We start from the raw sequence: 280,922 nt of genomic DNA on the forward strand, positions 1-280,922 counted from the left end.
CGTGTGATGCACTTAGGGACGTGCAACACCGGCTGGACGGCTCTTCTGTTGGTAAAGATTTAGGCCCTGGCAATGCTGCCCAGATCTATGGGTGCCTCATCCTTGCAGGTACCCGAGGGTGGGTTGGATGGGGCCCTGAGCAATCTGAGCTGGTGGGGGCAGCCAGCCCACGGCAGGGAAAGATGCGGCCAGACAGAAGGATGGAACCTCAGGGAACAGGCGGAGGTTTGGCTTTACAGAAAGGACCGTGGGAGCTGTGTGTGTTGGCCTGGGGATGAGATGGCTGAGGAGACCACTTACAAAAGGGCATCATGAACAGCAGGGAAAACATTTCTGCTACTCACAAGGACTGGAACAGAACGTTGCCAGCTCAGATTGCAACAGGGACAATTCAGAGTAGATATTCAAGGATATTTTCTATGTAAGTGTGAGAAAGAACTATCAGACTAGATTTGTTTTGGGAAAGCAGGGACTCTCCACCATCCAGGATTTAAAAAAAGCACACTGGGAAAGCTCCCATATAGAAAGTTTTTCATAGAATCACAGTATGGTTGGCTTGGAAGGGACCCCAAAGCTCCCCAGCCCCACCCCTGCCATGGGCTGGCTGCCCCCCAGTTCAGCTGCCCATCCGTGGCCTGGGGCACCTCCAGGGATGGGGCACCCACAGCTCTGGGCAGCAGTGCCAGCTCCTCACCACCCTCTGGGTGAAAAATTTTCCCCAAACATCTAATCTATATTTTCCCTCTTTTAGTTTAAAACCATCCCCCAGTTTTTGATGGAGCTGATCCCTCTTCAGGACACAGATGTCCTAAGTGACGTGCTGAGATTCCTCCCCATTCTGCTCGCAGATGTGAGGTTTGTAGCTTCTTCCACTTCACTACAACACTGTGGAGATGTTTGCCAGATGAGATGCCAGCCCTCACCACAAGGATGAGAAGGAGATCTCCAGGGAAGGTGCAGCCCCTCTGTCCCTGCTCTTGATCCTCCCTGTGCAGAGCCCAGCCTGTCACTTGGGAACATGACAGTGTGTGGCAGTGCCAGGGCAGGAAGTACTAAATGCAGATGGGAGCTTCCTGCGAGGACAAATTCCAGTGGGTTCCCATGGCCCCATGCCAATTTCCAAGCACCAACTGCGGGCACGCTTCCTGCACATCACCAAGAGCTGTTCCAAGCTCATCATTCCTACCCCCAGATCAATTCACATGCACATACATGCAAAGCCCCTTTGGTGTGCAGTTACCTCCATGTTACTGGGTTCTCCTCCCTCACTGCTGCCAGCCTCTATCTTGCCCTTTTGTGGGGACAGATCAGAATCTCTATTGTGCTGAGGGCTTTTCAGACCATGCAGCCTCTGGCCTGAGGTGCTCTGCAAGATGCCTCTTGTGGCATCGCATCATCATTCCCCTTGTGGCAGGGTGCACTTGTAGAGGGTAAAATAAGTAAAAATCTTGTGATGGGGTGCAAGTGAGGGATATTGAGGACTCCAATATACAGAACAAAAAGAACATGCAAAAATGAGATTAACAGCTCTTTCAGAACCAGGACAGAACAGTAAAGGAGAAGAGAATCAGATCCAACCCTCAGTTAACTTCACAGCAGCTTTCATAGGAACGTACCCAAGGAGATTACATTGCTCTTCCTGAGCAGTGCCAGTCACTGACAGCCTGCAGAGCAATCCAATCTTCTGTTCTGTTAAGCCTGGAGACTTCAGTACACAAAATCTGTTTGGACATGTCTTCTTCCAACGTGGGTATGAGGGTTACCCGCAGAAATACCACCTCTGCTGCATCCAGAACGTTTATAGGTTGGATGGGCCCTTAGCTCGCTCATCCAGAGCCATGTATTAGGCAAACATTTTCCTTTTGCTCGCCAGATGAAATCAAATCTCTCCCAGCTCCTCATCTGTCCTTCAGCCACATATTAATGTCACCCACGGTGCTCTGATGGCTCTCTCTGAGCAGGAAGCTGTAGTGACACCAGAGCCACCACAGACACCTGCACACGTGTGGCTTTTGTGTTGCTTTGCTTGTGGATGTCATCAGGCTGCAGAGGGTTTGTTTGCTGCCTTATCTCACCTCCTTCATTTATCACTTTGTTGCTTCCACTGAACTACCACTTTGCCACCACCTCTCTGAGAAGTGTTTAACTTGTGGGCAACGGCAGGGCTTTCTACCTTCCTTATTTTATATTTCACTTCATGTACGTAACCCCATGAGGCACTGATTACTGCTGGCAAACCCCAGCTTTACGCAAGGAGACCCGGACCTGACACTCCCTGCTTCCTTGTCAGCTTCCCAGGTCTCCTCATCCTAGCATAGCCTGTGGATTTGGTCTCCTGTTGCTACAGGTGTAGCCCCAATAAAAGTCAATTAGCCTGCTGGATCCTTGCCATCACTTCCCTGTCCGGTTAGTGGTCCAAGCCTCATCCCACCTGCAAATACTACACATAGGCACTGAAATGCAAGGCTCCATCTGCAGATATTGCACACAGGCATTGAAATGCAAGGCTCCATCTACAGATACTGCACACAAGTGCTGAAATGCAAGGCTCCATCTGCAGATATTGCACACAAGCATTGAAATGCAAGGCTCCATCTGCAGATATTGCACACAAGCATTGAAATGCAAGGCTCCATCTGCAGATATTGCACACAGGCACTGAAATGCAAGGCTCCATCTGCAGATACTGCACACAGGCACTGAGATGCCCTGTGGCTCCAGCACTTGGGACTCAAGGGGCATAAAGGCCAGTAACATATCCCAACAAAGAGCTGATGACGGATTATTAGAAAGTATTGTATTGTATTGTATTATATTATATATACTTTATTCTAGGGCATTGCAACAGCCTGGCAGAACTCCAGAGCCTGCAGCAGACACCGGGGCCAACCCCACTCCCCAGCACTACGACACTGCGGCAATACCCACTCCTCTATCCCAACAGCCAGGGGCGGGACCACACCCACATTGACGGCCGGCTCCTCCAATCAGAGAAGGGCCTGCTCGCGCTTTTCCCGCCCCCTTGCTTCCTGCCGCCCTTCTCCCAGCGCCGAGCTGATTGGCTAGCGTCAGCAACCCGGAAGTGCGGGGCTTACACCTTCGCTTCCGCCCGTTGCTAGGCGACGCGGTCTTCAGTAGCTTCCGGGTGACGGGGCCTGCTTCCGGGAGCGCGGCGGTGGGGCCGGTGGCACCATGAGCACCATGTTCGCCGATACCCTTCTCATCGTATTCATTTCCGTCTGTACCGCGCTGCTGGCCGAGGGTGAGTGCAGTCCGGCACCGGTCGCGCTGCGGTGAGGCCTGCCCCGGCTGGGCCCGGCGCGGGAGTAGGCCGCGGAGCCGGGCCTGGCCTGCTGGTGCTGTTCAGGATGGACTGGGGGCGGTTGTCAGGGGGCTGCCTCCCCTTCTCCGTGCCCCTGAGCGCGGGGGGAGAGGAAGGATTGGCAAGATGGGGTTTGTTTGGGGGAGACGTGGAGAAAGGGAGAGCAGAAGAGGGAGGTGTGAAAGAGGGATCGCTTAGTCAGAGCCCCTCAGGGCTGGTGATGGTACAGGTGGGCTTTGGGACATCAGAGGGTGGCGGTGGGTAGCACCTAAATAAAACTGCCTGGCGGTGCATGGTGGTGGGAATGGGCCTTTTGTTTTAGAAGGAAGGAGGTAGTGGGAGGAGGTAATAACAGTTTTCAGCGTGTTCCTCTAAATGAAGAAGATATTGGTGTCTTGCAGTTGAACTTGATGATCTCAAAGGTCTTTTCCAACCTGAGCAATTATGAGATTCTTTTTGTAGCTGTTATGAAACAGATACAAAGGAATCGACTGAATTTGCAGTGAGGAAGACCTAGATTGGCTGCATTTGGGGTTGTTAAATGTCAGGGTGAAGAAACAGGCACAGATTGTTAAGGTCTGGTTGAATGAATACTTTTTGAGACATTCCAAATCAGAGGCTGCTCTCTTTCCCTGGCGCTGGGAATAATCCCCAAAATCACAGAATCACCAAGGTTGGAAAATACCTTTAAGATCATCCAGTCCAACAATCCATGTATCACCAATAGTTCTCACTAAACCACATCCCTAAGCACAAAATCGAAACGTTCCTTGAACACCTCCAGGGTCGCTGACTCCCACCACCTCCCTGGGCAGCCCATTCCAGTGCCTAAACGCTCTTTCAAAAAAGTAGTATTTCCAAACGTCCAGACTAAATCTCCTCATGTCCAAGGGCTTCAAGACCTTATTTCTGGGGAAATTCAGAAGAGAACCTCATGCTGAATATGGCATTTGCTTTCTGGGAGTCCTGTATTGTGTTGGGCTCAGCTGGTATTCACCTCATTATCTTTTGCAGGACAGTGCAAACTTTCCAAAGTGTCCATATGGCTCCCTTCTCTGCAGCTGGTGATTCCAGGGACTCAGTAGCACAGCACTGCTGTAAAATCAAAGCTCCCCCCTCAAAAAAAGGGACCAAGAGCCTTTTGTAAGAGCTCAGTTTAAGCAGCTCAGAAACCTGTGGCTCAGCACTTGTGACATGACTGGTTTGATCATGATTTGTGGTACCTTTGTTGTATTATAACATGGTTTTGTAGACACAATGTATTTTCTGCACACACATTTGCAAACTCGTATCCTTATTTATCACAGGAGGTCTTTACTTACCTAGATATGTGCTGGTTATTTGTTTCAGGTATAACCTGGGTGCTGGTATACCGAACAGACAAATACAAGAGATTAAAGGCTGAAGTGGAAAAACAGAGCAAAAAATGTAAGTACTTTTCAGATATTAGAGAGAATTTCTGCTGTTCTTTTTGTAGCCTGCTTTGGCAAATGTAAAAATGAACAGAGTCTGTGCTCTGAGATATTCCTATTTTCTTCTAAGGGAGAGAAGTTTGGGTTTCATTGGATCTGAATTTTACAGGTGTGGTAGAAATGCTAAGTCACGACCTGAAGCAATGATTGAGCACCTGGTGGGAAGGCAGGGCCAACCCAGGGGAGCTCAGATGTGTGCAGTGAACCTGAGTGACTGGAAGGGGTGAAGCCAGGATCCACCCTTTCCCAGACCTCATTTAAGGGTTGGCAGTGGAGGTGAGGGTTTCTCTTGCTGGCGATCCCTGCCTAGCTGAGGTAAGCAGCTCTTTTTCTTCATTTTTGCATCTGTGACTGCTGCATTTGGGCTGGTCCTCCACTGCTGTAGCCAAAGACTTTGCCACCCTGCTATTATCATCCCATTATAGCATTACAGTAGATTAGCTAAACTGGTACAGAAAGTACTATCTCTGTTCTTAATTTTTGCCTTTTTGTGGAATTGAGGCTGGTAGAAAGATCTCAGTTTTACTCCATCCACTCTGCTTTTCTTGGAGGACAGGAGGGAGATCTGTATTGGAGTCAGTTTCTGAGCATGAGTAACCAATGTGTGTGTATATATTTGTATTCCTTTGGATCCCCAAAGTAAATTCAGGGATGCGGTTTCTGTTTTTCAAAGAGGATGAAGGATTTGATATATGTAGTAAGAATGGTTTAAAAGAATACCTCTGAGAGGTAAAGCATAATACCTAAAAAGGCATGATTAAGCATGGGAAATGGGTAAAGACAGAATTATGATAGAAGAATCTAAGCTGTCAGCTGATATAAAAATATACTGTTACAGATTGGAAACAAAAATAAAATTGGGTAGAAGGTAATTTCAAGAGGTCTGGGAAAGATTAGACAAGGATAGGAAGAAGGAGCAGAGAGTGTGCAGTCAGGAGATACATGTCAGATATTAAAATAAGAAGTTGTGAAAAGGTATGTTTGAGCATGGAGTGTTTCAATGGACCTGTCTGTATCAGAAACCAAGGGGCAGAGGAGAAATTGAGCTACGTGTTCAAACTTAATTGTATATTCTCTGTGCAGATTCCAGCAGTGAGAGACAGTACGTGATGATGTGGGAGTTGAACCTGAGCTGCTGTTAACCTTAATGTTTTTTCACCATTATATCAGTGCTTCTGGAAAACAAGAGAAAATATTATTAAACCACGTTCTTTCCAGTCTAGCCTTCCCATGGGCAAGATAAGCTGGAAAGTGAAAGTTAGTCATCCTTGTGTCTCAGCTCTTAAATTTAGGGGCTTTTGTCATCTTGGCAGTATCAGTTGGGGATTGCATCTGTGCTCACCCCACTCCAATCCTGTTTGGCTGATAAAGATGAGTTGGGCAGAATTAGCCACAGAAGGCAAGTTTTAGAAGTAATTGAAACCCAGCTGAAAACTGAAGAGTAGAACTCAAAGGCTGTTAGCTTGGCTTAATCTCTGTAGTGTAATGATTTCTGTAAGGCTTTCGTGCAGCTTTTTTATAGCTGTCCTGATATCTAGGTTATAATCTGTGAAGAGAAAGTTCATGCATCTCAGTTTCTAATCTCCTTGTTTGATGCTGTCTATTCCCCTAAATCACCACTCACCCTCCCCCCAAAAAAAGAACAGAATAATGAGGAGTTACTAAAAATTAAGGCTTGATCTGTTTTCCTCGTGCAATGAGGACAGCTGGCTGACCTGATGGCTTACAGGCAATTTGTAGAGCTCTTGAGCCACACCTTTCAACTGTTGTCCAACACATCTGAAACAGGAAAAAACACATGAGAGATCTTTAAGTTCTCCTTTGGGAGTACTAGCAATCCTAACAGTTTGCCAAAACAAATGGGCTGTTACTCACAATCCTTAGTTTCATCTCTTCCTATTCTCTTGTTTCTGTTGAGAGACACAGTGTTATTGGAGACTGATGAAGAAATGATAGCAGGTGTCTTGGGATAAACGTAGCAGTAAACTTGCAATAAGTATTTCTGGTCTGCAGGGTATAGTTGGAAGTGTTATCCATATTCCTGCAGACAGTCTTGTGAGGCTGCCTGACAGTTATTTGTCCTGTGCAAACTATAAGGGAAGTTAGCCTGTAGGGCCTGTCAGGGCTGACATAAGGTCCAATAGCACTACTTGGAGTGAAGCTGGGATTTGGAGGTGCCCCTGGTTACAGCTGGAAAGAGCAGATAGCCCTGAAAAGCCAGTGTTTGCCAGGCTATGGAATTATGTGGGCTAGGGTTGGGTTGGACTGATCGGGGTATCCCAGCTGGAGCAAGAGTTCTCTTGTGAGCACAGATGTATGGTTGTCTGGCACCTCTGTCCAGCATTCCCTCTGAATGGGCTTGCCTAGCTTGTGCCCTTCTATCTTGCTCATTCTAGATGTGCTCATTCTTTGGAAAAGCAGCTGTCTTACAACAGGTGTATTGTAGATGGTATGTGGACACTTTGTTTAGGCTAGCATGGATTTCCTAGCAGTTGTATGTGGCTGAATTGCAGATCACAAGCGCTTCAGAAGCCAGCACAACACACCTTTTTATAACTTGGAAGGCTGTTTTCATTTTACCTGAACTTTAAAATCCACAGTAGAGTATGTCTGTGGTGTCCCTGTTCATTGCAGGGAAGTCGGACCAGATGGCCCTCAGAAGTCCCTCCCAGCTCTAAGGATTCTATGATCTAACATCTGTGTTGAGCTAGTACTGATGTGAGAGAAGAGCTCTGGTGCTCAGCTCTCTACAGCTGACTGTGTGAGCTTACAAGAGTCAAGTTTGCTTGGTGGAAAATACAGTAGATGTATGTAGAGTTTGGGGTAAGAAAAGACTGCTGTGTGTTTTTATACCATAGCTGTGCTTTATCATCCTTTCTTGTAGTGCTCTTGTTATAGGTCTTACCTCAAGACCAGTCTCTTTTTGGAAAAGCTGCTCTGGCTGTTTCCAGAAGAGCGCTTTCAGATGAGCAGCACGCTTCCTATATTTGAAGCTTGCTATGCTGGTCTTATGTTAGGGTTTTTTTTTTTTTAATGCAGTGTTGGTTGTTTGGATTTGTTTGGAGAGTGTCTGACTTGGGGTTTTATTAACTATGAGTTTAGGCTCTTGCTTTAGAGGACTGGAACTGCTTTAGTACTAATTGAAAAGGAATGGAGATGCTCTGGCTGACTGCTTGGATGGCGTTTCCCCTGAGAATTACACCCCTTCTTCACAGGCAGGCAGAGAACACAAGCTTTTCTGTGTTCTGCTTCCCACTGCAGATAATCGGGTGCAGAGCTTGCCACAAAGCTCTTTTCATTAGACTTGCTGAATCAAAAGTACTGTCTACTACTAATGACAAATCAGCAGTGGTCATTTGAGCTAAGATTGTCCTCAGGCTGCTTGGTTAACAATGTGTTCTCAACAGAATTTAAAATTGACTCTTTGAAACATTCCTATATTTCATCCAAGCTTTGGGAAAGATTTTTGAATTTTTCAATGTTCAGTTTGCATCTGATCAACATGGAGTGGTTAATAACTTGTTAGTTCTGAACATGTTCATAGTTATAACTTCCTTCTGTGCTTCTGTTCTCTAAAGGGAATTAAAATTGTTTTCTTGTGTGGAAGGAGGGGGGGTTAGTGTCTGTGCAGGAGTGATGGAATATCTTTCTTTGCATTTTGCAGTGGAAAAGAAGAAAGAAACGATAACTGAGTCAGCAGGCCGACAGCAGAAAAAGAAAATAGGTAAGGTTAGGAGGGGAGTGCAGTGCCATAGGAACATGGAGAAAGTGACTTTCCCTCCTTTTGAAGCAATACTGGAGCTGGTTCTTAGCATGGCAACTGGCACGTGAACCTTGATGCCTTATTCCTCCGGAACAGAAGGCGGGTGTCCTCTTGGTGGTTCTAATGAAATTCAGAGAAGTGCAGCCTCACCAAGAGGTGATCAACAGTTGTGGATGTGACTTATTAATTTCAGTTGCCCAAGTTCTTTGCTGCAGTGTACTGACAGCTTGCAGTAGCTCTGACTGTGATTTTTATTATGACCTTCATTTTTGAACACTTCAGAGCTGAAGATATTTGTGTGAGTTGACTCTGTGCTTACATTTATTTAAAATTTGATAAATCAGTACCTAGAATTGAGCAATGCTATCTTTTTTCCCGTTCTGTCTTTCATTGTCAATACAGTTTTACTGTGTTAAGGTAACTCTTTAAACAGTGGATTGTGCAAGAATAACATGGTAGATGTTTAATGCGTCTGAGCTTTAGAAGGTTCTCTTATCTTCAGGTCTCTAAAGTAAAACGTACAGTAAAGCCTGGTTAAATTATTACAGAAATCATAGCAAGAATACTTCTGAGAGCTCCTGGGAGTTGGTTTCCTTGTTCCTCTGTAACACCAGGTAGCTGAATTGCTCATTTGATCTGTTCAAAGCTCCAGAGTAATTATAAACACATCTTCAAACAGTTCTTCCTAGGTATAAAACCTGTTATTGCTACACTTCTGAAAGGAGAGGAACCCAAATTCTCCCTCTGTTCTTCCTATTTTCAGCTGTTAGTCTTAAGTAACCCATATATGGGATAAATAAAATGACTGGATAAGGCGATTTTGATTTTCAGTGGCTGTTGTTACTTATGGTCGCTTTTCAACATGTCAGTGACTTTGCAGGGTGCTATCCAAGCTATGTTTTTAGCAGAGACTATTTTACTTGTGCTTGGACTAAACTAATAAACAGTAGAATCTGAGGAATTCAGGTGCTGCACTGTTTTTTTTAATATGCTGAAATAATCTTGTTTTGTAAATGAAAACAAAGCACAAAGGGATTAAGAACAAAACTTAGGAAGTGACCACTGATTTTGTTTGCTGTGTTGCTTGCTGGCCAAGCTTAAGATACTGAGTGTTAGGTTGGTTGGGTTTTGTTTTGCAAGTGCTGCATAAGTCATTTGCTTTCGGGCAAAGCTGTGTTCTTAGTGCTTCTGAAAAATCAGGCCTACATGCCCATCTGGGCATCCAGAAAATGACTCATAGCCACTGAAAACTGATGTCAGTGGCTGAGTTATGCAGATTGTAGCATCGTTGTAACAATCAGATGACTTGTGCTGGGGTTACTTTAAGTTCTAAAATTCTAGATAATGGAAAAAAAAAAACAACAAAAGATGACTTCTCTTAGGATAGTCACAGCTGTGGTGCAGACCTGCCCCAGTTGCCATTTGTCTTGTGCACAGAACAAGGCAGGAGGTGTGAGTGCAATCTTGCTTGGTCACACAACAGATGAATCATGCGCATGTACAAGGAGGGAGGATGAAAGTTGCATGGCCAAGCTTAATTTGGTGTTTCTTACTTAACAATTTCTATTAGTTGTAGAGTGAGCCAATTTTATTCGTGGTGTCTAAATCACTTTTTATGTTTCTGGAGCCTTCTGCCACTTCAACTGGAAGAGTGTGTTGGATCACTTATAACTTTGCTCTGGTTTTCTGCACCTAGAATAAGAGACTGTGGCATTCCCAGTGGTGCTTGTAAACCCAATGCTGGCAAAGAAGGTTTTTTATTGTATCCTCATGGTTCCTGTTCCAATGAGCAGAATTTGAAGAGCTGGTACTACAAGATGCTCCTCATTAAACCAGTCCTCATATTTATTTTGAATTTGTAGAAATAAGAAACGGGTCAGGCATGGTGGGATCTGGGCTGTATTCTCCATCGCTGTGTAACCTTTAGTCCGTCTAAATAGATGGTTAGTTATGTAGGTGAGGGGAAAAAACAAGTATTTGTGCCAAATGTGATTCCTAAAGATCTGGCCTAGTTGCTGATATGTCTGAAAACAAAACTCTCCACCTAGGTCAGGAAACAGGTGTGTGGAAAGTTCCTGCCTGCAGGAATGGTTTGCAGTTATTAGCAATTGAAAACAGCAAGGAGGATTCTAAGAAATTGGGTAGGGGTGTTTCTCTTGCTTTGTAACCACACTGATTGCAGGTCTCGGTATTTATCAACTTTTCTTCAGGGCTTGAAAAATGATCCTCTGAGCTTCTGTGTTGCGGACTTCTTGTACTGAAACTTCAGCAGGATCTGCTGGGCAGCTTGCCTGTCGGAGAGCCCTTGATAGTGGTTCTGCATCCTCCTTCCTTTCTCCTTTCACATTATTCTTTGGATACTTCATCCACATCCTTACTGTAGTTTCAAAGCCCTGGGTGCACCTCTGGATCCTCAGTCTGACATCTTGAAAATAAAATCCTTGCTTATGTGATGTGCTTACAGCAGTGAGCACAGCTTTCAGAAGCGTGCTTTGTAGGCAATCTCTTTGTTTTCCGGCAGTGTTGTTCATGCTGCTGTGTTAGTTGATTGAGCTGGCAAATCTGACATTCTGTGCATTTCTTCCAGAAGTGCTGAGTGTATGGTTCTTCTGGTTTGCTCCTCTTTTGTGCCTGCTTTGCTGTGTGTTGTTGGGATGGGGAAGCAATTTGCAATGAATGATTTTTCCACTTCATACTGTTTGGCACGGAGAGCTGGAGTTGATTCGGGGAGTGTTACTTGTTTGGAGAGCTAGGAAGGTTAAGTCTTCCTGGAAATGAAAACGTTCATGTTTCTAGCTTGGTATAACTGATGATAACTGTTGTTGTTTTTGTCCTTCTAGAGAGACAAGAGGAGAAACTGAAGAATAACAACAGAGACTTGTCAATGGTAAGAAAAGTAGAGCCAGTTTCCATCTGCTGACGATTTCACTCAGTAGTTTTCCAACAAAGTCTTTGTTCATTTGGCAGCTCTAGCAGCTCCTCCTCCTCCTCACAGTTCTTTCTGGATTACCTCTGATAGGTACAGATCTTAGTTGAAACTCTTCAGCAGTTACCACCTCACCGTATCCCCATCCTTAGCCCCTTTCGTTTTCATAAGTTTTTGATGTAGAATTTATTTGTCTGACTTCCTCTTGGAAGTTGTTTTTTAGAATGAATTCCTACTGGTTGTGTAGGCTTACCTATGAAAGCTAACAAGACAATTTCTGAGTAATCTTTGTTCCTTTTTTCTCTTAAGTTGTTCTTCACAACAGTGTTCCACATTGTGGCATCTTTGTGCCCAGTTGTTGACTGGACTCAAATTTGGGTATTTTCTGGTCACTCCTTTTGCAGTCCGTCCAGCCTTCTGTGTCATCTTTTTTTCTTTCTAGATTCCTGTGATGCTGTACAAGGCCTGCTCTTGAGGTTGTGAGCCCTAACCTCTCAGTGTAATCCTGTTGTCTGCTGTTTGATTCTCTCTGACCTTTCAACTTACAGGTTCGGATGAAATCCATGTTTGCCATTGGCTTTTGCTTCACTGCCTTGATGGGGATGTTTAACTCTATGTAAGTATCAGCTTTTTGTATTTTTCTTAAATGTTCACGTTGAATATATATACCTTTTTAGGATTTTATCCGAGAACCATAACTAATCTGTAAAATGGATCAAAATATCACATGAATTATATGGTCTGGTCACAGCATGCATATTGTCAAGAGTGGATACTGCAAGCTGGGTGCTGTTAAATTGAATAAAATGAATGCAAACTGAACACAGCTTATGATCCTTTCTGTTTGGGAACATCTTGACCACAGTAAGTTTGGTAGGTTCCAGGCAAGCAGCCATGGTCTTCAGCTTATTTGGCTCTGCTATAATGTGACTAAAGAACACTTGAAAGCAAAACTGGGTCAGCTCTCCTGCCCTTAGAAATGAGCTGTAATTGCAGAGTTTGCTGTTGCCCTACTTAAGGTGATCAGAGTCAAGATGTTAACAGGTTCAGGCATGGACTCCAATCTTCTTTTGATTTTAAAAAAGCGACCTGGAGTTGGTCTAGTCAAAATCTGAAACAAAAAAAATCTGGTTTGCATGGTTATGGAAAGCTTTCCTTCAGAGATGCAGAACTGAAGGACTGCTTGGCTTTTAAAACTTGGTTTGGTCTTGAAATATGAACTTTCTGTTAGCTGTTAAATCTAAATATAATAGGTCAATATGACTTTCAGGAGTCTGTTCAGTACCTAGGCAGTGAACTTACTCTGCTGATGGGTATTTACATTCTTGGGGTGGCAGTCCTTAGGGTACAGTCAATTGTTATTTTACTGCAGGACTGTGGGTGGATAACTGCAAGCAGGGAGTAACAGAACTGCCACTGTGTGGACTCTCTATTTATTCAGCTTGGTCTGACTTGCAGCATCTAACGTTCTCTGGAATGCTGTGAAACTGAGCAGGGGAGCATGGCACTAAAGTGCTTTACAATCTGGGTACTGTCTTGATTTGTGTTGATTCACTTAACTGGGCTACCAAATTGATGTGTATTCCTTCTGCTCTGAGGGTTTCTGTCCACAGAGATCATGCTACTGTCCACGGGGCTCATGTGATGCTTTCAGGCATGTCTTGCCTTAAACTGCCCCTTTCTTCTGAGACTGTCCTGGGAGCCAACACAGAAGCAGCATGAGCTATTCAGAGCGTTGTTTGAACTGAAATAGCTTTGTTGCTGAGTATAGGAGTTCTGAGGCCACTGAATTACAGTCTGGAGTCTTGCCTGTCTTGCTTTTGGGGCAGATAGTTAGATTTTTAGTTGATTTTATTTTGCTCTAGGTCTCAGTGCGGGGTAGCTTAGTGCATTTGTATCTGAGAGATGGCTTTGCTGGCTTTTATTTGCACTTTCTCATGCTTGCAGATTAGTTTGAGGAAACTGGTTCCCACTCATGTACGTGCATTCTCTTGGCATGGTGTAAAGACTAGCTGTGTGGTTCAAGAGAACGCTTCAGTGATGAATGCAGGATGCTTTTAGGCTCCTTCTGAGAAGCTGCTGTTGCCAGATCATTCACTGAGGCACTGCAAGTGTGGTATGAAGAGGAAGAAAAAGATGGCTGACACCTGCAATGACTGTAGCCCACTTTGCATGATTTCCTGCTCTTGAATGAGTTTGTTGCTCTGGGGAACAAAAGAAGCAGGAGTCAGGTGGAAGCAGCGTGGTGTTGCCACCCTTTGGACAAGTGCTGTTTGGACACTGCTGCACTGTAGCTGGGCACCTTGCCTTTGCCAAGTCAGCCAAGCCAAAGTGGACACGATGGTGATGATTGCCTCTGTCTTGTGGCAGTACTAATGGAGCAGCAGGGTAATGCAGGCTGGTTTAAACCCAGGGAATGAAGTGCTGCATGAAGATGAACAGTTGTGGCTTAAAAGATACTTTAGGGCTGGGAGTTCTGTAGCAGCGGTGCCCTCCAAGCAGATGGGCTTTCTCTTGGGAGAGAATTTAGCTTCTGTGTGTCTCAATTTTCTCTTGTCAGAAGCTTCTTAATGCAATCAATTCCCCGTCTTGCTCTGAGCTGTGCATTTCAGTACCTCTTCATGCTAATTGTAAAGGCCTGCTGGAGGAAACAGCAGGTACCTCAGGGTGCTGCTGCTGGAGTACTTGTCATTCTCACAGCAGGAATAACGCAGAATTTTAAACCACTGGGGGATGTTACTGGGAGATAAACATCCGTTCCCAGTTCTTCTGCCAAACTGCCTGTGAGATGTAAACAAAGTTGGCATGTGTTTGAGCTGTAGCTGTGTGAATGCATCTCCACAGGAAAGAACGCTCGTTTAGGATCTCTTGAAACAAGAAACACCTGTTAGAAAATCAGCACATGCAGAGAAAATAACATCCAAATATGCACATGCTGATGAGGCATCATACGCACTTCACTTCAAAAGATTGGGACGACTGTCTGGGCTGGGAGAAATCTTTGCAAACAGGCCAGAATTCACACTCAGCCTGATGCCCTGGAATGTGGAGCTGGAGGAGTTCCAGGAGCAGAACAGGCTGCTTGGAATAGGGGGTATCTTCCTGCCTCTACTGCCTTTGCAAAGATAACAGAGAAGGCTGTTGGTGTTAAGTTTGCTTTTGATGGATATTACGTGCATCTTGTGCTGAGAATTATAGCTGTTCCAGGAAAGAAACAGATGTTTTCACTTATACTCTGCTTAATAATGCTCTTTTGCTTAAAGCAGAGTCAATCTTCTTGCAGTACCTGCAGTACAGCAGGGTGGTTGTCATCCATCTTACTGAAGAATCCAGTCAGCACTGGAATAAAATGCACCAGTAAGCTGCAAAACACTAGCTAAGATCTTATGAATCACCAACTAGTCCAGTTGATCACTTGCATGTCACTGTGATGTGCTTTGACCATGACAAAACAGCTATTGAGGGAAGCCCAATTACCTTTTGGATGACTGAGTGTGAGGGGGCTTTTTAAAAGGGTTGTTTTAACCTCTGACAATATAAAAGGATGGGTTGGGGAAAGCAGCATGGCTTTTCAGCCTTCCATGTTCTTGTCTGCTTTGGTGGCCTGCAAGCAATGCTTGCTAGTTCTTTCTGTAGTCAAGTGCTCTTTTATGTTCCCCGGATGTGATCCAGTGCTCTTCTTTTATTCTTTGTTTCAGATTCGATGGCCGAGTGGTGGCAAAGCTTCCTTTTATCCCCCTCTCATACATCCAGGGCCTGTCCCACCGCAACCTTCTGGGTGAGGATTACACTGACTGCTCCTTCATCTTCCTCTACATTCTCTGCACAATGTCTATCAGGCAGGTGAGTACATCACTGTCTCTTGCACGTGTGGAGCAGGGAACACACACACACACACACACACACACAGTGCAGTCTCTCCATGATTACACTAGGGTGCTAAGACAGTAGTAGCAGAAATGGGTATATTTCCTGTGTGTGTCCCTAATTCACTTTGTTTAATAACATGTTGAGAAACTGTTTCCATCAGAAGCTAATACAGGTACCACTTCTTACCCATTAGTTGTGACCTTCACAGTAAAAGGAGGAAAGAGAAGTACAGCATCTTCAGAGGAAAATTCCTTGGTGGCTTGAGGTTTGTAAAGGTTGAATCAGTTCACAGACTTGCCAAAAATAGGTGAAGAGTGAAAGCTAGGTTTGTTTTTTTTTCCTTTTTATGCTGGCCACCTGATATTCCCCCCCCCCCCCCCCTTTTTTTTCAGTCTTGAGAACTTTACCTTCAGCACTAATTCTCTTGCAGTGTTAGGGACATGACTCAGAAGAGGGTTTGATATGATAAACAAGAGTAGGCCACATAGGTCCTAGTAAGGCAGTTTAGTTGCATCTTCTGAAAAGAGAAGTGTCAGTGTGGATAAAAGGAAGTATATGTTCAGGACCAGGCTCTGTTAACCAGCTAGGCAACTGGCTTGTTGTTCAGCAGCAGCATTGTGTTGAGATGAAGATTAATCCTCCTTAACAGAGAGAATGGCTGGTGAGGATCACAAAGTGGACCTCCTTGGTGCAACCAGAGGTCTTTGCCACTTTTTTTCAGTGTCCTGGGGATAAATCAATAAATTCTGGAATTTGGATGAATGCTGGTGCAAGTAGCTGCAAATAATCAGCTCTTTTGTACTTGTTTCCTTTTTCTTTGACTTGCTTCCTGAATTCTTGCTGCTTTTCTCCTTGGCCAGCTTGTTGCTTTTCCTCAGGGGGTGTCAAGAGATATAGATTCAAGAGGTAGGCAGAGGGCAGTGACAAGTGCCACTTCTGTCAGAATTTTGAATGAGCTGGGTGAAGCATCTGGATAAAGTTCCTTTAATCACAAACAAATTAAATTCAGTATTGCCTCCATATTGGGTGTGTGTTGAAATGGATCTGTGCCTGGTCTCGTGTAAGAGCAAATAATGAATTGTAAGGTAATTGGATGTTGAGAGGGTCATTTGGAAGTCACTGGGTTCACTCTTCACCCCTTGCCCCACTTCAGAGCGGGGCCAGCTTCCAAGTCCAAGTACCAAAGGCCAGGAGTTTCCTCGTGTTTTCTGCAAGACAAATCTTATTTAACTTCCCAGTAATTCAAACAGTGTATATTGCTTGGAAAGAAGTTAGACCTTTTGAGCACTTTGAATCATCTCTGTGGTCTGATGCTGTTCCTTTGGGCAATCTTCTGTGGTGCTCTTCTGTTACCTTTTAATGTTGAAAAGTCCCTTCTTTCCAACACTGCAGACTATTACGTGGAACTGAAGACAGCATCTCTAAGAATTTTTTTGTACCTATTGAGTTGATTGGGGAGCTGTCTTGCAGAAAAATCCCCTATGGACTTTTTTTGTCCAAGAATAGAATTTGTGTGATTTGTTTTAGTCCTGGGCATTTCCTGCTGTTGCCTGTTATGAAATGAGTAGACATCGTAAACTGAGCAGTTGACCACTGTGATTCTGGGGAGAAATGTCAAACCGCAGTGGAAGTGGGTTTTCAAGAGAAATTCTGATAGTGAATCGTGTGGGAGACTTTGTGCTGATGGTCCAGCAAGGATGGAAGTTACCTTGTTGCTTTCAAAGTAGGTGTTTTTGCTTGAAACATTAGATTGCAGCCTTCGTACTGCTGTTATCTACATGATTGTGATTAACTGTACCTGCAATTCTTCATTGGCAGCTCCAAGTTTCTTCTTCCTTGCTATACAGAGGGATGGGCAGAAACCAGCTGTTACTTTCTGCAAAAGCTAGGAACTAAAGCTGCAATTCCTGGCATCCTGTGATTGGTTTTATTACTATTTGGAGGTACTTAGATGATAACAGCATGAGGAAGAGGACTTTGGCTGTGAGAGGCCAAGGGAGAGGGGAAGAAAGCAATTAAGGACGCTCATAATGGTGCCAAAGATTTGTTTCTGGTGCTGTGACTATAGAGGTGAAAGCTTCGTGACCTGTTGTTGTTTCACTGTGTGCAAAAGGGAAAATTTCACTGGGCTGCCTTCTAAACAGCTGTTGGCCTAAGGGAGGAGAAATGATGTTTGATTTAATGCCACCAATGCAAGGAGGATCACCATTGTACAGAGGATCAGGCTGCAAAAAAGCATAAGGGAACTATATGTCCCTCAACCTTCTCCTAAATCCTACAACTGACTGCAAGGAATTGAGATAGTGAAGGCAGCCATCCTGGTGGAGCTCCAGTGAGAGGAACTTCTGTGTATGTGAAAGACCAGAGATCCTGAGGGAAATGCAGGGGAGTGTGTGAGGGTGGGGAGGCTAAGTGGCCGTTGATTAAACTCCCATGAATGGGATGAGCAGCAACAGGCAGGCTATTCATGTGGTTCTCAGGCATGTGGGGGTGATAAGCTCTTCAGACACTGACTGGGAAGCTTGCAGCCTGTGACCTGGCCAGCATCTCCCAAAATAGTTTACTTGCGGTGAGTAACTTCCTTTGCGCTGTTCCCAGCTCTCCCTGGCACGTAAATCCTGTCCCCTAGTTCCTCCTGCCTTCCTGTTTGGAGAGAAGAGGGTTGCTGGGAGAGGCGTTTCAAGGGTCCTTGAGCTGTTGGGTTTCAGCTGGGAAAGTCTGCTGCCGGACTGGGTGTGAGGCACAGTGTCAGGGTTACATCCTCTGGCCCCGCTCCTGTTTCTGAACTCCTGGCCTTCACCTGTGCTATGTGTGAAGGAGGTTGTGCTGCTCTTCCTCAGGCGTGTGCTGGTCTTCACTTCCTTTTCACACATGCTTGATCCATAGATGAGGCCTCTTCTCTCTGAAATGCATTCCCAGAGGGAGTGGGAGCCAACAATTATCCTTACTGCCCCAAGTGCACTTTCCCACATGGCCTCATCTTCCCAGCCACGCGCTGATGTGTTTGAGGCCCCTTCTGGGTTTGAAGATGACTGCGAGAAGAATGAGAGCTACACCTGCTTTTATCTGAAGAGCATTCATCAGAGCTCGGATGAAAAAGTTGGATCCTTATGATTTATCTTCTTCCTGTCGTGCTCCTGAAGGTGCTGGCTTTGTCTGTGTTGAAAGCAGACTCTGCGGGCTTCCTTGTGCAACGTGGTGCATAGCAGTCAGAACAGATTTCTGCTGGACCTTGCCCCAGCCCTGGTGTTCCCAGCTGTGTAGACATCAGGACTTCTGTCCAGAGATCTCACTTTGCAGCTAATGCAGAAGCACAAATGAGTCTCCTGTGGAAGGATAATCCTGCAGGGTGACTGTGTACTTGAATCCATGTACAGACAAGTTGTCTGTCCTCCTCAGAACTATTCAAGCAGATGGAGTAATTTTAGCACCACAAGTTCTCTCTGTCCTGATACTAAGAGGAGGGTGGGAATGAGAGAGGCAGGCAGTTGATCCCACTGATACTAGGATCTCATTCTGTTCCACACATGAGCCACTACAGAGCTGACTGGATCTGGGTCTTTCCTGCTTCTGACTCTGCAACACCCTCTGGTGTTACTGAATCTGTCTGTTAGCTGCTCTTGCTTCACTCCCTCTGTCCATCTCTTGACTGAAAGCTCTGGGAAGGTGAATCACACAAAGGAGTTTTCCACAGTGAACTGCTCTCCTTTATATATACTGTTACTGAATATCAACCTGCACTGCAAGTATTGCTGGATGTACTGTCTGCCTGTGTCTTCCTGGCAACACTTGGTGCTACAGAGGTTTGAGGCAATATGACTTCTGTTAAAGTTGCTTGCTTAGTAGACCAGTGTCTAATTTATGTAGGCCTTGGGCTTAACTGTCTTAGGTGCTGTTGAAGATATTCATAGGAAACCACACAGATGGCTGAACTGTCTTCACTTTCACGTTCACATGTGCCAGCTGAAACCTGCCTTTCCAAACATTCCTTTCTTCACCCCATATGACCCCTTTGAGCTACTCTGAAATTAAGCAGCTCAGTCTTTCTTTAGTTCGTGTCCTTCTTAACATTTTTGATCATGGAAGAACTCAGTGGCCCTGCTATCTGACCTGTCCTGACAGTTACTTCGGAGAAGACACTCAGGTTTGAAGAGAGCCCTTCTTCCTCCTTTTGTTGTTTGGATAGCCAGGCTCAGCTGATAACAGCAGCAAGCCAGTTTTCTTCTTCTTTCCCTTGCACCAGATATCCCTGTTTTGTCAGCACTGCATAAGCAGCATCTTGAGCTGTAGTTAGAGAGCAAAGGATGAAACCAGTAGAACTGGTAACTCTGTAGTTGCAGTGTTGCAGCGTGTCACAAAAAAGGCAGAAAAGCATTGAACTACTAAAATATTTTGTTGTGAGGTGTGTAGCTAGTGCCTGACTCTGATAATTAGTGCTTTTCTTATTGCTTTCTACTAAAACACCTTGCTCAAACGCAAATAAAAAAGGAGAGGAAGTAATTTCAGTAGTCATTTTCTTGGTTTTGCTACATGTGCTTGTTACAGTGAGGCTCCTCCAGTCCTCTGTTCTTGTCTGCATTGCTGGCATGCATATTAATTCTGTGCTTAAGTGTCTGGCTTGAATTTGGACATGCTTTTGTTGCCACATTGCTGACCCAAATCCAGACTCTGTGCAAGAGCCTTCTTCACTGGTTTGCAGGTGCTGGTGGTACCTGAGAAGCATGTTGTGGAACTTGTGCAAACAGATCTGCCTTCCTTCTGCCTGCAAGCTGATGTTACCCCCTGCTTCTGTGTCCACTGTAGCTAGATTGCAACTATTTTAGACTGATAAAACCACTCTGTAATCCAAATCATTCATGGTGCATCTGCTGGCTGTGTAGCTGGAGGTAGAAAAGAGCCCTCTGTCAAAATACAGGTTTAGTCACGAAACTTTAATTGAGGTAGAAGAAGGAGACCAGTGCTAAGTGTAGCCTTTCAGAATGGCTGTTTGCCTTCTTGCTCATGTATAGGAGCAGACTTCCATTCTGTGTAAGACTCTGTGGGTGACAACGTGAATCTGTTGAAGCTGATGAGAAGGTTGTACCTGTAAGCAGAGCTGGCATTTCTTCCTCTTTAGTGTCTGCCTTGTTGTGGCCTGGTGCTGATGTGCCCTTCTGTTCTTCTTTTTGCAGAATATCCAGAAGATGCTCGGCCTTGCTCCTTCCCGGGCTGCCACCAAGCAAGCAGGGGGCTTCCTTGGCCCCCCACCTCAGGCAGGGAAGTTCTCCTAAAGCACAATTACAGCCTCTGCTGCAGGTCTGCCAGCCGCACAAGACTGCCTTCGGGAGTAAAACAACGGGTTTCTACACCAGGCTTCCTGTGGCCAAAACCAGCCTATGCAGTATTTACCAGTCTTGGAAACATCTTGCGTTTGAAGTATTCCAACAGCAGTTGCCTGTTCATCAAATCAAGAAAGTTCTCAGAAGATAACTTGACCTTTTGTTTCTGAAAAATAAATGGCTCGGGCATGTTGATTTAGATGTCTGTTAATTGTGCTATAGGACAAGTAGAACTGCTTTGTAGCACAGTTGATTTAGTTTAGGGCATGGAAATAAACTCAGATATCAAGAATGAGATTTGCAAAATAGCTCAGAAAACTTGCAAAGTTGTGCTGTGAGGTCTCCCTTGTTTTAGATGTGCTGGTTATGCTCCTGTGTAGCTGGGAGCTGGGCGAGTAGGTGTGCTTAGTTTTCATTTTGCCAAATTTCCAGTGTTGAGGGTGAGATTTTTCTTTCTTTAATTGGCTCAGGCTGCTCTTCAAGGCTGCAAGTATTGCTGGATGTACTGTCTGCCCGTGTCTTCCTGGCAACACTTGGTGCTACAGAGGTTAGAGGCAATATACGACTTCTGTTAAAGTTGCTTGCTTAGGCAGAATCTGCTCAATTGCAGAGACAGACCTGGCCTTCAACTTAACAAGTAAACTGCTGAATTATATCGATGCTGTCCACTGAACTCTTTTATTGCCTGAGGGCTTAGAGCAGCAGAATTTGTATTCATACCGCTGAGCTTGCTGCTCATCAGTCTGTTTTGCAGTATGAATCTGAAAGCCCCCAGCCTCCTCCTTAGCCCAGTGAGTTCCCAGTGTTTTCTACTTTGCCACATCATTACCTGGCTCAGCCTGTTGGTCAGGCTGTCTTTACAAGGATGAATAAATTTTGCTGTTGTGCTCAAGTCAGGCTGAAAGTGTTCCTGACGTGTACAGTAGCCATAGCTTCTAATGAAGGACGTGTTACTTGGAATTTCTCGTGAGGGGAGAAATCCAGAATGCCTTATGGTGGTGTGGAGCATATGCTGTACCATATTAAAAACTTGAATTGACTCTCACTGATAAGTATGGAGCAGGAGGATGCCTGTTTCTAAGGCTGCCTTTCTGACACACTGCTACATCCACAGTGGGTACTGCCTTGCCAAGAGGGCAGCTGTGGTTATGGGGTTCCTGGCTTGTGTGACAGCAGAGCCAGAATCAGTGGTGTTGAACTGTAGCACCGGGCTGTCAGATCCAGCAGCATGGTGGGGAGCTGTGACAGCCCTGTAGGAACAAGTGAGGCACCGTAAGGAGTGAAGAGCTGTGCTGTGCAGGGGCTTCCCGGTGGCGTCCCAGAACCCTGTCTCAGCACATCTCCTGCTTTTGCAATGCACTTCTCTCTTGAGGAAGTGATCAGCAAACCAGGGCTTGTTGCTGTGCTCTGGGTCGCTTCCTGCTGTCAGCAGTTTGATGCAGCGGTGCAGTGGGAATCGCTAATCCCGGCAACCAGAGAGGAGCAGCTCTTACTACTGAATTCTGAAAAAAATCCACCAAATAGAAGGGGGGAAAAAATTAAAAAGCAAACCACCTGCCAGCCCTGCACGGCAGGGTAGCCGGAGCCGCGCCGCTACCGCTAGGCGGTGCTGCTGCGCGCATCAGCGCTGGTGTCTCCTCCGAGCCGCTAGGGGGCGCTCGAGTGCGGGAGGCGTGGCGAGAGGAGTTCAGTGCGCAGGCGCGGGGCGGAGTCACCTGCCGTCGTGGAGCCCCCTGCCGGCGTGGCGGTGCGCGGTGCCGTCCCATGGTGCTGGCGTTCCTCCTGCCCCGGCTCTGCCGCCTGCAGCCCTGCCTCGCCATGAGCACCGGCACCTTCTCTATGCAACAGCCCCTCAACTACCGGGCGGGCGGTCGTGTGGAACCCGTTGACGGCGGGCAGACCGAAGACGTGTACGAGCCGGCCACGGGTACGTGCTGCCCGAACTTCTTCGGGGTTAACTCGTTCGTTTGCCTCGGGGAGTCGGGTGGGTCGGCACAAGACAAGCGGTACAGCTGTGTCTGGTGCTGGTGGTGGGAGGGTAACGAGCTCAGGAAGAAACCTGCAGAGATTGGAGGTGATGAGCGGCCGGAATGTGGCTGTGGAGGAGGGCAGGCTTTGGTTTCATCCCCGAGCTGCAGAGCTCCTCCAGAAACCGGGCACGACCGAGTGGGTTTGGGTGGGAGCCGTGAAGTTCTATGGTGAAACTGAGATCTCGGGCTTTTGCTGCGAGATAAGCCTATTTTGCTGAAATTTACTTCTTGTTTTGTGTTTACAACGTGCCCAGGCCGAGTGATAACCAAGCTGCTATGCTCCGGGGAGAAGGAGGTGGACCTGGCCGTGCAGAGCGCCAAGGCTGCTTTCCAGACATGGAGCCGCACGTCGGGCATGGAGCGCTGCCGTGTGCTGCTGGAGGCTGCCAGGCTCATCCGGGTACTGCGCTGGGCTGCGTGCCACCCAGCTGGCTCTGACCCTCTGTCCCCCTCAAGAGCTCCAATGGAACGCAGGAGCTGAAAGCTACCTTTGCCCAGCAGACAGCGGGATGCTTTGGGCAGGGCGCTCGGTCTTATCGTGCTGGTGTGTCCTAGAGCTTCTTCCCTGCTTTGCTCTGTGAGAAGACATAAAGCTGAAGCCATCCAGTCCAGATATTGCAAGGCATGCGTTTTCCAAGCTGAAATTGCGTAACTGACACATTCTTGAACTTTCAGCTTGACAGACCGTGCTGTCGTGACTGAAGTGTCTTTCTTTAGCAATAAAAAACCACCAGATAAACACATGAGAAACAGAGGGTACAGATATTCTGGCTTCATAACAAACTCATTTGTGAGATAGCACGTTTTTAGATGTCAAAATTAGTCTCCATCGAGAATTGGTAAGAAACCAATCCTGTCCCCAGTGTGTATGCAGTGAGAACTGTTTTCTCTTTCGGCCAAACTTCTGCCAGACTTCCCCAGCAGAGATTCTTTCTGCCTGGGATGCAGTCTTCTAAAGGACGCTTCCCAGCTGCTTTGTTTTACCTGTCCTTCACTGAGTCCTCTGAATCCATCTAGATCTAGCTGTGTGCTCTTTCCCCCACCTTATTTCTGTGCATTCCAATCATTGTTTACCATCTGTCTTCTCCGTTCAGGTTTGCTAATCTTTTAGATAAGCAGAGCTGTTAAGCAAGACTGCAGGATCAGTGAACCCAGCAGCTGTCTGGCATTCACCTGTGATCAGTCGTCATTGGCAAATTGATTGATGGTAGCTGGGAATGTACATTTTAGAGATGATGATTACTTGAGGCAGAGCCTGATTTGGAAGCTGTGAGCATGGGAAGCTCCTTGTGGAGTGCTACTGTGGGCTTCTCTGATGTGTAATCATTGTGCTGTTATCCTCACAGGAAAGGAGAGATGAAATTGCCACCTTGGAAACCATCAACAATGGGAAATCCATCTTAGAAGCCAGAGTGGATATTGACATATCCTGGCAGTGCCTGGAGTATTATGCAGGACTGGCGGGATCTCTGGCTGGTGAGAACTTTATTGGAGTTCGCTCTTTACTTTTTATCCTGGTGTTCCTTGGTTAACTTCTACTGTACAAGACCACCTTTGGTGTTGGTTTCTCTAAGAGATGCTTTTTCTGAAGATGTTGGAGTGTTTTCAGAGATCTCTACTTAATGCTGCCGTGCTTTGTGGGCCCTGACACACCTGTGAGCTTGCTGGGGTAAAAGCTGTGTCTGTTTCCAGTTTAAGTGAGATCTGTCTTCAGAGGCTCTAACTGAACTGGAAGGAGCTTTGTTCTTCTCTTACTTCCATCTGTTTGTCCTCTTTGCAGGTGAACACATCCAGCTTCCTGGAGGATCCTTTGGGTACACTCGCAGGGAGCCCCTGGGTGTGTGTGTTGGGATTGGAGCCTGGAATTACCCCTTCCAGATTGCCTGCTGGAAGTCTGCCCCAGCCCTGGCATGCGGTAATTGACCCTAAAGCAGATCTCTCTTAGACCCTCTGCCTACTCAAGCTTCTCTTTGATGCCAGGGGATTCTGTAGGGGAGAGTGATTTGGGGGGTGGAGTTACAGACCCTGGGATTGCCTTGAAGGAGGCACTGAAGGATTTGCAGAACCTTCAGGCAGGAAGGAACAGAAAATGTGAATCTGACAGATACTGAGGGGACAGTGAGTGCATCAGGAAAGAGACTTGATGGCTTGGCTGTGTACCAGGGACAAATGTCTCTGGAAATGTCTGCAGTACAGGACCAACATCCTTATCTCCCCAGCCTTTCCCAACAGGAGATGCATTTCTCTCCATTCTTTGATTGCAGAGAGTTCAGCCAAAAATGTTTCTTCCTCTTTTCAGTGGGGAGATCTTTTGAGATCAGCAGAAACAAACTCATTGTCTTGAGTGGGTTTTTTGTCTGGCTTTTTTTCCCTAAAGCACTTCAGGTGTTAACCCACCTTGCTTCTTTCTGGGTTCCCTTAGGCAACGCTATGGTCTTCAAGCCCTCTCCTTTTACACCCATTTCTGTGCTGAAGTTGGCAGAGATCTTCACAGAGGCTGGTGCTCCTAAGGGGCTCTTCAATGTGGTGCAGGGTGGAGTGGCCACAGGACAGTTCCTCTGCCACCACCCAGATGTGACCAAAATCTCTTTCACTGGCAGCGTGCCCACTGGTGTCAAGGTGGGAACTGGGGGGAACACGAGGGGTTGTGCACCAGCCTTCCTGGTGTGGTGGGGAGCTTGATATGTTGTGCGTGAGGAGTGTAAGGATATGGTGTGAGTTGGCATGCCTGGGGACAAGCAAGGAGCATGAAGTGTTATACTGGGGTCCCAGTTCGGACTTTCAGAGCAGCCCCTTGGTTGTCTTCACGCGTTCACTTGAGGGCTCTGAGTTGCTTAAGTGGGCATCCATGTGGGGAGGAGGCTGCGTGAACCAGCTGGGAAAATGTCTGAATGTTTCTGGCAGTGATAGTTCACCTGAACTGTGTGCAGCCTGCTGGTTTCAGAAGTAGCCTGCTTTCTGTGAATTTCCCACCCTCAATTTAGTCTAAACAAATAAAACGTTCCTAAAAATATTTTACAAATAAATTGAGGTTTGAGAAGAGGGTAAGTGTTGCCCCTTGAACCCTCCGTGCAGCCTCCCTGTTGGCCATGCATCACTTGTCTCTTTGTCCTTATCAGATCATGGAGATGGCAGCTAAAGGGATCAAACCAGTGACCTTGGAGCTGGGGGGCAAATCCCCCCTTATCATCTTTTCTGACTGTTCCATGGAGAATGCTGTGAATGGAGCCCTCATGGCCAACTTCCTCACACAGGGAGAGGTGTGTATCCATGGGGCAAGGCTGTGGTTTGAGAGCAGACGCAGCCTGAGAGCTTTTGAGGTAACCAGCCTGTGTCCTTCTGTAGTGAGGGATACCCTGAAGCTGCTATCTTGCCACGCATCTCCCTGTGCAGTGCCGCAAAGGAACCTCTGATGCACGGTGTCCCAGCAGGGCATGGACACCTGTCCCACTGTCCCATCTTTCCCTGAAGTGGAGCCTCTCTGGCACGCAATACCCAGCTCAGAGCAGCTATTCCTGTGCCCTGGGTTCCACTTTGGAGCACAGAGTTCAGAAGCAGTTTCCTCTGGAGAGGGAGCAGCTCCCAGTCCAGTATGCTGAGCCATACCTTTCTGGCTCATGGGTTCTTCATGTTTTTTGCAGGTTTTGTTGGCAAACTGTTTACCTGTTTCATCCTTGGGAACTAAACAGTCTGCTTATCTGCTGGTGACACACTATAGCCACCTGGTGGCATCAGTAGAGTTATGTCCAGAATAGACTGTCCTATGCAGTCAGGAGCAGAATTGTCTGCTGTCCCTGGGACTTCACTGTCCCCAGGCCAAACTGGCTGTTTTAGCAGCTGTGAAGGGCCTTTTCTGAGATTCTGTAGCAGTACCCATGCCAGAAAGACTGCAAAGTGCTATGTGTCTAGCTCAGAGCAGCTTGCTCTGTATTCCAGGTGTGCTGCAATGGCACACGGGTGTTTGTGGAGAGGAAGATACTGGACACCTTCACAAAGGAGGTGGTGAAACGCACCCAGAAGATCAAAGTTGGAGACCCACTTCAGGAAGACACACGGATGGGAGCCCTCATCAACCGGCCCCACCTGGAACGTGTCCAGCGCTTTATAAAGCAGGCAAAGGAGCAGGTGAGATTGTAATGCTGCCTGGTGTCAGCCCTGAAATGTCTCCTGTTCTTTCCAAACAAGCAGACCAGTAGCTGCTTTCTTATCTATACCTTCCTGTAAGCTGTCTTCTTGGAGTGGTTCAATTATACAGTAGGTGTTTAGGACCACTAGATGTGCTTTTCGCACCTGATACTGCCACTGTGTAAAATGGGAGAATCCATGCATTTGAGCTGGTTGCTTTTATAAGTTGTGGTCACGTCTTACATCTTTGGCTGTTATCTCACATGGTTTCCAGGTATGTTGGTTGGGAAAAACGTTTATTAAGGATCAGAAACAAAATTCACAGTGTGCTGGAAGCAATCTTCATAAGACCAGCAAGACCCACCCAGCCTTTTTTTTTTTTTTTTTTTTTTTTGCCTTTTCTCCAGCTCTGTTGTAAAGTCTGGTGTGTGGCCAGCCATCCTGGGGATGGGCTGGAAAAGGGGAAGTGTGACTGAAAGCCCTGATTTGCTAGTGATGCTCCATCAGCATACCTGGCCTGGAGAGGCACCAGAGAAGGCCCTAATGTGATTTCTTGTATGGGAGAGTAAATATAGCACTGAGCATTGGCCAGCCAGAGCTGCAACAGCTGGGCAGGATGCCATGCACATGCCTGCCTACTTTCTGCTTGCCTCTCTTTCAGGGTGCTCAGGTGTTGTGTGGGGGAGACCTGTATGTACCAGATGACCCGAAGCTGAAGAATGGCTTCTACATGCAACCATGCGTGTTAGGTACGATCCTTCCTATTAGTGGCATTGTGATTCTCTGTGTGGATGTTGCTGAGTTGCTTCTAGATGAAATTGTGTACCCATCTTTCTGTATGGCTGTGGACAGGCACTTCTACAGGTGTACCAGAGCTAGCTGTGGAACCTGGAGCAGCAGCTGTGTAGTGCTGAGTGCTGTCTTGAAGACTCTGTGGGTTGCAGAATGCACAGGCTTTGCCACTAACTTTTCCTTCTGAATGCTGCCATGCTTCCAGGGAACTGCAGAGACGACATGACATGTGTGCAGGAAGAGATCTTTGGGCCTGTCATGTCCATTCTGCCATTTGACACAGAGGAGGAGGTCGTGGAGAGAGCCAACAACACCAAATTTGGCCTGGCAGGTGGTGTCTTCACCAGGTACAGCTGGGAAGCAGTCTAGGGAAGGGAGGAGCAGGGAAATGCTGCAGCAATTTGATGCTCCTCTCACAGTGTTTGGCATGGGCACGGATATCCTCCTCCAGGAAAGCTGTAGCAAGACAATGCCAGAAGGGAACTTTTTAAATGACTATGCATCTCCTCCTGGTTTTTCCTGAGGAGGTTAGGTGGGCCCAGCTGTCCTTCAGGCTCCTTCTAGCCTGCACTTGGCCAGCTGCCTGCCTGCCTGCACCTCCAGGAGATGTTCACCAGGAGCCTGCCACGCTGCTGAATGTGTGCAAAGATGCTCTTGGCTGCTTGCCGTAGTCTGCTTTACTGGTGTCCTTGTCCTGCCCTCTCAAATGAAGTACTGTGCTGAGTGTCCTTGGGAATTAGGTGTTGTATCCTCTGAGTAGGACAAGCTGGGCTCTAAAAACCACTGCAACCTGCTGGGGGTTTCAGGGATAAGGGGGTGAAAGGGAGGGCTGTAGCTGAGCTGCTGTTTTCCTGCAGGGATATCCAGAAGGCTCACAGGGTAGTGGCTGCTCTCAAGGCTGGGATGTGCTTCATTAACAACTACAACATCAGCCCCGTGGAGCTGCCTTTCGGGGGATACAAGTCATCAGGTGAGCAATGCTTGCCCTTCCCTGGACTCAGCTTCTGTATGTCTGTGACGGCAGATGTGAGCAGCCTGTTGCTGGGGCAGACAGGCACATCGATTGCCTCTAAAGCATGGATACCACACTGGGAAATCAAAGGGAAGCTGTGGAAGGGATTATGGCTTTGTACTGAGTGAGCACAGAGGTGAGCTTTAATATACGGCCTTACTTGCAGCGGAGCTCACCCAGTTCTTGGTCAGAAGTGCTGCCATGAGGTGGTGCTGCACTTGCACTGTGCGTGTGGCTTGTGTTCTCCCCGGCATGGCTGTGTGCTGGTTATGAGTGATGCTTGGCACTGCCTGTTGCACTCACTTCTGCCCTGTCCCTGCAGGATTTGGCAGAGAGAACGGGCGGGCAGCCATCGAGTACTACTCGCAGCTGAAGACTGTCTGCGTGGAGATGGGTGATGTGGAATCCGTGTTTTAGTGGCTCTGAGGCCATCTCAGGAGAATTGTGGATCATTTACACAGCAGTAAAGTGCCCTAAAATTTTAAGTGCCTGGGAGTGGGGCAGAACGAGAGCAGCTTTTAGCCATCTTGCTCCTGCAGAGGCAACGTACACATAGTTTGGTCTGTAGGCCTCCTCTGTGCTCTCTAGTGGAAGATGGGGACCTCAGACCAGGAGACAGTGACCTAGTGTTCAGCAGCAGCACCTGCAGCTACCAGAGGCTTGGTAGTGGCAGAGGCCCAGCCCCGGCTACTTTACCCAGCGCACGTTGAACGCTGTTGTCCTCCGCCCTTAGTTAATTCCAGTTCAGGCTTCTTAGCAAGTATAACCCTGCTCAGTGCATGTAAAAGCTCTCAGGCACATTAACATCCCGTAGCTCTTGGCTCTGTCTCTTCTCTGACTATGTAAAAGCCTTCAGGTTAGGATTTTTTCCTCTAGCACACTTGTGAACACAAGTTCTGTGTTTTTTATCTGTGCCTCACGATACTGTGGGGATGGTGAGCTGATGCTGCCTCGACAGGCATTGCTGCAGATGGTCTCCACACAGTGCACAGCGTAACAAGAGCGGTAGTGAGCTCTAACATGAGACAGATTGCTGCCTGTCTTAATCAAAAGCTGTTTGATTTCCTTTCTCTGGGCCTTCCTTTATAAACATGGTAATTCTATGATGATGAAATAGCAAATTTAAATGTTTGCTCACATCTTTTCTTTTGTAGCAATCAAATAAATACTAACTCTGTTTGGAACATCTTACTGGAGAGTGACATGACGTGAAGAGTCCAGAAAATGGGTTTGAGTGTGAGCTGGGTTGTTGCTGGACGGGTTAAACAAATGGTTTATAGGATTGCTTTTCATTCACGGAAGTCAGAAAAGCTGGAGCGTCCCTGCCTGATAGGCTGGTTGCCATAGTCTCATAAAACCAGAGTCATGCTGGTTTTCTGCCAAATTTCTTTAGATGGCCCTCTGTAACTTCAGAATGAAAGTGCAGAACTGACAACTTCATTTTATTGAATGAGGAGGAAAAAAACCAGGCAATGAAATGTTCTACAGCAAGAAATCCCTCTGGTTTCCCAGGCAGCCATGATGATGGTCAGTTAGTCCGGGCAGATCCAACCAAGGTGCTGGAAAGCTGAATACACACCTGTGCCCACCAGCCCAATGAGTGCAGCTGAACCAAGGGCCCCTCTCCTTCGATTTTTTGGCTCTGGAAAAGGACACGTCTTGTCAGTTCAACAGCAGTAGCCAGCTTTCTCACCCACACTGCTCCCAGCACTGCAGGGCTGCTTCCACCTTCCCAGCACTACCCTGAGTTAGTACAAGTGTAGTTAGCTTTTGCAGACCTTCAGAAAGGAAGGCTGGAACACTGCTGTGTATGTGACAGACCAGAACCAAGCGGAGTACAAAGTCAGATGCACTACATGATTCATCCCCCATAGTGTGGTTTGTTTCAAGTCACGGTGGAAGTAGTGGCCTAAAATACTTGGAGTCAGTTAGGCTCCTTCCCCTTGGGCAGGGAATGTGTATGTGCGATAGTCAAAAATATCATCAAAGATTAGCCTATCCTGAAAGAGAGAGCAGGATCTAGAGATGAATCTGGGCACAACAGCAGCTACCAGCTTGTGCTGTGCAGCTGCCCTCTGTCTGTGTCTGGTATTAAAGTAGTACTCTTACTAACAGCAGGAAAAACACAATGCAGAAGTAGCAGTCTGTGGACCCGCACTGTGACTGGAAGCTTTATGCTGCCTGTTTGGCAGGAACTGAAGAAAAGAGCCCCAGAGATCATAGGAGGAAGCTTTAGTTTCCAAGCAATTTCTGTTCTAGGGTAAAGACCCACCTCCTGTGTAGTATCCGTGGGCATACAGGAGTCTGCCAAGGATCCAGGCAATGCCGAGCCCTGTGGAAATCCGCTGGAGAGAAAGGAGAAGCATTAAAGTTGTGGAGACTTGCTGCTTGCACCTGGTCAGCTGTTAGAGCAGCCCTGCTTCAAGGAGTGACCACAAACTACAGCTTGGGTCCTGACTCTGCTAGGACAACTAGGAGTCAGTGTGTGGCTGATGGTGAAAGCCACAGTGAGTCGGACTGGAATCATTTTCATGACAGCTACAGTGCTGTGCTGCAGAGCCTTCCAAGCTATGCTTCGTTGCTGCAAGCAGGTGTATGTGTTTGCAACACCTGCAGCAGGAGGACTTCCACATTGCCTCTTCATTTAGAGCTTGATGCAATGTGACATCAGTTTGCTAGATTTACTTAATGCTGCTTCCTTTCCTTTCTGAAAAGAAACTTTCAAGAAGAACCTGATTTGTCTATCGGTGGTGAAGAAAAAGCTGCTGGCTTCAGTCTCTCCCACATGCCCGCCTCCTCAAAAGTATTCTACATCTTTCGTTTTGAAACAATCTAGGCCTTTTTTTTTTATCATCCTCCACATGCCTCCTTTGGTGGTGAAAGTGGGTGGGAAGATCGAAATGTTCCCCAGCTATTCTTATCAAACTCTTCTTTAAAGTGTGCGTTTAAAGGGAGGTGAAAGGTTCCCACCCTATACAAAAACAGCTGCTGAGTAGTCCTGCAGGCTTAAGAGAACCAGACAGGGTTGTGTGGACACTCCCCACTTGCAGACTGGAGGTTGTGGATACTTCAGTTTGTCTGACAAGGAACCCTTATGGGGAGGAAAAAGGCTTACTGGCTGAAGCATCAGTGGTGAAAGTACTTGTGGTTCCACTGCATTTTCAGAAGAGGCATGGCTGTGGAATGAGATGGGGTTAGGAAACAGCCTGGCTGCCTTCAGCTGGGTAAGCTTGGCTTTGTGCCTGCTCTGAGTCACGGAGTAAGTTCAGTTGTGTGGACCTGCATGCCACAGTCACTTACCGGGTGGTAGATTCCACCAGTGGCTAAGAAGAACAGGAAGGAAGGGTAAACTTCCAGTCTGAAAATAAGAAAGAATGTTATACTCATCTTCAAGTGGCCTGTAAAGAGAATATCTAGGAATGCAGTTGCAAACATCCCCTGCCAGGGTACTTGATGGGCCTGACTTGTTAGTCTTCATGCTTCATGCTGTGGCCAGAAATTGAGCACAAAGCGAAGTACAGCACGCACAGACTTCCATAGACTTCAGCTCTGTCTGAAGTCTTTCCACTTTGTGCCTCGACCCACTGCTAAATACAGCCTAGCACCAGCTAAATGAGTCGTTCCTCCCAGCACCCCTCTGATGTACCATTGCAGCCTGGCTCCTTTTAGCTGGGTGAGCCTAGACCTCTCCCCAGGAGACTGTGGCAGTACAAACTCATACGTGGTACTCACGTGTTCTGGTGTGCACGCTGGATGCAGTTGAATATTTTCCCATTCTCAGGATCTGTGCTGTACATGGTTGGATACTGCCAAAGAAAGGCAAGAGCAGAAGATAAGCAAGTGCAGCCAGCCTCCTCCAGCAGCATGGTGCATGTGCTGCATCTCCTCAGGGAGCGCAGTGCTGTGCTGCTGCTTGGAGAACTGACTTGCTAGGGCAAGTTAGAGCCTGACTCCATGCCCAAGCTGCTTTTGTGAAACTGCTTTGCTCCCTGTATGCTTGTGTTCCACTGAGATGTCCTTGTTCCCAACATCACGTCTGTCTTCTCTGCAGGGAGAAAGGCTGTGTGGTTTCTTGCTCATCATAGTTTCCGAAGCTGAAAGTCTTGCGATTTCAGCTGTCTCGGCTCAGTGCCAAGCATCTTATCTGCCAAACCCTGATTTCTGCCTTGTGTCTGCTCCAGTCTGGAGAGCTAGAATGCCAGCTCCATCCCTCCTACACTCACACTGTGGGGCAGGAGGGGTCAGCGGGTCATCCAAAAATAACCAAGGTGTCACCACGCTTATCTACAGCAGTGCAGCTAAGGAAGGCAAGGGCTGTACGCCCTTCTGGGTTGGGGAGGGGAAAAAAAGAGAAGGAGCAATAGAGTGGGCTGGCTGGCGCTCCTCTGCAGACAGGTTGTCCCTCTGCTTGAGGCTGAAAAAGGGGACTCACCTCCACATTGTACTTCTTGCGTGCCTTTCCCACGTTCACAGCAAGATGTGTCACTAAGACGAAGCTGGCAGCCCCTGTCAGGATTACGTAGCCATACTCTTTGGAGAGAACAGCCATCTTGGTGCTGGGAGAAAAAGAGAGCCTGTTACTATTTCAGGATATGACTGGAGCTCAACACATGCAGAAGTGGGTGTGTGTACGTGCCTGGGCCTAACAATTGCAGAGAGCTATCCTAGCATAAGAACTGGCTGAAGAAAAGGATAAACTGTCAGGGAATTTTTACCTTTGGGTGTCTACAAGGTGTTAAACAGCACAAACCAAGGGTTCCCTGCTTAGGTCCCATCAGGTAAGCCTTAAAATCAGTAAGTGCGGGTGGGCAGTAGCAGAGGTCTCAAGTCTGGCCTCTAGCTTAGAGACCCCCTACAGATCCCATCAGCTCTGGCTGTCTGACCACATTCCATGGCACTCCTGTCCTCAATAACACACCGAAGGCTCCTCCCTCTCTGCAGCCCAGTCCTCCTGCTGCCTGAAATCAAGGAGAGGTGGTGGGTGCTGCTGTAACTCATCCCATCCTGTGATCAGGATGCAGGCAGGACTTGCACTTGCAGAAGTGACTCCACAGTCAGACTAGAGATCAGGACAGCAAATCTGATTATGTCACTGTGTAAACCCCTCATTTAACTCCAGCTTAAGTTCTTGTACCACCACCCTAAAAAGCTTAGAGCAAAAGTGGGAATGGGTCAGATGTTCAAAGATACACAACAACTTCTATGTGGGAAACAACCCAGCAAGCCAAGTCTCTCTCAGAGATAAAGAGAACAGGCAAACAAGGTTGGTATTCAAAAAGTCTATAACCTAGAGAAGGTGGACAGAAACTGGTGGTTCATTTCCAACACTGGAACTAGAGGTCACCAAATGCAGCCAGGGCAGAGATTCAGAATAAAGCAAAGATGTTTTTTCATTCAATAGGAATTAGACCCATGTAATTCCCTGCTAAAGGACGCTGCAAACACAAGCAATTGCCATAAATTCAATGTGGAGACCAGGCATGATGTGGGAATGAGAGACAAGTTGGAAATTAAACCCTAACCAAAGCCTATTTCAGTGATGCAAGGCTTTGGTGCCCCTGGCACTGTCCCAGCAGCACAATCTGTCATTGTGGGGGAAAAACATCACACCTCAACAAGGAAGCAGTGCAGCCAGCCCTCCTATTGCAACAGCACTGGTGCTCCTCGCAAAGGATCAATCTTCAGGGAGCAAAGGTTTTTACCTCTCAATTGCAAGGAAATTATTGCTGGTGGAACAAGAAGAAACCTGCTGATTTTGTCTACGTGCAGTTTGGAAAAGAATTATTAATAAGAACGCTGGAAAGCTTTAAGTAATCAAAAAATATCATCTGCACCCACGTGTAATAGAGGCGAGCACCTTAGAGATGGCACATAGAAGGTGTGGGACATTCCCACCTGGCAGAACAGGTCAGTGGTTTTACTTCCCCCTTCACATTCCAGCCTTGTCCTTGGTCTCAGCAGCAAGGACAAAGCCTTTTGTCTTTCATAAAGCTGTAAGTTGGGATTTTATCTTTTATGTTGGTAGCAAAAAGCACCATTCAGTTGCAGTAAGCATTAAGCCAGATGTTATAAAGCTGCTACTTGTGCTACTGATCTAAAGTCAAACAGTAAGCCTTTGCTCTAGTAACCTGGAGCTAAAGCAAATCAAAGTCATCATGACTTTCAGTTCCCTGCCTGCACGCCTTGTGGCTGCTTCCTGATGCTTTTGCAGCTCAGCAACCTTTGTCCACAGCTGCAAGGACTCTGCTGACAAGTAATGCTGCCCTGCACAAGCCTCAATTTTTATCTTCCATGCAGCAATGTCTCGGGCTGGACCCACACAGCCGAGGGACGCTGGGGCATGACACAGCACAGACTGAGGGCTGCAAAAGTGCTCCCAGCAACAATTCTTCCCGAGTTTGCTGCATATAGAATCACAGAATGGTTTGGGTTGGAAGGAACCTTTAAGACCATCTAGTTCACCCCTCCTGCCGTAGACAGGGACGCCTCCCACCAGACTATGTTGCTCGCAGCCCCATCCAGCCTGGTTTTGAATGTTCCAGGGAGGGGGCATTCACAACCTCGCTGGGCAACCTGTGCCAGTGTCTCACCACCATCACAGTAAAGAATTTCTTTCTCATACTTAGTCTAAATCTACCCTCTTCCAGTTTAAAGCCATCTTCCCTCATCCTGTCTCTTCCTGCCTTTATAAAAAGTCCCTCCCCAGCTTTCCTGTAGGCACTTTAACCCTATAATCATACGTAATCAACTATAATCACAACTGTTATAATCAGCAGAGCTAACGAAGCCTCCTTGTGCAGAGCCACGCTGGGTTCCGATCATACCACCAGCCCAGCCTTCCAATCCAGCCTGCAGAGCCCTTTGTCCCGCCTGGGGGGAGGGAGGGTGATTCACCCGCACCGGCTCTATTTTTCCCCCACTTCACCATGCTCAGACATCAGCCCACCGAACTCCCGGAAGCCCCGCTACGCCCCGCAGCCCCGTCCAGCCCCGCGGCAGCACGCCCGGCCCGCACTCACCACAGCCTGCGGCGCAGAGCAGCCCGGGACGCCGCGGGGCGGAGCGGGACCGGGCTGGGTCTGGCCGCGCCCCCAGGCGGAGCACACCGCGCCGGGCTGCGGGAGGGGGATGGCTGGGGGAGCACGGCGGGGCGGGCGGAGGCTTTGTGTGGGGGCAAGGACCCGTTTTGTCTGCTGCGTGTCCCTTCTATCTCTGCCATGCAGACTCTAAATAATGAAAAGCGCCGGCACTGCTGGTCGGAGCTGTGGGTGCCCATCGCTGGAGATGCCCCAAGCCATTGATGTGCCCTGGGCAGCCTGAGCTGGGAGCAGCCAGCCCACGGGGTGATATCTTTAAGGTTTCTTCCAACCTAAACTATTCTGTGGTCCTAGGATTTCAGCTTTGATTCACGGTCGGCAGACCGGCCACAGTTTAATGGCTGTAAGACAGCGTATTAATTTATACTGTGCTTGCTAAAATCCTGCTTTTCCCTTTTCCTCCATCAGATCCAGCTGATTTCGGATGAGAAGCCAGTGCTTCACACGTGGAGCCACTGTACTTGTTCATGTAAGCAGACACCGCTCCTGGCAATTATCTAGTGCTAGTGATATGAAGGATCTTATTTACACCTCCCTTTGTTCTGCCCTGAACGTGCAGCCCTGGGACTTGGGACGGAAACACAAGCCATCTCCAAGAACACTTGGATTGCGTGGGAGAGGTATTTCTTACATTCAAAATAAAACCACTTTTAGGGTTATGCGACACAAAACTTGGTTCTGTAAATGCTCATAGACCCGTGGAGGTACACGGGAACAGGTGGTGTCTTTTGCTGTAACGGGTAGAACGGAGAAGCAAGAAAGACCCAGTGGGATCCCAGGCCCACAGAAGACCTGCTCTGAACCTCTCTGTTCTGCCTTTTCACAGCAGAGGCTCTCAGATTCCCTGCAGCTGAAGTGAGCTATCTAGGCTGTGCCAGTGTGGCCAAAAAGGCCCTGGTGAGCTCCCTGGCTGCTGCACGGTGCTGGGCCCTGTCCCTGTGGCAGGACAGGCTGCATGCTGGCCCTGCTTTTCCGTGGTCTCGTGAGAAAGCAGGAGTGTAAATGCTGCTGGTTGCTGCATGGCACTGTCCACACCTCCCGTGGCTCACACTGAACATTTTGCCAAAGTCCTGAGTCTCACTGGAAGAAGAAATGCAGAGGTGGCACTGTGAGTAAAACTGGAGCCCAGAGACTATCTTCTCTTGTGGTTTTATTTCACTTCAAAAAATTTGCGTATAAAGTTTGGGAAATCACTCAGAAGAGCCTGCCTTCAATTCCCAGGACGGCATCCAGAAGGATTTGTAGGGCTGACCCTAAGTGACTGCATCTTTCTCCTCTTCTTCCTCCTCCTCCTTTGTACTGTGGATTTGGTAGATGACGGCACAGATGCCAGCCAGCCAGGCCACCACAGTGCCAGCAAAGAATATGCAGAAGCCAATGAAACACAGAAAGATGTAGTCGTGCTTATGCAGGTGGGTCTGGCAGCTGGAGTACAGCTGTACCTCTGCTGCAGGCATCTTCAAGGCACGAAGGGCTTCTGGTGTGTAGCAGGTGATGTTGTCGGCGTCTGCAGAGGAAAAAAGCAAAACAACTCTTTTGCCTGTGTCTAAGGCATTAGTGAGCAGGAAAAATCACTGCTAGAAAAGTGATGGAGGAGTTTGCTAAACTCCTGGAAAACTTCTCCATGCTTCATGTCCTTCTCCCTTCATAGCCTAGGAGAAATCAGCCAGATTATGGCCAAGCCACAACCACCAGCCTGCCAGAATGATTTCCGTGGCGGTGCCTCCATAGGAAAATATCTCTGTTTGGGTGATGGCACTGTGACAAACTGCGGTAGCTGCACTGTTCATCTCTGCTGATTGAGCACTTTTGTTTCAATATAAGAGCATTTGTCATTATTTTAAAGCCTCAGACACCTTTTTAAGTGACAAGGCTAAAGGGAAAGAGGTCTTTTTAGACTAGAGTGATAAGGCTTGCACACAGGGAGTCAAGTTTGAAAACTGGAGCAGTTTGCAATTAGGCATAGTTTCACCTGCAATTGTGAGAGAGGAAACTCAGGAGTGATTCAGTTCCATGGAAATACTGCCTATGTCCTGTCAAATTCCAGTGCAGGCTGTGAGATAATAGATGCTGGCTTTTCTCTCTGAACACAGGCAGTATTTGAGCTAATGGGACAGGAGCAACAATGGAGAGCTCAGGGCTGGAGAGGCTGTACCAAGGAGGTGAAGAGAGAGAGGAACAAGCCAGCCCTGCAAGTGTTTCTACTGATCATGAAGGGGGGTTATTGGCCACTACAGACACACCAACACTGCAACAGTAACAAAAGATCAGAGCAGATGGAGAAAAGGCAGGACATTCAGAGAAATACCTTTCCCAGAGCACATCTGCCCTGAGCCAGCTCCTCATTCTTGGCACCGTGGCTGCAGGGTGCTGTGACTCGCAGGCACAGTGATACCTCCTGAGTCTGCTACCAGATGTTCTATACCTCCCCTACAGTCCTGAGGATGTGAGTAAGCGTGACTGAGGGTGGAGAGTGTGTAGCCCAGCTGCTCCTATCAGTGCTTTGTGCAACACCTGATGATGGGATGCACAGCTGACAGGCTGGACAGCCCCAATGAGCTGAATGAGAAGAGGTCAGAGGGCCCTGTCCATTCCACCCAGGAACAGAATGGAGAGAAGAGGGATCCTGTTCACACAGCCCTCACCTGGAAAATGAACACTGCTCTCTGTCATCCAGGTGATGAAGTCCAAAAAGGAACAGTTGCAGTGCCACAGGTTGTCAGAGAGCCCCAGAATCCTCAGGTTGGGCAGGACTTGGACAGTGCTGGCATCTAGGAACGTTAAACCAGTCCGGCTCACATCCAGGTGCCTCAGCCAGGTGTTGTTGGTGAAAGCATCCTTCTCTATTGCTACAAGGTTGGGATTGTCCGAGATCTTCAACACCACCAGGCTGAGGAGCTGTGAGAAGGTGCTGAAGGTGACCTGCGTCAGGTTGTTGAAGCTGAGATCCAGGTAGACGAGCTTGACCACACCGATAAAAGTGAAATCCAGGTCATCTCCCAGCAGGTTCTGTCGGCAGTCCAAATACACCAGATCCACCAGGAAGCTCAGTTCCACTGCTGGCAGGTACGAGAAGTTGTTCACTGCCAGGATCAGCTGCCTCGTGTCCAGAGGGATGGCTGCGGGGAACTCCTGCAGCTGTCGCCCAGTGCAGTTCACCTCCAGGTACCGACAGCTGCACCCGCTCGGACAGCTGCTATTCCCCGATGCCATCCCCATCCCCAAAAGAAACACGAGGCTCAAGGGCTGCCATCTACCTGCGGGAGACATGGCCCGCCACTCCCACACCGCTCAGCCCCCGGGGGACTGCGGCAAGACGCTGAGGAGACAGGTGTCCGCTGGGACGTGCTCTACATCGGCGACTCACCTGACTGGCTGGCAGGCTGCCCGGCTGGAAGCTGAGCCCGGCTTCGCGGCTCTCTGCGCGCAGAAGTGCGGCGGAGCGCCTCGCTACGGCACCGCTGGCAGCTGCGATGTCAACAGCCCGGCGCCGCTCTGAGAGCTCTCCGGCCGACCAATGTTTTCAAACCACCGCTCCTTCCAGCTTTGCCGAGCGGTTGTAACTCCCAGAGCCGCCTTCCAGCCGCAGGCCGGTAGCTGTCACGCAGCCGCGGGCGCGAAGCCCCAGTCGAGCAGCCACCGCCCTTCCCGCCACTCCCCTCAGCGCCTCAGCCGGCCCCGCCCCCTAACGGCTAACGGTCGCCAGGGGGCGGAGCCTGACGAAGTCCCGCCCTCCTCCCGCCAGCGCCGCTGCTGATAGGCCAGCGCGGGGCGGGCGCGTGACGCGCGCGGCGCGCCCGCCAAATTGAAGCGGCGCGCGGAGCGGCGGTTGGTGCCGTGATGGAGGCGCTCACCTTTCCTCGCTACAGCCCGGATGATATCGTCGCTTATCTCCGCAGCCACGTCCTGGTGGGAGCCGAAGCCCGCAACCTCACCAAGGCCGACCTGTTCGCCACCCTCAAGGTGTGTGAGGGCCCACGGCGCGCTGTGGGGCTGCGCTGCGCGCCCCGTGACCAAAAAGCACCGTGTTAAGGCACTGCCGTATTCGTTACCAGAGCTGCTTGCTGCTCCTTTAGCTGTATCTTAATGCCTGAGCTGCAAGGAGCTGGAAAGCAAAGCTTGTTTTCCTCCTTAGCTTGGTGAATTTGCTTTTCACATCTTAAAAGGCAGAACTGCCTTGGTGCAGTCAATGCTGATTTGTGCCCTTTGCTTTCTCAGCCTGAAGTTTTGCACATGATTTTCATAAGAATTCTGCAGAAGGTGTATGGGATCCGCCTGGAGCACTTCTACATGGTATGTATGCACTGGCAGGGGTAAGGAGATGTGGAAAGAGAAAAGAATTGTGCTTTCCCAATGAAATGCTGTCCCTTCTATCACCTAACTAGAAAATGACAAGTGGTATACTCTTCTTTTATCTATACATATTAGTTACTGTTTATATATATATATATATATATATATATATATATACTGTTATAAAACAGTGTGTGTGTGTGTGTATACACACACACTAAATATATATTTCTTTATATATTTAGTTACTATTGGCTTTTTCTGTCTTAGCCAACCAAAAATGATACTAAAAATAATCTGCTAACTTGATAGCATCCTTCTGCCTGGGACTTTTGTCCACCATAGATGGAAGACTATCCTCATCTAATTTAATGATCTTACACTGTAGGAACAAACCTGTGTTTTCTCCCATAAATGTACTCTGATTATGTATTGGCTCTCTTTACTTTTCAGATGCCGGTCAACGTTGATATAGTGTATCCACAGATATTTGAAGGCTTTCTACCTGTTTGTAATCTGTATATTCATATGTAAGTACAAGACTGCACTTTTTTAATGGAATGTTTATAGGGAATTACTAGAAGCAGTGGGGCTCTGAGCCTCTGGTGGTTGGTTCAACTACTTGTTGTCTCTGAGCAAAACAAAATCTTCAGGTGAACAGGAGGCAGCAATGTGGTAATGGAGTTTAATTCCAAGCAGGCAAAATGAATGTGTTAGGAGGCTTGATATAGTTGAGTTGTTTGAAGGATAATTTTATTTTAAAAAACCAAAGCAAAACAACAAAAAACTCCAATACCTCTAATGGGATGAAGTTCACTATCACACCTAGCAGAAGGGTCTTAGGTACTTGTCTGAATTTTGTTTAGATGTATCTGTTGAAGTGATGTGAGCGTTACACTTGTAGCTTCATTTTTGTTTTAATGGCAGAATTGACTCCCTCAGTTAAGTGATGGAATCTCTTAAGCTGCTCTGCAGGTGAGTATTCATAGAAATCCTAAGAAATGCTGTAAGAATACAGGTTTTTAATGCTGATCTGCACAGTAATCTTACTTTGTTATTCTCCTGAGGCTTATTGTTGCTGTGTGCTTGCTGTGCATGTGCTCTGCAACGAGAGGACACTATCTGGTTTTAGCCTATGTATATAGTGCAAAAACTGAGTGATAATCACTGAAGATAATGTTTTGTTTCTTTGCAGGGAGCGTTTCCTTCCAGTGTGCCGGGTTAATGATTTTCAAATTTCTGATGTTATAAATCCAAGTAAGCATATGTATTGTAAACCTTGTGTTTCCTGGGCTGGTGGCCATTGCTTGTTATCCAGACTCTTTTGTGTGATGTAGTCAGGTGGGCACCTATTATGGAGATCTGTCCCTGCCCACCAGCTACTCATCTGACCTTAAAGGTGGTCTTTAGACAAGATGGTTCTAATGAGCGGTTGTCCATCTTACTCCTTTAGTAGGCTAACCCAGTCAGGCTGCATTTTATTCTATTAGGTGCCGTTTTCTTAATTTGTTAAATAGCATAGGATTGCTGAGACCTTATAAGCTCATAGCTGCTTTTCTTGCAGCCTGTGAAATCATTGCAAGGTGAGCAGGAGAAGAGCTAATGCATATTCTCTCTTGCAATTTCTGTCCCTCCTCCAAGTTATGCTTTGCCCAGTTTTCTCTAAGCAATTACAATGTGTGCAGAGACAGAAGTAGTGATGGTTTGTAACTTTCATTTCAGAGGCAAAGAGGACAGCTCGCTTCTTGAGTGGCATTCTCAACTTTGTACACTTCAGAGAATGCCGACGTGAGGCCTACTTGGAGTTGCAGCTGAGCTATGTAAGTCTGGTGCTGTTATTCCATATGCTTACTGAAGTAACTTAAATGTTAACCTACAATTGGGAACGTAAAGGTTGTGTTTTTTCAACAGCATCCTAAAGTGATGTGAGAATCTTAAATATAGCTAAGTAATACAAGCAGGTACCCATTTGCTAAAAATTCTTGTAGAGCTACATTACTTATCAAACAAACACAACTACTGTAAATGGCTCCATGTAGAACTTTGCAATGCCCTTGGGGAAACATGTCAGCTCAGAAGAGTGAGTGGCTGGGCTTGTTGACATCGTAAAGGTTTCTGCTTGGTACCATGGCTGAGTTACTACTTAAGCTGTCAGCCGAGTGTTTTTTTTTTTTTTTCCAGTAACTTATTCCAGTTCAGCCTTGTAAGTGAAGGTTTGACACCTCCAATTGTTTGGAGAAAATATAGATGTAGTGATTGTTGGGTTGAAGCTAGAGAAACCACCTGCAGTTCTCTGAATATCTCAGTAGTTCAGAGATCGTGCATGTCATGTGAAATGATGAACAGGGGTCTCATAGGACTCAAGAGAAACTACTCCTCTAAAACAAAAAGTTCTGAATGTTTAACTTGCAGAAATCTGCTATGGAGAAACACCAACAACTGGAGACAGCAAATCAGGAGTTAGAAATGAAGCTGGAGAAGCTAAAGTGAGTACGAGGACTGAAGGTCCCAGGATCTTTTGATCTGATGCAAATAAATTTCCTTTCAGCCTATAGGAGATGTGACTGTGTTCACTGTGTGACTGTGATGTAATGTGATTTTTTTTTTTTTTTTTTGGTGAGTCTAGAATGCTATAGGTGTGGATGCAATAGATCAAGACACTGATTAATCTTTGCTAATGGGAGTGGAATTTGTAGCCTGTTTTTCTTTCATCTGATCACCTTCCTCCATTTTGAGCCCTCACTACATGCACCAACGTGTATTATATAGGAGAAAAAAATATATATATATATTATATATAATAAGGAGAAAAATATTTATATGCCCAGTTCTGCTCCTTTAGTTTTTAATTTGAGCAGACTTGATTTCTCCTTTGGTGCTTGTTTAACTTTGCTGCTGGTTAGCCTCCTTGGGAAATAAACCAGAAAGTGTAGAGATGTTTTGGTTGTGTTGCATTTGGTTACAGAAGTAGTTCTGATGCCATTAAGCTAGAAATGTTGCTGGCAGGAAACAACAGTGTGGCTTTAGGACTGTGTAGTTGCTTTGAGAAGATACTCTGGTTTGTGTAGTGGGGGGACTGAAGAGGAACTTGATGTTATAGTTTGTTTTTAGTGATCTGTCTCTATTGCTTATATAGCTCTAGGAAGTTAGTCTTTAACTTAATGGGTGGGTGTATTCCTCAGTTGCATTCCTCAGTTATTTGACAGATTTGCCCCATTCTCTGTTTCAGGTAGTTTAGTTGTACTGCCTACACTTTTGCAACATTAAGTTTTGTTTTGCTTGTAGGTAATAGACTAAAAAGATGGCTAGTTCCCACGATTGCTTTCAAAACCAAAAGCTTCTTTGCTGATAACTGCTCTCAGTATGTGCAAGGCAGGAGGTTCTCTAGCTAGCTATAGTTCTATCTCAGTACGAACTGGCACATAATAATATGCAGGTTTCATACTTCCAAGCAAAATTGGTGGAGGTATTCTTTCATGCCCATTTGTATTTAATGTTATGATTAAATATACGGTCCTATTTTAACCTGTATCACTTATTTCTGAAATAGCTCTTTAGACGATGTTTTGCCTACAAAGCCTTATAAGCCCAGGGAAATAAGGTGTACTAATTTGAGGCTGTTTTGATCTGATCCATGATGTTGCTGGCTGTAAAGCCTTTGGAGAAAGAGACTGTTTCATCTGCTGTACTCTCACCTGATTATGATGATGCTGAAACTGTCCAATGTCTTTATTTTTTTTGCTTAGCACTGTTCCAGTTGAACAGCAAGCAGAGTTCAAGCAACTGTCAGATGATATTCAAGAACTGGAGCAACTTCTAAGCCATGACTATCGTCGGAAAACAGTATGTTCTTTGTGTATTACTCTGAACTGGTGCCAAGGCTTCTGATCAACATTATTTCTGTTGATTTTTATTTTGTTCCTTGTCTCGTACAGAGAATAAAGAAGGGTGTTCAGATTTAAATCATAAATGGTTATTGCAACACTAAGTCCTGTCTAATCTCTAGCGTTACCTGTAAGGAATGTAAAACATGCATGAAATCAGATTTAAAGAACACAAAAATGTATTTGGCTCTTTCTTTTTGAAATATGGTATTGCCATGACTTGGAAGATCCACATATTGTTGTTCCCTGTAAGTTCTTGTTTTCTCTTGCTCCTGAGTTTTAAGATTGAAAACTGGAGATGAGCCAGTGACAGGAGGCCTTAGAAAGGTCACCCAATGGAATGGCTAACAAAAGAAGCAGGGTTGATCACAGAATGGGATAACTTGCCCTTCAGATCTCATAGGTAACTTCTTCAGCTGTGTTGGAGAGAGAGAAAAAGAATGTGGTTAGGTTTTTTTTTGATGTTACTTTAAATCAGGTTTCTGCCATGAATACTGTTGACTGTGGGTTTGACTTCTGTAGTTGGAGGGCCTTCTGTTAGTGCAATTAAACTGCAATTTTGTATTCTAGTTTTGGTGCTCCAAAGAAACAATTAGTGAGATCTTATGTATATGTCCAATACAAGGACAAAGGAGGTAGTAGCTGTAGAGATGTTTATTTCAATTTTATTTCAATTTGTTTTTTCTTTTCCCTTAGGCAGCATTACAAGAAGTGATTTCACAAAAGAAGTCAGATATTACAGAGAGGACCCGAAAACTGGTAAATATAGCTCTGTGTAGGCTGTAGCTTTTTAATTGAATTAATAGATAATCTTTGTAAGGTTAAATTATTCTCGGAGCTAGTTAATATTCATGTGATTATTAGTTGTGTTTTTTTATCTTTCAAGAACTGCTTCACTTTCATTTCATAGGGAGTGTGTTGTTCTCTTACCTGAGCATCGCAGCTGACTTTAAAACCCTGCAATGACTGCCTGAGTTGTCCTAGGAGCCCTCTCTGAAGGAGAGGGCTGCTTACCTTGTGTATTAGCTGACAGGTGTTCTGTGAAGCACTGGGTTAAGTACTGTTCTTACAACTCAGTGCTGTACCACTGTGTGTGCTCAGGGAGCAAAGTGGACTGTTAATTGTTTTGAGAATGTTGATGTTCACAGGAACTTTTTTTAAAGGACTTCCTAAGAAGGAATGACTTAGAGAAAAGAATTTGTCTGGTTGTGAGATCATGCAAACTATGCTTCACAATTCTTCTTTACAATTGGCAACTTAAATGACCAAAAGTTCTTTTGTCCTTGTAGAATGAACTTAAAGTGACATTGGCCACTTTGAAAGAAGAACAAGAGCAGCTGAAGTCAAAAATTGTAGAGAGTCCAGAGGAATTGAAGAATTATAAGGAACTAATGAAGGAGACAGTTAAGAAACTCAAGAAATCCAAGGTGAGATCTTTTTCCCTTCCTTCACATGAGGAGATATTAAAAGTGCTTCTTACTGAACTTCCACTAGTTTTTGAGTAACTTATACTTAAAGATCATCTATTTCCACACTCTCCTGTGCCATGGGCAGAGACAACTTCCATTAGACCAGGTTGTCCAAATACTAACAAGAAAGAAATGGGCATAAGTCAATGTACATGATTCAATGTTGACAGTAACTGCTGAATTCTCCTATTAATACTTTTTTTTTTTAAAGCAAGAGGTTATTGAGAAATACGAAGGTTATCGAGACCTAGTTGAAGTTCTGCCATCGTGCCAATTGGAGGTGCAGTTATATCAGAAGAAGATGGAAAGACAGGCAGCAAATGTGGAAAGACTCGCCAGTGTATTATCAGAGGTTTGTATTACCCAAGTTAAATTTGGTTAAGGAAAAACTTTTAATGTCAGTCTGAGTCGAGTCATTAGTAAACATCTACTCTCTTCTACTTTCTGCTCACAAAAGAGTTTGGATCACTCTAAAAACTCATTATGGAAACATCAGTAAAACGTAGCTGCTGCTTTGCTGGTGTCACTGATGTTTTTTGGCCACTTTTAATAGTCACAAACTTTGTTGCCATAGATACCTGACCTAAAATTGTTATCTTGGGGTTGATTGCAGGAAATGATGGAAGAGAAATGGAAGTGAGATCTGTTTTCTTCCGCATATAGAACTGAAATTAGAGCAAATAAACTGTTACTTCAAGATTTCATCTCTCAAGGAAGGTTTTAGTTTATTGATGTTACTAAGCTAAACTTCTGGTGAAGTGCTGGTCACAAAGTACCTTGCTAGTTACTACTAAACTGTGAGAATGCAGGGAAAAAAAAACAGCATGGTCTTTTAAGTTATTTGTATGATATGTTCATAAAATCATAGCTTAAGAACTACAGCAGAACTCACAGTAACTTCTACAAATGATACAAATAGTAACTTGTTCATTCAGATGTATTTCTAATTAGATAAACCGGGATATAGTAAGGAAAGCTGATCAGCTATCATCTTTAAAAAGCAGGAAGACTGTTCTAATCTTAGGGAGCTTCTAACATGGTTCATTCTGATTATTTCCCTCACGTTGATTTATTTCAATGCTTTTTACATACTGTAGGTCAGAAATCTGGAAGACCAGCTTGAGAGCGCTCAAATCGAGCTGAAGAAAGGGAAGACGGATGAAATGTCCCTGAAGAGACTGGTCACTGCAAAACATGAGAGGCTGTCTACAGCTGAAATAAGGATAAAAAAGAAGCGTGAAGATGTTGAGCAATATAAGCACACTGTATTTGAGTAAGGATGAGTTGATGTTTCTGTTTGATGCTGCTTTATGACTTCGTTATGTGCTACCAACGTTCACGCCTGGTACAAACATGTAGCTTAGCACTAAGAGGAAAATGAGTGATGTGGGATAGCTTGGTATGAAGACCAGTAGTGCTGCAGGCAGGGAGTTGGGGTCTCAAATCAATAATTGCAATGTGACTTGACAGCAATTCTTTTATTGGATCGCTAATTTAATTTATAATGCTTATTCTTGATTCTTTTATCTTCTTAAAGAGAATGTCACATTGGGATAATTTTCTAACTTATCAGACTTCAACAAAGCCCCATTTGCCTTTCATGAATTTTTCATAATTTCCCTTGCCACTTTTGCTCATTATCAAAGATGTTCAAGACCCATGGGGAAATGGGGCTCGTATCTCAGAGGAGCATTATCCTGACATGATGCTTCTAAAACAAAAGGAAAAGTGTCATTTGATCAAAGCCTCTTAGCCCATCTCTCTTTCTACTGTATGCTAAAGGCAAGTTGCAGAGCAGTGTTTACAGCACAGCAGTCACTTCTACAGTAGCAAAGTGTGGCATTGTAAGGTCATGGCTTCCCTGATGTTCACTGTGGTAAAGAAAGCTCGTTATATAACACTTTTGTACACTAATAGGAAAAGGGATGTGGAAAATTATTGGCTGGGGTAGCTTAAATAAGGTGGAAAAATGCTTTTTTCCCACATCAGTGAGAGTGGAGTCTGTCACCATCATGCAGAAAGGCAGCAAGACTTCTAGGCCTCTGCTCTTCATGTAGGGCATTGTATCAACTAAAGGGAGATTGGAAGGAAAAGTAGCTTTTAATTAAAGAATGAAAATAATAGCCTAATGCTCCTCTGTACTAAATGTTGCTGCCAATTTATCTGTTTCTAATGTTAGATATTTCCCTTGAGTATTTAAATTAGATGCTTTGATAAGAGAGAGAGAAAGGGAGGTTGCCTTGATTTGAAAACAAGTTTTCACTGGTGGGTAAGAAAATGTGTCCTCACTGTTCCCTTGAGGTAGAAAGATATAAATATGCTTTCACTAAGTTTGAATGATTTCAGCCCAATCTTCAGAGAAAGCAGCTGCTACAGTTCCAACTGTAATTATTGTGCAAATACTCAATATAAAGTGTTAAGTGTCTTCCGCAGATCCCCTGTTTCCACAGTAACACTGATTACACAGCAGCTTACAGCTGGAGCTAGCTAAATTCACCTGCAGGCTTGGGAGGGTTTGGAAGTAATGTTCACAGGTGGATGGAATGTGGAGACCTGAGGCTGAGGAGAATGTGACTTTCAATTGTGCCAAATGCAACTGTGTTGCTTTCAGACTCCTACATTGGGTCCTAGGCCTGTGTTGGCCTTCTGCCCAGGCTCTCTACTCACAGCTGTACTACAAAGGCTCAAAGATGCAGTGTCAACTATCAGCAGGCTTCAGCTGAGTCAGTTCTATTGGAGTAATTGCAGTTTTGATTGACAGCAACTGAGGGGCTTCAATGGATTCCTGTAACTTAATTTTGAATTCTGTTTTTTGTACCTATACTCTTCTAGATGAAGGATTAGACAAACGTCCACATTTCCTAGTTGTACTTTCAGAGCAAGTAAACTCTTTGCAGTACTGTCTCTAGAAACTGCACTTCTCAATTAAATTACAAGTTTGGCTTGGGGGGGTTTAAGCTTAATCTGGAATTGGTACTGAACTGAGTAGTTCAGTACTAATTTTTTTTTCTCCCTCCTTTAGGTATTTTAACAGAGTTCAGGAAAAGAGGGGTGCTGTATATGATAAAGTGACAGCGATTCAGAAGGAAATCCAGCAGACGAGGTTCAAAATCCAGCAACTGAATGAGAATGCTGAAAAAGAAGAAACGAAAGCTAAAGTGAGTTGTGTAGGGTTTATTTGTTTATCTTCTAAAAGAAATCTGATAGTCTGGAAATTGATTCACCTTGGTCTGTGCAGACAAAATAATTCTTATCAGTCTTAAAAACAAGTAAGCTGAGCAGGTGTTGGTTTGAGTGGATAGTGAGACATGGCATTTGCTTATGGTTCTGCAGTGGTGCTAGGATTTGTTTGCAATGTGTCTGCATGCTATATGTGGTGTGTGTAAGAAATGGGCTTTGTGAACCTGGGAAATGATTCTGGAATGATGTATTTTAAGAGATGAAACTGAACTTGATTCCATGTGTATCTGTAGCAGATGCTATGCTAGTTTCAGTGATGTCCATTTCTGTATCACAACCCTTCCAGCTCTAAGCAATCTGATTTTATTTATTTTGTTGGGCCATTGGGACCTATTCCTTGAGGCCTTACCTTCATGCTGTAGTGACAAGCAATGCTGTAACCTCTTGACAGTCTCCCTCAAATAAAGGAACATTTGCCATGTTGCAAATCCATTCTTCCTGCAGTTTCAGGAGGAGGATTGTCCAGGTCAGTTCTAGAAAGGCAGTAATCCTGGTGGGTTAGGAGTAAGGGATTGCAGTCAGCCTGGAGCAGCATCTTCTATTTGTTTCGTGTTGAAGTACTGTCTGTGCTGGGAGGACAGCTGTAGTAGTCACAGGGGCAGAGGTCACAATCACAGAATGGCCAGGGTTGGAAGGGACCTCAAGGATCATGAATCTCCAACCTCCCTGCCACAGGTAGGGCCATCACCCTCCCCATTTAATACTAGACCAGGATGCCCAGGGCCCCATCCAACCTGGCCTTGAACACCTCTAGGGATGGGGCATCCACAACCTCTCTGGGCAGCTGTTCCAGCATCTCACCACTCATAGTAAAGAACTTCCCCCTGACGTCCAACCTAAATCTCCCCTCCCTCAACTTCAAACCATTTCCCCTTGTCTTGCAGTTATCTACTCTTTCAAAGAGTTGACTCTCCTCCTGTTTGTAGGCTCCCTTTAGGTACTGAAAGGCTGCAATGAGGTCACCCCGCAGCCTTCTTTTCTCCAGGCTGAACAAGCCCAGCTCCCTCAGCCTGCCCTCATAGGGGAGGTGCTCCAGTCCCCTGATCATCTTTGTGGCCCTCCTCTGCACCCTCTCCAACAGCTCTCTCTTTCTTGTACTGGGGGCTCCAGACCTGGACGCAGTATTCCAGATGGGGTCTCACAAGAGCAGAGTAGAGGGGAACAATCACCTCTCTGTCCCTGCTGGCCACCCCTCTTTTGATGGAGCCCAGGATACTATTTGCTTTCTGGGCTGCAAGAGCACTGCTGTCTCATGTTAAGTTTTTCATCCATCAGGACCCTCAGGTCCTTCTCTGCAGGGCAGAGGTCTCGGTGATACTGTTCCGTTCTATGTTAATCTGCACCAGTGTGAATATTGTGCTGCTGTTTGACAACCTTAGTGTTGTGAGCACCAGAGTTATACAACAGATGGTAATGCTGGGATTTTGCTTGTGGCTGCTCTTGGTCTTAGGATGTTTTGTAACTTTCCTGTGTTCTGTATACCAAGGAAGCAGTAAGTTTCAAATTGCATGAGACCTCTCTCGCTTATGGTTTATGCTTTATAAGGGTTTAACTTTTCTGATGGAGTTGTGTGTGGTTTTTTGTTTCATTTTACCTTCCTAGGAGATATATCAAAACCTGAAGGCTGGATTGGAGAAGCGTCACGATTCTCTCATAAAGACAGCAAAGAATTATGCAGCCTCAAGAGAAGATAAAATTGCTGAACTGCAGAAGGGACTGCTTAGAGTTCAGAGTCCTGGAAGCAGTTCTTAAAGCTGCCTTCACTTGTATTCCTCTTCTGTTTATCTTCATATCTGAACTCAGTAACTTGTTCTTTGTGTGAGATGAAGAGTGATTCCAGGCAACAAACAGCTTTCTCAAAAGCCATGACAGAACATATTTAATTTTCTAGACAGATTGTGGTGTTCTTAGCTTGCTGCTGGGGGTAAGGAAATGCTCTGTTTAGCCTGTCTGTATGGTTTTGGCCAGTACCTGATTTTAGCACTAATAATGTGTATAAGTCTTGCTAACACCAAATTGTTTGTTACTGAGACAAAATTCTACTTTTTCTAGAAAGAAACTATCTTGACAATGTTAATCCTGGGTGACCTGGCACTTTGGACCAGCCTGAGTGGACATAGTGTTTAAGATAAGGCAGTAAAAGCTGATATTCTTCTACCGTGTCTGAATTAGAATTAAGTCCTGATAGAGTTCCATGTAAATACCAGTTTTCCTGGTCATGAATGTTGGTGACTGGTGAACCCTTAAGGGTATAACTTCAGAGGCACAGTAGTGTTAACTATATGCTAGAACTTGTTTCTGCTGTTGGTGGTATTGGATCCTCATCCGTGTTAATTCAAGTCCATGTTTGGGTGCTCAGTCCTTTTAAAAAACAGACAAACCCCCAAACTATATGAATATCTGTAGCTTAACTTGTGATGGCACTTAGTTTGCCACAGTGTTTTGAGAATGCTTTTCAATTGTTTCAAGTAATGTCAATTTTTAAAATAGCTGATATAAGAATATTTAACCCTATTGCTCTGTTATGCTGCTTCTCCTCTCCACTCTCTCAACTGACTCTGTGAAGTGTTCAATTGGAAAATAAAACTTGGTCTGTACATTTGTAGGAATGTGTACTACTAGAGTTTTCCCCTCATGAAGAGAGGATTCAAGGTTGTACACAGAGCCTAAGACAAATCCTCTTCACTCACTGCAGCCCAGGCAAGCCAAAAGGTTGAAAACCCATGCTGTACCAGGCTGTGAGTAAGCCTGTATAGCCCAGAGATTAGGAATGTGCAGGGCAAAGTAACTGCTAGATTCTGGTTCCTGCTCTCAGAGGTTTTCTGACAACAGCTGTTGGGTAAAATAAAAGGCTGCAATTCATGGAGAAACAAAACTACTGGTTTCCAGGGACAAGTTCATGTATTTCCAGTAGGCTCTTGTGGCTTCAGAGGGGCTTGTCTAGTTGTTCCCAAAATATCTATAAGCAAAACATAACCAAAGCTATGCTTTATCCAGAGATAAGTGATTCCCAGCTGTGAAAGCTACCTGCTGCCTTTCAGGAGCTAATACTCATCTTGAACAATACAGCAAGGCAGTGGGGGGAGTTCTGGTGTGACCTGAATAGCAGTGCAGGAAGAATGGCTTTGTTAAAGCACTACAGCTCAATGTCCCTCAAGAGGGCAGTGACATTCAAAAAATCTTCTTTTTTGCTTGTTTCTTTTAGCAGTACATCTGTCTAAATGCCTATAACCTTCTGCCAAGGCCTAAATCAAACCTGCAAAACTCCTTAATTTCATACTAGTCTTTTAAAACAAGCAAATTAAGAGACAAGTGTATTGTGAAGCTAGCAGAAGAAACTGGACAGGTTAGACTTAGTGGAATGAGACCTATGTAGCCTTCCCTATGGCCTGCTTGTAGGAGTAGGCTATTAGTAACTGCTGTTCAGCTTGGCATGACACTGTTTATATTCATAGTTTGATTTTTCATATGTGCTGTTGTAGAGTCATAGAGTCATCTTTCAAGTTGGAAGGGACTCTTAAAGGCCATCTGGTCGTACTGCCCTGCACCAAGCAGTGACACCCACAGCTCCATCAGTGCTCAGAGCCCACCCAGCCTGACCTTGATGTTTGCAGGGATGGCACCTACAGCTCTCTGGGCATCCTGTGCCACTGCCTCACTGCCTTTGTTGTAATAAACTTTGTCCTTATATCCTATCAAAATCTCCCCTCTTTTAGTTTGAAACTGTTTCCCCTTGTCCCATCACAGCAGACCCTGCTAACGAGTCTGTCCCATCTTTCTTACAGCCCCTGTAGATACTGACAAGTTGCTCTCAAGTATCCCTGACGCTTTTTCCACTCCATGTTGAACAGCCCCAGCTCTCAGCCTGTCCTCATAGTGAGGTGTTCCATCCCTTGGGTCATTTTTGGCCCTCCTCTGGATTTGTTTCAGCTGGTCCACATCTCTCCCCTACTGAGGACTCCATATCAGGATGCAGCATTCCAGGTGAAGCCTCACAGGTGGGGAGCAGAGGGGCATCTACTCTTTGTGCAGCCTCACTGGTTATCCCATATCACCTCCCTGTATACCACGTGCCTTAGCATAGCTTCCAGTACTTCATATACTGGTATACTACAATTCTGTGCTATGTATTCATATTCATAATTCATATACTACATAAAGCTCATAGCAAAGTTGCACTGTACAGCTTAGGCTAATGGACTTTCTGCTTGCTAGTTTCAAATGCATTTAATTATTAACGTTATTTTGTAAGTAACAAGGAAACAAATTCTTTAAAACAGCAGCCTTGTAACAGCCTTCTGCAGAGGTGCTGTCTCTGCTCCCTGTGCTCATCCTTCAAGCAGACATAAGTTGTCAGGCATCCTATCCCTAATACATGAATTACTTTAGGGTGAAATCATTACCAGTACAGAAGTACTGACTGCACGTGTATGTTTGCCACCAGACATTGAGTGTAAAGTACAACATGAACCATTGGAATTTTCTTGACTTCCAGCCTTGTAAACAATGTGTAACTTAGGCATGTTTGCTCCATATGAGTGCCTGGTAGTCTGGTAATGTATGTGCAGAGTCTCCCACCTGGTGAATGTGGTGAATGCGGAATGTGTCCACCTGGACAGGAATGGTTTGTTGCAACTCAGCAAAGTTCTCAACTTAAGTGATGCTGCTGTCTTTATTTTACTGTTACTGTAGCTTTCTTCACTGGTTCACCCTTCTTTCTTACACTACTTTGTCCTTTCTCCATAAAAGTCTGTTGCTTCCTACAGGTCTTCTCCTTGAAAGAAGGAAACCTGCTGATATTATAAATGTGTACATCAGGATATGTACCCTCTCCTGTAATGCTGGATTGAAGTATACTTTACTTTCACCACAGATGTGTTTGCTAAACTGTACAATTCGAAGGAAGGAGGGATCTTTCCAGTGGCCTGTTGAGTTGATGAAGGGTATGGAGTAGATCAGCTGAGCTGAAATACTGCTGTACTACTGAGGGAGTGCTGTATGGGAACACAGGTGGAAATAGACATCTGAGCTTGTGAGAGAAAGTAATACCCAGAACATATATGTATTTGGCTGCTTGAAGCTCCTGTTATTTGTGAGTATCTTTGATGCATGCCATCAGCTATTGGAAGAGGAAGGCAGATGTCTCCTTGGATGCATTTAGAGGGAGAACATGAGTTTGTTCCAATTTCTTGAAGAACTGAAACCAGTTTGCTTTCTTTGCAAATAGAAAAAGCAGTACAAGTGAGATGGGCAGCCTGATTCTGTCGCTTCAGAATAGCATGTGTGTATATCTATTGCTGGAAAAGATCTCTTCGGCCAGAGCGAGGAGGGCAGTGTTGGGGCAGAACCCCGCAGGGCTCCCCTAGCGGCTCTGGCTGCAGTGCGGCGCTCGGCCACGTGGTGGCGCTGTCGGCGCAGGGAGCGCCGATCTCTGTCCGCTCCGCCAGGGAAGCTGGGGAGGAATGGCTGAGTGTGCAGCGCCGGGAGGGGAGCTGTGCGGCTCGGTGCACTGAGCAGGTAAGGACCGGTGCTTGCATCTGAGGATCGGCCCTTTCTGTTGCCGAAAGAAGAGCTGGTCTGGAGAAAGGACGTAATAAAACCTGTGTATACCGGTCACTTCCCTGTTTGAATACCCACTTTGTTTTCTAGAGCTAAAATGGGAAAACCCTTTTACTTTTTAAGAACTTTTAATGTCTTGCAAAGTAGAGACTGAGTTTTCAGCTTTTGTGTGTGTGTGTGATTTGGGGGATTGGATCAGGCTCACCATGCTTTGTTTGCCACCTGATGTCATTTCTGCTTCTGTGGTGCCCATGAGCCAGAATCAGGGTTGACTCTCTCTGTGTTCTGTAGCTATAATGGTCTGAGATGCTCTTTGCCATAAGGTGCTGACAGCTCAAAGGAGACAGAATGACAGGTAAGTTGCAGTGGCCCTTCTAAGCTGTCACTGATTTCACTGCCTTTACACAATTCTCTGCAAGTCTGTGCTAGCAATGCTGACTTCTCATCAGGTGTTTCCCTTGATGAGAATCCACCTGACCTTATATTCCTTGCTTTGATGTGGTTGCCTGACCCTACTGCAAATGCTAAGTCCATTTCTAGGGATCGTATGTTGCCACTTAAGTTTGGCCCCATTTTCTACATGGGAAACTTCTGGGCAGAGTCATTGCAACTTGGGAGGTAGCACCTGCAGTGCCTAAAGTGGGACAGGGCCTTGCAGATGCTCAAACATGATCATTAGGTTCACATCCTTCACGCTGGGAGAAGGGAGGTTGTAGATGTTTCTCCTTGAATGTAGCCAGGAAGGCTCAGTTCTATTACCACTATGCTTTTTTCCCTTGCTCCCAAAGCAGAAGTAGAGCAAGGACTTCTAAGAGCTCCTGTTGGGTAGCGAATTGTACAACACTTGCAGAGTTTGCAGTTTGCAACAGTGACGGTGCAGAATATACTGAAGATAGGCTTGCAAAGAAAACTGGACATGGGGAAGAATAATTTTTGTGTGTTGCAGGGCCTGCTGGAGGAGACTGGGAGAGGCCAATGTTTGTAGGAAATGAAGTCCCTGCAAACAAAAGGAGGGAAAACCCAGGTTATGTTGAGGTTTCCATAGCAACGCAATACTTTTCCTGGAAATCTCAAATGATGAGATCTAATCTATGTGCTGTTTAACTCTTGCGTGCAAAGCCCTCTCCTTTCTCAGCTTACCTGCAGTTCTCTATATCCTCCCCCAGCAATGAGTGTGTGCCACTGCCCAAAAGTTTCTGTGGGTCTTTGGAGAGTTCATCAGCACATCCTGACTTTGTATCAAGCTGGTCCTTGGCAGAGCCTCAGTTAAAGGGAATGAGCACCCATGGGAGCTGGGCACGATGCAGGGTGTTGGTACAAGCCTTTGCTATTGCCTTGAGTGTGATGTTATTGTGGCTGGCTGGTACTTGCAAGCTCGGTGCTAAGCTGATGGCTACATCTCAGAGCTCCCATCTGATGACAACGACTGGTTAAAAACCACTAAGCCAGGTATATGTGAGCAGATAAGAAGCAGTGCTTAAACCCTCAGCTCTTACTGAGCCACCTCCCCCTCTTCCAACACGTTTTCCATCTCCTCGCCTTCCTCCTGACAGCCACCTGTTCAACTCCTGACCTGTTTGTAAAAATCTGCACGCCATCTATCAGAGGGATACGCGCTTACTGGCTTCTGTTCCGTGGGCATTAAGTAAATTATTTCTTTAAGATCATATGGCAGATCTATAATTAATTAAACCCTCCATGATATTAGCGCAAAATAATTTAGCCTTTCTAAAAAGGTAAATGTAATTTGCCGATCTGGTATTTGGAAGAATGCTTTCCCCCAAAATCAATTCCTTTAGTTTCCAGAGAATAGAAATGAGAAGCAATCTCATTTTAATTATATCTCTTTATTGCTAACAAAGGAATGATTTATGCAATTAAATTAACTGGCTAGAAAATTATTCTCAGCTGGGCTGTCCTAATTCTTTGCTTTCTGAATTGCAGGCTCTTACACTTGGCTATGTAGATTAATTTTTCTGATATGCAAACAATGCTCCTTGTGTTCATTTTGAACATTTCCTTATTCACGGCTCCCGTTTTCTTGGTGTCAATGACATGAGTAATATTTGTGCGCTGCTGAGCTCCGATTCAGCCTTTTTTTTTTTTTTTAATGTAGAAAGATGGGGAGGGGGAATCTTTTCTTTTGAACCTCGTGATTGCCATTGCAGAGCAAGATTGTGGAGCTCTCTTATCTATTGCTGCGAAACGGCAGCAGGAACACAGAGCTGCAAAGATGTCAAAGGATGCAAACTTCTGAAGGGAAATGCAGAGGAGACAGGTGTATTTGGAGCTGCTGTTAGGAAAGCATTCTTTATGTGCATCTTCCTATAGATGGGCAAAAAGCTGAAACGCGAGGGAGAAATCTGCCTCGTGTTGTATGCAGGCTTAAGCAGGAAAGGGATTAGCTTGTGGTGGCTGGCCAGAATGCTGGCAGGGGAATGTTTGGACTGAGGGGAAAATGACTGAGTAAAAAGACATTGTGAGCGTGTGCCAACACAGCCTGACATCTTCTGAATGGGGCACTGGTGTAATCTCCTGGTTTAAAACAGCAGTGAACATATTGCAGAGCACGCGTTAGCCCTGGCTGAGCCGTCCTGCCCTGCATCAGGAAAGATGTGTCAGCTGCTTGGTGTGTGTTGTGCTGGCACTCTCAGGCTGCCATCAGATGGTTTTGAAGTGGGGGGGAAAAAAAAAGACGAGTTTTTTGCCTGTGTTTACGGGGTTTTGGGTGTGGGAAGGTCTATGCCATTGGGACTCATGAGGTCTGTGCTGCTTGATAGGAGGGATTGAGCTATGGTTGGGGTGGGAAGGTGCTCTCAGAATCATTCCTTTGAGCAGAGGTCGCTCATGGGGATTCCCCAGGCTGATAACTGCTGGGTGAGTGAGTGTTGGTGTTACCCTTGAGGATGTCCCTGTAAAGGCAGCGTTAGGAAGAACCATTCTCATAGAATCCGTGCTGAGTGCTGCTCTGAGTGCCTTGCCTCGTATAGGAACATATCACTTCATGTGTGTAGCAATCAGACAGGTCAATACAGTGGAAAAGGTGTTACAACCTTCCCCAGTGGCAGCCAGCCCTTAATTGAGGTCTAAGAGAGGTGCAGCCAGGCACCACTCCTGGTCACACACATGAATTGCCTTCACCTGTGCTTCCAGGGCTGACCCAGACCTTTCCCCAGGTGCTCAATCAGTGCTTCAGGTTGGGACTCAGCAGTTCCCATACAATGTGTTTGAAGGTGCTTTTGGGGTCAGTTCACCAGCAGTCTGTGGGGTAGGCTTTGAGTTCAGGTGATCTAGACAAACTGAAGGAATGGTTGGAAGTCAAGAAGATGAAATTTAGGCCAAAAGCTACCTTCAGGGTGAAGAAGGGATTGGGGTTCATAGTGATTCCCAGCAAAGTCAGAGTGGTGCTCCTTTAAAAAGAAAAAGTAATCCTGTTCTTGGGAGTATTAATAGGAGCATCATGTGCAAGTGTTGAGGAGGAGACACAGCTACTCTGTGTCATTTGGTGATGAAGTAGAGGCTGGTCCAGAAATGGGAAAGGACTGGGAAATCATGACCTATGGTATAAGTGATGACAAATCTTACTGAAGGAGGGCAAACAGCTTCATTTATAGTAAGGGAGAATTAAGTTGTTACTAGGAAACCTTAACCATAAGTACAGCACTTGACACTTGCATGTTGGCTGGTCAGGTAAAACCTTGGGCCCAATGAACACGTCCTGTATCCTCCCAGTTCCACTGGCTTCTATTCTTAATATAGCAGCACTGAGCTTTCCTTCTGCCCTGGGATGCTCTGTGTTCCCTGCAGCCTGTGTGGGTAGATGGTGTTGTACTTCTTATCCTCCTTTAGCTTCTGGTCCCTCTACCTGGAAGGTAGGATGTTGCTTCACAGCATTGTAAGGGATGGAATGGACCATCCTGTCCAACCACCCTACTGAAGCAGGTTCCTTAGGGTTATCCTGCACAACAGCTCCTGAAGCAACGTTGAAATTCTGAGGATGAGCTCAAAAATTGTCTGCAATCTGAGTTCTGGACTCCTTAAAGGAAATAGGAGTGAGTTGCCTCCAGATCATCTGATAGAATTAATCACCTCTCCATGGACCAGTTCCCAAATGTGGCAGGATTTAATTTCACGCTGAGTGATATCCAGATAAAAAGTTGTCTTTGTTGGCAGTTGTAGGGAAGCTGTTAGGTCAGGGCTTGAGCTGATGATTGAGCACCTGGTGAAGGGCTGTGGCTGGCCCACCAAGTACAGGCAGATTGTTTGCACCTGTGCTTCCCACAGAACCAGAAGCGTAGACTTAGGCTGAACCCCCCTAGGCTCATTGAGGGGCAAGCTACTGAAGGGAGAGCATCTCTTGGATCTGGGCTGCTCCCTGGGAAGGAATGCTGCACAGCCAGAGAGCCCCTCCACCACTTGGGTGAGTTCCACTCTTCCTTCTGTATGTGACTATGGACCTACCTGCAAATACTTTGCCTGTTAACACCAAGAAGCAATTTTGCTACTTCATGAGCAGAACAACAGTATAGAAAATCTTATGTTCTAGAGAGATCTCTAGGTGTTGTACTGAGAGACATGGCTTAGTGGGAAATATTGGTGATAGAACGTTGGACTGGATGGTTAAGAGGTCTTTTCCAGCCTTAGTGATTCTATGACAGATGGCCATTCTCCCTGTGAGAAGGTTCCCTGTGTGGAGTTTGAGGGCCGTGTCCATTTTTCCATAACTTACTTAAAATACAGGAAAGATAGCTGGATAGCCCCATTTTGCCCTTGTTTTACTCTTTGCTGTTGTTTTTTATCTGTTATTTTTGTTTAGAAAGGCTAAGACGTGCTCATCTATCTCTGCTTGGATTCTGTTCCTGAATCTTGTGAAGCAACACGCAGCTGAAATCAAGAAATGACTGTGTTTTCTACCTCGTCTTCCACCTCACCATTCATTGTAGCACAAAAGGCAGGCAAGCTGATGGGATGTGACCCACTCATGGTAAATCTATGCTTTGTGTTAGCAGCCACCCCTTGTTCATCCTGCCTACACACCAAGTAAAGCACTGCTGCATAAGAATCTCCCACCAGGTTGGGCAGTGAGCTGGGCCCTCTCCTTCCATTACCCTGCTGCAGGCAGATAACCTTCATTTTTCTTTTTTTTTGTGCTTTTCCACCTCCATGCCAACTCTTTCTACAAGGATGTTAGTGTCTAGGTCTGTCTTAGCACAGAGTTGGCTGCCCTACTTCTTCTAAAGCAACATTTTAAATATGCAAATAATAATAATAATTATTATTACTGGTAATAATGGGAGCAGCATGGGATTTCTTTGTTTTTTTTTTTTTCTTAGATTTCTCTGTCCTCTGCAGATGCCACTTTAATGCAAATCAAACTTTGCGGCTCGTGTTACCTATTGAAAAATAGTTTCAATTAGAAATTCAATTACACTGTCTTGGGGGGATGGATCTGACAGTTTCTTTGAATTTTGTGTGTTATAGAAGGCTCCGAAGTGCCATAAATCTGCTAATTGATTTCTGTACCTGTAATGTTTGATTAGGTGTATTTTATTGTCTTCTTGGTTTTAATTAACCCCAGGCTTGTCAAAATGCTTCCACTGACAAAGGATATATGATGAACTGAGATAAACTCTATTAACAGCGGCTGACTTTTGTCAGTAATTGCTATCAGGCATAAGAGTTATTAGAAATTATCGCAGACAAAAAGAAACTGTACTTTTGGTAACAACTTTTATGGGTTGCTATAAATCCGCTGATTGCCCCCTACACGCGGGAGATAAGCAACTGTGAATGACAAGGGGTCTGGAGGAAAATCCATCATTTCCTAGCTGCCTTATAAATATTAAGAGTGACAAAATGGGAAGAGTTATGAAAGTCTGAGCGCTGAAAATTGAATGGATGCTAATGTGCCTAAACTTGTCCCCATTAGAGATGGCGAGGGCCGTGGAGACAAGGGCACCGCTGCCCTGCAAAGCTCCTGCATTTTAGTGGAGCAGAGCATGTTAACTCAATGGCAGAGCTGTGGCAGGCTGATGGGATACTGAGCTCTTGCTTCAGGGCCCTTAGTTGGAGTCTAAATTGGGGCTGTTACCCCTGGAGGATGGCCGTGGTGGGGGAGGGCACCTAACAGAGTCCCTTGGCTGCAGCTGGAGGACAGAGGCGAGCAAGAGGGATCAACAGACTAATGATGCTCTTATCCAAGAAGCAACTGCAGAAATGAGTTAGGACAAATCTGCTGAGCACAGAGGTGCTTTGCAATGCTGCGTGCTGTTTGTATGGTCTGCTTTTAGGAAGGCTAACAGTCTCTTAGGCAAACTGGGGAAGAAGAGCTTGAATCCTTTTGTAATGTATCTGGCTATAACCACTTTGTTTGTCTAACATATTTAAGCAGTAACATATATGAACGTAAGTGGAATAATCAGCATATTTCTAGCTGACTTGCAGCCTCATGGACATGCTCCTGTTGGAACGTGATCAGAGGAGACCAATAAAACAACCCAAGGGATGGGGCACCTCACTGTGACGGTGGGCTGAGAGCTGGAGCTGTGCAGCCTGAAAGGAGAAGGCTCCAGGGAAATGTGGGAGTAGCCTTTCATATCTAAAGGGGGGCTGTAAGAAGGGTGGGGGCAGAGTGTGCTGTTACAGGGCAAGGGGATATGGTTTCAGAATGAAAGAGGGGACATTTAGATTGGATATAGGGAAGAAGTTAATTCCAAGAAGAGCAGTGAGGCAGTGGCACAGGATGCCCAGAGAGCTCTGGGTAACCCATCCCTGCAGACATCAAGGTCAGGCTGGATGGGCTCTGAGCACTGATGGAGCTGTGGGTGTCCCTGCTCAGCTCAGAGCAGATGGCCTTTAAGGGTCCCTTCCAACTCAAGCATCTCAGATTCATCAGTTGTGAAGCTATGCCCTTGTCTGGTCTCCGGACCCTAAGTTTGTCCCAAGCACTGTGCAAGTGGGGGGTGCCGGTTTGGCCATAGTCCTGTACAGTCCCTCCCATATCAGAGCAGACAGTAAACCTTGCAAAGGACACTCTTGTCAGCAGTCACTTTGTAGTTGCTTAATAGATCTGTCTTAAGCTTAAGTTCCCTCTGATCTTCGTTGTCTTTGCTGCTTTTTTGAGGAACTCTCACAGTGACATAGCAACATCTTGTGTGTCTGTGCATTTTAAAAAAAAAGGGGGAGTGGAGCCTTCTAGAGGTCACTGGAAGCCCTAAAAGCTGTTTGCTCTAACACTGTTAGGATATGTGCTGTGTTATTTATATCCTCTGATGCTTGAAACGGCTCTGGAGCTTGTGAGGTGTGAGATTGCCACTTTGCAGCATTAGTTTCACCTGAAACAGACCTTCAAATGGTGGTGGCTTTTTGGAGCAGTCGTTTTTCTTTTTCAGCACTGCAGCATCTGAGTGGTTGGTGTAGATGTACTGCTGTGTGGGGTTGCTGGGGTAAAGGGGTTCATCCCAGTGGGGGAAAAAACACTCCTGCTGATCCTCATGGAAGAGGCAAGAAGCCTCAGCATGCCTCAGTCTCTGCTTGCTGAGCTTCATTCCCATGCAGGGCTCACCTGGAGGTGTCCTGCATCTTGTCAGCTTCCTAAGGACCACATGGCTCCAAGTGAGCTCTTGGCTGGTTTCTGCAGCCCTAGCCGGACATATTGCTGTGTGGTTTCCTATGGAGCTCTCTGGAAGGATGCTCTCTGTAGCTGAGAGCTGCGATCTGGCTTGATGCTTTGTGGGTTATCAGAAGAGGCCTGGACATCCCATAACGTGCGATGTGGGAATGTGAGCTGAGAGCTGCAGAAGGAGCTGAGTATGCCCTGTGTTGAGACAGGTCTTTCGGCCTCGGTGTTTCAAAAGCACTTCTGTTCTCTTGACAGTTCAGACAGATATGCTGTGTGCTATCCAAGCACTGCACCGCTGCCTTGCAACTCATACAGCACTTGTTAGCTCCCCTCGCCTTCGGGGGCAGTTGGTGTGTTTAGTAGTACATCCATCTTTCTGTTTGTCTTGGTTCTATGGCTCTGTTTAAGAGTTTCCATGCGAGTCTCGCGTGTGTGAGTGCACATATATCTATATTCCCTCTTGGGGTATGTTGAAAACAATCCATTTAGAAGCCAGGTGTCCTTGTCTCTCTTGGCATCTGGTTAAATATCAGTGAAGTTGGAGAAGGTAAATCCTGAGATGCTTAAACAACGGCTTGGGTTGTGAAGCCCTTAGCTTCATCTGATGAGATTTGAAGGTCACGGTGGTTGCCTGCGTGTGAAAGATGTGTCCTTATTCCCCCTAGATAAAAACAGACCGAAGTGATCCATTTTAAAGGGTCCCTGCACGGAGTTGAGAAGCGATGTGTGCTTCAGCCCGCTGAGACCAGAGGTCGCTGTTGAACTGGAAATGGAGAGCCCCTCTCTCCATTGTGTCCCTCTCTTAACCTGGTCCGTTGATAGCTCGGGTTTCTTTTCCTTAAAGAAAAAGATTCCTCTCTCAAGAGCATGGACGGTAGGCTTTGGCGAATGAGGGGCTGAACATATGCAGTTGGAGGACAGTGTAGGATGGTGTGGTTGGGCTGCATCTCAGCAGTTGGGTCTCACCCCACGTGTCCTGCCAGCACCCCGCAATTTAAACCTGTAGCTTCTCAATTTCATTCATGACTGGTCCCCAGCATGGCTGTTCTTTTAGCCCTGCTGTCTGCTTGTGGGAGGAGAAGCATAAGTAGCACGGGGCAGCAAAGCATCAGCCATGGTGCTGTAAGGATGAAATGGTCGTGGTCTTGTAGGTGATGGGATCTCCCTTCTGACTGCGTGTCTGGGGGAATGAGGGCAGACCAGACGTGCTTTTGGACTCCTCATGAAAGTGAGATGCTGCAGAAAAGGAGTACAGATGGGAGCAGTGCCCATGGCTGTGTTCAGGTGGGCCATGCAGTATTTTTCAGTGGTGGGGTACAAACAGCTGTATCAGTTCCGCTCCAAATTGGCTAAAAATGCTCAAGCTCCCTTTCTGAATCTCTGTAATATCCCATAGGTCGTAATTTGTCTGCAGCAAGTAGCGCAGGTAAATTAGCATCTTATGTCAGCATTCCTTACTGCTTGAAAATACCTTGGCTTTTAATTAAATTGCTTCTCTCTAGAGAAAAAGCAAATGAGAGCATCCAGCAGCGATGATGGACACTTGTTCTCTTCTTCAGGAGAATGCTAAAGCCATCCTGCTGCCAGGGCTTGGCCAGATGGGACATCCATGGCAGCAAGAGCTTAAGAAGCAAATTGTGCATCGCACCCCCCCCCACTCACCCCTTGATTCAGTATTCACAGCATACTGATGTGCAGCAGCATGTTCTCAATCGATTTACTATAGCCAATACTTATTAATAATAGATGTGAAACAGACAAGATGGGAGCCTTCTGATGTTGTAGATAAATATGGATCTGTTCACTCTCCCCAAAATCTGCGGTCTGTTCTCAGGAGAGCCACAAATCCTTACTTATAATCTTAGTCTTTTGCCTGGACTTGTAAAATTAATGTTTGTATTGGCAGAAAGAGGTCTTTCATTAGTCCTGCTATTCTGGTGCAGGTGAGGAATAAATAGTGTACTATTGGGCTAGATCAATGTGATGTGGTTGTTTTAGCAGACCCCATGCTGTGGCTGTGCAGTCCTACCAGTACGGCTGTCATGGATGCTGTTACCCAGGTTTGTACGGAGTTGTCCTGGGATGGAGCTCTGCATTGGGACTGTAGGGAGCAGGGTGGCATCTTAAATAATTTGCAGCATCCTGCAGTGTTGCTACCAGAAAGGTCTGAGTTAATGATCCAGTTGACTTGCAAGTCAGCTGCGTGTCAATAGAAATTAATATTCACTGATGAGCCAGGGAGAGATTAGCTGTGGCTGTCAGGAGGAGAAGGCACCTTTCTTTGGTACAACAAGCTGACTTGTAACTGGAAGCTGGTGGCCATGGCAAGTCTCTCCCTGCAGTAGGATGCTGTATGGAGGGCACTGCTGCTAGTAAATTGGCTGCTTAAGCTGTGTTTAACCCAAAGAATCGCAGAATGGCCTGGGTTGGAAGGGACCTCAAGGATCATGAATCTCCAACCCCCCGCCACATGCAGGGCCACCAACCTCCAAATTTAATAGCAGCCCAGGCTGCCCAGGGCCCCATCCAACCTGGCCTTGAACACCTCCGGGGATGGACGGGGCATCCACAGCCTCTCTGGGCAGCTGTTCCAGCACCTCACCACTTTCAGAGTAAAGAATTTCCCCCTGACATCCAACCTAAATCTTCCCTCCCTCAACTTAAAACCATTTCCCCTTGTCCTGCTGTTATCTACCCTTTCAAAGAGTTGACTCTCCTCCTGTTTGTAGGCTCCCTTTAAAAAACCTTTAAAGAACTGTTGTGTCCGTTGCCTGCTGGATGCATGGATGGGTATTGGCTGGCTGAGGGCAGTTTCTTGGCCACCTGCAGGGTGACTTTGGAGATCTCTGAATTTAAGGATGTGGGTTTTTTTCCTTCATTGTGCTGGATTGTGCTGAACTGCACCTGAGGCAGGCATTTCCCTATCAACACTGGGAATCCCAGGGATGCTAAAACACTGAATGTGTTTTAGCAGGGAGAGGAGCGGGTCCCATCTCTTCATGCTGCTGCTGAGCATTAGTAGGGACTGTGTGTGGGTAAATAGGCACATGACAAGTCCTGGAGCAAGGCCTGGCCTTGCTTTTTGCTTTCCAGGGCCCTGTGAGGGATGTTACAACATCCCTAGGCTATCCATCTCCTGTGGCTTCTTTCTTGTACATCCAGTATTTAGCAAAATTCCTCTAACAGCCTTTATGGTTTTAGCCCAGTTTCTTTCAAAAGTGCCATATGCTGTGAGCTTTGGGGAAGGATTAAGAGCATGAGAAGTCTACACTTGTAAATCCCATGGAAAGGAGACGTGGCAATCTGAGTGCCTGCAGGCAAGGAGGAGAGGGATCTTGTCGCGGCTTTGGTTTTGGGGCAGAAAGACTTATACCCTTCCCAAACTTAAGACCGCCTCCTTCACAAGGATTGTTACTGATTAGAGGGAAAGCGAGGGGAATCTCATTTGCTGTTTTGTTGTCTTATTGTGTGATGCTCTGAGAGGCTTCAAACACTTACAAAGAAATAATGAGGCCATGTAGAAGATGATGAATTCCAAAGGAAAACCAGGTGCTGTGGAGGGTGACTCGAGCCTCCTGCTGAGTAACCAGTTCTTTTCACTTCAACATGAGATCTGTCCCAGTCATTAGGGAGACTTCTGCAGGGGGAGTGAGCCAGCCAGGGGCTTTCTTCTGTATCTCTGTACTGACGTATCATGAGAGGTAACATCCTCTGGTTTGAGCATTAAGGCCTTGACACTCCTGGCAGCTTCCCTGGTAATTTGGGATCCTGGAGTTCAGGGCTTCTAACATAGCACTGAAATTCATGGGTGCTCGTGGAGTGGGGCATGCTTTCCAGTATGTGAGGCTGTAGTGCCTGCTACCCAGTGATGTCCAGGCTGGATCAGGAGATGGAGCAGCGGTGAGAATGCCTCCATCTGGGTGAGAATCTGTTTTTGTAGCTCTGGGAAAACTTCTTGTACTGAAGCTGAAACAGTAGAAGACAGGCATTTCTTAGGTATGCACAGGGGAGCTGTGCAGAGTGCATAAATTAAAATGGGAAGCACTTTTTCTCATGTGAAACACCTGATCTTTGGTCTTGTGGTTTTGGTAGCCCTGTGCAGGGAGTGGTGCATCACAGCACTGGGATGGTGAATGAGGAGGGCTGTGGTATGGGTTTATTTTGCAATTAGAGAAGGTGTTGGTGCGCTTTGTCCTTCAACCACAGCTTGCAGGAAGCAGTTCTGAGAAGCAGGATCCTGAGGTCAATTAGTGAATGAGCAGGGATAAGAAAATGGAGGTTGAAAAAGAGTCAAAGATATTTACAGCCTGCATGGCCTTCCTTCCCTCTCCTGGTGCTTTATTTTTAATGGCTTGCTGCTTTTACCTCTCTTTGTTTAATGAATATGTTGCTGAGTTATTGGAAGCACAAACTGCATCCAAAAGCAGGACACTCAGGGTTTATTATATGAATATAACTCAAAAACAGCCAAATTGATTTTTTTTTTCCTTTCTCTCTCCTTCTTCATCTCATCTTTAAATCTTGCAGTGGGTTTCACAGTAGTGACAGATATGAGACTGACAGCAGTGAAGATGGAGAAGCCATTTGTAGGTAACAACCCTCTCCATGCCCTGTGCCTGCTTTGCCTTCAGCCACTTTTCCTTGGAGCTTGGTTGGTCTTGGCTGCTTGTTTGATGTCCCACTCCCTGATGCTACTCCTGGGCTGCTCTTTCCCACTCAGTTACTAGCAGGGCTTCAGACTGATGCAGCTGCCTGCTCTCATATGGCTGAGCTTTGGAGGGAGTAGATAGCTTGAGTCCTTGCTGCACAGAAGGGGAACTGGCAGCTTTGCAAAAGTGGCTGGAGCCCACAGGGTAGCTTCTGGTCCCTTGGAGATGGGCAGCCCTGCCTTTGTGCCACCCTGCTGCGTTTTCCTCCCGTGCTCTCTGCTTACCTGAGAGAGCAAGACTGTGCCTGGGAGGGTCTCTTGGGCTTTTATTTGGTGGGAGGTTGATAGCAGGATGCTCTTCCTGCTATAAAAGGCTATTGGATTCTCAGTCTTGCTCCTGTCTGTTCGGAGGGAATTGATGAGTAACACTTTGCCCTCCTCTACAGAGTCGGGTTTCTCAGCTCTCTAGGCTGGCTGTTCTCATGTGATAAGTTTCCTGGGAGCTGCAGCTACCCCACCTGTCCAATGGGCATCCTGTAGGTGTCTCTGTTCGTTTCAGGGGAGTTGGACTGGATGGCCTTTGGGGTCCCTTCCAACTCAATCGATTCTGTGATAGGAGTGTGGCTCCAGAAGCATCCCTGTGTTGTCCTCCAGGATGGAAAAGGAAGGGGAGGAGAAAACCAAGAGGAAAGGAGATGTTCGTTCCCGGTGGGAAATAAAAGGACTTCACCCTCCGTGTGAGACAGCGAGAGGTTTTCATCTCAGCCCTGGTTAATGAGGGCATTTTGATCTACAATAGTTGACTGCAGAAAGAGCCCCCCTGGTAAAGGGGGAAGGGACATCCTGGGGGAGAGGGTCGCTGAATATGCATGGCCCCGGGTCTCTTTGTTTAGCTGATATCTGACTATATTTATTCTTCTAGATTACACATTCTGACTGCGGAACAAAGGGCTGGCAGGAGCTGCTCTCTTGTGCTTAATAATTTGAGTGAATTTACATTTCAATGCAGCCCTGCGCCACTTCCCACCCCCCATGGAAAGAGCAGAATTTCCCTGTAGTGGGGAGGAGGGGGGGGTGAACCGAAACTCCCACCCCGATGGCCAGGCTGGGAGATTTATTGATATTCTGCTCTGAATTTATTCCTAGCAAATCCTGTGTGTGTGTGCATGCCCACCCGCCCGGTGCAGAGATGCTTGCTTCCCTACCACCTTCCTTCACCACTCGCTCAGATCCTCCCTGCCGAGTGCTGTGATTCAGCCTCAAGTAATTAACCATCCGCAGTACAGCAAGTACCTGGCTAGGCAGGAGTGTGAAAACACATCTACACCTAATGGGAACTGGATGGAAGGTTTCCAGTTTGAGTGACACGTGGGAAGCTGTGAAGTGACAAAGATAGAGTTAGCCATTGCCAAAACTCCTCAAATGTACTCTGCTTTCCATGCAGTGTCCTTCGCACTTGGCTTTGGGGCCTGAGGGTGCCAAAAAAAATTGTTTGCTGAGTCAGAGTAGGGTCACAGAGGGGTCTGGAGGTTGAGAAGTTTCTCACTTCTGTTCGGCCAGGTTTGGATCTCTGCCTGTAGTGAGTGGTTTGAGCCCATCTCATGTTTCTGAGTTGGATTCTCTCTGTTCTGCATCCTCAGGTTAATCTGCAGTGACAGAACAAGGGGAAATGGCTTTAAACTGGAAGAGGGTAGATTTGGAGTGGATATCAGGAAGAAATTCTTTACTGTGGAGGTGGTGAGACACTGGAACGTGTTGCCCAGTGAGGTTGTGGATGCCCCTTCCTCGGAAGCATCCAAGGCCAGGCTGCATGGGGCTGTGAGCAACCTGGTCTGGTGGGAGGCATCCCCACCTATAGGGAGCTGGAACTAGATGGTCTTAAAGGTCCCTTCCAACTCAATCCATTCTGTACAAGCGTGGCTCTGCGTGTTGGTGTAGGATCCTGGGCCATGTACACACCAGTGTCCTCTGCTAGCTGCCAGCCAGCTCTTCCAGAGCCACAGTCCTGTGCTTTAATGGTTGCACAGTCCCACATCAGCTCATGTGGTGCAAGATGAGTTGGGTCCCCCCTGCTCTAGAAACTGAAGAGCAGGTCAGGATGGATGGAGCAGCCTCAGGTGGGTAAGTCCAGAAGCCCCTCGTACAGAGTTGCTTCATTTTCTTGGGGTGCTCAGGGAATGGTGTACTTTTGTTCTGAATCCTTTCCTTGCCTTCTCTTTCCTTCTTTTGAGTCTATATGAGGATATAGGAGCACAACAGGGCTCCATGGAGCTTCAGTCTAAAGGGTAAATCAGTGGGTGGTTGTCGGTAATTGTCTCAAATGCTCACTGGAACAAGAAAATGTGTTTTAATGGATAAATATATACACTTATTTTTTCATTTGTGTTGCATTGTGTGCAGGCAGGAGCAGAGATACATATGTATGTTATGTATCACACATATACACAGTCTGTGGTATACGTGAATGCAATGCAGCATTAAAACAAGGTTTTTCGCTCCTCTTAATTACCTAATTATATTGATTTTTTTTTTTTACATTCTGTACATTTTGGTTTTATCTGAACTTTACAGAAGGTGTAAGCAATACACATCTTGTCACATCCCATTTTCACACTAGCGCTGTTGCTGTATGAACCATTGCTAGAAATAAAACACGACTAGAATAGTCAGCCATCTGTCTGGAAAGCACATGCGGTCCCAGATGGCAGTTTCTCTCCCGCTCGCTGGTAGCAAAGTCCTCTGTCTAAGGAACACAGCAGAAATGTGTAACAATTCAGCAGGGATATGTCTAATGTGCAGCCCTCCCCCACGCTGGGGCCGAGGGCCCTCCAGCAATGGAAGAGGAGGGAAACTTTGAGCACTGAGCCAGTCCCTAAGGGGGGCAGGTGTTGGGCTTCTGCAGAGCAAAGAGAGCAGCATCCATCAACTCGCTGTGCTGCTGCTGAGCTCTGCCTGCTCTCTGCAATGAGTGGTTGTGTTCCGCAAGGGTGCAGTAGGGTGAGAGCAGGAGAGGCTCAGCAGGACCTCAGGTGGAGCTGCAGTGAGGTGACAGCTATTTGTGGGATGGTCTGTAGGAGAAATGAGCGTGTTCCTGCTGTAGAGATGTGCACTTGGTCTAGGGATGGCTTGGCCACCAAGAACTGACACTTGCCAAGGCACCCAAGCCTTCAGGAGACTGTGGAGTTGTGCTTCAAAACCTGTCCCCTGCTGGGCAGTTCTGTCTGGGGAGAGCTGGTTGAGATGTTAGGATGGGCTGGGCTCTGAACACCTGATGGAGCTGTAGATATCCCTGCTGGTTGTGAGGGAGTTGGACTAGATGACCTTTAAAGATCTCTTCCCACTGTAAGGAATCTATGAACATACTAAGCATCCCCATCTTTAATTTGCCCAGGTGCTTGTCCTGCAGAGGAACTCTTCCAGGCTGTGGATGAGCAGATGTCTCTGTGCCTGCTAAGCAGATGATGTCAGGTCTGTGACACCAATAGCTGGCTGGGTTTTCTCTCCTGGCCACTGGCATGACAGGGAGAGCATGAGCTCCGCAGCACAAGAGGAGGGCAAAGTGCAGGGATGGGGCTGTAAGAGGTTAGTAGGGCCTGTAGTTATGTCACGGTGTGTGATGGGGAGTGGAGAAAGTTTTGCTTTGTCATTGAAAGCTTCGTCTCTTTGGAGATGCTAAAACTCATTATCTTTCCTAGTTTTGCCTTGAGTGCACGAGGTCGTGGACAAGAGATGACTAAAGGGAGGTGCTTAGGAAGTACAGAGCACATTGAGGGGAGAAGCACAGAGCGATACAAGTGTGTGCTTGCAGCCCAGAAGGCCGATGGCATCCTGGGCTGCATCAACAGAGGGGTGGCACAGGGTAGGAAGGGGATTGTCCATTTCTGCTCTGCTCTCGTGAGGCCCCATCTGCAGCACTGTGTGCAGGACTGGGGCTTCTGCACAGGAGGGATGTGAAGCTTTTGGAGTGGTCCATATGAGGGCCAAGAGGATGATAAGGGGCTGGAGCACCTCTCCTATGGAGAAAGGCTGAGGGAGCTGGCCTTGTTCAGCCTGAAGGAGAAAAGGTTGCAGAGTGACCTTGTTGTGACCTTTCACTACTTAAAGGGAGCTTATAAACAGGAGGGGACCAACTTTTTACACAGGCTAATAGTGATAGAACAAGGGGGAATGGCCTTAAACTATAAGAGGGGAGATTTAGATGAGATGTTAGGAGGGAATTCTTCACTCAGAGCGGTGAGGAGCTGGCACTGCTGCCCAGAGCTGTGGGTGCCCCATCCCTGGAGGTGCCCCAGGACATGGATGGGCCCAGGGCAGCCTGAGCTGAGTGCAGCCAGCCCACAGTGGGGAGGGTGTGGACGGCATTGGGGTCTCTTCCAACCCATCCATACTGTGTTTCTGTGCTCACCCTGCTCTGAGAAGACACCTGTGGGGCACAGCGTGGTGCCTGCAGGGCTGTATGACAGCATTGACTGCACCATCGGAGAAATCTCTCTGAACTGGGCTCAACTGTGATCAGAGAAGAACATGGGAAGGGTAGAAAACACGGACCAGTTTGCATCTTCAAAGCAGGACCCGCCTGGACGTAAGCTCCAAGCCAACCCCTTGTTTGGCAGCTGCCCATGCTCTAAGTCTTCTACCCTGGGCTAGAAAGCTGGAAGCCCTGGTTGGGCTTTTCCTCAGGGATCTCACCAGGATAGGTGGGATTCTGCTCTCCTGGGCTGGCTCACGTCTGTCCCAGCTCAGGCAGCCACCAGCAAGAAGGTCGTTACCGCAGGGCCCCGCTCGGCAAAGCAGGGAAGCCCGTCTCTATTTGTCACCGAGCGTCAGGGCCTTGGAGGTGAATCAGATGCACTGTATTAATAGATCTAATCATCACAAGCCTTGGTTGTGCCGTATGTAGCAATCTGTTTCCTGGCTGACAGTGCACTCGCTGCTAGCAGGAGGGAGAGGCAGGGGAAGAAGTATGGCCCATCCACAGCTCTGCAGGGCAGGACCTTGGTGGTGGCTGAGCTGGGTGGGTGAAACGCTGGCCTGGTGGTCATCAGTGGCAAATCTACCAGTGGGAATAGATCCCAAACAGGCAGGGTTTTGAAAAAACTTCCTGTTCTTCCAGATTGGGGGTCTCTCTTTTTTTTTTTCTTCTTTTTTTTTATTTTTTCTTGGGTATCCTTGAGAAAGAGAAGCTAAAACTCTTCTTGTTTTACCCTGCTGGCAACCCCTTAGTTTGAATTTCTCTTTCCTAGCACTGGTAGTTGGTGCCACTGCTGTTTTTTTTTTTTTCCATATTGGCTTCAGATCTATAGGGAGCACTCACTGGCATTGTATTAATTGAGCCTTATGCTTAGAGCCCTCGTGCTATTGATTGTAACTGTAACTTCAGCTGGAATTTGGGAAGCACTTACTTGAAGTCTAAAAAATGAGAGGAAAGCAGAATGCTGGGTGATTGGATTGACTTCATTTCCAGCAGATTACACTGTAATAATTGCGTACGTCCAATCTACTTTCGTTACTTGTCCCTTTAATAAAAGTACCAGGAATGCTTTCAGATTTCAATATGCAGGATTGTAGGGCTTGTTGGGAGCAAGCACCAGACTACAGCAGGCAGGAGCAATACGAGAGGCTTTGTATTAATACATAGCAAAAGATACCACCCACCCCATTCTCTGCCCCATTCACACCCTTTTACTTTGCTTTCCTTCCCCTTAGAGAAGAAATTAAAAAAGAAAAGAGGGAAGAAGAAACAAAAATGCCAATCACTGACCAAGAACATGAATTTTTCAGTGATCTCCTGTAATTCGCCTCCAAGCTGGAAGGTAATGAAATGAGATTTCTTCAAAGAACAAGAGGAGATAACTGCCTGAACCAAAAGCCCAGTGAGATGCAGGTGGCATCAAGGGTCTGCCTTTGGGGTGCAGGGAGGGCATGTTTTGGGGTGAAGGATGAGAAGGGGGCAGCCAGAGGGGTGGCTGGAAGCTCCTTGCATGTCCTGAAGTTAACCCTCTACCCCAACAACCAGTGGCCCTATGGGTTAGTGGGCCCTGTGGGTTGGCTGTGGACACCCTGGGGTTTTGGGGCAACCTTAGTGTGATAGCATAGAGCTCTTGTTTTCTTCTGACATACAAGCCTTGTGTTATCGCTCTTGCTGGGGGTGAAGCATCCTGAGGGTGCTTTGGCTGTCAAACCTGTTGACTTGTTTTGCAGAGCTCTTTATGGAGGAGCCCTGCTTGCTCATGGCTCCAAGTTTGCTGGGTCTTCCCACCTTCCTCCATGCCACGCTGGGGCTTTCTAGGACTCAATTACCTGGCAGAATCTGCTCTCAAATTTATTTATTTTTTACAAAGCTCCCACCCCCCCCTTTTTAAAAAAAAAAAAAAAAAAAAGAAAAGAAAAGAAAAAAAAGATGCTGCCGAAGTGCACTTCTTAGAATTCATGGTGGATTTCCTCTGCCTGCCTCTGTTACCCAATTTAAATACACAACAGTAAAGAGGGGTTGAATGCCACTGTGTTAACATGGTGCCAGAGACCTCTGTGAGGTTGTTTGTTAAAAGCAAATTGTACCTGTTAAGGGGCTGGGAAGGGGAGCACAGCTGCTGTTAACTGCTTTACCAAATTGACTCTGACTCATTCGTTTCAAATGAAAATTGAAATGCTTTTGACTTCTTTTTTCTTCTCTCTTTTTTTTTTTTTCTTCCCATCCTTCCAGTGGCAAATTTGCTTTACTTAACGCTAAGTGGGGATCATTTCTTGTGATTACTGAAAAATGCATCATAACTTTTGATTACGCTGCTATTAAGGATGCAGAATGGCAATTGCTGCTCGTGGAGAGAGAGGAAAAAATGCTGCTGGAAGAGCTGGTGTAACCCTTTGCTATGCTGAATGCTGCAAAGATGTCACCACTGTAGGGCTGGGGCTACAGGCTGGTGGGGCAGAACCTAGGGGTCTGACAGCAAGACAGGGAATTCTGGAGGCTGACTGCTTGGTTACCTGCTTCTTTATGGCTCCTTTCCAAGGGCTTACTGCTTTCACTGTCTATTTGCAGCTCTCACAGGGCACTGCCTGCCCTCTGTGAGTGCCTTAGTCCTGGTTTCTCACTTGGAACTACATTTCCCAGAGTTCCTACCCTTAGAGGACTGAAGCACTGTAACAGTGCTGAGCAGCCTCCAGAGAGGCACAACAAAAAGTGTTAGGAGCGGGGCTGCGTGTAATTAGCTAGTAAGCAGAGAAGAACAGCCATCACAGATCCAACATGGCTATCTTAAGAGTGAGAGAAACCATTTCTTTTGCTGCTGCAGCCCTCATTGCTCTGGGGAATGCTGCAGCCAGCTGCAAACAGCTGCTTCTTCCTCCTGCCTTGCTATAGCAGTGGTGTTAGTGGGAGTGAAAGTGTGATCTCAGGAGTTAGCTAGTCTGGGCTGGGAAGGGAGCCCTGTTAGGCTCTCAGCAGACTCAGGGCAATGTTTCTGCCCTAACAGTGCTTTACACAGAATGCTTAAGGTTAGAAGAGACCTCTTAACCATCCTATAAGCTTTCTGCTTGAAGATAGTGTCAGCAAGGCTGGAAATGCTGGGTATGCATCAAGGAAACAAGGAATGAATGTAAGAGCTATTATCATTGATGAGATGGGCAGTGGCCTCTGTGGGGAGCTGTGATTTTTTGCTTTTTCTTTCTCCTCTCTTCTCCAAACCAAGCTAGATGGCAGACAGGCTTGGCTGGTCCATACAATGAAATCTGGTTGCACAACAGAGCCTGCTTAGAAAGCCTGGGCAGCTGTTTTAATTGATTCTGAAGCTCTCCATGCAACTTACCAGCTCACTGCTAACCTCATCTCCAGCTGGAAGGGGCCTAAACTACACACAGGCATAGCTGTGTCCTGGGAGATGGGGATCCTCATGGCCAGAGGCTGTAGCTTGGCCACCCAATCTCAGCATTCCCAGAAATTTATATTATGCATACTTATATATCCACATATATATGTATATATATAAAGTATATATATATATTTTTTTGCTGGCAGCTGAGATAAAAGGATATAATGAAAATGTAAACGAAAAACTTTACACCAGGCATGGCCTGACAGAGGGAAGATTGATATCCCATGATGCTTTGTCTTGATGAGACAATGAAAAATAACCACCACGGCAGCTGTGTCAATATCAGACTTGGTAATGCACCACTAGCTGTGGGTTTTTATTTAATCCGCTTTGCTTTAAGATGATAACGGTTGTTACTTTTCAATGCCTGTCTGTCAGCACCCTGGCATTGCAATATTCCTCCGCAGCTTTGCGAGCGGGTTTCATTTATTTTAAAATACCATTTCACACACTGCTGACTTTTAACAGTGTTCCATGTGAGTTTGGGAGATTGAATAGTGACAGAAACAACACTTTTTATGAGAATACAGAATATTAAAAATGGGGCACAATATACAGATGGCAGTTTTCACTACAGCTTGTTTTTTCCCCCCAACCTGCTCCTGCTACTCAGCTTCCCACTGAATGCATTTGTAGTAACACCATAAATGTCACTTTCGCTGACTGCCTTTTGGCATTTTATTTAAATGGGAATGCGGCTCTTGTTGCTGCCACCGCTGCATCGAGGTTGTTTTGCAGGAAAGCACAGTCCTCCTGCATCCAGCACATCTTGGAGCAGCCAAAATAGCAGCCCCAGCTGTGCCGGTGCGATGCCGTGCATCTGTATGTGCACACCTGCCTCCCTCTGGTTGGGCTGGGATGGTCGCTGCAAGCCATCCAAGTGTGCTTATCACTTGCTAAGATACTTTTCTCTCTTCTCAGCTCCTCTAAGGCTCACATGTTGCCAGCGAAACATAAAGTCATTTGCTGCTGCGATGGCACCAAGAGGCGGATGAGATCTGCAGTTAGTAACTGGTGCTCTTAACTCCCGGGGCTCTTTTGGCTGTTTTCTGCCTAAAATCTGGCTGTTTGCTCTAGCTTTGTTGCTGTGGTGCTGAAGGAGCCCTGTCCCCTCCAGGTTTCCTGGGGCTGCTAGCATTAAGTGCTGCAGCCACCCAGCAGAGCTCTCTGCAGGTCTTCTGCAGGCGTGTGCAGCTCTGAGGCTTGGCGTATGGAGAGCTGTGATGGGTGACAGTCTTTGGCAGTCCCAACCTACCTCCTGTCACGGGGCTGTAGATAACTGCTGTTCTTTGAGAGCTTTTCCTGAAAAAGCAGAAGGGAATGGGGTAAGTTGAGGGCTTGCTCTGCTTTTTCCCCTCCTAAACATTTGCCTGGGTGCAGCTGGAGATGACCAGCGACCTTCAGAAACACCCTCCTCTTGGGAACAGACAAGAATTTCACTGGCTTTTCCCCCATAGAAGCCTCTGAGGGAAGAGAGTGTCAACTGCTGTTTGTGTCCTGGATGCTGTGGGTCACTTTGCTGACCTGAAACATCTGTGTTCCCTGCTTTTCCTGCTGCACAACAGCACTTTGAGCTGTGCTTCTGTAAATTCGGGAGGACTCCACCCATCAGCACCTCACCCAGTATAGAACACGTCCCTTAGAGCACTCAATTCCTTCACCATGGGTGAGAAATAGTTGGGCCGAGCCTGATCCGTGTGCTTCTTCCCCCTGTTCCACCTGCACAGCCCTATAGCTGGCACGCCCCCTATGCTTACTCACTGTCCTCCCTATCACAGCCACTGTAGGGATGGATTGCACTCCTGCCTTGTTTTGAGAGATTTGGAGAAGGATAGGTGTAGGATTATTCTTTTTGTCTCTGCAAAATGCTTTCTTGTTTTAACCTTTGAGAGCTGGAGGCTCATTGTCCCTGGACATATGTGCATTATATAAAATATAATGACCAGAAACCGCATTATTTCCCCTCTCAATATTTTCCCAGTTACAGATTGTGTTATTGCAGGACTAAGCACACCTGAATGCCTCCAACTCTGCTGGGAGATGGGGAAATTTGTCCTTTTCTGTTCCACGGGGACAGAAATGCTATATCTGGCTTTGTAGGATGCAATGGCATCAGACTCGCGAGCGGTGGTATTTTAATGTACATAAAGCTGTTTTCCAGTGCAGGCTGAATCTTTTCCCCCCTCGGCCCCGAGGGAGCGTGTGGCAGGGGGTGGGAGGAGCGGGATGAGCCATTACCAAGCAGGTTGACTTTTTAAAGAAAATGTGAGCTGTTTGAAAATGCTCTTCCATGTACAATGTTCCAAGCAATCCTGGGAGATGGATGAGCAGCGAGAGTGCAGGTGAGGCAGGCAGAGGCACGGGAGAAAACGTTACTCTCGCGTCTCTGTCCCAACAGGAATAATTTCCACATAAATAGCACCTATCTGTTATTTAACACTTAAATCATCAAAGTGTCCATCAACGCGGAGCTCTTTTGTGTGCGGCGCTCTACAAATGTGAAAGTGTGTGGATGGGGAAGCGTGAGATGGTTTATGGCTCCTGCGTTAGGACGAGGAGATGTTGCAGGTGACCTCTTTGCAGCCCTTACACCCCATCATCTATTCATCACCTATCATAGCTGTTCTTTGTTGCACAAAGTTTGCCATATATTTCGTTAGGTAGGAGCCTGGCATGCACAAATCAGATCTGTGGTCTGGTTTGCTAGAGCTAACCTAAGGAAACTAAATTTTCCTTCTGGTGTCTAGGTAAGTCACTCAGCTATACCTCTGCACGGGATGGCATCATGTCAGTCTGTGGTAACACTCAATTTGTATGATCTGTCTGAAAAAACGTGTATCTTTAACCCCGATCCTTTCTGGTATCTTGGAAAAAACATAGAATCACAGAAAAGCTTAGGTTGGAAGGGAATGAAAGATCATCAAGCTCCAACCCCTGCTGTTGTCCCACACAAGCTCAGACTGCCCCACCAAGCCTGTCCTTGGGCACCTCCAGAGATGGGGCACCCACAGCTCTGGGCAGTGTGTGCAACATGGCAGCGTGGATAACAGCCTTTGTTACAAGACTGATGCCAGCTTGGAATGTTTTGGCCTCACTCTTGTTTCTTAAAAAGAGCTGCAGTGTTTGTTCATTTGTTCCCCAGCCTTACCTAGCGTGGCCCTACAGTGGGATATTGCTTAACTGCAGACCACTGTGCACTACTTCTCACAGCCCAGCAAAGCAGCTCCTTGCTAAGAACGAGGAGAATGCTATAATTAATCTGAGAGAAAGAAAGGTTCCTTCGTATCCCACTGCCTCTGTGGGTCTCGTTTGTTCTCCATGCAGCTGGACAGTGATGCTTCATGTGCAACAAATGGGGAAATGCAGTGGGTGAGGGGATGTTGTTACGGCTGAGTGAGTTATAGTGATGTGAGAATCATGGGTCACATCTGTGTCTCAATTGTGAACCTTAAGGAATGTGTCTTTCTAGTGATGATGGACAGCATGCCTCACATGCCCTACGAATGCCTCTTAATTCCCAGCGTGGCATTTCTGGAGCATCAGGAAAGCAGCAGGAACACAACAGGATTTTCCAAGACAAACTAGAAATGGACCCCACCTTTAGGGTGGTTGTCAGAAGGCATTTCATCTTTAGCAGCTGTTTTTGTTCTCCCAGTAAGATTTGTTCAGGTGAACCACCAAGTCAATTCGTTGCTCCCAAGGATTTAGATTTGTATTTCCACTGTATGGGAGGAAGGACCTATTTTGATGTTGAGTGTTCTTAGCCTTACCATGAAGCTCGTGTATTTCCACACCACCTAAGCAAGCTGTCCTCCCTTTTATTCTCTTTCCTCAGGTAGGGTTAGATTATGCACACTGCTCATCTGCTGCATGCTGCTGGGCACACTGCAGTTGGCTGATCTGCAAGTCTATCTGTGTGCCCTGTTGAGAGAGGTTCCTACTGTCTCTGGAAGAAAACAAGTTTGTCCAAGGAACAGCAGCTGCCTTTGGAGTATGGAAAACCACAGAAGAAAGTGAGTAGGTCCTAATGGCCTTTGTACTGACTCCTGTTGGCTGAGGTAGATGCAGAGTTAGACGCTCAAGACAGTAGATTTGGGTCTTCGCTAACTAGAGTGGAGAGATTGCATCCAGGGATGGCCCGTGGAAGAATGTTCCATGTGATTACATGGAGGTAAGGAGCCAGGAGGTCAATGCAGTGTGCATGTAGGAGGCAAGTGGATTTAGGAAGGGGTATTGTTCTTCCCTGACCCCAGTATGGGACCTGTTCTGGGGTTTCTGGGGCAGGAATTGGCAATTTCATTGTAGACCTGGTGCTGCAGTTGCTGGTTTTTTTCTGTCTCACTTCACATCTTGCTTAGGCTCTACAACACATGTAACCTATGGGTGCTGAGCCTTGAGGAAGGCTGATGAGTTGCAAGGTTGAGCACTGAGGAAATTCAGTGTGGTCACTGCACTATAAGGATGGGAATAATCCATCTCCTGGAGTTCGTATGTTGTTTGCCAGGTGAAAAAAGCTGTAGGTAACTGTGCAAAGCCCCCCCAGCCCTGAAGGGCTGGCGTGTCACCTGCACTATATGTTCCTCCACTGCTGCTTTCTTCCCAGCATCCCAGAGTAAACTTCACGCTGACTGTTCACACGTGATAGGTGTGAGAAAGACAACCTGCAAGAGGCCCGAGCTGTGCTGCATGCAGGATTACCAGTTCTCTGTGCAGAGCACTGAATGCCATTAGGAGTTTCCAGCACTTCCCCTCTTTATTCCAGTACTGTTATTATTATGGATAGCAGAATAGGTACCTGGTAACTCTTTCATGGCAGTTGCTGTTTCAGAAGCTATTAAGCTTGCAGATGAACAGTTCTTTGTCTAATCTTTCACATGACAGTATCTTTAGAGTTCTACCCATCTGGAGTCTGAGTCAAAGTCAGATTTGCTTTCTGTTAAAACTGCAGATCAGGAGAATTACACCTTGTCAGCAGGGGAGGGGGGAGAGCTTTTTGGTGAAAAGATGAGGGAGATGTGGATCCAAAATGGCAACGTTAAATCTTAGTCAGTGGATCTAAGGAGGGATGATGCCTTGCTGCATGACAAAAAACCACATCAGAGAATGGACATTTATATGAATGAAAATGATACGTGATTTTTGAGCATGCGGGGATCTTCCTCTGTAATGACTGCTTGTTCTGATGTTGTCCTTTAAGTTCGTTAGCTTTGTTCCACCCTCCACTTGGTATTTAGTATATTCTGAACTTATTCTAAAACACGCTTGTGTTACATTTGTGTTTGAAAATATGGGCTGGGAAGGCTTCAGTTACCCTTACATTATCTCTTGCTCGGGATCTGAGTATTGATATGATTTGAAGGATGAAATACGGGTTCACGTATTTACCATGCTGCTCACTGTAGAGCTAGGAAATTACTGACTTGACACCTTCCGTTCGTCTCTATGTTTTCAGTTACGTGTGATGCTCCCTGCCAACAGAGGTGAGTTATGGATGGGAGCTGCTGGGGTTTTAATCTTCGACGCTGCGTGCTGTAGGCTGAGTTTTTCAAAGGGCTCTGGTTCTGCTTTCAGATGAAGGTTTTGCTGTTGGAGTGAGGTGATGCTGGAGAAATGCATGCCCCTGGCAGTGCTTGGGTTTAAAATCACAGAACCCTTTGAGTTGGAAGGGTCATCTGGGCCAACTGCCCTGCACTGAATGGGGATGGAACAGACTTCTACGTGTCTGTGTCAGTATTATTTGTGTGTGTGTCTCCATTATGGTGCTCCATGACCCCCACATCCCTCTGAATGGTTTGCTGGACCCGTGCTCCTGGAAGGAAACGTCTGAGTTTGCTCTGCACACGGAGCCGTGGGGATGCATGGATGGGATGACACCATTACACAGCACAAGATTGCAAACAGCTCTTGGGTGAGAATAATTTCCCCCGCCTTCTTTCCCTTTATGGTTTCTATTTCTAGCATGGTTATGTTTGGATGGCCTAAAAAAAACTAAGCAAAAGCCCCCACAACAACAAACCAACATGTATGTCTCCCAGAATGCTGTTTTGTACTCCCACTTGATCTCCTCATCGCTCACGAACCTTGTTTCTTTCTCATTGTGCTTTTGTTGCCTATTTTAATTTCTCTGGATATGAATAACGTCTAAAGGGTACAGCCAGAGTTTTTCTTTCCATTTCTTACATCCTTTGTTTTTATTAAAAGACAGCTTGTAAAACGTGATGTGAAATTACCTTCATCATTTCCAACGATGCTGTATCCATCTCTTGCTGTGGTTGACCCTCTGACCAAACAATACCTTCAGCTGCTTAGATATCCTCATTAAAACCATTAGGCTAAGTACCGAGGACAGAATGTACACGCTGTACCTTGAGTTCCTCCTAATCACAACGGAGAGTGCAGATTGGCACTCCCCTTTGTTACAAGCAATTCAATGTCTTGGATGAGGCAGTTAATTGGCTCTTTATTGTTTATAGCCTCCATTTTTATTTTACTTTCTGTTAGTGAAACCTCGCACCCTCTGCTTTTGAGTGTTATCTATTTATATAGAGAAAATGTGAAGGAATTCTAGATTTTGATCGTAAAGGCATTTTTTTTTCCACTGCAATGTAAAATCCCATTGTGTAAACAGATCTGAAACACCAGCTGAGCTCTGAGTCATGGCTCTGAGTCCCAAGGTGAGATGAGGGGCCATGGAGGGTTACGTGGGGGAGTGAAACTTAAGGAAAATTGCATTAGAGACTTTCCATTTGTTTGCCTGCTGCTTTCAAGGACTTAACAGCCATAGAGGTTAGAAGCTTGTAATTATCCTTTAGCACGACTGCTGTGGCTCTCATGCGATCACTTGCCACCAGCAGTTTGGAGCTTGGGAAAAGCTCCTAAAATACCGTAAGATGAGGAAAGCTTGAGGGTTTGGGAAGGCTGCATTGCAAATCTGTACTTCCATCTCTCTGGATCCCCCCAGCAAGTGTTGGGGAATTGCTTTGTCATGGATGTAGCTTTGGGTGCCAGGTAAGGAAGAGCGCTCAAGTGTTTGCATGCATGAAGTAACTGCAAAGCAAGCTGTTTTGTGCTAAAATACAAGCTACAGAGCCAATGTATGTCTTAGACAACCAACATATTGTATTCTACTTCTAAGAAAAATCTCATAAGCGGAGGAATTTGCAGTTGGGTGAGCTGAACATGATCCAATGCTCTTGCAAAGCAGAGTAGGGTGGCTGTGGCCACGACAGTCAGTGAACGTGATCCCAGCCTTGTGGTTGGAGGCTGTCACAAATCCATGTGATTTCCTTTGTGCAAAAGGAGGAGGGTTTCAAGTGTTGAAGTGCCTTTTTGATTGAGAAGGTGACACTGGGGACAATGGTTCATTATGGACTGCTGAGGGCAGGAAATATCGGGGCTAAACTTTAACCTTTCCGAGTCAAGCAGAGGTTGTTTTCCTTTCCAATCAAATTGAGGCCGTTCAGGTCTACACTGAGCTGTAGGTTCCAACCTTGAGAAGCACGTTTGTTGTGGGTCACTAATTACAGGCAGGAGGGAGGGCTGACACACCTCTCCTGGGACGCTTGGTAGAAAGGTCATACACAAAGCAGTCAGGGAGAAATATATTTGTTTCTTCTGCAAGGCAGTCATTTGGGATGAGAGCATTCCTGTGCCCATCGGGCAGAGGTGTTTGGTGATGGAGAGATTAGCCCTTGGAATGCTCTTCTGGTCATAACTTTGTAGCTTTGCGGTCCTGCAAACATTGAGATTGTGTGAAAGTATGGCCAATGAGTACTCATAAAAATTCTGAATCCAAGTCCTGAGAGCATTTAGTTTACTGTGAGTGCAAGCATCAGTGCTGGAGACATAACGAATCCTCATAACTTAGTGAGTATTCTCAGTACTTGTGCTTAGTCACAGAATGGCCAGGGTTGGAAGGGACCTCAAGAATCATGAATCCCCAACATCCCTTCCACAGGCAGGGCCACCAACCTCCCCATTTAATACTAGACCAGGCTGCCCAGTGCCCCATCCAACCTGGCCTTGAACACCTCTAGGGATGGGGCATCCGCAACCTCTCTGGGCAGCCTGTTAGTCAAAAAGGATGTATTGGAGCAAAGTGACAGAATTGGTTTAAATCTAGGAAAATAGCTGTGTGATGTTATTTTACAGAGAAACAGTACAGGATGAAGAGTTGCAAGCAGGTTTTGAGGAGGACAGCATGTGAGGGCAGTCTGTAGGGGCAGAAACATTGGAGGGGCACAAAGCATTGGCAGGAGGAGCTGGTCTGGCTGTGCTGTCCTTGTGTTGTTGTCATGGAGCCATAGAATCCTTTGAGTTGGAAGAAACCCTTAATGGTCAGCTGGTCCCACTGCTCTGCACTGAACAGGGTCGCCCACAGCTCTATCAGGTGCTCAGAGCCCATCCAGCCTGACCTTGGCTGTCTCCAAGGATGGAGCATCTACCATCACTGTGTCCGAAATGTTCTCCCATGCTGCAGGAGAGCATCCCTGTGGCCATGGGCTGCTCTGAGCCTTGCAAAGGGGTGGGTAGGGGACCTGCCCTGCAGCACTGACTGTGGTGGCTGCAGGCTCTGTGGGAACTTGCTTTTGCATATGTAAGCCCCAGGTTTGCAGTCATTCTTAGCCCCACAGGGAGCTATGAACACTTATGTTAGCTGTGCTTACAGCACGTTATTCCTTAGCTCTGTGCTTACGCAGCGCCGCTAAGCACCTGCTAATGCTCAGGAGCATTTTTAGCCATGCATAGCTTGATTAAATACAAACAGAGTCAGATATGCAAGGAAAACATGGCTGTGTTTTGAATCCGTGTGCCTGTAGCTAGATGTGGGTGATCGTAAGTGGGTGTTCTGTGTCCCAGCAGGCTCCTGGTGATAATGTCACTTTGCTACCTGTGATTGTCATTGTTGGAATTGGGTAGGGCAAATACTCCCTGCAGGCATCAAAAATTTCCTTGCTGCTTTACAGAGATTAAACAAAAGCAAGGGATGTGGCTCCTGATCACAGGCAAGTCCCTTTGATTTACAGCCTTGTGGGCACGAGTAGAGCAACTTACAAACACTTGGAGAGCAATTTATAGAAGGAGCACAATGGCAGTGAAATAGCTTTGGAGCCTGCAAGGTGCTGATGAAATGCATGCCGTTCTCATCAGAATCCACTCATAGCTTCTGTGTAAGTTGTCTGAAAATCCCACTGCCTCTTTTTAAGGCTTAGGGCCAGGTATGCAGCTTGGGGCAGGCGGTCCTAAGCTCGTAGGGAAATGGGTTGTTGGATGGGAACTGCCCAGGAGGTGGGTGCAGCCCATCCGTGGGCTCTGCTGAGGAGGGCTGGGGATGTTCCTCCCTGGGAAGAGCTGTCTGAGCTGCATGTGGGCCAAGGCGAGAGAAGAGCGTGGCTGTAAGTAAATTGTCAGCCGCCTTTCTGTGTGTGTCCTCCCCTCGCTCCTGCTTTCTCCTCACCGACATATCAGCGATGTTTATTAAGAGATGACAAGTCTATCAGGCCTCATAAGCAGCCTTTCACAAGGAGGAGATCTTATATCCAGAGAGCATCATCAATCTTGTCTCTGCTCTGCTCTTCTGAGCAGCTGATAGCAAACAAGGCTCCATCCTCTTCCCCCCTCCTTCCCACCCCTTCCCCTCTCCTCCCCTCCACCAAACCTCTGCAGCGCAGCGGGAGCCAGCAGAAGAGATTGGATTTGCATAAAACCATTCTGGTAAAGAAATGGAAGAAGCGGAGAGAAACTCGGTTTCTCTTGGCAAACAGCATGGCTTCCCCCATTGCCTGTACCAGGGATGGTCTAGGTATGCAGTGAAACGCACCCCAACTCGCTGCCTTGCAGCTGAAGGCTGATTTACTCCAGGGGAATTGCACTGAGCAGGTCAGCAGATAAGCAGAGAGCAGAAAATCACCATCCTGAGCTGAGGCTGGTGCTGCAGGGGTGGCAGCGAGGCTGTGGTCCAGCTGTGTCCTTGCAGGCGTGTATCATTGCTTCTAAGGGAAGGGACTGTTGTGATAGGACAAGGGGAAATGGTTTCAAACTAAAAGAGGGGAGATTTAGGTTGGATGTAAGGAAAAGGGTTTTTTTTCCAGTAAGGGCCATGAGGCACTGGCACAAGCTGCCCAGAGAGGTGATGGGTGCACTGTCCTTGGAGACAGCCAAGGTCGGGCTGGGCCTGACCTGATAGAACTGTAGGTGTCCCTGTTCATTGCCTGGCCATTGCTTATAAGCCCAGGCTGGCAGAAAGGCTGTCCTGTGCGGGGCAGAGTGGTAAAGCAGATGCATCCTCCTTTAGGATAAGAGAGGGAGGGCCGAATCCAGAAAACCCAGTGCGAAAGCTCATAAATCCCACCTGAGAAGGGGAATCATCACATTTGTTTCTATTTCACAGAATTCATCATAGAGTGATCTCAGTGAGAGAGGGGGCCGAATCCTGGATTTATATATGTATATATTTACATATATTTGATAAAGGTGATTTTGCAGCTATCAGGCTTGCGAGCGCGGGATGGAGATGTTGATGTGTTTCAGTGTAAAACATTGCTAGAACTCGCATATCTGGTTTGTTTTCTTCTTGTAACTAAAATCTCCAGGCAGCACCCTAGGTACAGCGTGGATGCACCTCACCAAGTTTTGCACAGCCAGACAATTTCGGTTTGAAGACATATCAGAAAAACTGGCAATTTCAAAGAGTTCCCATTAAAACTTTATGATGAGAGATGGAACGCAAACCTTGCGGAATATTCACAGCATAAAAACTAACCCTGTGTGAAATCCCCCACCGATCCCTCCAGGAGGACGTGTACTTCCAGTGGAGGAGGCAGCAGTTTATGCACCGTTTTAAGACTCCTTGAGCACCAGCACGGCAGAACGAGCCGCCTGTGTAACAGATCCTCGTGGGACGTGCGGTGGGAAGAAATACGAGGTTTTCTTGGAGGCATTTGAAGTCTGATCTTGCTCCCTGGAGCTCGGTGGGAAATCTGTTAGCGTGCGCGACGCAGGCTTGAGCGTGATGAGAGCTGAAGGGCGCAGGAGGGCTGCGTGGTGTACGTAGCTGTGCATCTGCTCTCAGAGCCCAAATTGCCTCGCCAGCGAGAGTGGGATTGGAGCTTGGTCAGGCTGAGCAGGGCTTTGATTAGTGAACCTACAGCTTGCAGCTGTCCTCTCCACCACATCCCCTGAGATGCACGGAACGTTTGGGGAGCAGGGGATGAAGTTACTTCAAAACTTCTTGCAACAACGTGGTCCGTAATTTGGTTTGTATTGAATAAAGGCTGAGATAAAGAATTGGAAAGAAGAGCGGAAGAGACAGAATGGCTTTTTTTTTTTTTTTTAAATAAATTATTTTTTGTTTTATTTTTTGTTTCCTAAAATCATTTAGGAAATGATTTGCTGTGTTAATTAGTTAATCACAGAGGGACAGTAGGAGCTGGCCCATTTGACTCAGGCTGATGTTGGTGATTGCTCCAGCACAGTGTTCTAGAGGAAGATGGAGGGAATTGTAGAGCAGGTGGCAGTGGTGGTGACTTACTTTCATTCTTCTCTCTGTCTTTCAAAGGTCATTTGATGCCCAAGGGCTTATGTCCCTTCTAAAATTCTGTAACGTTATGATTGTGTCATTAAACTTGCTGTCTGTAATAGCCAACATTACCCTTTTAATGCATACACATTCCCCTCCTGCCCTCATTCTCGGGAGTGGGGAGCTGGATGTGTTCTTAGCTGTGTCTGACACATCTTTGTTGTCCCTGCGCTCCCTGGATCCAAGGGCAGGCAGTGCCAGCACTGCAATTTGAGCTTTGCTTGTTCTGCTACAGACGCAGCAACTGATGCCACAGATTTTGTTTTTGTGAGGCCTGCATTTTCCTAAAGAAAACTGTTAGTTAGTTACCTGGTGAGTCTTTTGGAGGTAACATGCTTGCTCCTGGCTTTGTAGAAGGACATAGGTTCACTGTGGGCTGCAGCATCCTTTCCCCAGAGAGGCATGCTGTGTCCCTGGCTCTGATTGCTCCATCGCGGCTCAGGCTGGGCCAGCAGCCAGAAGGGCAATTAGCACTGAGGAAAATTATGTATTGCAAGTTCACCACCACCACTGCACCTCTGTGTTTTGGTATGCAAGTGGCTTCACGCTGTCCAGGTCTCTTTCCCTGGGGTAAATGGGCACAGGGCTTTTTGCACCCATGCAGGATTTGGTTGTTTGTATCTCTCTGTGCTGCTTTGGCCTTTGGGACATTTATTTCCCTGGGCCAATGCCTCGCTAAGAATGGGGAGAGTTAGCTGTAACAGATCAGCTTTTGCTGCTGCCTGAGTCTGTAGCTTATGTCCAGCTGGCTGTTGCTTTGCAGAGGGGCTCAGTGGCTCAGCCCCTCATAGACAGTGATCCATCATAGGCTCACATGGCCTCACCGTGTAGGAACAGCTGTGGAGATGGGCTGCAGCAGGAGCGGAGCTGGAATTACCTCCTGTCCCCTGGGATGGGCAGAGTGGCAGAGGTCACCAGGAGGAGAGGCCACTGGAGGAGCACACAGAGGAGCTTCCAGCTGGGGCTGGCTGGAAGTAAGGAGGGAGATCAGATCACTGATGCTGCAAGTCTTTCAGCCACAAAGGATGGACTTTTCCATCTCCGCGCTGCTGCAAGTTGCATTCCACACAGCTTGGGGGTACTGGTGGGTGGCAGGCTGGATGTGAGCCAGCAGTGTGCCCTTGCAGCCCACAAAGCCAGCTGTATCCTGGGCTGCATCAAAAGAAGTGTGGTCAGCAGGGTGAGTGAGGTCATCCTGCCCCTCTGCTCTGCGCTGTGAGACCTCATCTGGAGTGCTGTGTCTGGATGTGGAGTCCTCAGTACAGAACAGACACACATGGGGTGCATGCAGAGAAAGGGCACAAAAATGTCCCAAGGGGTGGAATGCCTCTCCTACGAGGACAGGATGAGAGCTGAGGCTGTTCAGCATGAAGAGGAAAAGGCTCTGGGGAGACCTGAGAGCGACCTTTCAGTATCTACAGAGGCTGTAAGAAAAAAGGGGACAGACTCTTTAGCAGGGTCTGCTGTGATGAGACAAGGAGAAATGGTTTCAAACTAAAAGGATGGTGATTTGGACTGGATGTAAGGAAGAAAAACCAGAGTTATGGGCAAGCCAACTCCATGGCTGGCTTTTGCTCTGCCTCTGAGGTTTGAGCACGGCGTTGGGGCTCTGCCTTCAAGCACCAGCATGGCTGCGGCCGTGCTATGGCTGATGGCCCTGCAGCCACTAATGAGCTCACAGGAGCACTCCTCGCTCCTCTGCAACGCCGTGACTCACGTCTGACCGCGGAGAGGAGCAGCTGCAGCCTCCAGGAGAGCCCGTAATGAGGCCAGGATCTCCAGCACAGGGCCTGCTTTCTGTCAGCTCTTGGAGGAGACCGCGGGTAATTACCTCTCCTGTCTGCTCTTCTCCGCTGCCGGCTTTGCTTCAGGTTCAAACGCTCCCTGACAGGGAGAAGGGCTCTTAGATACATAATTTAAAATTCTGATGGCATGTTGTCAGGTCAACATGCTGCAACATGGGAAGAGATTTTACATCATAAGGACTCCGGTGTCACTTTTGGCTATGTTGCTCGTTTGGCACGTTTCTGCCTTCGAAGAGTTTGATTTCTGACTTCCTCGTGTTTCCTCACTGTGCGTTGATTCTTCTCTCCAGATCTTTGTGGTCTGTGGTCACCCTCTCTGTCTGGTCCCATTCTGGGGGTCAAGCAGGATGCTTGGGTTGATTTAGTGCCTTACACAGCAAAGAATTGCTGGCTCACTGGGGAAGGGGTTGTCCCACTCTGCAGTGTGCAGCCTCACCTGGCTGCATGGTGTCCTGTAGCTCCCTGGCACTGGAATGGGTGGTTGCTGTCTTCTCTTCTTGGATGCTAGGCCTATTCCTATGAAAAAAAGACAGAAAAAACCTTTCTTTTGAAACAATTGATCTAAATGCTGCAGGAAAACCTTTTGTAAGAGTTCAATATGACATTTTATCAGTTATTGCGTACATGGCCTTGTCTTAAATAGAGTTAAATCTATGCTTTAACTGGTCTCTGTGTCTATATGCTGTGCTTTAAGAGTAAGATAACGTACCTTTTGTTGTGCAAAGGAATGTCAAACATGAAGGGCATCACTTGGCTATCAGGGAAGGATGTAGGATCATAACCTCCTCACCTGCCATTGGTAGGACTGTGCAGAACTTCTGCTCTTCAAGGATGCCTCTTCCCCATAAACTGTGTCACACGCTCTCCTCCAGTGCAGTGGTGTGGCTGCTTTGCAAAGTGGCCTTGCTGGAAAGCAAGCCTAATCAGAAAGCAATAAACTGACGTGAACTGAGAAATTGTTCCTGCTCTGTGATGATGGACTGAAGGACATTTCTTTTGTATAACTGTCTCCTGTTCTTCTAGACTGTAAGGGAGCTGGTCTGGGCTGCCCCACTGTGACTTGAACTAGTGGAATCACTGCTGAGCAGACCTGGGGAAAGCAATGGCACAGATCTGCAAAAGAGGAACAGCCCTGATGTAACCTCTCCAACAGCAGCCCAGGTCTGGGGTCATGTTTAGAAACAAGAGCAGGATAGTGCCTCTGCCTGGATTGTAGGGATGCTGAAACCTGTCATGGAGAGTGCATGCAGACATAAAGCAAATGGCTGGGATTTGGGGTAAGTGTTTGGGCTTGCTAGGTCTTTTTTAACTTACTTTTCTCCATGACTGTTATCCTTTCAGCCAGGAGGTGGCTCTGGAGCACGCTGTGGAGCTGGGCACAGCTCATTGTGCATAGCCAAAGCGACAGCGAGAATCTGTGTCCATCACCAGCTTGCAGTGGAAGGCAGATGGCCTTCCTTCTAGCTTCCAGACGGGACGCGTGCGTGTCCTCTGACACACATATGCAAAGGCAGCTTCGATGCATTTCCAAATGCTCCTGACATTGTGTGCTCTGATGCAATGTTTAGGAAGTGGGGAACATGCTTCTGGTGCTGGTAACATACGCTTGGCTCAGATTGTCCTTGGGGAGCTGAGGGTGACTCCAAGCACACGTCACACCAGATGTAGCCTGTTCTCAAGAGCTTCTGGCCTGCAGAGAAAGCTGTTGTGTAAAGCAGCCGTTCTGCATGCTCTGAAAGAGTGCAGCGGTCCTTGTGCTCCCCACATCCCCAGGGGAAAGGTACCACAAGGGTGGCAAAGCATTGACAGAAGGAGCACAGAGGAGTGTAACTGCTGTCTAGGAAGGCAGTAGCAGCCCAGGCTTTGGAGTCTGTGCCAAAACTTATGCCTGGAGCATGTAGGGCTGCCAAGTCTAAATGACTCGCACTGCGTCATCCTTGGGCAGCGCTATGCAAAGGAACACTTGACGTCTGCAAAATGCTGACCCTTAGTTGTCCTATTTGTGGAGAGCAGCAGCCCAGGCTTCAACCTCATGGTTGATGAAGCTTTGACTCTGTGGTGTGGCTCCAAGTGACCTCTTCTAAGCAGAAGACTGTTGTCTGGAGGGTAATTGGCAACACATCCACAAACCCCTCTGGAGACAAACGTTGATATATGCACCCAGATTTGCCATCTTCAAATGTCCCTGTGGAAGAAACTTAGAGGAATTAGTCTTGGAAATCTTAATTACTCTGCATTTTGGTGTTTACTGGAGCTCAAAGAGGGACCTTTGCTTGCAGAAACTGAAATTTGCATTTTGAGGAGCAAGAAAGATAGTGAAAGCTCAGCAGGCCAGACTCCTCAAAGGACACTTGAGGCAGTTTTAATCAAGAAACAGGCCTAGAGCTCCTATGGACCAGGACAGAGAATGTGTTCACTTAAGTTTGTTTCATGGAAATAACATCTAGACTCCACTTGATAGGTCAGATAGAAGAACCAGCAGTCAGTGTCCCTCCACCCATGGGGTGAGAAGAGAGGGGGCCACTACCTGAGGAGTTCTATGGCAAAAGGGAGAAGTGTGTTGTGGCGGATGGGGGGAGGCTTGGAAGCTTGAGGCTGGGCTGTGCCAGCAACAGAGCTGAGCTTTCAAGGATTTTAGAGTTCCCCCTTCCCAAACCTTCTGATTCTAGTGACCTACAAATGTCAAAGCAAATACTGGTACTCGCACAGAAAGCAAGAGCTGTCCCAGTGCTTGGCTGGGCGGGAGGAGATGGGAGACTTTAAGGACATGTCCCTGACACCCAATTAACATGATGGCTGTCCCATCCCCACGGGGCCTGGCCATCCCATGTGGCCCAAAGTGTGGCAGTTCACGGCTCTCAGCACGCTGCAGCCTCCGCTTCTGCATGAGATGCTTCTGGTGCTTTGTGTGCTTGCTCCGAAGGCTTTGTCACCTCTGATGATGGCACAGGGTCAGGACAGTGCCTGGGGAAGCTGCCTGCGCTGACCGAACAAGTGCTTGTTCAGATGGGGACAAGTTGTGCTCAGCATTGCTGTCAGCTGGTTGGGGGAGCTGTGCGGTTTGGCGTCAGCATCCATACCGCCAGCTGCAGCATTAGGCTGCTGCAATTAGCAGCTGATTTGTGTGCCTGCCCTGGTCAGGGGAATGGCCAGAAGTCATTGAGTCTGCATTAGGTGGCTGTCATCAGGAAAACACAAAGCAATCCCTCGAATAGGATGTGTGGATTTGCCTGGGCTTCTTGCAGGAGACAACCTGTAGCAAGCAGAGGAGGGCAGAGCATGCTCGCTTAAACCATGCTGTTATGGGAATGTATAAATACAGATCCAGTGCTGTTATGGAAGCAGTAGTCACACTGCATGCCGACACTGCCCTGCCCAGGAGAAGGTCTGACAAAGCTTTATCTATCCCCAGTGCCTCAGCTGTGCTGCTGGCAGAGCAGCCCAAACATTTGGTGCCCTTTCTAATGGCTGGGGTGGATGGGAGCCTTGCACTGGCTTTATGAGCTTGAAGATAAGTTCAAAATGATTTGCCTGCTGACCTGCAGAAGGCTGTGGCAGGACCGAGGGCTGCAGCTGAACCTCAGCCTTCTGCCGATCTCCTGTCTGCAGCCTGTCCAGCTTGGCTGGGAGCCAGTGGCTGCAAATAGGCCCTGCTGTGAGCCATGGATTGTTTGCTTTTCATGTCCTATTTCTGGGGGCAAAAGTTGAAGGAAGAGCAGGAGTAAAGGTTTTTTAATTCAACTCTGCAGTCTCTGCTGCATACTGGCTGAGGTTTGCCAGCATTGCCCAAGAGTGATGCTTTAGTACCGTTGCTCATAGTCTTCAGTCTAGGATAAGACTTCTGAGTACAGACTTACCCCAACCCTATGTCCCTACTTGCTAAATGAGTTGAATCTGGAGTTACAGCTGTTTGGTTTATCGCTGCAGTCTATAAGGTGAGACCCACGTTTGTGGTCTGAGAAAAATGGCACGTATTGAACTGAAAAACCAAACTTGTTGCTGTATTTCAAAGCGTGCACTGAAGCCTGTCAGGTTTCTGCTAATGCCTATTGCTTCTATCTGAGCTAGACAGAAAGGGAAGAGATTCCCCAAGCGCCCTGTGAGGTGCAACTGTAATTCAGTCTGGGTTGCTGGATGCAGAGTCCATTGTGGGCTGTTGGAGCAATATGCGCTCTGCTAGGGTTAAATGCTTACATGAAATCAATAGAAGTTTTATTGCCACCACGTGACTTCAGCTGGAACTCTGCCACTTGTAATAGAAGCTGTGTTAGGTCTCCCCCCTCCAACTACAGGACAGATATATTGGTCTAGACAACTGAAAAATAGTGGTATATTGGGAGGCTGCATTTTCATTATGTAAATGGAGCTCTGCAGGAGGATTAATTGATTATTCAGTTACTGTGGATCTGTCTTGGATGTCCTGGCAAGATGAGAGAACCTGATGGAAGCTCTCCAGTGATGCTGTATTGTAGTACAAAGGAGTCCTTGAGCATCACCTCCTCCACTCCAGACAGTGCACAGCACGTGCACGTTGCATATCACTCTCCCAATGGGAGGATCTGCATCCTAGGATGGTGTAGCTGTCCTCATGCCTCACGTCTGGTCTGTGTCACAGCACAGGCAATAGAGGCTTGGTGGGGAAAGCCTGAAGACAGCCTACTGCAGCCTATAGAGTGGTGAGGTGCTGGCATTGCTGCCCAGAGAAGCTGTGGGTGCCCCATCCTTAGAGATGCTCAAGGCCGAGTTGATGGGGCCCTGGGCAGCCTGAGCTGATGGGGAGCAGCCAGCCCATGACAGGGGATTGGAACTGGCTGATCTTTAAGATCCCCTCCAACCTGAGCCATTCTATGATTCTACAGCAGTGCTGTTTGGAGAGTTGCTTACCTATGGATTGGGTGTTGCTGATGGCAGCTGGAGACCTAGCTGAAGGCAAGCTGAAGGAATTGTTTTACTTGGGCCCTGCAGGTGAATGATACAGAAACAAAGAGGGACAAAAATTTGAAGAGGTACTTTGGGGAAAGGAAGGAACCGCAATGTGAACAGGTGAGCAAGCAGGGCTGTCACATCTTTATAACAAGTTATGTCCCTTCTGGCCAGGGTAACACATTATTAACTGCATTGGAAATACCTGTAGTGTCTTCTACGGTAATGAGAAATAGATCTGCACAGTCTGTTGGGTTCAGGTTGCTGGAGGAGGAGAGGACAGCTGTGGTGAGATGGATGCACTCACTTTCTACTGTCCTCTTGCATGGCGTATAATTGCTTTATTGTTCTTTGTTTTTGCAGAACCATTTCGGTACTGCTGCCCAGATCAAATTTTGTGGAGATCATTTTAAAATGAATCTTAGCCTTTGGCCTGAAATCCATCACCTGCAGAAACTTTTACAAGCAATCCTGACATCTGGAGAGTGGGTGTGGAAAGGCTGTGATGTTGGTCAAATGAAAATTTAGATTGTGTTTCAAGTGGGAAAGGGCAGATGATGGAACAGAGCATCCCTTGATTTGAGTGGGAAACAACTCTTTGAGAGCAGAAAATGTTTCAGTGCCGAAAGTACTTTTCAGGAAGAAAGCTTTTCTCAGCTTGGGAAGGTCTGATTACACTGGTGAAAGAGGAAAATTTACCTCGGTTTCCAAACCTGTAAAGTAGGGAAAAAATGCCATCCAGCACACTCTTCCAGAAGGTCTACAGACTGTCTTGTGGTCCTGCTGAGAACTTCCTGGAGACCAAAGGCCACAAACGATGAGATGCTCAGAATTCTATGAGAAGAACAGGCAGCCCAGAGATGGGGTTACCATCCCTGGAGGTGTTCCAGACCTGTGGAGATGTGGCACTGAGGGTCAGAAGGCGTGTGGGAATGGGTTGAGGTTGGGCATCTTAGAACTCTTTTCTAGCCTTAATGATTCTATGAATCCATGGTCAACTGCAGTGCAAAAGTTTGCAGACATGAGGTTTGTTTGCACAGATGCATTTGCACGTCCTGTCTCATGGATTCCCGAACAAAGATGTTTATATAGGAAAGGAGAAAAAAAAAAGCACTAATGCTTTACTAGGAGAGAGGAAAGTATAATGTATTCTTAAAATGTTTATATGTCAGCAAAATGCCTGCAAACCATTCAATAGATTAATCCTGTAGCTGGCCTAAAAGGAATGGATTTCTAGCCATAACTGAGATTGGGAAAAATTGATTTCCATGTTCTTGTTGACTGAATAAGATAAAAACAACTGCCTTGGTGCTTATTACCTGGCCAAGTATTCAGATCTCTGCTGCTGAGCTGCAGTCGGTTTGAATGCTAGCACCGCTCCAGCCCGATGCTGATGAAAAGGGACTTTGCAGGAACCAAACCTTAAGCCTTTCTCCTGTTGCAAATGGGACTTGCAGCAGAGCATGGCTCCTGAATACGTGGTGGCTCTGTGTAGGCGCCTGGCTGGGTGCTTTGATCTTTCAGCCAGAACCGTCAAGGCACTTCTGATAATCAAAAATGTGGGGAGGGGGGGGAAGGACGTAGGGTCATTTCTCTGCATCAGAGAGCTGCTGCTGGAGATGACGCATGTTTTTGCCACCTGGATTCTGGCTGTTCATTCAAGCTCCTGAACAATGACTTTGGGGTAACAGCTGCTTTTTGGCACTCAGAGTGGTCCAATGCAGCCTGAGTGGGAGGAGGGAGGTAGCAGTTGGCCTGTGCTGTTGGTGAGAGTGCTGTTACCAGCCTTGGATGGTATCGAGCTTGCACCATCCAGTGGACTTCTTTGAAGTTGTTTCCTCTAGATACACAAATCTCCTTTCCAAAGGAGCTGACTTTTCAGAGAGAATATTTGCTGGTTTCCATGCTAGGCAGCTCTTAGCGTGGGGGGGATTAATAATCATGTGCTATGCTTTGGGTTGGAAATGCTCCTTGTTTCCCCAGCTTCTGTCAAAACACAGTGAAAAATATGAGGGAAAACGTGCTGGCCTGGTCTTTCCAAGTTCTTCCAGGCCAGATGGACTGCCCCATCCCACTGGGTGCTGTACAGGAGAGCTGACCTCAGCTTAGGCAGGGATGTGGGCAGGGTGGCTCTGGTGGGATGTGGCTGGTGATATGTTGTGAAGGAGCTCCTGTGTTTGGGAGAGGAGTGAAGAGATGGCACCTGGGAAGTACTTTGCATCTTATTGTTAACAAATAAGCAGCTAACAGGATTTTTTCATTTAAGCCTTGTGTCCAGTGCACCACTGTGCATTAATCAGACTCCAAACATGACTACAGAATAGGACCCTTCAGCTTGGCCTAATCCTTTTCCCACTTCTGTTTTATTTTACATACAGCTGGAACTGTCTATGAAAGTCAAACCACCCACCTCTTCAAACACTTGGGGCTACAGGTGACCTTCCAGGCTTTGCTGTTACACCATTTCAGGAGCCCTCCTTCCCTCTGGGGCTGCCTCTGCTTGAAAGCAGAGGAGGTAAGCAATACAAACTCAATTTGAGGTCTGGCAGATCCAGACAAACACTGCTTAGATCCTCAGTTTCTCATGCCGTGGATTAGCCCATGTGAAATGGTAAATCCCTGTCCTAAAATTCCTCAGGCAAACTGGGAATCGTGGCAGTTTTCAACTGACTGCAAACAGATCACTTGATAACTCCCCGTATTATTGACATAACTCTAGAAATACGCTGCAAAGTGTAAATAATAAATGTGTAGTATCTGCACTGGAGCAAGTAAACACCGCCTGATGTTGTCTGATATTTCACTGGCAAGGTGTCCTCAGCGATGCTCCAGCAGAATAATTTTCCAAACGAGTGGCTTGCGTGACAGGTGGATGTGCTGAGCTAATGCAGCCACGCACGGAGCTGCAGGATCTGGGAGAGGAGGTGTGGGGCAGCGTGGCTCTTTGCTGGGGCTGCCAGCAAGCAGCCCACCATGGGTCCCCTCCTGCAGCTCTGCGGGGAGGTGGGAGAGAGCGCCTGGCAAGTGCAACCTGGGCTTGCTGACATGGGTATGTTGCTAAAAGCTTTTTTTCCTGTGCGGTGGGGATGTATCCGCTTCTGAGGCTGCATGACATGCTGGTTAATAATTCATGCTGGCAGTATTGACTGGTGGGAGCTCATCTGAGGATGCCTCAGTGAAAGCTGCTTGTACGTTTACCCTGGGTGAAGAAGCTGTCTTCCTGCCCAGGTGTTGGGGTCATGCAGCAGGATGATCTCCTGCTGGTGCGTAGCCAAACCCTTTCCAGGCTGGCAAGTATACCAAGTCTGTGCTCCTTGTTACCAGATCGTGCCCCGTTCTTCTGCTTTCTGGGGTGTGACCTGTGGGCTGGAGACCTTAGTCTCCAACTGCTGAAGAATAGCTTCTACTGTAGTTTTATAGCTTGTAGCTGGACCCTTGTACCTCCTGTCCCAGCAGTGAAGTTGGAAGTCCTCTTGCGACAAAATGTTCTCTGGAGTCAAATGCCAGGTCATCTCATCCTTTGCAGTGATCCTTCTGGCATATGATTGGACTAGGTTGTAGGATCATAGAATTATGAAGATTGGAAAAGACCTCTAAGATCACCAAGTCCAACCCCAACCCACCCTCACTGTGTCCAGTGACCACATCTCTCAGTGCCACATCTCCATGGTTCTTGAATACCTCCAGGGATGGTGATCCCACCACCTTCCTGGGCAGCCTGTGCCAGCGCATCACCACTCTCTTCTCTTTTTGAGAAGAATTTTTTCCTAATATCCAACCTGAATACAGTTGGACTGGATGATCTTAGTAGTCTTTTCCAGTCTCTGTGATGCTGTTTTGCTTTGTGTAGGCTCAGGCTGTGTCTTCCCTGGGGGTTGCAACTCCTAGGAGAGCAGATCTAGGCTGAGCTTGAGTGGCCCATCTGCTGAAGGTCCCATCTGCCAAGTCCCCTTGGTGACCTGGACGACAACATGACACTGGTGAAACTGCATACACTGTGAGGTGGATGTAATTTCCAGACATTGGAAACCCCAGTTAGAATAAGTACAGATGTAAAAGGAATACATGGATTTGAATTCTGTGGTGAATCCTGGGTGGAGGGTGCCACCCCCATGTTGTGTGTTGTGCCTCTTTGACAGAGATTTTCTTCTCTGATTATGGAGACAATAGAAAGCCTCTGAAATTTCCATGGGGGCTGAACATCCTGCATTCACTGTGTGATTACAATAGCAGTCTATGATGTATATACTCATGGGTGGCAGAGGAGAATAGTGATGTGTCCGGGAATCCTTGGGAAACAGTAAATCCTCTCTCACCCAAGATCTGCCTTTTGCCTCTCCTTGTCCTGGTGCACACTGCAACATTGCAGTGATTTTTCCAAATAAGATGTAAAAGTGAGCTGATGGGCTTTTGCAAGCATTAGACCCTGTAGCACTGTTAACAAGAGCAGGGACGTTAACCTTGGAACCCTGCCCAAATTGAAATGGACGTAATCTCTAAATGGGTAATACCAAAATGAAATCCACTTACAAGGGAATGTTTGTTCCTTTCTCCCCTGCAGTGTTGATGTGCTGAGCGCAGAGAGGACAGCAAGATGTGGGTGAGCTGTGGCTATGCAAGATTTTGCAGTGTCCTGACCATCCAGCAGGGCCAGAGCAAGGCCTGGAAAGGCGTTTGCAACTCCAGCTTCTCCAAACGCTTGCTCTGGCTAATGCAAATGTTGCTTTGGAGATGCTGAGAGGGTTTTTTTTTTCCCCCCTCTTAAAAAGAGCATATGTTCTCACTACTAACAAGCAGGTTTGCAAAGAGTCTATTTTTAAGATGATTACAGGGTATCAGTAGCTGTTCCAGTGTCAACTGTCGGTTTTGTTTCCTTGTCGGCAGTAAACTGTTGGCAGGTTTGTGCACCAGAGGTTTACTCCTTCCCAGCTGTAATTGCACAGCGCAGAAATTACCACTTGCTCTGTGCCTGCCTCTGCTGGTTTCTCCCCCTGAGCCTGCTGTTCACAAGCAGCTCCACCACACATGTTGTACCCAGTGAAGAGCTGTGTTGTGGCATCTCTTGCTGCCAACACACAAGGCCTGGGTGGCTCTAAGCAGCAGAGATGGAAGGAAAAGTGGCATTTTATATATGTCTACTCGATGTCAGTGCATCCCACTTTGTTCCACAGGGAAGGAGCCCAAAACCCAGTTCATTTCCCAGTAACCGGAGCACAGAGGGTAGTTTTTGCAGATGGTTTTCCTCAGTTGCTTGTACCTGTAGCCTAAACTGGGATCTTCGAGGTGCTGAGGAGAGGTGACACAGTGGCTGGTCTTACAGCAGTGTCAGCCTGTGTGTCTATCTGGCAGATAGCTCTGTTTTTCTGCAGCTTGCATCCCCGTTTGACCGGCAGGGAAAACAGCCAACCTTCACAAGGCTTTTCTCTGCGTGGCCATGGAGAGTTTGAAGTCCTCTGTTGCTTTTGTGAAAGAGGATGCGAAGTCCTGCTGTTACAGCAGAAGCTGTTGCTGCAGGGCACTGCAGTGTTAACTCACACCACCCCTTTTGTCCTGCTACAGCACCGCTAAACCAGCAGCGACCTATGGGGGAGGAAGCATATAGGATCCTTTATTGAGAATTAAGGAAATCACATTGTAAACAGTTGCATCCTTTTATTATTATTATTTTTTTTTCAAGAGTCTAAATAGATCTATGCTTTGTGGCTGCAGCTCTGCACACACAGAGGTGACAAGAGCACAGTGTGAAGTTGTCAGCTGTCAGGAAGATGGCTCAGAAGTCCTTTACTCTGCAAGACGTGCTGGTAGGAAATGGCCACTTGGAGCATACTTGTTCCCTTTCATGGTGGGCAGCCTCCATTGCGATGATGCTTGGCTGTGAAGTCTGCTCCCTGTCCTTCGGTGCAAGTCCTTGGCACACCTCTGCATTCAGACTCAGCCTTCTCCCCCTCTCCCCTGCACTGAAAGTTTCCAAGTGCCACTGAACCGATCGGAGAGAAACAATTGTTGTGTTTCCCAGGCTGACACCTCCCGCTGAGCAGCCTTCCCTGCAGGAACGGCAGTCCTCTCGCGTTACTCTGGGGACACAACGCCTCGGTGCTGATGGGACCAGACAGGATCCGTCACTGTGCTGATGTGTCTCCTCCACAAAATATCCTCAATGACACCAGTGTCTGAGAAACAAGGAACAAAGAACAAACAAACAAAAAATATCTGCTCCCTTTGCTCTCCCTCCGGTCATCCCTGTCATCCGAATCTGGAGAGGGAACCGTGGGCTTCCTCTGTGGAGGAGGGCTTGAGTTTGGGATCTGCTGGGGTTATGGGTTGGCTTTTTGCATGTAGGACGATGGAGCCTTACAAGTCAGAGCATTGCTTCTGCTGGACTGTGCTAATGGACCGATCTGTCCCTGTTTAGTTCATTTTTAGAGTACGGGATGCTCTGGTACCACAGTCAGTCCCTTGAAGGAGAGCAAAGAGGAGAAAGTGTAGGGCTCAGTGTTCCTCGTGCTGCAGCATACGGCCACAGAAGAAAAGGCATCAGAAGGACCTTGCCAAGGTCGTTTGAATCTGTCTCTGTGCCCCAAGGCAAGATCAACTCTACCTATGTCTTTTTACACTAATCTGTTTTTAAAGGCCCTTAAGGATAGAGGTTATTCAACCTCTTCCTGGGTTTCAAAGAAGAATAACAGAACAAGCATAAAAAGTGTGCTTCCTCTCCGCCTCAAGGCCTGACCTAAATCTTCCTTTCCAGCCTTGGTGTTCACCCTGTTGTTTGTTTTCTGTAACAGCATCCTGCTTCAAGGTAGCTGCTGTGTTTCACCTCAGCGCTGCTCTTTGACCAACAAGGACCAAGCGGTCCTTTCCTGCACAACACTTGTGATGGATGCGTCACCTCTGGGTTTGCCCTTCCCAAATGGTTAATTTTTATCTTAAAACAAGGTGTCCAAAACCGGAACACTGAACTTATGGTGAAAATTAACTGAGAACCTAAAATGTTGGGCACCTCCATGGAACCAGTTGTTGGCACCTCCAGGGACAGCGACCCACCACCAACTTGGACAGCCTGTGCCAATGCACCACCACTTTTTCTTAGAAGAAACGTTACTTAATATCCAACCTGAACTACCTCTGATGCGACTTAAAGCCCTTATCTCTTATCCTATTGTTGGGAAAGGGTGAATTTCCTGACTTGATTCTCCCTTTATTTGTTTTGGCAGTTATGAGTCATGTGTTGTCCAAGAATCTCTTCTTGTGTGTGACGCTGTTATTTTGGAAGCTGCCTTGACCGCCATTTTGAGCGGCAGTGTGATGGAAGGACCTGCTTTTGGAGAGAATGGAAGAGAGAGGGCTGAGGCAACCTGCAGAGCATTGCTGCAGGAAATGGTGTGGAGACTACCAAGGACAGGACAAGCAACCCAGGAACAAACAAATTAAGCAAAGACAGCCAGGCTAAAATCTTTCAAGGTTAAGCCTTTCTGGCCTCATAGATCAACCCCAAGCAAGTGATTTTCTTTGGACTTCAGAGAAAGTTTGTGAGGAGCTGGCTGAGGAAAACACAACGTGCCTTCCATTAACCTGGGAACATAAAACATCCAGTTGCCCCAGTCTGAGTGGCTGAAGGCCCGGAACACAGCTTTAAAAATAAATACCTGGTAACTTTAAAAATAAATAACTGGTAATTACGCAATAAGGCCAGTGCTCCCTTCCATGGGGAGGTGGAGCAGGTTGGAAAGGCAGTGTTACCACTGTGATGGCAGCAGAGCCTACGATGGAAGCGCTGGGCCTTGTCCCTGGGCAGCCCTGCTTAAGGAAGAAATACATCCACAGGCACCAGTTCTCCTGCCTGCTTCTGGGACTGCTTGCTAGCGATGACATCTCAAATATGTTTTAATAACCAGCGGCTGTTAATAAGCACTAGCTACTCCACCAGCTTAGATGCATCTCTTTAAATTTAAACAGGATTAGATAAGGTAGGGAGATTATTAAATACCCAAATGAACATTAAGCAGATATATTGGAGGCTTAACAACTCTGCAGCAGATTGTTAAATTGCTCTAAATATTTCCCTGCTAGTCTGGGGGTATTTAATTAAAACAACCCCTCTAGTCTTCTGTAATGTGCCTAGCAGGCCTGCAAGCCCCGCGCGGGGCAGGACCCTAATTGGCAGCGTTACTGCAAAGCTGAGCTGTGCTCGAGGACAATTAAAAAAACAGCAGCCCCCTCCCCCCCTCCAACTCCCCACCCCACCCCACAAACCACCCCAAGCCCCTCTAATTAGTGTGAGAAATGACGACAAAACAACTCCGAGTGTCTCCAGTGACAGGTGCACAAATAACAAGGCTGATGAAAGATTTTGCAATTAAGATTGCGCTATGAAGATTAATGGGATATTTTCATAAACTGATGTAAGATTGCCTATAACCCACTTGCCTCCACGTAGCTCTATCTCCTTCTCCCCAGCCATTCCATATCTGGTTTTTCAGTCTTCCCCCCTGCACGAGCTTTCCCTGGTGTGTTTGGATTTTCTTTTCTGGAGCTGTTTTCAGGTTTCTGATGTTTCCAAGCATTTTTCTTCTCTTCCTTGGGCTGGTGTTATCTGAATCTTGAGTTTCTGCTCTATTTAAGCTTCCTGGTGAGTGTCCACATTGACATCTGCGAGGCGTTATGCTATTGCACACAGTCTGCATTATGAAGGGTAGTGGGCAACTTGCAGGTATTTCCTGCCCAGCTCTGGTGCTGCTCATGGTTCTGTCTTGCACAAGGGGACCTATGGCATGCCACGTCATCTTTCTAGCCTGCTTGTTGAAGATGGTAATATGGCCACCCCTGTGCTGGACAATTATTCCCCCTTATTTATTTACTTTCTGGTTTCTTTTGGAGCTGCTTAGCTGTTTTCCCAGCAGTGATGGATCACAATCTCAGACGGATCAAGTTTGTGCTGGCTGCATGGAAGTGCATGGCTGGCTACCAAGAGGACACTTCTAGCTCCCTGCAGGGGACGGGCATACACTATGCCATCGACCTTTGAGTGCCCCAAGGATCCAGCTACCAAGTGTACATCTGGCTCCAGCACCATGTGTGCCCATCATTTTCTGAGGTCACACTGCCCCCGTCTCTTCCCAGCAATGTTTCCCTTGAGCATGCCAGGGGTCCCATTCACCCAGAGCAAATGTGATATCATATATTCGATAGGAAAGCATTAAAGTGGTGAAGAGTATACAGAGAGCTGGACCTGACATCCTTACCTCTCAGACCCGCTCCTTTCCCAGAGATGTTTGCCCGCTGCTGCTGTCATTGCTACTTCATTACTCCTAATTGCCTGCTACTCTGGTTATCTCCAAGCCAGGCTATTACACACAGAATTTACATTTTTAATCTAGTGAAAGCAGTGATTGGACACACAGCCTCTGGCCCTGCTTTTCTTTCTCACTCAATTGCTGTGATACACCAATTGGTGTCTAGCTTTTCAGTCTGCCCGTGCTTACTGGCTACCCCCTCTCTCTGCCTTTACCTTCCAGACCTTGGTCCTTGACCAAAGCCTCAGTGTGTTGTTCTTTGCATCTCTGTTTTTCCCCATCCCTAGCAAAGGCACTGTACCTTCTCTTTTCCTACAGCTTGTGAGGAGGTTTAAATGTGAGTTAGTGCAGCAGCAGCTGCTTGTTTCAGCCGCTTCTCTGTGTGCAGAGGGAGATGCTGTGCACTCCATGCTCTGATGTGCTTTTTATAGGGTTCACGTGAGAAACTTGGTACAGCAGGAGGGTTCCAGCCTCTGAAGGAGAAGGCACTAATTGCTGGTGACACAGAAATGTAGTTTTTCTTGAGCATGGTATCTGTCTGACAATATTCCATTCACTAAAGCAAACAAGCAAGAATTACGTCTCTCTGTCTCTTGTCCATGAGCCTTTTTGACTTGATATCTCGTTGTTTCTACTTTCCTTTTAATTGCTTGGTTGTTGTCCTATTAGTGTCACCACTTGGCACAACATGGGTTAGAGCTGAAATACTCTGGCTGATGTTACGTAGGATGTCAGCCTGGATAAATGCAGTGGTTCTTCCTGTTCTCACCAATCTCCTTTCCCTCCCCTTTCCCACCATCAAGATGCTGAAAACAGCTGACAAAAAGTGAATGTCAGAGCATCCAGGTGGGAGAGTTGTACCATTGGTCATGGTGCTATGTAGGGTAGGGTTCGGTTGAGTAGGCACCAAGGCTCAAATTTACTTTAGGGATTGAGCTACCGTCCTCAGAACTTGTTTTTTGGCAGTGTTTTGTCTGTCTTTTTGGGCTGGGAATGAAGGTCCTGGGTAACTCCAATCACAGCCTTTCATTCTTGTTTCTAGGCCTGTCGTGTTGCCAAATCCATTGCTGCAGACCTCTTGGTTCCCCAAGAGAAGGGGTAAAGGCTCTTTTTGATCCCACTGCACATCTCTGGGCTCTGCTGACCTCCCGACATGGAGAGCACTGTGAGGAGGAAGAGGACTCAGCACGTGACTAGACTTTGCAGCCAGCTCTGGACCACAAGGTAGGAAATGGCTCTTGCCAAAGGCTGCACAAAAAAATGCTTTCCTGTGCCCTGGAAGAAGCACAGATGGTGCCAACCTGAGGCTGCCAAAGTCCTGTGGTCGTAATCACCTGTGGTTCTGCTGTGACCTCTGTCACTGGTTCCCTCTTTGCCCTGGAGAGCTTAGAGCAATGTGGTTGTGCCTCCTTGCTCTGTAGAGGGGTGGGGTCTGTCCCAATGGACAAGCACTGACCCCTATAACAGCCCCCCCTCCTGTTTGGGCGATGCATGTGACAGAGGTCCTGAGGAGCAAGCAGGATGTGATCCTGCCATTAAAGATGCTTTGAAACAAGCGAATAAATGGATGGGTGGGAATTTGTGTTGCAGGGCAGATTTAATTCCTGCTATTTTATAACCTTGGAGCTTGACTTGTACAGATATGGTTTTACTATCCCCTCCCATCTTAATAGCTATTTTATAAATATTGTTATGAGGAAGTCTTGGTGGTAATACGAAAGAAAAGCTGTGCTTTGTTTTATCTGAATAGTGCTTGCTTCCAGCTTGGGATAAGGGCTGTAACGCTATAGAAAGAAGCTGAGCTGGAACAAAAGGAAATCTATTCATTAACTTAAATCGTAGTAATTTTAGCATGACCCAAGAGGAGCCTGGTGAATCTAACCCTCTATTTTCCCACATCCATCCTAGCAAGTGCCTTTCTTTCTAGCTGAGATTGGAGAGCTGACTCACTTTCTAGACTAAAATGAAATCTGGGTTGGAATTTTTTCTTTAAGATTAAAGTCAGTGTGGTTACAACAATTACAGCAGAAAGAAAAATGATTGTCATCGTTGATTTTGATGTGTTAAGGCTAAATCTGAGCTGTCCACTTACCAGGTTCCTAGTTATTAGGTGTATTTTTGTTATGCTTTGTTACAGGTCTCTGTAGCTGCCGCTGCCCAACCCGGGTGGGAGTCATTGTGTGATTCCTCCTGATGTTAGTGATTCTCTCCTAGGGGTGTGCCCTTGGCTTTTGTAGAGCTGTGCATTTTTGGGGGATGAGGGATCAAACCAGGTGTTCCAAGTACTAAGGAGAGAGGGGGGCAGACGGAAGGGGACCTACTATTCTAAGGCAGCTCAGAAGTGCTGGCTCCTCATGGTGTGACCAGCCTTACTAAAAGACCCCGGATCTTCTCAAGGGTCAAAGGCAGAGCTCAAGTTCCCTTGGCAGGTTTTACTGTTGTAGGAGCTGTGTTTTTATTTTCCAAGCAGCACAGTGGACAGAAGGAACATTTTGTAAGGATAGAAGAGGGATACTTGGAGGCAGAGGGCTGTGCAGGAGGTTGCAAGTCTCTCTGCCTTTCGCACCTCAGTTTCCCAGTCTATAAACTGGGGGCAGAGAAGCTGATGCTTTACGTAAGAGCTACTGGCGTGCAGTCTTTTGTCCAAGCTCCAAAAAACCTTCTGGATGGCAAAGCACAATGGGAGCACAGACAGCCTCATCACTCAGACGGCGAACTCCTACGTGTGAAAACGTGAGCCAGGAGTTTGACGTAGCTGCTACCCAAATGCTAGCAGGTGACGAGCAGATGGGGCCGCCGGGTGCTTGTCTGAGGTCTGCCTGAGCAGAAGGTGGAAGGGGAGTGGGGATCTGAGTGCTGGGGTTTTTTTGTGTGTGTTGTCAATAGCTGACACGTGCTTCTCACCAAACATGTAAAAATAGAAGCCGTTGGCTTCTGTGGGGACGTGGCACAGCACTGCTTTATCCGGGAGGTTGGATGTCGTGCTTTCTTGGTTACTTATAGGCAGCAGGCAAACCCTGAGAGGACAAGAGATATAGAACATGGGAAACATGTCATGCTGTGATTTTGGGCAACAGTGGTGCCTGTGGGGCTGTGAGGGCCAAGAGCGGGACAGAACAAATATCCCCTATGCCCCCTGGGCACTAATCAGTGCTGATTTAGGCCATGCTCCAAGCGAGTGGAGGGAGAAGCTCTGTCCCAGGTCTTCTCCTAGTGATGCTTCTGTCAATCCTGCAAGGACCAACATGGCAAAGGGAACCTGGCTTCAGAGGGGCTTGCTGTTAGTTTCACACTTGTCCTCTCATTCAGTTACCTTTGGTGTTCCCTTGCTGCAGCTCCATAAAATTCCTGCCATACTCATCCTAGAATCATGGAATCATAGAATCATAGAATGGTTTGGGTTGGAAGAGAGCTCAAAGATCACCTAGTTTCAACCTGCTGCCATGGGCAGGGTTACCACCCACAAGGTCACGTAGGCTTTGTTCCTATTCCAGTTATCCAGGTGCGCAGCAGAATGGGGAACACTGGAGCACACATCACAGTGGAGATGTGTATTATCCAACTTGAAGATGGCTTGAAACTTGAACAGTTGTAATTCCAACTAATTATTACTTAATGGGGGAGGCATTCCGCTCTTCACAGCTGTGTCATGTTGGTGGTGGCCCAACCTGAGCTCTGCTGTTCCTGGTGTGGCTGAGAGACTTTGGAGTGTTTTAAGCACAGGCATGGTGCTCACCCTTAAAGGTGTCCTGAACCTTTCAGTGAGAAGGCATTGCAGTAATTTCTTTCTGATCCATATGTGTGACTTGCCTAGGAGACCGTGTGGAATGATGGTTGGACCTGATGATCTTAGTCATCTTTTCCAACCTTAATGATTCTATAGCTCTGTGATTTAAACAGAAGAGAAAAGAGAAGGGGATGCATTTGGAGAAGCGTAAGAAGAGATTTTCAATGGGACAGAACCAGCAAACAGCTAAATTTATGTCTTGTGTTTTGGGAGTGGGGATCCACTTTTCTCGTGGGCAAGATGGTAGGGCAGTGCGTGCACCGGGGATGGCTGGGGGGATTGTCCCTGCTCTGGTCTTCCCAAAGGCATCGGCAACCTCCTTTCCTTCCCTACAGCAGCAAACCATGGCAGTTGGTAAGCTGTAGGGAAATGGATGCCCGCAGATCCCCAGAGCTGTTGCTAATGTGGCAAGGAGAGGGGCTGGCACACCTGATGGTAGCAGGGAGTAGGAGGCGAATGATTACAGTTGAAGAGGTCATATAGCATTGTAATCCCAAAAAGAAACATTATGATTCATCATTCCCGATGTAATGTCATCTGTTTAATAAAGCCGTAATTCACTCTGGGCTTGCTTTTAATGGGGCTATTTAAGTAAATGGCGTTGGGTTTTCTCCTTCCCGACCTCCCCCCACACCCATAGTAAGTAGGGTTTGGACGGAGCACTCGAAAAGAGCTATTGGAGTTGAAGACTTTTTTAATATTTACAATATCTTTCAGACCGTAGCCGAATGGGGTATTATTTATGTCAAATCACTACTTTCCCTGAAATATGGGGAGAAGGAAAGCCAACAGCTGGATATGGTAATGAGTAAATAAACCATGTGTCTCTTTAATGATAGGGACATGAATTTGTGCCGCATGGGGAAACGGACGACGATAAGATGTCTTTGACTGGAGCTGACCACAGACCAAGGGCACCCCAAAATTTATGTTACCAGAGGGCTCCCTTGACAGCTTGCTGGGAAGAACGATGCTCTGATGTTTCAGGGGTGGAACAGAGCTGGGTTCAGGGTTGGCTTTGCCGCCTGTTCTCCATAGGGTGTTGGCCATATGCAGACACAGCGGCATTTTTTACCTCTGCATTGATGGCACAGTGTGCTACTTCCCACACAAACTGTGAGCTGAAGTTGTTGGTTTCAATGGGTGTCTCAAACTCAAGGTCCAGAAGAGGGTTTCTTAAAAGCAAAATCCAATTTTCATTTTGGAAAGCAGTGGTAGCAATGGGTGTGTCTGTGTCACCGGCCCAGAGGGCAAAGATGGAATTGATTTTTCTTATGATACGATTTTTTTTCAGGGTTATTTTTCATATGTTGGCCTCTGCTCCCAGGTAACAGTGAGAGGATGAGAGGGAATGGTTTAAAGATGCACCAGGGGAGGGTTGGGCATTAGGAAAATTTCTTCTCAGTAGGACTTGGCAAGCATTGAAACGGGGACGTGGTGGAGTCACCATCTCTGGAGGCATCCAAGAACCTTGGAGATGTGGCACAGAGAGGCATGGTTAGTGGGCATGGTAGGGAGGGTGGAATGATGGTTGGATAGATTATCTTAGTAGTCTTTTTCAATCTTAATGATTCTATGATGAATTCTACAGTGTAGTAGTCTCTTCTTGACAGTGGCCAAGTGCAGATGTGAGAGCTGGGCATTTATAGAAAGATCCTGCCCACTGTGTCCACCTGGCTTTTAGCAGCCCTTAATGTAGAGACTTCACAGAATAAAGGAGTCTCTTAATGTCAAAAAGAGTTGGCTTTCTGCATAAGAATTATTTAACCTTTTGGATTTGATTTGTATACACTGTGTGTATAGCTTATTGGAAAACCAAGCCATCCCTACCATCCACTATAGTCCTTTTGAAAGAGAGCTCAATCTGAAGCTTGGCACAGCTTCTTTTAAGATGTTTTAATTGTTTAAAGCCCTTAAAAATATTGCACCATTCCACCCAGATTGCTTAGTTGGAAGACGCATGTGAAAGCCAAAAGGATTTTATCAAGAATGTGCTGTTTCTGTCCAGACTTATTTTATCCAGTTCAGAAAGTGAGGTAATTGCCTTTTAAAAAGTCACAAATTGAAAATAACCGAAAGAGATGCACGGTTCTTGTGGCTAGCTGCACTTTGTGTTTTTCCCTAGACTTTTAAAATAAACAATAGGAATTTTCCAAATAACTCTTCAGTTATCACACCAGTAGCAAGAAAGGAAACAAATAAGGAAACATGGTGGAGGGGGAAAAAAAGAGAGCACCTTAAAATACCCCACTCTTAAGGCAGTTTCTACTTTTGTCCTATCCGGCAGCAATTAATCACAGTGGAATTAGGAGGATGTGGGTGCCAGAGCTCCATGCATTGGAGGCAACCAGGAAAAGCAGGGAGGTGGGAAGGTGGGTCTGGTCTGGGGGGGGCATGGTGGGTCTGGTCTGAGGCCATTGGCCTTCCTGCATGCTCCCTGCTGTGTCCTGTAGACTGGAGCTGCATCCTGTTTGGGCTGTGGGATTCGGTGTTACAGGGACCCAAAATGAAGGTCAGTGTGAGGACATTTGGACTGCCGGCCTGTGGAGGTGAAAGGATGTGTGGTGATGGAAGGGTCAGGTGCCATGCACTGTGGTTGGGGATGTGGCATTTGGGACTTGGATCTCTTGTATCTTCTTATTCCTCTTCCTTTCTTGTCCTCAACAATAGGATGGGATGGTGGTTTTTAAGGGGTTTTCGATCTGAAGTGCTCTGTGGCTGAGACCTTGATGGGGTCTTGTTGCCACTTTCTCTGTGGACATCTCAAACACCTGCACTCATGTCAAACACTGCCCAATTGCACCCGCAGCCTTCATGTGGGCTCAGGGGAGCACGGGGCTGGTCCTCATTACTTTAGACTCATGTAAGCGGCTGCTGGGGCTGAACCTTCAGGGCGGTGTGAGGAATGGCTCCTGTTGCTCTTTATGTCTGTGCTCTCACCTGAGCAGCCACCAGGGCCGTGCTCACATGGCTTAGAGCACACTACAGCTGGGAACTGAAACCAGAAAGTCTCTCCTAAGCCAAATACCAAAAATCACATCTAATGAACGCTGTCAAGAATGCAAAATCTGTGGGTAAATCATAACGTTGTCCGCGAGGTCAGCACAGAAGGATAAACCTGCCATTTACAGATGTTCGAGGCAATAAAAAGGGCTCGTAAAGAGACGCCCCTTGTCGCCAGGTGAACCCACGGGTGCAGCCTTGCTGTATGTTGGGGCCTTCCTGGGAGGACAGGAAGGGGTTAAGGCTGAGCCGAGCGCTCGGCTTGCTCTGTATTATGTCCAGGTGGCATGACGTGTGAACAGACGAAAGATAAAAATCGCAGCGGATAAAATCACAGAGGAAATGGCTCTGTCTGAGCCCGGATCACGACGCCTTGCGCTGACCCCGCAACCTGAGCTCCATCAGTCAAGTTGTCCTTCCCTTGACTTCTCACCCCATGCTCTGCTGCTGCTGCTACTCCATAAAGAGGGAGGCGGGTGGGAGGGGGGGAGACGCAGCTCAGCCTGATGACTAAGAGGGTCTGAGCACACGGGTCAAGTTCTTGCTGCTGGAGTCTGGAACAGAAAGCTGAGCGCTCTACCAGACCCTGATGTAAAACCATCATTCCCATAAAAGGACTGAACGAGGAGCTGGGAGGCGAGAGCAGCCGTCGCCTTGCTTTGCCTTGAGATGGGGTTGTGGGGCAGAGCCAGGCTGTGTGGCTGGTGGAGACCCTTGGCAATGAGAACAGTGCAGTGTTAGGCTTGAGGCTTTGCTTTTGAAGCCGTAAGGTGCTCAACTCATCTGTCACCCGTCTGGTCCACCCCGGTGGGGAAATGAGGTCACCTCTGAGAGAGAAAGTCTTTGAGGGCTTTGATCAACTCCTCGCTGGGGGAATGAAAGTCCTCATTCTCCTTGTTTATTTGAGACAGGTGGCATCGGTGACAGAAATACATCGTGCCACTGTCCCGGAGCCAGGCAGCCACAGCTGGGCCAAGAGGCACTCTTGGAGCAGGACTGTGCCTCGCTCTCAAAGGAGCAGTGCGAGGGCTGGAGGACGCTGGAATTCGCTCCCTTTGTCTGATCCAAAAGAGCCTAATTCTGGGGAAGGCCTTCTGGGCACACTGCATAAGACATCTGTTTTACGGGGTTTTTAGGACAGGGCTCAGCTCAGGCTTCCCAGAACTGGGAAGGGCTGGGAAGTGGTTCCCAGCAGTAGCTGGCTGCGTTCCCCCACCATCATTATCTCTTGCAGTCCTGGGATTGGAGAGCGTTAGCAATGACACTCTGCGAGGACAGTAAGAAGTGCAAGGGAATTTTTAGGTGTTTAGACAATAAGCAGCTCCATGTTTTTAAAATATACGTATATGAAAAGATGGGATTTGCTCTGTCCTCTGGTATAAGGATGTAGAGGGCCACCACTCCGGTATCTCACAGCTTCACATTTGCATGGAAGCTTGAAGTTTTAGTTCAATATTAATTAGCTCCGTGTGTATTTCAGTTCAGGTTAACTCAGTGTGGTTTAATTGTTACTTATGACTAAAATAACCATGCTTATTTAGTTGGCACCCCCTTGAGCTGCAGGTGGGCTTTGTTTTTAAAGAAGTGCATAGAGGTGCAGGATGCTGTTACCATCTTTGCTGGGAATGTGCTTGGGCATCAATAGTCACAGGAACGGAGGGGCCTTCAGTCAAATAGGATGGTGTGATTTAGGCTGGGTTAAGCATCATCTGAGTTAATGACCCAGTCTGTATGTATATGAGGCCAGTGGGCACTGAAGGAGGTAATGCCCCAAAGTTGACATGCCATGCTAACCTGCCCCTACGGTCGTTCCTGGGGCTCATGGTGGAGGATGAAGGCTTACAAAGCCCTTTCCTTCCTGCAGCATTTGTTCTATGAGAGCTGAAGGGTGTTGACCGTTGCCTGCTTTATCACTGCTTGCTCGGAAGGATGTACGATGACAATGACAGGGTGAGCACCTTCAGACTGAAGCATGACCTGGTAAAAGGAGTATGCAATTGTCCTTTAAAAACTGATTTAGAGCTGATTGAATTTCAGGAGGGTGCCTCTCCTTGCTTTAAGGAAGGTCAGGCTATGGTGAATAGATCCTACCAGCGAGCAAAGCTGTATCCTGGTTTGAAAGCAAGCTATTGTGGCATTTAGCAGCACAAGTAGCAAGAGCAAGTGGGCTCTGAAAACACCAGTAGTGGTCGAGAAGACTGAAGATCCTTTTCAGAGTGAACTGGCGGGGGGAGGCAACCCAGAAGCAGACATTCTGTCAAGGATATTGGGAACGTTCCCAGGCTTTGGGGCACTGCCCTATGTGGAGGATCAAGCAGCTGCATTCTGGGATTCTGGTAGGCTCGGTAGATCAGCGAGCAGACGGGAAAGCCTGTCCACACACGTCTCACTCCTGGAGAGGCTGAAGAGCATCACCACTTCTTCCCCGGGGAAGGCAGCTCCGTGGCACGACCTCCCACCTGGGGAAATGAGATCAGCAAATGACTCCTAAGTAGCGTGTCCATCACTGTCAAATTGACCACGGATGTCAAGCGTGAGTCGGCTGTCCCCGCAGCGCGGCCGGAGCCAGCCCCTTAGCTGGCTGAGTCAAGCTGTGCTGACTCCCTGTGATAGCATTTTAATGTGAGGGATGACAGAGGCCTCCAAGTTAATGTGTGCGGAGAGGTGACAGTTTTGAATGTCAGCCAAAGTGGAAGGCCTGCCTGGAATTTTGCGGGGAGTTGAAGAGGTTGGGCATGAAATTAGTACAGGCAACCACAGCTGCCAGCAACCTCGCCGTGTCCCACCTGGGCCACTGTCCTGCTCTGTCCTTGGAGGATGACCTGGGTGCCCATGAGTCTCCCTGCTATTCCTAGGAGTTTGTTCATGATCTGCAGGAGGGTGTGTGGACTGGAGCTCACCATTGCCCTTCTCTTCGGACCGCTGGGAGGTGGAAGTGCTGATAGAAACACTGCGCTCCTCTGGGCCATGCAGTCAATAGGAGGTGAGGTCGGAGCTGGGCTGGTGTCTGCCTGCCATTATTGAAAGTAACTGTTGTGTGAATTGAGATGAACCTGGCCAGCTGCCTGAACAGCCTTATGGAGTCCCACCAGGAAGGCACTCCTGGTGATTAAAATCGGATGGCAAAGAGCATCCAAGTAATTCCTAAACAGCTTATTCACGAGAGGGAGCAAAAGTCCCCCGATGTTCATCATTCAGATGAAACGGATCAGCCCAGCCCAAATGTGAGTATGTTGTCCTATCCTCTTCCCTGCTGACCTTAGGTCAAGTAGCACACTTTGCCGTGCTTCAGTTTCCCTCTCCTCAATTGAAGAGAAGATTTGGCTTCCTCGTGGAGAAATGTTGAGAAAATAGATGGCCCCAGGGTTGCAAAGGGCCAGAAGCATGCAGTTTGGAGGCAGGCTCAGAAGGAGACGAAAGCAATGACAAGATACTGTACACTGCCAAGAGCAAGGCTGGATTTATTAAAGAAAAAATGAGGGAGATGTCTGTGGTCAGCCTGATAAATTGTCTCCCCCTCAAATCTGTATTTCTGTGTTATTGTTTGCCTGTGATGGGATCTTGACAAACTCTCCCTGGGCTCAGGGGCTAATTGCTGAGTTCACAAAGTTGCAGATCTGCCTCACTGTCATCTGAGTTGGCACTGGGCTGAGCCAGTTGTAGACCAGCCATCCAGAAACCAGGAGTGGGACTCCATGGTGATGCACACAGCATGCAGTATTGTCATCTCCTGGAGTCCAAACTCCTTCTGCAGCTACTGCATGAATCTGGTTGATCTGTGAGGAAAAGGATTTTGGCAGTATTTCCGGGCAAATCTCCATCAAAAACATCTCCTGGTTCTCGAGATGTCCTGGAGACAACAGCAGCACTAATGTTGTCCTTGCATCATTGGGAAAGCACCACAGACCCGACTGGGATAGTGTTAGCACAGAGGAAAGCAAGTTGTGGCTCCTCTTATTTTGGGGCATTCACCTCTAGCTGCCTACAAGTACGTAGCAATGGGGATGGGGGAGGTTATGTCCACCTCTCTTGAACACAAAGTCCCACTTTGCCACTGATGTTGTATTCTGAGTTGCAGGAGGGCCTCAAAACACCATGGATGTGATATAAAAACAGTCCCAGGTTCCTCACAGATGCGTTAAATTTCCATTATACATTACAAAAAGAAAGTCCAAAGTCCACATATCAGCTGTGCAGTGAGTAAGAAAAGCTTGTTTAAAATAAAGGAAGAAATATATCAAAAGAGGATTTCCAATTTCTCATTTCAAGTTTAACGCTGTCTTTAGATGCCTGAGCTTTTGACTGCAGAAATCCTGGGCTTTGTTTAGCTCTTTTTCTTGGCAGCACTTTGACCTCTGGGTCCCTCCTGGTCTTGACCTCAGCTCTTTTCCAGTGAGACAGCCTTGGAGGAATGCTGCGATTTGCAGGCTCTTAATCCCAAACCATCAAAAACCAGCCTTGCGTGTGCTGAAGTACTGACCCGTGTCGTCCAAGCCGCTGCTGCTCTGCTCTGCTCTGTTCTTCAGCTTCACATCCCTTTGTCTCCAACAGCACTGCGGGAACCCAGGAGCTGGCCCGTGTCTGGAAAGTATGGTGTGTGACCCTCTCCTTTGGGCCCAACATCCAGCAACTCTCACTGGTCTGGGGCTGGCATGGGAAGGGCCTTGCAGGGAGGCTCTGGCCCCAGTGCTGCCCATTGGGGATGACCAAGAGGATGCTGAGCCCCTGGAACTCGGGCTGGGAGCTGGCACAGAGCAGGGATGCGTGCGGTCGTTCATCCTCCCAGTCGACAGATGGGATCCGACAGCTTCTTCCCTTCTGCAGTCACAGACTCCACAGCTTGCATCTTTTCCCCTTTTCTGCCAGGAATAACTTTGGGGGAAGCGGGGGGAGGGGTTAAAAAACGTTTCATTAATGCTTCTGGAAATGTTGTTTAGGGTGTGAATTACAAGAACTATTTACAGTAACTTCTCAAATGAACCTTGTGAAACAGGAATAATTGCAAAGCGTGCAAATTTCACAGCCTTTTGCTGTTCAGATTTTTTTTTTTTTTTTTTTTTTTGATGGCTTCTACATTTTAAAGTTATGGCCTCGGGCCTCAGAAATGTGGTGTCTTTGGGCCAGGTGAATTATGAACCAGCCTTGAACTGCCTTTGTAGCACCCAGTATTAATGTGTCCATGTTGCAGAGGGTTAGCAACTTAACCAGCGGGTTGAGCAGGGAGCAGAGAGGGGACTGGAGGTCTCCAAGTGTTTAAAGCAGGGCACTATATTCTTTCCCTGCCAGACAGATGGGAGACGGTGAGGCCTCGTGGACCTTGGAGGAGTTAATGGGGACCTCTGAAAAAAACATCCTGCTGGGAAATGAAATGTTGGCTGCATGGCCATGCACCCTGTGTGGCTGCTCTTAGTTTTATTGGTCCCATCTACATCTGCAGGGCTCTTCATCCTGCAGCTTGCTGGGCTTGGACTCCTGCTAGCCAAGCACATAGCGAGGGGTAAGGCTGGATGGATGCTGCTGCAAGGCTGCATTTGTCTGTATGGAGCCATGCTTTTTGTTTAAGGATTTTGTTAACAGGATTAGTGCTTCTGAGAGATGATTCTTGAAGGGAGTCCTGTGCAGGCACCTTCCTTCTGATTCTCAGGTAAAAATGAGTGCGTGCCTCTGTTTTCTTAGCAGAAGGAAAGCTGCATGGATGTAAGTGAGCATGGGGCCTCTGTTTTTGTAGAAAATGAACTACTCTGTTAATTCTAAGTGCTTTGAACATCACTGAAGAGAGGTGTGGAAATGTAGCAGATTTCTCATTTTCTCTCAAGGATTTAAAAATTTTGGTCACTTTTAAAACGTGTTGGTCTTTCCTAACTTGAGTGAATTGCATGCGTTGGAAAAGACCACTAAGATCACCAGATCCAACCCAACCCTACCACTGCCCATGTCCCTCCATGCCATATCTCTACGGTTCTAGATCCAAGGATGGTGACCCCACCACCTCCCTGGGCAGGCTGTGCCAGTGCCTCACTGCTCTTTCAGACAAGTTTTCCTAATATCCAACCTGAATGGTGCAACCCTTCTTCTACCCAACACTGAGGCTCCTTCCTGCCTCCCAAGGAAACCCTCTTGACTTCAGGCTTAGCCTTGCTTATTTATTTATATCACTCTGCTGTTGAGTTTGTCTTAGTGAGTCTGTGTCTTAGGAGTAAAATTGATGTTAGAGAATTGAAAGCCAAAAGGAAACACAGCGTTTCATTTTAGATAATTAATAGATTTCTGATAGGAGAACAGTGCTGGTATTTTTGCTGATATTTAGTAATAAGTGCTGTCACTGGAATGCCTCCTTCGAAATATAATTTTAATTGAATTTGAAGCAGAAAGAATTTCAAGATGAGGAGAGCTGAACCGCTAGGCTCGAAGAAGTATTTCAAGTAGACATTTTGATTTTGCAGAATTAAAACATTTCAGAGTGAAGAGCCTTCAATGTGAAGGAGTCAGGAGTGATTTGAAAAGCACTTTGATGTTACTGCATTTGCATTTCTCTCTGGTTATAGGCATAGTATGCATGGATGGTACTGGAACGCTGTTACCTGCTTCCACATGGGTAGCTCAGAGAGTCCTTTGATGAAAAGCCTCAGAATTTGAACAAAGAAACTGGCAAGTTAGTTCACCTCTGGGTACTTCTGCCTGCCAATGAAAGAAGGATTTCTCACTTGCCCAGTTCAGTTTTGGCCAAGCTAAGAGCTGAAGCTGGGCCTTCTGAGCCCTTGTCCGGCATCCCACAACAAGATCCCTGTCTTTTCTCTTTGTTTGTGATTTGTGATTAATCACCCAAGTCCACAGATATTATTTCTGTTCTGCTCCTTGACTGTATGATTTGAAATTTTATAAACAGGCCATAGAAAATGCATGTGACATACAAAAAAATGGGTATTCATCAAAGGAGCACAGCTGCTCCTGAAACAATGGTGCTAAGGAAGCCCATTCATACTAATTACAGTGGCACAAAGAATTGTGTTGCTAAATTTGCTGGCAGGTCCGAGAAATGTTTTGGCTTGGCCTGGAACAGTCTCTTTTGGGGAAGAAATTTCTGGCAAGTTGAAATGTTTTAGTGTAGCTCTAGAAGGAGCATTTTGTTTTGAATCCGAAGGATTGGCTTTAAATAGAAATTAAGAATTAGAAGGTGAAACCTATTTTCTTTTTTTTTAAGTTGAAGTGGAACTTCTTTGTGAGCATGGGGGAAATTCCTCTCCTCTAAATGTTGCCAAGCCTAAAAGAAATGGGACGTGATTACCCTCCTTGTGTTGGTATTTCCATGTACTCCTCTGGTGGCACTCTGAGCAGACAGTAATGTGTTCCTTTCTGAAGATAAAATACCTGTTTAGTAAAAATCCTTTAATGTTTAGAAAATCTGGAAATGCATAATTGAGGTATCCAGCCAATTCCCCTTTTTGCCTTGTAATTATTGTTTGTTCATTATCACCCCGACTGACTTCCGCCACCCACTCAAGCTTAACTTTGCCCCACAAATCTGTCAAAATAGAGACACACATCAACATTGCAAATTGCTGTTGCAGCGGAGGGAACAAACTTTCCTTTCCTCTCAGATGAATCAATTTTCAACGTAATTTCACAATCGTGCAATAGGTAGAAGGATTTGCTGCTGAACAATCTCTGTCTTCCTTCCTCTTTGATTGTCCTTCCCACTCCATGATCCTGGTTGTGTTTTGGGTACCTAAAACAGCCCCTAAGAATGGTTGCATTCATAGAATAGAATCATGGAGTCATTAAGGTTGGAGAAGACCTATAAGATCCCCAAGTCCAACCCCAACCCATCCCCACCACTGACCACATCCGTCAGTGCCACATCTCCATGGTCCTTGAACACCAGGGATGGTGACCCCACCACCTCCTTGGGCAGCCTGTGCCAGCGCCCAACCACTCTTTTGGAGAGCCAATGTTTCCTCATATCCAATCTGAACCTCCCCTTGTACAAGTTCTGGTCTATTTCTGTTACCTGAGAGAAGAGGCCGACCCCCACCTCGCCCCATCCTCCTATCAGAAAGTTGCAGATCATGCAATGAACATCCAGCATCACAGCAGCGAAAATCCTGTTCCCAAAGCTGCGTGGGAGCTGGGGCACTAAAAGCTGCCTCACCACAGCTTTGCACCTGAATGTAGGTCGCAAAGCAAAGCCTTTCCTGTCCTCAGCAGCTTTGCTGACTTCACCGGGAGCTGCTTTGCTTTGGCAATGTGGGGCTGATTGTTGTCCATGTGAGTTGGTGAGAAAACTGCATCTCACGTTGTTTCAGTCCTTGACATTATTAAACAGCCATTCCGATGACATATGGAAATTAATGTTATATTTAGGCATGTTCCTGGATGTCCATGAAGACAGTTACAAACCTATTTTTAACTCTAATGCATGTACTAATCCTCCTAAAACTCACCGAGGGGCACTAACTCTTCTCCAGCAGCAGAGGAAAACTCAAGCTGGGCTTTAGGGGGCTGTTTCTGGATATAGGAAGGTATTTGCTATGATTCCCCTTCAGTTCACTCTGGTTCTACTCTCGTCTCAAGTTGCTGTGCCCTTCTTGCCAGCGCCCTGCTGCTTCCTTTGGCTTGCAGTACCCGCAGCCTTGCCTTAGCGAGTCCCAGGGCTTGGCAAACGCCTTGAGCTGCTCCTGGTTCTGGCAAGCACCAGCAGATGTGTTGCAGAGCTATTCCAACACACATCTGTGTGGGGCTGTTCCTGTCACTACATGTCCCGTGTCAAAAGCTGGGATGCTGCTGCTTGTGCATGCCCTGCACGATGTTCCAGATGTTGGCTTGCAGTTCATGGGCTGCATGTGTTCACCTACCCCACAGAGGGCTCCTGAGCACTGCAGCCAACCGGCAGCATCTCTTCTTTCTTGCAGGCCAGGGCAAACCATAAAGACCGAGCGGCCATCCAGGTTGCCAGTGGAGATGCACAAGTGCCACTGAGAGCTCTGAGACTGATTTATTTCAGGGGCATTTGCAGAGAGGCTGGAGATGGTGTGCCAGGACTTCCTGGGATGGCTTCTATCTGCGGTATTCCTGTAGGTCTGTGCTTGTGAACACCTTGTTCCAACCTGGCATTTTCACAGATCACAGAATCGTTAAGGTTGGAAAAGACTCTAAAGTCACCTAGTCCAGTCAGCCCAGCCCTACCATAACCACTGACTGCGTCCCTCAGTGCCACATCTCTATGGTTCCTGAACATCTCCAGGGACAGTGACCCCAACACCTCCCTGGGCAGCCTGTGCCTGTCAGAGCATACATTTTTCCTAGTATCCAACCTGCACCTCCACTGGTACAACTTGAGGCCATCACCTCTCGTCCTGTGATGTTACCTGGGAGCAGAGGCTGATCCCCACCTCACCTCATCTCCCTTCAGGCAGTCGTAGAGTTCCCTCAGCTGCTCCCATCAGATTTGTGCAACAGACCCTGTGCAGCTTTGTTGCCCTTCTTTGGACACACACAACGATTTCTTGTAGTGAGGGGCCAACCACGGGGCCAACACTTCCCAGTTAGGGAAGCTTGCTCCAGCTGGTGGGTAGGGAAGGATCTCTTTGCTGTTTTTTCCTCTCTTTAGCATCTTCTGCCACCCCACCCCATCCCTAGGAAGGCGTGGGGCTGCTCCTTCCCCGGGGTGAGGGTGCTTGCACAGTGCCATGCAGCATGCATGCCTCCTCCTGCGGCTGTGCTGCGGGCAGCTCTGGCCAGCACACCATTATTATTACCTTGCACTTCTGCACTGCGGTGCGGAGATGAGTGCAATTTATCAGGCTATTCCCCAGTGGACTGGATTCGACCTGAGCAGCGCTAGAGTGTCTCAGTGCTTCCAACTAGCTCCAATCACGTGGTGCCCGTGCCAGCTTTCCTGGAAGGCAGGCATTGATGGCGGGAACTGCCTGACACATCGCCATCAATGCATAATAACCTTTATTTAAAAAAAAAAAAAGGAAAAAGAAAAACCAACTTTCAGCACACGATCCCACGGTAACCCTGGCAATATGGGCATTAGCGTCCAGAGAGCTTTCTCCTCTGGAAAGGGGGGAGTTAATGGGTTTAGATTATTTGTGGTTATCTGGATTTCAGATTGACACCATAAATATTCAAACTCTGAACCTGGCTGGATGCAGCCGCTGTTGACTTTTGTATGACCTAGCTGGAAACTTTAAATCAGCTGTCGGCTTGACTTTCAAGGGAATGAAATGCTCCAAATCCACTAGATAGCATCTCCTTGGTGTTTTATTACCTCCTGAGAACCTCACTTTGGTAGGGACCAGCTCCAGGCTGCTTTCAGAAAGCGGAGCTTTGTTAGCCTTGCAGAGTCGTTAAACCTGCCGTGTGGGAACAGGGGTGCCCTACCTTGTGACAGCACACTGGGCTTATTATATAAACCGCACATGATTAATATACAAGTGGAATGAGTCCAGATGCAAGCCTAGCACTGTGTTATTAATAGGCTAACATAGATCTCTATCAACGACTCTCTGTTCTCTAGATCACATTCTATGCTGTACTTTTTTATTTTTAAAGTGTTCCTTTGTTTTTTTGGGATAGTTAGGGCTTCTCTGTAGGTACAGGACACATTTTGCTCCCCATGCATGGTGTGCTGTTGTTCTGGTCCAGAACTCAGGGCTGGTTTGTGAAGTGCTGAGTAAGCCCCAAATGGAACGCCGTGAGCTGTGGTTGGGTTTGCCCAGCAGCTAAGAGTAGGGCAGTCCTCTGATGCCAAATTCATCATAGCAAGTGGCCTGCATTGAGGCCCACTGTCAGCTTAATGGATGTCACAGCAGCCACGGTGTCAATAAAGGTTAAAGCCTGCACTACAGTGAGACACCCAACCACCATTTAAGTAATTGCGTGATGGCAGGGGGGGCGGCAGTGACGTATCTGGCTGCTCCACGTACGCATCCTCCTCTAAAGAGATGGGCAGTGCATTCAGAGATGATCAGAAACGTCAGGGCCTGTTGTTTTGCTGGAATGTATGGGGACTCCATGCTGAGAAGGAGATCTGCAGTGTGGCTGACGCCAAAGCTTCCAGCCCTCCATAGCTCCACAGCACATGCTGGGGAACTGGCTGCATCTTCTGTCTCAGCTCCTTCCCTCGGTCACCTTGACTTACTTTTCTGAAGGCGTTCAATAGCCCAGCTTTGGGCTGGTCTGGTTTGGCACTGGGCACTTCAACGCCAACAGTCATGTGGAGCAAAGTGGTCTCAGGTCTGTGTGTCGTGGCTGAAGGTGGCCCAGGGTAGTGGCTGGCTTTGAAAGCCGGCAGGGGTTGGCAGCACTGGGCTGACAGCTTTTAGACTAATTGGTTTCATGGTCGAATCCTTTAAACTAATGTTTTATTAGATCCAACAGATTTCTGTTCCAAATTCCCTGGGGAGCTCTCCAAAATAACTGTTCAATGAATAGCTTTTCCCTGCAGCTAAGTGAGAGAGGCGCTGGCAATAGAGAGATTTTGGCAACCCAGCCCGACAAAGACTTGGAAAGGCTCTCAGTCCAACCTTACGGATTATCTCACATCTCCACACGTCTCGCTGGTACTGAAAGCATAGAATCACAGACTCATTAAGGTTGGAAAAGACCTCTAAGTTCATCTAGTCCAAAGGTTCACGTAACCCCAACGTTGCCTGCTAAAACATGTCCTTGAGTGCCACGTTGCTGTGGTTCTTGAACACCCGCAGGGACAGTGACCCCACCATCTCCATGGGCAGGCTATGCCAAGGCACCACCACTCTTTCAGAGAACAAATGTTTCCTAATATCCAACCTGAACCTCCCCTGGTACAACTCAGGGCCATTCCCTCTCGTCCCGTCAAGTCACTAGCAAATGGTTGTGTCTTCTGATGGCCAGAGATGTCAGCTCTGGGTCTTCTTTTTAGCTCCACCTATCTCAAGAAGCTCTTCCTGTGGTTCCACATCATGATGCATGAGATTCCCTCAGCAGAAACCTTCAAACTTGACCAAGGCCAGGAAGCTGGAGGTCCCCACATGGCCCTAAGCCATCCTCTCATGTCCACAGCCCACCCGGTGTCTTCTCCTGTGGGCAGTGGGCTCTTATAGTGACATCCTCCTCTAACCTCACTCTGCTTGATGAAGATACCTGGTCTCTCTAAAACACATTCTCATGCCTTGTGCTTTTAATATCGTGTATGAGTTGCTATCCGCTGACTAAGATTAATTGAATATGTAAAACAAAAGGTGCTAAGTATTAATACAAGGCTTCGTAATACAAGATGACTTTTATTCTAGTTTGAATACTTCACAGAGCAGCTGTAAGTACATTAGTTTTATTGATCTATGTTCACAGAATTATTTAAATGTACTCTCTGGTGCTGAGTGTCAGGGATTTTCCAATGCTTGCCACGATGCGTTTTTCATTAGAGGCCAGCAAAAGCACATCCAAACTTGGACTGCTCAGGCAAGATTGATTCCACCCTGGCAGCGGGGGTGAAACTACAGCGTGTGAGCTGACCACTAACCACACTGCACACCCCACAGTGGTTACCCCAGCTCCCCACGTTGGGCTCTGCACCGTCAGCATTGCAGCAGTGCCAGGGTGGGCTGCCTACCAAGCGGGCTGTCCTCACCCCAGCTTTCCTCCTGCTTTTTGCTTAAAGAATGAGAATGGATCTGTTCCTATATATAGCCGAAGCTCTTAAATTAAAGCCCCGTCCCTTCTGCGCATACTAAACCTGCCCTGATCTCTCAAGGTCAGATGTTTGGCAGGTGCCAACTGTCTGTAGCTGGAACAACGCTTTTTTTTCCATCCATATGGAATAGGGCTGTCTCTTATTTCAGCAGATTTTTTTTTTTTTTTACTTTCGTCTACAAATGCTCGCTTCATCTTCTTCTAGTGGAGGATTTAAAAAAAAAAAAAAGGGGGGAAAAAAATTCCAGCAAGTTTCACTGGTAGTGAAAAGCATTCTCAGCTTTCCCTTCGTAATTATGGACCAAAGGGAACTGAGATGTTTTTGGGGAGCTTGGGATTAGAAGAATTATGCTTCCCAGAGACCCAATGAAATGTGGTGGGCTTTAGTGTTTAGAAGTAAGGCGGGTGCTCAGGTGGGAAAGCCAGGCTTCCCACAGGTTGGTCTTGAGACTGGGAGCTCTCAAAAGCTGCCTTTCCTCCAACCCACTTGTTAAACTGTGGCGATTCTCAGGTGTCTGCTATGAGGCTGAGCTCACGCTGCAGCCTTTGCTCAAGAGAGGACACTGAGAAAGTGTCTGTCCTCCAGCTGACAGCCCACTAAAACTAAAAGTTCTCTGTTTCAGCTGAATGGGGATAAAATTAGCTGACAGGTTCCAGAGTGATTGGAACACACAAGCCCACAGTGTAATTGCATAAGCCACTTTTCTTGGGAACGGAGCGAAAAAGCATCAGTATTTTTTATAATGCTTATTCTAACAATCATTTGGCATCTGGTGGTTCACAGTGCCATCTGAACGTGAACTTCAGGAATGCTGGAGGGGTACGTGGCTGATGGGAGGATGGATATGTGTGCTGTAGCAGGAATGCCTTTGGGATCTGGGAGCCTGGCCTTGCAGAGATGCTTGTGTCAGTCCTACCCTGCGTATGGAGATTGCTCCTTGTGTTGCTCTGTGGGGTTTTAGAGGAGGATCTATGCTTTTATATTTTATTTCTGTGTTTTTAGGAAATGGAGGAGCTGGACTGGGAGCTGACCCCTACCATCACCTTCTCCCCATTGTTCAGCATCCTCCTTGCAGTGGAGTTGGAGATTGAGTTGAGACCAGGAGCCAATGCTGTGCTGAGCATTGCTCTTGTCCCCAGTTCTGCCTCTCCCAGGGTCCTGGTGTGCCTCGTGTGGGGACAGCTGACGCGGGACCCATTGTTCCAGTGCTCAGATTCTGGATCTGGGAGAAGACAGCTCTGGGAGAGGGTTCGTGAACTTTGCTATGTTTTATAGCCACTAGAGGGGGGTCAGAGACTGCTGGCTTAGGCTACTGCACGCCAGGCTGCCCAGGCTGGGGGGAGCACGGGGCAGCTGGATGGGGGACTTCAGGCTGAGCCCTCAAGAGTGCAGCCAGGGTTTCCTCACCTATAGTGTGTTTTCAGCATCCGTCACAGCCTCGTTGGGAATTCCTTTGGGAAGGTCAGAGCTTGGATGTGCTGTGCGCAGCCACCTTGCTTCTTACCCCTGGGAATATGGTATGGCAGGATGCACGGGCTGGGAGCAATGGGCTAGCAAGCAGCCAAGCCTAGGACAGACTTACCAGTAATGCTTTGTAGTTAGAGAGCCAAGTGGTGTCACCCAAAGACAGCCATCCTGCAACGCTCCCTCTCCAACAGGACTTCGGGCTCCTGGGTAGCAGTGCAGCCCTTTGGTTCGTGCAGGGTGGCTGCAGAGTGACAGTGGAGGACAAAGTGCTGGTAGCTCAGGGCATGTGGCACTGGCCTTGGGAAAGGGGGGGCACTGACAGCTGCTGAAGAACAGCAGCCTTTGGGACAACTGGCACAGATGCAATTTCAGCTGGCCAGAAGCAAGTCGGTTGATTGTCTCCATGACCAGGCATTCAAGGTGCTGAATTCCTCTTGGTAGCAAAGCACAGAGCAGCACTCTCTGCCAAGATGAGAGATTTTCAGAGCACTTTTATAGTTCAACATTTTCCCTCGTGGGTCCCTCTATATGATATTTTTAAAGGAGGAGGAAGCACTGGGTTTTCCATTTCTTGGTGTTGCTCTCCAAACTCTGGGTGACATGAGCCATAACACTTGGTAACTTCCCACAAGAGCCTTGGCAAGACTTGGTGAATTTCTAAAGAGCAAGAACAGGGTGAAGAGAGCCAACATTTGCCCTGAATAGAGTCTGGCACAGCACTGGGAGGAATTTTGTAGAATCACAGGATCATTTGAGTTGGAAGGGACCATTAAAGACCATCTGGTCCAACTCCCCTGCACTGAACAGGGACAACCCCAGCTCCATCAGGTGCTCAGAGCCTTGGTCTTGAATGTCTCCAAGGAGTTTTTCTTCCTGTGAACAACACACCTATGCTACCATTGCATGGTGGATGTTCCTGGTGACACCGGAGCAGGATTCAAAAGCAGGTATCTGATGGCATCAAACCAATCTTCCAAGGTGCTGTACTTGTTACTGACAGCACCCAGCCCCAAACGCCTCATGGGATTTCTTATCTGCTTTCCGTGTCACTGGTGAGTGATAGGAACTTGTTGCGTTAATGGATGGGAAGGATTTGCCCTCGACACAGCTCTGGGATTGTTTTAAGTGCAAGGCACCGGATTATAAATTATACAGCATTTATAATCAGGAAAACATCTGCTGGGTGCTCTTTGCAGTGGACAGGGCCAGCCAAAGGCTCCAGGACACGATGCGTAGGGGTTGCACCAATCGCCACCTGTCTGCTCCTATAATCGAGTTGATTTTTTATGGTCTTGACATCAGCTTTCAAGACGCATGATCTATGTGTTTATTTAGCTGTCTTTCCTGGCGTCCCTTAGTTTTGAACTCCTGTAAATCCTCCCACAGTTGGATTTCTGCACTTTTCAGAGATTACGTTTCCTGACAGTACATTTCTCCTTCCCCCTCACTTCAGTGACAGCTTAGGCGAGGCTCCAGGGACCAAAGCGCTCAAACCTGGCTCTGGAAATCTGAGCTCTGACACAGAGCAAGCCTAACTTTTTAGGGGCTGAGCAACTCATGCCAAGTGAGAGGATTAGACCCAGAAATGCTGATTTGAGGCTGGTGCTCCCATCCAGGAGCTGGGTCATCCTACCAGGACCTGGCAGCTGGACCACAATGGGATCCTCTCTGCTGGGACCTCTTGGTCAGCCTTGTCCAGTTCAGCAGAATTTATAATTGAACACAGGGTGATTTACTCCTGCATAATGAGATGCAAGAAGATCTTTTTTACACTAGGCTGGAGGCTTGCCTTTATGGGCATCTCAAAGCCTTGGCCTTGAATGGAAACCTGTCTCCTGCTAGCAGAAGATTGGATACACCTCATCATCACTTGTGCATATTTTTGCTTGCCAGGCAATCACAGGAAAACAGATGAAGAAAGATTGATCCATAGGCCTTAATTTTATGGGCTTGAGTGGAATCCACCTCCCATCAATTTACCAACGAAGGTTAGAAGAGCCAATATCCTTATCATTCCCTTCATTGTGGCTGGGAATAATCTGCCAAATGAGCTATCCTTTTAGAAGGGTGCTATCACAGAGAAGCGCTTTTGCACCTGCGAGGGCTGTGGAGTTATTTGCACTGCTTAGTGCCTAGCTGAGGTTGTTCAATCTGTGCATGGGGTCTCTCTCCATTTGCAGAGAGACTCAGCGCCCTGCATCCTTGCTGTGGGGCCTGGGAGCCTTGCCCAACCCAGCTTTCACATCCTTTGTGTTCCCATCCTGCAGCTTGGAGGGACATGAGAGAGCTATCCCTGCCACCAGGGGCTGGTGACATGCATTTCTACAAGTGTCACAACCAGATTTTGCCCTCAAGGATGTGGTACCCATATTAGAAATGCAGTCCTTCTCTTTGTGTTGTTTTGTTTATTATTATTGTTATTTGTTAAAAGTCCCCCAGAAAACTAAGGCAGAGAAATGGAGCCACTTGCCCGAGGTCGCTTAGCAGCTGCAAGCCTGCCCTGATTTCCTGCTGTTGTGTTAGGAGTGTGAGCAGCTCTTTGCTCTGATGACAGTGAGGGCTTTACAGTAAGGAGGAAAAAAGCCATCTTTCAGCAGGCACCTCGCTGTGCTCCCAAGTGCATCCCACAGGGTGCGAGTGAAGTCAAGAGGCTGCTGTGGAAGGGTTGTACCAATTCTCTGATCACCGCCGGCTAATGACAGCCCCAGGGAGCCAGGCCCTCGAGCTGGCAGCAAGGAGGAGTGTACAGAGAGCAACAAAGTTCTAAATGCAGCAGTCAGAGCTCAGCACAGAGCTCAAGCTCATGACAACAGTGAAGAAACATAGAACCACAGTGTGGTTGGGTTGGAACAGACCCCAAAGCCCCCCCAGTGCCACCCCTGCCATAGGCTGGCTGCCCCCCAGCTCAGACTGCCCATCCATGGCCTGGGGCACCTCCAGGGATGGGGCACCCACAGCTCTGGGCAGCAGTGCCAGCTCCTCACCACTCTGAGTGAAGAATTCCCTCCTAACATCTCACCTAAATCTCCCCTCTTCTGGCTTAAGGCCACTCCCCCTTGTCGTCTCACTATCAGACTGTCTAAAAACTCGGTCCCCCTCATGCTTGTAACCTCCCCTCAGGCACTGTAACACTGCAGTGAGGTCACCCCAAGCTAAACAAGCTCACCTCCCTCAGCCTTCCTCCATAGGAGAGGTGCTCCAGCCCTTAAGAAGTCAAAGTGATTCCCCCATCCATCCCAAAAATCTGCATCCAAGCCTTCAGCCACCAAAAACCTGCTCTGATCGATCAGCTGTAACATTTAGTACTTAACTCCAACAAGCATGCGGCTGCTCCCCAAGAGAGAGAAACTGAGGCATTGGGATGGGGCGAGCAGGACCTGGAGGAACCCAGCTCTCCCTGCGCCGCCGTGCATCCAGCTTTGTGCTGGCCTCAGCAGAAACCTTCCCTTAACGTAATTAAGGGATGAGCAGAGACGGCTGCGAGCGGAGGCGGCTGTTTATGAGCACAGAGGAGGAGGGCATGCCGGGAAGCTGCGCCGTCCTCCCGCTCGATCCCACTGCTCAGGAGCACGACCCCTGGGTGAGGCTGTGTGCAGTGCTTGGAGGCCCTCCAACTCCACTGCATAGGGCTGGAAGCAAATTGGTTGTGGTGGTTGTGATATGGCGTGAGATGCTTGCTCTTCCAAGGGCTGCGGGATGGAGGAGAAGCCCGTGCTTCTTCTTGCAACTGGTCTCAGCCTGCTTGTTAGACCTGGTCAATAGTTTGCTGTCAGGAGCGATTCTCTCATCAAATAGGTGTTGGGTTTTTTCCTTTCTGCCAGAGCAGAATTTTTCTCAGAATGTGTCAATTTTCAGCCAAATTTTTTGCTTTCGGTGCTTTCTTTTCTTTCCTTCTTTCTTTCCTTCTTTCTTTCTTTTTTTGCCTGCTTTAAAAAATAGCAGAATTGCACTGGCTGTCAGCTCCTGAAGCCTGAATCTGAGGGCTCAAGCCAGCAAAGTCTCCACGTACACTTTTGATTTAATGTCAAAAAGAAGTAGTGGAATGGAGGAAGGTTTTTAAGGGCTGATTTTCACAGGGAGAAAATGGTATGTGTTTAAGGGCTGTCAGCAAAGTTTTTAGTCCTTATAGAGAGCCTGGGAGTGGCTCAGAAGGAGCAGTGCTCAGGGACGGGGGTGGCTGCAGCCAATTGCTGGTGACATCCAGTGGCAAGTGGGTTTATGTTTGGGCACGGGGCGTCTTTGTCTCTAGTTCAGCTCATGCAGTGTTTACATTCAACACTAAACATGACAGCTCCATGATACAGTGGAAAATGTGCCATCTGGAGCAATGCTTATGAAAGCTTTCAATCACAGAATCATAGAGGTTGGAAAAGACCTCTCAGATCACCAAGTCCAACCCCAGCCTACTCCACCATGCCCACTGTCCCTCAGTGCCACATCTCCACAGTTTTTGAGCACCTCCAGGGATGTTGACTCCATCACCTCTCTGGGTAGCCCATTGCAATTCTTAATATCCAACCTGAACCTCCCCTGGCATAACTTCAGGCTATCACCTCTTGCCTTCTCACTGTCCTTTGGATAGGCTCTGCGCTCCATCCCATTGGATCTGCAGTGGTGAAGCTCAGCTGGTGCAGATGATGTCAACTCAGCTGCTGCCTCACCCCAGGGACCACTCAAAGGGTCCATGGGCAGTGGGGATGTGCCCTGCAGCCCCAGGTCCATGGGCTCGTTGGCTTCACAGGGCATTTGGGTGTTGCCAGAGTTAATGCAGGAAGCGCACGCCTCTCCCGTGTGTGTTTATGCATGCAAAGACGTGCCTGCTGGGGAAGGAGTGGAAGGCTTGTGATTTATCATTGCTTTGTAATGGGTGCCATGCTTCTAGTGAAAGAGGTCAGCCTCCCTGTGAGATACCAAACCCCCTCCTTATTAACGTCCTGTTAGAGCTAATGGCTTGGGGTAGGGCAAGCAGGTCTTACAAGGAAGGCATTAAAGAGCAGCGCTACTTGGAAGGGAAGCCAAAGAATTTACAGCAATATTTACACAGAGGCTCTCCCCAGAGATAAGGAGGTACACAGTCGCTCAGCAGATAAGCAGAGCTGTGGGACGAGGCGCAGAAGGCACTGTTGTCTGTGCATCCTTAAGTTCAACAGGAGTGTAAGCCAGAGCTGCCTGGAGTGGAAGGAAGGGATGTGGCTGGGGCCATGTGTACCAACTGGGACCTGGTGCCTGTGGATATAGATACAGCATTAGTTCAGTGCCTGGGAGCGAGGAATGGGACCAGCAGAACTCCGTCATGCTCCTAATGGAATCCCCAAACCTTGGTTTGAAGGCATGAATTAACTCCTTAGTGAATGCCATTGCTCATCCTAGTTGAAGATGGGATGATATGGGCTGGGTGGATGTCCCATGGCAGTGCTTTCTGTCCTGCCCACCATGTGCTTTGAGAGTTGCAGGCTAAGTGAGAGCTGTTCCTACAGCAGCTCGTGCTGCTGTCTTCCAGCTTTGGCTCAGAGCCCCGCCATGACCCTAGGAGCTGTGTACTGAGGGCACAAGGACCTGTTCTATGGGCTGGAGGAAAGAGGCAGACCTCCCCTCCCTTTTGTAGAGAGAGATGTGAAATCTAATCCTTTAACAAGTTGTATTTGCTCAGAGTACAGGTCATGCAAAAATCCCCCCAGCTGGTGGGCAAGTGAGAGACTTGGGGCTCATTCCTGTCTGGCTGCCGTCAGGTCCCACCTCCCAAATGCTTCACTCCAGGCTCACCTTGTCACACATTTCTCTTTTTTTATCCATTAGACCTGCAGTGCATCTGCACCCAACTGTCCCAAAGCCACTGGGCTTCGGATCCAGCCATATCTGCAACAGAGAAACCCAATAGCTCCAGCGCAGCAATCCATAACGAGACACCCCTGTCTGCTCTGTGCTCCTTCTTCCATCCCTGGAGGCCTCCATGTGCCCCCCATTTCCCTCCCAGCCTCAAATAACCCACGGCCACCACTTCATCTTGCACTCGGCCACGTCTTCACTCCGCCGACCTCCCCAGCCCCTAATAGCACTCGGACAGCGATCTCCAAGCACACCATCCATCACTTGACTAGCACATTATTTATTTACCATGGGGGAGAGAAGGGAGTTGAGTTGTCTGGAGAATGTATTAAATTTTCATTTGTTCTCATTGATTCCTGAAAGGAAATGCTGAGTTATGCCATCAGGGTGGACTAGTTACAATATAGAGAGTGTCTCCTATAGAGGGGAACTGGAATGGGGACAGAGTTAAGGTTATTTGGAATATTGAAACTATGGTAATCATTTGTGAAATGTACCTGAACATGTTTTCTCTGTTCCCCTTCTCTCTGCTGCAGCTCCTTGCCCCAGATACATGCTAGACTCTTGCTGATATCCTTTGCCATATGGGACGTGCATGGTGCTGCTTCCTCCTGGCTGCCACTCATGGGGTTCTGCTCCGGCTCCGAAGCTCCGTGTGTGGGAACTGCTCCTGGCTGGGGCTCATCTCTGTCTGCAGGAGCTGCTCGGCCTCTTTCAGCACATCCCAGTCTGCTTGGAGCAAGCATCTCTTCTCCAGGTAGCCGCTTTCTCTCCCCCGCATTTCAGCCATGGTAGTTATCACATTATTTATGGTAAATTTTCCTTTTTTGTTGTTTTTTAAGTGTATGCTAATAACATAATTTATACAAAAATGACTTTTGCATAGGAATCCTTGTCATCCAAGACCTGCTCAGCTTCCTTCCCCAGCCAGAGATTGTGTCCCAGCCAAAAGGGATGATGATGGGTCACATTTGTGTGCTTTGAAGCCCACCAAGGACTGACCTGGAGTCCAGAGAGCTGTGGGTGCCCCAACCCTGGAGGTCCCCCAGCCCATGGATGGGTCCTGAGCAGCCGGAGATAGTGGGGGCAGCCAGCCCATGGCAGGGGTGGGACTGGACAGGCCTTGAGGTCCCTTCCAGCACAACCATTCTATGGTTCTATGTCCTAGGAGTGTGGACTGAAGAAGATCTGATCTTGGAAGAGGCTGTTGCTCCTCTGCCCCTCCAGCCCTGCTCTCTGCCTTCTGGCACTGAGTCTCCTGAATTCAGGGAAAGGCAGTGCAGAAGGGGGGGTGGCTTTACTCTGGTTTTATTTGTGCAGTCTGGAGGATAATCAGGGGTCCTCAAGTTTCTGTGGGAGTTGAAAGAAAGGACAGCACAGACTGGCACTGTTCCCAGTCCAAAATGTTTTTACTAATTGCATGCAACCTTCCTTACAAGAGAGAGACTGCAAATACCACAGGCAGTTTAATTACCACTGCTGGTTCACATTGATCTTATTTATGCTGCTCCCAGTGCTGTGTGTGCAGTGTGTGTGTGTGGGGCAGGGAAAGGCTGCGCGGGGAACTGCGGATGACTGGAATTGGGTGGGGAAATCCAAGGGATGTGCATGTTTATTTCCGGTGTGGGATCTCTCCAAAAAAACATCACCATTTGCATCTGGTGTGCAGGGCAGCTGTGCCCCAAATACCCTGGTGTGGGTGGGATGGGGGCAGAGTGAGGATGAGGATGGGCGCGGAGGATGCGCATTGCGGTGAGGTGATGCCACCATGGCCAAGTCGCCAGTGGCTGGAGAAGCCCTGAGCCCTGTTGGCAACCTTCCCTTTGCCAACCTTCCCCTCCTCGCTTCCTCCCCATCCCACAGTGGGGAGAAAGCGGCACGGGAGGAATCCGAGGCGAGCAGGCTGATGGCTGCCGTCCCAGTGCAGGCTCAGCAAATGGGGCTCGTGATGGATGAATGTGCAGGGCAAGAAGTAATAAAATGGGCCCCAGTCATGTAATCTTCCATTAAAATGAAATGCATACCAGAAATGAGGCATTTCTGCAGCTTGTACCATCTCCCACGGAAGATCATGAATAAAAGAGGCAAGTGTACTGTTGACAGATGCCGGCATGCATAAAGGACAGTTCCTATAAAGGCAAAGCCCCGGCTAACAGATGGACTAAAGATGTGAGATGCAGGAAGATTTACCAGTCTAAATAATTCAAGGGAATGTCGTATGGGGAGGCAGTGCTGGAGAGGGGAGCCAGCAGAAGGTACAGATGGAAAGGCAGGCCAGGCCTTTCCCACAAACCCATTAAGAACGTCGCTTGTCTGAGTGACAGTATGTCGTGCGCGGCACCGGCAGAGAGGGGTGGATTTGCCTCCAGCGCTCCTTCTGCAAGGTCAGGAGAGGAGTCAATCTCAGAGGCTGCAACTTTTGGAGGGCACGCTTTGCCTCCTGCAAGGCTGCTTCCTCTGGGATGCTTGGCACGGCAAGCAGAAGGGCTGCTGGATCCAGATTTGGGAATGGAATGGCCCCAAATTGCTGATAGAGAGCTTCAGTTCCCACTGCTTCAAACCAGACCATGAGAAACCTGAGGCAGGTGCTGGGATGGATGGAGGGCTCCTATGAGTTGGTCATGTTTGTGCTGTGCTGAACGTAGTCCATCATGGGTTGGGTGGCTGCTAGTGCACATGGGGCTGCACATCGAGCTTTTGCAGCTGGAAACTGCAAACTTGATCTCAACTGCCAACCTTGGGCCCCCTTTTGCAACCTAGAGACAGCAGGGCAATGAGAGCTGGAAGCATGGTGTCAGGCTCCCAGGTGCCAAGCTGAAGGTAAGAAATGTGCTGCAAAAGTCTCAAAAGTGTAGGATATGGGGAAGCTGCTGCTCATCACCCCTGGGTGTGCCCTGGACCCCTGTCCCCCAGGTGAACCCGGGGCTTGCTGGGTGAACACGAGACATTTTGGGAGAAGCAGGGAGATAAAGGGCAAGATGCAGAGGGTTAGATAGAAGTTGGCGGCAGCTGCTTGGCAGAGATTGTGCGTGCTCTTCGCTCGGAGAGGACGCCTTCCCTGGGCTCGTCAGCCGTCTGCAGCGCAGCGATTAATCATTGGTGTCAGAATCCCTAATCCTATTCAATGGAAAACAAACAGCGCGGCATCCAGCCCTGTGCTGAGCCCAAGCAATTAGCATGTTTACATGGACTGGGAAAGCTCAACAAAGAGTGGCCAACAGGGGCCACGGGAAACGAACTCTTGTCAGCCTGCGATCTTGGAGAGCCCGGGATCCCTTGGCTCTGATGAAGGCTTAGGCTTGGAAATGTGGTTTGAAGGGGCTGAGTGTGGGTGTCCTTGCTATCAAAAGTGATTTTTCTTGATAGAGGCTCAGAAGTGAGCGAGTGTAGGTGGATGCTGAAGTGAGGGCTGTATTCAGGTTGTAGGGTCAGCTCAGGAAATGGGATCTGGGGGCAATGGGAGTTTTGCTTGTGATTCAATCATAGAATCATAGAGCTGTTTGATTTGGAGGGGACCCTTAAAGGCCACCTGGTTCCACTCCCTGCACTGAACGGGGACACCCACAGCTCCATCAGGTGCTCAGAGTCCACCAGCCTGACCTTGGCTGTCTGCAGGGATGGAGCACCCACACCTCTCCATTCAACCTGTGCCAGAGCTTCACTAACATTGTTGAGTCAGCAGTGGGAACAGCAGGAGAAAAGGCTTTTGCAATTCCATCACACTAAATCCTGCCTCCAAAAAAAAAAAAAAAAAAAAAAGAAAGTAGTTTACATTTAAGTTTCGAGTGCAGCATGAGAGCTTGGGAGGCTGGGAGTGAGACAGCCCTCATGAGCACTTGGTTGCTCTCGAAATGAAGGGCCATTGCTGGGTGCGCGGCTCTCCTGCTTCCCTCCCAGAAACACATCTGATTTTGGGGGGTGGAAAAAGAGAGGATTGATTCAAATAAAAATGTATTTGTATGAGAAAAATTATTTCCTTCCATGAGAAAACACATAGTTTGAGGCAAATTTATGGCTTTGGCCTGGTCATTAATATCTGGTTGTCAAAAAGTATTGGTTTGAACAAAAATATGTTGTAATAAAAATGCATTGTTTTGAAGAAATTTATTGTCCCCATGAAAACCTATTCAATTCAGAAAGATATGTTGATTTCAATGAAAATCTATTTGTTTTAAGAGACAGACAGAAGTTGCATTCAGCTGAGAGCCGGAGGCTTCTCTCGGTACAAATCGCCCTGCAATGCTGCTGTGTCGGGATGGAGAAAGGCAGATCTGCAGCCGGACTGCAGAGGCAGCTCAGTGACCCAGTGCTGCCCCAGGCATGCGATGGGTGAGGTCTGGGGTCCCCTTTGGGCTAAGGGGAATTGCGTGGGTTTGCGTTTCTCAGCCCTGCTGTGGACTTAGCCCAAGGTGGGACTGGCTTAGGCTGTTCTGCCTAAGCCTCTTTCCCTGCCAGTCAGGACTAGGTAAAATTCACTCTGAGCTCAAAAGCCATAATGCTGCCTTAGCTGGGATTATAAGAGGAGCCACCACGGCATCACCTGAAATCCACCTCCTGGTGCCTTCAGTTTAAAACAATCAGCACTTGTTTGCAGTGGGCTTTTGCTTTCATTATGCTCCAACTCTGCTATTTAATCAGCTTCTTCCTTCCTCTGTTTGTACAAGGCATCGCTAGCCCATATTAAATGGGGGAAGGGAAGGCACAAGATAAAATAAAATCGCCTACCCAAGAAATGTCACTGCCTCAGTGTTATCCCCTCCCTGCCAACATGCGCTCGGGTGCTGGTGTCAATGGAAAGGTTGCCTCTGATTAATATTAATAAAGAATTAGAGCTGTGTTTGTCATGATCACCTCGTTTGGTATTGCTCTGTGTGGCAGGTGAAAGCAGAGGAAGGAAGGGAAGAGGTCTGCGTGGCATTCATTAATCATTTCATCAGGAAGGAGCTCAAAGCAGAGCCCTGCCTTAAGAAGGGCTGCAGGCAGGGATGGGGCTGTGCTGATCCACACGTTCCTCCTCTCGTCTCTGACCTCCCACCTGCCCAGCTGCTAAGGCACCTCTAGGATCTGGGGCATTTTGGTGCCCAAATGTGGGATGTCTTGGTCGTGGATGGGCCAAGTTGATGAACTCCTGTTGTAGGTCTGCCATTGGTATCTATAGACCAGTTAGAAAACAGACAAATGACTCTGATTCCTTGAAGAACATCTTTGGTTCCCCTTTGATTCAAGAAATATTGATGAGACCAATGTCTGAGTGGCTGGGTTTTTCTCTCTAAGTCAGTAACCTTCCTGCACACTGAGATGCAAATCTCCTGAGAACAAGGACTTCTGCTTGGTCTGCATGTGAAGAGTGACCAGGAGCTGGGAGATACAAAAGCCCCAGGAAGGTGTGTTCCATCTCCAAAATGAGTGTGGTAGGGACACAACTGAACCGAAAATAGGTATTTGATCTAAGAGAACTCCTTGACTTCCAGAAGGTGTTTTTTCCCACCATAAAATAGGTAACCAAATTGGAGGAACCCTTCCTCCATTGGCTGGAAAGATGTTGTAGATGAACAGAAACAGATAGTAGAAGGCTTGGGTTCTTTGCAGGGTGATGCTAACATAGTGGCCTAACGTGTACAATTTATCTAGCCTTTTAGCAGTATTTTGTTTCCTTAACATGTGGAGATTCCTGTACATCTTGTCTTGTGTCCACATCTGTATGTGTCCAGAACTGGTCTGTGCTTTTTTTTCTATCCCATATTTTCTGAACACAAGACAAGAAAGAGTTGCACTCTTACATCTTGTAAAGAGTCTTTGCATTAAAAATTTGCAGCTCAACCTTCTTGTTCCCTTTTCCTTCCTTTCGTTTGAGGATGCTATTTATTATTCAAATGTGGGAAGAGTCGAGCCAAGTGGTGCATTGCTCTCATTAATTATTCTCTGGGATTAAGGAATCAGTTAAATCCATATCTCCCTTAATCCTGTTTTATTAATTTTATATTCTTGGCAAAAAAGAAGGAAAACAACAATCCCCCACCCTCTTTACAAAGGGATCATGCAGCTTTCTGCTGGGACCCTGAGAACAGGAAGTCTCTGGTGTTCCATGGATGCTCTTCTTTTTAATTTGATAAAATAAATTAGCACAGGATTAGTGCCTTCCTGCGTGGGCCTGCAGCGTGGCTCAGCTGTGGTTGCTACCTTAGGGGGTGGCATTAAGCATCATTCTGGTTGCACAGAGGTGAGATGTGAGAGCCCCAGCCAGTTCATTGCTGGGAAGGAGAGCTTTCTTCTTAATAACAGCACACCTTGCAGCCTTTCTTCCCCAAGAGGCCTGCGTAAAAGTGGCTGCCTTCTGCCAGGTACAGGTTTTGTGAGATGAGATTTGATTGCCGGGAACAAAGATTTGGTCTGGGATAAGGCAGAAGGGGAGTGGGAATGTGGAAGGGGAGCTTTTGGAGCTTTCATCTCTTCGTGGCAGAGGTGCTCCAGCTGATGCATCGGGACTTCGGTGACTCTTCTGTCATGAGAGTGGGGAAACCAGGCTGTAAGGAAGCAACCTGTAGCTGCAGGGAAGGCTTAGTAGCCTCCAGCCTGCTTGTTTTATGTGGCTGTAAGACAGAAGAGAAAGGCCAGTGGTGGTGTGTGGCCACATAACCTGTTTCTTGGATGCAGGGAAACCCACACTGGATTCCCATGAGCAGGATAGAACCAGCCCAGAAAGGGGCTGGGGCTTGCAAGGCTCAAGGAAGTATCTGGTCCCTCAACTAGGATCAGTGATACTTGGGAAATACTTCTCTCTCTATTTAAACCAGAACTGATAGGACAGTGCTCAGAGCTCTGCGCAGGAGAGCATGGGGCTGGTGAAACAGGTTGCATCAAAAACCAACCAGCCATCCAACCAGCCAACCAACCAACCAACCAACCAGCCAACCAACCAAACAGCTAATGCCTTCATGACCGATAATTTCTTATCCTTCTCTTGTCTTGAAGATGACCTCAGCAAGCACTGAGCTGGGCTCTGGGGATGCAATACTATTTAACTTTACTCTTTGATTAAGGAAAGCCTTTAAAGCAGAATTGTGCCTGAAGAATTGCCAAGTGTTTTCTCCCTAGAGAGGGTGCCTTGTTTGTCGATAATGACAGGACTTAGAAATGAGTCTGCAGCAACGTCAGCTGGGCAAGGTCATAATGGAGAGGGGTTTGTCCTTTAGCACAGGAACTGATCTTCAGTCCACCTTCAGCTTTCCTATGAAGGGCTGTGTGGATTATCAGGTGTTGGCAGATAAATCCCATCAACACTGGGGTCACTTCTGAAAGCTGTTCTTTCTTTTGAGGGTGTCTTTGTCTCACGAAATCTCTTCTGGCTTCACCTGAGCACCTTTGCTGCAGAATAAAGGGACACACCAAAAGTGACTGGAGTTGCTTTTGGGGTTTTTTGTTACGGAAATCCCCACAGTTTCAGCCATCTGAGAAGTGCAGAGATTTTTGTAGAAGAATTTCATTTTAGTGTAAAAGAAAGCAGAAGCTGTCAAGACCCTGCAATAACAGCAAAACATCTTTAGGATTGTATTTATTAAAGATCCCAAATCTTCTGTCTTTTCTATTCCAACCAGGGATTGCTTTTCTCCTGCAGTGTATCTGCTGTGTTTTCTTGTTTGTGAAGATTCACTGGATAGTGGGAAAGCCTATTCCTATAAAAACACAGTTGCATTGGATGAAAGGTATAAAGCAAATGGCCTCATTTGTTTTATACAGTCTAGGAACAACTTCCTAGCTCACTGTGTTAGCAAGAGCCAGCTCCTTCTTGTTCTGCTGTTAGCGGAGCAGGCAGGGAGCAAGAGGATGTCCCATTCCCAGGCATGGGGAACACCCTATGAACACAGACTGGTGTTCCATGTGTACTGGGACACAGATAAGAGTCAGGCAGGATTTCGTGACTTGATAATTCTGGGCACTATGGAAAATCACTGGGAACCTGCGAGGTGTCAGGCTGGCATCGAGGAAATCCTTGTCTCTGATTGAGAGGCCCAGAACTGGACAGATGGTGGAGTGGGACACATGGAGTTGGTTGGAGGCAAATGGTGCTCTGGGCCTAAGAAAATGTGAGGGAATCCTCCTAGCCATGCCAATGAGTTAGGCTTTTCCTTGCTGGGAGTTGGCTGGGAGGAGTTTTTTTCGGTAGTGTTTGGGTAGAAAATATCACTGTGCACTGATGGTTGGGTTGGCAGAGCCTTCCCTCTTGTTGGGGACACAAACTAAAGAAAAATGTGGGCTGTGAAGACTACAAGAATTTGCTTCAGCAGTCATTTTCTTTGGGAAAAAAAAAAAAAAAAGAGCTGAAGAAAAGCCAAAAAGACGTTAATAAAGATTTCAAACAGCATTCTGCTAAGTGCCCCGGTGGTGGCTTGATCTCGTCTCCAGTCTTTTTGGTGAAAGACCTCTTTTAAGTTAATTTGCATTGCGAAGCATCACTGATGCTCTGGTGAAGGAGACCTCGCACAACCGTGCACAAGGCAAGCCAAAAAAACAAAGGCGTGTATTTCAAATTTGAGGTAGGAATTATATACACTTAGAGTCATGAACTCTGGGTAATAATTGAAAGGTCAGATTGATGAGAGCAGCCTCCGAGATACGATTTCTATGACAGCTTGATGGATGCCCCACTATCAAGGTGTGCTTTTAATCATAATCTCATTACTCCACTTCTTATGGTTCGACTCACCTAAACTCATGGGAGGAATCAGGGGCCACCTCTAAAATGTGAATCGGCTTTTATTTGGAGAAAGAACAGTTGAGTGGCTGGGAGGACAAAAAGGGAAAGAGTGAGCCAAAAAAAAAAAGATGTTCCTGGCTGAGGATGAGTCAAGAGCAGACATGGCAGAAACGCCTGCATGAGTGGTTCTCCAGCTAGCTCTCCGCAGGGTGGAAATAGGACCAGTGGAGATAACCTGAGCCAAAGGAGGGAGACTTGAAGCTCTCCCAGCATGAGCATGTGTCATCCCAACAAGTCTTGCTGCATTGCTGCCCTCAGGAGAGTGGGCATGGGGGCTCTGCAGAGATGGTCATTACAGCTCTCCCAGGCAGGAGAGGAGCTTCATCTTGGGGAGAATTCACGTGCTCTGATTTATTCATCCAAAATCTATGCTGAAGCTTTTGGTTGATGGCCAACTGTTAAAATGCATGTGTATAGATGGAGAACACCAGCTTCTAGGCTGGGATCACCGAGACCTTGAGAAGGCCAAAGTCTTCTAGATTTGCTGCATGGGAATTAAAAGATAGAGCTGAGCTCTGTGTTTGCTGGGCCCCTGTAGCCAATAAGGCACTGCTTCTTCTCATTGCAGTAAATACCAAGTATACTCTGGAAATCCACCACTTCCACTGGTCCGTCTGTAACGTGGCTATGCAGAAACTGCACCTTGGTACCCCATCAGTGGGGATGGGTCCTTTGGCCATGTGCCTTTGGCCATGCCACACCAGGGGCTGCCTGGCTGGAAGGAGCCCCAAAAGCATCTTCGTGGGCTCCTCCATCAGAGGTTGGTGCTGAGGCCAGAAAATGCTGGGGTGGCACCGTGCAGCCCATCAGCCAATCCTGCAATTCATCCTCGTCTCCCTTGAACCTCCTGGAAGAGTTAGTATGGAAATTTCAACCTATTTTTAAGGGTTATTTTCACTCAAGTGAAATCTATCAAAGAAGGAGGGTTATTTTTACAGCGCGCAGCAACTGCCGGTTGCCATGGCAGCGGGCCGGGCGAAATGCAATAAAGCATCCCTCTGTTATTGTAAACACAAAGGGAACCACTGGCACTGCAAAGAAAGGCTATTGTCATGGTGGGAGGAAGGCAATGCTGCGGTGTGCCCGCCAAGATCTGGTCCAGCTGGGCTTGGGGAGCCACGTCCTGGGAAGTTTCATGGCGTCCTCTGTGCCAACATTGGTCTGGGATCCAAAAATATTGAGCCTCTCTGAGCTCCCCTCTGTGCGTCTTAGGGGCATTGGTACTCAGCCCGAGCTGAACTTTTCCCCCTCCTTTGCAAAAACTTGGAAGAAGTTCTGAAAATGTATCACCTAAAGAAAGGGACGGGATGGGGAAACTTCTGCATTTTTCAGCCTGACTTCCAGGGCAGGGAGCAGTCGCAGATGGTTGTGAGGTCACTTCTTTAACGTGTGGGCAGGCTGCAAAGAGTGGTTCTCCAGGTGGTGACAGGGCTCATCCTCTCCATCTCTTCCAAACGTTTCTGTGCATTTAGGTGCCCTGTTTGACTGAAGCAGCTGAACACATGTGACTGAAGTGCTTCCTGACACTGTCAAACCATGGACACCAGCATGAGAGGTGGAGGATGCCACTGGGATCTATCTCATGACCTGTGGCTGTCCCCACCTGAGCAAGCTCTTGGGTCTTCCAGCATCACAAGAAACTGCATCAGCCCCTCAAGGTACGTGTTTTGTCCCTTCAGCCTGTATTGTGGTGCCTTCCACGCTGCTGTATGGAAACCACATGGCTGCCCCTTGTTTTCCTTGCTCATGAGATGCAGGCTGTCATAAGGTGGCACATCTTGAGTGCATGAGGGTCTGCCTGGGCAAGGGGAAGCCCAGCAGAACTGTCTTCATGTGTGGAGCTCTCCTGAAGTACCACATGCGTATTTTCATCTTCGACTCTAGCTGAGGTGACCACTAATAAGGTGGAGGGAAAGCAAGAAGATGCAGGGTCTGACCTTCCCACTCTACAGACACCTCTTAAAGACCCTGATGTTCTTTTTTAGGAAGTTCTAGGCACCCAGAGCACTTTTAGTTTGTAAGCATTTTGAGCCGAGTACCAACACCCAGACCCTGAAAAATGCCTTGCCATTTGTCTCACCCTAGCAAAGTCACTGTTATCCTGGGGTTGTCACTTTGCTCTGTCATCAGACAAAGCTAGTGGTTGCCTCGTCACTGAATGTCAGGAGAGGAGCTGGTGTAGGAAGTGGTCAGAGGCAACGTTCCCTCTTCTATCTTACAGCAGAGACATCCCTGTTCTGACCAATCCCAGGTCTTGCAGGGGATGATTTTTGGAGATCTGTGGCCTCTTTTTTTTAAATCTCATAAACAGGGAAAAGAAACAAAGGCAAGAATTGCCATGTGACAGCATGTGTATAAATAGATCCTTGGGAGGGTGAGACCAGCAGGAGGGAAGAGATGGAGATGATTTCTGTTTCCAAAGGAGCAGCCTTGAAGCCGTTTGCCTTTGTGCCTGACCCTTTGGTGTTGGGTCACTGCTCCTTGTGCCCAGTGCTCGCTTATCCAGGAAAAGATTGTATAGAAAACTTGCTGCTTGCCACGGGAAGGGAGGTTACTCCATGTTTTAAAGAGGTTAATGGCTTTTTTTGTTGCATAGTAAGGAAAAAAATTATGATAATGCTCAGATGGAGATGTATCTCATCTAAAAGGGTTTCTAATTATTGGGTTCAATATAGAATTATTAAAAAGTCAATAACCAGGGCAAGTGGTGATCTGGGAGTCCCTCAGAGGAAGGACTTGAGCTGGTAATGCAGCCACTGGATTTGTTAAGACCATCCTTGGGGTGATGGGACCCAGGGTCCTAGAGAGTCCAGGGCCATGTGTGTCCCATCCCATGGGGTCTCCTCCCACCACCCCTCTGTAGCTGTGGTTGGAAGGTCTGAGGGCACCTTGCTCTGATGGCTCTGATCTCAGGTTCCTAATCTGCAATCTGGGGGCTGTTTCTTATTCAGCTTTAGTGTGACCCAGCATGGTGACAGCTACTTCTTCCTGCTTTATGATGAGCCCTGCCTGAAATACCAGCCTTGGCTGTGCGTGATCAAGCTGTAGACCGTAGGGAATGGCGTGGAGCTGTATCAGGAGAGGGTCAAGGTTGGTGTTAGGAAACCAGAGGGCAGAGGGCATGGAACAGGCTGCCCAGGGCAGTGGGCACAGCACTGAGCTCCAGAAGTGCTCGTGGAGTGCTTGGACAACTCTCAGGGTTTGAATTTTGAGTGGTTCTGTGTGGATCCAGGAGCTGGATTTGGTTATCCATGTGGATCCCTTCCGACTCAGGATATTCTGTGGTTCTATGATCTCCAGGAAGTACTGAGCCGCGCTCTTGCTGAAGGGCAGTGTATTCACCAAGGTCTTCTCCAAAGCAAAGTCGAGGAGCTTTTCCTCAGTGGACTCAGGTCTGAGCCCTCCCCATGTCGGCCAACCACAATAACCTGGCAGAGTGTTGGGTGATCTCCTCGGGATGAAACTTAATTCACAACTCTTTAACCCAAGGTTCTCATTCGTAAGTGGCTCGTTATTAAGGGGTGAGTACATGGCAGCTTCATTCTTTAATAGCATATATAGCATGTTACACTTTACAATGCATTAGCAATAAATGCTTAATGGAAGAGGCTATATCAAGCTGTTAGATAGAAAGCCTATTATAAAACGTGGGCTCCTGCTCAAACAATGCATGCGTCTGTTTAACACCTGATGTTAACTCAGAAAGTGTGTTAGAAAGCACCGCTCGTTGGCATCGAGAAAATAAGAAGCACTTTATGTATTAAAGTGTCACCAAAATTTCCTCTCTTGTTTAAAACATTCTCAAGAAAATGTTGTCTAAAAGGTGGCTGGCGGAGATGGGAAGTCTGGAGCAATGTGTCGGGAGCAGGGCTGGCAGGGGAGCAAGTGCTTTGTGCATTTCACATTCACAATCTCTATGTCCAGAGTGCATCTACACATTGCAAAACCCACAATGGCTTTGGCACCAATGGAACCAGACTGGGCTTCTTTGACTTTCGAACTGAGCACAACTCTTCAATCCTGACCCCTCTGTCTCTTTCCAGTGCTTCAGCAGTTAAATGAAAAGTGGTGGTTGAGAAGATGAGAATTAAGTTATTAAAGCATCTGGACACTTTTAAGAGGATTGCTGAGTGTCGTAATACTCAAGATTGACTTGAGAATTTGGGGGTGGATTTGCAGCTGGAAGAAATTCCTCATGTACTGTATACCTGCCCCCTGTGTATATGTTAGCATACTTGGCACAGATGTCTCTTTGTTTCCGTACAGGAAACTAATTGCCTTTCTTGTTTCAGTCTGAAGTTTTCCTGTGTCATTCTGTAAATAATGAGAGGCATTTCTCAAAGTTTGCCAGACGCCTTTGTCTCTCCTGACGGCGCTTCAGCTGCGTGCCCCATGCTGGAGGAGCATCCCCTTGCTGGAAACCCACTGCCATCTCGCACCTCTGCCCTGGCCCTGAGGTTTGTCAGCTGGGTGACATCTTGCACAGCAGTAGGGAAGGGAAAGCAAGAGATGGAGGCTTGAAGTGAATGACACGCTTTGCCTTGGAGCTCTTTCCAGCTTCCAGTTTTTTATGTGAATTCTTGCTCCAGAGATTCAAGTCCTTTATTTATCTTAAGCAGTACCCAGCACAGCTCCGGCATGGTTGTGATGATGAGATGGATGTGCTGAGTGGGAAGGGGCACTTTCTCATCCCATGTTCTGACCTTCTTCTGTCCTTCTGTGCTCCTTTTAGAGGCTGAATTTTTAGTATGCACTCTTTCCTTGGTCATCAGATACATCTCCTGAGGTTTGAAGAAGTACAGCAGAAGTTCAGGGCTTGAGATGGAATGAGAAACAGCGCAATGCTGTGATGGAAATACAGCTCTCTCCTCCTGGCACCAAGTGATGGCTTGCTACTGACCTGTGAGAAAACTGAAATCCTCAGAGCCCTACCAGGCTGGGAGCTAGAGCAGACACAGGCAGAAACAGGGATGAGAGAACCTAGAACTAGCCTAAATCTGCATCCGCTGCTCCCATTTGATGTGAAAGAGAAATTCAGGTCAATAATGAAAGCCCAGATGTGGTAGTGAGGAGGAGTTTACAATCAGCAAAAGCACCAAGGAGGGCTCATGATGAGGGCAAGGCTTGCTGTTTGCTGGTTGAAGCCCTCTGGGTGGCCAGGAGATGCCCTCACTGCTTGCCCTAATGTGCTCCCAGCACTGCTCCACTTGTGTGCTGGTGTTGGCTGAACGGTGCCTCAGTTTCCCCTCCCAAAGAGCAAGGGAAGGAGCCTGCACAGTGAGGAGACAGCACAGGGCTCTGATTCATATAGTCATAGAATCATAGAATGGCTTGGGCTGAAAATGACCACAATGATCATCTAATTTCAACCCCCTGCTATATGCAGGGTTGCCAACCAGCAGACCAGGCTGCCCAGAGCCACATCCAGCCTGGCTTTGAATGCCTGCAGGGATGGGGCATCCACAGCCTCCTTGAGCAACCTGTTCCAGTGCATCACCACCCTCTGAGTGAAAAACTTCCTCCTAATATCTAACCTAAACCTCCCCTGTCTCAGTTTAAAACCATTCCCCCTTGTCCTATCACATCCCCTATGACTGGGGATGTGCAGAGTGCTCTGCAAGACTGTTTATTGTTATGTTTATTATTATTAACAACATATGGACATCCTAAGCCAGCTCAAGCCTGCAGCTCTCTGTGAAGGATTTGGCCTCAACCTTTATCATGTTTCCCTTGTCACTTTTGGATGAGAGGCACTGGGACATGGTGGGTACCTCATTGCTTGGGGCTGTCACATCAGCTGCAGGGTGAGGACAGTGCAGCGTGTGACAAGCTGGTGCCATTACTGCAGATCTCTGAGGTTGCTGTCAGTCAAGATCTGCTGGACAGGCTCTGCAGAGCCCCTCAGCTGGGCATGGAACCTACCTGGTGCTCGGCACCTGGTCAGGGGCTGCCATCTCCTCCCATGGGGGGACACGCTGCAGTGCCACTGATTGCGGGGGATCTCGTGCTTTTGGCACCACTGGCTGCAGGCTGCCAATCACCCCAAGCACCGGGTATCATGTCGGAGCCATCACTGTTTGCTCTGACATCAGCCTGGCCTGCTTCTGGGCAGTGATGAGCATTAATTAGGCCCCCCCTCTGCACTGTGCTGGCCGGGCAGTGTCACCATGGCAAAGCAAGCAGCTTTGGGATGGACACGGACCCGTCAGGCTCTGCTGGCTGCAGGCAGCAGGATGAGCCCGCAGGTGCTGTCAGAAGCATCGGGCTGCAGGTAGCATCTCAAAGGGGGCTGGCCCTCATTTAAAGACACTTGTAAATCTGACGTCGTACCTGGCTGAGGCTGCTGCAGATGCTGCTGTAACAGGTGAGCCTGCAGCAGGACCAGACACAGCGCTGCCGCTTTGGGCTCACCCAACTGCCCCCAGTTCATAGCATCCCTTTCTCACCTCCCCACGACCTTCTTGTGTTGATGAGGGCAGCCCTGTGGCCTGTGAGGGTCAGTAGGGACCCTCTCGCTCTTGACTTTCCGTGGCTGTGGTTCCAAAAGAAGAAAAAAGCCATGAAATTTAGGAAAATGTTGGAAAAAAAAAATAGCAACCAACTTGTTCTGTCAATTTTTGCTTCTCTTGCTGCTGGCTTTCCACAGGCCCTGCTCAGATCACAGGAGGTGTCTCTTCCTTGCAGTTTGGCAGAGGTAGGGATGTTGCCTTGTGGAAGCAGGGTGTCCTTTCTACTTCATGGTATCTAGTTCGTATTTTCTAGGCGTTTTGGACCACATTAATGATTAAAGCAAAACAGGATTCTTATTGGCAGCACAAATCACTTTTTCAAGATGACACCAGCACTTACAGCCTTATTACTGTCATTAACAAGATTATTACTATGACTTTGCCATGCTCCCCCGTTCTAAAGAAAGGAATACAAATCCAAACATACTGGCTTGAAGATATCCTGGCCTTGCCTTCCTCTCTAGCCACAAGAGGGGTCACGCCGTATGAAAGAAGAGCATCTTTCTATGGATGTACTTAGGCTGTGGGCATGCAGGCTACCCTGAGATTGGTTGCCATGCAGTGAAACTGTGCTTTTGGTGCTTGTTGTCACAGCTGGGGCTGTCCTCATCGTCCTGAAGGTAGCTGGATGATAGGAGACACAGGAGAGGACACATTGTTCCTCATCTTGGCATTACAGCTTTACAAATGACTACTCCAAGCTTAGATCCAAAATGGTGTCGTGGCTTTCGCTGCTGTCATCAATTGCCATCAACACTGCATTTAGCTGACATAATTACTTATTGTTACAATCAGTGCCCATTAGGTTAAAGCTAAATTACAGTCTCAGTCCTTGGGAACTGCCTATTACATCCATATGAATACGCAAAGTTCATCACTCATGATTAACGTTGCTACAGTGAATACAAAAGGAATTAGTGAGGACCTGTCACTTATTGTAAAGTGCTGCCAGATTATGGTATCAGAAATGATGTGTCAACTGTTAAAACTTAATAATCCATGCTGGAGTGCTGTATCTGATTATAACACTGATCAAAGGAGAGGCCTGATTGGCAGTGAGAAACCCAGGCTGGGTGGTGATGGCACTGATAACCTACATGGGTCAGGAGTCCTGTGCCACGCACTGGGGCTGCTCTCCTGGTGCTGTGGGGCCGGGACCCCTCTGGGGAACGTGGTTGGGAAGGATAGATGTGTCCGTGCTCCATGGGCTTGTGCCTGAGCCAGGGGGCTGGTTCAGCTCCAGCCAGTGGTGAGAACGGCTGCTGCTGCCAGAGCTGCTGACACAGCCCCCACATCTCACAGTGAGGAGAGAGAGGGGAGTTTGGGAACAACTGGAGATCACTTTCCCAGTGCCCATCACCAATGACCTGGCCTTGATCCAATGGGTTTGCTGGATTCATTTTCCTGGAGGAGAAGCAGCATGACATAGTGTACGTATATATATATGTAAGAACATGTATGTGCAGGTATGCATGAGTTTAGAACAAGTCCTGCATCTTTGCTTTGGCATCACTCAAGGGCACCGTCTGATTTTTCTAATTTGAAAAGACTTTTTGCTTTGAAACTGTTTTGGTTTTTTTCTTCCCATTTTTCTATTAAAGTTTTGAGACTGAAGAAAACTCTTTTCTTAAATTGTTGGTGGGCACAGTGGGGATGGGTGGATGGTTGGACTTGGTGATGTTAGAAATCTTTTCCAACCATAACTATTCAATGATTCTATGAATGTATTAAGGAGCCTGTAGTAGTACAAACGTTCTACGTAATAGCTGCAAAACTGAAAGCTGTGGATAACTTCATGTAGTTGTTCCACGCTACAACTTTCCTCTTACACTGACATACAGGGTGTTTTAATCTTTGGTTGCCTAACCACGATGGCAAGAGCTGGATTTCTTCCTTTCCTGTTGCAGCTCCAACAAAACAAAGCTGACACAAGTGAAACCCCTCGCTTGGACTAAATTGCAAACATTTTCTTGAAACATGGTAGAATATCTCGAGTTGGAAAGGACCCATGAGGATCATAGGATCCAATGCCTGGCTTCACACAGGACCACCCCAAAATCAGACCGTATGTGTGGGAGTGTTGTCCGTATACTTCATGAACTCTAGCAGCTTGGTGCCATAATCACTGTCCTGGGAAGGCTGCTCCATGCCCACTGCCCTCTGATACCAACCTGAACCTTCTCTGAGGTGTGAACCTGCAAACCTTTGGTGCGAGCCTGCAAACAAGGTTACGCTCTGTTCCCATTCATCTGGTATAGTTGATCTTTGGAAAAAATACTTAAACATTTACTCGCTCTAGGCAAACAAAACTCTCTTTGGAGGACCTGAAATGCAATCTGTCATTTTCGTTTCAAATCATTTTAAATGTCTCTATAATTTTAACCATAAAGTGGAAAGTGTGACTGACTAGTCACTGCAAATGGAAATGTTCCTTTCTAAAGCATTCAAATGAAACATTTTTTTTTTTTCCTCACAGGTTTGCTGTCTGTTGGCTGGTTTGGAAGTCAGCAATTCCCAGAGATGAAGTTGTACGAAGTTGGATGGTGCTGAATTTGCATTTTTTCCCAGAAGAGAGAGAGATCGAGGGAAAAACGTCACCGTACTGCATCACCGGGCGCTCCATCCCACGGGTCTGCCCATCCTCACCCCTCCAACGCCGACGTCCTCGGGTAGTGATCCCCATGTCCCCGCTCGGACGCGGGGATCACAGCTCCGGCTCCCCTTCCCAGCACATCATCAACATGTTGTTTCCAGGGTCATAAATTTGCACGGTGATGAGACACAACCAGATGTTCGGCTACGTGAAGCGACTGGCGAAGCAGCCTGCCTGGCGCAGCCCCCGCCGCCGGAGCCAGCCGCCTGCTAATGAGAAGCAGGTCTCTCGCCTCGCGCCGGGCCAGCACAGACGGGGAGCGTCCCCGGGAGCACCTGCAGAGCTGCCATCCCGACCCCCGGCCTGCTCTCGGTGTCCTGGGAGCGACTACAGGCTCTTTGGTGTCTATCGGCTTCTGGCGGCCATCTGGAAAGCGAGTGCGGCCTAGCGCAGGGGGGACGTTCAAGGCCGCGGTCCTTCTTGCTAGCAAGGAAGCCGGTCACAATGCAGTGTGATGCTTTATCGTGTACAAATACTTCTGAGACACGTGTTCTGTATGGATGAGCAGTTTGGTTCCTGACGGAGAGACCCACAGGGATGTGAGGTCTTAGCTCAGGATGCTGAAGCAGTACCCTCTGCTGGGAGCTGGTGTTGACTCGAGATGCCCATTTCCATGACTTTGAATGCATACATCCCCTGAGTGGGTTGAAAAGTGCCGAAAAGGGGCTGCGATGGTCCTCAGGACAGCTTTCGACCAATGCATGGCAGATGCTACCCCTGCAACATTCTTGTGATGTTTTGGGATATGCACTAAACCTCTGGGAAACACACCGTGATGGCAGTCCCTTGGCACAAGCATCCTGTGGAGGCTTTCTCTCTGTCTTCTGGAAGCCTCTGGAGGTCCCAGAGATAAGGCTGAGCCCTGTGTGAGGCTGGCACGGCTCCATCTCTGCCTCATGGCATCAAGCCAGCCCTTGCATCATAGGGTGAGTCTGGGATGAAAGATGATCCCATATAAAGGGTCTTGGTGCCACTTTTCTGTTCCTTTGTTCTTCCCAGGATCACATGGGCAATGGTGGCACCCCCTCATAAACCTACATGTACTCTTGGCTGGGCACAGACAAATGATAGGAGTGTGCACATGGGTGGGCTGCATGGAAGAGAGAGAGGACCTATTTGAAGAAAAAGAATAAAGAGCTTGTTGATACAAGACTCCAGAGCTGCAAGTTGATCCCACGTGGTCACTCCTTGCTTGGAGGTTCAGGAACAGCCTCCAGATTAGAAGAGAAGGAGATGGATCTTGGTGAGTGCTTGGAGGGGACAACACTGCAGTGCTTGTGGCCATGGGCATCCCTTCTAGCTGTGGCTACAATGGAGGGGAAGCCCAACTGTCTCTGGAGGTCTTAGTCATTGGCCCAAGGGGTTTCCCAAGGCCACGCAGGAGGGATGGGATCCTTGGGCATGTGTCCACCAGCCCCTTTCAGTGACATGAGGGGGAGGGCAAACACATGTGGCTCTGCTCAGCCTCACCACAGGATGGAATGCCAGGTGACACAAGGCCATCGCCTTGCCATCCCAAGCATGTATAGGGAAGGAAGGGATGCACCCCTACAGGGGGTAGGGGACCTTGGTGTCCCTGCTGTGTCGCACATTGGCCGTTCCATTGTGTGGCAGCACTTTGGAGGGAGTTTGGGTTAAAAGGGGTTAACAGCTCTCTGCTGTAACACATGATTGGTCTTTATGAGGTTGAAACTCTTGTCTGTTTGAGGCCTACAGATGATGCTAAAGAGCACAATAATGACAGCAATTCAAAGCAATCTAATTATGCAAACGGGAGGCTAAACAATTTCATCATCCTTAAATTAGATTGTCCTAATGAGATAAAGACACCAATTAATCCTGAATTAATTTCAATAGCCTATTTCAGGCAAACACTTTAATATGCAAATGTAAATGAGAAACAAAGCCTACTGTAGAATGCCAGAGTTCAAAACCTCTCTCTGCACAGCTGCAGCGGGTGTAAATAGTGTCTAATGAGTTTGCATGGAAAGACACAACCAGTTGAAAATTTTAGCCTTCATAAAGCACAGCCGGTGCCTCAGGTACGTGCGGCGCCGAGGCGGGCAGGGAACCACGGGATGGGACCCATGTGGGACAGAGGGCTCCAAGATGCTGCCCTGCCAAGCCCAGCACTTCATGCTGGGTACCTGGCCGGCCGCCTTTCTAGGACACGGAGATGGTTTTAATTAGCTGTTGCATAATTGTTTTAAATTAGCTGGTTTGCTGTGTGCTCACAGAGGTCCGCTCCCGGTTGTACTCCCAGGCACTCGGCAGAGGAAAGGGCAGAGCCTGGGATGTTGGTTATGGACAAAGGCAGATGTCCTCCCTGTTCTCACACCTTGCTCCCCTTCTGTACCACAGTACCGCAGGCATCCCTTTGGTTAGGGATTATTTCAGCATCACCCTGTGGTAGTACTGCAGGGTAAGGGCTGTCCTGTGTGAAGATGTGGTATAAACACCATTAGCAGACTCCTCTAAGTGAACAGCTCACTTCTTCCCTCTGTGTTAGAGGGAATTTGCTCTTCGTTTTGGCACTGTGTGGTTTTTCTGCTGGGACAGTTCATGGAGCAGGGAGAGGTGTGAACTTCCAGCCCAAAGGGAGGTCCTATCTTGCTCACGTCACCTCTGTCAGGGACTTTATGGACCAAATAATGTCCCTGCAGTTAATTGCCCCTCATGCTTCACTTAGGAAGGCATTAAGAGTGGAGATTTTGGCACTTCTAGCAAGAAACCTTGGGTCAGCATTGTTTGGCAACATGGGGTTTAATCTTAGTGGGTGGAGCACAAGCATCCCTTTCCATTTCTCCAGCCTCAGTGGGCACAGTGGTTTATTGACAGATGAATTGAGACAGGGAGAGGGCTGGTGGCCCAGAGCTTGCTGCGTGCCAGCAGATCTGGAGATCTTCTATCACACATGTTTGTCCTTGGAAAAAAGACAATTGACTCAGTAAATTGCTTCATTTCTGGCATCCTGGGTACCAGCACCGCCTTTTCCTCTGGAGCAGAGGAGATACTCTCCAAATGCTCTATCTCCGCTGGAAATGCTGTGCTGTGGATGGAGACCTGGGCAAGAGCTCACTGCTCGGTGTGCTTGCTTCTGGCCAGGAGCATAAATCCATCCTGTAGGAGCCCAACCAACACCTTGGGATGGGGGCATGCACAGATCTGGAGATGAAGCATCTTTGGTCCAGCACACAGAGCTGGGGGATCGCTGCACCCCAACTGGGGAGCTGTTAGCAGCCACAAGCTGCATCTAAGGGAGCATGACAGATCACTGCCTCCAGCTGTGGTTTCCCCTTAATTAATACCAGATCTGCGCATTACCAGCTCACCCCATGGGATGAGTTGGGTCTGAATCGGGGGTGAGCACATGATCACGCTTTTGCCAAATTACCCGGCTCGTGCAATATGGTGTGCAGCTGGCTGCCTGCCAGCGGTGGGAGCACAAAGCAGTACCTGATTCAGCAAAAAGTCTCCATGGCCCCTTCGGAGACCCTGCAAGGCAGCAGAAAGAGTTTCTTTCTCTCCGGTGTTGTTTCCCAGCTGGGACCGGGTGCCATAAAATTGGATTTAGTGTCTCAGTGGAGCGTGGCCAGAGGAGTGCAGGCTTTCCGATGCAGCTTAAGCCTAGGCATGGAGACGAGCACAGAAGTCCTGATGTTCACCGAGAATGGGCTGCATTGCCTGGATTCATCTGCTCCCGAAGCATAGCAGGAGGTGAGCATGCTTCTGAGCCCCAAAACGGGGATGCTCACTCACGTGTTGGTTAAAGGGCTCCAACAGCCAGCGGGGGGACTTGTAAAAATGCCACCCTGGGGGCTCCCATTTATCCCTGTGCTCTCTATGCTCTGCTCACAAATTAAAAGATGGCATTTTTCTAGCTGCTGTCTGAAGGATCCAGCTGTTCTCCTTCCCCCTCTAAAATCACAGTGGTGGCTGGGGGGATGCTGGGTGCACACACACTCAGCTGGGGATCAGGGAGGTAAAGCCAGGTGTTGCTGGTTGTAGGATGGTTACTGATGAACCATCTGAGGTGCAGTGGGAAATCTGCATAAAATATTCCTGGTGGAGCTCGGGTAGCTGGTTCCAGCCCAGATAACAGGCTGACAGGCACCGAGGAAGGATGCCTTTAACCTTCACAAAAGTGAGAGGACGGGAAAGAAATGAGGCAGGCAGTAGTGTCATGAAAAGCACAGCCTCAGCGATTTGGATGTGTTTTGCTGTGCTGGGGAGCGGTGTGCGGTGGAGGGAAAGTAATCAACACCGGAGGAAGCCGGTGGGCAAGGGGCAGGTGTGAGCCATAAATGTTTTGGAACACCCGTTTCTATCATAAAAAGGGTTTCTAGGAGCACAGAAGGGTCTGTGCATTGGGCTGTGTGCTGCTGGTTCCACTTCTGCCTGGTGATATTGGCCCAGGCTCGATCCCTGCAGGCAGTGGGCTTGACAGTTCACGTCCAGATGTGGTGTAAAGAGGTGGGAAGGGCCCTGTGGGCTGAGGGCATGCTGTGCTGAACGATTCAGGGAAATAAAGTGGCTTTCAATGGAGTTGTCCCTGCTGAGCATGAAGCCAAGTGCCTCCGCACCAGCACAAGGCAGCGCTTAGGGGATGCCTCGTGACACTCAGAGAGGCTGAAGAAAAGGGAGAGGAGGAGATCAGCCCTTCATCTGGAATGGAAACAAAGCTGGTGAAAGGATGGATGTTTTCTCTTTTGCCTTGAGGTTAGAAAACAGCAGGAAATCCTTGCTTGAAGAAAAGGCACATGGCCACCAGTGTGACTTGTGCAGGCTCTGCTGCCTTGAAGTCAGCCTGCAAACAGAGTTTTGCGGTAGATACAATTTCACAGACTTTCCATGGGTTGTGGCTGCAGCCTTTCTTGTGCCTGGCTTGCAGCTAGCATTACATTTTTGCCATATTTGTGCTAGCCTGGAAGGCTGCGTTCACGCGACGGGTGTCACGTAGCAGAGTGAAGCAAATGCTGGTTTTATCGTGCCAGCACTTGCACATGTTTGCAGCTTTACATGTGGCAAGATTGTCTGTGTGAGTTATTTGGGGGATGTGTTTGGAGTCACCATCCCTGGAGGTGTTACAGAACCGTGGAGGTGTGGCACTGAAGGATGCGGGGAGTGCACATGGTGGTGGGCTGGGGTTGGACTTGGGGATCTGAGAGGTCTTTTCCCACCTTAATGATTCTGTGCCTTGGTCTCTGTGCAGACCTCTGACCCAACGGTGTTTTGCAAAGCAAGCACTCCCTGTACTGGTGACCCCACAGCCTGCAGAACTAAGTTTGCCTTCCTCGCTTATTAATAAGCATCTTTTCTGAGTAACCAAGATGTATTGAGTTGGGACTCCCCAAGTGCGAGCAGGCAGAGATAGCTTTGACTTTTCCTTTTTTTAATTTACCTTGTGGGACTGTGGGAAATGAGCAATCCTTCTGGCTGTCAGTGCTGCTGGTGGTGGCGTGGCGGGGGGATGCAAAAGCAATGCGCCCCAGGACCAGCATCTCCTTCTTGCTCCAACCAGAACTGACAGGGCTGCAGCCAGCAGGATGCTTGTGGCTCCCAGACAATGGCTTTTGCATCAACTCGCTCTCTGCCCAACCTGCCCCATCCCTTCTCTTTCCTTCCCCTGCCCTCCTCTCTCCATAGAAGCCAGGGCTCTCATGGTGTTTTCTGGGGCCACCCAACCCCAATTGGTGGTGTCTTCTTCAGGGCAAGGGAAAGCAGTCTGGGCTTGCAGGTGGCCAGAGAGAGAAGGGCATCACCTGCACTGTAATTGGGAATGAAGAGGTGTTGCAGCTGAGTGTGGTGTGGCTTGGAGGAAGGAGGGGGAGGAGATAAAAGGGATGGAGGTGAACTTAGGGTGCTTGTTAGTCTGGCACTCTTCTCCGAGCAGACCTAAGGACAGCAAAGCTGTGGGGATGTAAAATCATAGAGTGGCTTAGGTTGTGAAATGACCTTGAGGATCAATGAATTCCACCCTGTTGCTGTGGGCTGGCAGCTCAGGCTGCCTGGGGCCCATCCATGGCATGGGGTACAGCTCTGGTCAGCACTGCCAGTGCCTCACCACCCTCTGAGAATGCTCATCCTCTGAGACATCTGCTTGAGCTCACAAACTGTAAGTGGGGCACTGGTGTGGGCTGAGCGGGTTTGCTGTGGGATGCTGTTTAGTTGTGGGGTCAAGAGATGCTGGCCAGGTCTTTGTTGCTCCAGGATCCTATTGCGTTTTTGTTTCCTCCTTGGGCTTCTGCTGGTGTTTTGCAGGATGCAGGCAGCAGTGAGACCTTGTGCCAGGTTTTGAGGTGTTTCTTTCTTGGGTGCTGGAGTTTAGTTTTGTCCACAGCAGTAGAATCACCTACAGTGAGCACACAGATTTACCTCCTGTTGCATGGCATGGCTTCTGGTCTAGCCAGGAGGAACCTAATGAAAGGATGGAGCAGGTGGACTGTAAGGAGAAGGGCTGCTTCCCACCTCTTTCCCACCCTCTCTCCGTGGTGGTGACCTGGATGTAGAATCATTAAGACTGGAAAAGACCTCTAAGATCATCAGGTTCAACCATCAATCTGAGTGTGGCCCAGGTGCCTTCAGGAGCCTCCTCTGGTGCTCCTTCTGGGGAGAGGTGCTGTTTTGAGGCATTCAATAGTTCCTCATGGCTCTACGACCATCACAGCTGGTGGGAGCTCTGTCTTGGTGCCATTCATCTCTGATACTTTCCATCTGCTTCAGTGAGATGCTTTAGACCCAAACCACCCTAGGTGATCTAAAACGGACTGTGATCAGCACCTCCCCCTGTCACTGCAGCTCCAATTCATTGTGGCAGCAATGGCCATCACGGGGGTGGTAACCCCATCAAGTCCACTTAGCATGGTTCATTTTCCAAAGGATGCTTGTGACAGCGCAGCTGGGCAATGCAAGGAGGTGGCTTAACCTTGGTGAGTGGTGGAATCGGTGAGCAGGAGAAGGGCCCCGTGGCCCAAGAGGAGCCAGGCAGGGGAAAGCCATTGATTTTATGACAAGGGGCACAGCGATGTCAGCGCGGTGTGGGGACGTTTCAATTAGTGCTGGTGGGAGGAATCCTGGGGATGGTAGAGAAAGCGACGAAACGGCTGCTGTTTATTTCCTAACAGTGAAAAATGAGGCCCAAATTAGAATCCCTATTAACAATTAGCATAATCAAAGGAGACACGTTATAATTTCAGCAGAAATGTGCTCTCTGATGATATGGTGGCCTGAGATAATTATGGCCGGAGTGGTGCTGCCTGCCACTCACACAGCTCTGCTATTACCCTGCGTGTGATGCTGTCCCTTTGCCACCCCTGTGCCTGCACAGAGCTGTCCCTGAAGCATTCTTGATGCTGAGCCCATCACCCAGTTGTGCTCCAGTCTTTCCTGTGCCGTGGTGGGCAGAGCGCTGTCTCTCTGCCTGGGCCCATGCTTTGCAAGCAAAGTTGCTCCAATTTTGGCAAATTATCTGAATAATTGCATGAGCAGAGCTACCCCAGAGTGTCGGAATGTGCAGCAACGCATCCCATCTGCGTGCGCACAGCATCAAAGTCACAGCTCTGAAAGGAGGTCGGGCTCGTTTGTGTTGCAATTTGGGGAAGGAGGGGAAGGAGAAGGGGGGGAGAAGCTAAAAAGGAACCGCCGCCAAAATGACCCACTTGGTCTCAGAGCCAAAAGCTTGTGTTCTGAGGGCTTTTTTTGGGTTTGAGATCGTTTTGGATTACAGTTTACATAAGACAATGCGAACCTTGAAAGCATTCAGCTGGAAGCAGAGCTGTCAATTCTGTGGCAAAGGAGCGCTTTGATCAACGGGAGAGGAATTTTTGTTCTTGAGTTTTCCTCCACTGAGGATCTCGAATGTGCTGGGGAGGCTCCTGCAAATCTGGAGCAGAGTCGGCCAAGTGGCTCCTGTGCCTCTGAGCGCCTTCATGGGGCCGAACCCATGGATTTGGGGGCTCTCCCCACAAACCTTGTCAAGCTGTGGGGCTGGGGACCTCTTCCTTTCCCATCCATTTGGTTTTTGCCTGCAGAAGGGACCCAGGATGCTCCGCTCGAGCAGCTCACTCCCACTGGAAGGCAGTTACTGGCAATTTACAGCGTGTGCAGGGAAGTCCCCCGGAAGAGGGTTTAAGAGTCGTTGAGTCAACACGAAACTATATATCAGTTAATGAAGTTTAATAGCACCGAATAAGAACTGCACTGCGGCTCTGGGATCCTCTTGCAAATGCAGTTACGGTCTAAAAAGAGAGGCTGGGAAAGCAGTCCCCAGCTCCTGCCCATATGTCGTTCCCTCCGTGCTCTGCAGCTCAGATGCCTCTAATGGCAAGGCGGTCCCACAGAGGTGCAACAGAGCTGCCTGCAGCGTCAGCAGGAGAGTGCTGGGCAGTTTGGAACAGTGAGTCAGGCCTTTCCCAAATTAGCTCCAAACCTGGCTTTCCACTGGGAAGGCCCATAGCAGAGCTCTTCCCTATGCTTCATTCCTCTGAAGGCCTTTGGAGGAAAGGAGCTTCTCATTTCTGGAGATATTCAAGAACCGTGGAGATGTGGCACTGAGGGATGTGGTTAGTGGGCACAATGGGGGTGGGCCAGCAGTTGGACTAAATGATCTTAGTGGTCTTTCCAATTGCTGGTGGCAATTTTGTTGTGAATGTTGGGATATTTTCTGAATGGGAGCCTTGGGACATCAGCAAAACTAGAGAGGAAAAGAGAAATAGGAGAGAAGACCAAGTGCAGAAGTGTTCCTAGGATGGCAGATCCCACTCCTAGCTAGGAGTGCTAGCTCTGCACCTTGTTGCCGTGCCCTGTGATCATGTAAAAAATACTGATCTGATAAAATGGTGTGTGGGATGGCAGAGCTGTGCAGGAGGGACGTGTGCATCCCTTCTGCATCCACAGCTTCTGAAGATGTCTCCATTGCACTCATGCCACCATCTCTCTGCTTGGGACACAGGGCTTATGGGTCCCACAAGTGCCTTGGGATGGAGCAGGGAGAGCAAATTCTCTGTCTGGTACCTGGATAGTGACTCACCCTGTGCTTCAGTGGCACGGCGCTCCTGCTTTAAGGCACCTGGGTGTCCTGCTCCTACAGCAGCAGGCATAGGGGACCTGCAGGGAACACTGAGCGTCGTGTTCTCCAAACTGGGGGGCAGAGATGGAGCCTCATTGCCCAGCCTGGCTCTTACAGAAGGGTGGCATGCCACTTGGCACCCTCTAAGTTCCAGTATCAGAATAAATGCTGCCTGACCCCCTCCCTCTCCCTTTCCTCCCTCCCTCGCCTTTCCCATTGCCAGCTCCCAGTAACCCAGGTCCAATAATTTGGTTGTAATAAAATGTGACTGCTGGGGCTATTTTTACGGAGCTGGCATTCATTTGCATGCCGGCTCCGTGTGGGGCCCCAGGCGATCTTTTTTCCTCTCCCTCCCTGCGCTCCCCCCACTTCCTCCACCCCGCTGGCATGGCTCTGATCAGAAGTGACAACAGAAACACAGCCGTATTTCCTGGAGATTTACCGAGTTAGATGATGAAAGCTCGGAGGAGCGGCAACAACGGGAAGGGGGGATGCGAAGGGGAGCGGGGGGGGGGGAAGTTCCTAAACTGATCACTTTCAAATGTCAGCTCCATTCTCGGGGGCTCTTGGAGCGAAGCCACTGCTTGTGAAAATGCTGTGAGACAGCTGAGGCGGGGAGGGAGGAGGCCAGCTCCCCATGCATCCTACCCCATGGGGCATGGAGCTTCTGCTCCCTCAGGGTGACTCTGAAGGTTTTGTTCTTGACTGGGCACTGAGGGTGTCACCCACGTCCTTGTGCTCCACTGCTTCCCTCTGTAGCTCCGGGTACAGCATCCCTGGGGCGGAATGAGATTGAAGGGAAGGGACCAACACTTGGATCCATGCAGGGGAAGGGACTGGGGGCCCATAGGCAGAGTAGAGGAGGAGACCAGGACTGGGAAGCCGTGGGCAGGATGGAAGGGAAGGGACTGGGGGCCCCATGAGTGGGATGAATGAAAGGGAAGGGATTGGGGACCTGTGGGTCAAATGGAAGAGGAAAGACTGGGATTGGGGTCCCATGGGATGGATGGAAGGAGAGAGAACAGGACTGGGAAACCATAGTGGGGTGGGAGGGAGGGACCAGGACTGAAATTGGGGACCCATGAGATGGATGGAGGAGGAGAGGCCAGGACTGGGATTGGGAACCCATGGGCAGGATGGAAGGAAAGGAATGGGACTGGGGCCAGTTCCTCCATTGAGGTCAAGAGGTGTAAGGTGTGGTGGCACCTTTCCTCCTGATTGGTGCCAATGATGCCATCAAGCTGCCCCATACTTAAGGGGATGAACAGGATGCTCACAGCCAGAACCAGTAACACAGCACGTGGTCACCCCATCTTCCCTCCTGTCCTCGCCCTCCCTCTGCTCTCTCTGTGTCTCTCTGCAGCACTGCTGTCAAGCCGCTTGATCACCTGCCAGCCCGTATTGATTTTTGCTTCCCAATCTCCAAGCTGGATGGAAAGAAAAGATTAAAAACAGTTTGTCAGTTTGAAGTTGAATAAGAATTCAGCGCGAGGGACATCTCAGTGGCTTGTAGGGGGGAGAAGGGGTCAAGGCCGAGGGATGGTGCTGGTGGGAACACAACCCTTTTCCACTTGGTGATGCTGATGTCCTGCATGCCTAAAGCACTCAATGGACCCCCAGCTGCTGGCATTATCCCTGCAGGCTGGGCATCCTATGGGGGCCCTGATGCTCCATATCGTGGAGCCTTGGTTTCTTCTCCCCCCGCTGCTCCGCCAGCAGTGCCCAGCCCCGGCGCTCCCATCCCCACGTGTCCCCGCTGCCGGTGCCATTAGTATTCATGTGCTGGGGCTCCTGCTGTCCTTGTCAAGACTGAGTGGGCAGGCTAAGGAAATTTGCCCTTCAAAAAATGAGAATCATTTGAGTCAGGGAAGCTCTTCCCTCGTGCGTGTGGTTTCCTTGCCAGCCCAGGGGATGACGAATGGTTCACCGTGATCCCTGTGCAGCAAAAAGGGACCACTGGGCTGAGATTTGGTGGGTAGTGCTGGGTGCAAGAGGGGAGCACAAGCAGTGCTGGTAATGTGGGTTGGGAGCTGAGCTGTGGGAAATTTGGGATAGATTAATGTGTGCTGGCCTGGGGTGCAACATTCCATCAGTGCTGGAGGATGCTCATATGGAAGAGGTGACTGTGGCTTGGTTTCTGGATGGTGAGTGGGTTCAGCAGGGCCAGGTCCTCAGCTGATACCCATGTTGTTGAGAGCCTGTGCCCCTCTGTGAGTGAGACTTTCCCTTCCCTGCTTCCGTAAGACAACAGAGCTGCAGGCTCTTCCTGCTGCTCTCATCTCTGGCCAGTATACAGTGAGGATCCGCTAAGATGTATTTGCTGACGTAAGAAAAGTAGAGAGGGTTTACTTGTGTTCATATTTGCAGGTATATTTCCTTATCTAAATAATAAACGGTTCTGTTTTCAGCCAGGGTAAGCTGGCAGAGTTCTTCCAAGGTCAGCAGAGCCACACTGGCTCGCATTCAGAGGAGAGGACTTGGTCCTTCCAAGAAATAGAGGTGTGGTGGCAGAATACGTAGCTGCAGAGGTTGAGGGTGGGAAGTATCCTCATTTGTGGAGGGTCTGGGTTGCATTCCCTGCCTTTGTGCTGGGTGATTTGGCACAGGCCATCTTGGAGATGGAGATGGCAATGAAAGACTGGCCTTCTCGGGGATGGAGAAGATGGTGTTTCTTTGTTCTTTGTGTATTTAGCTATCAACCTGCCACCTCCCCACACAGGGACCTGCTTTCTACCACATGCTGGTACCAGATCATGTGTTGGAGCCTTCTGCTCTTGAGACAACCGCGTGGCCACGTCCTGTGGTGGCCAGTGGTTGCAGAGCTGGGAGGTGTAGGGGGCTCTGTCTGCTTGTGCTGAAGTTTCACTCAAAAACATGTGGTTGATGCATGGGTGTTGCAGGGCCTCCTCCCATCCCTGCCCACGGGAGGTGCTCTGTCTCCATCAAATGCAAGCCTGGAGAAAATGGTGGCACTGACTGGGGAGGTGAGGGAGCAAACAGGAACCCCACTGTGCGTTGATACCAGTAAGGCACCACGCACAGTCAGCTTTCCTCTGTACCCTGAGCAGAGAGCTGAGCATCCCCATGCAGTTGCAAAGCCCCAAGCTGAGGGGACATGTGGCACACTGACAGCAAACTGCCGCCTGCCCCTCCTCTCCTACCCTGGGCTTTCCCTGCAATATGGAGCTGTGGTCGCCCCACCACCTGATGGCAGGGATGAGGTTGTGGGGCTGCCACCCTGCCTTGCCGCATGGCCGGCACCAGCTCCAGTGCTGCCTCCGACTTCTCCCCAGCCTTAATTACCAAATTTCCATATCATCAATTCCCTGCGAGTCAGCACTTGACAGGGAAGGCTGTGGCCACTGTCCTTGCTGCTGCCATCAGAGAGCACCAGCCCCGTCCGGGGGACAGCTCTCAAAACGTTATTTTTATCTCCATCTCATAAAGCCTGTTCTGTATAAATATATTTTAATTAATTAATAAATGGGACGTAATGAGTTCTGGCAGGGTGACATTTGAGCATAAAGCGAGGCTTAAACAGATCCTGACATGTGTTAGCTGGGAAAACACGACACCCACGTGTGCACCACACACACATACACAGACATATAGGTTTTGTTACTGGTGTTTGGTGATCTCTGGTCTCTGCTTAGCAGTGAGGACTGAGCAGGGCTCTGCTGGAATCCTTGCTCTTCCCTATGGGTCTGAGGGCTGGAGGTGTACCCAGCAGTGACCCTGCTGTGGATTTGGGTGCTCAGTGGGGCAAGGAAGGTGCTCTGGCTCATCAGGTTTGTGTTCCTGGCCTGATTTTGGGCCAAGTGGGGGGAACATCTTAGAGGTCCTACATCATAAGAGCTTGAACCTGGTGGCATAATGGAGTAGCAAAACTTCGCCTATTTCTTTCCATACCTCTGTGCATCCAAAGGTCTCCTTCCCTACACATAGCCGGTAGGAGCCCCTCAGCTGGGGTTCAGGGTTTGATCCAGATAAGGACTCTGATCTCTGAAAGCCCATCATTATTTGTGTGCGAGGGTCTTGGTATGGAAAACTGAGGGATGAGTAAGGTGAAAATTGTCCATCCTCGAATCTTAGAAGTCTCCTCTCTTCCAGAGATTGGGATTGAGTTTATGGCTGTGCCCTGCTGTGGCTCCAGCCTCCAATCAGTAAGTCCCCACCACATGCACTCCAAATGAAAAGGTTGCACCTACGTACGTCAGTGCATGTGAAGGGAAATGTAATAGGGGTGAGTCATCCAGCAGCGTGGAAATGCTGCCCAAAGACCCATAAGCCTGATAAAGTTTTCTTCCCCTCTGCAAACAAGCCTTTGGTGGACTTGTTTCTTCCTACACGTACCCCTGGCTATTGCCTGTCGTGGTGGTGATTGTGGCAATCTGCCCTCTAGGCTCACCAGCAGCAGTGTGGGGAATTTGGGGAGAATGGGAGAGAACAGGGCACTTTGCCCTCCTATACGCACGTGTAATTTTGTGTAAATACACATCTGCTTTTAAAGTTTGCTCTGATAGGAAGGATGTGGCGTTCTGTTGAGATTTAGTCACATTTTGGCTGCTGGAAAGATCAAATGGAAGCAGATTTCCAACAAACAATGCATGAGGCTGATTGGATGCTGGGCTCGTGTGGGAGGATGGGTAAGTGGGGATTTCAGTGTTTTCCTCCATGGAATGGGTCAGTATTCTTCCCTTCTCCTCTGAGTAGCTAATAATATAGTGGTTGGCTCTTCTTCGCCCAGCAGGGCTATTGTCATCCTTGCTAAAGTTTGACATTTTACACTTTAACTAAGCACAGCCTTAGGCAAGAAGCTGCTAAGAGACACATTTCCTTATTAAAAGATGTCACCAAAAGAGCAAGTCAACAAATATGCCACTGCCCAGAAACAGCCAGGGAGCAGGGGGAGGCACACAGGGCCATGGGGACGTGGGCGCTCCTTGTGACCATGCATGTGGCACCTGTGGCAGTGGGGCCTGGGGACACATTTTGGCCATCATCTCCAGCTGTGTGGTGCCTGGGTGTCTGCGTGGAAGATTTCTGAGCCCCAAAAACATTTTCAAGGATTTTTCTCAGTATTGTGTTTGTGAAATGCCAAACACAGAGCTGCAGGCAACTGCTCTTTTTTTTTCCTTTTTTTTTTTTTTTTTTTTTAAATCCGAGTGTGCCTGGTAATGTGCCTTTTTCCTATGCTGCTGACAATGGTTTTTTGCTCCCCTTTATGGAGTTTAAGTATAATACACTTAATAGCAGTTAGTGATGTCAGTGCTCTTTGGTATAGCAAGTCTCTGGTGTGAGATAATCTTAGTTAATGACCAGCATAAAACAGATAGAGGTCAGTGTTTTAGCGTGGCTATAAATCCCAGATTTACCACGACAGAGTTGGAAGGAGGCGATCCCATTAACCTTTCTGCTGTGTTGGTAGGGCGCATGTCCTGCCATGGCCATCTGGGCTGGAGGAGCTTCTTGGGCTCATGTTCACCTGTGGTCACCCTGCTTTCACCCAATCTAAGCATCATTGAGAAACCATGTTGGCCCCAGTGCCTCGGGGCAGCTCCAAGCCATCACTGGACCAACAACTGCTGTGGATTTTGGCAGTAATTCTGCTGTGGTGGAGTGGATGCTCGTGATTGCATCGCGTAGTGATATAGGCAATGTGGAGGGGGCAAAAAATAAGATGAAGTCAATGAAGCGTTATGGTTAAGAATGAAATGGCATAAAAGGAAGGAAATAAAACATTTAAAGCTCCTATAGGAACATTAAATCGGTGAGGGCTGTGCTTAGGTAGCATCAACCCTGGCTTTTCCCTGGGCATCCATGTGTCTCAGCTTCAGCTGTACAGCGGGGCAGCAGAGGGGCCCACAAGACTCTCCAAACTTTAGGAAACGAGCTGTTTTCTGGCTAATGAGGACCAAGAAGTAGTTTCCCTTGAGGAGGAATGGCTGATGTCTTGGCTTCAGCATTTAGGTGCAGGCTGATTTGGTGTGAAGCCTTTGGGCAGAGCTCAGCTGATTCTGAGGGTGAGAAGGGAAAAAGCTGCTGTCTCTTTGTAGGGAAATGTTTGTGGTGCCTGAGCTGAACTTTGAGGTTGCTCTGAGGCTAGGATCTCTGTGAAGGGTGTTTTTCAGAAAATCCCCCAAGATTTGGGCTGTAAAGGCCTGTGTGTAAAGGCACAGCCAGGATGTGGGCACTTGGGAAGATTTGGCAAGTCCTGCTGCTGCCAGAATGGCTTTTCTTCACCTCTCTTCTTAGAATAAATACAGCAGGGTGGCACACAGTGCATCTCTGCACTGCTCCAGGTGGGACCTCTTGTCATCACCATGCTGTACATGTGAAGGTTTGGGGCAGGATGGAGACCTTGGCAGGCAGGTGGGATGGTGCCAGCTCCCCATCAACATGGCCTTGGGGACCCAGGGTCTGCAACAGGTCATCTGCAGCACTGTCCTCTTGTGGAGCCTTTTTGGCCCTCCCTTTCAGTGCTTCTAGCAACAGGAACTTGTCTTACAGTGTGACTCAGGACCTGGGGCTTTGCTGCACTTCAGGCCACACCTTCTCCCCGAAGTCCTTGATTAGTTGCCTTGGTTGTAGGATAGCACTAATTCGATCAGCGTTAGAAGTCAGTGCAGGGCTGGAACCTTTTTCCTTGTCTTTCAACTGAATGGATAGAGAGGGCAGAAATAAAGGCTCCCTCGGGTTCTGGTTCATATGTCACCATGAAGTGCACTAATGAATCACTGGTCCCAGAGCACATTTGCGGCTTGTTACTAGCAGATAATCCTGTGCTGTGACCCAATTGCTACTTGGCTGCCCAAGAGGAGATCTTCCTCCAAGGCCCCGAGGAGCAAAGATGGTCTGGGATGGAAGTCGCCTTCAGCTCTGGAGTGGTAGCGATGCATTCATTAGGGAGTTATTTCATGGCTAGTTCTATTTTTTTTTGTGTGTGTGTGTGTGTGTGCTTTTCTTTCTCAATGGACAAAGCTTGGGAAAACAGCCCCAAAAACAAGCTTCTGCATTGCCCTGCTGCTGGAGGTCATCCTTTGCATTATTACATGGCTTTGCTGAATGTCTCTTGCTTTCAATTGGCCACAGAAAGGCTCCATGATGCTCCCAACTGCACCAGGTCTCTGTGGCATAGGGGATTTGGGGGTAACAGCTCCTACAATGAGCAGAGTCACAACGGATTGAGGAGCAGAACTGGTGACAATACTGGTGCAAGCTGCTGAATGGGATATCAGTGCAGCGCAGCCATCCCTGCCTCACTCATCTGTCCCAAGGCCATTTTGCTTGGGAGAAAGCTGCTGCACATCATGGTGTGAGGTTGATGGTGAGTGCCTGGACAACTGCTCTTTGGTGCCAGTAAGTTGGCAGGTAATCCTGGACAAGGTAAGTATTGCTCTTCCTCCCTTACCTCCAAAAACAGCCATGCACTTTCATAGAAACATAGAATGGTTGGGTTAGAAGGGACCTCAAAGCCCCCCTGAGGTCTGACTGCCCTCTAGCAGTCAGACTGGTCAGACTGCCCAGTGCCCCATCCAATCTGCCCTTGGGCACCTCCAGGGATGGGACACCCACAGCTCTCTGAGCACTCATGAGTGCTGTTGGAGCACAAATGAAGCATGCACATCCTCCAGTGATGCCAGCCATTAAAACCAGAGGAACCCATGGGAGATGTTGTGCAATGTCAAGATTTGCTAGTTGGTGGAGAAGTTAATATTTTCTGCCATAAGAAGTATCTTTATGAGCGTTTTCTGTGTATAACAACTCAGTAGAAGGGGCCGTGCAGGTCAGGAAAGTCATTGGGAATCAGCAAATACAATCACCCCTTATTTATTGGGAAGTTTATCTCTGCCTTAAATTTTGACTGAAGAGGGTTTCATTAGGCCCACAAGGCTGGTATAAATGGGGAACTGGAACGGTGTTTTCTGCAACTCCAGAGCTAATTTCTTGCACTGTTTTTCAGTTTTCTCATTGCTCGTGCACTGGGACCGCTGAGTGCACTGAGAGCAGCCTGTATTCAAGTCAGATTTTTTTTTTATTTCCTGCATTTGAGCAGGCCAGAATTTATATTGCTCAGGTCTCCTTAAATTAGTCCGAGAGGATTTCATTTTACAGGCCTGCTTGACTGGGATCCTTTTGGCACGATGGGCTCAGCTTTGTATACAACTGAGATTCATATTTTATGTGTGTATAAAAATCCCAGCCATGAATCTAGCGGCTTAAAACTTCACCTTCATTCTTTACAGCTCAATTCAGAGCGTTCCACGCGCTCCCAGCCGCTTGGTCTTGCAGGCAGCCGGGCTGCAGGAAAGTGACAGATATGGGGGAGCTGGCTCCCAAGGACCACTTGGCTCTCCTTGCCCCCAGAGGTTGTTGGAGAGCCCTGAAAGCCCATGGTGGCAGCAGGTCTCCAGTTCATAACAAAGCAGTTCATGGCAATGCTTTTCTCCCATTCGGAGTCCAGTTCTAATTCTGAAGTGAGACCTGGGAGATATTCCTGGGAATTAGGGGAACAGCAGCAAACTGGGGCTCTGGGCTCCTTCTGTAGCCCAGATTACAGTGGACGAACCCAACAGAGTGAAAGGCTGGTTAAAACCTTCATCCGCATGTGAGACTGGTCCTTTGCTCTCCTGGAGATCTGTGGGGCTTTGCCTCTTTGCATGCCCCCATCCCTTTACAAAACACAACTTCTATGAGATGTGAAGGAAATAAGCTCTGCCTTCCTTTGCCCCATTAGAATCATAGAATATCCCAAATTGGAAGAGATCCATAATGATCATCGAGTCCTGGAGCTGCTGGTCTTCATTGTTACCTGTAGCAAAGTCCTTTGGATTGATGGTGACCCACTGAAGTTGGATGTCGGTGGTGTAGTGATGTGGGTACTGGTCTGCAAACTGCAAATTCAGAGTTAAGTCAATGGGTCATCTTGAACAAATGGGTTAGCAACAAATGTTCCAACTACGCTTCACAGCTCTCGCTGCCTGAACAAGCAGACATGTCATCCTCAGCAATCATTTTCTTTGAGGTTTTCTTCTTGGCTGGGACTTTCAGTAGAATTCAGCAGAATTAAATTTTGTAGAAGAAAGATTTTAAGAATATGGATGCACAAATGTTGGGTTTTACTCCAGGCTTCTTGGCAATACCTTCTCTACATTTGGTTGGCAAGCATGTCCAATGTCGTGCTGTCTTCCAGTGTTAGCACAGTTTGGCTCTGTACGTGTGAATCCCCCGAGGCTCACGTCAGCCTCAGCAGATTCAACCTGGTCCTGAGAAAACCACAAAGGAAACTTGTTCAAGAGTTGAAAAGCAATGGAGAAACAGGCTGCTCTTGGCTCAATATTGCTGGCGCAGCCTAGCCATAGCACGAGCAGCACTGCTGTGCACTCCGGGTTGTGAATCCGAAGCACATCCAGCCCTGTGCACTCCCTCCCCAAACCATGTTTGGCTTTCCAGTGGTTGGGTTTTATCGAGCAGTTCTTTATTGGATTTATCATGCCAGTTGTTAAAGCTTCCAGCTGCTTAAATTTACTTTCTTGTTTTCTCATTTTCTCATCTGTCTTTTCTGTGTTCTTTACAACAAAATCCACACGGCCCTCTATATCATTAACTCCACAGGCAAGTTAATCAAATTTACTGTCAGGCACAGCTATAGCTGTTGGAATGTTTCTAATTTCTTTGGAGGGGATATTGGGCTTACGAAGAGTCAGCCGGTGCCTCCATTTCTGCTGGCTTTCTCTGTAACATGCCCTGCAGTTACCACGGTTCCCCAGTGAGCTCAGATGCTCCACTTCCCACCGTTGTCTTTCTGCTCATTCCATGTCGTGGCTTTGGTCTGAATTTTTGAGTTTAGCACTGAATCATCGAGTCTTTAAGGTTGGAGAAGACCTCTGAGATCCCCAAGTCCAACCCCAACCCATCCGCCCCACTGACCACATCCCTCAGTGCCACATCTCTGCAGTTCTTGAACACCTTTAGGGATGGTGACTCCACCACCTCCCTGGGCAGCCCGTGCCACTGCCAGAGCACTCTTTTGGAGAAGTTTTTCCTAATATCCAACCTGAAGTTGAGCGAACTTCTGTGCTGTACAGCCTTCTCCTCAGGGTGACTGCTTGTTTGGGGCTGCCCAAATGGGATGCTGACCCCTGTGCAGGAGCACTGGCAAGGTTTGCCTTCTGTAGGCCATCCTTTGGGAGCAGATAGAGGTTCTCAGGCCTTTGTGCCGGGCTATCAGTCACTGTGCTCAGGTCGTGTTGGGAGCATTGCTGAATAGTGTCCATGATGTCCTTGGGAAGTGGACTGCTTCGCTGCTTTTGGATGCACGGCTGTAAAGACTTTTATGGGCTCTCCTGCTATGTTTATGGGTCATGGTGGGATCTGGAGGCAGAACAGAGACTTGAGAGTTGTGAGCGTGCTGCTGCATGACCTTGCCATTTTCCTGCCCTTAGTGTTCAGAGGCACATTCTGGAGCAAGTGCTTTTCTTACAGGACTTGGCCATCACTCTTGCGATCGTGGGCCTGTCACACATGGGGCAACCACCAGTGTCCCATAGCCTGCAAGCAGAGCTTGCATTTTGTCCCCAGCTCCAGGTGGCTCATAGCAACGTGGTGTCACCGGGGCTCCCAGACCAAATCACCAGCAAGATGCTGGGGCTGCACGTTGGGCTGGGGTGGCATCTGTAGGTCTCATTTGTTTTTTGGAGACACGGCCCAGGAGGTGGGAAAGGGAGGAGGAAGGGGAGAGGGGCAGAGGAGGGCTGGGAGAAGGTGAGAGAACAGGAGGAAGGAGAGAGTGGGGGCGATGGGAGGAAGGAGCGGAGCGAAGTAAACAGGGCTGGAATTGCAGGTAAAAATAAAGCTGAAGAAGCCCAGGTGGAATTCATGCAAAGTCTCCTCATCAACACTGCGACTCCCTCCTGTCACGGGAACTGTCATCCGGGCTCGGCTCGTAATGAAAGGGAAAATATTTTATTCAGATTTATTAATTTGAAAATGAAGCCCGCCTGTCGAGAGGGGGACAGTTCTTCTCAATCTGTCATCGTTGAACCACACGCTCCTGACACCGGGATTCATTTGTCTTGTCGGCTCTGACAGTCGGATTCTCCCAGAGCTGTTCCTGGTGGATCGCCCTGGGATTTTAAACCGGATGAAACACATTCCGACAAGGAACAGCCTCTTTATTAATGCAAATTACACGAGGAGAGAGCGCGAGGGAGGGGGAGAGGGAGGGAGGGTGACGCCAGCAGACGCGCTGGTTCCTCTCCCTGTATCAGTCATTTGTTATTTACTTTTGCACGCATTTTTCAGGTTTAATAAAAGGAGACTGGGATTTTCGGTGACATTTATGGACGGGTTGGTTAAAAAAGAATTGGTACCGTCGCCACAAATGTATGCAAAAATACATATGTGTGTGTGTGTGTATACGTATATATTTTCATGCGAGCAAGCCCAGCCTCTTTCTTGCTCATCCGTGGGGAAGGGGTGGACTGACCCAAGATGAGGTGCCTTGGAGCAGCTCCGTTAGCCCCTTAGCTCATCAACACAGCATAAAACAAATGCCAGAGCCGGGAGTGTGGAGAGCCTGAACGTATGTGTCTAATGATGTCTCCACAGTCTATAGAATGAATATTTAATAGCGCTTGTCAGCAAGATCTTATAGAGGGATTTCTTTCCTAAAATGCTCGTTAACTCTTGTGATTTCCACAGCGGCCTCGGTTTTAGTGTTGGTGTTTATGGTGGCATCTGGCTGGCTTGTGGCTGTCCCCTGTGTTCATCTCCTCGGGGTCCCTGCCAGCTTCAGTGAAGGCTGCTGCCACTATCACAGCCCTTGGCAGCCCTGTCCTTAGTGATGCTGAAGATGCAAGGCTGTGGGGCTAAAGGGCACCATTCCCAGATGGGGAGGCAATGAGCTTCAGGCCTGAGGACTTTGGGAGCCAGCGGTTCACAGTCCCCCTGGGTCAGGATCTCCTCAATAACAGGAGAAACAGGATTGCTCAAATATTGCCACTGCTCTCCATACATGGGCCCACAGAATCTTTTAAGTTGGAAAAGATTTCTGAGATCATCATGTCCAACCACCCACCCCCACCATGCCCACTAAACCACGTCCCTCAGTGCCACATCTCCACGGTTCTTGAACACCTCCAGGGACAGGGACTCCACCACCTCCACGGGCAGCTGTGCCACTGCATCACCACCCTTTTAGAGAAGAAATGTTTCCTGATATTCAGCCATGTTGTACCCAAAGAGGTGGGTGCCATGTGCCTGGATCACAGCCCGTGGGTAGGTGGGAATCCCTGCGTTAGGGTCACCTTGTGGGTCTGAGATCCTCAGCCCTGAATTCCCACACCCTGCACAACCTCTCCTGGAGAGACGTTCAGGCTTGACTCGAAGCCTGCAGGTGATGGAGAATCTACCACGTCGTTAGGCAAATTGTTCTGCTGGTTAATTAGCTTTGCTTTTAATGTGTGGTGAGAGCAGTAATTCACATTAGGAACAGGGATGTGTGGTGAGATGCTGGAGAGGTGGGGAGGAGGAGGATGGAAAGTCAGAAAATGGACTCGGAATTACAGCAGAGATGTTTTTCGGTGAATCTGTAGTTTGTGAGAGATAATGAGAGAGCAGGAGGAAAAAAATAAAGGAAAAAAAAATAAGCAGAGAGGAGAAGGAACATTTCAGAGGGACCGATGTTATTTTTGAATTTGGGTTGAGTTTTGCGAATACTATTTTTAAGACAGAAAGCTAAAGGCTAGAAATGCCAAAATGCCATTTGGTGACATCTCTGAAATGTACCCTTCAACTTTTCATTGCCAAATGGTAATTTTTTTTACATTTAAAACATGGTCTGGAACCTCAAAAGAGAGAGAGGAAAAAAAAAAAAAAAAGGTGGCTGGATGGAGTATTTGACCCAGATTTATGTTTCTAAGATGGAAAAAAGAGTGAGATGGAGACCTCAGTGTGGTTTGCCCTGAAGGAATGTGTCTCTGTGGCCACCCAGGTACATCAGATGGGTGCTGCCTTCAGCAGCCTGGTGGCCATCAGTCCCCTGAAAGCCGTGGTGTTTCTGCACTGGAGTGGATGCAGCCACCAGCAGAAGCCAAAGGGACATGGCCCCAAGCCCACTGTGAGGACAGCTTTGAGTGGAGCCACCTGGAGTCCAAACCCACCGTGCTCAGAGCACCTCTAGATGGTCCCAAGGAGCCCCCCAGGTCTATGGGGACTGTCTGAAAAATCACTTCTGTCCTTGGATTCCCATCTCCTTGCAAAGCCTGTGGCTAGGGCTCAGCCCTGGGGTAATAGGCATCTGCTTGCAGTAATCTCACCATCCCTCCCCAAACCTACTTGTAAAATAATGTACCTTGCACCAATTTTATCTGTGACATTGCATTAAAAAAAAAAAAAATCCATTAAAAGAAATAAAAGCAGGTGCAGTTTGGTGCTGCAAACACTCCTTCACTCTCATTCTCTCCCTTCCGTTCTCTCTCTCCTTCACTCCTGGTGTTTGCTAGTTTGTATGATTAATTTTATCAATTTTCCTGACCTGCTTTGCCACTGAAATAAATATGACAGCTGCAGTGCTGCCTCAATTCGTTCTCTTGCCAAGTGAGCTGCTGAGATGTGTTTTCTTGTTGATCGCAGACTTTGGTAAATATCAAGTAAATAGACTGAAGAGGATTCATTTCAGCAGCTTGGATTGTCAGGACTTCAGCCCCAGAGCCCATCCTTCAACAAGGAGACAAAGAGAGAAGGCAGGCTCCCGTCCCTCCCCAAAAAAGCAATCAGGAAATTTGCACGCTGTACCGAGCTGTGTCAGCCTGGCTGGTGATTAGCAGTGTCAGCAGGTGTTGTGGTGGGGACTCCTATAGGCTGGGTGGAAGAAAGCCAGCCCCATGGCTGCTGTGCATGGGGCAAGTTTGATGCATGGCGTGGTGACCTCCTGGTCCATTTTCTTTCTGGTCCTTTTCTGTATCTTAGTGGTTGGCAACCCTGCCCACGGCAGGAGTTGGAACGCGTTGATCCTTAAGGCCCCTTCCAACCCAAGCCACTGTGTGAATCTCTGATCACAAATGTGATCCATCATCAGCTCTCCCTTAGCATCTTGGTGTTGTCTCTTGAATGGGAGGGTAGCAAATGGGAGTACCAAACAGACATCACTCTGTTCAGGGCCAGTGTTGGTGACCGATGCAAGGAAGTGACGGGGTGACAGCCTGGCTTTGCAGCCTGTCTTCACATGAATGGGTTGTGCCCAGTACAGCATTTCTCCTGCGTGATTTTGTTTCAATGATCACAGAATCATAGGATCACCATGGTTGAAAAAGACCTCCAAGATCATCCGATCCAACCATCCACCCACCACCATATTTGATATAATGACATTTGCAATATATCTTTTCATTTCCTTTTGACATGGCCAGCCTCTAGATAAGATCTTGTGATAGATCTGCCTGCAAACCTCTCACCTGGTAACCCAAATACCTGATTTTTCAGTTCTGTCTCTCCTGATGGAACTCAGCTGATGACCTCCTACCCTTCAGGGAGTGTCTCCAGGCGATGTTTTTCTATGAGGAGGATGCTGGAATATAGCTGTGGGCATAGCATCTTCAGTGCTTCCAGTCCCATGCAGCATCATGAGCGTGGCCAGATCATGGTTATATGCACCACATTTTGTTGTGCATGTAGGGAATTGAAAACATTAGAGGGGAATTCTGGAGCAGACGTAGGCAGTAATGTGCCTACTGCACTCTTACATAAGTGGCTGTGGTCTGCCTATTTGGAAGTATGTAGGGCCGTGTCTAGGAAAACTAAGCAGTGCTGGAGGACAGTTATGTTTTATTCTATAAATAAAAGGGTTTTTCCTGATTTCTATAGGAATTCTGTATTTTTAGGAGCTCTGTGAGTAAGGAATGCCATCTTAAGTCTTTGCAGTCTAATCACTGATAAACCTGAGCTGTGCTCCAGCTAATTGTAAGGAGCAATACCTGCCTCAGCCCCATGCTAAGGCCTTCAGCTGGCACGTACAGGCAGGTGGGGAAAGGAATAAATAGAAACTTTCAGCCTCCAAAATTGTTCCGAGAACTTGTAAACGTGACCCAGATAAACACGGTGCGGGACGGCTTCCTTGAGTCAGCAGAGCCTAAAATAACGCCTCATGCGACCTTCATCCCTGCGTGTCTGAAGCCTGAAAATGCCTTTTGCAAAGGCTGGGTACCCTGCAAACCACCCCAAGCTGCTCTTTGCTCATCCAGAGCGGTTGTGCATGGCCAAGCCAAAGCTCAGCAGCTTGAAGGCGAGGAAGAGAGCCCCATAAAACATCCGTGGTTGCCTGTAACACCAGAGATGTAGGGCTCCCCTGCTGCCTCCACTCCAATTTCTTGCAGATTGACTGTGCACTATAGCTTTATCTCTTGGAATTATTATATTATTACCATTACTAAGACAATAATTTTCATTAACGACTTGCTGCTGGAAGCTGCAGCTCTCTGGGATTTTCTATCAGAGGGAAGGTCCACCCAACTGCAGGATCCCACCAGGGCTGTGCAGGTGCTCTCCTCTCCCCATGGCTGAGCTCTGATGGGCTAAGCTGGCCAAGCAGATGCCTTCTACCCTCAGTAGAGAGAGACCAGCACTTCTTTGTTGAGCCCAGTGGTCTGGGTCTGACTTCTGACAAACCTTTGGTGGAGCCAGACTCCACTGATGGCGGAAAGAATTAGAGATGACCAAGACAACCAAGGCTGAAATGTTTGTAGGCAGTCATGGGGCATTCGCCTGGAAACCAGGAGCTACTGAAACGTCCCTGCTTTCACTGGCCTTGGGGCAGTTATAGTATTGTGGTGGTGTCACGCTGCTCTAAGACCTTGTGTGGCATTCTCTTGGACAGAAAGCCCAGCCTGGAACAAAGCTCCTGGCCAGCCTCTGTTGTGATATGACTTTTTGGATGAAGTTGCCAGGCATCACTTCTTGATGCTGCCCAGGGGATGGGAATGGGAACAGGGGTGCTTCCAGCAAAGCCGTGGTTCAGCAGCATCCATCCTACTGGTAATACTCAGCTGGGCTGAGCTGACCAGCAAGAGCTGAGAGCAGGAGCGATGGGGAGCAAATGCATTCAGCACTGCCCTCCTTCCCATGGGGATGGCCAGAAGCCCAGCTATGTTGACTGGGCATATTTTTCTCACTGATGCAGCTCACCTTGGTCCAGCAAGGAGTGCGCACAACAGCCGCCTGCCATCAATTCAGATACCCCCTCCCCTCATTTCAAGGACTTGTGAGAGCACAAGGCTTGTGGCTACAGAGATTTACACCCCCTCAGCAAGGGTTAACTTCATCTCGCCGCCACTATTGTCTCAGGACAACTTGTCAGTCTGCAAGAACGTGCCGTAATGGATTTGAAGTGGATTGCTCAGCCCACGGAGAGGGTGATGCTGTATTTATTGAATAGACATTAAAAAGAACATTTCTCAATTTCTCAGCACTGAACTCGAGGTCAATGGATCTTTTTGGCACTGACATGCTGAGTCAACTCCTAGCTTAAAGCTTTTAGAAGGACCAGGGTTAGATGAAAGGATTAGACTCCGTCTTTAACGTTTCCCTGGCAAAATTGTTGGGTTCTAAATCATTTATGTTGCTTTACTCTGCTTTGCTTGGCCTCTCCCCGTTACCTTGGGGAAAAAAAAAAAAAAAAAAAAAAAAAGTTGGCTTTTTTTCGGATTGAAATGACACAAGTTGATTATTTTCACCGTGCTGCCCCGAGATGGAATGGATCCAAAGTGCATTGGGTTCCTAGGGTGTGGATCTGCCCCGACAATCAGACAGGGCTTTGGGCAGTGCTGGGATGTTTGCTTGGGCAGCAAGGAGGGGACATCTCAACCGAGCCCACCAGCTGCCAGCGATGTTTCCATGGATATGAGCAATGCTGACCTCCTTGCTGCCTTGCTTGTTGCTGCCATTCCCTGAGGTTCCTGGCAATTTTGTTGAGGTACGTTGGTGTCACACTGAGGGCAGAGCTGTCGCGTGCTGGGCAAGGTTTGGATGAGCTTAAGAGAAAACCTCGGGAAAGATGTTTTTTGGAACCACAAAGAGTGTTGAGCGGTGAGAAACCGCTGCACATCTCTGGTCCTCATCCTTCTGCAGCCAGCGTTTACCTGGAAAGGGCCCACGGTTTCAGGGCTTCTGGTAGCAGTGCAACAAATAAAATGCAATCCGCCTGTATCATAAAGTCCAATAAAAATGAAACTGAACATCCACTTTGCAGACAGCAAGTACACTGTAAATTTATGAGATCATATCTCGTGGAGGACAGGGTAGTTAAGGGGGGAAGGAAGGGGCTGGCAAAAATGGGAGAGAGCGGCCAAGGGGTAGTAAATATGTTTTCAATAATGAAGAGGCCCGATTACCCTCTTTGCAATAAAAGCGTGCACAAGGCAGAGCTGCTGTAAAAATTACTCCCGAGCAGCCCGGCATATTTGCACCTTGTCATCTTGTCAGCTCCATGCAAATCCGCAGGGCGGCGGAGGGCCAGGTGACCGTCCTCCCTCCTGCAAGAGCCATTCCATTTACAGCCCCCGTCACCCCGGTCCCATCCACCACCCCCTCCTGCTCTGCAAAATGCACAGATTTGCCCGTAACCGTGGCAACCAGCGAGGCTGCAGGATGCAGGGATGGAGCCGAGGGCGGCCGCGTGCCCTGGGTGCTCCCAGCCGGGCGAGGTGGTGGAAGGGGCTTTGGTTACTGTGGGATCCAGGGTGTGAAGCTCACCCCCAAAAGCAGTTGGGAAGCCCCACCTGCAGCCTCCTGCCCTAGCCACAGCACAAAGGGATGTTTCTCATTTTTGGGGTGCCTCATGCATCCTCAGTAAGTAAGCATCCTGAGTAAGAGGGAGCTGGGTGCCATCGGGCATCACGTAACTAAAGCAAAAATATGTTTTGTTTTCTCCTGGCACAGACTGAGGCCTTGCTCCTCCAAAGGGGCTTCCTCAGAAGGCGTGGGTTTAAACTGAATTACTGGAGGTGAAGTAAACAGCACAGGTGCTGCTTTGTGTCGTCTGAGAATCAGTCTGAGCTGTCCTCAAATAAACCACCACTGGGCCCGGGAGAAAGCAATTACACAGGGGCTTAACTGTGCTGATTTAACAAAGCTGCAGTAATTAAACCTCAGACACTCAAGGCTGGGGATTCAGTGCTGAGTGCTGGCAGGATCCTGCCTCCAAAGGTGAATCTGGTCTGTGCTGGCAGCTGGGTGGCTTTAAGCACTGGGATGATTCCCTCTTCCTGCCCCACTGCTTCTTGGCTTTGCCCTGCATGGTTCACAGCCTCCATCTGAGCATTTCACTCATCATCAGCAGGCTCTGAATTGGGCTGTGGAGGCAAACATGGATGGAAGGGTCCAGGATGGGGGCTCCCCATGGAGCATCCCAATGCACCGCATCCCACAGCCCCCAAAGTGCCATCCTCTAACCAGCCCAAGTCATGGGATTTAGGGACAGAAGAAAGGAATCGTGGCCATGCAGCTTGACCTCTGCTATTCAGAGTGAGATCAAAGGAGGGGCAAAAAAGAGCAGAGGGGCTGCTGGCCTGCGCGCTGAATGCTGAAGGAAGTGGGGGGGCTGGGGGATGCAGCTTGTGATGCTGCAGCAAAATGCAGCTTGTGGGCGAGGTCGTCTTGTGAAGACAAAATGGTAATTGGATGCAGCTGGAGCAGGGAAGGTGTGGGCTCCAGGGAGAAAGGATGGTGTGTGTGTTGAGGGTGCACGTTCTTCTGGAGAGCTGAAAGCTAGGGGATTTAGTCCTGCTGGAGGTTAAAAGGAAGAATGCCAAGGTAATCATTGGAGGGGTAAAGGAGGCTTTTGGTGAGTGGTTGGTAGCATTGCTGGATCAGTGTGGGGTATCACTTCCTGGGGAATAGAGGTCCCAGCAAGTCCTGGGGTGTGTGGGTGACAATCTCCACCAGGGAGGGTGGGAGAGGCTGGGACCCCTGTGGTACAGGCTGGCTGGGGATGTGCAGGTGGAAGGGCCCTCTGCCAAGGGAAGGGGTGGCTGAGCTGGTGCCTTGAGCAGGGGGAGGAGGGAGCACTGAGCCTATGAGCAGAACTGGGAAGCCCAGCATGGGCAGCTCGCCCTTCCATGAATAGATGAGTACATCCATGGGGAAAAACATTGTTAAGGGGGTGTTGCCAGTTATTATGGGCACGGTCCAAACTCTGGTGTTGCAGGAGAAAGAGAAAAAGCATGGGGAAGGATCACGGAGCTCGGATCTGAGCAATAAACCTGGGGGAAATGAAAAGTAGGTCAGGCCATGAAGATCAAGTAGAAAAGCGCAGCGTGCGCGTGCAGAGAGAAGATCAGATGAGCCAAGGCACATGGTGAGATACAATTAGCAGGGGACATCAAGTGTAACGAGCGATCGCTCCAGAAGCACATTAGCAGTCGCAGGAGGGCTGCAATTTTGGTTTGGTGCTGGGGGAGAGGAGAAGTGCTCAGCAGATGATGCCAAAGGAGCGTGCTGTGCCTTTTTCCCATTTGTTTTCACCTTTAAGGTCAGCGAGGATCCTGGTTAACAGCAAAGGCCTCAGGGGAGGAAGGTGTTCGGGCATCGCAGAGATAGGTTGGGTGCTCCCTGAGACCTGGGATGAGTGAGCTTCATCCCAGGGTGTCTGAAGAGCTGGGTGCAGCCTTCCCACCAGTAGCTCCCAAGGGATACCTGGAAGATGGGCAGAGTGCTGGGAAAAGGAAAATATCCCTATCATAACTGTTTGAGTTGGGGGGGACGCTTAAAAACCATCTGGTCCCACTCCCTGCACTGAGCAGGGGACAACCAGAGCTCCATCAGTGCTCAGAGCCCAACCAGCCTGACCTTGGCTGTCTGCAGGGATGGGGCACCTGTGCCACTGCCTTTCTGCCCTTGTTGCACTTCACTTTCATGAATCTGAAACATCACTGGTCATGTGCTGGATATCTGTGTGCTGGTACTGGCTCAGCTGAGAGATCAGGCAGTAATGTCATGATAATACCTGTTTATTGCAGTACCGAGGCTGGCAAACTTTGGGAGGTATGACTTTGAGATGCTGAAATTAGGAGAGAAAATCCTCCTGGCCGTTCTGCAGCTGAAACATTCTGGAGTGAATGAGGATACTTGTGCCAAATCTATTCAAGCAAATGGAGTTTTTTTTTCTGGTTCAGATGGTAAATGATCAGTTATGTGCCCCAACCCCTCCTGTTTCTCACAGTGGATGCAACAGGCTCGTAGTTTTTGGATGCCATGCAGACTCAAAATGGTTTTATCTGTCTGTTCATGAGGCATTTTGGAAGGAGGCTGGGTGGAAAAGCCCTGGTGTGGAGAGCATCCCGTGCATGGAGTGCACCCCAAACCAGGGGGGCTCAGCCACTTTGGGTGCTCTAAGCCCGTAATGTGTTGGGTGGAGGAGGACTCCAGCCTGAGCAGCCTGGAGAAGTGTTTCTTAGGCCTCAATCGCACCCATTGCGGGGAGAATATTTAATGTCAAAGCCCAATAGATCAAATGCAGCTGTGGGGTGGAGCTGCATCTTCTCTCTTGCCTACTCCAGTAGTTGGAACAGCAGAACAAATGATTTGGTCATGTTTTCCCTCTGCTTCTTCCCCATCCCTCCTATCGGGGAACCATAAAACAGAGAGAGTCTGCAATTCTCCCTGGTTAATGGCATTGCTCGGCCACCTGAATACCAGTGCCTTGCAGGGAAAATGCCCTATGTTTCCTCAGTGCTCCATGGAGCTGGCTGCATGGCCCAGAGCCCAGCTGTCCCCGAGGTGAGAATTTCTGGATACACACCATTGGCATTGTAAGGGTGTTCCTCCAGCCCAAAGGGTAGGGAGGACCTGATGGGGGAAGAACCAGAGCCCGTGTGCAGGGAAATAAGCTAACAATGGGTAGGAAAAATGGCCATTAGGTTTCATATTTCAAGCCCAGAGTGGTACCCAGTAGGATGGAAAGCTGTTTAACAGCGGTGGAGACTTGAAAGCCAGCAGGCTGCTGGCTGATTTTTGCTGAAATACTAGTTTGTTTGGTTTTTTTTCCCTTTATTATAACAGGTTTAAATGGAAAAGGAGCCATGTGCTTGGGGAAAAAATATATATATACATATATTTTTTTCTAAAGCTCCACACTGTTAACAAGGACTTGCCAGCCATGGCCGCTCCCTGCGGAAGCTCCCTCTGTGGGTGATGCCGTGGTAGAGTTGCTACAGCTCCAAGCCACAACCCTCTGACCCATTGCTCAGAACATGCAGATTTCCAGGCTGCTGTGCCCAGCTTCTGGATTCAATCCTTTCTTCTTTTTCCCCCCGTCCCCTGAACAAAGAGAGGTTAAAATGTAAGGAAGTGTTTCTGAGCGGCTGCACTTGGAGGAGGTAGGGCTTGGTGTGTGATGGGGAAACTAAACCTGCTGGCACACGTTGTTCCTTTGGGGTTTGTCCAGGTTTGTGACCTCTTATGTAGGTCTGGAAAGTGCTTTGCGTGGTGATGAAAAGCTGAAATTTCAGAGTAGCCATTGGAATTGGCATAAAACACTATTAGCAATGTTTTGCTGCTGAAATGCGGTGCATCCTAAAAGGAAGTTCAGGTCAAGGGGAGAAATCCTGTTTGATGGCCATGAAATCTCGCCTTGAAAACCTCTTGCTTTTGCAGAAGACCTGGAGTTGCTGAGGCAGCAAGAAGGGCTGTGGGAGTGCATCATAGGGCAAAGCACAAGAGCTGGGGTTGGATGCAGAAGGTTTCTTCCTAGGGTCCCCCCTTTGCTCTGGGGTTGGGCCCTTGGCTCTGAGATGCCCCAACCTCTTTGCCAGGCAGAGTTATGCCAAGCTGTCATGTCAATGCACACCCAGTGGGAAGGGCAGAAATGTTGCCACGTGGAGGGCCATATTTTCCCCTATTGAGTAAAATATCGTGTAATTTTATCTAGTTACTATAAAACAGTTTATAATCCTTGTTTATAAAAAAAAGACAGGAAATAAAACCATTTTTCACTTCCCCTACTGACAGGGCATGGAGGAAAAATAGGTGTTTTTTCTGCATTTAGTACTTCAAAACAAGTAGACCTAAAAGAAAAAGCAGCAATTAACCACAAGTACCAGCAATGTGTGCCCTGCGTTTCTCCTCTCTGGATTCAGCTGCCAGGAGTGAGTTTGGAACTTGTTTATAGTCACGTTATATCTTCTAGAAGCAATTCTGTAGGCTGGGTAAGGAGGAAAGTAATTGGCGTGTTCACCTTTCAGACTATGGAGCTTTGTGATGAGACCTGAATTTGGTGTGATGCCATGCACGTGTGAGCTGCACCCTTTATGGTTAGTAATGATGAGCAGATATGGTGGACTTATGGTGGAGTGCATTTACGCACAGAATCAAAGGAACATGGAATCATTAAGGTTGAAAGAGACCATCAAGGTCACCAACCATCAGCCCATCACCGCCATGCCCGCTAACCATGTCCCTCAGTGCTTTGTGTACGTAAGGGAATCTTTGTGAAGGGCACACACAGGTGTGTGTTGCACATACAGAGCCATGTATTTCTCACCTTCCACACAAGACCTGCTCTGTGACCCCAGGTGATGAGAGGAGCCTGAGTGTTGTCCTGTATGTGCCTCCTGCATCACCTTGCCAGCACTGCTCAGGCTCTTGCCACCGAAATAACGTGTGCTGTAAAGCCAGGATTAGCTGAATGCTCAGCAGGAATCTTGCAAGGACGCCGGGCTCCTCGCCTGCTGCCTCTTTCTCTAAATAGCCTGCACCCAGGCTGGCAGCATGCTGTGACTAACTCTTGTAGACTGGATTTCTCCAAGGGAGGACCAGTGCTTAATTTGGCTGACTGCGCTCTGTGGGAGCTCTCATCCATGCCAGCTCAAGTCCTTGCAAAAACCCATCATCATTAGTCCTCGAAAGGAGCGGCTGGGATCTTCTCCACCCCCATTTGCACAGGCACTGTGCCTTCCCCCCAAATGAAATTCCCCTGCTAGGCTCAATTACAGCAATCCGCCTTCACGCTCCTTTCCATGCTGCTGGCTCAGCTCAGCCACCGCGCCGTGCCTGGGGGTGGCTGTGCTCCCCCTGGGGACAGTGGCACGGCTGTGGGATGCCCTGGGCACAGCTCTGTGGAGTGGGCAGAAAGCAGAGTGCATTCACTCCGGTGCAATGCATTGGGGTGGGGAGGATGAGGCCAGTGTATTTCTCCCTGCTAACACGTTGGGAGACTCTCAGTGAATAAAACAAATCCGGAGTAGCTCTCATGGCTGTTAGCAGGGCTGAGGAGCACCAGCTGCTTGGCACTGGCCCGTTCTGCTGCCCTTGGGGTGAGCAGCGAGCCGCTGGCCCCTTCTGCAGCTTTCCCATTCCAGCTTGGGATCCAAATCCAAATTTCATGGCCTCACGTGCCGCCTGCACTGGGCTGGGATCAACGCCTTTGCTCTGAGTACCAAACCCTTCCAAAGAGCTGCGTGGTGCCAAGGTTCTTCTGTCTTTGGGGACGCCTGGCTGTGTGTCATGCTGACTTTGGGGGGGTGCATGAAGGGGATGAGGGCAGAGAGGGGGCATGTTATTTTTGGCATTAACTAACCCTTTCTGGGAAACAGACTGAGCCTGGGAGACCTGCTGCTCTTCCTGTGTTTTGCAGCTGTGGCTTCTCCAACACCAGTTGTGGTTGAGGAGGGCTCCACGTCTGCTGCTCAACACAAGAGACTGCAATGCCTGGTTGCAATTAGGAAGGGTTTGGTGGAAGGAGCTCCATTTCCTTTCCCTCTAAGATCCACCAGTTATAAGCACCAATGAGTGTTAAGCATGTCACAAAGTCTTTGCTGGCCAAGGGCACAGCTAGAATCATAAAATGGTTGGGTTGCAATGAGCCCCAAAGCCCACCCAGCCCTAACTCCTGCCGTGGGCTGCCTATCAGATCAGGCAGCCCGTGGCCCCATCCATGGCCTCGGATACCTTCAGGGATGGAACACCCAGGCAGCCTATTCCAGCACCTCACCGCCCTATACAAAATGATCTGGTGGCACTAAGCCAGGGTAAGTTCTATATTGCATCTCTATTGCAAAGCCCTGGAGTGCAGGAGGAGATGGGCCTGCCAAAATGCCTAACGATCCCCATGACAGGTCCAAGATGCTACTGGGATGTGTTGTAGGTGTTTCTTGGTAGGGTGCAGATCCAGCCACCACTGGCTGGGAAATTTCTTTTCCCTTTTCCTTGAAAATATAAAGAGGAGCAAAGGACTCTAAGCAGTACCACACAAGTGCAGCTCTTGGGGTGCAGGGTTTTCTGCCTGCCCTTCTCCCAGCTCCCACCCTGCTGTCATCTCCTCCCTCCTCCTAGGATTCCCCTCCTGAAGCCTCACCCTGCTGTGGCACCTACTGTCAAACGCTTCACACGTTTGTCACCAAAATGTTTTGGCAGCAGCAACATCTCTAGGTTTTGACATAATCCCGACAGGAGACTTTCTCAATTATTACTAATGGAACATTATGCTCCTCTTTGGGAACTCCTGCATGAATAAAAAGGGTCATTAATGACATCTGCGCAGAGCCCGGAAATTATTAGTCAATGCTGATACAGTTTGATTTTATTTTTTTAATTTTTACATATATATTTGCTTAAGCTCCTGGTAATTTCCCACCTTGCCTCCCACCCTCTTCTCCAAAGCCTCCCATGCAAACCAGAGTTGAGCTGCGTTACTGCCAACATTCTTGCTTTGTTCAGGTAAATGCAGCTCCCCTCCCACCGCTCTTCCCTTTTATTCCCTCTTGGCTTCTCTAAAGATTGTAGCTCTCGTTTTGCTCCCAGGAGATCTCGTCGCACCTTCCTCTGGGCTTCATTTTACTGTCAGTGCAGCTCAGACACTCCTTGGGCCTGGAGAGCCCATCATTGCCTGCTTCTCCCGGCTCCATGCTGGGTTATCAGTGCTCCCAGCCCCCCTGCCCTCCCAGGCTTTGCTGCATGACACTTAGTGGGATTGGAGGTCCCCACACAAAACAGAAGCTCAACCTGGACCATTTTCAAGGATTTTCTACATTGCAAACTGTTGTTTTTCCTGTCTTTCTACCAGGTATTCAGTTCTCTCTACTCAATAACCCTAAAAATGACCCATGACATATGTATTTTTTCCCCCTCTCTCCAGAATAATGCAGCAATTGGAGAAAATGGGATTTTGCAAGCAGCTGTTCCCACGTGCGAGCATCCCAGACCTGAGCTGCACCTTCCCAGGCGCTTCCTTTTGCCTACCAGAGCATGAGCACCATGGCACATCACTTCCTAAAGAGTGGGAAGGTCTGAAGGAAGGGAAGGACCTACCTTCAGGTACACAGATCATCCCCTGACCTCGTCACCCCCTGATTTCCCTAATGAGCCATAGGTGGGAGCGCTGAGAGCAAAACCCCGCCAAGGGATCACGGTGTCTTCCCCATGGCCCCACCAGGGGCGGGTAGGAGCTGTGGCTGTTCCCCGTGGGATGTCTGTGCCCATGGCAGAGCTGCTGCGTGGCCCTGGTGAAGGTCAGGCAAGGATCACTGGCTGCAGTTCAAACCTGGCACCGGGGCTAAAAGGTTGACGCAGTAACTCTGAAAACTGCTAAACAAGAAATAGACTCCTTTACAAGGAAAAAAAAAAAAAAAGAAAAAAAGAAAGAAAAAAAAAAAAAAGAAAAAAAGTCCCTGGGAGAAGAGATATTTCAACCCCTTCTTGATTTATGACCTACTATAGGATATTGAGACATTATTTACAATCGATATATGCTCCTGCAGGACTCCCGCCGGAGCCATAGACCCTGCCTGGTAGAGGCAGACCGGTCAGCTCGCGCCTCCGGAGCGCGGCCGTGTCCTGTTGGAGCGAGCAAGGAGCCCCACGCCGCCGTATATCTCTCAGAAAATGGACCTGGTTACACGTGTCTTTGGGCAGCTGACAAGGGGATGTAGTTTAGGGCTAAGACAGCAGTTCGGTGGCAGAAATCAGCGTTCTTCAGCCTCGCCAACGATGAAATCTCTTGCACAACACAGCGAGAGCTCCGCAGCCTTATAGGTGCAAAATGGAGTTGTTCCGTTGGCTTGGAATGGAGTCAGGCCAATTTCGAAGCAAGCGCTGGATTTTATTCTGGGATTTTATCTTTAAAGGGGGATTTGCAAACACTTGAAGGAGGGGAGGGGGGAAGTTCATTCAGCGTAAAATTGCGTCCTGGCCGAATTCCAGTTTGGGTAATTACATTCTCTTTCTGTAGTGGCTGCAGGACAAAGGGCCATTCATCACGCTCCAAACTGCTGCAAAGGGCTCCCGTGCTCCTCTGCAGAAGGGATTGAAACTTTTCTCCCCGTGGTTGAGGCCACTCCAGAGAGTAATGGAGCTTGGCAGGGTTTTAGGATGCTTTTGGGTGAGATATAGGGGCAAGCGCGCCGTCACGCGCCGCTCGGCCTGCAGCAAATCTGGGTAAGTAGGGCGCTCGGAAATAGGCTTGTGCTCGCCCCGAGGACACGCTTTGCTTTGCAAAGTGCCTCCGGAGCTCCATGGGCACTCAAGGGAGCTGGATTCCCTCTCTGCCAGTCTGCCCTTTGGAAATGCCTCCGGGCTGGAGGTTGGGAGATGAGTGGGTTGGAAGGACTTGGGGCTCGTTTGGAAGCAGAGCAGATCCTCTGTCCTTCTCTCCCTTTATCTCCCTGGTAGAGTCCAGCTCGGTGAGACCCAGTGAGGCTCTGGGCCCGGTAGCCATGGGGAGGCTGTGTCCTATGGGGCCGTGGGGCAGGAGCGTGTCCACAGGCTGTGTGCCTCAAGAGTGTCCCTTTGAAGCAATTTGTAGACTGTTATCCTGTATCATTAACCTAATTAGTGTAATTGCCGCCATTTATGTAATGAGTATAAATACTGGAGGAATCCCATAATTAGAAGATGTAATTAGGTAATTAATAGATGACATGGTAACAAAAATCCAGGGGAAACTTTGCAAGGTGGACAGTGTGTGCGTGCGTGCACACGGCTGCTCAGGCACGCCAGCCCCTACTGCAGGCGTGCTATGGGGCTGGAGTCCTCTGCATGGCTCTGGACACGTCAAGGGCCTTCCAGGAACCAGGAGAAGGCTCTTGTACACCTCCACCAGGCCTGCACAGAGCCAGCTTTGCTCAGGGGAAAGGGCAGACCAGCGGACATAGCTTTGACATCCTTTGCTTTTCAGATCTGTGGGAAAGCGAGGTGAAGTGGAGAGCTCTGCGACTGGCTGAGGAAGTTTCTGCTCTGCGTGGAGAGCATTTTTTGGAGAGGTTCCTGAAGTGTGAGTGTTTTAGCTGGGCCCTTGCTCGTTGTTGAAACACTGAACTTTTCATTTTTCCTGCTGTTCTGAGTCTCTTGCTCCTGTTCGTGCTTCCAGAGTGTTTGCACACAGAGATGCACATGAAGAAAAACACGTTAAGGAAAAGTTTCCATGTTGTTGCTGAGGATGGTTGGATTTCAGGTTGCACCTGCCAGGAGTAATTCCCCCCTGGCCTCCCACCTCCCTGTAGGAGCATCTTCCCTCCAAGAGCAGTGCTACACCACACTCCATTGCCATAGGAGGTGACTCCAGGGCTCGCAATACTGCAAGAGGGTCCCCAGGAGTCAGAGGGCAACCTGTGCAGGTGTCGGGTGGCCAGAGGCTGCCGAGTCCCCAGGACCAGCAGCTAGAGGGAGATATGACCTCACGCTCAGGGCCAGCCTCCTCCTGCTGCTGATGCCTGTTGGAATGCCAAAGCAAATCCACTCGCTTTCCAATGTTTAGGGTCCGTGTAATGAATGGCCATAATGCAGGCTTCATTATGTAGAATAAGTAATTCTCGAGATTAAAGACTTTGAAAATGGCTCTTGCTGGAGTTTCTGCCAAAGCGTTTTTTAGTCCCTGTCTCCATGGGGAAGTTTTATCAGGTGTATCATGATCAGTATGCAGGGGTCCAGTTACACCAGGAAGACTCTGTCTAGACGCTTTAATTCCAGCACAAAAAAAGGCGTTTTTTCCCCTTAGCTTAAATTCATTTGCAAACAGCCTTCACAATATCGGTGCTGCTTGATCAGTGTCAGAATCTCCCAGAGCAGAGCACGACGTTTTGATGTTTGCATCTCCTCCCAAACACCGCTCTGCTCCCATCACAGCCCTGCCTCAGAAGGTGGAGGTGACACAGAGCTCAGCAGAGAGCTCTCAGTCCCAAAGTTTTATTCTGAGGCTCCCCCGGCTCTGACCTGAGTCCTGCCAGGTATCCTCTCTTGTATTTCTTCATTTCCAGATGCATCTTCCTTTGCTAATTTCTCTTGCAACTCATCTTTTTCCCCTTGCAATCCTGATGCTAAGTGTGAATACCCTTTTCCTCCTAAGGCTCAAAGCCTTGCTTGAAGGGTTGTTCCACCTGCCTGTCTAATTAAAAGAAAAAATCTGAAATCTCCTCCCTGTTCAAGTCTTCAGTCATGTTGTGCATGTCAATAGCGTCCTAGTTCTGCCCTAGTTTTTGTGCATTTTTCCTGTGAATTTCAATATCCTGGATCAGTATGAAGTTATTTTCTTTGCCAAAACTAGAGATAAATGAGTGGCAGAAGAAAGCCCAGGAGCGGGTGGGAGCTTGGGTATAAGGAGCAGCCCAGTTTGGCCAGTTTGGAGCAGCCATAGAGCCATGGCTGACACTGGAGGAGGGAGCAAGGCTTTAGCTGGTGGTAGTTAATTATGTTCCTCTGTAAGCTTTGTTCTGCTGCAAAGCAAAATGGATCCAAGGACGTCACACAGTTCATGCTAGGCGAGAAGATCACAACGTTACACATATTTTTTCCTCCTAACTATCTGTCTACATGCTTACTGCAAGTCAGGTTGCCAAGAGTGTAACTGAATAATTACCCTGTGCTGCCTTATGGTAACCTTTGCAAGAAAGTGTTTAGATCGAGGAACTGTGTGAACTACTCATTAATATCTTATAGGTCAGAGTTAAGGATGTTGCATTGCGATGAAATATGTATTTCTCCTTATTTCTTAGGAAAATGGGCTCCTGAGACAGAGGAAGATTTATGGTGATCTTAATTAGTTATTTCCTCGCTTTCAAAATGTTTGGGTTTCAGCGATGATATGATAGATAATTAACTTGTTGTCACACAGTGACTTTTAAAATTAAATGTTTGTTCTCCGTAATATTTAATCTCAATACGCATCGCATGTGTGCCGCAGTACACACACACAGGTATAGAGAAACGTGTGCACATGCATCCCTGCAGAGCTCCCATCGTGGCACGATGCTCACGCTTTAGGTGTTGAGCCCAAGGTGTAGCAACACAGTGCTGCTAAGAGGTGGGGCGTCGTGATATTTTCTGCTGAAATAGGAAGGTCTAAAGGAAGGGAGCTGTATCATTCCGTGCTGCATCCCTCGAGGACAGCGGGGATCTGGAGAGCAGCCGCAGGGAAGGCAGAGGGAAGGGCAGCACTGACCCCAAATGGAGGTGGGCCCTGTGCCCGTGGTGCCTTGTTGCTGCAGGGAGCATGATATTTTTTCCTTTGTCTTTGGGATTTTTCATCAAAGCTTTATAAATAACAGACAAAACCCCCCAGGGAAAACCCTCCCAACCAGATCCTCCAGGAAATGGGAGGCAGAGGGAAGGAAGGCTAAATTTGGTGGCTCTTATTTTTAACAAGAGCTATTTCGATCCATTTAAACCCACGCAAAAAAAAAAATAATGCAGAGCCATGGGAAACTTTCGCTGGTGCCAGAGGAGCCTGTTAAGGTCTGCAACATAGCCAAGGGCATCGTGGGGATGGGGAGCTGGGAGATGGAGTGAGATGCTCAAGGCTTTGTACAAGCAAAGGCTTTCTTCAAGCAAAGCCAAGAAATGAGCTTGCGCCCCTCAAATTCTAGGCTTGAAAGCTGCTTTCATTTTGCTTTACGAAAAACTCCATGATGAGCTTTTTCCTCCTGGCTGGACCTTGCAGGAGTTGGAGGCACATCCAGCAGCTTGGCAGCATCCATCCATGCTCCCCTGGTACTTTTCTGAGTGAAGGTGTTAACCTTGGTGTCCTGGCCTCCTGTCACAAGAAGTAATTACATTCGTCCTCCGTAACTGAGTCCACTGCCCCCAGGTTGCACAGTGCCCACTGTGCCCCAACCCATGCTGCAGGAGCTTGGGTCATGGAGAAATGGAGAACATGCTCATCCCAACGCCGCCATGTGTCCTGGTGCAGACTGCAAGCTGAAGCTGTTGAATCAGGTTGGATCCAGGACACAAGTGAGGCTACGCAGATGATGCAAAAAGGTCTCAGCAGGAGGAGGCACGGTGGCATGTTCCAGATTACCCTGTCATGGTCCTTGTTGGCTGCTTGGGCTTCATTTCTGAGGCTGGGGACTGTGAGTCTGAGGGCCACAGGGCCTCCATTTTGGAGTCACATTGGCTGCTGAGCGGAGCGCAGACCTCAGGAGCTGCTCTTTCACATTGCTCCTCTGTGTGTGGGAAAGGATTTCAAGAAACTATTGACCAAATGAAACCTCCGTAATGCTTCTAAATACTCAAACACATTAGACATGCCTGCCCAGCTCAGAGATAAATTAGAGCTATTATCACTACAGCCCAGACAAACAAACGGAGGGCTCTCTCCAAACAAGCCATTCACTCAAGAGACTGGATTTACAAGGGTCAGGGAAGCAGCGTGAGCTGTAGGCACCTGCTTTCTTCTGAAACCTCTTTAAATTGGCCATATTGACTGGGGCAGAGGGAAGGGAGGGAGCACTGCTCTGCCCTTTGGGGTGCGGCGATCCCATCCATGCGTGGCATCACAATGTACTGCTGGCATTCTGCTCTCCGTCTGCAATTAAAAGCTGCAAATCCAACCCTAATCCATTTTGCTTTTCTCCCAGATGTGGTTGGGAGAGTGAGGGGTTTGAGAACGTCAGGGATGCCGAGGCTGTTTGCTCTGCTCTGCTCTTGGGTTTTTGCTTCTGCTTCTATGGAGCGGTGGGAGCTGCGCTGGTGGTAAGGTGGCGATGGGAGAGGTCAGATCAAATCAGCATCTTGGGCATCACTGAGACTGCCTGAAAGGGTAAACAGAAGCTGCAGTGTGTATTTTGGGCTTGGTTTCATGTGGAGGAGGGAGGAAGGAGCAGACACAAAGAATAAAGGGAAGAAAAGAGAGCATTATTCTGCTGCCTCGATGCAGGGAACCTGGTAGCACTGCTAGCCACGATGGCTGCAGGACTCAGCCCCCAACATGGCTGGGTGTCTGCAGATGGGCCGTGCTCAGTCCCAAACCCAGCCTTGGTGCAACCAAAGGGAGCTGCGGGCTCAGCAGCACCACGACCCCAACCATGCGCTGAGCATCACGTGGTGGCTGTGATGGAGAGCACTGTTCTCCTCGGAGGGATATTCCTGAAGCTTGGTCCTGAACCTGCATCTCTTCTTGGAAGACATCCAGTCTCTGTGTGCGACCTCTGGCTGGTGATGAATTTGCCATTTCCCTTGGTAACCAGACCTGGTGATTAACTACCCTCGCTGCTCAAAATTGTCTTTTATTTCCCATTCAAGGTTCCCTCACTCAGTGTTGTCAGCTCCCGCTATTTATTTTGGGTTGTGCTGCTTACTGTGCCTTTTACCTGCGAGCCTAACGATCATGCCAGTCTCAGCTATTTTCACTCTGTGGGTATCTGGGCTCAAGTCACGACGAAGATTTCCTCTGACTGCTGAGCAGACAGAGCCCTTTCAGCCTTTTGCAGGGTTGAGCACAGGCGAAGCAGGAGCTGTGCTTACCACTGCCTCGAGCATCTCTCAGCGCATGGGATTTTATTTAAAGTCCCAGCCTCTGGACTCGCACCATTACAAGGACTTGATTTTGCAGAGGCATCAAAGCATCACTCAAAAGGCAAACAAAAATCACCATATTCAGAGGGATTTTTTCAATTGCGTAAGGAATTCTGTGATGTTTTGGTTCATTGGGAGTTAAAGGGGTGAGGGTGCTGGTTTAGTGACTACATAATGAAGCTGCCAGCCCACTTGGGACATCATGGGGATCAGGGGGTCCCTGCTTACATGTATGTGGGGGTCCTGCAGGATCCAAAATTCCTATGGCTCTTTCATCTGTACATCTCCCTCTGCTGGGCTAATGCATTTGGGGAACACCAGGGCTTAGGCTTTACTCATCTTCCACTGCTCTGGCCACCTCAGTGTCTCCTGGTGGTGGTAGATGGCAGCCACCCACATGGCCAAGACATTCCCGGGGCTGGAACTGGTGACTGCACAGGCTTCATGTGACAGAAGAGCTGCAAACAGAAGAACGTGGAAGGGAAATGGTAGTAAGGTCTTGGAAAGAGTGGAAAAGATCTGCTGTGGACAGGCCTGGAGGTCAGAGGTTGGGGACAGTGGTGCTGGCACATCTGGGACAACTAACAGGTCCTCTGAAATGAACCAAGAGTGTTTTGAACTGGCACAGCAAGATGCTTTCTTTAAAAATAGTGAAACAATGTGTTCCATCTTTCTTCTTCCTTCTCCTTGCATTTCTTTCCAGGAAAAAAAAAAAAAAGAAAAGAAAAAAAAAAAGACCAATTGGTGAAGTTGGATCTAGGGCAGCAACAGCTTTGGTTGCTGGCCCAAAGTGCTGAAGCCCCTGGGTGCTGAGGGTCAGGAGAGGCTGGGGGCTCCAAGGCTTTGGAAACTTTCCTTCTTTAGGAGGGATAAGTTTGTGTTTAATGCCAGCAATGAATTCATGAATTAGAGGACAAAGGATCAAATGAATGTTCTTTGTTTTTTTTTAAAGCAGGTTCATCTTGGCTTGCAGTTACTGCAGGAGCAACTGAGAGCCATTCACATACTTTCTCTGCAAAATTGGTAATTTCTCCCTTTGTTGTACCTGTTGTACCTGTAGGACATTGCCTACTTATCCAGCACCTAGAAAAACGTCCTGATCTTGTCCAGGGAACAATACCAATGCCAGTTACCTGCACCTGGACACCCCATGGGTTTGGAGCTGAGCTCTATGCTTCTGCTCAGCTCAGTGTCTGAGGAGGCAATGGCCTGAGCTGCTGAAGTGTGGGCACAAGCTGCAACTCCACCTCCATGTACCACACTTCTTGGGTTGGGAGAAGCTGCCCTGGCAAACTGGAAAGAAATCCATCTGGGGAGCTGGTGTGATAGGAGCTGACAGGGCTGGAAATTTGATTTCTGACTATGCGTGCCTATGTGTTTCTTGTGAAAGAAGAAGAAGGAGAGAAAGCCAGGCATACTTTGAATCCTGCAATCATTAAAACCAATTCCACTTTTCCTGCCCCTGCCCACCTCCTGATATGTGTGTGAAACAATCTTTACAGCTACACAGCCATCAGATGGTATCGACCCAGCGGTGGAAATTGCTATTGACTGCTGCTGGTGCTGCTCTCTGCACTTCCGTGGCTTTTAAAGCGACACTATCCAGGTGATTTCATTTTGCCCATGATAAAGCCTGGGAAGCCGAGCCTCAGACAGGCCAGAATGGGGATGTGTGTGATATGTGTGAGCAACAGAACACTGCTCACTGCTGCACAGACAGGAGAAGGGTGTTAAAGCCAGCGGGGAGAAACGCTGACTCCAGAAACGCTCGCCTAAAGGGGAGGGTCAGGAGTGTGCTTCCATCTTTACTCCAGCAGGAATGCATTCCTGCATCCTGCTGCAGATTTTCCATTTCAGCTCTACTACTTAAAAATCTGCTGCAATTCCAGCATCAAACCAAGACTAGCCCACTGCACTTGTGAAGGATCCATCCAGTACTACAGAGATTGAGGGATCAGATGCATTGATTTCTTGTTTTAAGGGACCCCTCTGATTCTGCATTATGAATTCTCTCTCATCTGCACTAGGTTCCAAAGGAAAAAGCAGGACATAATAATGTTCGCCTTTTAGCACGAGTGGTTTGTGCAGCCTAAAGAAGTCCTTTCATCATGAAGCATGAGAACAGGCCTTCAGATCAGAACTGTAAAAATGTGCATTTTGTTTCCTCTGAGGCAATTTAATTGATGGCATTTGGTTAATCCAGCACTTGGAGCTAAGTGTGGTGGTAAGGGGAGATGGTAGAAGAACTGTGTAAAAGCTAATGTTGGAGTCTGATTCCAGCAGCACAGAGTAAATGTTGTGTAACACCATTCTTGTGTCACCAGCATCACCTGAGCTTCTAGAATAGAAAAAGCCCTGAGACTGAATGGAGTCAGCCCAACCAATGGAGGTGCAGTGGGGTGTATGAAAATAGCCTGAGCATGCTTTGGGAAATGATTGTGGTCAAGGAATAAAGTGGAGTGCTACTTGTAACCACAGCCTACGATACCTGGCTCCAGACCTGGCCAGTTTTCCATCCTTCCTCAACCGGAGAGTTGGAGGTGCTGTTATGGAAGGAAGGGATGTTGTTCATTCTCACAAAGCTCTGCCTTTGCTCTTCCTCCTTGTGCCTTTGACTTCAACCACACAGCAGTGCTCAGGAGCAGCAGCTGGCCAGATGTGTCCAGAAACACATCTCCTTTCTTGTGATCTGGAAGTGACAGCCTAAAGCTTCTGAGACCCCAGCTCAAATGCAAGTAACCAGTGCTCCAGCCCCTAACTGAGACTTGCTTTCAGACCCACCAGTATCTTTCTCTCTGCCCTAACTCTTGAATTGCTCCAGAAGTAAACTGTTCCACTGGGGAAAGAACAGTTAGCTGGAGAAAGGGGTTCAGCAGTCTGGAATGTGGAAGGAGTTTTACTTCTTTCATTCAAGGCCAGATAAGTGTGAGCCTGGTGAGGTCTTCTCTCAAAATTTAAGCCCCTATGCAATGCTTACCTAGAGACCCTAAAGTCTGAAAGTTAGATCTTCAGAGCCTAAACTTCTGAAAGTTTACTGTGAGTAAACTGGTACTCAATAGGGTCTCCTAAAGTCACAAATCTGGTGAATTTGGCTCAGGGCTGAGGCTTGCCCTCCTAGTAGGTGATGAACTGACCACCCATTGCATCTCAGTGCTTGGTGGATTTGAGCTCACTGCAAAAGATGCAAACACATTTTATTCTGTGGGCTTTGCTCTCTCTGGGAGGTAACCACAGCCTGTCTTTTCTGGCTTCCCTTTGGGACAAGTGTGCCTGTTCCTATGGGAGGGCAGTGCACTCCCCCAGCCCCCTGCCAGCCCCCTTCCAATGTCCCACACTAACTAGGTGCCACTGGACTGCCCATGTGCCCTTATCAAACAAGCAGCCTTTGAGAGTTTTTCTTTCTTCCAGGCTCAACCTGCCTAAGTCTTTCGGGGGGGAGATACGATATGCGATTTGACAGCAGTTCTAGGTGAGATTTTTTCCTCCTGGGAAAGCGTGGTAAGAAATTAAGCTTTGTGGGTTTTCTGCCCAGTCGACCAGGAAAAGTGAAGTCCTTGGTGAACCTGGGTTGGGTCTGGAGGCGGGAGAGCTGCTGCTGTGATTTGTGGTTATAATCTCTGCAGCACTGCCTCCTTTCTTAGAAGTGAGAGGCAAGTGGCTTTGACACCTCTGTATGACCTGGGAGCTGCAGGGAAGCAGCGGTGACATGTTCTGGGAAGACAAGGTCATCGGCAAGGGTGGTGTGAGCATCTTTGGTCCGGCTGACTGTACAGGAATCCAAACAACTAGGAGGAATTTACGAGAATTAAAGAGAAATATCTTCGATTTGGCTTGCTGTGTGTTTGTAACGTGGTGCTTCCCAGAGTGGTGTGCAATACAGCAAGGTTACTGGCAAAGCAAAAGCAGCAGTGAAAATGGATGTCCAGTTGTGAAACCTATCTGTCCTGCAACCTTCAGGGCCTGCCAAGGGACATGTTCCATGGGCTGTGAAGAACCAATATGGGACATGACCATATATCAGTGATTATATCGATCACTGTCTCAGACCCGCTCAGTCAAGGGCACCGGCACCTTTGCAGGGGAAGTTTTGCTCCTGCTCTGCGAATCAGGGGAGTGCACTGAACATGTGGCAGTGGCTGCCTGAGAGGGGAAATGACCCCGTTTTAGGGAATGCTGTGCCTGTGCTCCAAACAATTAGTAGAATGGAGCTGAGTAAAGTACAGGAGGGACCGGACTGATAATAAGCAAAGTGCTGAAATATGGGAAGTTGGGGAAGAAGCCAAATGAAAATGAAATGAAAGGCTAAGGTCCAATTTCAGCAGTTGCATAGAAAGAATGGGACAGCTGATAATAAGAAAGCCTGCAGGAACACTGGGTCAAAAACACCACTGGAGGAAGCCACGGAAAAGCCAAGGGGATGATTTTATCAAAAAGCGAGACAGCAAATTAGAGTTTGTTGGTTTACTGACAGCCACGGAGACCCAAGTGTCAGACTGCTACCTCTCTGCTCGCTGCTGGGTGCTGATGGCCGGCTTGAGGTGTGTGTGGGAAGGCAGGCTCTAGCTCGGAGAGCAGCAGGTGTCCCCTTGGCTGGAGGTTTTTGCACGAGAAGGGACAATTCCCACCAGCTTTGCTGCCTGAAACCTGCTTGTACTTTTGCAGCCTTTCTCAGCCTTGGACTTCTGTGGAAAGCTCTAGAGAGGAGAAACAACTTCTGCTTGGGGATGAATCAAAAAATGAGGGTGGGTGACATTGTGGAAGACATCCCAAAACCCCGAATCTGCTTCCGAGGCACAAAGGAAGTCATTCCAGATACCTGTAGTTCACATGGAGCAGCGGGGTTTTCTTTCACACTGTGCTTAAGGTAGATCCTATGGGATCACCTTGGAGTGATTAACAGAGGCTCTTGCTGATGGTTCACAAAGGTGAAGCCCTTCTTGCCCCTTCATTTTCCCATCTGTAAACGAAGGCCAGGGGTGTGCCTGTTTTGCCAAGTGTCTGGAAAAGGGCTTGCTACAAAAATGAGCCCGTAGTGCTGGTGGTGAAGAGGAGCTCTTGTTTAAAGGCCTGACTTGTGAGGTCTCACCAAGAAGCTGTGGAATATAATCATGTGTTTGTCCCTCTAATGTGGCTTTCTCTTTTAAAAAGTACTGTGCAGCATGTGAGGCACACTCGATAAGAGTGAATTTAAGGGCTGTTTCCTATCCTTTGAGAAACATCAGTATTGGCTGAAAGAGGGAAAAAAGCCGTTGTTGTTGAGTCCAGAATAGACCTGCTTTTACTGGAGGAATCTTAGTGCTTTTGCTGATATTTCCTCTGATGGTTTTTACCTGACTTGTTTTCAAAATCCGTGTTGAAATTTTTCAGTCTTAAAAAGCTGCGTTTCCTCGCTGAATCTTGGGTTTGAGATCTGGAATGGCATCCAAAATGACTTCACAAACGGCTCACTACAATGTCAAAGCCTCAGAAATAGGACATTCCGCAGGGTAAGTCACCTGCTTGCATCTGGGAGGGCAGAGAATTTATTTCAAACAATGCCATTTGCTTTTCAATTACAGACATTTTTGTGGGGAAAAAAAATGCAGCAGCCTCTAAGAAAAAGCACGTGATCACAATTAAAGAATGTGTTGTGCTGTATCAGAAGGTAGCATTTAAAGCGGGGAAAGACTGAATATTGGCTATAACTCATTGTAATTATACCATCTATTTCAAACATGTAAATATGTTTGGTAGCACTTACATGTTTATGTCAGCTATTGGGAAAAGCAGTTTTCCTTTTTGGTAAACTTCTGATGATAAGAGTTTTGTTACTTGCATTTGAATAAGCAACAAACAGCAAGTTTAGGCACATTTTTATGAGAACAGAAGTCGATCCTCTCCCCTGTGGCTGTAGTGTGTGAAGGTTGTTTGTAATAACATTGTGAATGGGAGATGGTAACGGACAATGAAAAATAGACGTATTTTAATAGAATACACCACTAGGATGTTAAAGTTGGTGTGATGCAGCGTGATGATGCCTGGAGTCAGGTGGCCGGGAATCCATTTCTGGCTCTCCCAGTCCCAGATGAACACCAGCAAATCCCATCCTTTAACTGGGAAGAGCCGTATTGAGCTCCTTTGGAAAAAGCTTTGCGATCTGCAGATCAAGAGGACTCCAGAAACCCAAGCACTTTGCTAAGGTCTAATGTGTAAACCAGGCAAAAGCTTGAACGCTGATTTAGCCTGGCATGGTGAGTGAAGTCACGTCTCTGCTAAAATGGATGAGAAAACTCCCCTAGCTTCTGGGGACTGGGATCCTTCGCCAGGGGAAATTATTCTGAGCCTATTTCCTTTCCCTTTGACATTTTCTGTCTTATCAAAAGCCAGATGAGTAAGGGAGAAGGATAATGACTAAACTGACAAATAAACAATCAGTTCAAAAAAAGCAACACGACGTTTTCAAGTAAATTTAAGAATCTTTTCTGAGAACCCGCTAGGAATTTAGACTCTGCCATGTTTAATCCAAGAGAGACCATCCACCCAGAGCTCACTGCACTGCCAGGGCTGTGGTGGGCTGGGGAATGGGACACAGGGCTTTTGCGTGGAAGAAAGTAAGGAAAATTGCAGAAGAGAGAGGAAAATGAATTTGGTCATGAAGAACACAGAAGGTACCAGCATGGAGGGGTCTCAGTCTTCAGACCCCAGAGCAAAACAGCCCACGGAACTCAGGCTCTCCTCACCAAAATGGCAATATTTAGGGAGCCACAGGGCAGGAGATCAGTTTTCAGCCCATCATGATGTGGGTGCTGGGGATGCTGGCGGGGAGGCGCTTTGCTCGCGCTTGGCCTCAATCTTCCAGGGCTTCGCTTTGCCACGGGAATGATGCATTAACAACAGCTTGTTTTTCATTTAATAAATAATTACGTCATGATGGAGCCAAGATTTTAAACAAGAGGCTCCCGTAAACATTTTCTTCAGGAATCTGTGATAAACCAAAGACAGAGATAGACCTACTGACGGGGAGCGGAGCCGGCAGACTTGGAGCCTGTCCATCTGCTTCACCATCGAAACAAAACCACTTTACAATAACCGCAGAGAAAAGGAAGCAATGCAGCTCGGCGTATACACTTATACTATGTGTGGTGGAAATGTTTATTCTTTATTTCAGAAAGATTTAGTGGGTGTAGAGATAATAGAGAATAGCGCCTGCTGGTGTGTTGGGGAAGGAGGGGTGATGGTGTTTGGGCTTTAAGGGAGTCCGGTGTCGGCTCCCAGGGGGAATATTTTCGGTAATGCCTATTGCAATCTCATGCACTTGGAAGTGGAAGGAGACAGAAGAATGAAATGTGCTTTTCGGGAGTGGTGTTGTAAAGGCCCCAGGATTAGTTATCTCTGACAGGAAGGATTTTACAGACTCAAGTAGATGGCAGAGAGTCCTGGCCATGCCTGACTGCTCCTCCAAGGCTCCGTGCTGGATGCCTGCCTGCCTTGGAGCAGCTGCTTTGGAGCAGCTAGGAGCGTGAGGTTCCTCCTCTCCCTGTGACACACCACAGGGTTGCCTTGGGCTCACGGGACCACCTCGGGCTCTCTGCCCCAAAGACAACTCAGCTCATCTCCACACGTGCCTACCTGATGTGCTGAGGCATCAAGCTGTGACTTGGGAAATGGGGAAGGCTCAGCAGGCCACCACATCCCACGTGCCCCAACATCACTGGGGTGCCACTGTCTGCCCTCCCCGGACTGGCCTGTCACCTCGTTTTGATCCACCGTGCTTCCCCTCCTTGGAGCTGCTCAAGAATAAACCCAACAGATCCTGTACTGACCTCTGGGGATGGGAGAGTCCCTGCCAAATTTTGAGACAGCATACGTCTAGACTTGGTGTGCGAGTAAGGGGGATGACTAAGTGTCTGAAAGGTTGGACCTTCGGAGAGAAGTCCCTTGGCTCCTTGTTCCTTGGATTAAGTTCCATTTCCTGTGCAGCCATGGAGATACGAATATTTTCTCCTCGTTTTTGGCCTTTTCAAAAAAAGAAAAAAAAAAGACAAAAAAAAAACATAGATATGTCTTGGGTGAAAAGCTGATGAAAAATTTTGGCAAGCCAAGAAACAAAAAGAATGTGTTGAGTGAAACGTTTCGCAGCGACAGAAATCAAAACATCTCGCTTCGCCTTCAACCGCTTTAAAACATTTTAATGGTTGGAAAGGAAATTTCCAAATGGAAAGCCCTGTTTTGCTTAAAATATTGGAAAGCCTTTCATTAAAAAGGAAGGACGGAAGGAAAACAATTGCCTTATTTTTTTTTTTTTATCTTTCCCATAAACTGGATGGCTTCATCCCCGACCTGAGCTGAGGTCAGGGACTGGGGCTGGGCCTTCCCTTATGCTGAGAGGGACAGCTTGGCAGCCCTCAGATCTGATGAAACCATCTGCCAAGCAGGAAGTTCTTGTGATCGCCATAACTACCCTCTCTATTTTTTAAAGACAAGTTAGCAGGCTGGCCTTGTTTTATGGCTGCCCTTGTTCGTCATCTGATGCTGACAGAGGTCTGTTTGGCCACTGGACAGTCTGAGATGGATGAGAACGCGGATGGGCATTCCAGAAGTCCTCTCACTCTTGTGAGAGTAGATCTGAACTGAGCTCTCCAATGGTTTTTGGGATCACTACCAGCTTCCCCTGCCTGGAAGATGTATGTTTTGGCCAGAATCCCTCGTGGGACCATCAAGGCATGCACGTGTCCTGCGTACATCGTAAATGCCACGCACTGGGTTTGCGTTCCCTGAAAGGCCCCACACCACCATCCCCTGGGGCAATGGGGCCCTGTGAGAGCCCCCTCCTCTCTGTCTGGGGCTGCTTTTGTCACCCTCGACTCTCCCCATCCTTCCTTAGAAGGATCAAATCACGGCTCCTTCCCCTGAGCCCTGCGAATCCCACCACCGTGGAAGAGAAAGCCAAGGGACTGTTCGTGCAACACAGCGCTGGCAGCCACCTAGCAGCACCTCTGGGATGAAGTGCGGGGCCGTTAGCTGACCACAGCCCTTCATCTCCCCACCGCGCTGAGGTGAGACCACCAAATCTCTGCGGAGGCCGCCTCGGCGGCTCCCTGGGGTGCGGCACCGCACCGGGCCCGATGATCTCAGAGGTCTTTTCCAGCCTTAACAATCCTACGCATAGGAGGTACAGAGGGCACGGATTCGCCGCTCGGCAAGGCCCCGCCGGCGGCACCTCGCGGGTCGGGGAAAGAAAGCGCAGCGAGGGGATGCGGGTGGCCGAGGTGAGAAGGAAGGAGCTGCCGAGGCACGGCGCGGGGGGATGAGGGGAGAAGCCGCGGGCGACGGCGGGGCCGAGCCGCCGCGCTGAGCGCGAGAGGCGGAGGAGAGGCGCGGCGCGGAGCTCCGCGGCGCGGCGCTGCTCTTCGCCACCCGCCCCAGGCCGAGGCCGCTTTAAGGCGCGGGCGGGGCGCGGCCCCCGGCCCACCTCTGAACCCGGAGATTGACGGGCGGCCGCCGGGAGGGCGGTGCGGCCCGCGGGGGCCGGCCTTCCCGCCGCCGCCGCCAATGGGGCCGGGGGGGCGGAGAGCCGCCGCTGCCCCTTCCTCCCTCCTCCTCCTCCTCCTCCTCCTCCCCCCCCCCGCCTCCGTCCCTCCTCCTCGGGCTCCTCCGTGCCACTTTGAGGAGTCCGGAGCCGAACAAAAGCAGGAGGCGAGGGCCGGGGAAGGGGGGGTGGGGGGGATCGCCGCGTGCAGGCCCGGCCGGAGGGGGAGGCCCCGCTGCCGGGCGCGGAGCCGAGCGCGGAGGGTGGGGGAAAGTTTGGAGCCCACCCCCGCCGCGCTCCCGCCGAGCTCCGGCCCCGCGGCGCGGCGCTGCCATCGCGGGGGCCGCCCCGCTCCGCTCCGCGCCGCGCTCCGCCCCGCGGCGGCCGCTGCCCGCCGGCCCTGCCCGCCCCCCGCCGCCGCCTCCCGGGCCGCGCCGCGCTGCCCTGCTTTCGGAGTCGCCGCCGTTTCCCCTCCCTTCCCCGGAACCCCCCCTCCCTCCTCCCTCCCTCCCTCGTTCCATCCCTCCTCCTCTAGCAACCAAAGGGATTTTTTTCCCCTTTCTTTTCTCTCTCTCTCTCTCTCTTTTTTTTTTTTTTTTTTTGCTTTTTTTTTTTTTTCCTCCCTCTGTCTGTGTGTGTGTGTGTGCGTTTTTTTTTTTTTTCCCTCCTCCTTTTCCTCTCCACCGCCGAGCTGGAAGCCAGCGTGAAGGATAAATAATAAAAAAAAAAAAAAAAAAAAAAAAAAAAAAAAGCGAAGAGGAGGAAGAGGCTGCGGGGAGGAGGAGGGGGGGGAAGGAAAGAAGAAGAAGAAAGCGAGCAAGAAAAGAAAGCGCGGAGCCAGGCGGGCAGCCCAGCCGCCGCGGCCGGCAGCCAGCAGGGAGGCGGCGGAGCGGGAGCCGGCGGCCGGAGATGGACGAGCAGCCGCGGCTGATGCACACGCACAGCGGGGTGGGGATGCCGGGCCACCCGGGCCTGTCCCAGCACATGCAGGATGGACCAGGCGGGGCGGAGGGGGAGGCAGGCAGGAAGCAGGACATCGGAGACATCTTACAGCAGATCATGACCATCACGGACCAGAGTTTGGACGAGGCGCAGGCCAGGTGAGCGAGGGGCGGGCGCGGGGAAGTTTACCGGGGGGTGCCGGGGGGTGGGGAGCAGCCCGGCTCGCAGCCCTTTGTGCGGCTTTGTTGTGCGGCGGGAGGGCGGCTTCTCCCGTCCCCTCGGCTCGGGGGGCTGCTTCCCGTCCGTATTTCCTAACCCCCGCCCCGATGGAAACGTATTTTTTTCTCCCTTTCTTGTAACTTTGGGGCAGTTCCCCGCAGCCCGCTCGCTCCCGCAGCGCGGTGCCGCTGCCCGGTGGGGCCCAGCGCCGGCTTGGCGAGGCCGTGCTTCTCTGCTGGCACCGCCTGCCTTTCTGCCTTTAATTTTCTTCCCATGTTCTTATTCCACCCTCTCCTCCCTCCCCCCCCATAAATCCCAAGGTATTCTAAAAAAGAGGGAAAGGAAAGGCTGTAGGGTGTGTGGACTGATCTACCCTCCAGCGTGCGGCTCCCGAGGTGCGAGCAAAAGTTGGGGAGAGAAGAAAATCCCGTCTAACTAAAAGCACGGTTTGAGGGGTAAATAATGGTAATGAAAGAGTTGGTCGGTGTTGTCGGGGTGCGCTCAGAGTTCACCCGGCGTGGGGCCGTGGGGTGCAGTGCTGCTCCATCCCTGCTGCTGGGAGAAGGCACGGAACCACGGACACGCTTTGGGATGGCTTGCATGGGGAGCACAGCCCTGCAGTGCCCTCAGCAGCGTTCCTGGGAGCAGGAGGACAGAGGGCAGAGAGAGCTCTCTCCTCCTGAAAGTTGTGGGAATTATGAGCATTTAGGGTGCTTCATCAAACCAATCCAAATCAACGGCCCGGAGCAGAGCAGCCCCAGGGAAGCCCTAGAAGCAGCCTAGAAGGTGCTATTCCTGCACCATCCTCATAGGACTTTTTTTTTTTTTTATCCCAGAGCTGCCAAACACGCATTATTTAGCAGAGATCTTTGGCTTTGCATTTCCTGCACCCATCCAGCTATCGTAGGGGGTTTTGCTGCTTTTTTCTTCTTGTTGTTTTCCTTAAGTTTGGTACTCGGCCTCTGCCCCGGTGTGATTTGCAGGAGGGCCCCTCTGGTGCCCGTACGTGATTTGTGCACCCCAATGCCTGCTCCCATCTGATACGGGCACACCGTGGCTCCGCGAGGTTATCCACCTTTGGGAGGCTTCGTCGGCCACATAAATCTCTCCCAACATGTTGTGGGTGGTGGGGGAAGTGGTGTGAATGTTTGCCAGATGTTCACATCGGCTTCGCGTGTTGTTTCGGTTGGTAAACAGAAATCCCGTAACCGGCGCCTGCTAGGAGCAGCCCTTCATACAACACAGCCCTCGGCCGAGCCGTCATACGGCTGCAGGAGGAACCCACAGCCATCCCACCTTGCTGCTTTGCAGGCACCCAGCAGGCTGTGAAACCTGTCCGTCAAACCACCCCAAAAAGCTCTCCGTTCCCCCAAACCCACAGGCGGAGGGCGGCCAGCCCCGCAACACCGACCTCGAGGAGGGAGCACTGAGCGCAACGCCACCGCTTCCCAGCAGCGTCAGGCTGCTTTTGTAAATATTTCCTGCCCCAATTGCGAGGAATTCAACCCTGGCACCTGCCAAGAAGCTGGGTGCATGCAAGGAGTGCAGCACGGGTGCGGAGAGCCGGATTTATTTCTCCATCTGCGCGCGTGCCTGTGGCTGTGCATGTCGGTGCTCCAAGTTGGGCGCTGAAATTGCCCGGGTTGACAGCTCTCAGCAGAGGATGTTTCAGCACTGGGGGAAAGCAGGAGGGGGCTTTTTTCCTTTTTGCTTTGCAAGATTGAGGATGAAACACATGGCTGGCTTTAGTTTGGAGGTGGGAGATGGAGTGAGCCCGCTGCTGCGCTGTGTGTGTGTGAATGAGAGTTAAACCAAGCCTGGCTTCTGAGCCTCCTGGCTCGGGGAGCAGCTTGCCTCGAGAGCCGCTCAGTAGCAAATGTTGTATTCAAAGCCATTCAAAATTGGCCTCGTTTCTCCCCTTTCCACCAGGGAGATGCCTGCTGGCCGCTCCGGTGCCACATCCCTGAGGTCCTTGCAGGGCCCTACCCCAAACATCCCCCCACCCCCTGGGGTCCACCAAGGAGCTGCTGTGAATCTGGGAAAGTTGTGGCTGTATGACATCCTAACCTCACCCCTTTTTTCCTTTTCTCTGCAGGAAACACGCTTTAAACTGCCACAGGATGAAGCCGGCTCTTTTTAATGTCTTGTGTGAAATCAAAGAAAAAACAGGTAGGGAAGGCACGCCGTTGGTTCCGTGTTGTTTTTCTTTCTGCTCTTTGAAGGTGTTATTCCACAAAGTTTGTGACCCCCCCCCCCGCTCCAATCCGTGTGTGGGAGTGTTTAAGTGGGGAGAAACAACTCCCTGGTATGCAGTGCTTCTGGCGCTGGACTCGAGTGATGTGGTTTGTGTCTGCCGGGGAGAATAGTGTGGTTTAGTTCCTATTGTGGAGCCTCCTCTTATTCATTGTTTTTTGGGGGGTGAGGAGGGAAAAATGGGAAACGGTGCAGTTTCTCTCTTGCTCTGTTGTTGTGTTGTTTTGTTTTTTTTTTTCCTTAAAGCATGGCACTGCTTTAACAAAATAATTGACTGCAGGGTGTTGTGTGTGTAGGGGGGTAAAATAGTAGGGTTTTACTGCTATTCATGCTAAGGTAGACCTATAGGTTTCTTACTTTTTTTTTTTAAATAATTTTTAAGAAAGGGTTAAAATGCTCATGTCTGCCAATCATCCATCCCAGCTCCTGTAAGAGCAAGTTGTCAGCTGCCTTCAGTGAAAGCAATATATTAGATTGTTAGTTACTTTAGGGTACTGTTGTTTTATGACATGGGGTGTTCTCAGGCTTCTAAAGAAGCTAATGACATGAGAGCCTTGGCTCTGCCGTTTCCCACTTTCCAGACCTCCTACCATGTACTAACACACTTATAACACATCCCAGGGGGGCATTTAAATTTTAAAAGCAACAATTAAAAAATAGCAGTCATCAATCAAGGGTGATCTTAAACAACAGATGCTCAGGGAAGGACATTTAGCAACATGCACCACTTATTTATTTATTTGCCAGAATCCTTTTTTTTTTTTTTTTTTTTCTTCTTTTTTTTTTTTTCCTTCTCTTTTTGGTTGAGAGAAGGGCTGGGGGGTGGAAATAGGGAATAGCAGGAACACAGTGTGGAGGGCTGACTTGTGCTAATGCCTTTCAGGGCCAACCGGAGGTGCTCAGCGGGCTCTCAGCTGCCTGCTTTCAGCACACAGCAAAGTATTCGGCTCCCACCCCCCTCCCCTTTTACAACGAGGACTGTAACAGTCAATAATTCATATCTAAACCATATAAGCAAGGGCATGACATGAATGAAAGTGACAATAAATATGATTGCGCGCCCGGTTGATATACATTGATAGTTACACATAAAAGGGGAACAGCTTTCGGAAACCTGAGTCTGGGTCTTACTTTCTTTTTTTCTTAAATATATATGAAACCTCCTAGCGCGAGCAGCTGATTGAAAATACAATTACTTGACTCTTGCAATATATATGAAATGACTAAAGGGGCCTATTGTTAAACGTTGTTTGTGCAGCTTGTAGCACAGACAAAGCACCTACGATGGCATTCAGCTCCAAGCCCTCACCGAGCAGCCCTTCGTTGTGTCGTTTGCACAATAACACGCGCTGGGTTCTGTAGGGGAACCTCTGCGGAGTTGATGGTGTGTGTAAAGTGGTGGAGACTGTGTGTGAATACATTTTATGGCTGCTTTTTTCGAATTTTTGCTGTGTGCCCACCCTCCGAAAAAGGAGCCGTTGGGTTCTTCTCCTTCTTCTCCTTTTATTTTGCTTTAAGCAAAGAAAATGTTTGCTCATGTGTGTGCGGTGCTGCATGTGGCAATGTTTGGCAGGGTGACCGGCTCTGGTGCCAGGGCACTCATAAAGTTATGGGGTGGGGACAGGCACGGGGACTGGGCGCGTTCCTTCCCTTTAGCTGAGTGAAACCCGGAGAGGTGGTGAGCAGAGCTGTGCTGTTGGGGATGAGTGATGTTCAGGTGTGGGTTGGGGCCGTCTTACACTTCTAAAATTGTGTTTGCTGCTGTTGAGCATGGGTTACGTGGATGCACTGCTGCTGTACGGCAGCCTCTGAGGAGGCTGAACGGAGGTGGCTCTTGGAGCGTAGTTTATCTCCCCTTGGATATGGTGAATTTTGCTTTGCAAATTAAAGAAACCTCCTCCCCTTTCCCCCATCTGCATCCCCAAAAGTCACACTTTGTCAGCGAGCAAACGACCAGATGGTATTTTTCTTTCATTATTGCTTGGTGGGCCCGGCAGTGGCAGGAGGCTTGCCTGCTTTTCCTGGGGCCGAGGGCCCTGCGTTCTCCCTTTGGTTGCAGGAGTCTGTGCAGGCAAGCAGTGCCGTGTAAGCTGAGCCGACCTCTCCCTCAACTCTTCCCCTTTGGGTTCCCTTTCTGCGTCGTGGGAGCTGCTGCTGGAGATGCTGTCAGTGGGCACTGAGGGGTTTTTGGCAGTGCCTGATGCAGCCTCCCCCGGCGCTGTGATGTGCGGTAGCATTTGCTCAGTTGCCCGCTGCCTGATTTAAGTGACTCCAGAGCCTCACGGAGACTTTACCACCGTCTCTCGCAGCGTTATGGATAATATTTCATAGCGCTAACGTTGCCTGAGCAAACCCAAAGTGTCTATAAAGTTTGCAGAAAAAGAGGTCGTCTTTACTGGCCGAAAAGTTCCCTTCCGCACTCGTCCCCTTCAATTATATTCACGCACTTATAATCATTTTCTCATCTCTTTTCTAAAGCTCAGCAGTTGGAATCCATCGGTTGCGTTTTGTCTGCAGGCTCTCTCCTTTGGGCGATGTTTGTTTAGAAGTAGTAAAAGTTGGGAGCATCGGTCCGGATGGAAGCACGCAGGGGAAGAATCGCCGCTTGGATGTCGGCGCGAGTTGCCGGCGCTCATTTGGTGTGCGTTCACTTGCAGTTGGCTGCTTTGTTATGAGCTGGAGGGGCAGGACTGCCTTCAAATGGCTGGCTGGCTTTTTGGAATAATAATTATGGAAATGGGAGGCATTGTTGTCCGGAATACAATCGATTCCTCCGTCGATAGGGTTGAAATCGGAAATCGCGTTGCGGATTTACAGAAAGTTTGAAGGCAGGGAGGGATAGGGGCTCTGACTCTGTGTCCTCTCTCCCCCCTCCCTTGTGTTGGTTTTTTTTTTTTTTTTTTTCCCCTTTTCTTTAAGCTGTTCTCTGCATGAGCAGAATAGCTAAGCAGAAGAAGCAGGCAAGACGTGCAGACGTGGGGTCCTTGGATGGCAAACTGGAAAATATCTGCTGTCAAAATGCAGCGGCGTCTCTCGGCTGCGAGCCTCCAGCGCCCATCTCACTGCTGGGCACCGGCAGAGGCGAGCGCAGGATATAGGGCTGCTTAATCTCATTCCTCCTCCTTAAGAGCTTTTCCTATCGTTTCACTTTCTCTGCTCTTTTGGGGGAGGTGAGGGCGTAGGGTGCGCAGTACTTCTGTCAAGGCCCTGACTTCTTCCCCCAGAGCCCCCGCTCGGCTTTTCGCAGCCCTTCTGCGGCGCAGGGATTGGAGTTGAGTAGAAAAGCGTGCGTACAGCCAATGGATGGAATTTACTAAGTGGAATATTTATAGACAGCACTGATTAGCCGTGCAATTGTTGTCGAATAATGGGTTTGTTTCTTTAATTTTAGAACATAATAGCTATATAAGGTGCCTCTCAGCTACCTTTCCCCGCGCATTATCTTCACCAAACTTAACTCAAATCAGATCTTTGGAGGAGGCAGGATTTTTTTTTCCCCTTCTTTTTCTTCCTTAACACCCCTTTGTTCTCTCCAGCTCTGTGTTCAATTAACACCCCCATCACAGAACTGTAGTCTTTTTTTTTTTTTTAATGTCTGTTACTGTATTTCACTTCTGACACCTCTCTTATTATCCTTGCCTGCCGTTTCTCTTTAATCTAGCAATTACGTTACGGGGTTTCTTTCTCTTCCTGCCCCCTAAACCCCTCCAGCGGAGGCACGGGATGAGGGGCAGCATGCCATGCATGGGGCTGGTCCTCCCTGGGGTCTGAGGGTCCCTATGGAGGAAGAGCAGAATGTTTTGTCCCTTTCCCTTCGGCCCTGCTGAGAGCAAGGCCTGTGTGTGCGGGGAAACCTCTGTGCAGCTCCGGGTAATTGCTTCCAGAAACCCACTGCCTTCAAGGGAAGGGAATGTGCAAGGGCTGAAAGATGGGGATGATCTGAAAGGGTGGAAAGATAGGGATGATGGTATGGGAGGAAAATGGTGTCTGGGAGATGTTGGCTTGAGGGGGTCAGGCTGCGTGGCTGCAAGGGGAGTCGGCGCACTCAGGGGCTAGCTGTGGGGATGGAACCCAGTCACCTTAATGGGAAGGCTCCAGTACAACCCAATGACTCGCAGGGCAGCAGCGGGCTGCGTCTGTGGGGAATGGCCTGTGGGGTGGGATCTGTGAAGCAGTGAGTGCTTTTCTCTGAGCTTTCCTCCTCAAACAAGATGTTGTCCATCAGAGCCTGTCGAGGACGGGTAGCGTCGCAGCAGCGTGCTTGCAGTGAGATTGCTCTTTCTTCCTTTTAATTTTGTATTTTCTCCCTCTCCCCTGGTAGCATGTGGCTGGAGCTCTTTGAACGGAGCAGGCTTAATTAGTTTAATCAAAATTGGCCTCCTGCAATTCACCAGGGCAGGAGGTGGAAGCGGGGGCTGCCAGCAGGCTCCTCACCCCCTCCCCTCAGGCAGTGCAGCGAGGCCATGGCTGGGCCTTATTGCTCCGTGCTCTTTGGGGAGAGAATTCCCCAAACGTGAGGTCTTTGTTCCGAGATTGGCTTTTATTTGGGGTGCCTGGTGTCGAATCAACTTCCCTGTGGTTGCAGGCCTGTGGGGTTAGCTGCTGAGCCCCCCCACCCCAGTTGCTTGCAGGCAAGGGGCTGAGTCCCCTATACCAACATCCTCCTGTCCCTGGTTTAGGGGCAAATGCTGGAAAAATACCCACATAAACCACATTTAACAACTAATGGCGATGTCCTCTTAAGGACATGTTAGGGGTCTTCACCATCCCGTGGGTTTCTGTCCACCCTCCCCGTGAGTGCTCTTGGCAGCAAAATGCTGTGGTTAAGTCCAGTCTGGGGAAGGAGGGTCTGTTATTGGGCTGTGTAGTTCTAAACGAGAAACTCAGAAGATCTTTCAGGCCTAAATTTCTCCAGGGAAAACAGCTCTAGTTCCCTTATTTGAGAGCTGCAAAGGGATTTCCCCCTTTGAGCGCTGACTGTCTGCAAGCAGAGCTTTTCTAAACGGTCTCAAATGTTGGATTTATTCCTGTTAGCAGGCTTGTGCTCTGTGTGCTGGCCCTGGCTTTGAGGGCAGCAGCTGTAAACAAAATGCAGAGAAACTCTGAGACAATTTCATCATGGGTTTTTTTCCACTTTTTTTTTTTTTTTCCCCCTTGTCACAAGGAAATTACTGCATGCAGCAGTTCTTTAGGGGAGCAGGGTGGTGTTTTAAATGTAAATGGTTTTGTTTGCAGTGAGATGCACTAGGCTATGCTGCTATTTGTGCTTCTGCTGAATCAGAGCTGGAGATTTTGGCAGGGAGAACAGAGAAATAAGGGATTCCTCCTTTGTCGCTGGTGTAGCACCTCATTTCCCAGCTCTTTCTTTAATCCAGGAGCTGCTGTGCTCTCTGTTGTTGAAGCTCTGCAGAGGATTTTGTGATCTTTTGAGGAGCTGTATTAAGCATTTTCCTGTCTCTTTCTCTTCCTGCGTTTGGACTTAGGGTGCTTTGGGATGCAGGGAGCCTGTGCTGTTGGTTCTGTGCAACGAAGGGGCTGTTTGCAATGCATGCAGCTGGTGTAAAATAAAGGTCTCCAGGCAGGAGCAGGGGGTGAGTTTGTGTCCAGATAAATGAGATACATATTTCTAGCTCTTTGATTTTTTTTCTTTTTTTTCTCGCTCCCTTGTATTTGTAGGGCAATTTCCTTAGGCAGTGAGTTTCTTTATTCTATGCTTGGTTTGGGGGTTCATGTGGGGGAAGCAGCGTGTTCCTGGAGGGCTCCCCAGTCCTGTGTTGAATATTTTGCTTCTGGGTGCCAGAAGGAACACTCCCTTGCACAGCTAGGATATATGCTTTCCTGCCTGTACAGCACCTAACACAAGGGAACTCGGTCCTGATTCGGCCTTTTGAAGGAGGTAATGTGATTTACAGCAGTGGATCTGGTTAATAATCTATAGCAGCTTCTGTATACTCAAGGGCTGCTTTTATTCCCAGCCAGGTGTTTGCAGGCTGGATCAATACATCCCTGTTTGCATGGGGACAGTCCATAATCTAATAAACCTGGGCCCTTCCCCACCTCAGCCTGTGCACCTTGGCTTTCCCTGGACATCCACGCAGAAACTGTTCTGGTTTGGTTGCCCTGGCAAGTGTTCAGGAGGGTGGCAGAGCTGTTTGGGAACGTTATCAGGCTTCCTGACTGCCAGTCTGGAGTAGCACGTGATGCCTAAATGCTGCCAGGTTGCATTAGGTGCCAATATAACAACCTCTGCCCAACCACCCAACTCAGTGGTTTGAAAGGCTGGGCAGTCAGCTTCTGCATACGTTCCGTCTCAGGGGCACTGCTTCCCCCAGCAATTGGCTTAAATAACACAAGGTGATGGGCACTATGGGTATAAATTGCAGAAAGCCATGGCCTGGGGAGGCTGTGGGCTGCATACATTATGGCATGGAGCTATCAGGCCACCAGCAAGGCCTTCACATGCTGCAGTGCTCAGGCTGGGGCATTGCTTGGGCTGGAATTGGGATGGGAAGAAAAAGGCACTGAAGAATTATATCTCTTGGCCTTGCTCACGAGCCCTGCCCTTGTGTGTTGCTTTTTTTTTTCTTAAAGTCAGAACAATGTGATCCTGAGAGACTGCAGTCCTGCAGCCATGTGTAAGCTGTGGAAGGGGGTGTGCTGGGTGGGGAGAGCCCGCTGTGCCCTGCTGCAGGACTGGGGGCCGTTCCCTGGTCCAGGAACAAGCCTGCACATCTGCTGCCTGTTGTAAAACATAGCAGGTTGGCCCTGAATGCCATCTTCAGCTTTCACATCTTTCAGAAGGCTTAGCTAACTTCTAGGGACACCCCAAAATGGGCTCTAGGAGGGGAGTCTTGCAGCTTAGGGTGCTTCTGTTGTCTCAGCTGTGTGTTTTTTAATCAGGATCTCCTCTCTGTAGAGTCACCTTTTCTCTGCTCGCCTTCTGTTGGTGGCTGCTAATCTCCCTTCCCCAGCCCTTAATAGCTTTCTGGTGAGCAGAGCTGGGGAATGGAGGGAGGAATCCAGGCGATGGCTTGGCTGGGAAAACCTCTGCATACAGATTGTGCTTTACCACCTACTTCCCCTAGAGCCGGCAGCGCTGTGCTGGGGAATGGCCTTGCCTGTCCCCGGGCCGTGCACACTGAGGAGCATTTTGGGGAGCTGATGAAGCAGATCACAGCGATCCCCTCCGACACCCAGGGAGCAGTGCGTTGTCACTGTCCTCGCCCTGTCCAGCGTGTTCAGTTTGCATGGCCTTTTATTTATAGAAGCCTTACCCGAAATAGCTTTTTGCCTTGCCTTGAGCCCGAAGGATTGTTTCCCACCCTCTTAAAAATACACAGATCAATTGAAACCCCACAGATCAGCCAGTGCTGATCGCAACAAGATGAAATAACTTTGCCATTTTACTTCAGTCTTGATGGAAAAACAAACAGAGCTGCAAGTGGACCCAGCCTGACTTTGTTGCGGACGGCTGGACTTGTTTCTCATCCGAGTCCAGGCTGAGAAACTCGGTTCCTTGCTTCTCTCCCTCTCTGCCTGCATGGCGTTTTGTAACTACACATTTGGCCTAGCCTGGCCGGCCTGCCTCTCCTTGTTACCAGAAGAGGAAAATCAAGTTTCTCTCCTGGTTGGATAACATTTTCAAATTCCAGAGTGATGTCGATTAGCAAAATTAACAGTGGCAGGTTAAGCGGCAGAAATACCGTTCCAGTTGCTAAGTGTGCACTGTTCCTTGCTGCTCCCTTCCTAACTTCGGCGGTCCCAATCCTGCGCACGCTTCCGCAGTGCAGGTTTCTTTCTTTCTAATTCAGCACGACTCTTTCCTTTGACACTCGATATGCACGGGGCTGAAGCCAAAATGAAAGTGAATCTGCCTACAACTCTCCGAAACGTGCCTTTCTCGTTTCAGCATTAATGTTTCAAAACCCAAGCTGCTTGTGGGTGTGCATCTGCTTGTTTACACAGCTCCTTCTTTTCTCACGCACGGTGATTTTCAGGTGAAACATCAGGAATGATACAATACCTGGCGCCTGCTGGTTGCACCTCTGGGTGGATTGGTCTCCAGCTTTTAACTTGAGCAGGCCCTATCCTTAAAAAGGTTGCAAATGTATCGATTCAGTCCTGAGTGGTTGTTTTTTTTTTTAGCTTGTGATTAGTATGGGGTGTATTGCAGATCTCTGTACAAAAGGCTCAGCCCACAGGTTAAGGGAAATGAGTTGGAAGTCGGTAGATTCTGAGCTGGTAGCTCGGGATGCAACCTATCCTGGTAAGTTGGTGCTTTCTGCTTCGCAGGGCACTTGCTCCCGTGTGCCTTCTAAGGACTGGGAGGCTTGCACATCCCTGTTCCCAGTGCAGGGAGCAGGTGGCAGGGGTGGTGTTTTTCTAGGGTGATAATACATCCCCCAAAATCCTGGCTGCTGGAGCTGGTGAGCAGATGTGACGTACCGATCGGTATCGGCGATGGGGAGTTGCAATATACTTTGCTAATGGAGAAAAATCTGAGGAGCGGTTCCCTGATTTACGCTTTCAGCAGTGTGAAATGAAGCAATGTGAAGCGCTTTGCTCAGCAAGCTCTTAGCAGCCTGCTTTTCCCTTTGAACCTCACACAGAATTTCCCAAAGAGGTCTGCTCCTTAACTTCATCACACCGATACAGGTGCTCTGTTTGGAGGCACAGAGCCTTCTGCGTGCACTCAGAGAGGCAAAGCATCTCCTTTTATCCCTAGGCTTGTTGCATGGGGCAAGCAGTGCTGGCTTCTGCCAAGCCCCACCGCAGTCCTGTCCCCCAGTGACCACAAGGTCATGCAGCACAGTAACACATTTCAATATATGTATATTCTGCTCTCCCTCAAATAGTTAAATGTGGTTCTTCTGGTCCGGGCGCTGCTGGTGGAAGTGTCCCTGGAAGGATTATCTGGAGGAGCGACTGGGCTGGGGCTGCTTCTCTCCCGAAGGTCCCTGGCTGCTATTTGCACATCTCGAGGTCTGATTGTGGCTGGCATTTCCCTGCTTGGCTGGAATTTACTTTCCTTCTGGCGAGGGCATTCGGTAACATTTGCGCACCTGGGCCGCTTAAGCTTTGGAGGGGTTGGGGGAATATGGCAGAGAAGGTCACGGGGCAAAAGTGATCTTTTGTCTCTGCTGTTCTTTATTGGCAGCAGGCAGCGGTGGGAGCAGCTGTTAGGCACTGTGTCCTCCACCCAGCAGAAGGAGGGAAACCGCATTATGGAGCATGATGGTGCCCGTGCTGCCATCTGGGCCCTGCTGGGTTGGATGCTGGGTGGATCATTGTTGGCCCAGGCTGCAGAGCTCCGAGCCTGCTTGGTTTCGTTCCTTTTGTTGTGGTGATGGAGCAGTTGGGTAACCAGATCTGGGTTTGCAGGTGTTCTGTTTATTTTATTTTTTCCTATCATGGAAGACTTGTATTTGCATTTGGATAGGGGTGAGGTGTGCCACTGGAAGGGAGCAGAGCGATGCCTGGAGTGACAAAAGGAGGACAGGGGTGACATGTGCTAGTGTATGGAGGTTTAGGAAGACCGTCCTGGGGCAAATGGAGATTGTTTGCCTCAAAAAGCCATGTATAATGTGAAACGAGATAAAATACAGAGAAGGATAGAGGTAGAGGAAGTCCATGATCTTTAAATGAATCTGAGGCTGTACAGCAGAAAGGTGTACAGTCCATGCTGATGGCAGGACCGGCTTTCTTTTCCCTTTTCTGCGGTGTTTGATTAGGGCTTGGAAACAGTCCCTGGCAATGCTGAGGTGCTCCATGGGCAGATAGCAAGCAGGCTGCACACAGACAGCAAGCGTTGTAGCGTGCGGTGCTTCATGTCTTGATGGCCCCAATTAGAACTGCTTGGATTTGGGGTCTGGTGCTCGCAGAAGGAATGTTGCAGAGCCCTAGTTTAGGAAGGGAGAGTTTGAGTGAGTTGAATCCTAGAACTGCTTGAGTTGGAAGGGATTCTTGAGGTCTTTTAGTCTGACTCTCCTGTGATGACCAGGGACATCACAGCTGCTGGAAGATCCCTCCTGCTCATTGGTGTGGTTTGGCCACAGCATGCTGTAGGCCTGCGTGGAGCTGGCTGGATCCTGAATATCGAGGCACGTGGCTGTAGGCAAGGGCGGAGGACAGACCTGCCTTATTATACGTAGGCTGTGATTGAGAAAGGAACTGCACAATTAGGATAGGTCCCTGCGGTTTGTGTTTGAAAGGAACTCCATTAGGATAATTTTTGAGCTCCTGTTTAATCAGGAGGCTGTCTGTTGATTAAAATGGAAACTACCTGCTCAGGTCCTGAGCCTTGCTGGTGTGTGTGGCAGGCCTCCATCGCTCCGAGTCCCATCGTCCTGGTCCCTTCTGGTTTCCCTTTGATTGTATTTGCTTTTCCCTTTGGGGCTGCGGACCTGGGCAGAGGCAGCGAGGCCCTGAGGTGTGTGTGTGATGTTCTCCCTGCTGCCCATGGGCTCCTGTTAGGTGCTCTGCCCACCCTCCAGCTCCTCGTCCGCACTCCGGGAGGCCGTAGTGATGGTCTCATCTGTCAGGCAGCTCATCTTGGGCTCCTTCCAAGGGTCCCCTTGGCCCAGGGCTGGAGTAGCTCAAGCCGTGGCCGTGCTGCTGGGAGGGGGCTCTCGCTGATGGGTCTTTTGGGCCTTTCTGCAGTGAGCAGTGGAGCAGGCTCCTCCAAACCACACCATGTTTTGTCTGTGGAGACAGCTTGTCCTGGCACATTCTGCTGTGTAATTTAGAGGCAGCCCCTGGGGACTGGCAGTGCTCGGAGCAGTGTTCTTCTGTCAGAGGTCCCAGGCGGTGCCTCAGTGTTCCCTCCTAGCATGTGCTCCTGGGGGACGTGGAGGAGGCTGGCAGCAGAGGGAGGACCCCATGTTCCCAGCTTCTGCAAATAAGTTGTCTCTTCACCTGGTTCCTCTGCAGAAATGAGCTTGTTTCCCATTCCTCTCTTTTCTCTCTGGTCTTTGCGTGCAGTGGGTGGATCTGTGGGAGGGCTGGAGCTGCATGTAGCTTTGCATAGAACTCGAGCCCTGATCCTTTCTGCCTCCATGAGTTCCAGCTCTGCTTTCCCTATCCTGCCTGGTACTGAGCAGACGGGCCAGGCTGGAACTTGAGTCAGCGCTTCCTTGGTCAGCTCTGCAGCTCTCCATGTCCTGCACTGGGTGTGCTGGGCGTTGCATGAGGAGTAAAACTTCTGTATTGATCAGGACTGTGTGTTCTGCATGCTATGGCCTCAGTTAGGGGAAAACACTCCCTTGCCTTCTGTGGCTTGGCTGTTTTGGTTGTGTACCACGTAAAGCTGGCTGATACAGGGTTGTTTGACTGCTGATAGGGAGTAGAGAGAAAAGGGATGCGTGGTGACCTATGACACCTGGTGCTCAGCACATCTCTTGTGAGCACTGCAGGGCTGCACATGCAGTTGCAATAACTGTCCCCTCTGGTGTGGCACAGGGCTGCTCTTGATCCCCATGCTGTGCTGTTGTTCCCAGTGCTGCCTCTGGTGCTGCTGAGATGTCTCCCCTCCTTGGCCACGGCATCGGAGCTGCTGAAAAGAAAATTGATTGTGGTTTTGCTGCCATCATTCCCAGCCCAAGAGGGACTGATTTAAGTCACGTTGGCATGACTGCCACAGGGCTCTCCATTCACGAACAGGTTTGCCATCACTTGGAGGAGCAGCGTAAAGCACATGAGCTTTGTGTGTGTCTCAGGGTGATTTTTCCACAATTGGTCCCTGAGATCAGTGAGGGTTTTGTGGCAGCAGGAGTAGCAGTTACAGGCCTTTGGTCCCCCAGCCTTTTGTCTCAATCACCACACTGTGAGCACTCAGTTCCCCTGGTTTGTATTGGGGGTGGGGGGAGAGCACTTGTGTGCTTTTGGCCTCCTGGCCCTTGGTGCATCCCAAAGCCCTTCATCCATGTTTCCAGAGAGGTCTGCATGTAGGATAGCTCTTAGTGCTGCCAGCAAGCTTCCTTTTAACTGTGCCACGGTGGGTCTTTTTTTTTTTTTTAATTTTTTTTTAAATTTTATTAGGAAATTCCCATTGGGTTGCTTTAAAAAGCGAGCCCTTGTGGCTGGCCCCTGGCCCGCCGCTAACAGATTTGTTTGAGAAAAGGCTGCGTTGGCATCCTGCTTTATTGAACATGCCTCCTGGGAAGGCGGCTTGAATATCCTTCTGTCTCCTCGGAGCAGGGAGCTCTCAGGACTGCCTGCCGCCATGGGGATGGGGAATGCTCCGCACTCCTCTCCCTTCCCCTCCCACCCCTTCCCCTTGTTCAAGGCTCTTTTTTTTTTTCGGTGGAGAGAGAGAGCTCTGCATGGTGCGTCCCACTCCATGCGGCTTTTCTCTTTCCCCACGGAGTTCATCCAAAGTTCGTATCCAGACGATGAACAAAGTGGCTCAGACCTTTTCCTGACTCCTCACCCTTTGTCCTCATCACTTAGTGACAGACAGGAATCAAATGCCACAGACAGGCTGACGGGACCAGGCTCTGTGAAAGTCCTTGGTGGGGAGGAGGAGAGGTCCTGTGTGGGTGCCGGCTGGTCTTTATTTAGGAGGGAGATTTAAAGAGAAGAGCTGCTTTTCTATTGGAGAGCAGCGGTATTTTTTTGGCAGAAGCTGGATGAATTTTTAGTGACAATAGAGGTGGGGAAGAAGGACCGGATAAAGTTAGCCTCGGCTGTTAGCTCTGGGTGTGCCTCTGGTTGCAGGCAGGGGAAGGAAGGGGCTAAGGGCCACTATGGATCTGAGATAAGGGTGCCTTGGAGGCAAGAATGGAGGTCGCTCTGCAGATGAGGCTGTCCTTGGGAAGGGGGCTCAGCTCAGCTCTTGGCTTTGCCATCTCTGCTGGGCCAGCTGTTGGTTTATGTTTCTCACTGCAAACTTAGAATTGTAGTCATTAAGGTTGGAAAAGACCACTAGGATAACCTAGTCCAACCATCACCCCATCACTTGTGCCCACTAAAGCATGTCCTTCAGACTTGCTCCTTTCTGCCTGCTGCTGGAGGATGCTGCAGGATGGCACTTACCTGACTCATCCAGCTGTCAGATGCTTCAGATGAATCCCGTTGATCCCTCTCTCAGGTGTCTTCCCCACCATTCACCTTCTTTCGTCTTTCTTTACATGAAAAATAAGAACTTGACAGGAATGTCTGGAAGTTGCAGCTGAGAAAAGGGTGGCAGCGCCTCACGGCGGGGTTTTTGTGGGTGCTTTCATGGCAACTGGATTGGCTGTGGCACCAGGTTTGGCAGGGTTGGGAGGTATGGATCTCACATGCCTGCAGGCAAGTGAGGTTTCTGTGGGAAGACATAATCATCTTTTGCTGGGAGCTGCTGCATGTGAGGTGCTGTGGTTCTTCAGAGGCTGCTTCAGTCAACTTGTGCCTTGCTTTTGTCTGGATGGCACGAGCCTGCCTGCTCTCCTAAGGAGTTCTGGGCAGAGGGCTGATGTCCTCTGCTGTGGGTATGGAACCTGTCCCCAGCACACGTGCACATGTATGCCCAGATACAGACAGGGAGAGGACCACATCACAAACATTGGAGGCTCCATTGCTGAGATGATAGTTCCCACTGCCATTTGTCAAGGGCTACACGGTGACTTTACTTTGTAACTTTTTTTTTTTTTGCACACGTGCTGATTTCTGGAAATGTCCTGATGCTGTGTATGCCACTGTTTTTCTGGCACAGACCAGAGGCTGCAACCTGCTGTACTGTCACACCCCCAGGAGCAAGGTACGAGGCAGATTTGGGGCTTGGCTTGCTCTGGGCTCGCCCTGTTGGCAGGGAGACATGAATATCCCTCCCTTATGCAGACAGGCTCCATACCTGGCTGTTGGAGGCCCTGCCATGAGCTGGGCAGGGAGGGGTCCTGCATGCCTCCTCCCAGCACTGTGAGTGTGCTGCTGTCTGCCTGGCCCGCTCTGGGGTCACCTCAGAGGCAGCAGGAAGGGGCTGGGGATGTGCAGGCATTGCCCTGTTTTGTTCCCTGGTCTTGCAGAGCTTGCCTGGCCCCCAGCCAGCTGCTCTGACTCACAGGGCTCTTCTTGTGAGTCTCCTACACCCTCCATTACCCGATCCGAGCGTTTCCCAGCATGTCAGCTCTTGCTGTTGTTACCATCACAGAGCAGTGGCCGTGAAGGGAGCTGTGCATTTGCGTGCTGCGTACCCACTGCAGGCAGGTGCTGCTAAAAGGGACCGAAGCATAGGTTGCTGCCGTCCTGCTGAAAAAGCCCAGTGCAATGCATTCTCCTTCTTTATAGTGCCTGGCTCTCCTGACCCCACAAATGGCAGCAGCACATATGTGTCCTTAGGGGCGTTTGCCCTGTATGTGAGGCAGAATAAAGATCTCTGTGGGCACTATGAGGAACAAACTTGGAGGCTTTATCTCTTCTCTCTCTCTCTTATCTCTGTGCTGTGTTGATAGCAGCAGTGCTGGGTGCTGTAGGTGGTTCCAGGGTGTCCTCTAGCCTTTCCCTCATTGCTGTGGGACTGCTCTATTTCTCTTCCTGAGTGCAACAGGTAGCACCTGGAGAGGGACTGTAGTGATGGGAAAGATCTAAAGCTCCTCCAGCACTTCCCAGTCTCTGGTTAACTCAGTGTGTGAACAGGAGGTGACAAGAGCAGTGTCAAAACTCTGAGTGCTGATGCTGCAAGCCCTGAAGTCCCTATTGAGTAAAGGTGGGTGTGAGATGCTTGGAAATACCCTGTGTTGCAAACTGGAGTCTCCTGGAGTTCCCAGCTTGCAATTGTGCCATCATTTTTCTGCAGACTTTGTCCTCACCCCTGCAGGGAAGCAGCTAGGGAGTGTTCCCTCCAGATCTCATAGCCTAGCGCGATGCTTGGTTTGGCAACAAGTGCTCTTGCATCAGGCTGGGCTGTGCCAGCACCTTCCTACCATGCTGGGTGTGGGCAAGGTCCCATCTCTCTCCCAGGGGAAAGGTGCAGGGCTAGTGGCTCTCCTCGCTGGTGCCAGCAGAGAATGGAGCCCTGCCTGCTGCCAGCTGAAAGTGTGGGAGGACTCATTGGGTGAATAACTGTCAGCTTGTTCCGTAGCAAGGAGCTTGTGGTCTGCTTGATGTGTGCTTGCCTCCCTCTCCTTTGGGCTGAAGAGCATTTCCCTGGGACTCAGAGCATTGCAAACGGACACCGCACTGCTGAGCCTCTGTGTTCAGCTGCGTGCTGCCCATGCAGCACACAGTCCTGGGTGGACTTTTCAGGAGGGTTCTTGGTGGCCTGGAAAAGCCCAGTTTGGATCTGAAGCCTGGCCGTGTGCTGGGTGAGAGCTGGCTGGTGCAGGGATGGGCAGCAGAGGAGCAGCATCTCCCCTCGTGCAGAAGCATTAAGCTAAGTGCATGGTATGGTGGTTGAAGTTTGTTTCCTCTGCCTGGGCTCCCCATTTGTGAGGCTTTTCTTCACAGCCTGTTTGAGAGGTAGGATATCCTCCAAAAACACTCTTCTCAGTGACTTCAGCACCTTTTCAACAGAGCTGGTATCCAAGGGCTCTTTAAACCACTTCTTTGTGCTTGCAGGCTGCCCCTTAGCAGGAGTCCATGCGTGCAGTTCCTCCATAATCAGAAGGGATTCAGGGTTTGGGGGAGCTATGCCACCTGCCTCCTGTTGTCCCTATTCCCATCAAGCACAGCAGCATCCCGCAGGATGGGTGCTCCTCAGCTGGCCCTTTCCTTGGGGATGCAGCCAAGTCAGCCTGGAGCTGAGGTCTCTTTCTGTCTCTCCCAGCCCCTGCTTGCCTCCTCCATGTCTGTGTCTTCCTGAGCCAGCCAGCTGCTGCTGCCAGAACCCCCGGAGCCGAGCGTTTGGGTCCTGGCCCCCTCCCCGCCTCTCCCCAACATTTATCAGCAGCCTCCCTTCCCTCCGAGGCGCTGAATTCTTTCTCTGTGGCGTCATCCTCCGGCCAGAAGCCGCCCGTCCCTGCTCTCCCTTCCTCCCGAACGAGCCCAGAACTGCTGGGCAAACATTTCGCCTGTTGTTATTACAGTATTCCCATCTGCATACTTAGTCATAAACCCCTTTTAATTCCAGCCTTTTCTGGGGCGGGGTTAAGAGTTCAAACCCATCATTTTTCTTTTGGGGCTGGAGGCTTACAAAAGCTGCCTGCAGCGAGATTGTTCTGGAGGACGGGCCGAGAGTGAGCTTAGGGGGAGGGAGAGGCGCTGGGAGGGGACGGGGTGCTGGGGTTATGGACCCCCCCAGAAGGGCTTTGGCAGCACTTTGCTGGCAGTCAGGCTGAGGGGCCAGCCTTGGTGTGGATGTGTGTGGGGTGATGGCATGGGGTGCTTTGTGCTAGCCCCCCTTCTTGTTCATGGGAGGCAGATGGGGCTGGCCCCTGCTTGGGGAGGTGTGGAGTCTTGCTGCTGATGGGGGTTCTTGGGGTTACAAACAAAGGAAGCGTTCCCAAATGTGCCCAGTCCCTACAGGAGAGCCCCTCCAGGCACAGTGCAATGCCACTGATGCTGCAGTGATGAAAACATTGCTGCTGGGCTCCTTTTGGCCCAGCTCAGCGTGTTCTTCCTTCGGAGTGCTGCTGGCAGCTCCAGCACTGGCTGCCTGTTTTGTGATTCCTTTGCTCTCCTCCTGTGCTGTGCAGGCATCCCTGGGACCCGATAAGCCCAGGTGTCTCCGTAATTCTTGCTGCCTTGGTTGTAAGTCTACCTGTGTTGTGTAGGTGGCTGCTGTAACTCTTCCCTCCTCCTCATAGGGCCTGGCTGCTTTCAGCTCCTTCTATCAGAGGTTCCTGGATGTTAGTGCTTCCTACCAGCTTGATGCAATCCTGTTCTGGGGTCTCCCTTCCTTCCTGTGAGCTGCTTGCAGTCACCAGCTGGTACACATGGGATGAGTGTATTCCTACATCCCACCTCAGCCCTATTACTTTCATTGGGCTCGCAGCCTTGTGAGCTAGAGGTGGAGGCATGGCTGGGGCTGAGAAGGGGTGTCCTGCTCCTGCCTTGGGAAGCATTGCTGTTCTCCTCATTTCTTTAGGCAAGAGGAATTCATTCATTTTTATTTTTATTCCCCCCCCTCCCTCCAAATTAAAAGGTCTTGAGGAGGGAAAGAAATATGAACACGTATTTGGGTTGACAGAAATGTTGTGTGAATTTGTGCAGCTCAATTGCCCAACATCTTTGAGCAAAGAAGGCTCTTCGGGTTTGCTTTTGGGAAGCATAAAGAAGATGGAAGCATCTCATATTTACATTTGTGAAATTAAGCCTTTGCCTTTTTTTATTAAAAGCGTTTCTCTGCAATTTGACTTCAGTTTCATATTATGAGAACCTTAAGGACAACTGTAACTCTAGAGAGATGCTGCTTAGAATAGCAAGTTCTGAAACAACAGGTATTTAGGCAACTGTTAGAAAGGCTGCTTTCGTGGGGTTTTCGTTTGACTTTTGTTTTGCTCAGGTTAGAGGATTTTCCTCATTTATTTGTAGGAGGGGTGGGAAAAGCCCTTTTGTCAAAGGCATAACCTGCAACTGGGAGATGAACGCTGCCGAGCTGCGCATTCAAAGGCAGGAAATGCCAAAGCCAAGTTTGCACGAACAACCTCCACTGTTCCTCCCCGTGCATATCCTGCCATTCCGCCTTTAATTGTATGATCATGCAGTATTACCCAATTTGGACTGCATGATGGCTTATAATGTGTGGCTCATTCCCCTCTCCGCTTTTCTTAGATGAGCAGAGCGAGGGTTTCGTGGCACTGTGGATACTGAACAACCAAAGGGAAATCATCTAAACAAGCTCTGTGCTTCCAGACCATCATGCAGGGCCATCCTTACAAGCAGTGTGTGTAGGTGCAGCGATCCTGCTAGCTGTGGGGCTGTCCCAGGCAGGATTAGTGCTTGGAATTTGCATCTAAATTAGCTTTGCTTCTTGATCCCCTGAATTACCCTGTGAGAGCTGCACTTCTGGGTGGAGAGATTTTTAATTTTTTTTTTTATTATTTCTTGCACGTTTGCTTGTTAAGCTGTTGTAGAAGGAAGAGGGCACGTCACGTGGGAGAGTGGATGTTGGTGGGAGCTTTACAAACAATCGCTTTTATAGCTTTCAGTATTTCAGTAGTGTGATGCAAAGAAATGCAGGGCCTGGGCAGCTGTGTCCCTGCTCTTGGAGCTTTCAGTCCCTGATAGAATTCCTTGTGGGGCAGCTCAAGCATAGCTGCATCTTGCCATCAAATCCCTGGGGATGCAGGGGCCATCCACCAGCATTGCTCTCCTTTTTCAGGGGGCTTTTGATGCAGAGAGGGGAAACGCCATGGTGAAGCCATCAGCACTTTGCTGGGCTGGATGTTTGGAGCAGCCCAAGAGGAGGCTTTGCTGGAGGGGCCCAGCAGGGTGCACGCAACGTTTATTAGACCTGTTTTTCAGGAAGCTTACATCTCCAAAAGGCTGGGCTCGCCTGCCTGGCGTGGGGTCAGGGAGCCGGAGAGGTGCCGGTTTGGTTTCTGGGCACGCCGCATTGCTGAGCGATGCCGGTCAGGTCGCCCAGCTTCCTGCTGTGCTGCAGGGCCGGCTGTGGCTGCACATCTCATGGCTGCTCGATCGATTACAGCAGCTCGGGTCGTTGCAGAGGGAGAAGGGAGCCTGCCTGCTGCGCTCTGCCCGCTGCCCTGCGTCACACAGCGGGGCTCTGCCTGGCCTGCCGCAGGACTTTGTGATGTGGAGTGTGTGCACTCTTTCCATCTATGTCCTTTATTATTCCTTTTTTCTTAGAAAATGAGGGCTTGTGTGATTTCTCCTCCGCTCACCTGCACCGTTTGCCTTTCAGCCACCCCGTGCACTAATGACAGCTCACAAACCCGTGCACTGGTAAATTTTGGGGGAGGTCACCTCTGTCTCTCCTGGCCCCGTGCGTCACATTCCAGCCCCAGGATGGGGACGTGTGCTCTCAGCTCCTGCCTGCCCCGTGCTCCACCAACATGTCCTCAATCGCCGCTCTCTCCCTCTCTTCTTAACGTGTTTTCTTAACGTGTTGCCTGCGTAATTGTTGGCTGTTTGTCCGCTAATGATTATAAATTAGCGGCCGAGTGTATAAAAAGTTAATGAAGTTCTGTTAGTGGAACCATTACGAGTTCCCAGGCTGGCACGTACAGGTCGGCTGAGCCGGTAAGAAAAGCCAGACACTGCGTCCAGCGTTACAGGATATCAGGTTTCAGCTTGCTCACTCTTTCCTGCTGTGGGCCCTTACATTTTTCTGTTATTTTCTTTCTGGATGGAGCCAAAGTTAAGCACTTTGGGAATGTCTAAAGGTGCCCAAAGGTGGCAGCTGATGTTTGCTCTGCTGCTGGGGGGAAAAAGCATCAAAATGCCTTTCTGTCCCCTGTTTATTGTGCAGTTGTTTCCTCTCCTTGGGTCCCTCTGTTCTGCTCTGTGCCAGCTTTTCTTCTGCATGTGAGCTTCTCAAGTTGGATCAAACATCTCTGAACCCTTCAGCTTCTGTTGCTTTGCCTTTAGAGCATCGTGAAGTGGCTGCTTCCATCTCAGCACTCAGTGCTTGTGGGCATGCTGTAGGAAGGCTGGGCACAGAGCATGACTAGAGCTCCTGCAGGTTAAAGCTGTCTGCTCGAATCCTCCTGCCTCTATTTTTTTCCCATTTTTTCATCATTCAGAACTTGGCAAGACTCTAACTGTGCAGCCTGAAGTTTCTCCAGGTGGAGGCAGATTTGGTGCAGCGCTTGCTAAAATGAGCTGAGCGGCTCAGAAAAATGAGATGGAGAAGAAGAAAGCATCCAGCTTGCAGTGCACGTGGGATTTTGGAGGTGCCCTGGAGGCTCTGGCACCCTTCCTCTCAAGAGGAGCTATAGGAACACGGCAGTGGGATTGTGGTGAAAGTTCAGCTGAACTCTACATAGTTCCCTGTCTGTTTAGTAGGTCTCTGAGGAGCCTGTGCTATGTTTTGGCAGCTCAACCCCTGAAAGAGCCTGTCTGGTTGCTGGGGTCTGTACTTTGACTGCTCCTCAGCAGGGTGTATCCCTCTCCAAAGTTTGGGCTGTTGTTTTGGGTGTTCTCCCCTCCAGAACCAGCTTGCCTCCCGCTGTCCCTGTTCTGTGATGCCCTTTGCTGCAGCCCAACTCAGAAAACCACGTCCAGAGAGACAGGACAAGATCTGCAGGGCCGGATAGACTGTGGGACCCTACAGCAGGCGCTGAAGCAGTGGCTGAGAGCCTTGGAGAAGGTGCCATCTTTTTTCCCCCCGGACTCAGGTTTTTCCCAGATGGGATTATTTGCGCTCTCGTGGCTCTCTTCCCATCTCTAAGGGTGTTAACACTAGTCTCCTGGCCCCATGCCAGACTGAACGATCGCTTTCGCCTTCCCTTATTTCCCCCTGCTGCTTTCACTCTGGGCCGGCGGGGGGCTTTGTTCTGTGGGGCTGCTGCCTGTGCTTTTTAAGGCCGGGAGCCTGCATCCCTGTAGAAAGCACCCTGCTCTTCTGGGGAAAACGCTCATAGAGTTGCTCAGAGGATGGTGGGAGCAGTATGAGCGTTGCTGGACCCCACAGCTGTGTTTCAAGATGGGCTTGAGCTGCCAGCTGTGATGCTGGAGTAGCGGGCACTGAGGCTAGCATAGCAGGCTGCCCGAAGCCTTCCCTTCCCTTTGGTTTGGCCAAGGTCCATGCTGGTGCCTGGCTTTTGGGATGAGTGATGCGAGCCACGGAAGGGGCAGCCCTGTGTGGATCCAGCTGTGAGTGCAGGGATTAATGTTGGAGGCGTGGGTGAAAACTGGAGCTGTGTGCGACGCTGCAGGAGCCCGACGATGCTTGGCACGTGGTGGGGATTACAGGCAAATGTCCTCCTGGATGTCCTGCGTCAGTGCTTCATCTGGGGCTGGGGGCAGCTCACACCTCCCCTGTGCCTTGGTAGGCTTAGGAAAGGTGTGTGGGTCTCTAATTTTGGCTCTGAACCCTTCGGAGGACACAGCAGCCTCACTCTGTAGCAGCAAAATGAGTGCATGGAGATGGGATGGGGTGGGCCACGGTGGGGACCCCAGCCCCTCATGGGGGACCCACGCCTCCTTCCCCATGGCTCGTTTTCGGAGGGCACAGGCATTCCAGGAATTTGTAAGGAATTACTGGGCGGGTGGTGGCGGGGACGGGAGGAGGGGAAGAGCGGGAAGCCTCCTGCAATAGGAACCATCTGGCCTCGGTCTCTCCGAGCGGCGGTGCCTGGGATAAAGGAACTGATCGAAAACAGACATTGTTTGAGACAATAAAACCGTATTACACGTTAATGAGAAAATACATTTGAGAGCCGAGGGCCTGGGGCGAGCTGGGTGTTCTCCTCCATTTCCTTTCGACCCATGCACGGCCCTGAGGTCGCAGGCGGCCGGCTGCTGCTTTCCCCTCCGCTCCTGGGTGCTGGGGCTTTGCCCCTCCAGCACTGCCATAGGCAGAGGCACAGTGACTTGCACGACGCTGGTGCCTAAGCTGGGGTTCGTGCAGGGTTTGGACTTGGCATGCTTTGCTCCATAATTTGGAGTCAGCTCCGTGTTGCCATATGTCTGCTTCAGGGGGGCTTGCTCTATTTGCACCCCCTTCCTTACTCAGTTGAGCCTGGATGTCTGCAGGGCCTCAGGCTCCCACATCTCTCTTTAAGTAAATAAAACAGGTTAGAGCCTGCTTGCTCACCTTGGGGCAAGCAGCACAGCCTGCCCTGCCTGCATCCCTGAGCGGGGCCACCTTGACTGGAGCTGAGCTGGGCTGCCTGTGGGCAGGCACAGGATGGACTCTGCTGTACCCATAGCCTTGGGGTGCTGTGCACTGCTGATGCTGTTTATGTACTCCTGCAGGCCCTGGTTTTCTCCTTGCTGGTTTGTGCGTCCTCCTGAAGGAGCCCTGGTGGGATGAGCAGTCTCTGCCTTGCCTCTGATGGGACATGAGGCGTGCTCAGGTGCCTGTGGCTTGGCAGGGTTCCTCTCAGCTCTGCCCCTCAGGGTGTGGGCCCTGGTGTTCCCATGTTTCTTCTCTCTGAGCTGGGTGTGAGTGTCCACATGTCCTCCGCTCTGCTTCCCCTTCTTGCAAAGAAATTTGGTTCCTTTAGAAAGGAAAACCAGGAGAAATTCTCACCTGGAGGGAACTCCTTGAACCCAACCCCATGGATTGACTCAACTCATCCAGGCTTCAAGCTGGGCTCCTAACCTCATGTCATCTCGTAGCTTGGCTTCCTGGCCTCCTGGCATGTAGTTTTTTCCACAGAGCTGATCCTCACAAATGGGTCTGAAAGAGGATAAATCAGCAGAAGCTGCCCCTCACAAGCCAAGGAGAAGCAGTGATTTGGAAGGTGGGAATCGGGAAGAAAATGGGAATGGGGCTATGAGGGGAGAGCCTAGAGCTTGTACCTCCCAGCCGAACATTTTCCGAGATCTTTCTTCACCTAAGGCAGGAGCAGGGAGCTGACAGTCCACAACAATGGCCCCTTTTCTTCTCCAGTGCTGGTGTTTTCATAGTGTTGGGTTACATCCCCCTCTCACTGGGAGAGGGAGGGAGGGAGGAAGGGAGGGAAGGGGGCATTTATAGAACCTGACACAGGCTACATGATGTAATGTTATTTTTCAGTACTGAAACGAGGCAATTTTTCACTCAAGGTCAGCAGAATTTATGTCAAATCCTGCTGGAGGGAGGGAGCATGGGCTGGGGGTACGGGATGGGGTCTGCAGCCAGGCCCCCGATACCCGCTCTGCTCAGAGCTAACACACATGTAACCCCGGCCATTCCCTGCTCCCGCTGCCCCTTGCCTCGTGCTTGAACTTAAATATTTTAATTAAAATAGATTCTGCTGGGAGCGTGGAGCTAGGGAAGCCTGCTGCAGACCCTGTTCTCGGTGCTTGGGCCCTCAACATCTGTTTCCTATTGAAAGCTCTTTGGAAAGGAGAGCTCACCCCTCCTCCCACCCCGCAGTCTGAGTCCCTTTGGAGACCCGCGCGCAGGCCTGGCTTTGCAGCGTTCCGACCCCTCTCAGCCTTCCCCAGCCTCCCAGAGCTGAAGTTTTGCTCAAACAAAAATAAACAAAGTTGATTGCAGCCAGGGCTGGCAGCAAGGAGGCTCTCATGCAGGGGCTTTGTCGGGGAGATGGTCCCTCCAGGAGCCACTGAGGCATGCTTTGAGCGTGGTCCATTGCACTTGGCTGGAAGGCGGCTGGGAAGAAGTGAGCGGGTGGTTGGTGTGGGCCCCCTGTGCAGCAGGAGCATCGCTGTGGTCTTCCAGCAGTGGACCTGTGTCAGAATCGTTCACGGTTGTAGGGGGCAGCTCACTGTGTATCTGCTGTCTGATGTAAAGGAGAGCTTCCCCGATGCAGCGTGAGGCCTGGACGTGCTCCAGGAGCACAAATAGCGGTGGTATGCCGTTTATTCAGAGAAGCGCTGCCCGGGCAGCGCTGAGCTGCAGTGTTGTCAGCTCTGGGGTTGCTTTCACGTTCCTTCCAGCCACAGCCTGTGGCGGGCCACAAAGCTTCTTCCTGAAAGAAAACCAGCAAACAGTGACTGAGCCTGCAGGTTCTGCAGGAGTTCTGGTGCTCTCCTACCAAAACACACTGTGCTTCCACGGAGAAACCCATCCGGAGTAAGGGCTGCTTGTCCCAGGCTGGCTGCTTCTGTTTGCTTGGTTAAGTCAGCCTGGTAAAAACTTCTTTCTTGTGTAGAATTGCCAGTCTGCACAGAAGGAGTCACGATCCTTCATGGCAAGGTAATTTTCAATGTGTTCTTAAGCTGTAGTTGATGCCCATGTCTCACCCGTGCAATACAGCAGGGCAGCGTGCGCTTCCCTCGCTTGGAAGGCTCAGCAAAGGGTCTGGAGATCACAGAATCACAGAATGAATGGATGGGCAGGAGAAGGGAGATCAGAGTGCCAGGAAGGTCTCTGTACTGCTTGGACTATGGAGATGGCCAGATGCAGGGATGAACCCTGAGCCCTCCTGCTATGGAGAGGAAAGGTCATAAAGTGCTGCTGCCATCTGGGGAGCAAAACCTCCTGGGCTCAAGAGAGGGGAAGAAAGCATGAGTGGGATTTGGGGGGGGGAGGTAGAGGTGTTTGAAAAGCCACAGAGAAAAATAAAAAGCTACAGATCTGAATTGATTCACGCTGCATTTAAGGATTTAAAACAGGGTTGTCTCTCTTCCCTTTCCTGGAACTTTTTCCTGACCCCTTTCAAATCAAAAAGCGTTATCAAATGTTAGTGGCTTTTCTTTTTTGTGATTGTTGCTTTTGGCTTGAAAGCCAGGAAGCAAACAAAAGCAATATGTGCTGCGCTGCCTGCTGCAGCCCCCCTCTCCCCAAAGCAATGGATGGCTTCCAGTCTCTATATTTCAGCAGAGTGTTATGGTTGGGGTGGCAGGGAAGGGAGATCGCTGTGATGTGAATGAATACATCTGCCTGCTTGGGGAGACCTCCTGCTCCTCCCCTGGCTCCTGAACGTCCCCTTAGTGTTGCTGACCTCCTTGCCAAGGGCCTGGGTGAGGCTGGTACCATATGTACAAGGTGAGATCCGGCTAAAGGAATCGGATTCCCCTCCATCTCCCTGAATCCTCTGCGACAGGTTAGGACAGATCCACGACACCTACGTGGTGCCGATGGCAGAAGCGAGGCACGGGCGCCCTGTGGCTCTCCCAGAGCCTCTCTCAGGTGTGGGGAATCCAGTCCCTTCCCTGGGACTTGTATTCCTGCAGGCTGCCAGCCGATCCCACACTCTCCTGCCCTGTGTTTTATCTTGCTGGTGATGGTTTCCTGGCTGTGATGCTCCTCTGGTATTGGGACCAGCTGCCGTGTGAAGACGCACGCATGTGCGGGGCGCAAAGGTTGTGTGTATGAATGAGTGAAAACTCAGAGCCTAACGCCATGTTTATCTCACAGAAGAGGAATTTTTTGATGAAGCCTCGCGAAATCATCCATCATCCCCATGTTGTTCTGGCAGCGGTGTTGCCCACGAGGATGCATCCTGCCCATTTCTTAGGGGCGTGGGGGATTTGCTTCAGATCCATGTGTGCAGAGCCCCTGGGCTGCCTTTGCTTTGTTCTGATAAAAAGTTCTCTGCTGCTTTATATTTCCAAGCTGTTGCTGCAGCGGCGGTGGTGTGAGCTCTCAGCAGCTGAAAAAAAGCTCTTGGTTGTTTCCTGGCCTCCCCCCACCCCCCAACCTTTGCATTAACATCTGGATGAAGATGAACGCAGGCGGGCTGTTTTCACTTGCTTTGACTCCTTTGCAGCTTCAATGGAAAGATCGTTTCTAATTTGGAGGAGTGGTGGCACGGATTGCGCCGGGGTTTGCTCCCCACATCCCTCCCCAGACAGCAGCGTGTTGAGAACATACTCTGCAAACTTGGCACAGGCAGGGGGAGCGTAAGTGAAAGCTAATTGGAAGCAGCCCTAACTTACACTCTGCTGGAGCTATTTACAATATCTTTCATGCGGTGACTTATTGAGTTATTTGCTCAAAGGGGAAAAAAAAAAAAAAGCCAACGCTGCTTATTTATAGCAACAGTGGTAACCACTGATACATGAGCTGGCTTGGACATGGAAGCATCTGTCCTGGTCAAACCTTGGGCTATTAATTCACATCCGTCACCCCCCCAGCCCTGGATGTGTCAAAGCACACAGGTGTCTGCTGTAAATGTTACTGTCTGGGTGTCCCATCTGGGGACAGGAGCCCTTTCAGACCTTTCTCTGTGCTCCTGTCTGAGGTCCTGTGCCATGGTACCATCTCGGGCTGGTTCTCCAGCAGGTTCCATCTCGTGCTGTTTCATGCGTGGTGGGCGCTGGTCTTCCATCATTGATAGGACTGTGGTTGTTGCTTGGTTCTGCTCAGTGGGAGCCGGCTGGATGGAAGTGCTGGCTGGTGCTGCATCGTGCACTGTTGCAGGGCAGGGCAGAGGGAGCTCTTCTGAAGGAAGGAGGGACGCGCACATCCCACACTGGGTGTTGGGCTCAGTTTCACACTGAGATGGTGCCCTGAGATGGAGGGGTTCAGCTTCTATATATCAGGAGATATAGAAGCCTCTCAGCCAACCCATGGCTCTAAATCCCCACAGCCAGCCTTAGCCCAAGGTTGGGCCACATGCTGGCTTTGGGTTGATGTCTTATGTGGATCCTGGCCATAACTTCCATTGTTCCCAAACCCTCACACGGTGAGTTCGGAGCCATGATTCCCATTCATCCCTGCCCTGCACCATGCCCAGATCGCAGGGCTTTATTTAGGCCCAGGATCACAGTGCATGTGAAGTATCCCCATGCTGGCCTATCTCCACATCACCCTGCTTTCCTGGCTCTTGGCTCCTGCCCTGCCTGCCTCCCCCTGACTTTGTTGTTATTTTTTCAGCCCAGCACTAACACTTCTGATGTTCCCAGCCTCCCATCTCTGCGCAGCTCCTGCAGCACCAGCCCCGTGCCTTTCATTACCGCGTTAACAAACTCGAGTCGTGCCTAACGAGGACGCCTCATACGTTATGCTAATGATCAAGAGACATGTTAATGATATTTTAGAAGCCTAATTAGTGGAATATATAACTATATGCAATTTGGTAATGGACTGTGACAAGAAGTTGTTAAAAGGGGGCTTGACAAATCCAGTTGTATGTGGCCTCAGACAAACAGTTGCTGGAAGAGATGAGCAGGAGCGGGGCTGTGCTGCCTGGCCGTGGCCAGGGGCTGGGCTTGGTGCCCGTCAGCCTGACTGACACAAGCTGCTTTGTGGCTCTAAATTTCCCATTCTGCTTCTTGAACTGACGTGACCAAAGCTTCAATTTATGGGCACGGTAATTTTCTCTCTCCATCTGTCGATAGCTGCACGCATACGTATAAAATACAGTTGGGCTGCTTGCGTTGGACGTGCTGTCCTCCACCTGCGAGCGGGCAGAGGGCATGGAGCAGCACCACGTCTTGCATGCTGCCTGTGAGCCATCAATGTGACCTAATGGCAGCCCTTCCCGAGGTGCACGCAGTCACAGAATCACAGGATGGCTTTGGTTGGAAGGGTCTTTCAAGATAGTAACGCATCACCCACCCCCATGGGGGGCTCCCTGCCTGACCTGGGGCTTCCCATAGGTCAGCAAGGGGACTGCTCTCCTTTGAGAGCAAATGGTTAACAGTGTTAATTGCTGTTGCACGTGAAGCAGCTCCAATTAGTAGATCTTGTTTCATGATATCAAGCCTGATCTTTGTCCTTTCTTAATGACTCCATGGTTTTCCTGGCTGTATCCTGAGAGCTGCGCTGTTTTGTTGCTTTGTGCGTCTTCATACGCAGGGCTCCTCAACCTGACCTAAAATCGGGATTTTAATACAAATACATTCTCATTTAAACTCTCACTGCTTTATTATATGAATATATGCATGCCATCTCTCTCTGGCAAGGAGACACTGAATTGAAGGGACGTGGGAAGATGTATGTGGCCTTTCTAAGAGCTTCGGATATCTTTGGAGGCATTTCTTGGTTTTGTTTAGAACGAGAGATGATGCACCGGGGGAGCTTCAGATTGGATATTAGGAAAAGCTCTTCCAGAAGAGTGGTTGGGCACTGGCACAGGCTGCCCAGGGAGGTCAGCATCCCTGGAGGTACTACAGAATCGTGGAGACGTGGCACTGAGGGATGTGGTCACTGGTGGGGTTGGGTTGGGATTGGGGCTCTCACTGGTCTTTCCCAATCTTAGTGATTCTCTGATTCTGATTTGGGCTTGAGCCGAGTTAGCATCACACATTTCTGCCCTTCAGCAAGAACTGCCACGTGCTGACCATTATGGAGCTTCTCCCCAAGGCACCCCTTGATGGGCTGGGTGCAAGGAGCAGGGTCAGCTGGTCCTGCTGGTATGGAGACATGCTTCTGTCTGGGCTGTGTGTGCTCCATGGGACCCTGGGCAGTGAGCAGGGACGGATCCGTGACCCCAAAAGCAGAGCGCTGCTGGATGGGCTGCTTAAAGTGTTTGAATTGGGAATTAGCAGCCGCTTTGAAGCTTGGAGAACTTTCATCCACTTGGTTTTTCTTTTCCCTTCAAATAATTTTTTATTTTAAAAATGTTGAAATTCTTCTACTTATTTGGTTTTTTTTTTTCCCTTGCTAATAACTAAATTATAATGAGGCTCCCAGTGGGATCAAAGAAAAAAAAAATCCACAAAAAAAAAAACCAACAAACCCTCGCAGAAATTATTCCTCTTCCACCACCCCCCTTCTTTTTTTCTCTTTCCAGTGAAATCCATTCTGCATAATAGCTCTTTGTCTTGCTCACAGATAGGCACGGGGGAGGCCAGGAGCCGGAGCTGAGCAGCAGGGCTGTGCAGAAGAGTTTGGGAGCTCTGCAGGTTGCTAGCTGTGCCCTGGGGTCCTTACCCACAGGTGGCAGGGCTTGGTGATGATGAGGATCCAGGTGGTTAAGTGTTCTTTGTTTGGTGTCACCACCTCTGTAAGGGAAGATGAAACCTGGGGAGCAAGGAGCAAGCTGCAGTGCTGCATATCCTCCTGGCTGCAGCGTCCCATTGGAGTCAAAGCATCGCCCATCTAAATGGCACCAAATTCTTGTTTTGGGGTGATGGCAGGCTGTGTGCCATAAGCCATGGGAAGCCTGGCTGTGTGTGTGAATACCACCCTGCCTGCTCAGTGCTGGGGCAGAGGGAGAACTGGGATGGCCCCCCACTGTGTTCACCACAGCCTCCCCCATTGCTGGGCAGGTGCCATAAAGCACGAGAATCTCTCCACTCCGTGATTTTATTCCACAGATCAGGGATCAAAGCAGAGGACTACACAGCGACCATAAAATTAACTGCTTTTTCAATTTTACAATGCTTTCAGTGATAAAGAATCATATAAATTTAATATTAATTAAACACTTAGCTTTTAACCTCCTCCTGCATCTACTTTTGGCTCCTTGTTGGGGAAAAATTAATTGGGCATCTTAAATCTTGCGTTACTAAATGCTTTGACGGGGGGGGGGGGGTTCAAAAGCACTTAGAACTTGAGCAGAATGTATTTGCACCATCCGTCCTTCCACTCACCTAATTGAAAAAGGGTGGGGGCAGGGAAGAAGGGGGGGGAGGGGGGAAGGTGGGTTTTATGGGTCACTTTCTTAAAAGGGATAAAAAAAAAAAAAAAGGAAAAAAGGCATAACTTATAGCTGCTCTTACAGGCCGTGCTTTAATTCAATCCCCACCACACTTAACGCCCGGCGCAATGGAAGCAATTGATCTTCTATTACACACAGCCTATCGATCGGCGCTGCGTGCCGCCCGCTCACACGTCGGGCACGCGGGGACGGTGCAAACATCAGTGTCTCTCTTTCCTTGCCTACTGCTATGGTAATGTATGGTATTAGCTTCCCGGCCATTGGAACGCCGCTGCCTTTGGGGTAGAACCCAGCAAGCTGCTTTTTAGTGGCAAACAGCAACGCTTCATAAATGCACGAGGAAGGAATTGCAAAATAGCGCCGTCGCCATCCAAACCGGAAAGATGCAGTGGGAGGAAAGCTCCTGGAAATCAGTAATGTTGCAAAAGACCTAAGGAGCACAGCAGAGAGCAAATTAGATGTGTTATTTGCAGCGTGGCTTGGCAAAAAGAGTGCAGCAGTGGGCTTTCTGGGCTGCGCAGCCACACTTGATAGAGCAGCAGAGATCTTAGTTCCTGTTCCTAACTGCCTATGGCATGTGTCTCCAGACATCTTATTAATAATATCAGTAACACGGAGAGGGCTGTGGAACTGCAGGTGTGTGGGGCTGGGAGAAATTCTCCCTTCCTGGTGGAATCTTGTTAAGGTTCATAACAAACTGGGGGATCTACCACTGCTGAGTGGAGATTGGTGTTGGCACCGTACCTCCGTGGAGATGTATGGAGGCTCAAGCAACTCCAGGATGCCGGGTGGAAGCAGATCTGCTCATGGCATGAGTTGCATTCTGCCTGTTTGGATCATTTCTTTGCATAGCTCTGGAGCTCAGTCTTTTGCAGAAGCACGATGGCAGCAGACCTTTTGCAGGTTTCTCTCATGCATTCTGGTTGCAAATTTTGGAGAGTAGGTCTATAGGTGTGCATTAATGGAGCTGCACAGGTACAGTGCAGCATCTCAGTGGAGAGCAGCAGGTTGGAGGCACCCCTGCACCTGTTCTGTGGGTGGGCATTGTGCTCCAGGGCTGAACTATTACCCTGTGACTGCTGAGCAGCATGGAATTAGTGATTAATGGTCTCACTGCTGCTCTTGATCTGTGTTTGAATTCAGATTTTCTCCTCAAATTTAGGGGTGGTTAAATAACTGTATTTATTTACTTATTCATTCATTTTCAAAAAAGAAGCTCTTTCTTGCTAATGACTTGGTGCAGGGTTACCTGATGGACAGTGTGGCTGGGAGCTGTAAGGTGAATGTTACATCAGACAAGGTGTGAACTGAAAAGCAAAGTCAGGAGCAGGTCTGTCCCCCATCCCATTCTTGGCTGGTTGACTGCTTGTATTTCAGGTTGGATATTAGGAACTTTTCTTCTCAGAATGAGTGGTAAGCACAGGCTGCCCAGGGGAGTGGTGAGGGGTCATTGTCCCTGGAGATGTTCCAGAACCATGGAGACGTGGTACTGAGTGATGTGGGCAGTGGGCATGGTGGGGGTGGGCTGATGATTACGTTATTTTAGTAGTGTTCTCTAACCTTAATGATTTTCTGGTTTTTAAGGGGATCTCATACTTGAGGCTGAGCCTGGAGGGGATGCTGAACACCATCTGGTTCAGCACACTGGTGTGACGACTGACCAGTGAGAGGACCTCTGTCACACTGCTGAAAGGGGCATCCTCTGTGCAGGGCAGCATTCAGACAGCAGTAGGGCCAGCAGGATCTTTCTGTAGGTTGTAATGCCAGCCCTGGATGGCCCCATGGAAAGCAGGGGGCTGCTCCTCTTTGTGTGCTCACCCTGACTCCTTCAGTTCGGCCTGCAACTGGGAAAAGAGCTGCTTTTAGTGCTTGATTGATCCTAAAATACCTGGGGCTGGATGGGTAGCAGTAGGGAAGGGCTGGGCAGCAAAGAATGTGAAGTCTCCCCTGAAGTTTGGTATTGCTACTTAACACGTTGTTTGCTTCCGTCTTCCCCTGAACACACAGGTGCTGCGCGGGGCCTGGCAGTTCCATAAATAATCCTTAGCTACCCCCAGTGCTCCGTATGCAGCTGTGGAAGCGCTTTGATACGCTTTATCCTGCAGGATCCATAAGAAAAGTCATTGAGAAACAGCATGGTGCCGGTGAGGGTTCTGTAAGTAGCCCTTTGTGCTGCGACTTGAGAGATAACACTAAGAGCAAAGCGTGGCAGCGCTGCTCCCCGCAGCATTGGGCCAGGGCAGCACTGTGGGGCCGCTTTGGGTTTCCCTCCCCCAGTGGCTGCAATTTGAAGGTTTTAATGTCTGTAAGATTGCTGGCAGCGGAGGAAGGTCTCGTGGGTGTAGCGGTGCCCCGGAGGCACGGATTGAGACCCTGCTGCCATACAGGGGATGCTGCGACCGCACAGCTTCGCACGGCTGGGGTGAGATGCTGTGGGGGAGATGTGTTGAGACCTGGTAGGAGACCGGGAGGGATCAGCAGCTGGCTTACAGCAGGGTGTTCCGCTGGTGCTAGGGGAGCTTCACCGATTCGTACCAGCTGGGACTCGTCTTGTTTTTCTGCTGCGTGCCTGAAGCTGTGTGCGGGCAGCAGCGCAGAGCTGCTGGTTTTGGCTTGCTGTTAACCCCCTTGGTGACATGTCGGAGCTGCCCGAGTTGTGCTCTCGTGAGAAGCCTGTTCCTGTATGAGAAGCAGACGTGGGGTGTGCAATGTGGGTGTTGGGCTGGGGGCTGGAGGTGCCGTTACTGCATCCGGGAGCCAGGCATTTCTGCAGGGCTCTTTGTTCCCGCTGCTCCCTTTGCTCCACTCAGCACATCCCACACCCTCCTTTCGTTTTGATGTTCTGGTGGTGCCGGGGCTATCATTAACCCTGCCTGCTGGCTTTCTCCCTGCTGCACTCAGGCTGAGGCCCGCAGGCAGGCGCAGGGCAGTGCCGGTCACTTTGCCAGCTCTGGCAGTGGGAGGAGAGCGTCTGAATTTGGGTCAGTCACTGACCAGTGCTCCTCAGGGAGGGTCTGATTTCAGTGCCGGGTTATGTTCACAGAGGCTCACTGCTGGCTTGCAACATGGCCAGGATCTCTCATTACCTGCTCCAGCTTTGGAAAATTAACTCTGTGCTTGCAGTTTGCTCTGGGGAACTTTGCAGTCTTTTGCTCTTAATTCACTGTGTTTTCTCTAGCTTCTCCTTTTAGTCCCTTTTCCATGAAAGTAAGCAAAAGGGTGAAGGCAGCAGGCAGAAGGAGATGGCTGTGGAAGGGCTGATCCATCAGCGAGGGGATCAGACCTACCTGCAGACATCAGGAGGTGGGTGGCAGCAGTGCATGCCGTGCCTGCCCATGCTGCTGCCTGCCCCTGGGCACGAGTGTGCACTCACACCCGGCTGTGTGCTGGCAGGAGGACCACAGCTGTGCCCTGGCCAATAAATACGTACGTCAGAGAGCAATGCAGAGGCCCCGTGCTCGTGTTTTGGGCTCAAATCCCTCCCTGGTTTGTTTGGGAAAGGTGTGGAAGCAAGCCGGGCTTGATTTGCCATTTGTGTGCTGCTTTCAGGGTCAGGCTGCTTTTGGATGGGGCTTGTTTGCATGTATTGTTTTCAGCCCCTGTCCCCACTGGCAAGCTTGAGGTGGCTATGGGGGGGGAGCGAGCTGTTTTTCTGGTTTGCAGCTGGCCGTGGGGCAGGGAACAACTCTCCTCTGCCTAGTTTCGGCTTCTTGACAAGTCAGTCTTATTCAGACCTGAAAGGGGAGTTGGAACCGGCCTCATCCCAGCATTGCAACACCTCCGACCCAGTCTTCTGCGTGCCCCAGGCTGCCTGCCCAGCTCCTGCGTCTTCATCTGCGACCACCCCTGCTCCTCATCCTCCCCGTGGTCGGTTCTCTGCAGCCCTGACTGGCATAGCAGTGCTTCCATGTGGTATTTCCACACGTGGAACAGAAGGGCCCGTGCTGTGAGCAGGGCAGGAAAGGATCCCTGTGCCATCCCTGCGCCCTGCTGGAGCACAGCCCCATCCCCAGCCCATGGGGACATCACTGCTGTGTCCCCTGCCCTCTGCCCGCCTCCCCCCGCACATCCTCCTCCCCATCGTTGGAAGGAGGGGAAGAAAAGGAGGAACAACCATATGAAAAAAATGTTAATTTATTAATCACGGAATATATAGCAGTTCATCTGAAATGCTGTTGCTATGCCAACACCCTGGGAGTTTATTTTCTTAATCCAGGAGTGAAGCGTTTGGTCCCCCGCTCTCCTGCTGAGCTATTTGAATATGTTGCTGCTGCCGCCGTATCTGTTTAAAAGGGGGAAGGAGGGAAAAAGGGGGGAAAAAAAAATAAAGTAGGCTAAACCACCAAAGCAGTCAGATGCAAAGCAGTAAGAAGCCTTTCTCAGTACGACTTAGTAAAAATGACACAAATTAATATACTCTACTTAAACCAGACCAAGATTAATGCTTCTCTTTCAGAGCAGCTTAGTCCAACTGTCACTCGACAAGCGTTCGTTGGACAAAATCAACACTAATCAACATTTATTCCTCTCTTGCCCTTGGGTCTGAGGAGCGTAGAGCGGGCTGCGCCATTCTCCGGCTCGTCTCGCCACGCTTTTCACCCTCCATCCAGCTTCGCCATATATCACCCTTCCTCTCTGTGCTTCTGCTTGTACGGATCCACACGCTCAGCTATCAGGCTACATTAGAGGCATGATAGATTTTCTGTTTTAATTTACATCTATTATATTACAACATAACAGATCTTGATTCAGTGGAGACCAGTGTCTCCTGTAGCCACACTCTTTGGGAGGATTTCTGCATTAACTTATTAAGGCTGGTTAGAAAGTGGCTTCGGATGGACTCTCCTTCTCCTTTTCTTGCCTCTGTGTGCTGAGCCAAGCGTGGCTGTGCTCTTTGCCTGCTGGGAAGGGCTCACCTTCATGGGCCAGCCCACAGTGGGGGTGGTGAGTGTCCCCCAGAGCGGGTCAGGAGAACATCAGATGAGAGGTGATGGACTCAGGTTGTGCTACGGAAGGTTCAGGTTGGACGTGAGGCAGAACTTCTCGGAAAGAGCATTTTGGCACAGGCTGCCCAGTGGGGTGGTGGAGTCACCGTCCCTGGAGGTGTTCAAGAAACCTGTAGATGTGGTACTTAGGGTTTGGTGGGGATGGGTGGGTGGTTATCTAGGTCTTAGCATTCTCTTCCAACCTTAGTGAATGATTCGGTGAGCATCTGTCAAGGGTACTCTTGTTCCAGTGCTGGAGGAGGGCTCAGGCTGTATGTACCTGCCCACCCCTTTTAGCTGGAAGACTGGGGAACAAGAGCCTGGCTTAGTGTTCGATCTCCCAGTATGAGGTAGGTGCTGATGTGCTTAAGATCTCTCTGCTCCTGTTCCTAGAGGCCAAAATGCTGTGGTTGTTCTGTGTTTGGATGGGGTTAGGTGGCACTGAATCAGGTGGTTGCCCCTGTAGGTGCTGTTCCTCATCTCTGGGGGTCCAACACGTGACATGCACATTGTTGCTGCCCAGTTTGCGTGCTGTTAGTGATGACCCAGAGGTCCTGAAGACAGGATCCAGTTGGAAAGCAGAAGTTGGCTTCCCAGGTCAAACCAGAGCTTTTATGCTTTTGCTGCGTGCCCTGTGGCTCTGTTCTGCCATGGATCTTTTTAGCCTGTGTTGCTAATTCTAACTTGAAGTTTCAGTTTCCTCTTTCTTCCTGCAAGCTTTGATACGGGGGTTTTTATTGTCCTCTCTTCCCATCACAACCTCCATCACATCACATAACAGGCTGCTGGCAGCATGCAGGAGCATTCCCAGCCTGCTTGGAGCTGGTGGGATCTCTCCCCGCCTTCCTGTCTCCCTGCTGGTGTGAAGGAAGATGTGATTGATGCGGGCACTTTAGCACAAGTGCCATCTTCCAGGCCGTAGCTCTTGGCACCGGGAGTGCTGCCGGACCGGAGCAGAGGGAGCTGCAGGCAGCCTGTGTGTGCCGGGCGCTTTACGATGCGCTGGGAAGGGAGCACTGCATCCCACCCCAGCCCTTAGTGCTCAGCAGTAAAGTAAATGATGCTTAGTATAACTTTGCACTTAGAGGACTTGCAGCTCAATCTGAACAAAACCAAAACTCCGGGAACAGGAGGGGCTCTGTAGCGAGCTCGTCTCTGCAAATCCACCTCGTTAATTTTAACAGGGGGAGGAAGGAACACTGTGGTGGGAGTGCCAGCAGCCCAGGGCATGGGGTGGGCTCAGGGCAGACCTCGCTGGGGAGCTCTGGCTGCTTCGGTGACTCGTAAATTACCAACCCCAAACAATGATCTTGGGCAAATGCTGCCTGCGCTGGGGAGCGCTCGCTCCAGGGCTCCCTGGGTCTGCTGTGCTTTGCCAGCCCTTCAGGGAGGTTTTTGGAAAGGAGATAACGTGCCCAGGAATGAAAGCTGTTTGTGAAACACTTGGAAGATGGAAAGAGCTATAGAAGTGCTGTAATTAATAGGGACAGGCTAATTTAATGTTCTGCCTGGACATCATCTCTGCTGATATATATGTAAGGAAAAGCACCTCCATTAGTGCTAGGGAAAATCGTTCCCCCTCCTGTGCTGGGAATAAAGGAGCCAGATTTATTTCTCTTAATTGTCTCCAGGAACTGAAGTCCAAATGTCCCTGCATCTTGGATGTGTCTGAGCCAGCAAAGCTCTGCACAGAGCCTCTGCTCCCAACAGCTGCCCTGCTGCGTTGCAGGGACCTGTGACAGGGAGGGACCAGGTCTGGGGCCAGAGCAACCCGTGGGCTCTTACAGAAAGCTGTGTGGGTCTGCAGGACGCGGAATGCTTGCAAAACTCAGAGGTTCACGTGCTTCCTGTTTGCAGCCTGAATGTTTTGTGTTGGGCTGGGTCTGTGCTGCTTTGAATGGCTGCTGCTGCAGTTAGGGGCTTTTTAATGACACCTGTACTGCAGAATGACTTGCTTATATTTTGCTTTTCATTGCTGTATGTCCTCTCTTTAGTCTTTTAGGCACCAATTCTTGCAGCCGTATCTCCAGTGCTGGTCAGCACAGCTCTCCCAGCCTCTCCTCCCTGCCTGCAGCTAGCCAGCCTGCTCTCCACACTCCATATATAGCTTGCAGGGAGGTTGTTGGAGCTGCTGCTGCTTTGTGTCCAGCTTTGGATGTGTGCTGCTCACCGGGAAGTCAGCGTGTTCCCTTCGCCTGAATATGGTGTTGGGACCTGCCCAAGGCTGAAGGGACTGGCCTTATATGCATCGGAACATGCTGTTTCTGTATAGATGTTTTTGTACGGCCCCTAAACCTTTGCTGCACTGTGGGTTCATGAGGAACTTCCAGGAAGCATTATATCCCAGCTCCATCTCCTGCATGCTTGCGTGCAGCAGGATGGGGGGCTGAGGGCACAGGGAGCCAGCCCCAAAGCACAAAGCCAGCCTGCAGCTTTCCAGCTGCCTATCCCAGTTGTTGCGTGTGTGCGTGTGCACACAGGGTGACACCAAAGGCAGTAGGTGTACCCAGCAGGGCTCGATGAACGCCCTCCTACCAGGGCCAGCTGGCCGCTGTGCTGCATTTCGGAGATGCTTTGCCCTGCTGCTGAAAGAGCAAAGGAGAGATCCCTCAGGAGGAGGGCGAGGGTCAGCTGGCAGCCCTGATGCTGCTGTGTGTCCTGAGCCTGAGCCAGCCTCCAGGGCTGCCTGTGCCTCAGTTTCCCCAGGATAAAAATGATGTTCAGTTCCTTTTGAGCCATCTGTTTCCTTTCCTTTCAAGCAGTGCTTAGAAAACACTAAGGGAGTCCTTGCAGTGTGTTGGCATGGTGTGGAGGGTTGGGGAGAGGTCACAGCCACTGGGCCGGCTTTGTCCTTAGTGGTGCAGAGCTGGGACTGAAGCAGCCACCCTGCAGGAGGCACCCTGACCCTTCTGTGCATGGGGACCACCCAGAGGGCAGCTGGCCCCTAACCAGAGATGCTATGGTAACTTAACAACACCCTGCAGGGAGAGGCAGTGCTATAAAGAGGTACTGATTTAAACAGGTATTTAAGGGGCTGGGGCTGCTCTGAGGTGTCTTGAAGGCTGCTTAAAAGCCACATGCAATCCACCTTAATTGTCTGCCCTTACATGTTCCCAAATTGCCAGGATCATGTTCTCTGACGAGCCTCTGGCCAGAGGCCACAAGGATAACAGGTGCCTCCAGGAGGGGATGAACCAACCCCGAAAGGCGTCCAAGGGCTGGGCCAGGGGGACCTGGAGCCTGGCAGTAGGATTTGCAGTGGGGTGGATGTGGGGTCACAGGGGCTCCTCCGGTTTCACCGGAGGCGCTTTAGGACTTGGTGACGCTGCACAAAGTCTCTGTGCAGCCAGCACATGATGTCCGTCCTTGGAGAAATGGGTTGGACACCAGAGAGGTGCTAAAGGCCACGCGTTTCTCCTTCCCTGTAAGACAGGGCAGGGACAGGCCCTCCTGTGCTGGGGGGGACATGCTGGGGGCTGGAGACTTGATGTGCTTGTGGGGTGAGGCTGGCTTTGTGGGTTACCTGGCTCTGACAGTGGCCTGGCCGTGTCCCTGTGTCTGAAGGGAGCACTGGGGGAGCTGGATGGAGGTTTGTGAAGCCAGACCTGCCAGCTGGGGATGTGGGGAGCCCCAGAGACATCGCCAGCCTGCAGGGTGCCAGAAGGCAACAGCTTTCTGTCGCTGTGGCCTGGGCTTGAGTTGAACTTGTGACCCAGAGATAAAAGCCTGTCTCCTCCCTGCCTGGCTCCAGTGCCCCTTTCCTCCAGTTGTCCAGGCTCTCAGGCTTGCATCCAGCCTCACAGTGCAGAAAGGTCACTGATGGCCATCCGTGCCTGCCGTCTGCATCCCCTTCCACCTCGGGCTTTAACCACAAGGCCATCTGGCTCCACTGAAAGCCTCCTCCTGTCCTCCCTCATCCCCTGCTCCCCACCCAGCAATCAGAGTGGAGAGATGTGCCGAAGTGAACACTGGTTGTCCTTTGGCTTTCGTGGGAGCTGCTGGGGAGCCCTGTTGTGGGGGCAGCTTCGTGAAATTCACCTGGATTTGGGGTTTATAGCGCCATGGGAGGGCTCAGCAGAGCAGCATAGGGCTGGGCGAGGGCTCCATGTGTGTCCCCTCCCTGCCCACCCCATGGAGGATCTGTGGAGCTGGGGAGAGAGGAGGGGGTCTGCGGATGTCCATTATATCTGCCGTTAATTTCGTGATTGGAAACGAAGCAACAAAGGGAGGTGGTGCAGCGTGAGGATGGTTTAACCTTGATAAAACAGTGATTTCACCAAGGATGATGTTCTCCCATCTATCTTCATCCATCAAGGCGCCGCTGAAATATGCTGATGAAGCCTGTGGATAGGAGTACAGTGCAGTTAAATGGGGCGTTGCAAACGCTCTCTGCACCCCCGTGACAAGGTGGCGTTACTTACTGTCCAAATTTAGTGCAGGGAACAGCACGAGAGCTACGTTTTGCTCTGGGCTGGGGCAGGGATGCAGCCAGGGCCACTGCAGAGGAACTGGAGGTGGCAGTGGCACCTCAGCACATCCCTTAATTTTCCCTTTCTATTCGGTTGCCACTGAGAGTCGTGAGCGCAGAAGCAATAAGCAAATTCAACTTCCCTATGCAGTTGTCTTCCCCTCCCTAGCAGATGGAGAAATGTGGTTGTGGAAGGGGTCTGCTTTGCAGGTAAGGAGGTGGTTGTGCTGGCTTTGGTTGAGCATCAGCTGGAGGGTCTGCGCAGTGAAGGAGCGGGGGAGTTGGGGAATCCCAAGGCTTTATTTGTTTGGCTCCATGTGCTGTGCCTGGGTGTGCTGTGTTGGAGCAGCAGTAATTAAGCTTTATTTATATGGGGTTTCCCAGCTTACGGGGTGGGAAGTCTGTATACGTGGGTTTGAGTGCTGCGTGCGAACTTCACATCAGGTTGGGGGATTAGCAGCACAGGCCTGTGCGCTGCAGTCTTTTTTGGTCATGGATCTAAAGCTGGTTTGCTGGCTGCAGGAGGGAGATGTGAGTGTAACTGTGGATAGGTCAGCGGTAACTGAGCCCTGTAACCCAAGCTGCTGCCCTACCCAGCCCTGCTGGGAATGGTGGCATTCTGCTGGCATTATGGTGTCGTGTGTGGCTCCAGCTTTTCCAGTCTGGAGTGGAGGCTGCTGGTGGCGTGGGGCCATCCCTGTGCTGAGGAACCGATGGCTCAGTGCCCTGTCCCACTGCAAGCATTGCTGCTCCAGCCAGCTCGTCCTGGTGGAGTAAGGTTTTCTTCCAAGGAGTGTTACCAGCAGGCCTCCTTCCCAACTCGTGCTTGCAACGAGGTAAACCTGTCTGCAAAGCTTCTGCGATCTCCAGGGCTCTGACACATCTCCAGAGTTCTTCTCCATAAATAACCCAGACAGGCGGATGCCTCCTGACGGACAAGACAGACGGTGAAGGTTGGAGAGCTCCCCGGACCCGGAGGGTGGCTGCTGCAGGACCATCCCCAGCTCAGACAACTGCCCAACAGCACACTTATTGCACAAACTTTCAGCCCGTAGGACTTCTCCATCCCACCAGCAAACTCGCTGTTTATGGTTAGCTCAGACTTTGTGACAGCCTCCCTTGTGTGACACCCAGGATCTGGAGGCCAGGGGGACAGGTTGCTTCAGGGCATAGCTTGCCAGCTTACAGCAAAGCTGCTCCTCCCCACCCCTCAGCCTCCTGTGTTCCCATTCTCCTATTGCTGCTTCCACTCCTGATGCATTTGGGAGCATTTGGGGAAGAAAAAAAAAAGTTGACAAAAGAAATGAATTATGCATAAGGAATTAATTTCCTTGATGAATAGGGACTTACAAACTCAATTGCCATTCGTTTTCAAGGGATGCTTGGGGGAGTGGTGGGAGGGAAGAAAAGCTGAGGATGGAGGGAAGGGTGAGTGGCTGAGCCTGGAAGTGTTCCTGGCCTTTGAGTGGACATCTGGAAACAGCCTTGGGTCATTTAAACCATATGATGGGTCCCATGTTCTCATTGTTGTGTGGGGTTCTTCGCTGGGGGGGGAAATCAGGGTGGTGAACATCCAGCAAATCTGGCAGTGCATCTGACTCTGACAATGAGCGCCATCCTTTGCTCAGAAGAGGAAGAAAAAAGGGCCAGATGGGGATTCTGCTGTTTCCATGAGGGGAAACTGAGGTATGCGTGACTTGTTGAGGCCAGGTCCAAATCAGGAGCTACGACAGGAGCAGAGCTGTGGGCTCCTGTGTTCCAGAGGTTTGGCTCCTTCCCCTCCTGGGTCCTGCTGTGTCCTGGGAGCAGAGCCAGCAACCAGGAGCATTAAAAGCACCAGAGTGAAGATTCTGAAAGAGAGCCATCTGGAAACTTTATCCAGCCAGAAGACATTACCCCAAAGCCAAGGAGAGAGCTCAAGCTCCTGATGGGGTGAGTGTATCCATCACCCCCAGCTGCCTGCCTGGCATTCGGCAGATGAACTCTTGTGCTGTGTACTGGTGTGGACAGGAGGCCTCCGCTCGTGGTGGTGTGATGGGATGGGTCAGTGCTTTGTAGGAAAGCTGGCTTTTGGTGGCAGTCACTTTTGGATTGAGAAGCATTTCACTTTGCAGAGCACCAGGACCCCTACGTCCCAGCTATTGCCCTTGCTGATGCATTTTGGGAAGTGGTAGGTGAGAAGGCATGAAGCAGAGCTGCACTGAACCTCACAGTCATCCCAAGATGGAGCAGAGTTCATGCTGGGAAGGCCAGCAGCTCTTGTCTTCCTTCAGATCTGGTTTCTCAAACCTCAGCATCGCCAGATGAGACCGGGAGGGAAGGAAGCTGGGGCACTTGTGCAGTGCTACCCCTGTGCAGAGCCTGGGCTCATGCCCAGCCCACAGGAAGGAGGTGGTACGAGTGGGGCTCCCAGCTCCATGAGCCAATGGAAGGGGCACGTGGACCCTGCTGGGGCGGTTTAATCGCTCATTTTCTTTCCCTTCCCCATCTCTCCCACCCTTTTGCTTTCCCAGGCGCAGGGCAAAGGGGAGCCGCGGAAAGAGGGCTGTGGAAGCTGTCGCTTTGCATTGAGCGGATGGGGAAAGGTCTCTACCTGCCTTATTTTGTCCCTTTTGCTGTCAGCACTGACAGTGCTCATGTTTATTTCATCTGGCGTGGCGGCTGTCTCGTTTCCCTATCCTCCGATGTCATTAGCGCGCTGAGAGCGGGCCCTGCAGTGCTCAGCCTAATGAATTCCGCTGTGGCTCTTCTCTCCCCACCTCGTTACCAAAGCTCAAGGTGTCAAATTAAACCCGGCCTGGGAAAGGAGAGCGAGAACAAGGCGTGAGGGGAGGCGAGGAGGGGAGAAGGGGGGCACCGCGTGTTGTGGGGGTTCACTGTCTTCCAGGTTTCCCATTTTCCAGCTGCTTTTATGTTTAAGCTGTTTCCTGTGCAGCTGGGATTTCTCCTTGAGGCTGGGCTTGGGATGACTTTGTCCTTGGCCTTGGGTGCCCTCCTGATGGGGATAGAGTGTGCAGAGACCCCCCGGCCTCGCCAAGCGTCATCACAGCATCCTTGTCCCTGGCTGGCTTTATAGATGTGACCTCAGTGGACAGAGAGAATGTGTCCATGGGCTTCTTCCCTTCTCTGTTCCTGTCTGGATCCACAGCTCGTGGCAGGAGGAGACTCGTTCCCACTTTAAATCCTCGAGATCAGCGGAGGCAGAGAGCCAGCTGCTCCATTCTGCTTGTGCTGAGCCAGCTGCACTTCATTAGCTGTCCTCTGCGTTGGTCAGAGCGGCCGTGCTGGGGATTTGGCTGCACCACCCTGGCTCTCAGGGCTGCTGTTGGCAGGAGATGAAGACCCCAGCTCTGCCTCCAGCTGCTTGGGCAGGCTTGGAGTAGGAGGAGGAAGACGAAGAGGGGGAGATGCCAGACATGGGTCTCTCCATCTCCACGTATCTCGCCCGAGCCATTAGGATGGATGTGCTCAGGACCCACGAGCTCCTGTCCCCAACCTTGGGGACACTGGCGATGGCTTTTACCCACGCGGGGCACAGCTTGGTGTGACAGGAGGTGAGGAGCAATTTCACGTGCAATTGGAACTGCGAAGGAAGAGTGGAGGGAGCTGCGATTTAATCACCTCGGCTGGCCGTGGGCCAAGACCACCAAGGTTAAAACACCTCTCTGTTGCAGGAGGTGCCAGGGGAGTATTAATTGTCATAATTCATCAAGCACTTGGCACCTGGTGGCGTGCTGTCCATGCGCTGTCCTGGCATGCTGGGTTGGGGTCAGCATTGGGTGGGGACATTGGGCAATTAGGAGGCTTTACTGGGAAGTGGGTTAAACCTGGTGGCTCCTGGGGCTGTGGTGCTAGGGGCTGGCAAAGGGAAGGGCCTCCAGAACCACCTGTCTGAGAGTGAGCATGGGAAGATGTCAGGTTTTGTCTGCAGGTTGGCACATGCAGTGGATATTGGTTCAGACCCAGCCTGATTCCCTCTCTGGTCTGGCCTCGTTTGCTTCTTGGGAAGAACTCGGTGCCAGGGATGCTGCAGGGGCAGGATGGCCCTGTGCTGTGGCAGCTTGCTGGCTGGGACACCTGGCATGGCAAAGAGGTCTGAAGAAGGAGTTAAGTGATGTGAATGCTTGCTAGAGGAACAGTCTGTGATAAAACAGGAATGTTTTTCCTGCAATGCCCTGGAAAAAAAGGCAGGTGAGAAAGAAATGCAAGTATCTCCTTAGGGATGGCTCTTTGACCAAGGGTTCAGCCTGCTGAAAGAAGGACTCCATGCGCATCAGAGAGGGGTGAGCATAGTCCAAAATGGATTCAGTGAGAGTATCAGTCTGTTACATGGAGATATTGCCACTTTTTCCTACCATGGGACGCACTGAAATGCAACCACTTGTTCTGATTTAAGCAGTTCATATTGTATTCTCTGTTTGCTGGAGGTAGTGTAGTAGTAGGGAAATGAAAGGCTGGTGTGAGCTGTGTGTTGGTTGGGAGAGCTGGAAGCTGCTGAGTGGAAATCACCTCCCTGACACAGGGTTCTCCAGGTGCTTCGGGCTCTCAGTGCCACATCGACTGACAGTGAATGCAGCCCAGGAGGCCAGAGAAATGGAAAGAGCAAAAAACAGCAATGGGTGAGGGGGGACCCTTCCCCAGTGTCTCCACCAAAACAGGGATAGAGCTGGGTGATGCTCACTGCAGTTGGCTTATGCAGCCGCGTGGCTGCTGTTTTGCTTTGGAGCACAGGAGCAGGGTTTGCACTCAATAACATTTGCTGGCTCTGTACTGATTCCTGTTAATACGAGAGGATTATTGTGAGATCCTCCTCATTAGCACAGCGATGTGGTGCTTCGCTTCCCAGCTACCTGTCTCAGGAAGCACGGGGTCGTGGCAGTCAGCGTTGCTAAGTGCAGAAGTGCAAAGCTGTTTGCATGGTAGGGTCCAAGGCACCCAGCAGCATGCCTCAGTTTCCCTGGTGTTGCAGAGGTTGATGTGTGTTTGCTGTGGTTCTGTGGTACAGCGGAGACAAGTTCATTCAAGCACATTTGAAGTCCTCTGATGAAAAGCACTGCAGAAGGACAGAGGCTTATTAATTGTTGTTGAGAGTATCTGTCAATCCAGCATGAGGAGCTGCTTGCTGAATTTCTGCTCTTTCCGTCTGGAGGAAGATAGTGACAGTATTGAGACAATCGGAATGGGGCTGTCATTCTCATGGAAATCAGTCCTGCAGGCTGAAATCCTCCTGGTTTATAGGAGCTGTACATCCAAGTTGTGATGAGAAATAGCTGTCCTGGTATGTTCCTGTGAAGGCATGGCTGTTGTTGATGGTCGCCTTCCTTTTCCAGTAACCTGCTGCTCGTTTGTCCTCTCTTCCCCAGCAGTGAAGGATGGAAGAGCTGCTTGTTGGCTTCAGCTGCTTAACTTTCTTGTTGGTACCAGCACATGTTGAAAGCTGCAAGTTATAATGGGGAGCTGTCATCCCGCATGCAAAACCAGGATAATCTTGGCGGGTGATGGACTTGTGCTTGACCCATGCCCAGGCTCAATTGCTTGGAAAACTTGGGTTTTATTGCTCTGGAGAGGCTTCTCTGCAGGTATGTACCTCAAAGGCTTCAGCACTCCTTGTATCAGGCTCCCATGCGATGCAGTCGGGCTGCGGCGCCGTGCCCGCTGCTGTTGAGCTGATGGGTCGCTGCCAGCCCAGATGGTCCGCGGGCCAGATTTCCTTGGCTGGTCAGCTATCAGCAAACCAAACGGTGACGGCTTGTATGTCCTACAGCAACTCCATCTGGCAGAGCAGGGGCGGCATCCCAGCTGTCTCAGCTTGACGTCAAAAATCACCCGCGGAGCCTCTCTGTGGGTTTGTAGCTCTGGTTGAGGCTTTGTGCTTTTTGTATTCTTCTGATAAAGCTGTTGGTGGGCTCTGGTCTCTCCAGCCTGAGCTGGGTGGAGATCTCCCTTTGCTTTGCAAGTTGGGAGAGGTCTAGGAGATTGTCCTCTAGTGATCGTGCATGGTCCGAGAGAAGGTTGAAGCATCTCCCTTCACCCTCTCCAATCTCCAAGACTTGGGATAAGGTTGCCCTCTATTTCCCTTGAGCCTAAACTCCTGCTGTGTGAATGCTGCCCTTTTCCTTATGACTTGCGGAAGGAAGTGCAGGATCCTGCTGGTGATGGTGGAATGGGCTGCCAGCGGAGGGCAAACTTTCCTCCCACTCAGCGCATCATCACTTACTCTTCCACCTAGCTGAGGGCTGCAGGGCTGAGATGACTGATAGGGTCTGGCCCTTTCTGATGGGTTAGCTTGTCTTGCTGAGTGCAGAGCAGCCCAAAGTGAATTTGGAACTGGGAACTGGATGTTGCTGAGGGTGCATCTTGTGGCTTGTAAGCATAGAAATCTCCATGCTCCAGAGCTGAGCAGATGGGTAGTGGGAGTGCTCCTTGGTGAGAGGTCTCAGTAGGACAGCAAAGTGTCCATGCCACTGTGGAGAACTGTTTGCCTTCAGACACCATGTGTAGGTGGGTATTGACCACACACGAGGCTCAGCTTAAGGCCCTCCTTCCTCCTGGATGCATGCTGCCCTGCAGCTGCACATCCATTGCCCGAGCCAGGCTCTGGGGGGCTCTTTTGGCACCTTCTGCAGCCATGGCCAAGGGGGACAGACAAGGATCTCCCAGACTCATCACTTTCCAGCATGAGCAGCCCTAGGATCTGTCCCCTTTCACCCAGCTCTGTCTTGCTCCTCCCCACCTTTGCTATGACATGTAGCATCTTTCTGGTGGATGAGCGTGGCAGTGCCAGGCTGGGCTTTCTTGCCAGTGTGGCAACAGCCACAGCTCCCAGCTTGTTAGACTGAAAGAATGTGCCGTTTTAATTAATGATATGTAAATATCCTTGAATGGGCCGCATTTGCATATTAAGAGAGATTTGCGGAATCTGCGGAGTAATATATTTTAATTAAGGATTAATTAAAAATAATGGGAATTTCATTTCGCCTGGCAGAATCCGTTTAGATCTTAGCACATGTCTGCTCTGGAGTCTGGTCTGAGCATGCTGCTGCGGTGGCTGGGGCTGTGACCTGGGTGCCAGTGCCAGTCCTCTCCGGGCAGGTCCTGGAAGCAGCAGCTGAGCTGGCAGCGGGGTGAGCGGCCGGTCCCCTTTGCCGTGCTGCCCGGCTGCGGGTTTTCGGGCTGTTTTTTGATATTCTTTATGGCAAAATAAGCAAATGGCTGTGAGACACGGAACACTAGTTGTGTTGGCAATTATGTTAATAGCATGCTATTAGGCTATGATTCTATATGAGCAATTGGGGAGAAGAAATGCCTTACTGAGAGAGAATGATACAACAGACGTCTGTCTTATTGATATAGCTCCAGAGGAGCTTTCTGCGTAATTACACTCGGCCACTTTTCAGAGGTAGGGGAGAGGCTGCGGCCATGGGATGGAAGGGAGCGTGGCCCCCAGGGGCTGGCCCAGAGGCAGGGATGCCCTTGCAGCGCTGCTGCTGGGGATTTGATACCCAGCAATGACACTGAGAATCCAAACATCCTTTAGGCTCTGATCCTGGCTGGCAGGATAGGTCCTGCCGTTGGTGGCACAGTGGCTGCTGTAGGGCATGGCAAAGCTTGGTGGGACCCCAGAGCTTGGTTGCAGTGATGGAGCCTCGCTGTTTCCTGGTCACGGTTGGACCAAATGGCACTGATGGATGGTGGAGATGGCACTTGGGGCTAGTGAGGAAGTGATGATGGGCGGGAGGGAGAGCAGGGACACTGAGGGTGCTGCTCCCTCCATCCCGCTGCGTTTTCCGTGCGCTGAGCTTTCTGCAGCGTATCGAATGCAAATGGAGAAAATGCAGTTTGTGGTAAGTGTCCGCTAATAAATAACCTCAGAGTCTTCTCCCTATCAGGCGGTGACATCCTGCATTTCTCTTCCCCGCCGCACCAGCCCAAGACATTAATGATGTGGTGCTCCTTACGGGATGTGCTGTCCATGCTAAGCATCTCTGGGCTCACAAAATGGTGGGAGGAGAGCCCGGCCCCACTCCTGCAGCCCCGGGCAGAAAGGTCAGCGCTGTCCCGGCATCCCTCCGCCCTGCAGAGCCGTCTGCTCCAGCTCCTGGTAGCTAGAGGATTTCATTAACTGAATGAAGTAAAAAAATAATCAATTTCAGATGTTCCCAGTGTTTGTGGTAATGGTCTCTCTAACCATTCTGATTAGCCGAGTGAAATGGAATTTTTCTTTTAAATTACAACGCGTTGACATTAAATATAGGCAAACTTTGTGTGTGCAGGGGGAGGGGACCTGCTTTTTACATCCATCCTATCCTCCTCCCTCCCTCCCCAGCCTCTGCCTTATCTCGCCATCGCTCCTCCCCAGCCCTGCTGAAATCCCCTGTGACTTCTCCCTGCTGCCCACCAGGCTGTGATGTTTCCCCCTTCTTACTGAAATGTTTCAGAAGGTTTGGGATCCAGCGGGTCGTTTTATCTCCTGCAGTGTTTTGTGGCCTGGCCAGAGCCAAGAAGCGGGCTGTTCCTCCTCACTTGGGTTCTGCCATGTCCCTTTTGGCTTCATGGTTTCCTTCCAGTGCCCTGAGCTCAGTAGTGGTGCTTTGTATTTGGGATCGGGCTGGGGCTGTGTCCCCAGGGCTGCAGCCCTTCTCTCACTGCAGCCCAATCCCAGCTCTGCAGGGCCCATTCCCAGACCCGCTCACCATGCTCTCCTCTCACCGCAGCAAATTCACCACACCCCAAACCAGCCCTCAGTGGCTTTTCCATTATTAATATATTTTCCTTTTTATTTATTTTTCATGCCTTCTCCCCCACGACCCCCCTTATTCCTCCCTTGGTCAGTGCATGGCTGCAGCATGCTCTCACTATGGCTGTGTGTGCTCCCATACCGAGCCCAGTGCTTGCACTTCTCCTTTTGATAAGCTGTCATCCCCGGGCCCTGAGCAGGGATTTGATCAGAGCACTCTCTCGACCCCGTGGAAGACATTAAACACCCTCCCAGACCCTTTCCTCTGTCTCCGTCTCTGAACCTTTCACTCTCCTTTAATGAGAATTTCTCCTAATTATTTCAGTGGCTGCAGCACAGGGACCGCAGTGTAGTTAGATCTTGATACTGGGACGTGACTGTTATGCTGATAAAGGCAAAAGATCAATAATTTAGGCCCTGGCGTTAATGGCAGAGCTGTGAGCTTAAGTGTCTGTATTCAGGTTTAGTCCTGAAGGTTCCAGGAGTATTAATGATTTCCAGAGGAGTTTCCCCCCCTTCCCCTCCACTTGTGCTGCCGTTGCTTTTTCCCCAAGTCCTGTGTCTTTTTAAAAGCCCCTTTCCCTCGTGTTTTGTTTCATTTTTGCATTCCCTTCGCAGCTTCCCCATCACTGCACTCCACAGCCACTCTGCTCTGCTTTCCACTTGCCCCGGAATTGCCCTCCTGCAATTGGCCTTGTGGTGTGTTAGAAAGCAAAGGGAGGGGGGGAAGGCATTAAACGGGGAAAAAATAACCAATAAAATGCACAGAAAAAAAGCTGGCTTTGGAGATGGCAGTGCTGACCCTGTTGTGGAGCTGAGCCCTGGGTGTGAAATGCTGCTGCAAGCCAATCACAGTATTTTCTCTCCCTCCCTATGCAGTGTCCCTGGGCTGCCTGGCTTGTGCTTGGATGCCTGGGGTGGCACGTGGGAAGTTTGGTGAGACAAGAAGGGAGAGGGGTGGGAAACGTTAACCAGTTTTCCTGGTTAAGCACTTTCCTCCTTGGCTTTTTTCCTAGCCTGTTAGTACTTGAGGATTCAGGAAATACTGAGTTGATTTGAAAGATGACAAATGATGAAGGGAAATTGGGGGATAAAGACTGTTATTTAGCCACTAGCAGCTATGCCTGGGAAACACTGTTATATGCATTAGCTGGTTAATGGGAATTTTGCCTGGGTTATCTCCATCTTGATTAAGGGATGGAGGGTGGGGGGCTCAGATTTCGTGGCCTTTTGGTCCATGTGGTGTCCCAGGGGAGCAATGAAGGTTTCTTGGGGTGACTCAGCACCTCCTTTCTCAGGTGCATGAGATCTGAAGAGCTGAGATCTTCTGGTTTCCACCTTTTCACTGTCAGCAGAGGGTCCTATTGGCATCGAGGGGACACTGTGCTCCCTTGCATCCCTGTGCCCTGCTGGGCTTGGACAGGCAGTGAACAGGAGCTCAGTAGGACAGTCCTATGGTGCTCAGTGCAGCTGGCCTCTCCTGTTCAGTTTGTGTTGGCAGGGCAAGCAGGAGTATAAATTAGTTTTAACTTATTGTAGTCACTGAAGTATATAAATATAGCTGAAGACATGCAGGGAGAACATCTGGCCAGTGGAACAGTGTTTGCTGGCTTTCATGTGACTGTTATTTGGAGTTGGGAGTGAAGAACCTTTAAATGCAGGTTTTTTCGAAGCACAGAAAGGATTTAAACAGTGCTTAATTCCAGAAATAAATACGTACATGTGTATGCATGCTTGTGTCAGTGGTGGTGATCTGCTGCCCAGGCTGGGAGCTTGATCACCATTTTCAAGGTCTCTTCTTGCTCTTTCTAGTGGGTCTCAGCTTCTTCTCCAGGGCAAGAGATTTTTCCAGCGAGGGCAGTGAGGCAGTGGCACAGGACGCCCAGAGAGCTGTGGGTGCCATCCCTGCAGACATCAAGGTCAGGCTGGGTTGGCTCTGAGCACTGATGGAGCTGTGGGTGTCCCTGCTCACTGCGGGGTGTCAGACCAGATTTGCAGTGCTTGTCTCAGCAAAATTCAGAAGCCATAAGGACACATACAAGTAGCTGTGGATTTTACGGCCACCAGAATGGTGGTAGTGAGCTAAGGGAGGATTCCCAAAGCTGTGCTGGTATTTGTTGTGGGTAGCCCTGGGGAGCGGGTATTTGTATCTGAAGTGTTAATAGAGAGGCTGAATTGAATCGTGCGTGCCGTCGGGGGAGCGGTGAAAGCCATTTACAAAAGAAGCCAAGAGAAGATCAGTAGAAATGCACACAAACCCTAAAAGTCCCAATGTGACGCCTGTATAATCGTCCATTTGTCTGGGGAAAGAGATTAATCCAGCCAGGGTTCAGTTTAACAGGATTATTGAACGTGGGAGGGGGGACAGAGGCAGGAGAGCACCCTGGGATTTTCCACGCTGCTCCAGACCATGGATCTGCCATTTCCAAGAGCCCCAACAGGGCTTGGAGGCTGTAGGGTGAAGGTGACAGCTGGGTGTCCATGGGTTGGCTGTAGTGGGACATCTGGCCTTCGTTTCAAGGCAGAGATGAGGGCATGGGCATGGATGTGATGTATGGATGGGGTGTTCTGTAACAGGGAAAGGTGGAGCTGGTGGTTTGGCTTTTTAACCATATACCACCAAGCAATCTGTTTTTCATCTAACCAACACCATGTTGCCTGTTGTTGGTGTCTCCAAGGAAATCTGTGATCAGCTTAATGGTGTCTATTGCAATCCTGCTGGGGAAGTCTCTCTTTAGAAAAGCCAAGGCAGGGATTTGGGAGGTGTTGCTGGGAGGGACATGGCTCCTGTAGCCTCTGGAGGGGAACACGAGACTTGTGATGATGCTGATGAAACCCTGTCACAGGGGTCCTACTGCAGAAGGTGCCCGGTGGCAAGGAGCTTTCTGTCCTTTGGTGTTTTGCTGCTTGGTAGCTCTGATCCTGGCAGCTTTCCTGTCTTAAGCTGTTTTTTAGGCATTAATGTGTTTTCTTCTTTAAGGAGCTTTTTGCTCTCAAAAACAAGCAGGCACACAGACAAGCAGGGAGACAGTTCTGCTGCCTCTACAACATTCCCACAAAGCAGATCACACAAAGTAAAGTGAAAGGAGGAATGTTTTTATGGTATTGCCTGCATTTATGTGGAGGTAGATAGGAGTGTGCCTCTGTGTGTCTTTGTGCATGCTTTGTAATTTAAAGCAACCCGAGTGTCTCTGTGGTGTTCCCAGGGAGCTGCTGATGTGCTCTCAGATACCATAACCCCTTTTAATTCTGCCTCTTGCATAGAGTGTCTGAGCAGAGGGGTTGGTGGGAGCAGGGGGCTGGATCTCCACTGTTCCTTTTGGGATGTGTCAGTGTTTTTGGGGGGAAGGGTGGTGAGAAACAAAACCCTCAGCAAGCACATAAATGATGTCATTTTTTTATAAAGGCCTCACTTTCCTGTTTCATAGTTTCCATGTATTTAGCCCACAGATCACTTGTAAAAGAGCCTGTCATCGAGCAGCGTCCCTTCCTGTGCACGTGAGAGCAATAGCAGTGACGTTGCCTTTCCAGCCCCTCTCTTCTCAAGTCAGCATGCTCCTCTCCTGCAGCAGGATCCATTTTTCCCCTCCTCCCCACTTGCAGCTTGGCGTGGTTTGTTCAGCCAGGAGTGCAGGATACGGGTGAGAAAAATCCACCCAGCGATTGAAGCCAGGAGCTGTGGGTGTTACCCCAAAATAGTGTTTGATTTGGAAGGAGGTGTGTGTGATGGGTGCTCATCAGCAAGTCCAGTCTGTGGTTTCTGGTCTCGGGGTGTTTTAGAATCATTGTCTGGCTTTTGTTACTGGATGGAGGACCCCCTGTCTTCAGGATGCTGCGTGCCTTGGGAAGCGGTGCATGCCTCATTGCTGGAGGTGCTGAGGGCAGGTTGGATGGGCCTTGGGCAGCCTCATGTGGTGCCTGACTGCGTGGTTTGGGATTGGGACTGGACAATCTTTGAGGTCCCTTCCAACCTGAGCCAGTCTATGATTCTGTGAAGAAGAGTCATAGGAGAACTAAGATGGTAATGCCATGTGTGATGTCTGTATTGATGGGATTTCTCCCCAGTGCCCCTTGAACCCACAGGGAGATTTGGCACCCTGAGCAGCCTGTGGTGAGGAGTTACTCGCTTGATGGCACTCCTGCAGTTCCTTGGACCTCCAGGTGCTTCTGGAGCCTGTTTTGCAGGGAGGCTGTCTTCTGGTGTGGATGGGGAGTGGGGCTGCCCACTCTGTGCCCCCTGTGCCCCAACCCGCAGCCCCCGGCACCACGCCGTGCCGAGCTGGGAATGAGTGATGGGGGCTCAACAAAGTGTTTAAACACCAGAATGGAAATTAATGTCCCCTCATTGCTGGTGAGGCTGCCAATACATTACGGCAAGCACCTTCCCAAAGTGAAATGAATGTTTGTTTATCCTCATGAAATATACATCAAAACATGTTGGTGGGAGAGGCTCCTAATGAGGGACAGGGCCAGCTTGCCATCAATTCCCGGCTGGGAGCGGACGCTGCTCCCTTGCTGTTCCTCTCCTCTTTCCTTTCCTCTCTGGCCTTTATTTCTGAAGCCCAACCTGTCCACAGCTGTGCATCCAAAAGCATTAATACGGCTTTAATGAAAACTCCGCTTGATCTGTCCAAAGATATTGATGAGTGGTCCTCGATCGTATTCATCTTCTCGTTGCGGGAGGAAATGAAGGCGGTGAGCGCATGGGGCTGCTGGTGCCACTCTCAGTGCTGGCAGAGCAGAGCGCAGGGACCTCACCACCCCAACCTCGGGCGTATTCCCCAGTTCTCAGTCTCCTTTTTGCAACCAGAAAGAAAGCGATCACCTCAGCTGGACTGCACGATGAAATTTCAGGCCGGTATTTAACATTCAAATCATTAAGATGCTGCCAATAAATCCATTACTGTTAATTATATTGAAGGGCCTAACGATCCGTCGACAGTATTCTCCCATTGATTTCCATTCGTGTCGAATGGGCTCCTGGCCTCCTCTCCGTGCTGGGGCGCGTTTGTTGGGGTTTGCTCTCCCCCTTCCTTGCAGCACCGCAGCGATGCAGCGCGGCCGCTCGCCCCGCTGAGCCCGCTCTCCCCGCACGCAGAACGCTTCTCGATAGGAACAAGCTACATTTCTTTATGGCTTATGGCAAACTGCCTTGATTACTTCTACTGTTGTACCCATTATGTGAATTAAATATGTATTCAGTTGCATGCTGCTTGCGTTGTTATTGCAGGGTGACATATGGTAGTGACTCAATTAGAATGAAACTAGCATTAGATAACCCTTCTGATTACATGCATCCCAGCCCGCTCGCCAGCCTGCCGCTGCTCTGCCTGCTCCCCGGCCATCACCAGGCCCTGGTTCTCATTGTCCTCCATCGTCTGCACTTGAGCTTCAGGTACGAGTATCCCGCCTGCATGCTGGATGAGGAGCTTGGATCCCACCTTGTGGCATCCCATTGCTGCTGGATTTTGCTTTCCCTTGTGGTAGCACTGGGATTTCATAGGGTGTGTGGATGCCCAAGCACAGGGGCTGCTCCGATGCGGCACCGTGGTGTTTGGGGATGTCCTCACAGCAGCAGCAAACAAGGCTCTGACTTAGGTTGTTGCATGGTTGCATCTGGCAGGTAAATGCTACAACACGTTCTGTAAAGGGGAGGAGTTGAGTGGTTGGGGATGTTTTTTCTCTTTTTTTCCATGTAAAGTGAGCACCAGGTGAGAAATGTCCTGCAAACCCAGCCTTGTTGCCTCTCTTTGCTGGGTGGCTTTGTCACTGCTGCCCTCTGGTGCATGCAGTGACCGGGTCCCTGGGGAGCCCTGTGTTGGATTGCAGGGTTCTGGGTTAAAACTGCAGGTTTTGGGGCTTCCTCAGGTTCCTTCTGTTCTGCAGAGACCAGCCTGAAGTTCATGCTTCCTGCAGCTGAGAACTGAGCCTTTCCCTGCCCCACACGCACCTGGAGTTTAGAAACTGGGTCAAAACAGTCACAAAAACCTGCATGCCAAGCTCAGTGGCTGGGTCTGGCTGCCTTTTTTTTTACCCTAAGGAACTATCCATGTGCCTGCCAGCAGAGGGATGGGAAGGCCCAAGCTGCTTTTCCCTTAGTGCCACTTGAGGTCCTCATGTTCACTGGCGCACACAACACTGATGGTGAGCCCTCCCCACAACTCCCAAATCCCCTGCTTTAATTTTAGAGTTTTGTGGATTGTTTGTCAGCAAATCCTGACTCAAAAGCAAATAGGAAATGGATTAATTATATAACCACGAGGTGGTTCCATTGGCGAATCTCAGCCTGCGTGCTGTTTGCAGGCATCCCTCCTGCAGGGCAGCTCCCTGGCCGCACGCTGGGGTCAGTGGGATCGGCACAGCATCTCCTCCTGCACTGGGCACAGGGGCTTTTCAGAGCCCAGTAATGACTGTGCTCAGGGAGCAAATAACATGCTTGTCAGTGACAGGGCTTAGCTAAATACGAATTTTAACTGTGTATGTATATAGCTATTTGAGGGATGTTTGTGAATGGAAAATAATAGAGTTCAACATAAAAAAAAAGAAGAAAAAAAAAGAAAGCATTTGTGAGCTTTTTCGCATCAAAGCTGGGAGTTTGGTTTGAGGCTTGTTTGTTGTTAATTCTTTGTATTTCTCTTGCATGTTCCCCTTATAAGTATGCCTATATAGGTATATATGTGTACACATGGGCCTGCATGCATATTATGCTGTCAGACCTCTGTGGGAAGCTTTATTCTTGCTTTTGCAAGTGAGAAGTTTCTTTTTTCAGAGGAATAAAAGCCCAGAGCAGAACTGGCAGATATGGCAAAATAGCTGCTTCAGGAGCCCTCATCCTGTATCCCCTTCCGGCCCCAACTGGTAGCCCCAATCCCATTAATTCCCTGTATTTTCCAAACATGAAGCTTTGCAGGTTGCTTGGTGCATTCTCCCCCAGCCCAGTGCTTGCTGCTGGAGCAGGGTTCGGCCCTCTGTTTCTTGCCTTGCTATCTCTTGTCTTGCTTTTGGCTGGAAGACCGTCAGCTCATACACATGACTGACAGCAGGCAGTGTCAGGCCTTGGCAGGTATGTAAACAAAGGAGGGAATGCTTTTCCGCTCTTCCATTTTTTTCCATTCTTTTATTTTTTGGGGGGAAGGATTGTTTCAAGCACATGTGCACGCCGATGTGGTCGCATGCTGGGCCCTGTTGGGGCTGGCAGTGACTCTGATAGGTTTCAGATGGGTCTCAGCTTTATTTCGGCACCCTGGGAGCCAAGGGGATTGGGAGGAGGGATAAGCAGGAGGTTGGTGCCCACGTTGCATGCGTCCCACCAGTTCCCTGGGTTTCCCAGCCCTTTTATTTCTCACCATCCCACACATTTCCTCCTGCTCTGCTGTTTGCAGAGCCTCCCTGCTCTGTTCTCTGAGCTGCCTGCTGAGCCGAGCCCCAGGTCTGCAGGGCTGTCAAGGGCTCTGTCTCTGTCTGATTGATGGGAAAAGTCCTTGTGCATGTATGTTGTCTTTTTCCCAATGAAAAGCACCACCTGAACGGGTCTCTGCTGATAGAGCCTACTCAGCTCACAAGCTTTCAGCCAGTGAGTTCAACGCTGTTAGGGGAAACCAAAAATAGGGCAAAAAAAAACTCCAGCATCCTAACAACCCTAAAATTATGTTTTGCTGAGGATGTTCAGCCCAGGGACCAGCATGGCCACAGCGATGCTGCTCCTTCCTGGACGGATCTGGGTTCAGGGGGATTTCACAGGAGTGAAAGTAGATGGGAAATAACGTGAGGCCACAAAGCCGGGAGCGGATTATTTAAGTGGATTAGCAATTCCTGAGCGAGGGCTGGGGGCCGTGGCTCTGGGAGCAGGAGGCTGCGGTGAGGCCTGCGCAGCATCCAGGCCCCGCGCCCCAAACAAAGGCCATGGGGGGGTTTGTGCTGCACGTCCCCTCCCATAGCCCAGGGATGAAAGCGTGGGGTCAGAGGGGACAGGGCTGGGGGCAGCGGGGCCCTCTTTGTCTGCACAGACTGCTGTTTGGGGAGGAGATTCCCTCCTTCCCTCCATGCTTTCTTGGCACTGTGCGTGCAAACGCGTCTTTTTCCCCCCCCTTTCTTTTTTTTTTTTTTTGTTCTTTTTCTTTTTTTGCTTTCCCTTTCTCTAAAAAATATATATATAAAAAAATAAAATAAACCCCCAGCAGAAAGCAAGCTGTGATACTGTCGGGCCTGGCGTTGATGTTATTTATTTTCCTCAGTTGCTGCTCTGGAAGCCCGGAGTTGACAGAGCGGTTTTGTAGAATAGAAACATTATAGACTGTTACTGTCAGAGTGTTAAATGTGATGGATAGAGAAATACAGGAGAGGGAGGGGACTTTATACTAGCCATGTCTGCCGGCGAGGGTGCTCATGGGAGAATAAACCATCCGCATGTAAGAAATGAATGAGGTAATGTGGCGGGAGGTAATGGACTCTCACAACATGCGGAGCAGGGATGCGGTGCTGCCCAGCCTTAACCCTCGCTGCTCTGCTGTGGGGCTCACACCCGTGGCACCGTTGGATGTGCAGGGACCATCAGTGTGCAGGTGTCACAGCTGGGTGATTGTTAGCAGAGCCACTTGCGCTATATGAGGCACGACGGGCTGCTGCAGCATCCTATTGGGTGGACTTGGGGCTCTGCAGAGGGTGGCATGAATGCTTGGTGGCCCCCCAGCTGCCCTTCCTTACCCAGCAGCAGCCGTGGGTCCTGGCTCAGTGCCTCCAGTGTCGGACCGGTTTCCAAAGCCATCACCTTGTGGTTGCAGTGCTCAGGTCGGGTTCCAGCTCTCGGTTCTGGTGTCTGCAGACAGGATGAGGGCCCGGCTGCGGGCAGAAGCTGTGTGCTGTCTGGCTCCCGGCTCCGCCTGCATCTCTGAACTCCTCTTCTGGTTCGCGTAAATGGCTTTTCCCGTCGTCCACGTAGCTATCAAATTGCATTTTGAAGCCTAATGAGCGCTTGGTGCTCGTTCCAGTCTCTCCTCGCTCTCCTCATTACAAAGTCTCTCCGCAGCTCCGCTTGTTTTTATTGCCTTTGCCTGAGCTGCGTGTGCTGCGGCTTTTTGCACTGGGGGGCCACCAGGACACCCCTCTGTTGGCGCTTCGTCCTCTGCAGGACGAGGTCAGGAGGCAGCGGCGGGGCCACCCGGGCACCAGGCCTGCAGCACTGCCTGCCCCTCGCCTTCACGCTCAGCTGGGCGGCCGCACCAAGTTTGGCGTGGCCAGCGTGTGTGAGTAATTAAATTACTTCCTTGCGCATTTCACCCTCGCTGACTTTTACCTAGCGTCTTATCTCCGGCTCACGGAGCTTCGGGTGCACGGCCTTGGAGGAGCCTTGGTGCAACAAGCTAATCCACGCTGCTCGTGCTCTCCTCCAGCTTCCTACTGCTCCTTCTGATGAGTGTTCCAAACAGCAGAGAGCCTTTGAATGTATTTTTTGAGCTTCTGGTTGAAAACGCTAATTATTTTTCTTCTTCCACCTCTTCAGCCAACTTTTAGTCCTTGTGTAGCTGATGAAACTTTGGGGGAATCCAAGGAGCGTCAGCTGTGCTTGGTGTCTTCTGTCGTAGGGTGCGTGGCAATTGTAATAGATTAGTGAGGCGTGTTTTCCTCTTTCTTACAGGCACTGCTAGTTAATCTCCGCGGTATCGTGTCCATCTCGATGCTTTATCCTGCCTATTTATCATCTGAGCTGGTACTGAAGTGCGGCTCACGAGTCTGAATCCGTGGCTCATCTCACTCCATTTTTTAAAAATAGGGTATGACACTTTGTGTCCTCTGGTGTAATGAGAGATTGAGCTGCTAATGAAAATATGCAATCATTTTATTTCGGAGTCCCTGCAGAACTCTTAGACAGGTATTATCTGGTCCTGGTGACTCCTCATTTTTCATTTTCCAAACATGTTTTAACATCACTTCTTCTGACATCTCAATCTCGGACTGAGCCTTGTCACCACCTGTGGGATCCCCACACTGGGGGCAGGCTGAGCACTGGGATCCTCTCACCTGCACCTTGCACTGGGGCTGTTGTTAGTTGGTGTAATGAACACGCTCAGGGCATTTCCTTGCGTTTGCCTGCTGCTTCTTAAAGATTTGAGTCGGATTCTGTGAGTGCTGAGCGCACATTCACCCAGAGGTTCAATGGGGAGGTGTTTGGGTGCTCTGTCCCCAATAGCTGAACACTGGAGTGCTGCTACTGGACCTGTCTCCAGCTTCAGCCATCAGCGGAGAGGCAGGAGGAGCCCCCTTCAGCCCAAATCTGTTCTTCAGGTGGGTGCCACCACACGGGGTGGCTGCCAGCCCCAGGGATGCTGCAGGGCTGGCAGCAGTCAGGCAGTCAGTTAAAGAGCTTTTCTCAGCTGCGCCGAGAAGCAGCCTGCAAATCCCTCTTTTATTACAGCTCCTTACATCTTCCCGTTCCCTGAATTACACTGGAGCCAGTCAGGAGGAAAGGAAGAAAAAAGGAGAAATATCCCCTTGTTTGTTAAGGCGTGCTTCGTTTTCTCCCTGAGAAAGAAGGAAGGCTGCTCTCCAAATCAGCTTGATTTGGTAAACTGCTTCCAATGCAGCGTGTCACAGATAATTTATTCCCGGGTGCTGTAATCTGAGGAAAAACAGATAGAAGGACCTCTAGTCACATGCACACGCACACACCAAAAGTTAAGTATTCTTGCTTTCGCTGACAGTACAAAGGTGTCATATACGAGAAGGATTGACACAGACCAAAGGGTCTTGTGGGAAATATGATAATAACTATAAAGAAGACAGATTATTCCCCAGTTGCCAACATTCAAACCTTTTTACAGTCAGTTCAAACATATAAAACTTTATTGCTGTAGCAGAAAGGGGAACAATTTCTGGTTGCACAGCTTTCCCAGGGCTGGGTTTATACTGTCTGTGTTATTGCTCTATAGTGGCATTTTAAAGTTTATTGAACAAGACTTTTACAATTGAAGGAAGTATATAAAACTGTAAATTTATTAGATTTTTCAGGATAAGTGCCCTTTCTAGTTGTGCTCAAGAATTCGGAGCTACGAGAAACTGCTAGTTACAAGACTTATTAATATTAAAGACTGAGAGAGTGCACATTTTATACCTTAACTGATCTAAAAAATAATATTATGATATTACTGAAAATCTGAGCTGTCACAGAGTGGGGTGTGCGGAGCGTTTGTGTGTGTATAAATATTCCACAGGCGTGGATATGTATGGATGTGTGAGCCGGGGTGTGCCTGTGGGGGTGTGCAGGTAGATGCTGTGTGTGCAACCCCTTGCACCAGCATGGAAGGAGATGTGCATGTTGGAGTGCATGCAGATAGATAGGTGTGCTATGAAAATCTACATTTGTGCGTTATTTTTACGTGCATCCGTTTCCACGCAGTGCCCATGAGTGAGGAATCTGGGTGCACGTGGAAGGCTTTCAGATAGTGCAGAAATACAATAGGGTGCCTCCGTAGATGTGATGGTTCTGCTGGGGTTGTTTGCATGTGGTGCAGGTGGGCACCTCTGCGTTACTCGCGTATGGACATCTGCAGCGTGTAAATTATTCCTTTATACCGCATCCAGAGACCCATCTGGGCCTCTGTGCTGCACGCTGCTGTTGGGTGCCATGTCTGGAGGGCTCGGCGTGCCCTGCTCTGCCATCCGCTCCTTGGGGATGCAGTGGAGTGCACAGATAATGAATGGGAAAGGACGGGATTCTCGGGTCTGCAGATTTGCTCAGAGCTGCTTATGCAGCAAAACAGGGCTGTAATGCTGCTGGAGACAGCAGAACCCTACAGAGAGCTCGTCCTGCCTGCAGGCCGGTGGGAAGCTCTTTTGGCTTCCTGTAGGAAGGTCTGCCCTCCAGCTTTGGCATGATTTTGCCTTAATGTTGGACTCTAAATAATTGTGCACGGAACTCCACCTGCCCACCCCAGTGACCATTGTCACCGTGGGAACACGTGTCTGTCATGGGGTGGCCCTGGGGCTTTGCCTAGCCACTGTGACCCCTTCACAGCAAGGCATGGCCATCACCTCTCCCTCCATCCTCTGGTTGCTTTCCATCCTGTTCCCGTGCTAGCCTCTTTAATTAGTGTTTCTATTAGATTTAGCTAGGTTTTAGCTGGGGAGAAATAATCTCCCTGTAATTGCAGTATCTGCATGCGCGTGTTGAGGAGGAGGAAGAATATGAATGAGAAGCAGTGATGCTCAGCACAAACAGGCGCAGCTTGACCATGGAGTATCTCAGTGCTTGCAGAGAGGTCCTCTCAGGAAAGCGGGTGGTGCCAGCGGTCCTGCCAGCACCCTGCTTGTCCTCCAGCCTGGAGAATGGTGGGGATAAATCCTGCTTAGGGAGCACAGCTGCCCTGCACCACACCGAGGAAGTGCCTTTTTTCAGCGTGGGTATCTGTGATGGCAACTTGGAAGGGCCATGGGTCCTTCGGAGGCTGAGAGGGAGTGAGAGGAGCAGCACGGAGCAGCAGCGAGCATCAGGAAGTCAATAAGCCCTGAATCTTTTATGAGACCTTGGATATTCTGATCACAACTCCGCTGGCACCGAGATTGGAATACAGATTATGTGAGAAAGTGTCCGTGACTTGAAGCTCAGTCCTGGGTCTTCCTGAGGTTTTTTACTTGTCTCCCCATATTAATGCTTCGCCGCTGGTTCTGGGGGGTTTCCTCTCTCTCTTCCTGCGGGAGAGAGAGCTCAGTGATATCCTGGGGTCGGGGCTGACTGGGAAGGTTCTGCAGCTAATGGGGCTCAGAGCCTTATTCTGCGTGTTGTTAATAGCAGCAGCAGGCAGAGACACAGCATGGCAAGCCAAGAGAAAGGAAAGCCCTCGCATCCCTTGTAATCCTGCACTGCACAGCACGGCGGCACCGGCATCGCAAGGGTTCCTGCTGAATTCATTGCAGGTTTGGAGAGGACAGGAGAAGGGAAGAAAATAAGGAGGATAGGGAGGGGGAAAAAAAAAAATCCCTTGCACCGAGATGAATTTATGCCTAAGCTTGTCTTGGGAATGCAAATGTGTTTAAGACTCTCTGAGCTAAACCACCCCTTTTGGGAAGAGGGAGGGGGAAAAGGGGAAAAAAAAGAAGTGTGACATGGAAAGGACACTGGGAGAATGTGAAATGAGGGCCTGCCGCCCCTCCTCCAGCACCCTGCACTGCTGAAACAGTACTTGGGCTGGGATCAGGGGGGTGACAGCAGCACGGTGGGGAGCAGCAGGGATAGAGACTGCAGGATGCTGAGTGCTGCAGAGGAGCCCCTTCACGATGCCTGTGTTTGCAGGGCTGTGCGCTCTGTTAGGGCCCCTTTGCTGTCCCTCTGTGCTGTGGCCATCAGATACCTGCACCACACAGGAGGCATCTTTGTGCCCCTTGGTCCCCACTCTCCATCCTGCTGAACCCACAAACAGATAAGCAGCAATAATTTATGGCATGGTTTCTCCTCCTGGATCAAACAAGCTCTTCCCAATGGGAAGAGGGGAGCACAGGCGATGGAAGCAGTTCACTCTTCCCTGCTCTCCTGGCTGAGCCACAGCTGGTCCCATGGGACCGGGTGGTATCGCCCATGGGAACGAGCGGCAGGGTGCCACGTGCCTGTTCCTTGCACCTCACAGCAGTGGGGACCAAGCAGGGCTCCTGGAGTGGCGGTGATGCTCACCAAGGGTCTGCAAAGCACCGCGGGGCCAGGTGGCTCCCCGTGCACCCCTGTCTGTATGCAGGTGACTTGCAAGTCCCCATCTCCTGTTAGATCCAGGGAGAGAAGAGAGAATGGGGAGAGGAGAACTGCAGCAGCGAGCAGGAGGGAGGGGGGTGCAGAGGAGGCGAACCCACTGCCAATTGGGCAGTTGTGTCTGTTGTCTGGAGGCTGCTGCTAACCACTCGTTACAATTAAAATGAAGTGTCCGTCAGCGGCTATCTTCGCTGTGTGGCCCATATGTTTCTGAGCTGATACTGTCCGGATTATTCTGTTTGGGAGAACGATAACGGCTGTTTATAACCTTGGCAAAGACTGAGCCCTAATCAGGCTGGAGCACATTTTCACTGACTGGCTGATAACGGGCTGTTAGCTGCCTTATCGCTGGGGAGAGATAGGCCAAAATAAGCAGATCTGTGAGCACAGGAGCCCAACCAAGAGGCACATTCTCTGGCCTGGCCTTTATTTTTAGATGCTTTTCCCCCCACCCTTCCCTGTTCCTGGCTGATTTCAGAGAGAAGGGGGGATTATTGCAGCAGAAGGGGAGGGAGGTTTTGTTCACATCAGTAAATGGGATGGCAAGAAAGGCGTGCAGTCGTCATGCAGGATGTGCCGTATTGCTTCCCGTGCGCCCTTTGCCCCATGAATTACACTGTGCCCCGAAGCACCCTGGGGGTACGTGTGAGTATCTCCATCTTCAGAGATCTGAATGTTCTGCTGCAGACACCACGTCGGGCTGGGGCATCTTGAGTGATGCTCAGGTGTGTAATGCAGCACCCTCCACAGTGAGGGTGGATGGAGCATCCCTGTGCTGGTGCAGAGTTTAGGCTGGTGCCGTGATCCTGGACACGCCATCCCCTTTGTTGCCATATCCTGAAGTTGTTCCTTGTCTCTGCTCTCGAATCTTCCAGTGGAAGTGGTCCAGCGCCCGGTGCCGCTCCTCCCTCCCTCCTTCGCTCAGGCTCCATGCTCTGCCTTGAAGTCTCAGGCAGGTGTTCAAATAAATAATGCAGCTAAAAATACCTTTTGGCAGCAGCTGGGAGTTCTCGTGAGCAGCGCCAGGGCACTGGGAATACAGCATCCCAGCTCTGCAGGCAGGTGCGGCTGTGTGTTCAGGAAAGTTAGAGCAAGTGTTGGGGGCACGGGGCTGCGTTCCCCCTGGAACAGAGATGCTTATTCTGAATAGCATCACCTTCTGCCTGCTGCCCTTTCCTATAGGAATGGCCCCGTGGCTTCCTGTGACTTTACCTCCTCCATTCACCCGCATGGGAGCCCGGATACTGGTGGGTGCAGATGGCTTCATCTCTACCAGCTCCCGTCTCCTGGCCTTGCACAGAGACCTTTCGAGATCTCCCCTGGCAGCAAATGGTTGGACGCCAGATTTAATTATCGCAGCAGGAACATGGCTGGGGGCAGAGCATCTTTCAGTTGGCCACAAACAAAACTGACCTTGGTTTTCCTCTCGCCCAACCAAAAGCAAACTGCGTGCTGTGGTCAGAGCTGCTCTCACTGTGGTGCACGGAGGATGAGGGCTGCCGGGCTGCTCCCCTCCCACACCCACGTGTTTTGGGGTTTGCCATGTTCCCATTTTCAGACTTCGGCAAGGGTCACCTTGTTATCCTGCAGAGCTTCTGCCCTTTGAGACCTGAAAGGATGAAACTAAATGGTGAGCTAGAAAACCTTCCAGTTTCTGAGGAAGGTGATGGCGTGCTTTTTGGATGTATTCGGGCCCATTCCAAAAGCAGAAGTGCAAGAGGTCGAGACAGTTTTGGGTGAAGTTGCAGAAGGCTGCTGTGCACTCCCACTGGTGTGGTGGCTTCCCTATGTCCCCAGGGCCGCGGGGTTCATGCAGCTCTGCAGCCCTGGAAGCACAGGCAGAGCTGCACGGCTGCCACGAGCCAGGGCAAGCTGACTGTTCCCATCTCGTCCTGCACAGAACAAACAGAGCTCAAGGTAAAGCGCTGAAATTTCACCATGACCTTTTCTTAAAGCATTATAATCAAGTTGAACGTTTCCAGTTGTCCCACTAATGTTTGCCCCATGGGAGCAGGCGTCCTGCTCTGAGCAGGATGTTTGTGGTGAGGCCGCGCGTGCCCCGGGAGCTAATTGCACTGGATGCCAAACGAGCGCTGGGGGCGGGGAGGCAGGGGCAGAGGGCTGGGGCTGCTTCGTGCCTGGCGCTGCGACTCAGCCAGGGGAATGAATGCTCTCAACGCTGTGCATCTGCTCCAGCCTTTGCTCTGGGCTCTCCGACACATGGATTGTAAAGCACACACCGCCTGGCGTGTCGCTCGGCACCCGTAAGGCCTCACAAGTGCGATTTCAAGGCGCTCGGGCTGCAGGATGAGCATCTTCTGCCTGGTGGTAACCTGGGGCTGGCGCTGGAGGGCACTCTCCGGAGGGTCTGTGGGCTCTGGGAGCGTTCCCAGCACAGCAGACCTTTCTGGGGTGGAGGATGGGCTTTGTTTATCTGTTGCATCCTGGGCTGAGCTCCTTCTTTGCATCCCATGGCCCTTGAGTGTTCTCCACCTGCACGCAGGTGCTGCCCCAGCATCCGTATCTCTCAGCCAGCTCTGCAGGAGATGGGACTGCCTGCCTTAGTGGGAAGGGGGTGGGAGAATGAGAAAGGACAGGGTTTAAATTCAGCCACCACCACTCCCTACTTACCCCCAGCTGTGGGGATCATCCTCTCAGCATTTGCTGTAACCCACAGCTCCTGCCCTTCCCCTGCACGGGGGGTCCCTGCCACTGCCTGAGAGCCCTGCTGGCACTGTGACATTTAGCTTGCTGCCTCACCCCATCCATATGTATGAAGGGAAGCTGGTGAGGCTGGCCTCAGCCTCACGACCTCCACAGACAGCAAGCTGCTCTGCAGGGCTTCTGTTTGAGATTTCTCGTTGAAATGTTCCAGCAAGCCCAATTCCATCCTGTTGCCTCCCCCCCTGCACTGGACAGGGAATGACCAAGCAGGGTGCTGCATCCTCAGGGTTCCAAACATGAAGGAAGGACAGTGCTGGGGGATGCTCAAGAAACCATGGCATGATGCAGCCAAAGGGTGCAGCCAGTGGTCCCCTGGAGTGGTGATGCCACCTCTCCACCCACCACCGAGATCCCCAGGTTGGGCCCTGGGCTCCCTTTCCCTGTCACATCCCCTTCCAGGCTGCTCTCCCTGCACAAAATGGCTCCACGGGCCCCCAGCTTCCCCCTCCCCAAAACTTGGTGCTCTCGGGTTCTCTGCAGAGCTGTCCTCTGTTCGGTTGTTCCCGGCTGTCAGAGGTTATATATATCCGCTCTGTTCATGCTCATCCTCTGTAACCATTTTCTGCTACAGAATCTTCTGGCTGCTCGTTGAAGCCTTAATCCGTAATGCAGCGATCAATGGGTGTGCGCCTTTACCACTCGGATGCTCATTTTTTAATCCCCACTGCCTCCTTCAATGTCATCCCTTCCCATTTTTCTTTATAGAATTTCAGGTCTACTGTACCTGCTGATTACTTAGCGGAGACCGCTGGACATCTCCCTTAATTAATTCCATCGATTTCTCAAATCCCACAAGGTTTGGGGTCCTTAGATTTCTGAAGCAGCTAAATGGAATGTCTAAATTCCGACATTTTCCCTCTATAAATTGTTTTGCCAGGGAGACGCCGAGAGGCAGCGCTCCGGCTTTATTTATTCGGAGCCGATCCCGACCTCGGAGCTGTCCCCGTCCTCGCTGCAGGCAGGGGACATGGCTGTCCCTTGATGCCCCTCTCCATGTGGCACCCTGCAGACCCTCCAGCCCCCGCCGCTGGAGCCTTGAGGTGGGAGCAGAGCTGCTGGCAGGGCCCTGTGCACCAGCGGGGCTGGGGAAGACTCTGTTGCTATGCGCAGGGAGCTTAATTTTATTATTGCTCTCTGCTATTTAATGTCTGTCTCTCAGGCAGCTGGTGATGTTTTAATGAAGCTGGAATCGTACAGTCTGTAGCGCTGGGTGAGCGTAAGCTGCCGAGTCAGAATCGAATTAATAATTCATGAAATTAAAGTGTATAATTAATTCGAACCGTGCAGATGAGGAGGGACCCCAGTCTTCAGGCCGCGAGGAGCGCACATACACACGTCTGTGTGTCCATCCACGCAGCTCTGCCCCTGCCCCCCAACCCTGGGTTTGGGCTGTTCTGAAACGCAGGGACCCACCCGGTTTTGCTCTGCCTTATGGGAATTTCCCTGCTCAAGGGTACTTATTTCAGATTAAAACTTAGAATCATAGAATCACAGAATCGTTGGAGTTGGAAGGGACCCTTAAAGACCATCTGGTCCAACCTCCCTGCAGTGAACAGGGACACCTACAGCTCCATCAGGTGCTCAGAGCCCACCCAGCCTGACCTCCACAGTCACAGTCTAAGAGTGACGCTCCTGATAAGTTAAACCCAGGGGGACTCAGGTTGTGGCTGCTCCAAATAGGAACCACTCTGAAGAACCAGCAGGCAGTGCTGCTACGTCCTGGGCTGGTGAAGGAGCACAGTGCTTTCAGTCTGGGTGCAGCAGGATGCAGTGATGAAGATGCCAGTCCCATCTCTGTGCTTCCCGTTGCATGGATTTGCATTGAGAGGAGCAGGTACATTTGAGGGGTGCCTTTCTCTAAGACGTTTGTGGGGGTTTCTTTTGTTCATAGAAATATCTTTTTTCACCAAAAATCTGGCTGCAGCAAGATCATGTGGTGTGCTGTAAGTGAAGGATCTCAGATTTTGAATGGTCTCTGTTAAAAAGCTGGTTGAGTGTCTGTTGAAAAACCTTATGGTTGAAAGCAAAATTGCACTGAGAGGACAGTGTGGATTTGTTTTTGGAGTGTGAATCAGGACTCCTCCCCACCACTTGAAGTTGACTATGAAATACCCGTCCCTCTTGGTGCAGTTGAGGTTCATATGCAGTAAATACCATTGAATAAGTTTGGAGTTGTTGTGCAGCAACATTGGGGCACCACGTGCAGACGATGCTTTTCTCCCAGAGGAGAGGACAAGGAGGTGCCCATTTCTCCAGGCCCAGTGCAGCTCCCAAAGTGCACTTTTGGGGTGGGTGCCTCTTGTTTGTTGGTGGGGCATGGGCTCAGGGCTTGGCTTTGTTTCAATGGTACGTGGGTATCCTATAATTGGAGGTGCAGAACCCACATTCTTCTGTGTGCACAGGAAATTCACGAGGTTTGTTTTATTTCTCAGTTAAGGACAAATGTTGCCCCTTTCAGTGTATCACAGAACGAGGTTCTTTTGATCGTTTGCAGGGTCTGATGCAGCTGTTGGTTTTGGCAGTTCTGTCTGGCATTAGTTCCAGAGGAAAGAAGATGTTTCAGTATTGAAGGGTTTTTAATGCTCTCAGTGAGGTTGGAGAGCTCAATGCAGAGGCACAGTACATCCTGTGATGGAAAGGCCAAGTGTGCTGCACCTTCATGCTTATTCATTGTGTGCAATTAAGCCCTTAAGCTTGAGATACCTTCTGAAATAACGCCATTTTGCTTGGGCCATCCCAGTTACATTTCTCCTCCCAGAGTCTCATTGGCATCTCTGTGCAGATGGACATCTCCATCCTCCATATGTTCCCCATGTGAGTTGTTGCTGTGATTTGTGCCCCATGTTTTTCCAGGCAGAGCCGACCACAGCTCCTGGTCGTGTGCAGGTGAATCGGGTCAGCACAGTTTGCTCCCTGAGCTCTTTCTCTCAGCATACAGATACCACAAACCATAGCTGAGCCTCTTGTGCTCTGCTTCATCTCACTGTCTTGTGGTTTCTTCGTTGTGAGGAAGGAAAGGGAAGGATTTCCCCCTCCCTGCAAGCATAGCTAAACATCAGCAAAGGTCTCCAAGACTGCATGGTGCTGGGGAAACGCTGGGTGGTATTAATAATAGCCCGACCCTTTTGCTGTTGTGCTCCACTTTGTTGTTGTTGTTGTTATTTGTATTGTAGATGCTGTGAGACTGGATGTTGGGAAGCCGAGGCTGCTTCTGCAGCTGTGGGATGGGCATTTTGTGTGTCTCGGAAACTTACTCTGCTGCATCTCCATGGCCTTGTATGGGCTCAGTGCCACTGCCCAGGATGAGCTGTGGGGCTGTAGGGAGGACACAAAGCTGTGGGTGCCCCATCCCTGGAAGTGCCCAAGGCCAGATTGGATGGGGCTCTGGGCAGCTTGATCTGTAGGGGTAACCAGCCCATGGCAGGGCTTGGAACTGGATGGGCTTTGAGGTCCCTTCCAACACAAGTTGTTCCATGGTTCTCTGATTCTACAGTCCTCATGTCCCTGGCTCTTCCATCCCAGCTCCTCCCTGCTCACAGATTCCCCAAAAATGGCAGCGTGTGGGGTGACATCGGGAGGAGGAGCAGGGCAGGATCGGAGGTGCGGGGCAGGAGCCCAGCTGAAAGGGTTACTGCAAACAAAAACACCATGCAAATGAGCTGCCTGCAACAGGTAGCCTTAATCAGATGCTGTCAGATGAATTCAGCATCTCTCCGATTGTCGCCTGCGCTAGCCTCCCGTTCAGAAGCCCTCATCTGCTCCAGATGTGGTTTAATTTACTGCGACTTGGCTAATTACTGTAATTAAGGATTAATTACTGTTAATTACTTTCACATAAACTCAACGCCAGTCAAAGAGCGGAGCCTTATGAAGCCTGCCACAGCAGCGAACACGAGCTCTGCAGCCTGGGTGGGCCCGGCAGGTCGCGGTGCTGCGGGGTTGGTACCCAGCATCAGCCCACGGGTCACCCCGTGTCCCCAGGTGGGGCGGGGGCAGCTGGCAGCCACCACTCACAGCAGTGATAATGAGGCAGAGCAGGGATTCGCTGTGCTAACCGGTTTCCAGCAGGCTCTGGAAAGCTGCACGTCGGTGCATCCCTACTGTCCCAACAGGATGCTGAGGTGCAGTGGTGGCACCCAGGAATGAGCCGTGGCCATGCCGTGGGGCACAGCTTGGCAGCAGCACGTGCGGCATGAAGGAGAAAAATAGGAATGATTAGATGGGTATTGTTCTATTAGATCTCTGCCTGCTTGCTATTGTGTCTCAGCATTTGAAGATGAAACATATTCATTTAGCTCCCAGGATGAATGGTTTTAATAAGGGGAGCACGATGAGGTGGGGTAGTCCTGATGACTTCAGAGACCCATCAGCTCACCCCCTAAGGCCATTTCAGTGATGACGTGGGCCGCACGGCTATTAACACCACCATCAGGACAAGTTTTCTGCGTCCCTTCAAATCCTTCAGCTGGGAGGAGCGTGTTCGGGAGCGAGATGTGTATTGGCCATAATCAGATTGGGGCTGCAGGAGGGGAGGGCAGGGCTCTGCGGTGCCATTCCCGGGGGATGCAGATGCCACCCAGCACCCACTGGTCTGCCACCACCTCCTCCGTGTCCCCAAACCCGGCTCACATCACCAAGACCTCGTTACCCGGCGCTCGTTAGTTGTGTCGGGGAGATCCGGTGCCTCTCCGCCTTCCCACCCGGCCCATGCTGCTTCATTACGCTCTGCCTCCAGGCTGGCCGTGACCTGCTTAAGCCTCCGATCACCCTAATTACCGTTATTAGGAACATCTCTGGGTGCAGGGATGGGGACACCACGCTGCTGCTCTGCACGCCGGTTCGGGGCCGGGGTGTGCGGGGGGAGCGGGGTGGGCACGGCTTGGGCTGTCAGCTCGGCTCAGCCCGGCTGTCAGGCGTGGGGACGTGCGGGGGCTCATCGCTCTAATTGACACCTTCCTCTTGCAGCCCCACGCGCGGTCATCCCAGCCTTCGTCCCTCTGCTTGGCTATGTGTGGGAGCAGTGTCCAGCCCCTGCAGCCCGTAACAGGAAAAGGAGCTTGGGTTCTCATGGCTTGTATTGGAGCAGTGCTGGAGAGGAAGAGGCACGGAGTTGCTGTGGACGGGGGTTGCTTTCAGGAGCATGGTGGCATCCCTCGGATGACAGCTTTGCGTGCTGATGTTCTGAACACAGGAGCATCCCGTGTGGGTTCCCTTGCTCCTGTCCGAGGCGTTGTGGAACTGCCTCATGTCAGTGCTCCGGGGTCATTTCTGCCCATGGAAGGAGCAGAGCCTTAAAACCCGCAGGATTTCTGGTCACGCTTTGCTGTTCTGGAGGCATCTCAGTGCACGAGGGCTGCAGAGCATGCAGGGGCTGTGTTGCGAGGCCTTCAGAGCGCACAGGGAAGGCTGGGGGGGGGAGCCAGTGGGATGGCTTTGTCTTACGCCGTGATTCCTGCTAGAAGCTGGGAGATCTGTCACTTTGAGAGCCAGAAGAGGGGTTGCTCCATCCTTCCTTTCACTGTGACCCTGCTCCTGCAAGTATTGCACCCCAAACGCCAGCGAGATTTCCTCTTTGTGCACCAAGGAAGGCATCCCCAGAGGTCACCTGTGTTTTGTGAGCCAAGTTCCTCCCAGGCAGTGCAGAGAGAGAGATCTCTCATTGAATCTGCTGTCTTTGTCATGTATTTATTTTAAAGTTTTCCCCTTTGATGTCTGACTTTGCAGCTTGTTTTATGCCAGAAGGCTCGGAGCAGCCTGTGTAATTAGCCCAGAAAACGCTGCTTTCATGTGGGCTGGGGGACCCAAGTGGAGAATGGATTTTGAGGGCTTTGTTCTGCTGCGGAGAACTGTTGTTTGGTGGGTTTCAGCAGAGCTCTCCTCGCCCTTCCCTTTTTCTCCTTCGGCAGGGTGGAGCTCAGCACTTTGGCAGTGAAAGCACACATGGTGAGCTGCTGCCTTGCAGGGCTGTTGGCTCCTATACTGCATTTTCTGATAGCCAAGTGCTGCCCATTCCCACCTGGCTGCAGGCACAGCCCGACTTCCTTCCACGGCTCCAGTAGGACCCTCACTGCTGGTTCAAGGGGCCCTGTGGAGGTGTCCCCTTACCATCCCCAAACCAGAACCAAGGCACAGAGCTACCACGTGGGCAGAGGTATCACCTTCTTCCTCCTTTCACACTCTCAATGTATCTTTCACTAAGAAACCTCGTGCCATCTTCCTGCATGTTCCACCTCCCCCAGCCCGGCCTCATTCTGCTCTTGTTAGGGGCTGAATGGATGTGGTGCAGCCCGGTGTGGGGCACGAGCCCCTCGTGCGTGGGTTATCCACAGCGATCCTGTGTTTAGAGCACGTTAATGAGCGTACGGGAGAGCAGGGAAGATGGATCGTTTATGGTTATGATCTGGCTACTGTCAAAATAACGTGTTATTTTGACGGTTGCTTTGTCTTTGCTCTTGGAGCAATACGGAGGTAGTTTCTTAGCAACAAAACTGTGTTCTCAAACAACACCAGTGAAAAACAACCCCCCAGAAGAGCAGCGCCGGGGGGAGAGGCGGGATGGAGAGCGTTCTCCAGCACATTCCCTGCCCTCCGTGCACCCACAGATCTGGTGGAGAGCACCTTGCATGCACCCGAAGGTGGCAGTCCTGCCTTGGGAACACGCCGGGACACCGCAGCCTGGCTGGCCCAGCTGGGTGCCAGAAGGAGGACAGGAGGGAGCTGCCTGCAAACGATTTGGCAAAGGTTTTCGTGCTCAGTTTGGAGCATCTCCTTTGAAGCCAGCGCCGGGTCTTGTGTCTGCACTGACGTTGGAGTCCATGAGTGCAAACGGCTCCTGCAGCCAAGTATCTGCCAGGCTGTGTCGGGAGAACTTTTATCATTTCTGTCACAGACATCACAACTCGCTTGTCTTACCATACATCTTCCTAAATGTGACAGAATATTCAGCTGTTATTAATTGAATACTCTCTAATTTAACTGCTTAGCAGGAGGAAGAGCGACTGGTTTGTTTCAGCGCAGAGAGCTGCCGACAGGAGGATTTGGGGTACCAAGGGGTGGTTTGTGGGTGAAATGGGGCCTTTGGACCGGGCACCTCTGTTGGCATGGGAGGTGGCCAAGGAATGTCCCCCTTCCATCGGCCTCATCTTGTTCCATGTCTGCTGTGCTCCTGGTCCCATTCCCAGGCATGGTCCCGTGTAGCATACTCCATGTAGCATTGCCCACTCTGGTTTGAACCTGGGAGATTTGGCAGCTGCAGGGATGGGGGGGAGGGCTGCAGAGCCCCTCTGTCACCCCACACGGCAGCACCAGCACTGCAGGACCAACCACCCCTGTCCCATATCCTGTGCCCACCAGCCACTTGTACGCGTGTGTGCCCATGTCTCTGTGCGGCTCACCGTGAAAGTTCAAAGCCAGAGTCAAGTTTATTGTTTCTATCTCGTTTACTTTAAGTATAGTTTTACACTTTATTATATGCTGTGACATCTTAAATGGAGCCTGTCACTCCATCTTGACTACTGCTAGGGGCTACAGCCACTTACTGTGTCAGGCTTTTCGGCAGCCCTGATTAACGATATCAAAACGAATGGATCCCAGCACAGGCACAAGCACAAAAATCAAGGGCTGATTTGCATATTCAAATTGTGCACAGCATTGAAAGGATGTGGCTAATGCAGGTATTGCACCCATATACCCTACGGATGCAAATGCGTGCTGCCACACATCCCATGTACATGACCTATTCAAGCTGTTAAGGTTCATGCACACATATGTGTGTTTGTTTAGCATCTTGAGCCAAAGGGAAAAAGCACTTGCCCATTTTTCTCTTGATTTTTTTTTTTTTTCATTTCCCAGGACAATACATCAATTAGGATAGCTAAATTGAATAATATTCTGTTTTCTTGGTAGTCCATTGGAATATGTTGCAGGATTACTCAGGCAAGAGCATTTTTTTTTCCTGAAAGTAACATTTTGTTAGGTTAATTCATGCACTGGAAAAACAAACTTTCTGTTCTTCCAGTCCAATCTCCACTTACAAGTCAGGTTTTTGTAACCCTGTCATTAAAATGCGAGGTAGCCTACAGTAATTTGAATATTTCATTCTGCCGGCTGCTAATGCACTCTGCATTACAGATGGTACTTGCTCCATCCTTCTGGACTGGGTTCAATTATAAATGAAAGTAGGGAGCTGAGATTTGTCTTTTTGTCTCTGCTTAGTTGGAATAACACAATAAAGCTTGATGGGTAGGAATTCCTCAAGCTGCCTCCTCTTTGCCTTCTACGTTTCCTGTGTAGCTTTCAAGCCGAGCCTAGAGTATTAGGGCTGGCAGTGGCAGAGTTTTTCACCATTCCTTTGTGCCTCAGAGGCACTGCATCCTCTTTTTGGAAACTCAGTTCCGTCCCTCTTCATCCCTGTGCCCCCTTCTGCCTCCTGAGCAGAGGGCAGTGGCAGGGGACATGCTTGAGATGCTCTGAGGACAAGGAAGGAGGATGCTGCATGGGTGTTGGGATGCTGTAGACCATCCCATTGCTCTGCCTAGGGATGCAGCTTTTCTCCTGATGTGTCCTCTCTTAAATCCAGACCAGGATGACAGCCACATCCTTAGCTGTGGGGCACAAGGCAGCCCGGTTCCAGCCTGGGGCTGCTGCTGCAGGCTGTTCCCAAAGCCCTTTGCAGTGATGGGGCCCCTGGAGAACCAAAGAAAACATTTACCTCTGCTTCATGATTAACAAAAGGGGGGTAGCAGGCTATAGCCCAGCTGCACGGCGGCTCTATATTACATACAGATGCCTTTTGCGAGCTCCTTCCTCATCTCCGAACGGTAAAAGCGATATTGCCAGGGGAGTCGGAGGAGGTGAGGGCAGGGCTTTCAATTTGGTTTTACATTTACAAGGACCAGATGGCCTGCTGGAGATGATCTTTGATCTGGGACACAGCCGGAGTTTGTTGAAGATTTTTGCTCCCTTTTTTAATCTCCTGCCTGTTTATGGCGTGGGCCTCTCGCAGAAGGCTGGAGGAGCCGGGGGCTGTGCGTCAGTCTGTCTGGCCAGCCCCCCACCTCAGACCTGGTATCAGCCCCAGAGTCTGCGGGGAGGTGGGAGAGGATGGCTTTGTGGTTTAAAACCCAAGATCGGGCTGTCCAGGGTCATTGATCACCTCGTTGGGCCTGCTGCTTGGTCTCCTGCGTCCTTCTAGTTGTGCCCCTGCAGTTCAACTCAGCCCAGTTTTGGGAGGACCTGGGGCTGTAGGGGTGCACCAGCCCAGATGCTGTTAGACCACGGCCCCACAGCATGGAAATGTGTGTCAAGGTGATCTTGCATGGTATATAACTAAACAGACACAGACACCTTGAAACAGAAGTGCCATTAATTGATCCTTTTTAACGATTTTTCTCCATTTTCTCTGGTGTCTCCCAGGCCACGTGGAGGTGGATGGTCTCCTCTCCACTCTCCTCCCCACCCTTAAACAGCAGAGACCCATTTTGGGTATCTTTCCTTCCCCAAATGTTTCACATGGAGCCGAAGCGAACGCGGCTGATCCTATTTCACAAGCGCTTGGACTCTTGCAGCATTCTCCCTCCTGTCCAAACAGATCATTTACAGAAGGGGCCTTTATTTAAAAAAGGAACTGAACGTTCGGAACTGCTTTCTGGCCTTAAAACACTGCTGACCGGCTGTTGCCTTGCAGTGAGCTGGGCTTTGCCTGGCCCGTGTGGCCAGGCCCAGTGGGTTGGTGTGGTGGCCAGATTGGATGGGGCCCTGGGCAGCCTGGGCTGGTATTAAATGGGGAGGTTGGTGGCCCTGCATGGGGCAGAAGGGCTGGAGGTTCACGATCCTTGAGGTCCCTTCCAACCCTGGCCATTCTGTGTGATTCTGTGGCACGAGGGGCTGAGCATCGCTCTGAGTGCATCCTCATTAGTTTGCTGAAATTCCAAGCAAAATCGGACTGCTTGAGCATCAGTTTGCAGCTGTGATAGGTTTGGGGCTCAAGTGGGAACTGCATGTTGTCTGTCCCTGCCTGCTCTCTTCTTAGATCTCTTCCTGGTCATGGAGGTGATGGTTGTTTCTATGGAGGTGATGGTTGTTTCTGCGGAGGCCTCTGGAAGGCACAGCCCTGGGCCATGGCTGAGCTCTGAGAATTCCTGCTATTGCTTGATGCCGAGTTTTGGATATTCTCTCCTGTGCCTGGCCCTTGGCCACTCCTGCCACTCCTTTCACCTATGACCCTTGGCCTGGCTGCTTTGTATGGGGAGCAGCAGGCATGGCGGGGCAGGGAGGTGACCTTAGCAGGAGGAGAGCGGCTGGAAAGACCGCTTCCTTCTGGGGAAGGCCTCCCTTTGTTCCTCCCGGGCCCCTGGGCCTGGCCTGGGGTGGTGGGATCGGGACCCCTGTCCTCGGAGGGGCTGCAGAGGCCCCGGCTTCTCATTAGTAGATTCAGCTCATTCAAAAGACCCGTTTCTTTTCAGCAAGGAGAATTCATATGCAAAGCACCACAAGGAGCAGGAGGCAGATCCCAGCCCAACTGGCATTCAGGGTTCTTTTTTTTTTTAATGACCGGACTTGTCCTCGGAGCAGTCCCATCTTTTGTTTGCTGATTTGTTCCTGCAGAGCTTAGGGAATCCCGCATCCACTTCCATGTGTGCCCAGTGCCATGTCTGAGCCATTGGGGTGGATGCTCTGCCCTTTGAAGAGTTTCTTTTGGGACTGTGCTCTGTCTCAGGCTCCAGCAGATGAGGGTGAGGTTCCACCACTGTAGGCACTGCCATTTGAGGGATGGATGTGGGGCCCTATGTTGAGTTGCTGGAACAGCAAAATCTTTTTTTGCCCCATATCATAGTCCGGAGTTAGAAAAAGTCCCAGCTACCTTCCAGGAGGCGTGGGCACCTTTGTGTTGCCCTCCTTCCCTCAAGTGATTGAAGTGATTGATTCCCAGCATCATGTGCCTCCAAGTCCCTCCCATGTGGGCATGGAAAGGGGTTTTGCTGCTGGACGGGATGGCATCAAAAGACCCATGGGTAAGCATGGCTGGTGGTGCCAGGATTGTAAGGAGGAGAATGGGAAATACAGAAATTTGATCCAGGGTGCTTTGTTGGACCCGACATAGCATTAACTGGGCTCATGGAGTCAAGTTTCTGTACCCAGCTCACTTGCTGGCCGTGCAGTAACCCGGTCAGCATGGGGAAGGGCTGGAAAGAAGCACTCACGTGTGCTCATTCTGCTGCCCAAGGAGTCACACTGCTTGGGGAATTGGGTCTTCAACAGTCACCGATACTGTGTGGGTTTTTGGTTTTTTTTTTTTGTGGAAAGGGCTATTTTAGGTCATTGTTCAGTTTTGGAGGATTTTTCTTTCCACTGTGTTCGTGATAATTTTCCAGACCTTTTGAGCACTGTGCTGCCAGATTCTCTCTTGCTATGGCAACTGGTTTGGCACTGGGGAGGAGCTGGGAGAAAACTTGCACAGATTCCCCCCATCCTGTGCAATCCACTTCTCCCTTCTGCAGCTTCCATAGCACACGAGCTGCATCTCCCTGAAGTGATGGAAAGCTGCTGTTGGGAGATGAGAGATGTTTTGGCATGTGATAAGTCCACCCCCCTCCCATTCTCCACACTCCAAAATTACAGTGTGAGGTTAGTTCAGGCTTTTTTGTGTGTGTATTTGGGTTGAATTCAGGAAATAATTTGGCCTCTTCTGCCCCAGAAAGATGCAAAGTTATTATTTTCTGAAGCGCTTTTTGATTCTTTTGAAGCTGACCCAAATTTTGATTAAAAAGAAAAGGAGGGAGGGGGAAAATTATGACATGAAATGGAAAGAGATTTCTTTGTTGGTTCAGGAAACACTTTTTGATTTATCTGAATTTGGGTTGTGATGCAAGCTACCCAAACGTGATGTTTAGGGAGTGCTGGAGCATCTGATGCTTCTGCTGTGATCATGGCCCTGATGGGGTCCAATGGGGCTTCTTGGCCATGGCTGGAGTTGGCCTCTGGGCTGGGTGGACCTTTAATCTGAGCAGACACAGTGCTTGTGGGTCATTGTGCAATTGATGGGCGTGTTTTCTTGCCATCCTGTGTTGGTGACAGAGTGTTGCATGGCCAGGTGCTTCGGCAGCACTGTTGTGGTCAGTAGGTCTTTGTCTTGGGGTTAGCCTCTTGTACAACCCCTCACTGCAGCCTATTTGGGATTACGTATTTTTTCACAACTGTGTGTGCTTTACGGACTGGATGAATACTTCTCCAGCCTTCAGAATCCTCTTACAAGATCATTGAAGTGTTTGGTTTCCAAGCAGCCCTGATGGACATCCCCATGCTGAGAGAGGAGTTGACTGTGCAAAGGCCTGGGCTGAGTTTGCCAAGCTTATGGGTGTGAGCCACTGTTTTTAGATGCTGCTGGGATTTGTTGGTTTGTTTCATGGCTTTAGACTGCAAAAGCTGGTGACAGAAGTGGCCTGTCAGTTTCACAATGTTCCTCCTTTCTCTGTGAAATAAATAAGGAGATGCACAAAAAGCTGTTTTGCCAGCTGAAATTTTCCATGCCTCATCTCATGGCAGCCTGTTTTGGAAAATCTGAGCAAAATCTGTTCATCCGTTTGTAAGTTTTGGAAAGGTTGGAGAGAGGAGGGGAACTTTTATGTCAATTGTAAGAAAAAAACAACTTTTCTTAATTCCCACTTCCTGGAAGGGCGTGTGCCTGCTTACTTGGAAATACCAGCTTCCATTCATGTTGGAAATTAGTATTGATGTTTTGATGTTGATTTTCTCAGTTGCTCTGCACGCTGGACGTACCCAACTGAGGTCTCAGGGGCTCTGGGTTGACTTAGCATGGAAGCACTCCACCTTGTTGGCTGTGATTATGATTTTACAGGGCTGTGACTTGGAGGTCTGCAGTTTAACGCCTCTCCCTACATTGGCCAAGCTGTTGGCTGAGGTATGGCCATAGTTTCTATATGTATTTTGCTCAGTGCAGTGTGAGTACACTAGCTTGGCTTATGCAGGATCTCAAGCTTCAGGGCTTCCAAGTTAGGGAATTTTGTGTTTTCCTTTGTGTTTGCTTTGTTGCAGAAGAAAGCAAGCTGAACATATACTTGAATAGAAAAAGCAGGAATTTAGGTAGGTGCACAGCGATTAGAAGCTGTATTGAAATGCAAAATTTGGGAAGAGCAACTGAAGGCCATGGCATCGTGGATCACACAGGTGTGAGCCCCAGCGGGCCACAAGCCACCCAGATGTGTTAAGTCCTTGCAGTTTTAACTGTCCTCAAAAATGAGGCAGATGGGAGTATTTTTGTACCAGGTTCAGTGGTGTTGATCTCAAATGTTCACAAATGTAGAACCAAGCTCCAGGGAATATTGAGAGTAGCTTGAAATAATGTGATTCGTTAGTGGTTTTGTTTGCACACTGTTGGCATCACAGCAGTCCCTCTGGTTGCTGGCTGTTGTTTCAGACCTAAAAGCATTTTGTTAAACAGTGAGCTGGTGTAAATCCTGAAGCTGGGGCTCTCTGGACCCGAGCGAACGGTGCTTGAATTGCAAAAGGTGGGAAGAGTGTTGATGTTTGATGTGCTGCTATGTGGGTACACACAGGAGTACTGCGTTCCCAGAGGAGCTGCCATGCTATCATTGTGTTAATGGCACATCCCAGTCCAGGAAAGGGTTTGGGCAAGACCTTGGTCATCTGCTGCCAGGGGAGATGTAATGTGCTGGTGCAGAAGGAGGCATCCGGATGGTCCGTGTCTATGGAAGTAGCCAGTGAGAGCAACCAGCAGGGCTCCACAAGTGGCATTGCTGCTCCCATTTCCCCATAGAAAAGGCAGCAGGAAGCTCACTGCCATGGCAGAGGGATGCTTGCTTTTCCTGCAACTGCTGCTGGCTGCGCTGTTCCCCCCTCAGTACATCTTAGGCACAGTGGAGGCAGGAAAGAAAACCCTTCTGAAAATCACAACCTAATTACTCCCATCTGCTCCAGCACGGCTTCCCATTTCTGCCTGCCAGGATGCTTGTCTCCAATGCTAAGTAGCACATTATTTTCGATAAGTTGCAATCATTTACTTGAAATTTCCTTCTCCTTTAAACATCCCCCTGGAAAGGCACTGCAGCAAGTTGGGAACAGCCAGCAGAAAAGCCATCTAGGAGCACCCCAGCTTGGGCAGGGGCCCTCTGTTACTTCTTCAGAGCCGTCAGCTTGTTTCTTTCTTTAGTTGGCTTGTTTTGGTGTCCAGCTCTTGTATCATCACCAGCCTTGCCCTCTGTTGTGTCCCATGTCTTCTTCCTGCAAGCTATCCCCAAGGCATCCCCATCCCTTCCCTGGCCTTGACCTGGTGCGTGAGACCCACTGGCATGTGCTGGGTGCTGGGTACTCTTGGCTGGGGGTCACCACTGGGGACAGCAAGAGAAGGAGAACACGGCTCTGTGGGCCCGGGGGGCGTGGTGTGTGGCTTCAGTGGTCCTCAGCTGCTGGTGGTGGTCACCCTGGTCACCAGTGGCCATGGAGGGGCCATGCTCAGCGCATAGAGAGCGAGCTGAGGGATGGTTTGCAGCAGTGCAAATGGGGACAAGGTATGTGGTTTTGCTTTGATTTTTAGAATATAGATACGTATCTATTTATGTGTGTTTGTGTATGCATACATACAGAAACGTGTTTTGTGCCAGCGGGGGCCCTCGGCGAGGGCTGAGCACCCTCTAGTGGCATTTGCTGCAGCTCAAGGCTGCCAGGCCTGCAGAAAAGCAGCCAAGGCTAGAAGCTCTGCCACGAATTTGCCTTCCCCAGCCTCAGCTCTCGGTCATTATCTTTCCTTTGGCTTCCCCTTCCCCTCTCTTTAACCAGGAGCAGCAAGTGGTGGGCACTGGGCTACTAGGCTGAGGGATGTGGCCTGTCAGGATCTGCATCCGTTCCATGCAGACGTATTGCCCTTCCCATTTATTCACCCAGCAGCCTTATTCCACGTGGCCCCTGGCCCCAGCTGGGTTTTGGGAACAGGTATGTGGGCATGCCCACAGTACACAGCTATCCCAGGGCTCCCACTCCTGCAGCACGGTGATGGCACGAGGTGTCCCGTGCTTCCCATCACGAAGCAGCTCGCCAAACATAAACTAATTAATCACTTGTGCCTACCTGTCAGGTCAATGATTCCCGAGATTTTTAATCTAAAAATATTTCCACTTTGAAATCCAGATGCAGCCATTTCGGCAATTCTCTTTTTGATTTGTTTTCGGGTTTGTTTTTTTTTTTCTAATTAGTGTTTTACCTGGGTTGCATTCCATTTGTATTCGGGTTTTTGATGCGCTACTGTTTAATGATTCTTTTTTTAATAGGGGAATAGGAATTTATTCTCTTTATTCCATAGCAAGTTCATATGGTGAGCATTGTCACTTCTTCCCCTTTTGCGAGAGCAGCGATGCCGGCATGACCTGAGGAGTGCAGGACCCATCTGCTGGGGGCTCCTCTTGCTGGAAATTGGCCTCTGCTCCCCAGTTTGGTGCCATGCCCCCATCCCTCTTCTTATAAATGATTGTCTAGTGTGGAGTTATTTAATATTGGTCTTCTCCAACCTTGATGATTCTGTGATTCTATGATCTTCAGCGTATTTCAGAGCCAGGAGGAACACGCTCCTTGCTTGGCTCTGTTTCTTATCTACTCTGATTTTACATCTTATTGGCAACTGCCTTCAGATATGCTTTTAAATGTGCTGAAAATCACTTGCTCTTGTTGCTGCTGCTGAGGCCTGGGGTTCAGAAAGGATGGGATGAGCATCCCAGGTACCTCAGGCACCGCTTCCCTAAAGCTCATACAGCATCACCCAGCTCCAGCAATGCAGGAGCTTCCACGTGAGGGATGCTCACGCGCTTCCACTGTGTTTTGAGTCCCTGTGACAGATGAGACGGGAAAATACAATTTGCTTCTCTTCTGAGATGTCTTTTTTTTTTGTTGGCTTGTCAAGGATGTATTTTATTTTGTGCAGATGCGCACACCTGTTTGTGTACACGTGGAAAGCAAGGGCCACATTTGTGTGTGCAAACAGGCAGCAGGTGGGACCACAGTGAGATTTCCATGTGATGAAAGCCCTCGAGTTTTGCGTGGATATGCATCTGTGTCCATGTATGCCTCCTTCCTTCTCAGTCCAGTCTGCAGGCAGAGCAGCACCCAGCAGCTGAGCACCCCACAATTAATTGGTAGAGGGAAACTCTGAGAATGACTTTTACTGGGAGCAATAATTGAAGCAGTGAGTACAAAGAGGGGAAAAGAATTCTCTCCCTGGCAAGTCATTCTGTGCAGATTGATTTATTGATGCCCCTTTTCTTAGCACAGTTTTGGAATTCGCTCGAACGACCAGATTCTAAAAAAAGGCATTTTGCAAATGATACATTTTATTTCATACATTTTATTATTATTATTTCCATGAGTGGCTAAAAGCTTCTTGTGCTTCGGCTTCACCCGTATTTAGAGACAGGGAAACTGAGGCATGGCCTGCCCTGCACTCTGTGCTGCCTCCTCCTCCTCCTTCTGGGGTGAGAATGTCTGGGCAAGATGAGGTTTGGGCTGGAGCCTTTCCATCCCATGCCTGAATTGGGAAGTGGTCCCTTTTACTAATTTCAGCAAGTTTTGGTACATTCAATATGGTTTTGGTTGGTGTTGTTGGAACTGAATCGAGAAAGGATGTGGTTTAGTGGGCATGGTGGTCATGGGTCAGTGGTTGGACTAGATATCTTAGAGGTCTTTTGCAACCTTAATGATTCCATGATGCTTTGATTCTGTGAGAGCATCATGTTGGTGCAGATGTGATGGGAAATGCAGGCTGCGAGCTAGCAGCTTTGCTGTGTGTTTGCAGCAAAATGCAGCTTTCTAGGTTACTTCTGCTGGGAGGTTCCTGCTGCTTCTGCCCTATTTCAAG

The 280,922-nt window shown here is 49.3% G+C and overlaps 6 protein-coding genes and 1 long non-coding RNA gene across 16 annotated transcripts in view; 5 read left to right on the top strand and 2 right to left on the bottom strand.

Moving 5' to 3' along the window:
- The first annotated feature begins 3,104 nt into the window (after positions 1-3,104).
- TMCO1 (transmembrane and coiled-coil domains 1) lies at positions 3,105-20,866 on the top strand. Its single transcript, XM_031595650.2, has 7 exons — positions 3,105-3,262; positions 4,673-4,750; positions 8,459-8,518; positions 11,398-11,444; positions 12,032-12,099; positions 15,182-15,326; positions 20,525-20,866. Exons 1-7 carry the CDS (start codon positions 3,193-3,195, stop codon positions 20,621-20,623), a joined length of 567 nt encoding a protein of 188 aa, XP_031451510.1. The 5' UTR covers positions 3,105-3,192; the 3' UTR covers positions 20,624-20,866.
- Positions 20,867-22,364: 1,498 nt separating this feature from the next.
- Positions 22,365-29,814, top strand: ALDH9A1 (aldehyde dehydrogenase 9 family member A1). The gene is made up of 11 exons (XM_031595643.2): positions 22,365-22,598; positions 22,956-23,101; positions 24,048-24,177; positions 24,482-24,616; positions 25,124-25,320; positions 25,821-25,961; positions 26,638-26,826; positions 27,488-27,575; positions 27,824-27,965; positions 28,476-28,588; positions 28,953-29,814. Exons 1-11 carry the CDS (start codon positions 22,436-22,438, stop codon positions 29,045-29,047), a joined length of 1,539 nt encoding a protein of 512 aa, XP_031451503.2. The 5' UTR covers positions 22,365-22,435; the 3' UTR covers positions 29,048-29,814.
- Positions 29,815-30,045: 231 nt separating this feature from the next.
- Positions 30,046-39,368, bottom strand: MGST3 (microsomal glutathione S-transferase 3). 3 transcript variants are annotated; one of them, XM_031595649.2, is made up of 6 exons: positions 39,095-39,368; positions 33,063-33,186; positions 32,363-32,436; positions 31,931-31,988; positions 30,903-30,975; positions 30,046-30,272 (listed from the first exon to the last, which is right to left on the bottom strand). In XM_031595649.2, exons 2-6 carry the CDS (start codon positions 33,177-33,179, stop codon positions 30,163-30,165), a joined length of 432 nt encoding a protein of 143 aa, XP_031451509.1. In that variant the 5' UTR covers positions 33,180-33,186; positions 39,095-39,368; the 3' UTR covers positions 30,046-30,162. The 3 variants fall into 3 exon arrangements, with proteins under 3 accessions (XP_031451509.1, XP_031451507.1, XP_090002180.1); XM_031595647.2 differs by lacking the exon at positions 39,095-39,368 and adding an exon at positions 35,650-35,773; XM_090146054.1 differs by lacking the exon at positions 39,095-39,368 and adding an exon at positions 34,241-34,263.
- LRRC52 (leucine rich repeat containing 52) lies at positions 36,861-38,997 on the bottom strand. The gene is made up of 2 exons (XM_031595646.2): positions 38,373-38,997; positions 36,861-37,234 (listed from the first exon to the last, which is right to left on the bottom strand). Exons 1-2 carry the CDS (start codon positions 38,995-38,997, stop codon positions 36,981-36,983), a joined length of 879 nt encoding a protein of 292 aa, XP_031451506.2. The 3' UTR covers positions 36,861-36,980.
- Positions 39,369-39,473: 105 nt separating the features above from the next.
- NUF2 (NUF2 component of NDC80 kinetochore complex) lies at positions 39,474-180,962 on the top strand. 7 transcript variants are annotated; one of them, XR_016469099.1, is made up of 18 exons: positions 39,474-39,690; positions 39,946-40,020; positions 40,474-40,550; positions 41,216-41,277; positions 41,743-41,840; positions 42,433-42,506; positions 43,767-43,863; positions 44,601-44,663; positions 45,194-45,331; positions 45,585-45,725; positions 46,471-46,646; positions 48,396-48,531; positions 78,148-78,325; positions 94,997-95,133; positions 102,954-103,135; positions 129,210-129,430; positions 146,414-147,833; positions 180,784-180,962. XR_016469099.1 is itself a non-coding variant. In XM_090146053.1 (13 exons), exons 1-13 carry the CDS (start codon positions 39,568-39,570, stop codon positions 72,157-72,159), a joined length of 1,272 nt encoding a protein of 423 aa, XP_090002179.1. In that variant the 5' UTR covers positions 39,474-39,567; the 3' UTR covers positions 72,160-72,707. The 7 variants fall into 7 exon arrangements, 3 of the variants coding, with proteins under 3 accessions (XP_090002179.1, XP_031451505.2, XP_031451504.2); XR_016469098.1 differs by lacking the exons at positions 146,414-147,833; positions 180,784-180,962 and adding exons at positions 138,901-139,086; positions 140,729-140,921; XR_016469100.1 differs by lacking the exons at positions 78,148-78,325; positions 146,414-147,833; positions 180,784-180,962 and having other exon boundaries at positions 129,210-129,450.
- A 5,653-nt stretch (positions 180,963-186,615) lies between these two features.
- Positions 186,616-192,770, top strand: LOC149916803 (uncharacterized). The gene is made up of 3 exons (XR_016469102.1): positions 186,616-190,164; positions 190,842-190,902; positions 191,075-192,770. It is a non-coding gene; the product is annotated as an uncharacterized LOC149916803 (long non-coding RNA).
- Positions 192,771-197,453: 4,683 nt separating this feature from the next.
- The window catches only part of PBX1 (PBX homeobox 1), a 107,147-nt gene continuing 23,678 nt past the window's right edge, over positions 197,454-280,922 (top strand). The window contains exons 1-2 of one of the 2 annotated variants that reach the window (XM_031595651.2): positions 197,454-198,041; positions 200,198-200,271. In XM_031595651.2, coding sequence (XP_031451511.1) covers positions 197,851-198,041; positions 200,198-200,271 — 265 coding nt within the window. In that variant the 5' untranslated portion in view covers positions 197,454-197,850. The remainder of the gene's footprint in view (positions 198,042-200,197; positions 200,272-280,922) is intronic. The other variant, XM_031595652.2, reaches the window with a different exon arrangement.

Source organism: Phasianus colchicus, chromosome 9, assembly GCF_987193195.1.
Source record: "Phasianus colchicus chromosome 9, bPhaCol1.hap1.1, whole genome shotgun sequence".
Classification (NCBI taxonomy): Eukaryota; Metazoa; Chordata; class Aves; order Galliformes; family Phasianidae; genus Phasianus; species Phasianus colchicus.

What these genes read in the sequence shown, in the direction of transcription:
- MGST3 (XM_031595649.2), bottom strand. Translation starts at nt 33,179, where the DNA reads ATGGCTGTTCTCTCCAAAGAGTATGGCTACGTAATCCTGACAGGGGCT. An exon ending in CAGCGTGCACACCAGAACAC is followed by an intron (nt 31,989 to 32,362) that starts GTGAGTACCACG and finishes TCTTATTTTCAG; the next exon opens with ACTGGAAGTTTACCCTTCCT. An exon ending in CTGGTGGAATCTACCACCCG is followed by an intron (nt 30,976 to 31,930) that starts GTAAGTGACTGT and finishes CTTTCTCTCCAG; the next exon opens with CGGATTTCCACAGGGCTCGG.
- LRRC52 (XM_031595646.2), bottom strand. Translation starts at nt 38,997, where the DNA reads ATGTCTCCCGCAGGTAGATGGCAGCCCTTGAGCCTCGTGTTTCTTTTG. An exon ending in GAGCAGTGTTCATTTTCCAG is followed by an intron (nt 37,235 to 38,372) that starts GTGAGGGCTGTG and finishes TTTCCTCTGCAG; the next exon opens with ACGCCGACAACATCACCTGC.
- ALDH9A1 (XM_031595643.2), top strand. Translation starts at nt 22,436, where the DNA reads ATGGTGCTGGCGTTCCTCCTGCCCCGGCTCTGCCGCCTGCAGCCCTGC. An exon ending in CGTGTACGAGCCGGCCACGG is followed by an intron (nt 22,599 to 22,955) that starts GTACGTGCTGCC and finishes CAACGTGCCCAG; the next exon opens with GCCGAGTGATAACCAAGCTG. An exon ending in AGGCTGCCAGGCTCATCCGG is followed by an intron (nt 23,102 to 24,047) that starts GTACTGCGCTGG and finishes TTATCCTCACAG; the next exon opens with GAAAGGAGAGATGAAATTGC.
- TMCO1 (XM_031595650.2), top strand. Translation starts at nt 3,193, where the DNA reads ATGAGCACCATGTTCGCCGATACCCTTCTCATCGTATTCATTTCCGTC. An exon ending in GGAAAAACAGAGCAAAAAAT is followed by an intron (nt 4,751 to 8,458) that starts GTAAGTACTTTT and finishes TGCATTTTGCAG; the next exon opens with TGGAAAAGAAGAAAGAAACG. An exon ending in ACAACAGAGACTTGTCAATG is followed by an intron (nt 11,445 to 12,031) that starts GTAAGAAAAGTA and finishes TTCAACTTACAG; the next exon opens with GTTCGGATGAAATCCATGTT.
- NUF2 (XM_031595644.2), top strand. Translation starts at nt 39,568, where the DNA reads ATGGAGGCGCTCACCTTTCCTCGCTACAGCCCGGATGATATCGTCGCT. An exon ending in TGTAATCTGTATATTCATAT is followed by an intron (nt 40,551 to 41,215) that starts GTAAGTACAAGA and finishes GTTTCTTTGCAG; the next exon opens with GGAGCGTTTCCTTCCAGTGT. An exon ending in AGAAACTCAAGAAATCCAAG is followed by an intron (nt 45,332 to 45,584) that starts GTGAGATCTTTT and finishes TTTTTTTTAAAG; the next exon opens with CAAGAGGTTATTGAGAAATA.